The following is a 288,358-nucleotide window of genomic DNA, read 5'->3' as shown; positions in this document are numbered from 1 at the left end:
CATAAGCATTTGAATAACAGTGATAACAAAAGAAAAAACCACTTTACTGTTAATAAACTAGGTTCATGAAGGAAGATAAAGATCAATTCTATTCGTACAATATCCTGTTCCAAGTTAGTGCATCCAAACGATGTGCTTAATATTTCGAATCAAAAACACCTTTACGCCCAAGCTACATTCATCCACTAGAATTTAAAAAGTTTTTTTTTCTGTTTTTAACAGAATTTTTATTGCAAAAGGTTTCCATAAACAACTAAAATAAAAAGACTACCGGTATTTTTCATTGCTAATGATATGAAAAGTACCCGAATTTTAATGGAAGAAAACGTGCAAAGGGCCTCGATAATTTTTTAAAGGATTAAAGATGTCGAACTTTTCCATCATAAATCACCGTAATAAATGCATTTTTGTTCCCGTAAAATTCTTCTGATATTCAGAGGGAATGTGTGAAAGTAAACAATTTAAGAGTTTTCACCATACATGTACATGTATATTGAATTCAATTGTTGTTGGTTTTTTTTTCACCGACAGAAAAACGGTAACCTGCATAAAATATTAGTATTTTAAGCGATATTTTAGATACTTTTATCTAAATTACAATGTAGAATTTGAAACAAATTTTGTAAAACAGAAAGGATGCATTTAATTTGAAAAATTGATTTTCTTGTACAGATCACCCACATATTATTAAGTAAAGGGAAATAAAAACAAACATACCAAACAGAAAACTCTGTGTAAAAAACAAAACTTCTGCTGACGGAGCAAAGGCGTTTCCTATACAACACCCTAGTCCTATAAGTCCTCCACACATTACCATTGTTCTTTCTGTGAAATAACGAGTTCCTACTCCCATGACTATAAGGGCTAAAAAGTAAAGTGGTCAGAATTAATTAAGTACTAACGAAGTAAAACCATTATAAAATGATAAGTTCCTACTTTTATGACTGTAAAATAAAGGCGAAAAGATGAAATGTTCAAAATTATGTACCAATGTAATAAAGCCATAATTTGGAAATAATGAAATAACATTGTCTTGAATGTTTTTTAATAGTTCTTTCCGTATCAATTTTCCGTTTACATCCATTTGAACACAAACAGGATGGTTAATAGCACTAGGTGCATTAAGTACTTACAACTGATGCTTGTTATTATGTTCTGAACCGATAAAATCATGGAGAGGACAGAGGCGCTTGTGTTGTATTTCCTCTGATATTGTACAAAAAATATCCCGAACGATTTATACATTCCAAGAACGACAAAGTATTCCACGAAGCATCCTACAAAGTATAAAAACCGCGTGGATGTATTGTTTGTAACACAACTTTAAGGGAAAAAATTTTAAACGATTTTCAAGATGGTCATTATCAATTTTACATTTTGAAATTAGAGGTTTGTGTTTGAATTTGAAATCAGTCCAATCCACTTAAATGAACAACATGAATTGAATATTAAACTCTGCTCCTTATAATTTTTTTTCTATAAAAAATTATTTTCAGTTGTTATTTTTACATCTATTTGACATATCAATGTTATACACTTCATCTTTGTTTTCCCTACTCCGGAAAGCTCCTTCGACATCCTAAAATTTACTCGTTAGTAGCTCGTTACTTTATGTCGCCCTAAAAAATCGGATTTTTTTCTAACTAATAGCATGTCATTTCTCCACAATTATAAATATATAATTTTATTTAAAAGTTGAATAAATTTTATATTTCCGAAATAAGTCCAAAATATTGTTCACAATTAAACTAAAATATTAGGAAATGATGTATAGATAGCAAAATATTTACTAATAATACACATCAATACCCACCCAGAAGTATTATCCAGGCCCAGCCTCTATCTACGGATGAAGGTGAACTTTTCCTAAAGTTGAACATGATCATACCATCCACTAAGGTAAGCAAATTCTATATATAACAAAACAGTTTGCTTTAGGTCGGTGCGGGAGTTCTGATAGTAACTGGTTTTATACCAGTTCATAAGAAATGAAATAACCAATCAAAGTAAAAACTGGAACAAATGCTCAACATAAAAACAAAAGCAACACACATGACTAACAGTTAAAGTTGACTTCGCCCCTCAATGCTCCTCGATTCCCAAGTATGATAACTTAACCCGAGTCTTTCCGAGAAACTTGCAGCCAAATCTATTTTTTTTTCAAGCAGATCTGAATATTGTAGTCACACTTCCCGAGAACTGATGACCTGGTATCTACTTAAAAAACAGTTTGCACGACTGTAATTTCAAAACCATTTAGTGGCATCCTGGGTGTGCAGAATTATGGGTGTAAATGAATAATTCAATAAAAGATTGTCCAGAATTGCATGAGTATGAATTTATTAACCTTTAGATTTGTAGGCCATTGCAAAGTTGCATTTCGTACTGACATTTTGTAATGTCATCAGGGTCTTATGCACTTTTCAGGGATATTCGGAACGTGGAATATGATCCCGTTCCGACTGACAGAGGTCGCAGAATTTCGTCTACAGTGATGAAGAATTTGTTACGGGCTTTAATCACTGGACACATGTATTGTAACAGGTTTATTGCAAATACTGATGAATGATATATGGCTCTGAAACATACACAAACATACATAAACATACACATCACAAGACAACACAAACACATATATATCAAGTACAATAATTCCACTTCATAATTCAATCACATTTACTACTTTAATGAAATGGAAAATAGATCAAATTAAAATCCAATCAATTGTTCATATTTCATCATTATTATTAAGAATGACCAATATGTAAATTTATCACATATAAATATGCATATATTTATGCATAATTATGACTTTTAGACATAAATGTCAAAAATAAATATAGACACAGTTTAGACAATTTAGACACCACATACATTTATATGTTAGTCACACAAAACATAGATCTTACCAGATATACGGTATCAGAACCTATGCAATTGACATCACTGTAAATTACTCATGTAGGAATGACTCTACAAATCAACCAAATAAATAATTGATTACTGATAAAATAATTACTTAAATAAAAAGCATTCAAACCATTTATTTTCATTTATAATTTATCTTTCACACAAGTTAATAAAGTTAATAAACTCTCTTACTTAAGGTCTTAGTCAAAGTCTGTATAGAATGGAACATATAACAGACCGCTCTCAACAGTAGTCACTGGAGAAATTAAATCAAACACCCAAAATCACTCTACCTTCAAAGAATTCAACCTTTCACCTTAAAACCAACCAACCAAAGTTAAGAATCACTAGACCATGAGCAACAATCTGAATACTCTCTACTTTACATGTGTAACGTGGATGAGCCAGGCGTTCTCCAAATAACAGTTAAGACAACTTCAGTTTTATAAATTTATTTACAAAAGAACAAATGAAATATATTTACAATAACACTTTCACACCCATACTCGCTCACACCCCATACTCATTCAATTTGCAGTAATTAATAACCCTACATTAACAAGCATATAAAAAGATACTATCTATGAATATGAAAAAAAAAACCTTTTGACAGTCAGACGAACCGGTATATAATAGTTTTCTTTAAGTTCTAAATATGGTTGCCACTCCAAAACTTATTTTCAACTGTTCACATAACAATCACTTAATATCATATCACTCGTGTTCCAAGTCACGCGATCACTTATCTCGATCGGATATCTGCTTTTATTTCAAATCATCGCCGATGTCACGGAGTAGACTTCACTTCTCTCCAGTATCCCCACCGTGGAATCCTTCAGGGCTGTAGTCCTAGAACTTAGGTACCGTGGTGGTGTTGAACATCGGTGTGGTTATCCCCACTGGACCTTCATTGTTGTATGACCAAGTCAAAACGCTACAATTTATTACAGTAATAAATACATGTAGGCAACCTGAGTGTGGCAAGATTTGATGATAATTGAAGAAAATAATCATATCATAAGTGTCTGGCACTAATGTGTAAACAAAGTTATGTTTCGTATCAACATGTAAATAACAAAATAAAAATGGCACACACTTCCGGTCAATAAGTTCCGGAGAATCACTTCCGCCCAAGACATTTAAATAAATCAGCAAGTTTTATCTAATACAAACAAAAATACGCCTAGACTAACGTTCAAAGCTATACAATTCTAATACAGGGCTTTATCGATAACATAAAACTGGTATTTAAACTGCCACGCAAAAGATACGCTCGACTGCTCACACAGGTAAGTTTAAGAGGTGAACGTTGGCCAAGGTTATATTTAGCTCAATAAACAAGAATTACTAGCCGAATACGCAAAAATACTGAATAAAACTGATAACATATACTTACCATGATCTGCTATCCGTGCCCACTTATTAACATGGTTCATGCACAATGCATACTGCAATATCGCTCAGTAGAGCAAACAAGAGCTGTCCTCAAAATCGTGTCTTGTCACACGGCAGCCAAGCCGGGAATGACCAGGTGTCAGCGGTTCTACCTGACTGCGCATTTGCAAAGAATTAAGGGTAACCCGCCTTACAAAATCAAAGGGTAACGAAGCTAGCCTGGTGCTAGTATACAAGTGATTGTTACAACATGTATGGAAACCCATAAGTGACTTTACGAAATAAATAACTTGAATAAAACTGTATAATATGGAAACATACGGCAGCAATCATAAATTTATTAAAACAACCAATAATTAAAATCACTTGCAACCTGTTCTATCACAAATAGCACTGTTTTGAGGTCTGTTCCAATTTGATGTGGTTACGTATTCAAGCAATTAAGTCCTATAGTGTTATTCTAGTACTAAGTCTTAGTGTACCAAGTTTCTTTACAAAGAGACCTAAATCTGAGGACAAGTACTAAATTTTCACATTATGAATCCATTACATTTAAAGTTAAGTAATCTTTTATTCATGAAAGTGAACGGCTTGATGAAACAGCGATCTATTTTACGGTGTATGATAACAGGCGTTAAGAGATGCGTGTAGACTATTAATATTACTCGTACTCACTAAATATTTGTGCATCGCCTGCCAATGACTATATATGTAGGAACAATTCCTAAAAGTACAATCTGTGAAACATTTGCAACATATTCATTTCAGCTTTAATGTCGTTAATTTACGTGTTTTAAAAGCAATAGCCATCGAGATGTGTTATTAAGGGGAATGTCTACACCAAATAAGTGTAGGAGATTTTTGTTGCATGCATTTGTTACAAATAATATGCACAGTATTCAACAATAATAGACCTCAAAGTATAATACTCTATTTTTTAGAGAATTTTTAAAATATCAGTCTGCTTCCAGATAACCCCTTATATATCAAATTTTTAAACATTTCTATTCTAAAACTCTTAAAAAAGTGAAATTTTATAAAGTTTGAAAATGAAAAACAAAATAATCATTAATGAATTCGAAGTTTGTATGATTTTTATTGGAATCCACATAAATATGAAACTAAAATATTAATAAATTCTTTTAAGGCAAACTGCTGGATGAAATCCCACAAAAATCTGAAAATAGAAACAATATCTGTTGGTTAAAGAGATGAAAAATAAGAAATTGAATAAAATTGAAAAATTAAAAGAAATACTGAATTATTGCAAAAATCTTGGTTTGAAAGATCCTGTTTAAGAGTTGTCTTTCTTGATTTATCTTCGGACCAATTTTCTTATTAAAAAAATCACGAATGAAAATTTTAAAAAGGTACAAGTATATGCTTAAATGTAGAAATAAGGTTAGGAGTGCTTATGATAATGTTTGAATCTGAAAAATTATATATTGTTAATGAATGCATTATATCTATATTTAACTCTTTAAAACAAAATGTAAGTAGTTACATTGCCTTTTACTTTTTTTTTTTATATACAATACAAATTATAAGCAACCATATGCATATTTATACATACATTAGATGTCCATAGTGATACACATGTACGTGTGCAATAAAATCATGCTTTTTTTCATGATTCTGTCGTTCCCTCATTTGGCTTGCAAATCCGGGCTTCCGTTACTTTTACTACCTAGCTATATCTATTTTAATTAAAATACATTATTTAAGCGTCAAACTTTCAATGCAAGTCTTATACTCCCAAGGGCCCGTTTCTCAAAAAGGCCTACGTCCAGGTGTAAGCTTAGTCCGGACTAAATCAGGGACTAAACATCAAAACCAGACTAAGTTGCGTTTCACAAAAAGGCGGAAACTTAGTCGGGACTAAATTTGGGTTTAAATCTACGCCTGCTTATGGGTAGGCGTAAGTCCTTAGTCTGTGCACAAAATTGGCGAGTGTTTTGTTTTTAAGGCAAAATAAACAGAGAATTTAAATTTTTGGTTTGTTTTACGTGTTATTAATTCTCATTTATCGAAATATTTGTACATGTACATGTACGTAAAACTTCAAAAAATACCTATTGTTCGATAACTGTTCCTATTTCTAAATAAATTAAGATTAAATCAATTTGATAATTAATGGGCTTACCTTATTAAAAGCGTGTAATATACATTACTACTCTTTAAAGAAATCTACTTTAAGTATGAAGAATTAAAGATGGGTATACCCCGATAAATGATATAAACACAATAATTAAAAAGATGCTATAATTCTAAAATGAACATGTATTCCCCAACAAGATAGATGTATACATATGTACGAATAGATTATTGATTTTTAAATCAATACTCAGTAAGCATAGACTAGAATTTAATGTTTCTAATCAAATTTGAACCTATGAAACGAAACCGATTTCAAAATATTGAGAATATTCCTTTGAATAGGAGCAACGCAAAACGTTTACAGTTGTAATTTGTCCTTGTGTGTGGTTGTATATTTTTTACCTATATTACTTACAACTTATGTATTTTGATTGTTTATAAACTCGCATTTAGAAACATGTACAATTTTTGTTAAAATATTACTTAAAAATATGTGTTTTTAAAGCGTGCAGAGTGTGTATCAATTCCAGATCTATTGACAAGCGTTTGTCAAGATTCTAAAATTTCACATGCACACTTCCTTGAATTTTCGGAAATCAAATTCATTAATCTTATTTATTCTAGGATTAAGTGAATAACTGCCTTCATATTTAACATCGATTGTAATTCTTTTAAATAGGTATGGTTTACTTGTACTATCAATGATCTTCGTGCATATGTATGTGCTGTTTATTTGTATCATTTAAATGAATAGATCTTTATTTACTCGAGTTGATGATAGTTTTGTTTCATCATATTTAAGATGTATGTATATCAAGGGATGTTTTTTCCCCGAAGTTGTCGACTTACAATACAAAAGCGTTGTATTAGAAGTTTTACAACAGTGTGCATTATTTACACATTTAACTAGCTTGCATTTGTCATACTTATTATATAAAGAATTGTATACACCCCCACTCCAATAACCCAAAGCAGATAGGGAAAAAAGTAAAACTCAAATGTACTTGTTAAAACCGCTAAGGTGCAGAATGTCTTAGCCAGAGGGGGGTGGGGGATTATTTAGATGTCTTTTCCATTAAACTTTTAGATACCTTTTATTTATAAAACTTTCTTCAGATAGGTAGGGTGTTCTCAAATGACTGCTTTTATATTTTTATCTTAATCAAGATACTGTGTACAGGGTTATTTTCGTCTCGCGTAACTTCCGCCCTTCTACACTTGCAAACAGTTTCGCTCTGTTGTGAATTCACCAAGTCACAGTTGTTACTTAAGTTACTTGATATTAGACAGTGAAAATCAACAAGTCTTAAATTTGTCCGCTGACAACGAGGGTTAAATGATTGAAAATTAAACGGGGCGAATAATTCCCTCTATACTTACAGTATATATTACTTTCAACCCCCCCCCCCTCCGAAAAAACCCAAAACAAAAGAATCAATCGATTAAACCAAAAACAGGAAAGGGAGTTGGGGAGACCCCGGCCTCAAATGTTGATTATTCCTGTCTTGATAATTGTTGACAATATATTTCAAAATTATTATCATTTTAATCGCAGAAAATCAAGAATTGTTTCCATGTCATTGTCTACATTCTTTCGATATTGGAACAAATGATGGAACTTTTCTTCCTTCTGTAGACATGGACAAGGCTCATGTAATGTTATTTATACAGTAGATATTTTAGATTTCAGTTGGTTGCTGTTTATAACTCATGGTCATATTATTTTCTATAAATAATATAGTGATATGGTAAAAAAGAATCAAGCCTTATCCCAGCAACTGAAAGTGTCTAAATATTTATATGAAGCATACTTATCATTCTGCAGATTTATGCGGGCCTATCTACTGTACCCTGTCCATGTATTCTATAAATATTTGAAGTTTACACGAACATTGGGGTTAATTTCTATGCATTGTTTCGTTCAATTAATATTTACGATTGTGCCTCAGTATCATCTACAATGCATTTAATTGTCATATATTTAGTTTCTGAAACCTTTAAGATATGCCTCTTTTATATCAACTGTTTTCCCTAAAATTTCGTTATGTTATGAAGTGTATATAGGCATTTGTTCTACTTTCATTAATATAAACTGTTATGAACAACTTGAACTATGCACATTCAGTAGTTAAGTATAACATGCGTTCTTTCGGGTACAACATGTACTATGAATTGGAAAATTGATCCACCACTATAAGCATAGCCTCAAAGCAAATCAAAATACGATATGCGCATGCTTAGTACTCAGCGGAGATGTCTAAGTTCTTCGATATTTAAACCCTTACTTACGCCTCTTTCAGACCCGACTAAATATTGGCGTAACTTTGTTAGTCGGACTAACTTAGGCCCAGATTTACGCCTTTTTGAGAAACGGGCCCCAAATGTTTTAAATTTGCGAAGTTGGGATCAATTATACGAGATACGGTACTACGGAACTTTAGTTTCATATTAATCATGCATTTAATATGGTTCAAGTGAAAAAAATTATTCTGCTCACTTTTATCGATAATCCGTCACATATATATGATCGTCTGTTGCAGATGACATGACAAATATGTATTGCCAAAAGCAGAGAAACAGTATATTATTTCGATTTCACGCTGTCTGAACATAACAGCTGATAATCAATGTTAGTTAAAAGCTTTAATCACGAAGGAAATTGACATATTTTCTAAGCGTTTTGATGATTTCATTCCTGTCTCATCTCCCTCGTTAGAAGAGTTCAATTGAACGGTGTATAGCTATTTTGTACCACGAGATAATGCTATCAATCCGGAACAAAATGGCGTTTCAAACGGACGTCAGACATATTGTGACGATGTAGCCTTCCACCTTAAAAGACGTAGCGGGCACAGAAATGCATCGAACGTAGTTGAAATTATTTTTAATAAGCATACAGTTTCAGTAATAGAAACTTATGGAAATTTATTTGTTACTGATGATCACATCGTCAATTCATAAACACATTTAAAAGCAGCAAATGTAATAAAAACCACACAAGAGAGACAGTCACGTGACACCCGATGCCATGACCACGTAAATTTTTGGTGCTGGTGATTTTGGTTTATTGAGGTGTTTTTTGATACAAAGTGGGATTCTATTTTGATTTATTGTGTGTCAAATAGTGTTCTGTATTGATATATACTTGAAAAAAAGAGGAATTTCAACATGGATTGGTTTGAAACATGGAAACACGAAACAAAGGAATATCAAAAAAAAATTTCTGACAACAGTTCACCCAAAGCCAAACAAACCGAAAATTCGGCAGAGCGTGACCAGGGTCCATTATGTGACAAACTAAAAACCATATCGGACCAAGACGAGTGTAATTACATCGAAATTACGACCTTGCGCTCCGAAAATGCTCAATTTAGGCGTGAACTTGATCTCCTGCAGTCGGTTGTTATTAGAATGGACAGAAAACTGTCACACATGGATGATGACATAACGGATCTTCGCTTGAGATCGATGAAAGACAATATATTGATTCACAACTATCCTTATACCCAAAAAGAGGACTTGGCCACAGCGATACCCAATGTTATAAAGCAATCACTGGGTGTCGATGTTGAGTTCGTCCGCATCCACAGAAACGGGGTCCGCCCACGGTTCAACGACAAACCGGTCACAATAACCGCTAAGTTGAAGGATCGCAATAAAAAAGGATGAGATTTTCAACACGCAGAGGCTCAAAAAAAATTAGCAAAACAGCGTTTACCCTTCTTCTTTACTCCGCAACAGCCCACACCCCTTACCTCCGCTAGAAATAAACTTTTTGACAAAGCGGATTCATTTCGCAAGCAGAACATTAATGTTAAAGTTCAAAGAAACGAGATAATAATGCCAAACGGTACGAAATACCTTATTTCCAGTGCGGACTCCTTGCAAATTTCCTCTGAGGAATATCAGTCCTTGGACGACGTTGTGGTTGTCTCTACGGAACCGGGGAAGAAAGACGGGTCTGAATTTATGGCGGTTGGTGCAAATATTCAGTCCTCGGACGAGGCCCTGAATATCTACAAAAAACATCAATAGACCCTTATGCTGCAAGTTGCGACAGCAGAATCCTCATATACAGGTTTTGCGACCAAAGTGGAAAAACTATCGAAAATTACCACGACGATCGGGAACATGGGGCAGGACAGAGAATGCTAAGGTACCTCCAAGACAATCGGATCAACGACGTTGCAATTGTTTTGACGCGATGGATGGGGCGCTCGCATATTGGCCCAGCCCGTTTTTCCATCATGGAAAACTTGGTTTGTGACCTTGTTAACAAACTAGATGATCCAAGTGACTCCGGAAAATAACTGAATTTTCTTCATTTACACTAAAAACTATTAAGGACAATGTCTGAATTACTTGTGTTTATAATTACGTATTTTGAAAAAAACCTGTATATGTATTTTTATATGTATTTTTAAACACATGAAAACATCCCATTAATCAATTCAAATACCGACTTTTAACCATGCTTATAATTCAATTCCGGAAATATTTATGTCTACCATTGTTAACTCTAATTTAAGTAACATGTCGGCATATCCAATGTAAACATTCTACCCCTCAACCAAATTCATAAGAACACAATTATTCCAAACAAGATCAATAATTCTATGATTATATTTAAAAACATCAAATTACATTAAAATATTCATCTTGGATGGGGATAGTGTGCCCCACTGCATACCCCCTGCTGCATGCAATGGATCCTCTCCTGATTTGTGGCATGAGGCTCCAGTGAGAGGTGCATCGGGTTGACGCACAGCTTCTAATGGCAGAGATGGCTGACCTCCAGGTTTGCACCTGGAAACTGTGACCTCGTCAGACGCATCTCCACCATAAGAGCTACCCGATGCACTCTCTCAACCTTGCTCCCCTCATCTGGCCAAAAAACCCTTATATACCCATAACCATTTCTTCCTACCCCCCTTTCCATATGACACAACCCCCAGACCCCAAATCCTTTCACTCTTTGCTTCTAATTTGTTTTTCAATTTGTTAAAAACGTCCTCCATCATGGATTCTGTAACTAAAAATAACTACTTTCTTCTTTAAAGTCACATGACATGTCAAAAACTGGGTCTCTATAGGCAAAAGCCTACCAATTATTTTCCCATAGAACTCTATACAAACCTTGGGACCTCTCAGTACTTTACTATGACAATAGCAGCCAAATCTTTGGTATCATTTGAAACTTCATTTTAAGCACTTTCAGAAATCCCCCCCCCCCAAAAAAAAATACATGGTCCCGTGGCGTTTATAGGTCAAATTTGCACTTGTTTACAACTTACAGCGATCCGCAGTAAATGGCACCCTGCATAAAAAATTAACCCCCACTCCTACAATCTCCTCTGGCATTTCTGTATTTTCTGCAATATTCCCTCATCCCATCATTTCTTTCAAACATTTATATTTTGGCTTTAAAATGAAAATAATTACATACCTGAATTCAGCCAATCGCCTGAGCCTAACCATTTGTTCCGTGTTACAATGTTCTATAACTTTTCCTCTGATGTCAACATCGGGTGTATTGGTACTCTCATTCCTGTACATCAGCACGTGCCTTTAACTTTAAACCCAGCAAACGAGCACTCCCTTTCTATCCCCCTTCTTGAATTTTCCCTTCTCAATCATTTATCAACCTCAGACTAGTATAATTATTGGACAAGAGTATTTTTTGACCGTGTTGTTGTACTTCCAGCAAATCATACAAGGTAAGCAAACTTTCAAGTGAGTATCCTAATTTGTATTCTTTATAAATACAACCATTCTTGCGTGCAACCAATTCTCATTGAGGACTATTTCTCGCCAGTACGCATGCACTGTTTACATGTATTCATTTTTCGTATTATATTTTATGTGTTGATAAAATGACGAAACAATGCAGTGGAGAGAAATAATCCTTGGCGAGAATCGTTGGTATGCCAGTATAGTTCCTCCGTGACTGCAACGAGATCGTCTCTAAATTTCCGTTTTGCCATATTGATTTTACTGTTTTATTTTTTTTTAGTATAATACAAATACATTTATATTTCAATAGAAGAATACCTGTTTAAATGGCCTACATTTTAGAAAATGCTAGTCACTCATCCCCATTTTGATTGTACACTGGTATTTTTTTCAAAAAGTATGCTAATATCATCAGTATCATTAATATATCATTCATTTATCAATTTCAACAATTTCCTGATAAAACATTCAACACAAAGTTTACAATAAATTGCCAATCATTTTAATCACAGTTGCTACTATAAAAAAAATTAAAGATCATGAAGAACGAGAATGTGGTTCCCATTGATCATGGATGGGCTTGGGTAATTCTTTTAGGTGAGATGACTGACTTTTGAAATTTAATTAATATTTTTAAAGGTATATGTGGCGTATTTTTAGTGAATAACAAAAATAAAATCGGATTTTTTGCTTCATTACTTATTAAAAGATAGGACATTAACATAAATTACGCTGAATTAGTCAATCGCATAAGAAAGATACAAGATATGAAAAAAAATATTTTATTTTTTTACGTGCCCGTAAAAAATACAACAGATTTGAATATTAACCCCGCCTTAAATGGGACACCTGACATACGTTTATCTCCAAGTATTTGGACTTGAAACAACTCCGAATACAGTTTGTGGCATTGCTTTTAATAAAAATATGCATATGCATGTGACATTAACTTCACTCCTTGAATCTTAAAACGCATATATTTATAAAACATATGTAAATCAATGCAACTATTATTTACCACATTTTGTGACATTGTTACATATTACTCTTTGTGGAAATGGTAATAAAGGACAAAAAAGTTTTTAATTTTTAGTCAGTTGCAACAAAAAGAAATTGTACAACAAATTATCAAATTAAGTTAAGATTTCCATTCCTGTTTGCTACTTTAAATACCAACATCAGTTGCTTTTTGGGAGTTGATTTTAATCAACTCTCCTATGCACTTATTCAGGCAAAGCGAAAGTGAAACAGTGTTTGGACCTAAGCACAATTCAATACCGCTGATAACACTTAGTTCTTGTAAATAATCGATAAATTCGATGCTATGTATTCTGAAGCATTGTTTTTCAAGAAAATTATTTATTAATACCATGAAAATAATAAGATTTTAAATTGTGCAAACAGTTTAGATATTTTTTAAAGTCATATGTATTCCTACGCTCAGTAGAGTTCAATGAAGTCTCGTTCAACCAGACGCTTGGCTGTCTCCGTTAAAATCCGACAAAACAGAGTCTCTCTTGCTTGTGGGAGATAAACGGTGACAGCGGAGCGTTTGGTTGAACAAGACAAGAGTTCAATCTTGCCTGGATCCATACAATTTCTCAGAAATATTTCGATTATTGATACTACTTGCCATGCAAAATCACATATTGTTGATTTTGAATAAATGATAATCGATAAAATCATCACCCGTCAGTACTTCAGTACTTTGATTAATTTAAGTTTTCAAAAAATGGTTATGAAAAAATAATTTCAGACACACATTATTCAAAGAAAACGATGTTCAAAAATCTGGTTCAACATACAAAACCCATATATGTGTAAAGTGTCATTCTCTTCGCTTGCACACGCTATCACATGGTTTGCATTAAAGATAGTGCTTGCAACTTTTGTTGATAACAATTATTACCTATAGACTGAAGTACGTGTTGGTTTATTTTCATTCGTGACGGTACAAAGTTGTAGGTAAGTTGAAAAACTGGTGTCAAATCTTTTTGATTTAGCATATACGTATTCCAATGTTAAGCTTCGATTTGTTTCGAAAATCTAGTGTAAATATTTGTCATCAGCATATATTTTGATATGGATAACCTTCTTGATACTTGTTAACGCAACAGTCTTATCGCCCTTTTCATCGTTCGATATCTTTCGATTATTCTTAAGAAAAAAAGTCATTTAAAAGGGTGATTATCATTGTATTCGTTTATTGTTGGAGGTTCACAAAAAGACCTTTTCGCCCTTTCTACAAAGAGTAATCTGTAACAATGTCACAAAATGTGGTAAATAGTAGTTGCATTGATTTACATTTGTGTTAGAAATATATGTTCGCGTTTCAAGATTCAACGAGTGAAGGTCATATCACATGCATTTATGATTGTTAATCAAAATGAATAAGGAATGTGCACACGTTAGAAATTTTATTAAATACAATGCCACAGACTGTGTTTGATGTTGGTTCAAACAAGCAGTGCCTTTAATGAATTAAGGGCAACATTGATAGTGTGAGAAAGATTATCTTTCCAAAGGGCACTCATAATCAATGTGTGCTTCATATATCTGTTTTTTTATGAAAATCAAAAATGAAACAAGAAAGGTCTTGAAACAAATCGCCTTTAACTTAGTTTACATATCTCAAACAATTGAGTTGACGTTTCCTTCCATTTCTTAACCATTGTTGTTCTCAAAACAGTTTTGATTTACTTGACAACGCAAATATATTTAGAAAAAAAAAGGTGGAATATAACAAAATACACGCCAGATATAGCAAATGAAAATTAAAGGGGAAAATTATGAAAATGGCAGAATAAATAGGTTGAAATAGATGACAATTTTTTTTTAAAATTACATCATCAAAATGGTCCGCATAGAGCAGAGAAAAAAAACCTCAACTTTCTACTCTGTAAAGTATTTGACAATATTTTATGCATTGTTTTGACCCCCAATAGTAAAACATAAAAAATCAAGGCAATGGGGAATGACATGCTAAACATAATCAAAGTACTGAAGAACTGACGGGAGTTGATTTTGTCGATGTTTATTTATTTTAAAATCAGTGATATGTTATTTGGCATGACAAGTACATGTATACGTAGTTTCTAATTTGAATTACGCATATTTTTATAATATGAATTTTTGAACTTTTTCGACTAGAATGTCGAGAAACTTCCATATGAATCATGTTAAATAATATTTAAAGATAAAATTAATTCAATCAAACTATGTATCAGTGGTAGAAATATTTCTCGAAAATTGTATGGATCCAAGCAATTATTTTATATTGAACTCTATTCTCGTTCAACCAAACGCTCGGCTGACACCGTAAATCTCTCCGACAAGGGTTTACGGAGACAGCCGAGCGTCGAGTTGAACGAGACTATATTGAACTCTGGCGTAGGAATACATACGACTACAAAAAATATTTAAATTGTTCGTACCATTTAAAATCTGACTATTTTTAAGGTATTTGTAAATCATTTTCGTTTAAAAAAAATGCTTTAGCATACATTACATCGAATTCATCAATTATTTTCAAGAACTAAGTCTTGTCAGGAGCAATGATTTGTGCTGAGGTCCAAACACTGTTTCACTTTCGGTTTGTCCGCGTGACTGTATAGGAGAGTTGATTAAAAATCAACTCCCAAAAAAGAGTAGAAAATGATAAAATACAAGCTAAAATCCTATTGCAAATTGGACCTCCCACCAAAATCCATCTTTGACTCTTCTGGTGTTTTTTTAAAACATTGAACAAACATACACAATGGGACTAGCTATTTTTATCTCTCATTTGTTCAGAAATCTTCTAGCAAGTCAGCCATTGTATCATGTACATACAATTAATATCTCTATCTCGTAAATTATCGATAAAATTCTTCTGGCAGCGAACGGGTTTAATATTACAAATACATGTATGTTGGAAGATCTAATTACTGGAAATGAACAGTGCATACTATTGAAGAAATATTTAATGTTCTAATGTTTCATTTTTTTAAAAATCATGATTCATTGACAACACACGCATTCAGTGAATATCTTTGTTGCTTGATCACATGCTCCTTATTCAGGTTTAAACAGCGATAGCAAATAATGCAATTTTCTTTCAAGTGCGGTCAGAGTTCACAAAAATCAAAGTGTAAGCTCTTGTAAACTTAATTCAGCGCATAATCAACGTAGTCGTACCCTAGGTATACGAGGGTTGTCCCAAAATAGCGTAGACAGGACACATAATTTATAATCTGTTCACTGCAATTTCATTAGACTTCTATGTTTTCTTCAAAGACTCTTTGGCAAACAATACTGAAAAATTCAAATCTGTACTTTATTTCTCGAGAAAATGAATAATTAGTAACAACTAGTTTTGTTACACGGCGCAATGTGCGACGTCAAAAATTTCCAGTTTTACGTTGTTGCTAAACCCTCCACATCGTTTACGATAACATTTACGTTTTATTTCCGAAAAAGTTTTATATATATATTATCTTTGAAAAAGTAACCTGAGTACACATTCAACATGTATTTCTAGTTTTGTTTTTTCTTTTAATATTTTCTTAGTACAAACGATCTGTCGGCTCCAAACTTGCCCTGTATTATTTGTTGTCTAACGTCCGTCTTGCCGAAATGTGTCGTTCAGCATTTTGACGTCCATTGATATCGTTAGGGGTTTCTTTTTCGGGGTTTTGTTATCATATTTGTTCAAATATTTTTAATGTTGTTTAACTATTTATTCACAAAACACATTTTTAATCGATTTTGTTAATTTCTTTTACTTCCAAAGTCGCTTAGGATTTATTTCATGGTCTTTACAAAATTGTATTAGTTACTGCTGCGCCGCCTGAAACGCTGACATCGTCATTTTATTACGAGTTAACTTTTCAACTTGTCACAAAAAGCGCTATAAATTATTTAAAAGTTTTGTTATAGCCAAAACATTTTCTAAGTAACTAATAGAATTATTATCAAATATCAATGTATGTTTTATTGAATTTTTTCATTCGAAAAGTACTTTTCCTCGCAGTTTTCATTTCATTATGTTGATTTTAAATTTTTGTTTTTGACATTGCGCCGCATGTCGAATTTCTGATCTAACATGTTTTCATTTCACTAATTTATTCTCAAACTATATTTTATTTAAGAACATTATTTGAATGCAAATTTCCTGAACCCTTTGTGGCACAAATTTCATCTTCCTTTGTCTTCGATTAACTGAATAACGCCACTTGTCTACGCTATTTTGGGACAACCCTCGTAGTTTCGTATTTTAGTTTGATCAATCTTTCCTGAACGTAGCTCATGAATAGGGTCGGAAAATTCGATAAAGCATATTTTATTAACACTTGGTATAAAAAAGAGGAGACAAAATAAATCGAATTAGCATTTATAGAAAAAAACTATTATGCCATTTTTAAAAAGAGAAATTTACAATTAAAATATATTTCAATCATACGATACTGTAAATTCCTAATTAAACGCGAGGAATTAATATCCGCGTAAAATCGCGAGAAGCATCCTTCGCGGATTTTAAAATCTCGCCATTATTTTCTGAGAGTTGAAAACTATGAGAAATAAGGAGAAAAGTTCCACGTTCGCGATTTTAAATTCTCGCAATTTGACACAAACCAGCGGGGTCGCGGAATTAAGTACTCGCGTAATATAAGGAATTTACAGTATAACTAAACTGTAGATTGAACGCATTGGCTATACACTTTCTTGTTTTGAAATCAAATTGATTTTTAAGACATTTATAACTACAGGTGCAGGTCCAAAAAGAATGGAATGCATGGTTTCCTTCGTAAAGGCACGGGATTATTATAACGAAACATGGGCAACCGAGCGAAGAGAAATTCTCAAAGAATTAGAAAGCTTTAGGGATGAAATTCAACGACAAGCAAAAATTCATTCTATTGGATCCATTACTTACTCCAGTGTCGGGCTTGTTGGGGGAGGATTAGCCATTGCAGGAATAGTCACTGCTCCTTTTACTTTTGGTGCTTCTCTTGGATTAACCGTGGCTGGTATTGTAACAGGTGTGACATCTGGTGTCGCGGGTGTTACTCATGGAGCAGTCAAATTTGGAATAGTTAAAAAACAGTGTAATAATGCCAAAACGAGTTTAGAAAACCATGATAAATCATGTAAAGAGATGAAGAGTTTGTTAGAACTGCTAAAGCAGGATATTGATACAACAGAGGCGAGCATCAAGGATGGCAATGAATTGAAGACTTCCTTTGTAGGCGAAGGTTTTCAAGGATTCGGAGGTACAGTTGGAGTTGTTAAGGGAGTTGTAAATCTGGTGAATAACTCAAAAGCAGTTGAGGTGTACAGGATTACAGGCAGCGTGGATGAGGTTGCTAGGGTGTTGAGACTTGGAACAGCGTTGGATGACATAGTTCCATCGGCACTTAAGGATGTCTCAAAAGGGGTTACAAAATTATCTACAAAAGCTCTGAGCGTCCTAGCAGCTGTCGGAATCGTTATCGATTTGGGAGCTTTGATTTATAGCGCAGTTGACCTGTCTAAAATCAATAAAGGCAAACTGTGCACCGAGGCAGTGAAACTTCAGAGCGTCATTGCACAAATTCAAGACGAGTATAATGCCCTAACAAAATGCTTCAATTAAACAAAAATTGCTAAATAGGCGTAATGGGAAATGTTTCTAGAGTCTAATTAAAGTTTTATATCGTGAGCATACAAATACATTCAACATTTCAGCTATAATTAGTGTAAAAAAGTGGCCAAAGTAACGGCAAAACGTATGATTAAACAATTTCTGTATCTACAAATGTCATGTTATCAAATTATCAGGTTTTTTCAATAAATTATATCCCCGTATTAAATCATATCAATGAATAGGTATCCTAATGTCATCGAGTAGTTTTACATGTGACGTGTGTACAAACTTTGAAAGCATAAACATTTGTTTTAATACCATTGGTGTATTGCAAATCACTTTCTTTTCAACACTCTTTCATTGAAGTCTAACTGTATTAGGATGTTTTAGCTGCAGTGGAATGCAAATATTATAGCTTAAGCGCTTTCATGTTAAGATTAGAAGCTATATTATGGTAACATAGTAACGTGACGTCAAATTAAAACTCTACTGAAGCCATAGCTCTAGGCAAACTGGCAAAAAAATGACTTAATTATGTATACAATTCAAATAACAAGGATTTATTTGTAAAAATGTAACAGGGGGTATATTTGTTGAATGTTGAAGAAGTCAAACAAACGCCTGTTCGGGTTCTGGGCATCTCCAGTATTTATTGAGATAGATATTAAACATATGAATAGCCATACAATGAATAACAACAAGATAAATATGCGGCATAAAAATATTACAATAGGAGCAAGTTGCGCTAAAGGGGAACAACTCTTTACATTAATCCATTATACTTGTATGAATTTCGTTATGTATTAATTCATGTATCTAAAAATAGGTTTACAATGATATTCATCTGTAATGTTTATAAACAGATAAAGACATCACTATATTATTCTAAATCATAAAACACAGTTAAACATACCATTCTATGAGAATGCGCTCTTGTACAGTATTATAACTCTATGGTATATACTATCTGGTATGGCAACTACAAATTATAGTAAAGTTTACATTAATAAACTTGTACTTATGTTCACAATATAAAAGGATAAAACAGAGAACATATTCATGTTATTCTTATCTGTTAAAAAGTTGATATCTCACAAAATCATTCACTCTTACTGTGCATGAGCTATTGTTTTAATTTAATTTAAATTCTGAGTCTGCGAAAAAAAACCCCAAAAAACATATATAAATCTGAAAACAATGCAATCAAAATTTCTTGATAAGCATTTTAAAACTCTTTTGACATTTCTTTGTCCATTTCCTTCAATTCAGATGCCATTTCCTTAAAACATAACACTTTCTCTTTCCATTTGGTTGGTTTGAAAGCTTACTGCATACAAAGTTTTCCATCCATTTTGGCTTTTGTCTAACTCTTGTTGACCTTCTTGGGATATTCTGATCATCATCATCAGCATCATCATCTTCTTGTATTTCATCCTGAGTATCATCAAGAACTCCTGAAATACTACTGCTTCTGCTGGTATCAGGATCATCAGATGCCTCTGTGTTCTGATTAGGAGCGTCCTCCCTTGATTCTTCCTCTAGGCACTCCGCACTTTCCTAATCGTCACCAGTTAAAGTGTGAATGCGTCAATCTTCAGACTTATCTTTGTTCTGTACAGTGTATCTCTGTTAGGCTGACTGATGATATAATAGGGATGATCTTCCCATCTGTCTTGAATCTTATGTCTTCCATCAAACTTGACAACACGAACGAGAACCCTATCACCTTCTTTTAAAGAAACTCCTCTGATCTTAGAGTCATAGTTATACTTCTGTTTTTCCTGGGAATTCTTTATCGCTGTCTGTGCTTTCTGATTTGCACTCTGGAGTCTATCTTTCAAATACTCTATATATGCTGAATATGTTAAGTTCTTAACCTTTTTTCTGTTTACACTAAAAACTAAATCTATGGGCAGAATTGGGACATCTCCGCGCCACAACCATAAAATTTTCCTCATCAAACTCGATTAATAATTTGAAACATTAAATATTCGATTTAAAAAATGATTAAATTTAAGGTAAAAGAGATTGAGCTTACCATCAAATTATTTGGTTCCTAACAAATTAATAGACAGACACATTGATAATCATATCGAACATAAATTTAGAAACCTCATGATTAGATAGTGAATAAGTGAAAAAGTTTATACAAAAAACATCATGTATATTTGATAAAGGTTAAATGCATTTAAGTACTCATCTTTAATTAGGTCTTCCGTTTCCAACGGAAGACCTTCTTGTTATTGCTTTGTTTCTGTTTCCCTTATTCTTCTTTTTTTTTTTCTTACGCATTTTTGTGCACGCGAGTTCTCGGGAACGGCTTGGCTGATTTTAATGAAACTTTCAGAACTAACACATATTGATCTGAACCTTATTGGAAATTTTTTATATTGATGACGTCATTTCCGTTTTAGAGATATTGACGTTTTTACGATTTTTAGAGGGTCGGCTTGTCTCCAAAACGAAAACAGATATTTGATTCAAATTTTCAGGGTTTGTAGACCTATGACTGTGAATATGACAGAAGCATTTTCATTGTTCTGTGACAAAAAACACCGAAGCTCGCCTGAGCTTAAAAATTGAGATAAAAAGCGTCATGATTTTTTTGTGGTTTTCTTTGAATATCTTTTTTCTCAAAAGTATTTTGTTAACACTTATAGAACAAAAAAACTTTAAAAAGTCAATAACTTTCATTTGACATCATGGAAAAGGGGCTGGCTCTTTAAATTAAGGGCCGAAAGGGCTCTAAAGTATTCTAATAATATCTTTTTAATGTGAAATATTTTTTAATATTTTATAGAAGCAATTATGTTCATCGTAACGTTATGTACCTATACATGACAATTGTTTACTCCTTTGTTACGTATTTAGGGATTTTAAGGGGCCACCAGTCCGAAATTTTGATCTTATATATCTGAAAATGGAGAGACATTTTGAAAAGCAATGTTAAACAAAAGATGCTCCAAATAATGTCCTTAACAATTTGCAACCATAATTTTTTTGTCATCCGGTCCCTAAAAGGAGTTATAGGGTCGGCCCCTAAAACAATCTCTTCCAGATATCTCGAGAACGGTACATAATTTCTACATACTTGTTGAACAAAATGTGTTTGAAATGACAAGAGCTTTCTTTTTATATCTAGAAAAAGGGGCAGGCTATTCAAATTAGGGGCCGAGTTCTGAAGTCTTTTAATCCTAACTTTTGATTGTGAAATATTTTTTAATACATTACGGAAGCAATTATGTTAATCGAAATTTTATGTACATATAGCCTACATGAAAATTGTTTACTCCTATGTTTCTTAATTAGGGATTTTAAGGGGCCAGAAGTCTGACATTTTAATCTTTAATATCTCAAAATAGAGAAAACTTTTGAAAAGCAGTATTCAACAATATGTAACTATAACTTTTTTTCTTAACCATTTCCTTAAAGGAGTTATAAAGGTCGGCCCCTAAAATGATCTTTTCCAGATATCTCTTGAACGGTACATACTTTCTGAACTCTTGTTGAACAGAATGTGTTTCTAATGAGAAGAGCTTTTTTTCACATCAAGAAAAAGGGGCTGGCCCTTCAATTAGGGGCCGATAAGGCTCTTAAGACTTTTAATCATAACTTTTCATTTTGAAATATTTTGCAATACATTATAGAAGCAATAATGTAAATCGAAATGTTATGTACCTATACACGGAAATTGTTTACTCCTATGTTATGTAATAAGGGATTTTATGGGGGCCAAAAGTCCGAACTTATCATCAACGTCCCAAAATTAAAAAAAAATCAATTTAAAGAAGCGTTATTGAACAAAATACGCTAAAAAATGTGGTTAACAATCTGCAACCAAAACTTGTTTGTTATCCGTTCCCACGATATCTTCCAGATAAATCAAGAACGGTAACAAATTTCTAAACTTTTTACACAAAATGTATCGAAATCAAAAGACCTCTTATTTGATATGAAATGAAATGGGGCTGGTCCCTTAATTAGGGACCCAACGGGGTGTATAATCCTTTATCCATCGCTCTTTTAGATCACATATGCATTTCCTGATATGTTTCGTTGATGAAGATAAAAGGCAAGGTCATTTCCTCTTCTAAAAATCGGACGGAAGACCTCCTCGTTGCCCGCAACGAGATCGTGTCTAGTTATTATTCTTTTTTTTCTGACTGATTTTGTGCACGCGATTTCTCAGAAACGGCTGAACCGATTTACGTCAAACTTTTAGATCTGATAGGTATTAATCTTAACCTTGTTGGAAAATGTTTTGAATGATGACGTCACTTCCGGTATTGAGATATTTACAATTTAACGATTTTCAGAGGGTCGGCTTGTCCGGGGATAAACTCCTAAACTATTTGAGATATTGAGTTCAAATTTTCAGGGATTGTAGACAAAAGGTTGTAGATCTGAAATATGGTACATATATTTTTTTTGTGACCAAAAGCGCCGAAGCTCGCCGTAGCTCGAAAATTACGGTTGAAAAAGCGTCGTGATTTTTCGTGGTTTTCTTTCAATATCTCTTTTCTCGTTAGTATTTTGCTGATGCATGTAGAACAAAAAAACTTTATAACGTCAAGAGCTTTCATTTGACATGAAGAAAAAGGGGCTGGCCCTTTAAATAAGGGGCTGAAAGGGCTCTAAAGTCTTTTAATTATATCTTTTTACGGTGAAATATTTTGTGACATATTATAGAAGCAATTATGTTTATTATAAGGTTATGTACCTATATATGACAATTGTTGACTCCTATATTACCTAATTAGGGATTTCAAGGGGCCAGAAGTTTAAAACTTTGATCCTTGATATCTCAAGACTGAGGAAAAGTCTGAAAATCAATATTGAACAGAAGATGCTCAAAATATTGAGCTCAACAATATTCCACCTTAATTTCTTTGTTATGCGGTCCCTAAAAGGAGTTACAGGGTCGGCCCCTAAAAAGACTTTCTCCAGATATCTCAAGAACGGTACAGAATTTCTAAACACTTGTTGAACAAAATGTGTTTGAAATGACAAAAACATTCTTATGATACCAAGAAAAAGGGGCTGACCCTTCAAATAAGGGGCTGAAGGGGGCTCTAAAGTTTTTTAAAGATAACTTTTTACTGTGAAATATTTTGCAATACATAATAGAAGCAATTATGTTCACTATAAGGTAATTTACCTACACATGGCAATCAATTGCTCCTTTATTACGTAATTAGGAATTTTAGGGGGCCAAAAGTCCAACATTTTGATCCTTAATATCTCGTTAAGGTCTTCCGTTTCCAACGAATTTGATTTCTCAGAAACGGCTAAACTGATTTACGTCAAACTTACAGATCTGATAGGTATTGATCTGAACCTTGTTGGATTTTTTTTTTTGAATGATGACGTCACTTCCGGTTTTGAGATATTTACAATTTAACGATTTTCAGAGGTTCGTGTTTTTTTTTTTCAATATCTCTTTTTACGATAGTTTTTTGCTAATGCATGTAGAACAAAAAATCTTTGTAAAGTCAAGAGCTTTCATTTCGCATCAAGGAAAAGGGGCTGGCCCTTAAAATTAGGGGCCGAGAGGGCTCTAAAGTGTTTTGATGGTAACTTTTTATTATGAAATATTTTGATATACGTTATAGAAGCAATTATAGTTTTTATAACGTTGTTAACCTATGCATGACAATTATTTACTCCTTTGTTACGTAATTAAAGATTTTAAGGAGCCAGATATCTAAAACTTTGATCTTTAATATCTCATAATGGAGGAACATTCTGAAAAGCAATATTGAACAGAAGATGCTCAAAAATTTGAGCTTAACAATCTGCAACCATAAATTCTTTGTTATCCGGTCCCTAAAAGTAATTACATATCGGCCCCTAAAACGACCCTTTCAAGATATCTCGAGAACGTTACAAAATTCCTAAACACTTGTTGAACAAAACGTGTTTTAAATGACAAGAGCTTTCTTATGAGATCGAGAGACGGGTAGATAGTCTTTCATACATAATTCTTACATCCGGCCTCCATTTCCAGATATGTTTCGTTGACGAATATTAAGGGCAATGTCATTTCCTCTTCTTAAAATCGGACGGAAGACCTCCTCGTTGCTCGCAACGAGATCGTGTCTAGTTTGATCTTATGATTGTATTGTTTTTAAACTTTTGTACTTTTGGAGGTGTGGGTGATAATGGATAGTGGACAGATTTCTTATTCATATTAACAATCATAAGTGTGTAATTAAAAACAATTGAAAAGAAATTTGAATTTCATGCCTTATTTTAAAATAATTAAATAACCATTACATGTTATTCAAAAATAGGTCAATAACACATTATCTTCAATTACATCAAAATTTGTAATTAATTTCACCCATTTACCATTACAAATAACCATTCCCCCATATATATATATATATATATATATATATATATATATATATATATATATATATATATATATATATATATATATATATAGTGAGTTCTAGCCCAGCCGGGGCGGAGGTGGTGCTCCAATAACGTGTTTTTCTGTGTTTTATGTATATCTATATCATTCACTATTGGCAGGTTTATGGTAATTTCAGAGTTATTGCAATGTTTGTGCTTACTATATGTATATATTTATGCAATGTGTATCGTTCCGATCCTCTCAAATTGTCGTTTTACTGTATTTCACCTGTATCTCAAAGGACCGTGTAGTGCTAGGAGAATGGCGGAGGTTGAGCCACAATCAGGTGAATTTTCTGTGACATATATATATATATATATATATATATATATATATATATATATATATATATATATATATATATATATATATATAATACCTTGCACAAGCGTGGGAATTAACACTTTAAACATTTTAAAATATGATACAACGCTTCATGTATATTGCCATAATTCTTTTTGTTGCAGCTGACAACTTTTTTGTTTTATTTCAAACCAGGAACAGAAAGTGGCTGTATAGTGCGTCATTTCTATTTAGGCCAAATTTCACTTAATTTCTATCACTGTCCCCAAAACGATAAAAGACGGTAACCTTACCCAACCCGATTCAAACTTAGATGTAAATTGTTATCGATTTTTATGTTTCACAAATTGATGTATATGGTTTACTACCAAACTGCAGTGGAATATAAATGTTTGTAATTTAAAATAAAGTAATAAAGATAAGCATAAACATATTTTTGCACATCTTAAAGTTAAGCTGTCAGATCCAAGGTAATTGCCCGATGATTAACTCGCCCTACATTTACCGCCATGACGTTGATTAGACAACCCGCGTTCTTGGTAACCCCGTTCTGGAAAGGTCCTATCTAACAAAACTAAAATCGCGCATTCAAAAAACGAATTGATTTATTTATTCAACATTTGTCTATCTTAATTTCTATGTTCACCCTGAATAAGTTCCAAGTAAAAATACTCACTATTTACGTAATCAGTCAATATCATTTTATTGCAAAGATATATTTTGATGCAAATTCTCACTGACTTGGATCCGCCAAAGCGTGTCCACCACCTTCCTTTCATTTTTAGACGGAGGCTCTATGAGCCTCCTCTATTGCTACCGGTCAGCTCACATGTGACGTCGATAGTGGATTTGATGGACACCACCTAGCGGCAAAAATTGCAATATTTGTTTGGGATTCATATTTCAATATTATTATTGAAATAAATATCATATTTGCAATAGCAATAAATAGAACTATACATATTGCGATCAATAAACATAATTTCTCCCGAAAATTTTAGTCCATATGTCCAATTCCAAGTTAGTATGAGTTTAACAATAGCAATGGTGTGTAATCGTTTAGTGGCTATTTATACTTTTTATACAGCTTCCTGTCCGTGACGTCATATAATGAGGATTCCTCAAGAACCATCTTGTGTTGACCGAAATATTGAATAATTATGAGATTCAATGGATAAACACGGCGTGGTTCTTAGTCAGTATCGTATATTACTTGCGCATAATCAATTAATCTCCTGCGGAGATATATCTTTCTATGTATAGCTACACTCCCGCCCCCGGCATCGATACAGTAAAATGATTATTCAACAAGTTGAACCACTGCTATGTGAACTTGAGTATTCCCCCAATTAAGTACAGACAACCGTGATCGTATCATGGCACGTTTTAGTTTAGTTTAGTTTTAGTTTTACTTGGCATGCATACTAAACCTACTATAAAGAAAGTGAAACAAATAAGTTAAACATCCAGATTACACCCTTTAACGCAACCCCCCCCCCCCCCCACACACACACACATTCAGTGTGTGCATAGGTAGAGTACCCAGGCCACGTGCTGTGAAGCTTGATTAATCCTGCAGCATTGTCTCGCCAGCGCTGTCGATTTCAAAAGTAAGTTGGGAAGTCAGTGTGTTTTTGCAAGCTGATAAGAGAATTTCGCGTGAAAAAGGGTAAAAACATTTGACAGAATGTACATGTATATGTACGGGGTATTACAAGATCTACCGCGGTATATTATTTAAGATTTAGCTTTAAAGAGATATTACAGCGAATTCTCTTCATCTTGGATATTTCCCTTTTTAAACATAGTAAGATAAAAGAATAAAAGTCGTGCATATACTTAAAGATTGAATCTTTTTACAGCAAAAAAAAACTCACAATTGCGTGTTAAATATTTCCCCGAAATTCTAAATTTATATCTCTAAAATTTTGTTTACACCACAAGTAAAATCTGTACAAATTCGTAATATTTTCATCGATTGCAGAAAGTCACAACGAAATGTTTACAGTTGATGCGCTACGCTGTTGATCAAAAGGCTGAGCTAGCAATATTTACTTTTTGGACCGCCTGAAATGATTAAGTCAACGGTAATTTTGAGCAAAATTGAGCAAAATGAGCTGTAGCGTCTCTTATATATAAATATTTCATCTCCATACACACATATATCGAATCATACACACTGCAAAAGAAAAAGAACAACAACAATGCGAGATTGAGATCATGCATGTATTACCTACATGTAACATTAGGGGTTTTTATGCAGGAACGATTTTTTTCATATGAAAAAAGTTCACTGTTCAAAAGTTTTTATTGATTATATATCATAAATTTTAGTATATATTGTGAATCATTAGGTATAGTACTAACTAATAAAATATTTTTTGTTTGTAATTTGTTTTTGCATATTCCATAAAGGAGCATGAATATGATAGCAAAGTAGTTTCTGTCCTGTAGTATTTAGTATTGCAAACACTTAATTAATACTCTAAACCTTCTATACCTTAAAATTTGAAGAAGAAAAGCTACTATTATTCTTTGGAGTTGATTTTTATCAACTCTCCTATGCAGCTACTCTGGCAAACCGGAAGTGAAACTGTGTTTTGACCTAACCACAGATCATCGTCGCTGACAAGACCTTGTTCTAAAAAATAATCGATAAATTCGATGTAATGCATTCTGAAGCATTAAATATAATTATTATAGTTAAATATTGCTTGGATCCATATAATTTTCCAGAAATATTTACATCACTGATACATAGTTTGATGGAATTTATTCTATCTTAAAATATTACGCAACATGACTCATATTATGTTTTCCCAGAATTATTAAAATTGGCGGAAAAGCCCGAAAATTCATATCATGAAAATATGCGTTATTCAATTACCGATAAGAAACTACTTGGCATGAGAAATTACATATCGTTGATTTTAAGATAAATATCGATCGATGAAATCAACTCCCGTCGGTACTTCAATACTTGGAATCATTAGATTAATCTCAGTACTTTCAGTACTTTGATTTTCTATTTCGGGCTGGTTGATCGGAAAGGAAAGACGGTTATTAATATATTTCTCATTAATTACTTATTAGGAAATATTCAACTATAGCTTATGGACATCAACTCACATGTGATGAAAAACTAAAGGTACAAGCAATTACTCTGGTGCAGACATTTCGTAGCTTATTGGCAAAATGTCTTAATTTATAAGTTTAGACTAGATGATACCCCGCGCAAGCGCGGGAATCAACACTTTACACATTATTTAAGAAATAAAGTACGAGTTTTCGTGAATGTTGCAGGATAACCTCCGAGGTCGAGAATTGTTGTTTTGAAATATAAAAGCCGAGGCGTTAGCCGAGGCTTTTATATTTCAAACAACATTTCGAGACCGAGGAGGTTATCCTGCAACATTCACAAAAACAAGAACTTCATTTCTATTCTACTAACAGCCAAGTATTTCTACAGATCGTTTCTACTATAGAGAGACGATCTAGGTCATTTTGACGGCCGTTCCGTGTAACCCCAACGTTTTGTTAGTAATGTTTACATGTGTATCGATCAAAGGAATCACATGCAGACGACAGACTTTTTTTAGGATTATACGGTAATACTCTTCACTTATTTATAAAATATCTTTGAATCACATTCCTAATATTTTAAGGGCAATTTAATACGATTATTACTACTACACGTTATATATTTTATGTAAAAACATGCAGTGAAAATGTGCTAGGGAGGTCCTAGGAACAGCCGCATTGATCTCTTAAAAATAAAGATTTGAGGCAATACACATTGTTTTGACTGGAACTAACACGTGAAATTGACATGGTTTTAAAACTTTTTACGGTTTGAAGTTGTACTTCCATGATCAGTGCGAGACAAATTGGTATTTCTGATCTGATAATTTACTGATGACGTTCGTGGTATATTGGAGAATAATGTCCGCGGCATCTCTTTGATCTCGGCAATAACTGTAGTAGAATATAATATAATGTTTATTAGGTTAAACATATTTTCATTTTCATTTTTGTATAGACTTTGTACACATTTTTGCTTATCTTAATCCTTTAAAATTGAAACAAACTGCATTGTTGGATATTTAGAGGAGCGGGTTGGGATGAAAAATCTGAACTGAAATGGATAATATACACATATATTTACATTCTACTCTGTTTTTCCATTAAATTCTGCGATCTTTGAATGGCTGTAAATGCAACAACTAATCGCTGCTTATGAATTTACATAAGTAGTTACTAAACAGTGATTTGTATGTTATCGGTTAAAAATATATTTCTTACATGTTGTCAAAACACCATGTTTAACAATTATTCAACAAAAAATTGATTTTGTTGTTATAAGCTATCAGTTATATTTTGTTGGTGAGTTTTTTAGTTCCCGGGTGAATAAAAGCAACTTCGAGTTTAATGATCGTAGACATAATGGTCATTTTAAATATTTGTTTATTTTAATGAAAACAATATTGATTATTAATATGAAGTCAATGTATTCTCTAAGATATTACATTTATACTTCGGAATCGAGTCGTTCTATGAAAATGTCGTACCTTAGTATCAGGTAATAGTTAAAATAGATCACTATTTTTACCTTACCAAAAATCAAAAAGTGAAACACTACCTCGAAGTTCATTAGTAGATATTATACAATAATTCGATCGCCAATTAGTTCATGTTTATAAGTATCAGTGCTAGAATCCTATCGTTAATCGCAAAATCAGATATTGTCATTATTAATCGCAGACCCTCTAAACATCTTCAATTGCACTGAAATTACTACGTTATTTACATTTACAAGTAGGCAGAAGATTCTAGCAGCACTTTTCAAGTATTTTAGGTCATATGCATTTGGTATTTGCAAAGGTCATCTTTCAAAATATTCGGAGTAGTGTTACACTTTTCCCTCTATTTCACACATTGACAGAGGAAAGGCCGGTCAAGCCATGTAAATGTCAATCTGCTTATTTATCAGAAATGCTGATAAAACAAAATATTCAAGCCTGAATTATTCTGTTTATATCATAACTGACAATTATCTGAATCTGGGGTATCTGTATGAAATAATTCTTATTTCGGAACTTTTTAATCTGCATTCCGATAATTTGTCTTCCAACATTGGTCTAATTTATTAAACATATCTGTGACGTCACCACTGATTATGAAACTTATTACAGGAAAATTAAAGATATATTCATTAGAAGAGTTGGTAGCGAAATTTTACGCATTGAGTTTTTATAATTTGGACAAGAATTAAAGTTACAAATGACGAGTTTCTTGAATAAAATATGCATCATATATTGATCAGATGAATTTTTCTCAATCGACTGTTGAGAGTTAACTTATCATACCTGCTTATTCCTCACTCAGAGCCCCCCCCCCCCCCCCTCCCAAACAAGACTACTTGTTGGTTTTTAAAACTTTGCATTAACACCCCTGCGAATGTGTTCGGAATGTTTTCTTTTTCGTTGCAAAGTACATAATAAATCCAGAGGTGCTCGGATGAAAGTTCACGAGACTTCACCGAGATTTGTTCAGTTCCTGTGAAATTTCGAGCGGAAGCATAAGTGTTCGGATAATATTCTCAAAATACGTAAGTAATAGTCGTTTTCATATCATATATCCTACTGTGATTTATGTTAAAACATGAAAATCGTGTTGGATGTATGTTTTATTTCACCATCTAGCGGTTATTTGAATTAAACGATGATATTCAGAACAGAGTAATCGTTCGTGTTCAACCACGTGTAGAGTGGTTGAAAATATAAACATTGGTTGCTTAATAAAATCATAGCAATGTTTGATGCTTGTTGTGTGCAAAACCATGTTTTTTAAAAAAATAATGGGTGTCTGTTTTGTATAAAAACTTAGTATATCGAGCCAAGGAACATTCTGCATAAAATAGTACAGTATAGTCTGTTTCACTATTGATGCTATTAGTAGGCCAGGCGCAGATCAAAAATAAACCCTTAGGGGGGTCTCTAATAAGCATAATAATTGTTGCAACAGCAGAAAAAACTATTTTTTTGTATTGTCACATTCATTTCTAGAACACATTTTATCCACCAATTAATGAAGATAAAGTTTAAAATCAATAAACGTCTATATAGATTTTATATATGATGACTACAAGTACCTAGATTCTATGAAAAAGACTATGAACACGAGGAACGATTTTTACTGCGAAACTGAAAGGGTCAAATAAAACCACATGGTCTAAAATTTAAATGACAATAACATTCGCAGGGGTGATTAAGACGATAACAGTGCAGAAAGGAATCTATACATTTAAGAGCGGCATTTAAATTATCGAGTTCATCGGCCTTATGAACGTTAGAGCTGCGTCATTCGCACTGATTAAATCAATATTTTATTTATTTCCATCCCTTTTATGTTCTGGTCTTTATAAATTATCCGTCAATATGTTCCCGTGGACAAAGAACGTGTGATAAGATTTCAATGGAACAAATTCCATGGTCTGCTTCAGTGTACTTATCTCTTTAGACGCCATGCTTGTAAGTTTTTTTTTCACCATTATGTTCTCTGTGTTTTGACAAAAACTAAATGGCACGAATCCCAGGTTAGTTGAAAACTAGGTCTGGTTTTATTCTGTGAATCTTTTCATATTCTGATATATAGATATAATCGGTCATCGGTCATTATCGGTCATCATGTTCCCGTGCTGAAAAAGCAATCGGCAATAACTATATGTAACGAGTTCCAAGATTTACGTTACCAGTATTTTTTCTACTTCATTGTACTTTACCACTTAGATGTTTTGAATTTTAAATAGATCCTTTTTATTGTGAATGTTGATAAACGCCTCCAAGACATGCTGAGTTTTTGGTGAAATAAAATAAATTTGTTGCACGTATACCCCTCCAAGACGTTTTGAATTGAAAAAAACCCATCGTTAACCTTGAAATTAATTATTCCTCGTCTAACATGTTAAGATATCAAAATAAGTAAAGAGTTTGTTTGTGCAAGATATAGTTTTACACCTTGAATATTTTTTTAATAAAAAATTAGATGGCATATAACTGGCAATTCAGCATTGTTTGCTTTTTATCATGGGTTGTAACATATATCACCATATATATTAGTAGTATTATTCTATTTGATGCCATTCATTTACAGATTTCCTCTTTTTACAATACTAATATTAATTACTTTCCACACATGAAATTAGACTAACAACAAATTTGTAGAATAATTGATTATATAGCATGTACTAAGTCATGGATTTGCAGATTTCGGGCGATATGCAGGGAGCATTTAAAGTACGTAGATTACAGATAATAAACGGTTGCTTTTACGAAAAATGCATTGTATATCATTAACTAAATTCCTTTTTTGTCTTCATCTAGATTTTCTTATGGTCTATTTTTTCCGAACAATGCAAAGATAGAAATACTTTTTTTAAACTTTGAATTACGTATTGCATTTTTAATCGATCAGAGGAATAATAAAATATATGATGCGCATACAGTTGCTTTATGATTTTTTTTTCTAACTGAGGCTGGTCTGAGTTAGAAATCTATTGAAAAGTGTTTTGTTGTAAATAAAATGTTCTGATAACGAACAGTGTTCAAACTCAAAATTCCAGGAACATTACAAATCAGGTGCAGAGCAAACACGGACCTCTACAAAAATTGAAGGTAGGATAAAGTGCCATGGAGGAATGATTATCCTCCGCCGACCGGTCGCATCTGTAATGTTTTTTTTTTATTATTGTCGGGAAAACGAAAAATTCCGTAAACAATTCGGTGATTAATAATGCATTTCCACTTTACATATTATTTTTTGTAAGTTTTTCATACTTGTTAGACCATTTTATATACACCGGACTGACTACGGTTTCTTCCGTTCTCCATGATCATGACAATGAGCACACGGCTGGTGCAACTGGTCGGCAGGGGATGGCTAATCCTCCTAGGCAACTGATCCCAACCTTATCTCTTTAGAGGTCTGTGTTGCTCTGCTTTAAATTTGTATTCGGTATATGGATTTTTGAGATAGTTGACAGTCTATTATTGTCATTTTTTATAAATCAACCTTATGTTTTGTAATGTTATGAGGCCATTTTATTTTTCTTCTTCATATTATTAAACACTATGGATTTCTCTTATCAAAATAACCATCGATATATATTCTGTGCATACATAGGCTCTTTGTTATGTACAAGTATTTCACTAAACTTGTTGCATACTATGAAATAATGTATTAAGCAATATTTTGTGACTTTCCAAACGAATTAATCTTAAAGAAATTAAACGTGTTTATCTCTCAGACTTGCTAATTTAAAGAAAAAATATCAAAAGTTGCAATGTATATCTGTAATTTTTATTTCTAAACGTTAATAATTCTATAATTTGTTGTCATTAAAATTGAATAGATGCGTTTTTTATCTCAATATATGGAACGGCGAGTCGAATGTCGTTTACATGTTCAAATATAAGGTGAAATGTGTCCTTGGTGTCATCTCTCAACAAATACGAACAACGCAAAAAAGCTTTTAAATCAAACGGACTTTCGAATTTTAAGGATATGACAATAAATTCTTTCCAAAGAAATTGCCACCTCTTTACATTGTACTTCTGTTTTAAGTTGGACAAAAACTTCAACAAAGTCTGAACAATGATCTTTGACGATCTAGAGGCATCCTTGTTGTAATTTGAAATAAAATGTGTTAAAGTTTTAAGAGCGATATTTGTAGTTCTCCAAATGTGAGGGAACTTATCAGGTCGTTCTTTTCCTTTCATAATCATAAGACTAGTTTCTATTGGACATATAAGAGATTGGTGAGTAAAGTAAAATGGTGGAAACTGAAATCGAGGTGAAAAAGCATCCTCCAGCCCACTAACAAAGTCGTTGAGAATATATGTCAGTTGCTCTTCAATAGCTGGACATCGTTTTGACATCTTTATTTTTATTTCAGCAAAGAATTGGTATCCATTTGCTGCAAAATACATTTCAACAATTGACGACTATGACATGTTTATACTATGATTAAGTATGTTGTAGGTACATTTTTTAAAAGATGATAATTTAATTAAACAAAGTTATTCAAAAATATATGAAAAAAATGAGACACGGGCTTTGAAAACGTAAACTGTCCCCGTCTTAATAAAACACTTCTACAATTCACTTCCTGCCATTCGTATATTCATTTATAACAATATTTGTGTAACATGCACGGATCTAAGGGGAGGGGCCGGTTCTGGAAAATTCAAAAGTCTTAAATTAACATAGTAATATTGCTGAAAATTTGCATAAAAATATTTTCGATACGTGCATAGTACACATCAAAGAGAAATGATAAGATTGTAATATATAGGCATATACCTCGAGCGTCAATAGATGTCGATTTAATTGCATTGATCATTTGAGATGCATGTTTGATGTTGCGTAAAGCCCTTTCATCAACAAAACGAAAAATGTTTTCGAGAATGTCGTATTTTCCAGCAGCAAGTAATCCAATTCGTTCCAAATAGTCGAAGTTTTCCATGACACTACATCCTTGTTGAGTTGGTAGCGGGCAGTATTTCCTAAAGTGCAGCTTCCATCTGACATAATTTCCTTTCTCTTTATCATTTTTACCAAAATACCCTGTTATGAGATCCGCCAATAATCTATTGTGAATGTCCTCTTCGTCTATGTGAAAATCTAAGCTAAAAGAATTGAATAATTGCAACGTTTTTGTTCCAAATATATGTTCTATCTTTATGGAAGGAACAGTTGAATAAAGTACAGTTTTAGTTTAAATTTAATAGTAAATACACGTGATAACTAGCACCAATCTTTTATTTGATTAAGTTTATATTTTTGATTTCATTTTAAGTATCTACATGTATGAAATAAATTTAACAAACGTTTAGTGAAAATTACTCCATTCCCTAAAAAAATGTTCAGGTATACACTTTAAAGAAGTCTTGTTTTGTTTATTGTTTTTTTAAAAGGATTGTTGAAAACTAGTTAAATTGCAATATCTTTAACATGTTTCTAATTAATTTTGTTGTTCAGTTCTATATGGCAAACTATTTACACTTAATTACTAAGAATTTTGATTGTCTACAAAAATAGTTTTAAAATTTCACGATTCTCAATAAAAGTATTTTTATTTATGTGTGACAATAAACAAACAGCATGTGTTTTATTTGCTAGTATTAATTATCTATAATTTAACTTATTATGAATTTATTATATAAGGATAAACACTCAAAGAATTTAAACTAAACATAATGCTATTTTATATTAAAATCACACATTTTTATAATGTTATCCTTAAAATTCATGTCACTCCACTAACTTTTTCTAACTTTTGGGGTTTTTTTCATGAGAAATCATTTTTTATATAAATAGTGTTTTTAAATCGTGACTTACTTCGACATGGCCGAAGACATGTCCTATGCTAATGCACATTTCATATTTAAAGTTGTGATATAAAATACAAATTTAAAACAAAGGAATCCGCTATGAATCATTCAGACTAAATGATAACAGTTTGTATCATTCACTTCAACATAATAAGTATACTAACCATAATTCGAAAAATATATTTTGAAATATCATTTTTTATCAAAAAGGAAATGTTTATACTTTTGTTTACGCTATTGTTAGATGTATTTTATTCTAATACTGATGAAATGATTGATGAATACATATAAGTATATTTTTCATAAATAATGGTCTAATTAAACCCATCATAATGTTTGTGACAATATGAGTCAACTAATTACCACGCCTGAAGTGAGGCATTACAAATCATTAAAATTAAATCGAGAATTGAAAAATGAAAATAAATATATATTCCTACGTAGCCTGTTGAAGAGAATATCGCATTACCCAAGGGAATAAAAGAAAATTCAAAGTGTAAAGGAAAGAGACATTACAATGTGACTCGAAGTATACGTTGTTTGTGATTGAAAAATTGATTATATTTTACATTGATTGAAGCATTATTTACAATTGGACAAAAATTTCTTAAGTAAAGACCGGTCAATAGAAATGATTTATCTGAAATATGATTGTCATTAGGGAAATTATATACCTTAAAATCACATACTGGCTAATGACTAAAATATATTTTATTCTTTAGTTAAAACAATAAAAGTTAGAAGATTAAAAAATACGAGGTGTTTCCAGCAGTTCAACACTAATTGCTTACAAGCTGTTGAAAATATTTGTTAACCAACCGGGTTGTATTGGATACTGATTTAAGTGTGGCGTGATCGTAATTGTTTTGTAAATCGTGATTGTTACAGGGAAATAGACACGGTAAAAAATAATTTGAAGGTGAAGTTATTCGATGTCTATGGTCTAAAATCCTGTTCAAAAAGAATGCATTTGAATAGATATACCAACAACCATAATTTACGAACATCTGAGCTTTTACTGAGAGGCCTCTTATGCATTTCATATGCCATGGTTTCGCATTTACATTTCCCATGCACTTGGGGGACCATGAGGGGGAAGGGAAACTCAATATTGTTGTGTTGGATCAAAGAATATATTTATATTTTCACTTCAAGCCGGATTTTTTGTTTTACTTTTTAACAAAGTAATGTATCAACAGTTCCAAAAGAGAAATGAAATATGTTAATACGTGTAACAATTCGATATTCGAAAATAAGTTGTATGTGGGTCACATGTCTCTTTAAGCGAACACATATAAAAAGGACCTTATAGAACGATTTGGCTATTCTCAAAACCACGCGTTACAGAAAAGATACTCGGAGGCGGACCCACAACCATATAACAACGGAAATGCTAAAGTAAGGTTTTTAAAAAAATAATAAGAATTTTAAGGTAGATAAATCAAATTAAGCGTAATAATATCGATTTTACATTGTTCGGAATATGCATTTAATGAATTATAACTTGGAAACAATATTTTAGGTTTGTTTTATAGCAATTATCTCACTATGACACATATGTGTTTTACTTTAATCAATTGGATTTCTTTAATCTAATTATATTGGATGAAATATTGTGAATGGATAAATGGTTTTCTTTCCCTTTTTATTATAGCCTAACACTGTTTCCAAAAGCATTTTTTCTACAGTGATTGTTCGTTGTTGTTGAATTTTAGCAGTAAATAAGAAAACGAATGATTTTATTTAATTAAAGTTGATGAGAGAGAGAGAGAGATGGGCATTTTAAAACATTTTTTTTTTATTCAGTAAAAGAAACAATAGTACTGCAGACAACGACTTTACTAAAAAGGAATTGCATAGACAACTTCTTGCTCTTTTGAAGAATGGTTATTTAAAAAAGAAGTCTGATATCACCAATTGGAGAGAACAATTCACGGAACATTGTGGAGATCCTGACATTGTTGAAGGCGACATAGACGGTCACTTTGATTATTTAGAAAAAAATGGCATAATCAAACTTGGCAAATATGACGTTCTTCGGAAGATTTTTAAAACTTTCAACGTTATAGCCGTTGACCAGATCGATAAAACTTTGGTTAGGATTAACTCTGCACCGGAATCATAATAATTATGAATGACATATCAATCTCTTTTGTTTTTAATGTATTACAACTTTGATGAAGACTTTGTGAAGTGATTCAATTTGATTCTTGTAATTAAGGTCTTCCGTTTCCAACGGAAGACCTTTTAGTGATTGTAGTGTTTCTTCTTATGTTTTTTCCTGTTTTGTCAACAATATTTTCAGATATGGCTGGATAGATTTTCTTGAAATTTTCAGGAATGAGAGAGAATAATAATATTTCGAGGTTTCATTTTTCATTTTTTTGTAACTCATTTCCGGTCGTCCATTTCCTGTCCCGCGACAAAAAGCTTGTCACCTCGAGAAAGATTGGACATACAAACTTTGTGGGATGATAGGTCTATTGTTGTAGATGTGTTTAAACTTTTTTGTTTTGTTCGTCGTAACTTAAGGTCGTCACCGGAAGCACTCCAAAAATTATTTTTCTAACGTATTTAATTATTATACATGTACACAGACTGAATATATAAGTATAAATTCCCACATATGTCATCTATGCGTTGTTCAATTAACCAAAAAAAATCTACTTCCGGTGAGATATCTCAATTTTGTCTGGTAGCTTTTTTAAAACAAATTTTGTACATGCGAGATCTCAGAAACTGTAAGTGACCAAGACACGAAACTTACTTTGCTGATAGACATTTGACTGAAGATGTGTTTAACCGGTTTCATTTTATCGACCGTCATTTCCGGTCCCCACCTGAAGGGTTCAAACAATCTATTTATAAGTTTAACTGTTTAAATTAGATTGATACATAATAATGACCGATAGGAAAATATAAAAAATGTCAGCTTTTATTTTCATTGAGCGCTTCCGTTTGTCATTTTCCTGCCCCATAACAAAAACTTGGTCTTTAATATATCTCTAAAAATGTAGAGACTTGAACAACTACATTGTGGGATAATACACCTATGTTTGAACATGTTTTACACTATTTTGTTTTCTCCGGCGTATCTTCAGGTCGTCACAGGAAGAAATCCAAAATTTGATTTTTATAAAAAAAAAAATTTGCAATTTGCCATGGAAGTAAATATTTAGTAATAGAAATACTATCGATTATCTACACATGGTTAAATAAACAGAAATCCTATTACAAATATCTTAGTTAGCTTTTTTAACACAAATTTTGTACCCACGAAATCTCAGAACTGTAAGTGACGAGACACAAAACTTACTTTGATGATAGACATTTGACTGAAGATGATTTTAACGCTTTCACTTTGTCGAGCGTCGCTTCCGGTCCACACCAGAAGGGATCAAGCTGTTTATAAATTTTTTCTTTGAATACTTTATTCAGTCTACTGAACAGTTATGTATCGTAGGTAAATGTACAAAAATGCCTCTTTTTATGTCTTTCATCACTTATGTTTGTCAATGTTCGGTCCCGAGACAATCAAAGTACTGAAGTACTGACGGGAGTTGATTTTATCGATTATCATTTATTCAAAATCAACAATATGTGATTTTGCATGGCAAGTAGTATCAGTAATCAAAATATTTCTGAGAAATTGTATGGATCCAGGCAAGATTGAACTCTTGTCTTGTTCAACCAAACGTTCGGCTGTCTCCGAAAAGCAAGAGAGACTCTGTTTTGTCGGATATTAACGGAGACAGCAAAGCGTCTGGTTGAACGAGACTACGTCGAACTCTAGCGTAGGAATACATACGACTTTAAAAAATATAATAACTGTTTTTACAATTTAAAATCTTATTATTTTCATGGTATTATTAAAGTTTCTTAGTAAATGCATAGGATTGTTTTTTAAAATCAACTCCCAAAAATCCTTTTCCCAAGGAGATCTCAAAACTGACAAAAACTAAACAACAAAACTCTCAGGAAAGACCAAATAATGAATGATGATAAGTTTTCCACGTTCTGTTTGATCCGATGTAACTTCCGGTCGTCACATGAAGTACTCAAAAATTGACCTTTTGTCTGTTTGTTTTGTTTTACATAGAAATATATATCATGGAAATTTTTTTCACAGAATATGTTATATCCATTTTCTTTTTAAATGAGTAATGCAACTTTTTTGCAGATTAAAACATAAGAAACGGAAGAACCTTTTGTTGCTATAGCAACAAGAGTCTAGTAAACATTTATTTTTATTATTTTGATGTTTTATAGCTTCCATTTTTTAAAACGTTTTGTTTCTATCCAGTAATTTGGTTAATGTATTTTTTTTTAAATTTTCTTGAAATTATTAACAAGATATATTTTGTAAATAACAAGCACAAGAAATTTATATTTAACATATTGTTTCTCCGACAAGAATCTACACAATTTGTATACACTGTTTTCATAACACGTTAAATGCAACATTAAATATTTTGAAAACAAACAGAAACAAATGAAAGTTGTACCTTTTATTTTGTAGGGAAAGTAGAACAAATACAAAAAAGCAAATAATTCACAATTTACATAATCATTACATGTTCGCATATACAATGTTAAAGCAATACAAGCTGTAACTGACTGAACTTGTGTGTATATATATATATATATATATATATATATATATATATATATATATATATATATATATATATATATATATATATATATATATATATATATATATATATATATATATATATAAAATAAAAAACTTTTAAAACACTGTTTCAAAATATTTCGACCGTGTTACCGGTCTTCATCAGTCGGTGTTTATTGTCTATAGCAACACAACGTAGAACATATACTATGACGTCACAATATGAATACAGTCTGGCAAGTGACGTCATACAACAGTATTGTGCCAAAAACATATGAAATATAGGTGAGAGTCTATAGAAAGCACATTGATAGCCGTAATTAGTACATAAACAAGTAATATATGAAAAATGTATGGATAACGGGACATAAAATAAAGGAAATGTCTATACAAACTAGTAATAATGTAGTCTAAAGACAATAATGTTCCCTTTTGTTGATACCAAAAGGCATATAAGTATTTAATTTTTTCTTCCACAAATTTTCTCTAAATTTTCTGTAAGTTTCATCTTTGTACAATTTTTCGATACCTATTACAGAATAATCCTCAACTGTATGTTCGTCAGTATAAAAATGCATTGCTACAGGGTCGTTAGTTTCTCTCCTGATCAGTGACAAATTTAAAACATGTCTTTGATATAAAGTCACCCCCGTTTCCCCAACATATACAATTTTGTTACACTTTTTACAAAACACCCCATAAACAACATTACTTGACTTGCAATCGATATGATTTTTAACTTGATACGTTTTGCCCTTAGAATCTTGAAATTGGCCAGAACAAATAATATATTTACACATAACACATTTTTTTGCACCACACGGCTCGCATAAGTGTTGTTTTTTAAAAAAGAGGTTATTATGTTTCTTATGGACCAATATGTCTTTCAAGTTTTTGTCCCTCCTGAATGCCACTATAGGTATGTTATGAAACGCAAGTTTTAGGCGGTCGGAATTTTCGAGAATTTTTTGACGTTTCCTTAATATTTGATGAATATTTGGTAGTCCTCTGGAATAGTTTAACACAAACGGAACACGGTTACACTTTTTGTTAATTTTTCTGTAGTTCAATAAATCCGAGCGGTTGAATTTATCCACCTTCGCCAGCTGATCCTTGACCTCCTTGTTGGAATATCCACATTTGTGTAAATTAGTTTTAATTTTCTCCCGTTGTTTGAAATATCCCTCATCTCGAAATTTCCGACCGCCTAAAACTTGCGTTTCATAACATACCTATAGTGGCATTCAGGAGGGACAAAAACTTGAAAGACGTATTGGTCCATAAGAAACATAATAACCTCTTTTTTAAAAAACAACACTTATGCGAGCCGTGTGGTGCAAAAAAATGTGTTATGTGTAAATATATTATTTGTTCTGGCCAATTTCAAGATTCTAAGGGCAAAACGTATCAAGTTAAAAATCATATCGATTGCAAGTCAAGTAATGTTGTTTATGGGGTGTTTTGTAAAAAGTGTAACAAAATTGTATATGTTGGGGAAACGGGGGTGACTTTATATCAAAGACATGTTTTAAATTTGTCACTGATCAGGAGAGAAACTAACGACCCTGTAGCAATGCATTTTTATACTGACGAACATACAGTTGAGGATTATTCTGTAATAGGTATCGAAAAATTGTACAAAGATGAAACTTACAGAAAATTTAGAGAAAATTTGTGGAAGAAAAAATTAAATACTTATATGCCTTTTGGTATCAACAAAAGGGAACATTATTGTCTTTAGACTACATTATTACTAGTTTGTATAGACATTTCCTTTATTTTATGTCCCGTTATCTATACATTTTTCATATATTACTTGTTTATGTACTAATTACGGCTATCAATGTGCTTTCTATAGACTCTCACCTATATTTCATATGTTTTTGGCACAATACTGTTGTATGACGTCACTTGCCAGCCTGTATTAACATTGTGACGTCATAGTATATGTTCTACGTTGTGTTGCTATAGACAACACCGACTGATGAAGACCGGTAATACGGTCGAAATATTTTGAAACAGTGTTTTAAAAGTTTTTTTCTTTAAGGAATGAATTCAATATTTTTTAGTTTTATACGAAAAAAATGGTTTGGGGCAGTTTACGCTTTATAAACCGCGAAGCGGTTTATAAAAAAGCGTAAACTGTTCCAAACCATTTTATATCGTATAAAACTAAAAAATATTGAATTCATTCCTTATAATTTAATTTATTTGCTATCAATTGTTGATAAAAACGGTCATTTGATCTATAAAATGACATCAAATTGTACAAAATTCAAACGTAACGTCAGGCGGATTGATACGTTTTTGACGTTTGTCTTACTATGACGTAGGCAACATTCTTTATACGATATAAAATAAATTTTTCAACCAATCAGAAAGCGTGTTACAACCAGAATTAAATTATTATTCATTGAAAAAGAGACTTTGGATATATATATATATATATATATATATATATATATATATATATATATATATATATATATATATATATATATATATATATATATATATATATATATATAAAAAATAAAAAACTTTTAAAACACTGTTTCAAAATATTTCGACCGTGTTACCGGTCTTCATCAGTCGGTGTTTATTGTCTATAGCAACACAACGTAGAACATATACTATGACGTCACAATATGAATACAGTCTGGCAAGTGACGTCATACAACAATATTGCGCCAAAAACATATGAACATATGAGCATATATATATATATATATATATATATATATATATATATATATATATATATATATATATATATTTATATATATATATATATATATATATAATCCAAAATGAGTAAAGTTAATCCACACAAGTAATAAATAATAAAAAATAACAGAAAGCCGATTCAAAACTAAACTCTACCGGTTTCATTATAATCTTCAGGAGTTTTGAACAATCACCATAGGTACATAAGTACTTAAGAAATGAAGATAACAATTTTTCTATTGATCGACGTATCAAAGAAAAAATTGACCGGAAAACTTCATCAATGCGCGTAGCGCATTGATGAAAAAGTTTTCCGGTCAATTTTTTCTTTGATACGTCGATCAATAGAAAAATTGTTATCTTCATTTCTTATCATTTAATATAACATTTTCAAATCAAAAAATGTGAAGTGTCATTGATCAAAAATGTAAATAATGTAAATAAAGCGGCGCGTATGAATACAAAACAACAACAGCAACATTATTCAAAATGGATGCGCCTTCAGCTGATGCAGAGCTTTAATGGATTAAACACAAATAGTGAGTTAAAATCAGAACCGACTGAATTGAAAACGAAAGGAAAATACATGCGATAGCTTGTGATATTATTCACTGTGCAGAAAAATTCGTAATAAAACTAGTTTTCATGTGAGATCGGTGGAATATGCAACTGGACATAACCATCCAAGGAGAGGCGATCGTGGACGAAAATAATTGTTATGTCGACAAATAATAGTATGTATAAGCGACTTTTGTAAACGTTGTGGTAACTAGATAGCCAGTGATGTACTTAAATGGTATACTAGTATCTGCCGCTTGGAATGCGCCGAAGGAGTTGATGCATTGTACTCATAACGATGCTTATTTTGAATTTCTGATGACCGATCATGTAGGGTACTGTGTAAAGAACAAGTGCACTTAAGCTATAGAGAATGGGCCCTTTTTCAGTGCCGTTTATATGTAGAAAATATCACCAAATTGCTTTTTTCTCATAATAGTTAAGCACTCATGGATACTTCTGATTTATATGCACGCTTAAATTTACCAAAATTAGAATACAATTTAAAAAATTGAGGATTTTTAAATGCCTATAAATAATCTAAATCCGGAAAAATCGAACCGGACCTACTTGAATTGTGTCTATTTAAATCAGAGGGAGGAGACATTTAAATCAACATTGCTCTGTTGGTGGATCGATTGGCGCGTTTGCTGAATTATACTTTATGCATTATTTTATGTCTGAAAAAAAAATCGAATGAAGCTTTGAAGTTGCATATTACCATAGTGACAAACAAATATTCCTGACCATACAAAGATGAAGGAAAGCGATCTAAAACGTGTCAATTTTTTACAGTGAGCACATTTGACAAACGTTTACCTGGATAGAAACCACGTGATTGTTTGAAATAATTTATTCCATGCGTGAGTTCAAACATGGGTCACGCAGGTAATAGATTTCGCTTGCTATAGGAAAAACCTTGAAATTTTCATACGTTCTTCATTTTTTAGGTACCAGCCTAACCGAGTACAAACTTCTTACTTTCACAGGAGTTTACTAAATGTATAATGCGTATATTGTCTTTTCCACAAGTTTGTACTCGGTTAGGCTGACAGTAAACAAAGGCTTTAAAATGAATGCCTGTCCTCGATTTACTATACAAAATCACGAATGTCTGCTGACCCCTACTATGTTTTAAAGCTTCGTGCTTTTCATAAACAATAATTTCAGCGCTAAAACTTGTTAATTCTTATGGAATAGATATCAATAGATAATGTTAAGAAATAAAATATGCTTAATTTGATTCTTCATTTTTTCACTTTTCACCGGGGCCCATAAGTGCACTCGTCCTTTAAAAATCATCGTTACCAAATTTGAACAGCAGTGTTACCGTGAAAGTGTATGGGCCTATATGTTCGTTATAATTATTCCGGAAAAGGAACAGCCAGCCTCGCAGTAATGTTGATTGATCTCAAGCAGACGAAATCGTGAGAAGACGCTTAATTCGTGAATAAGATATTGTGTTTTGTTTATTTTTGAAGGTTAGACTTTCAAGTTTTTATGTTTATAAAGTTGTATTTTGTTTGCTGACAATAAAACAGACACAACATTACACTCTCTTGACAGTGTTTATTTTGGAAATTCCCGTTCTATAAATAGTGTTTGATCAGAACAGTTGAGAAAAGTAGATCCGGCAAATCAATTTTATTGATGCAGGTATCAAAGAAATTTTTCGACCAATCAGAAGCGCAGATATCTCATCAAACGAATAAATATTCAAATGATCATTGTGACGTCATATAACATCAAGTATATTTTGCGCTTTTCAGAGTTCATTATGACGTCATAGTATAAGCGTTTTGTAATAGTACGGGAAAAACATATAATATAATCAAATATTCTATAATTGTACGAGAAAAACATAAAATATATTCAAACATTCATAATTATAATGCATTAAGTTTTGGTTTATATAATGAAATGAAATGTTTTTCTTTTGTTTCACTCTCTTTTGCGGTTGTTGTTTTATAAAATTATAGATAGGACACACTGTAAAGAATCGGCTTTCTGTTATTTTTTATCATATATATATATATATATATATATATATATATATATATATATATATATATATATATATATATATATATATATATATATATATATATTAGAAATATATTGCATTTGAGTAACTGTTATTGATTTTAAAAAGGACATGTCAGTTGAACTAAAGTATACGTGTTTTTCATCACAAAAAATTACCGATATTTTTATTGGCCGCCTTAACTGTACTGCGGTTTGTTAATTTTTAACATAGGACCCTATGGGATTTTGCTTGAAATGTATCAATTTTGCAAATTTTTTACAATCTTTTAAACTTCTGCCCTAGGGAATTCCGACTGGTTGTTTGAAGGCCTGGTCTCCAAAAACTACATAGATGTTGCCAATCATGAATTCAAGCATCTCATTAATGTCTACTTAGAGTACTTGTGTGTGCAATCAGAATGGTTTTTAACAAAATAGTTTTGAAGATTTTCGATGACAAGGTAATAACCTACAAGTTCAACTTTTATTCAATAAACAACTCTCGATGATATCAAAAAGCCTAGATTTTAATTTTACATAGATATTGGTTGTATAAAGCGTTTAAAAATAGTACCTTTTTGATGTTATTGATTTTGGTAAGATTTTGTGACCTAAACGTTTCTAATAATTGTTCAGAGATATTTTAGTATCCATGTCTGATTCACGTTTCTGGTGTATATTGTTGTATAGTACTCTTGAAGTGTCTCCTTCACTACTGTAATGATTTTAGTAAGGAGTAAATAAAGAGTTTTGGTATACTACAATTGTGAATTATAAAGATTAAACAGTCAACCGTTTACATATGATTGACTGTGTTGAAATGTGTTGAACGTAGACTACAATTTGGTACTAGTATATGTTTTTACTACAATAATCACAGTGGTTGACCAGGCACGCTTTGATAATTATATCACTGTTGTTATAACGTTACCTAAGCTGACTAAAAGCACACCTTTATCATCTTAGCTGCAAAAAACATATTTCATACCCATTTCTTACTGAAACCATGTTATCTCTAATGGACTATGTTTTCAAGCCTTTAATTTTACTAATGAAATCATAAAAGTAATTAATAATTCATCATGATTGCAGGCCTTTTTCTAAGAATAATTGATTAAATCACGATTACTTGTAATCAGAAAAATGGATGATTAATGGTGACTCATTAGTCTGTAATGGATTACAGCTGATTACGATTACACCATCCCTGAATCTAATCTGCCGAGCTCGCCACACGTGCTTTTTTGCCCTGTCGGGCACCCTCAGAGTCGAAATACTTAAGAAATCTGGAATTATGTGAATGTATTGACCATTTCCTAGTCAGCTATAAACTCTGCTCTACCCATGGTTTGCTTTGCTTCATCCTCATTTTGTTGTTTTAGTTCAGTTTATATAACACATATTTGCGGCCCCCACGCCCCTACCACCCCAGGGTCTATTTTATAACGTGCCGCCCCCCCCCCCCCTTGGTCGGAAAACTTGAGTAATTTTGAATTCTGCTAATGTCTTCATCGTAAATTAATCAGCTGCAAATCTTCAGTTTGTTATGTGTTTGTTCAGTTTAAATAATTTGTTTTTTAACTTGCGGACCGTTACTATTGTCGGAAAACTGTAGTAATTTTAAATTCTGCTAGTGAATTAAAACGCTGCTGTGTTTTCGCTAACTTTTTTTCTTTTCTTTGTTGACTAGCCACAAGAAGCTTATTTAGTTCACAAATAGCGCATTTTGTTTTGCCCTTTGTTTTTTATATCATTATCGTATTTTACATAAACTAATTAACTTAAGAAATAGAATATTATTTAATTTATTGTACAGAATAGTTGTACTGTTTATAAAGTAATATAGATTCATATGCTGACAAATGGCACATTGCAATGCACGCATCTATTAAATTTATCAAATCTGGAAGAAAGTATGTATTAATTCCATCTTAAGGATGACGTTTACTCAAAATGAAAAAAAAAAAATCCACTGATGATAATGAAAAACCATCTATTGTGTGTTATAGAACTTTGCTTGTAGTTTTATTTTTCACTTTCAGAAAAGTAGGTCAATGACCTACTTTTTGAGTTAATGGCCATTGCGTATTTTTTGTAAAATCAAGAAAAATCCCATAAAATTTTACACTACGATTGAGATTTTCTTAATTGTAAAAATACTACAAATAATAAAACAGTTTAAAAAAATAAAATACAGTTTATGAATGGTAGTGGCACTAAATAAGCACAAAGCATTAATATTTCTACAACAATTTTAGAAAATATTCCAGTCCGAATTTTCTCTATCAGTTTTCAAATCCCTACCCATTTTTAATCTAATTTTACAAAAAAATTGAATGATGATAATACAAAAACATATATGGTATTAAACTACTTATATTAACCTTATTCTGTTGGCATAAAATTTATATAAGGTCAATGCTCAAAATTTTGAGATATGGTGTCTTTTATCATTTTTAAGCATTTTTCAATATTATTGCAATTCGTGCCAAAAGATTATTTTAATGAATAAGTGAGGTAAAACCAACAGAAAATATGCAAAATTACGTATGCTAAAATATAAAATCCTATCTCTTAATATTAGAGTACTGCCAAACAAATTTTAGCAAAAAACAAAATCTTCAAAATTTAGTCCAAATGTCCTATCTTTGGCTAAAAGTCATTTTTATTTAGCCTAATTCCATAATAAAGAAAAAATTTCGAATGATTTGCCAATAATAATTCATTTCATAAATACTTTTTGTGTTTAGAACAAATTTTACTGATTATATTGAACTTTATAACAATCCGAATTTGAGATCTCAAACCCTGAGTAAACAACACCCATAAGTACATTTAAACCTCATTTTTACACATTTTTTTTCTACCCACATTTACTTATTTGCGCGCTCTTTAGATTTGAAAGTCTCTCTGTACCTAACAGCATTTTTAAATTGATTGGTTTCCAATTCATTGTAATAATAATAATCATATTTTTGGCAAAATTGATTTTCAATATACGGTTCAGATACAACAAAAAGAAACCCAAACCCATTGTCTTACCTTTCCTGTAAAAGATACACAGCATACAGAATATAATGATTGGAATAAGTACTCCAGCAAGAATTGGCATCATGAATACTTCATCATAGATGAAATAGTCATTATATTTTGGGGTTTGATTTGTTTTTTCATCAATGGACGCTGTTGTACTGTAATTCCTAGTGACAATCTCAACGTGTGTTGGTTTCGTTGTTTCTGGAAGACTGGTTGCTGTGTCCGAACTGTTGAAAAAAGAAAAAACAAACACATACATATTCCACTGTATGTATACTGTAACATGTTTTGATGACAACTAAAGTAGTTTATTGTTTGGTATAAAGAAGTCATTCGAAGAACACTTTATTCAGTTCTTGGAATCTAACATATAAGAATAGGACGATTTGTTTAATTTTTTTGCTTGTTTTTGTTGTTGTTTTTTTTTTTGTTCTTTTTTTTTTTTTTGATCATTTTAAAATCATTTGTCACAGACACCAACACAGAGCGTGCCTGCTACGTTTCTTTGCAATATATTGTCCGATTCTCTTTAGAGAAGGTTTAAAATTACACTAATATTGGTATATAATTTGTTTTTGCTTAGATTTTGTTAAGATTTTTTCTCACTTTGTCGCAATTTTCTTAAATACAACGATAATATGCGGTGATCAAGAATGGTGTTCAAAATGAAATGGAAAAATACAAAACAGGAGCTGGCACGGATGCTATAAAGTTGCTAGCTGACAGAAGAGGCTATCATCTGGCCCCGATGTTATAAAACTTTCTTAAGCGCAATCTCAAACTCCAAATTGTAATCCGTGCTCCAAATCGTACTTGTCCTCAATAATCGAGATTATAAAACATTTCATACTCATATTCGTACTTCGGCTGAGTAAACGGCGATTTATAAGTAAGCTTTGGAGCTTTCTCGAAATTGTACTCAAAACATTTAATTTAAAAAAAAAAGTAGTGCAACCATATTTAAAAATAACATATTGTAATGGTGCTGGTTATACACTATAATCTAATAATAATTATATGCATGTGATTAAAATAAAAGATGTTTGCCATTTTATCAATAAAATATTATGGAGGTATATTTAAGAAAGAGGGAGAGCTGCAACCACCAACACTATCAACATAACTTTGAGATATTTCACTCCATTAATTGAAGTACATATTCATGTTAATGTACGTTCAAAATAATTTTATTGAATAGATCGGCTTTTTAAAAATGCTGTTTTTAAATAGTCATATACGACCACCCATACTATCCATCTTTTAAAATAATAAAAAAAAATGTACAAAAGTGTCCATGTATTGCTATTTATATAAATCGGATGCACTTGCAGAGTCCCTTCTTTGATTTTAGTAAGATTGTAGGTTAGTTCTAAACATTTCAAAGGATGGGGGATGCATAAAAAGTATAACATTTTCTATTACTTCCTATCAACTATTTATCACCTATGGTACATGCAACAAACCTTGGAAAGGGACATATTTCATAGAATTAGCGGTAAATCAGTGGCGGATTCAAAGGGGTATCCTTTCCCCTCCCCTGGTATTGTCAAAATAATTTTAATTCATACTCCTTCTGGCAACAAAATGCAAGTTTTAATTGTCTTTTTTTTTAACTCGTGGGATTTTTCAAAATTAGACTGATATGAATGGTGTGGTATGAAAAAATCCCGTGGGTTAAATGGTGTAACGTACATAGAGACCAAGGGGTCATACTGCTAACCTGATATACATTAGCCATAATTCTAATCAAAGCAGCTAATTGAAATTAGCTTTCTAAAAGTAAAAGTAAAATACTATAATTTAAGCTAGTGGTGGTTGTGTCAACCATTATAAATCGTTTAAGGGCAAAAGAGAGTAACTTACAACATAATAAAACTTACCATGTAAACAACTCTTCAACAGGTAAGACATTGATAAAACTAATGTTGATAATTCTCCAAAAGTAACAAACTGTTATACAGATTTTGTTTGTTATATAAATGCTGACAATACAAAGTTTGTGACCAAACTTCATATAAAATATATCAGAAAGCGAATGTTAAAATTTGGATATTAGAGACAATTTGATTTTTGAGAAGATTTTTAAACTGACTTTTTTTACTCGTTTCTTAATACCTCCTCTTTGAAAGGAAATTAGCCCTTCATGTGAACACACTTGAATGTTTAAATTTGTTACGGCCGTAAGGAACGTTTCAAAATTGCGTTTTCTGCTAATATCGTTTTTAATATGATATATTTTATATGATTCCTTAACTATGTTATAATAAAATTATTAAATATGATATTATGGTTCTTGAACTTAAATAACTATTAGCTGATAAACAACTGTATTCAAAACTCTTTATTAGAGAGTTTGTAGTAAGCTTTTAAATGTGTAAAATATTAAAATAAAAAAAATGGCTAAAAGTCTTTAAAATGTATTCTTTAATACTTTTCCAAAGATTCTTACCCTTCGCAAGATGGTTCAGCAAGAAAACAACCATTTCCAATTGATGTACAACCCGAATCTATAAGAGACAAAATGATTGATTTTATTATGGATGTCTTTGTGAAAATTTTATTGTAGAACTTCATTGAATATATGAGAGAAAAAGTAAACAAGTTGCTGTCCTTTAAAAAAGGACTGCAATACGTGGACCGTGTGCATGGGGGTGCTAACGGAAACTCGAAAGCATTAAAAGTATCACAGAGCCCATTCTAGCCCATAGATCTACAGAGGGGATCTCTAATTGCAAAAAAATATGTGTTGCATAAAAAATTATTAATGTAGCAAGCCTGGATTTAGTGCCTTTACCCACTAAATGTGTACATTGTTTCATGTATAGCACTGACCTCAGAATAACACATAATTATGAACTGTATTAATGAAGATTGCATCAATCGGCGAATTCACTACTTGCACATCTATCACAACTCTTTTTAAATCAAGAAAATATAATATATAAGAAATGTCCTTCATCACGCCGCTTTAAGTCCAAATTTGCCCTGTTTTTAAAGGGGGATCAACTTTTGCATTTAATAAACAATTTAAAATTTTGAAGAAGGAGTAATTTGATTAATTGTCAATCCAATACCTAAACATAAATGGCAAACCTGATTTTCCATAATCAAGTATTTGACTGCATGCTATATATTTATGTACGATTTTATATTATAAATATTATATGTCACTGTTTATAACGCACTTACCATGCCTATAAACCCTTTAACATTATTTTATTTTTCAAATTTCTTATTCATAAATTATGCCTAGAAACCATTTTGCAGTATATATAAACACGACACAATTTAGCACATGTTTTTTCTTTACACGTTTATGAATTGCACCTTCACCTACAGGTTGTTCGTTCTATTGAAATTTAAATTAATTCAAACTGCGTTTAACTTAACATCTATACATTGGTTATATATACATATATAACCCAGCAAAAAATAGTATACATATTGCGGTAAAAAATCTTTGCTATGCTTAAATTCCTATGTTACAAACAGAAATTAAGCGTTGCATATTATAAACGACGTCGCGAAATGTTGCGGACGTTTATGACGTTTACTCTGCATTATGACGTTATGTCATAAGACCCCTTTTCTCATACACTGGCTCATATGATTATCATTTATCAAAACACTCAGCGAAAATAATGATCACTGTAACAACAACGTAATGTTATGATCTTAATCAAGGTCTTCCGTTTCCAACGGAAGACTTTATAGTGATTGTAATTAGGGTCTTCCGTCTTCAGCGGAAGACCCTTCTATTATTGTAATGTTTCTTTTTCACTTTTTTTTTAATTCTTTTTTTTTTCTTTACAATTTTTGTGCAGAAGATTTCTCGGAGATGGGCGGTACGATATTTATCAAATTTTCAGCACCGATCTATTATTAGATAAACTTGATATGCTTTTTTTATTTTGTAAAAATCACTTCCGGTTTGGACTTATCCGCCATTTTGTCATTTTTTAAAAAGTTCTTGTCCACACATTTTCTTAAAAACGAGCAAAGATAGGAAGCTGAAATTTTTAGAAATGATAGATGACATGAACATCTAGCCTCACGTGGAAAATCATTGTCCGGAAATTCCGAGTACGGAAGCTAGCAGGGGTCAAAATACAGGACACGTTTTTGACGAATACTTCTTGTCCACACATTTCCTCAAAAACGAGCAAAGATAGGAAGCTGAAATTTTTAGAAATGATAGATGACATGAACGTCTAGCTTCACGAGGAAAATCATTGTCCGGAAATTCCGAGTACAGAAGCTAGCTGGGGTCAAAATATAGGACACATTTTTGACGAATACTCCTTGTCCACACATTTCCTCAAAAACGAGCAAAGAAAGGAAGCTGACATTTTCAGAAATGATAGATGACATGAACATCTAGCCTCACGAGGAAAATCATTGTCCGGAAATTCCGAGTACGGAAGCTAGCTGGGGTCAAAATAGAGGACACGTTTTTGACGAATTCTCCTTGTCCATATATTCCTCAAAAACAAGCAAAGATAAGAAGCTGAAAATTTCATAAATGATAGATGACATGAACATCTAGCCTCACGAGGAAAATCATTGTCTGGAAATTCCGAGTAGGGAAGCTAAATTTTAAAACTCAATGAATGCGTTATAATGACCTCAGACTAATTTTAAAACATATTATCTAAGTTGCACTTTAATTCTGCGTCTTATAAAATCGTTTTCAAATTGATGGGTTGAAATTTATTTTTTTTTGAAAATTTTAAATTTAATTAAATCGTTATAAAATGACTTCAGACTAATTTTAAAACATAATATCTAAGTTGCGCTTAGAATTTTTTGTCCAATGAAATCTTTATCGAATAAATTAGATGACATTTATTTTTTTCTTAATTTAAAATTTAATTAAATCGGGTTAAAATGATCTCAGACTAATTTTGAAACATGATATCCAGGTTGCGCTTACAATTCTGCGTCTGGTGACATCTTTTTCGAATTGATTGGATAAGTTTTAAATTAAAAAAGATATAATTAACTCTTTATAAATTGACCTCAGACTAATTTTTAAATGTAATATTGAAGCTGCGCTTACAATTCATTGTCTAATGACATCTTTCTCGAATTGATTGGATGATTTTTAAATTTTTAAATTTTTTTTAATTAAATCGTGTTTAAATGACTTCAGACTAATTTCAAAACATAATATTTAGGTTGCGCTTACAATTCTGCGTCCGATGACATCTTTTTCGAATTGATCGAATGAATTTTGAATTTTTTAAACATTTTAAACTCAAATAAATCGCGTTCAAATGACCTCAGACTAATTTTAAAACATGATATCCAAGTTGTGCTTAGAATTCTGCGTCTAATGACATCCTTCTCGAATTGATTGGATGAATTTAAAAATTTTCAAAAATTTTAATTTCATTTAAATTGCGTTAAAATGACCTCAGACTAGTTTTGAAACATGATTACTATGTTGCGCTTACAATTTTGCGTCTAATGACATCTTTGTTGAATTGATTGGATGTTTTTTAAATTTTAAGTTTAAGTAAATCGTGTTAAAATGACCTTAGACTAATTTCAAAACATAATATTCAGGTAACGCTTACAATTCTGCGTCTGATGACATCTTTTTAGAATTGATTGGATGAGTTTTAAATTTTTTAAAAATTTTAAACTCATTTTAATTGCGTTAAAATGACTTCAGACTAATTTTAAAACATAATATCTAAGTTGCGCTTTAAATTATGCGTCTAATGACATAATTTTCGAAATGATTGGATGAATTTTAAATTTAATTGTTTTTAAAAAATTTAATTAAATCGTGTTTAAATGACATCAGAATAATTCGTAGACATGATATCTAAGTTGCGCTTACAATTCTGCGTCAAATGACATCTTTGTCAAATTGATTGGATGATTTTTAATTTTTTTGAAAATTTTAAATTTAATTCAATCGTATTTAAATGACATCAGACTAATTTCTAAACATAATATATAAGTTGCGCTTTGATTTCTGCGTCTGATGACATCTTTCTGAAAATGATTGGATGAATTTTAAATTAAAAAAAAAAATTTAATTAAATCGTGTTTAAATGACATCAGAATAATTTTTAAACATGGTATCTAAGTTGCGCTTAGAATTCTACGTCTAATGACATCTTTCTCGAAATGATTTGATGAATTTTAAATATTTTTGATTTTTTTTATTTTTTTTTAAATCATGTGAAAATAAATTATTGGACGGAGGACCCACTCGTTGCTCGCAACGAGATCGCATCAAGTGTTTCTTATTATTATTAAGGTCTTCCGTTTCCAACGGAAGACCTTATAGTGATTGTAATGTTTCTTATTATTATTTTTTCCTTTTTTTGTCCACAAGATTTCTCAGAGTTGGCTGGATGGATTTTCTTGACATTTTCAGGACTGCTAGAAAATGAAAATATCTCTACGCGTTTTTTCATTTTTTCAAAATTCACTTCCTGTCGTCTGTTTCCTGTCCCGCAGAAAAAAGCTATGGACAATGAGATCTCAGAAACGATAAAGACTTGAACATCCAAACTTTGAGGAATGATAGACCTATAGTTGTAGATGTGTTTAAACTATTTTGTTTTGTTCCTCGTAACTTTCGGTTGTCACCGGAAGCTCTTCAAAAATTATGCTTATACGCATTTAATATATTTCACGGAGACTTGAAATATAAGTGAAAATGTTTACATATATCATCTTTCCGATGTTAACTAAACATAAAAATTCTACTTCCGGTGAGATATCTCAAATATCTCATGTAGCCTTTTTTAAAACAAATGTTTGTACCGCGAGATCTCAGAAACTGTAAGTGATCAAGACACGAAACTTATATGGATGCTAGACATTTGATAGAAGATGTGTTCAACCGGTTTTATTTTGTCAACCGTCACTTCCGGTCCACACAGGAAGAGTTCAAACAAATCAATTTTTTTAAAGTTTAACCAGATTTCTCCGAGATGACTGGATAGATTTTCTTAAAATTTTAGGACTGGTAGAGAATGATAATATCTCCAGGAGTTTTTTTTTATTTTTTCAAAATTCACTTCCTGTCGTCCGTTTCCTGTCCCGCGATAAAAAGCTATGGACAATGAGATCTCAGAAACGATAAAGACTTGAACATCCAAACTTTGAGGGATGATAGACCTATAGTTGTAGATGTGTGTTAAACTATTTTGTTTTGTTTGTCTAACTTCCGGTCGTCACCGGAAGCACTTCAAAAATTTTGTTTTTACGCATTTTATTTGTTTTACACAGAATTGAAATATAAGTAAAAACGCTTTCATATGTCATCTATCCGATGATTAATAAACACAAAAAAATCTTAAATATCTAAGGTACTCTTTTTAAAACAAACATTTATTACAGCGAGATCTCATCAACTGTAAGTGACCAAGACACAAAACTTACATGGATGATAGACATTTGATAGAAGATGTGTTTATTAGGTCTCATTTTGTCAACTGTCACTTCCGGTCCACACCGGTAGTGTTCAAACAATTCAAGTTGGTTAAGAGTTTAACTGTTTTTGTTTGACAATGTAAGACAAATTGATAGCCAATCAAGTCCTGTTGTGTAATGGTTCAGAAATACTTACTTCCATCTTCATCGAACACTTCCGTTTGTCCGTTTCCTGTCCTGAGACAAAAAACCTTGATTCCTAGAGATCTCAAAAACGGTGACGACTTGAACAATCAAACTTTGTGGGATGATAGAAGTATGTATGTACATGTGTTTACACTATATGGTATTGTTCGGCGTAACTTCCGGTCGTCACCGGAAGCACTTCAAAAATTAGGTTTTTTTTCATATTATATTCATTTTACATAAATTGATAATATCAGTATATAACCTTACATATGTCATCTATATAATGTTAAATTAGCAAATAAATTCCGGTGAGATATCTCAAATATATCTGTGTAGCTTTCCTTTTTACAAATTTTATGTCCGCGAGATTTTTGTCATTGTAAGTGATTAAGACTCGAAGCTTTCATGATTGATAGAAATTTGATTAGGGATGTGTTTAACGGGTTTAATTTTGTCAACTGTGACTTCCGGTTCTTACCGGGCGGGTTCAAACAAATCATGTTTTAACAAGTTAAACTGACTTCCTTGGCTGTTTCATCTAGCCTAATAAACAGTGATGTACGCTAAGCAAATGTACGAGAAATACCAGCTTTTGTTTTGATTAATCACGTCCGTTTATCCGTTTCCGGTCCCGAGACAAAAAATATTGTTTCAAAGAAATCTTAGATTTGGCAGAGACGTGAACAACCAAACTTTGAGGAACGATTTATGATTGTACAAACGGTTAACATTTTTGTTTAGTTCGGTGTTACTTTCGGTCGTCACAGAAAGTACTTCAAAAATTGATTCCTTTTTCATTCTCGTTGTTTTACAATTAAGCAACGTCTGGATATATCATTCACAATAATTATCACATCCATTTTTTTTCTATGTAAGAGAAGCAATGTCTTACAGTTAAATTGATACATGTATATCAAAACGGAAGACCTTTTTGTTGCTTTTGCAACAAGAGTCTAGTTTTTTAAATATAATTGTTACAAACATCATGCGTAACTTCCGAATGCGCACTGTACGTTTATTCAACGTCAAGCGTCAATTCTTTATAAGCGTGATCGTATAACTGTGTTTTACATGTATATGTAGAAAAATACTGACACTACATGCAATAATGACGTTTTTCTGTTTTTCCCTCGTATCTTTTAACTTTGTAACTAAAAGTTATTTCGTCGTGATATACAACACGATTATCCTCACTAACACCAACTAAACATTATAGCTTCTAAATTTTAAAGAAAGCTTCAGAAAGTGGAAATAAATCCATCGACATACATTCAATTCTTTATACTAGCATTAGGGAACATACCAAAAATGTTACAGAAAATTGATTTGACTACTGTGATGAAATGAAAAAACGACAAAAACAATCCGTCAACCATCTCAAAAATCCATAAAACGAAATACAAATTTAAAGCAGAGCAACACGGACCTCCAAAAAGATTGAGGTAGGATCAGGTGCATGGGAGGAGATAGCATCCTCTGCTGACCGGTAAATTCTTAAGGAGTTTTGTGATTTCAATTCATGTATTATGTATTTAATAGATTGACTTAAAACATAAATTTGGCAAGGCAAAGAGAATGTGATCGAAGGGGGCACTTAAAAAGTTTTTTAATTCTCTTCACACAATATCGCTTATATTTCGAGACAGTAACATTGTACGATATACATGTATTTGTGAGATATTTTTTACCATTGACTAATCGGGAAAAAGTATGATAATATACAAGCTTCAGTTTCGATTGCCAACAACGAGTCCCCCCCCCCCAAAAAAAAAGGTAGCAAACTAAAGGACGTCATATCAGCTGAGGTTAAACCATTTTCTTTTGTTTTTGTTTTTTGCACCTGACAGTCATTTATTGTTTAATATTGATGTTTTCCAAAACCAAACGAAGAATATGCATAAGAAATAAAAGAAATTTCAAAATGGTTCGTTCTCAGAAAGATTTTTTTTCAAAAGAATCATTAAAATGATTTTTATTGATTATGAATATATATTTGAAAAGGATTTTATAAGTAAGTGTACAATAGTTCCATTAATATTCGAAAATGTTGTCACTTTCAAAATGTAAGCCACTTTCACCCGTAAACGATTGCTATACCGATAAACTTTTGTCATAAATTTTAATCCAATGAAAATTTTATTTTGCGAACAAAAATTGGTGCTTAACGAATGATAATAAAACCACAGATGCTATTATTTTTATGCTTATTAACATTACTCCCTAAGACTTACGTTTAAACAAATCATATGATTGAAAGGAGGAATTATGACATCCGAATTGGAAACTGCTGCAGCTGTATGAATATATCGTCGAGTCATCTTTTTTTTAGATACAGACAATAACCTGAAATGAAATCATACATTGATTATTAAAACAATAAACAAATACAATGATATTACAATGAGCACACAGAATTAAGAAGTATTGTAATGGAATTAAAATGCTGATATTCTGCACTTAAAGAGGATTAATGTCAATTTTTGTAAATGTAAATGGTTTTAGCTATGTTTTTATTTAGAACCGGATTAAAGTTTGCTTTTGTTACCCGTAATGATATGTAAGATCTATATAAAGATGGAAATTAGTTTTTCATATTATATGTTGTAAAAACCATGTTGTTATCAACTTAACAAAATCAAATTTTTGTACCATATTTGTTCATTTAAAAAAGCTGTCGTATAAGTTTTGAATTCCCTATTCTTCAAAGGCAATCGTGTGTTTATATTTTTTTTTTTTATCAAAACAGCCTTTGGAGTTTATTTACGCTATTGACAGAAAATGCAACGCTAGTAATTAGAGAAAGAAGTACCTCAATATTTGGATGGTTCTTTAATAGAAAAAGTCACTAATTATTATCTTAAATATTATTATTATTAATTATTATTGTTGTGTAGGTACACGGTGTGTGAAGACTGAATTCGAATAATTATAAATTATTGTAAAACTAGCCCGAACTTATTTATCGATAATCTTACAATACTTCATATACAGCAAAGCATTCAAGTATCTCTTTTAGAAGAGAAACATGAGGTCCCAAGGACCTTCTTCCTGTAATCATTTCAATGATACACTGGTAATTGAACGTTTTGTTGATACAATTCGTTAGTCGTCCCCTCCTTGTTTTCAAAGAAAGGATATTATTATCCATTTCTGTTCAGAATGTAACATACTAAAACTAATCAAAATCGAAGTCCAAATTAGTGACTTATGTGCGTTAAGTGTTTCCTTAATTAAAAAATAATCATTTTAATTATTACATGAAAAAAGTGGGTTGATTTTGTCAAGACTTAAACGTGCTCAATTTTTTGTTTAAAGTTAGTTACTTTTTTTTATATATTGCCATAAATAACATGTAAGTTCTACGCACCACTTTAATATTTTTTTAAATAATTTCTGAAATACTCGAAATAAATGGCTAAATTCTTTTTATTCATTTTAGTAAAATTTTAGCCTTTTACTTAAGAGAAAAGCAGTAAAACAATGTGCCTTATATTAAATATGACAAATCCTTATATTAATTTTTACATTTTTAAATTTTAACGAACGTGTCACTAGTGCTTTTTTTTAACTTTATCATGAACGGCATATAAGATAGCATTATTATAGTATTATAAAACAACACACAACCTATTTTGAAATATAGACACATTATACAGGTAAAGCTTTAATTTTAGTTCATCAGATTCAACGAAAGTTTCTTAAATAATAAGTGAGTTGAAAATACTTCATCACGACAATTAAGGTTTTTCGCGCTCAGAACTTCAGAGTCAGATCAAAAGGTAAAGGATCAAGTTTTATAACGTAGTCTTCTTTTTAATCAATTTTTACCTCTGACAAATATTTAAAAACTTTAATGGAATAAATTTAGAACTTAATAAAATATTTCATAAGTCCCCTACCAGTTCGTCAGTCCGTTGTCCGTCCGTCCGTCTGTCTGACCCACGTCAGTTTTCTACACTTTTCTTTCTTGATGCGTTTAAGGAATAATATGAATTTGCTGAAAAGCTTCAAAATGTCAAACTACAGATCATGTGTACACTTTGTAGCGTCTGGTTGACATATTTTCGAGAAAATTAATTTTTTATATTCCAATTCTTTTATGATCTGGTTCGTTATCGGGTTCGGTGTGTATAGAATAAACGAGGAAAGTAACTATGTAGTCAGTAATACTATCGTGCATTACTTGAACCATTCCTTTTATTGTTTCTAACAAATAAGTTCTGTAAAATCTTGTCATGCATTGTGTTGTAAATTTAATCGACAGGGTTTTTGTATTATTACATTTGGGTTCATTATTGGGTTGGTCTGTTGATTTGGGGTACAGAAGACGGTAAAATAAGAAAAGATATTCTGCACAACAGTGCAATGTTTTCGCAAATTTCTACAAACCGGTAGGGGACGTGTATTGCTTATGCAAATACTTAAGGATCGCCTTTACTCATAACAAAAAAAAAATTCCACTGATGATAATGAAAACAAACTAATGTGTGTTTTAGACTCTACATGGCAGTGTTATTCTTCACTTCCAAAAAAGTAGGTCAATGACCTACTTTTTTAGCTAATGGCCATTGAATATTTTATGAAAATTTGAGAAAAATCCATAAAAATTTTACACAATGATTGAGATTTTCGTAATTGTTAAAATAATACAAAATGCTTAACTCTTTGACAAATGAAATACAGTTTATGAATAGTAGTGATTGTGAAAATTATACAAAATGCTTAACTCTTTGACAAACGAAATAAAGTTTATGAATAGTAGTGACATTAAATAGATACAAAGCATTAAGTTTTCATTTACAGTTTTTATAGATATTCTAGTCCGAATTTCCTTTATCAGTTTTCAAATTACAACCCATTTTTGATTCAATATAACAAAAAAAAAACTGAATGATGATAATGCTAAATCATTTATAGTATTAAACTAAGTATATTGATCTTTCTCTGCTGGCATAAATCTATATGAGGTCAATGAGCAAAATTTTGAGATATGGTGATTTTTATCAATTTTCAATATTTTTCTAGTGTGTGTGTCATACAATTATCTAAACGAAAAAGCAAGACAAAACCAACAGCAAAATAATTGTGACTAACAAATAAAATCTTAACTTACAATATTATAGTACTACCAAAAATATTTCAGTGGAAAGCAAAATTTGAAAAGTTTTGTTCGAATTTCCTCTGTTTGGCTAAAAGTCAAATTTTGTCAGATCCTTATCCCATAATTTAGTTAAATATCGATTGTTATGTCAATAATAGTTTATTTCATTAATACTTCTTGTATTGCCCTCTCCCGATTTTTTTTTTTTTGGGGGGGGGGGGGGGAGAGGGCTACAACTCCATAGGATCTCCGTAATGGTGCAAGTGCGGGAGTGATTCACTCTCGCAACGATTTCGTCTCCAATCGTTTATAAATGACAATAACATTTGCATTTCTGACCTGAACTCAAACGTTGTAGATGTCTATGGCATAGATTAATCCAAAAACATCAAGTATAGTCCATATATCGGTTATTTTTCGTGGATGTCAACAACGAAAGTTGAATTTGTCTGCCATGTTTACTGACCTTGACCGGTTTTATTTTTGGACAGCCAATGAGAATTCAGGAGCGGATCTTGAATTGAATATAGGAATTCCCCTATTTTAAACATAATTAAAGTAGTCCTAGTATCGCACTACGTCATAATACGGATTTTACAATATTGGTTCGACTTTTACACAGCGTTTTTGATACCCGGTATTGATTTTGCTGTACATCGCTGTTGTAAACAATGGCAATAATCAGCAATTAGAACGGTAATATATGTATTCTATGAGAGATAGAAATGATTAATGTTGAAAAACTCTATTCTGTGAAAGTAAAATGAAAAACGAAGTTTCTGATTAACTAGAATCTCAGGTATACTTATATCTTCTTTGTTTTGACCCCCCCCCCCCCCCCCCGAATTTTTCTTTTTCTTTTACTAAAACCGGTTTAAATTTAGAGACAGAAGCTATTTCGAATTTAATCAATCGTCAATTAATTAATGTTTAAATGATATCTAACATTGTTGACAGATCTAGGCAGAAAACTGTAGCAAAATGTGACTTTTACGGATTTTTTCGTCAGGATCTACTTGGTTTAGAGCTTATAGCGTGAAAAGTAATCCGTCAACATATAATTTATTTTACCATATCTTTTTTCTAAGATGTCAATCTATAGAATAAACACCATAAATTTAAGTTTGAGTCCATAAAATAGTAAAAAAATTACCAAACGTGATACTAGCATTGCATTTTTTGTATTCTATTTTGATACATCAGGTCTATAAAGCGTACTTACTTAGAAAATTTTGCGCAAAACTATTGATTAGACATGGCTTAAATAAATAGTTATACTCTATTTTGTTCTAATTTTCCCAAAATTTGTAATTATTTTTATAAAAAAACGGACGTCTGGCAAATTTCATAATTGTCAATAATTTTCGCAAGGGGGTACACCCGTCTGAGAGGTGATAACAAACAAACTAGCATGTAAACATACATATTTTCTTTTGTATATGTATTGCTAGAATGTATATTTATCATTTAAAGCTAAGCTTTTAATGATTGAGCCCATTAAGTGCCGAGTATAGGACTACCTTAACGCGGTAAATATGAATTTTCCACTATATACCATTTCCTTAAATGATGTTTTAGTGATATAGCGAAGTAAGATCGATTATTTACACTGACATTCACGTTATCAAGCCCATCAAAACTCCAAGCGTACATCCCATAAAATCACGCGAGAACTGTCATGGCTGCTGAAAAAGACGACTGGTAAACATGCTGATGTGTTTTCTCCGGATTTGGTTTATATACGGTTAATTTGTTCAACCTGAATTAAAAAATCATTTTATCTAAAGGAAGTAAAATATAAAATCGATCTTTTCAGACCGAAGTCAGCCGCATTGAAAAATTAATTTTGCACCATTACGGAGATCCTATGGAATTGTAGCCCTCTCTAGTAAACATCAGATATAAAAAATCGGAGAGGGCTACATTATTGCAGCTACTCGTGAAATTGTACTATTTAACAATCCGGGTTTGAGAACTCAAACCCTGAGTAAGCAACGTCTTGGCGAACTTGGCGACGTGCCGAAATTACAGGAGATAAAATAAAGAGTATTATTTTACCCAGTTTTTATTTAATTACAACTATGAAGTTTGAATTTCCTCCGTTCTTTTATCTCTGATTAAAGCATAGCATCTAGTTTATAATAGTTTTGATATAGATGTATGCTTCGAAGCTTTCATAGAATAAAACAAACCGGTAGGAAACGTGTATTGCTTATGCAATACTCTCAGAATGCTTGTTATTTTTGTTATATCTTATTAACGAGGTCATGACAATTATGCTGTTGATTTTTATTTAAATTTAAATTATAAATTTTTTTGTTAATATTATTTTGTGTTACAAATGTTGCAAATTTTAATGATTGATTCAAATTGAATTAATGAACAAATTCGTCGACTTTATAAATAGCAGAACAGACGTGTATTATATATTTGCTCATGCAATTGCAAATGCTACCAATATATGCGTAACTATTTAAATTATACATCAATGAAAAAAGTTTGAAGCGATAATACATTGTAGGATTGAGGCGATGTATGCAAAAACATGAGTGAGATTCCTTAAATACTTTGAAGACTGTTAAAAAGAATCGCTCTTTTAAAAATGTATATATATATATATATATATATATATATATATATATATATATATATATATATATATATATATATATATATATATATATATATATATATATATAAGCTTTAGAAAAAGTAATTTTCGGGATTTTTTTGTACATTTATCGATTGTGAATAACATAAAATCAATCATGGTATAAATGATCGGGAAAACTATTCCATTGGTTATCAAACAAATACAAAACAAGAAAAAAAACCTTATGCAAGCGTCAAAAATACGGCCTCACACCCTTTAAAATTACAAAATTACTAGACTTTGACCCGTGCCTGCACGGGTTGACATTGCATATCGGACATTTACGAAATAGATACATCAACCTCATTACACACCTTATTATTGACAATTACATTACAAAGCTATAAGCCTACAATAATGCTATTAATTTCACTACACTTTCCTTAGTTTAAATAATCTAACTGTGTCTCGGGAAAGGCTCTCACCACAGTTAGAATACCTCCCATATACCCGTAATGTAGCAGAAAATTGCAGAATCGCTCCGGAACGATTTTTGAGAAAATTAATGAAGTTGCCTTGAAAATAACAGTCAAATTCATCACAACAAACCTTTTTGAGACTGCAAATACCTTTCAGCTAAAAAAATTAATCCATAGAATGGAAGAATTCAACACCTTTTCACCAACGTACACGTATTTTCTTTGTAAAACTGGGTCCGTAGGACATTATTCATTTTTACAATAAACATATTCTATTTTCACTCTCCTAACAAATATAATGTAACTTTATTGCATAATCAAATATTTTTTGTAGACAAAAGTAAGTACTTAGTTGAAATGTGTATTTGATATTTTATATTTTCTCTCATAAGAAATCATTAATATATATATGAACAGAATATATAGCAAAAGTCCAATGAAAATTTGCCCGTATTTGTATTTTCATTTGAATTTTCTGAGTTTATTTACGCAGATGTGATATCGTGGAAACATAAACTAAAGATCCCGTTAGCGTGAATGTATTGCACAAGTGCAAGATTGTAAAATCCAAAAAATCAAGGTGATTCCCGGGAATTTTTGAGGAATTTTTGTTGATTATTAATTAGCAAAGCTTAACTGAGAATAAATAAAAACAAATTGGTAATCTTCAAGTACCAATAATGTTTAAAATATATAAAACAAAAGACAGTATGCTTCCGATTTCTCAGTATCAAAGACCAAAAATTATTATAATATAGTAGTATAGAAATGAAAAACATTGTTTAATATTACATGAAAAGTCCTTACTAGTGCAAAAAGGTTTTTGGTCTTGGAAATCATTAGAATAAAAATAAACACAATACCACTTATTTAAGGGTGTTTACTTTTATTATCTCTTAGAATAACCTGTCTATAGTCTCTCTCTCTCTCTCTCTCTCTCTCTCTCTCTCTCTCTCTCTCTCTCTCTCTCTCTCTGTGTAAAGCTGTGTTGCGTAGACAAAGCGTTGGGTTAAACTAGACGTGCAAACTAGCTCCACAGTAACGAACAACTACTCATAACATGACCAGCACCAATAACAATCTAGCAGTTTTATCGTTTAGTTGAAAATAATGGGTACCTTCCTGTATCCATATGAAGCGAGTTCTATAACAGAACTCCAGCAGCTGGGTGAACTTTTCATTCGGGAAACACAAGTATCCATTGTCTTTGGTACAGTTGATGGCAGACGACCTCTCGTTCCACTCTGTCTGATTTCTGGGGCATAATTCTGTTGAGTATACTGGAAACTTGTAGCCATCCACCTTTTTCTGGAATAAATATATGTCCATTACATTCATTATTTATATATTAAATGTTACCTTATATTTTACAATATAATAAGTATGTAGCATTAACTTCATATATTAACAGATTAACCGGTATACTACTTTTGTACATGATATTTTATGTGCTAAAGGTGTATTTATTCAAAAATTGTGTTTTCCTGTTTGAAGTACATGTAATAAATTTAATCAAAAGTGACCTTTAGATTTGATACATTTAAATAATTAATATGCTTTTCATTCCACCTGTCTTTAATGAATGCTGCATTATGTTTAATAACTTAATTCAAAATGGATGATTCCCATAACATATGTTAGCAGCCCGTTTTTCAAGGTATCACACTGGTAATCGACCAATCGAAATAAACTTAGGTATCACACTGGTAGTCGACCAATCAAAATAACTTAGGTATCACACTGGTAATCGACCAATCGAAATAAACTTTGGTATCACACTGGTAATCGACCAATCAAAATAAATTTAGGTATCACACTGGTAATCGACCAATCAAAATGAATTTAAGGTATCACACTGGTAATCGACCAATCAAGATAAACTTAGGTATCACACTGGTAATCGACAAATCAAAATGAATTTAGGTATCACACTGGTAATCGACCAATCAAAATGAATTTAGGTATCACACTGGTACCTCAATTATAGTTCCATACATACTTTAGAATTTGTTTTTTCTTGATTTTTTACATTTTCCTTTACCCAGATTTGTAAAATATTTGTACCACTGAAAAGAATATTTTATGTATATTGATATATGAGGGTCATTTCTCATATGGACTAAATTCTCTCAAGGCGCATACATCAGCTATCTGTGGGGTGTGCAGTCTGTTTACATACAAACGGAAAACACATGGTTTTGACGGTTGACCGGTTTGGAGCTAGATGGTTTGAGAAAATGCCGTATCGTGTGCCATTCTGTTGTGTCGGCTGATGAGATAGGGAACAAATAACATTTCCTCCGAATATTTGTCAAGAGAAATACAAACTTATTTTTAAGAATATTTTCCCTCTAGATTTTGTATAGTAAAAGCATTTACCGATGTGATACTTTTTATGCGATGACTTAATGAAAATCGACCATGATTTTGATAATTTTAAGCAAAATAAAGAAGAAACTGTCACATCTTTTTTTGTTTTAATATGTAACTTGCTTTGTAAAAAGTGTATAAATTGATGATATATGATTTTTAGATCTGGCTTGATTGAGGATTAAGTTCAACGTCATTGGTAAAAAATTGTCCTTAGCACAAAACATATTTATAAAATAAATTATTATGACATAACATTCGATACTTTTGCTAGATTTTGAAAATAGCTAAAACAAAAATAGGCTTATGGCAAAACAGCGGAACTTCGGACTAACTTTTATTTTTAAATTTTGTTTTCCACTTAAACATTTTGGCAGTTCTAAAACACTAACACTTAAATTCTAATCATAATGCGCTGGGTCAAAAATTAATACTAATAAAACTGAATGCATATTGTTAGGAGATATGAAAAACGAATTTGAAGAACTTCATGGAATCAGAGTAACAAATAAAGCAATTAAATGTTTAGGTATTTATGTAGGCCATGATAAGGAAGAATGCTATAATAAAAATTGGATGAGAATTTATCATGACATGGAAAAACTATTTGAATCCTGGAAACGAAGAAAATTAACCATCTTTGGAAAAGCATGTATCATTCGGACTATAGCTATTTCAAAACTTGTATATACTTCGTCAATACTTTGTCTTCCTGATAGCAATTTTATTAAAAAAAAATACAGAGATTGATTTTTAACTTCATTTGGGAGAAAACAGAAAGAATCAAACGAAATACTTTAATTGGAGACATAGCAAAAGGTGGATTATCTATAGTAGACATAGATTGTAAGTTAAAATCATTAAAAGCAGCGTGGATTCCAAGATTACTCAACTCAAAAGGCATCCTATTTGATATTCTTAGTAACCAGTGTAAAAAACTTAATATCGATATACAGTTTCTTTTAAAGTGCTCCACTACTAAAACAGAGACCTTAGATAGCATAAAAGTACCCCTATTCTACAAAGAAATATTTTGTTGTTTTAATGAATGTAAACATGAACTGCACTTTGAAAAAAAGATCACCTGATGATATTTTACAACAACCAATATGGAATAATTGTAATTTAGTACATAAGGAAAACTCCGTTTTCTTCGAAAACTGGATTAAATCAGGAATACTATACATTAAAGACTTGTTTGACGACAAGGGTAACTTCAGACGATCAGAGCATTATGCAAATATTATTAATAAATCTAACTGGTTATGTGAATACAAAATTCTTTTTCAAATAACATAATCAATTCGAAGACTTAACTCATTCAGCAATGTAAACTTTATAAACATACAAAGCGTAATGAGTTTCAACTTCCCTCTGGGATATTACAACTTGACTGGTAAATCTTGTAATTTTTTCTATAAAAATCTCATTGAAAAAAAGTTTTGTAAGCCTTGTTTTCAATCAATACTGCTTAAAGAATTTGAAATATATGATGAGAAAAGTGGACAAATATTTATGAATGCAAGATTAAAGATATAAAAGATAAACATGTAGCCGAATTCAGTTACACGCTTTTAAATAATATATTTTGTAATAATGTATATGTGAGTACATGGAAAAAAGATATATCAAATCAATGTGTACACTGTAAACAAATAGAGAATACAAAACATTTGCTTTTTGAATGTTAAAATGTTAAAAACATATGGAATACTGTAGGTAATTTATTGTCATTCAAAATACAATGGAAACATATTGTTGTTGGTTTCTTCTATGAAAAAAGCGATAAAACTAAATCTCTAAATTTACTTATCACTTATGTAGCTTATAGAATTTACAAACAAAAATGCTTTGTAGATTGGAATCTATGAATGAAACTGAATGTAATATATATAATCATGTTAAAAAATCCACTTGTTTTTTATGCCTCAATTTTACGTTTTTAAATGCAAATGCTGAGTGCAAGTTTTTTGAAAATCTGTCAAAGATGATGTGATATGTCTTATTATCATAATGTTAAATATTCTATTATCCTAAAACTACTGAGAAGAGACCCGTCTTCCAGTAGAGCTGTCATAAAAGGGGGGGGGGGGGGGTATGGACTGTAAAACAAGGTAGAGCCTCCTAATTAAGACAGCAAACTCTTTTTTTCATTGATTTTTATAACTTAATAAAATATAGACAACTACAATGTGCAATTGTAATATAGTAGACTGTTATATACCATGGATACATAGGGTCTGCCTATGCATCTCTACATATGGAGACTGTGTGATTGATAATGTTGTCTACCGGGTTAGGAAAGATATTACTTGTACATTTATTGAAATCTCTATACATTGCTAATTTAGCCTTATTTATACACCATTTTTTTACTTGCTTTGAACCTATGCTATTTGTATATACATGTGTGCTACACTCAAACATAATCGGTGGAATCTATACATTAAAGTATTTTTCATAAGCAATATAACATTAGATGACATAAATAATAACCATAGTATTTTAGGTAAGAAAATGTGCTGCCTTATAGATAGCTAATTAGATTTTTGTGCTTGAAGTTATTGTATACTTTGTTCTTGTCAATAAATAAATTATCAAAAAAAAAATCTAATCATAAAGTCTATATAATTTTTGCATATTTCTGTGGTTTTATCTCACTTATTCTTTATAAATATCGTATGACACGAACGCAATGCAAAAATATTGATAAAATAATAAAAACAGTTAGAGACACCATATCTCAAAATAATTGACATTTACTTTGTAATCATTAGAATTCGTGGTCGCTTAGTTTTCGTGGTATTCGTGGGTTGCCCTTCCCCACAAATTTACATTTCCGACGAAAACAAATTATGAAAGAAAAAGTTATCTTACTGACACTGAAGACCGACGCATCCACAAAATAACATCCCTACGAATAAGCAAAAAACCAACAATCCACCAAAACTGGCCCCCACGAACTTAAATGATTCTACAGTAGAAGAAAATTCTGACGAGTATTATTGAAAATTGTTTTTGAAAACTAAATACTTTTTATATATTTAGCTACACTGATATTCATAAATTGTTTTTACATTTTTAATGAGTTTAGTCATTTGTTGTATTTTTACAATAATTAAGAAAATTTCAATCGTGGTGTAAAAGAGGGATTTTTCTTAAATTTTCAGAAATATTCATTTGTCATTAACTAAAAGAAAATGTAATAAACCTTCTTATTTCAAAATAACACTACGAGAAAAGGTCTGCAATGGATTCATCAGTAAAATATTTTTTTTTTCATTCTGAAAAAAAAAAGTCGTCGTTAATGCGTAGGTCACGTTTTAGCCGATGTTCGGGCGAACAAATGTTTATCATACCGTCGGTTGAAGAAACATAATCACCTGACGCTGGTATCGGACGAGTAAACACCTGGGCAATGCTTTTATTTGTTTGCGAAAAAAAAAGTATGTAGCACGGAGTTGTTCGCTTGGCCGTTGTTACAGATAGAGGGTAGATGAATGTAGTATTTAAAAGACGATAATTCTCTATTTCTACATGTATTTAACCCCCCTTCCTAGTAGTCTCACCTTTCTTCGAGGAACCGTTATTTGATCAAATTTATATCTGCAAAACATGTGATCTCACAAAAGTGTCAGCTTTTGGGGCTTATTGCTTTTTGAGATGATTTTTAAAGGTTTTTCTCTAATATATAATCCTATCAAAAAATTCGAACCCCCACAAGTTACAGCTTTTTTGGCCGACTGAATTTAAGAATTAGATTTTATGATATTTTTCTCTTTTAAATCTTATGTTAAAATTCACCTTTTTCCATTTTGGCCCTACCATACCCAGCCTACACACCCTACACCCGGGGATCATGATTTGAAACAACTTGAATCTACACTACATGGGGTTGCTTCTACATAGGATTCAGCTTTTTTGACAAACTGGTTTTTGAGAAGATTTTCCAAGATTTTCTATGTATATTCCTGAGTAAAAAATCATCCACCAACATTATGGCCCATCCTATTTTCGGGGATCATATTTTGAACAACATAATTTGATCAAACTTTAATCTACTGTACCTGAGAATGTTTCCAAACAAGTTTCAGCTTTTTTTGCCAAATGGATTTTGATTTTTAAACCTTTTCTCTATATAAGCGGAATCTACACTATCTGAGGACGCTTCCACACAAGTTTCAGCTTTCCGGGTCAAACAGTTTTTTATAGAATATTTTTTTAACATTTGTTTATTTATTCACTAGATGATATAGATAATGTTTAATAATATGTTGATCTATATTTTTTTTAAATTTTTGTATAACGTTGTTCAAATTTTTCCTTATCTTAATCCTTTAAAACAAACTGTATTGTTGGATATTTAGAGGAGCGGGCAGGGATAAAAAATCTAAACTAAAATGGATAATATACACATGTACATGCACGTGGCCTCAATCCTGTCTGTTGCACTTGACTTGAAAAAAGTAAACTATTCAATTCTTCATGTATTTATTTCTAACCAGTTAATAGGCATTTAGTGTATCTCTCTCTAAATTTGGTACTTTAAGTCAATTTTCAATGTAATTTCTATTATTATTGCAAAAAAAAAAAATTAGACCTGGAAAGGGGGAGGCCATCATGCCAATTAAACTTTCCCGTTTTATGCATAAATCATTTATCCATAGAGTATAGCAATCGCAACTTCCCGAGAAGTTGCGGTTGACAATATATAGACGTAGGATACCATTATCTTTTCATTAATGTTTTAGGTGTACAACCAATCTGTCGTGGTAAAATTATGAAAATTCATGAAATTAAAACACGCTAGGTTATGCATTGTTATCCATTTGCATGAATATTTTAATCCAAAGTTGTCCGATTCAAAGTAGCTGGTCAAAGCCAATGGTTAAGTCGCCCTACACTTTCCTCCATGAAGACAATTAGTCAACTCGTTTCTAGGCTCTCCGTTCTAGAAAGTTCTTTCCATTAATACTAAAATCGTATTAATTGTTCCATTTTATTAACCAACTTTTTATATTATTAGAAGTCCGATGTAATGTTATGACCGACGGATGACAGACAATAACTGTGATTGCTGAGACATGGCAACAAAATGTGCTTGCAGCTGCAGCAGCAGAGGAAGCACGGACCAAACAGAGAGAAACCTACAATACGAAGGTAAGAGGTGGAATTGTGAGAGTAGGACACCGTGTATTGGTGAAGATAGTTAGTCTTGATGGGAAACACAAACTAGCTGACAAGTGGGAGCAAGAACCTTACACTGTCATAGCTCAACCAAATGAAGACATTCCAGTGTTCACAGTTCGGAAGGAAAATGGTGAGGGTCGTACCCGAACCTTGCACAGGAATCTCTTACCTCCAGTTGGTTTCCTCAACGATTCTCCACCTACACCAGCTCCAAGGAAAACAAGGACAAAGCCAGTGACTAGAACAGTCTGAGAGGAACATAAAAATACTCAGCATGAAGATTCTAGAGAGAGTGACTTGGAAGATGATTCTGTTTGGGGTATTGTTGTTAGTCATGAAGAGCAGGAAACCATCAGTCCAGTTACCGCTGATGAGACTTTCATTGTTCAGGTGACAAAGGGAGAGAAACAAGATTCTAGCGCTAGAGATACAGAAGTGGAGATTGCTCAGGAGGAGATTCCTGAAGCAGCAGCATCTCAAACAGAGACAGTACAGATACCTGTTACAAGTGTTCCTCTAAGGAGATCAACCAGACATTCGCTATCAGACTGGATATTTCCTGTTATCAAAATCTGCAATACAAAAGGAAGATTGGGAAAACAAAATTCCCTACATTACTTCTTAATGTACTAGTTCTGATTTATTTTCTAATTTACAGGAAGAAGCAGGCAGAGCCATCCTGTAAATTTTATCTTCAAAATAAGATTAATGGTATGGTACAGTCAGTGAGTGTAGAAATGTCGAGACGTCATTTTTTGAATTTCAGAATTTTGATTTCTTCATTATTATTAACATGTTCTTATAAATTTGTTACTTTTCAGGAATTTTACTATTTCAGACTTCGATTTATTTAATTACATAACAGGAAATGATTTGTCAGTGGTGGATAAATAACTTATTTAGTTGCATTAATTTAAATTGATATTTTGTGTTTGTTTTTATTTACATTGGTTCCTTCTCTTTGGAGTACACCTGTAGACTCTATTTAAAGCACTAATTTGAGTGGTCACTTAGATATGGTCATGTTATTGGTTTATAGGGGTAATTGTATTTGTTCATTCTGACTCCTGAATTAGATGCTAAGAAGCTTGCCATGCGGTTTTAACTGCCATATTCGAATTTTGAAGTTGCTCTATATTTTATGCACGTTTAAAGTATTTTTCAGCACCTAGAAGGTTAGTTCTAGTGTATTACATTGTAATTGGGTTTACAATTTGTTGAATTATTTATTTATCTATCTATGTATTTCCACCTCTTTTTCACTTTGAATGATTGTTGGAATGTTTGAGATAGAATGAGAGGAGATTAAATGACCTAAGCGAGTTTGTATCTGTATACATGCAGTCAATAATAAAAGTAATAATCTTCAAATTAAATTCATCATGTGTAAAAAATTGTATTTTTTTTAAGTTTAAAAGCTAGGCGTGTGAGTGCATTATAATTATAAATCTTACATTTTTATAATGATTAAATATAAATATATAATACATTTCAAAAGCATATTTCTTTCACATTTAGTTTTGACATACACTTAAATTCCACGACCTACATGTAAACTGGTAGAAGTTTCAATGACCTTCGCACCTCATGGGAGGTATGACATGATATTATATGTATGTATCATATGTCTGTTTATATGAATATATTTTCTTCTCATTGTTGAAAAAAAAATATTTAAATTTGGCAGAACTATTGCTACGTTTGTAATGAAGTTGTTGAAAGAATTTGAGTTTTTATACACAACTTGTTAATATATTTTGTTCATGTAGTTCAATTGATTTGCATGAGTTATTTGTTATTTGAAATTTATTCGGTTTGTGTTAAACAGAAACTTTTTTTGAGTTGAGCAAATTTATAATAAGCTAATAAGAAAGTTCATTGTTCACTGGAATTTGCGTTTAAACTTTGGAAAATGTTATCATAAATTCAATACAAGGTCATGCATGCAGAATTTGCATCAAGAGTTATCATTCTTGTATTTACTGTATTTTATAATATTCCAGGGTCGGGAAGTTTTATTCTGTAATTTTGATACCATGCAAAAATAAACCTGAAATTGATTTGTTTGTTATATTTCAAGTATTCTCTGTGGTAGAAAATGTGTTTGAAAGCAATATCAGAATACGTTCAAAACATAAAAAAATTGTCGTATAGTAATTAGTCCTTATTAAATATTCTATCGCATTTTATTCTTGGTGCATAGTATATCACACTATATGTATGCATTTAAGGATATGATATAGAGGTTCTTATATTTGCTATTTTAATTTATCCGTGAACGTACATACATACCGTTTGATATCTACGTTTTGTGTCACTCGAATGTACTGAAATGCTGAGGGTTGTTAAGTTGATTAATAATTATTTATCTTAAAATCAAGATATGCAACTTGGCATAGCAATAATTTCTTTGCTGTATTTGAATAATTACACGCATTTTTTTCTTATATGAATTATAAGGCTTTTCCGACTAGAATTCCGAGCTTTAAACGGAACACCTCAAACAAATCATGCTGTTGTAATATTAAATGATAGAATAAACGCCATCATATGCACAATTCATTCTGTATCAGTAATCGAAATATTTCTGGAAATGTGTATCCAAGCATTTCTTTAACAAGTAAATAATTATAAATTATAGTCTACGCGAGTACTGGTTCTATTGTTAAATTGCCCTTTATTTCAGTCGTTACCGTCGTAGAAATGGTGTTTCTGAAATCACAGCGAACTAGTCTTATTGAACTTTAGCGTACGACTACAAAACAGTATCTAAATAAGACTATTTTCATTTATTTATAAATATATTTCACAAACAAAACAATGTTTCCAAATAAATAACATCGAATTCATCGATTATTATCAAGTAGCATGTCTTGTCAATTGTGATAATTTGTGCTTAGGTTCAAACACTCTCACACTTCCGGTTTGCCAAAGTAACTGCATAGTAGAGATGATTAACATCAACTCCAAAAAAAGTGATAAACAATATTTGGGACGCTTTAGATAAGCTTTATTACACGTGTGAACCTTGAAACGGTCTTTGTATTTGTTTCCACTGACTGTAAGTATTTTCTTTCTGATGTAATAGCTTATCTATCATATGCACTTTACTCTAATGGTAATAACATACTTCTTGTTTTATTAGTTAATTGCATATTTCACATAGTTTTTATAAATACATTTTATCTAAAAAAAAAATCGTTTTTAAAGAGACATCAGCTTGAGTTTCGAACTGCGCATTTTGTCTAGTGTCAAATGTTTAGACAATATTTCTAACAGCTTGCATTCGTTATTTTAATAAAAAAATATTCAATAAATATATAAAATATTTTAGGTAAACAACATTGCTACCTTAAGCCACTCTCTGAAAATCATATTCAATGAAACAATGAAATGTGCGAAACAAATTAATATTAAAACATGCATAAGAATCACCAGTCTAATTAATAAATTAATCAGCATTTAATATATCTTCTTAATCATAAAACCATAACGAAACCACCTCTGTATGTTTGCTTTTATCGTTGTAAAATCAACATTTCAAAGTTAAGAATGTTATTTCAATTTAACGACAGTCAGCACTGTAGATGTGACGAGCTAGGTCAATAGTTTGTACTGTATTCTTGAAGACTGTGTACAATAGCTATTAAAAGAGATCAGTTACACTATCTCGAACTTCTTTCATGCACAACGGAATAAAGCAAAAATTATGCCCCGGGAACTAGTTAGTTTTGATAAAATGTTTACAACAAATTGTATCTTGGATCTACACAAAATTTAAAAAAATCAACATCGTTTTTAATCTTTGTTCTTAAATTCGTGATCTGTAATCCTCTGATGTCCAAATTAGTATATATGCTCATATAATTGTTTGTTCCTCTTAAACAATGTAGTGGAATTAGAAAGTTAAGTTATACAGTAGATTCCCTAAAGACTCGAAGTGGCCACCCTCTTCCCCGGCGAAACGGTTTGGCTATACAACTTGACTTCTCCACGGACGACATGTTATATAGCCAGCCTTTCCCGGGTAAGTCTCACTCGCAGCAATGAGAAGCGAGTTCTTTACCAACTGCGTTACTTTGGTTATTATAAATTGACATAGATTCAAATTATATTCAAGTGTGTTCAATTTGGTTTATATAAAACTAAAAAACCAGAAATATCCGTTTTTATTAAAAAAAAGATAATATCTTGTAAAGAAAGCTAGACATCCCTTTATAAAATCGGTATTGGTTTTTGTAACACTATTGCTCGTAGAACATAGACAACAATTAGATGGATTTGTTAAGAATTATTGTAAATTCAAAGAAATATATATTCAACGTCAGTGTTGTGTATAAAAGTGGACAACATATATTTTTTTGAAACTAAGCGTAGTTGTAGATTACAATAAAATGCTTTCTTTGTGTAATTTGAAGATAACAACTTTGCTATTAAAATACATAACCCGCAATGGGAATTTAAACCATCACCATGATTTCATGCAACTCGTGATTTTAAGTTTTCTATAAAGCCATGGATCATAATAAGTTTTCTTGAGAAATACAAGAGCAAGCACTCAGTAGATGCAAATATAGTACTTATCATAAATACACGATTCTGAAAAATTGATGATGCATTACTGATACATATACGCAATAGCTGATTGAAACATAGACATATTAGCACATACAATTTTGTACTCAAACACTCTTACTGCAACAGCCCAAGAGACAAAAATTATACATTTTTTATTATTATTATACTTTCATGTTAAATACTGAAATCTTATTGGTTTAGACGCAGTTCTATTACCCTCAGTGTTAGCAACACACTTAGCAACGGGTAACACAACAAATTGTTACATGCGCGTAAATTATGCGCGTACGGTTCGCCGTGAAAATCACGTCATTTCAATATAAAAGCAGTAAACAAATCTCTACAATTAAGACATTCAGTATAATAAAATAATTAGTGCCTGGTTGGGAGGGTAACAGTTAAAATTGATACCCCGAGAAAACCATTGTCAACCGACGCGAAGCACTATTTATATATTGTTATATGTATAAAATGCAAACAAAATTACATTTAACAGCAACAACTCCCTCCGGTTATCAAATGGGGCATCTTTAAATATGCGTTAACAAATAATCCGGGTTTAAATACAACAACATACTATAGTTTCAGTTTTAGCTTTAGTAACGCATATCGTGCAAGGCATTCACGCAGTTTATTTTAAAAAACTGTTGTAAAAAAACTGCGAGTTTGGTCATGAAAATAGCATGCATAGGCTTCGGAACCTGGGGGGGGGGCTTCTTTTTTTTGCAAAGTTAGACCTAACCATTAAGCAATTAGGATCATAGAGGGTTCACCCCCCCCCCCCCCCACTTTTTCTCGCAGCAAAGACATCAACGTTGAAACAAGGTTGCATTTGAAACTTTTCGACAGTTCACTATATTAATGTTTATTTCAGTATTCTTTGCAATCTCATTAAATTAGGATGGTTTTAATTATGAGCAAATATCTAAAACAAACCAAATATTGTGTATATTGAAAACAAAATGTTGCTATTTGTCACGCCTGTGTATTTTCTTGATATGTTAACTATGTCACAGACGATCTACCAAATAGCTCATGATATTGTTTACACCACTGAAGAATGCAAAACATTTAAACGTCCTTTTAAGGGTGACTTTGTGGGGCATTTTAATCCCGATTCGTGGAATTAAAATAAAAACAGTAACTTTGAAACTTAAGAGCACCCTACTTAAAATGAAAAGGCAAACCTAAACTACAGAACTTCATTTTTATCAAATGAAGTTCTGTTAAAATTGTTGAAGATATACAATATCAATGGTCAAATATTTAGAAATATGAAATCATTCTAACAAATAATTCGCACTTGAAATCTATTAAAATAAATAATATATCATGTTTTGTAACCCAAACCATTTACTAAATACAGATCGATCAAATTAACAACTGATCAACTGGAGTACACATTTTAGGACTTAAAATATAATATACAAATAATAAATAAACAAATCTTTTAATACTTGAATCAAGAAAACAGCTACAACATTATATACCCTTATATATTAGTTAAAATGATTTAAAACTTTAACTCCAAAAAGAAGAATTGTAGACGAAAACCGATGCTATTTTTTTAAGTAAAGAAAAAACAACTGAATGTATAATGCAATTTAGGTGGTGAGCGGTTAAAGAAATGTATTTAAACAGGTATAATCTACTACACATCCTTTATTTTAATTTAAAAATAATTAAAACAGTTGCAAATGTACAGAATTTAAAAAAACTACAGGAACCATTGGTATAGTTTTATATTTCACATTATGTGCTTAAATTGATAAATCGTGATACTGTTTTTTTGGGGGTCATTCTTTTTAGAGGGTATACAAGTCATATGATATGCTACACTATCACACATTTGTATCGTGCACCAGAAGACACTAGTTCGTTAAAATAGGGCGTCAGTTCTTTTGGCTTCAAGACATTTTTTTTTATTTCAGACTTAACTTCAGTTATTTTCAGTTTTGTTATATGTACACAAATAACCCCTTATGTTCCGTCTCATGCTCTATATCCATTATTTTTTATATCTCTATTACTATCCTTCTCTCCTTCGAATTCCCTCTTTCTCTTTCCTTCTCTTCTCTCTTTTTTTCCTTAACTATCATCTCTCTCCGTCTCAAGCTCTCTCTCCCTCTCTCTCTCTCTCTCTCTCTCTCTCTCTCTCTCTCTCTCTCTCATATATCAGCAAACTATCAAACAGATGGGTTGTACAATGATTAAGTAACTACACTACGCAAACGTATGATTTTTTTTAGATTTATGCATTCGTCGCAGCAAAGTGCAGGTTAGATGAGGTAGGCTTCGCTTAAATTCCAGAAGCTTCTATCGTGTAAACCATGCATTTGTTGTAACCAAGAAATTAATCTAGAATGATGTTATATCAACAAAAATACATAATCTACGTTAACAATGAATTACACAGTCAACAAGTAGATTTTAAACGTTAATTTTAAACAACATATGATGAAATGTAGGAATTATCTATAATGACCATTAGAAGTCTAAATCAATATTTGTTATGTAAATGTAAGGTCATGTTTTTGTTTACATTTTGAAAATTCCAGGTTCATACCTAATATGAATGTGACAAACGAATATGTCAAGAAAAAACATTGCCAAATTAATTATTCCCTGAAAACCGCACTTATTAAAACAATGCGATGTACAAAACAAATTGATATTGAAACATACATAAGGAACTTCACTCTAAATAATGTACTAATCCTCACAAAAGGGGTCTGCATTATTGTGTGAACATAAAACAAACTACCTTTCGAAATTCATTTTATAATACTCGGTTTGACATTCCAGTATTTAGAAATTGTTTTACAACATACATATAACGACTGCCCGTATTTAGAGGTGCGCAAACTAGGTCGATAGTGAATACTGGGTTGTATAATACTCAGTACAATAGCTGTCAGGAAAGCTCAATTACACAATCACGAACTTCACTCATGTACAACAGATTGGGGCGTTTCATAAAACAACAGTAATCTATAGTTAAACTTTTGGTGCAGGAATTAAATGTAACTGATAAAGATAAAAAATACATTGTCTGCAAGAACTATGTCTCTTTGAATTAATATGCTTTAATAACATTATAAAACAACGCTCTATCTATCTATCTATCTATCTATCTATCTATCTATCTATCTATCTATCTATCTATCTATCTATCTTTGTATCTGCTAATTTAATTGTTTGTTCCTTTTAAACCAATGAGGTCGAATTAGAAAGTGAAGCTGTACATTGAGATTTCCTCAGAAGACTAACAATAAAGTGAGCCCCCCCTTTCCTTCCCGGGGAATCTCTCTATGCAGCAATTCTTCCGGCTAAATATACGTACACTGATTTGTATATCCGGTTCAATGAATGAATGAATGAATTTTTTCTAATATATATGATTATATTTCAAAATTTTCAATATTCTATTGAAAACAATTTCTTGTACATATATACATCAAAACCAAAAACAACACAGGGGGGGGGGGATGTCTTTTTAACAGTTTCTTATAAACTTATTGTTAAATAAAACTCAAACCTAACACGTATGTGGAAATTTCACTATGGTCTGTTAAGAGGACGACCCCTATATAGCCTTTCGTCCGTCATAGCGATGACTTACTATATCACCAGTCGTCAAGGAAGAAGTCTCACTATGGTACTATATGACAACGCTACGTTAAACTAAATTACGATTGAAATTATTTCCTGTGTAACATACAGAGAAAAGAAGATATCTTGAAGAACATGATTTATGATACCGTGTATTCAATTACATGTATGTGAGATATCTTTTTGGAATATTCGAAGCACCAACATTATAAATTAACAATGATTCAAGTTTAAACCATGCGTATTAATCTGTTAAAATTAAAAATAAACCATGCAATAAATGCAAAACAAAACCCTTGGAATTTTCTTAAATGTTAATAGAAATTTAGCTTAAGCAAGCTAGAGTTTCCTGTCTTAAATCGACAGGAGCGCATGTTATATCACATTAATAGAACATAGGTACAATGAAAAAAAGACAATCACACATCGTCAACCATCTCTAAAATTCATAAAACGAAAACCAAATTCAAACCAAAGCAACACGGACCTACAATGATAGAGATAGGATCAAGTACCTAGGAGGAGTGGGCTGACCGGTCACACCCGCCGTCCGCTCTTTGTCGTAATTGGGAAAAAAACCGGAAAAGTCCATTGACAATTACATGATTAATTATGGTCTAACAATTAGAATAAAAAAAGTCAGTCAGCATTCGACCCAGTGGAAGATTGTATTTGATGACAAGGTCGTTGTAACGACCATGGAACTTAACAAAAAGATGACTTCAAAAGAGGCTGTTTAAAGTCCTGTTTTATCAACTTGTTTGTCGGTAGCTTGCCTCGCTTTAGAAGCTGTTCATACAAAGAGCATGCACTTGCGTATATAAATAACTGAGATATTAGAATGATTCCTTTACAATTAAAAATTCATTGAAATGTTTATTCAAATACAACGTTGTGTATAAAAGTGGGCACAATGCAGCTTGTTTTTTTTTTACACGGAAGGTATTTGCAAATAATGTGATTCTTAAACGATTAAATGGTTTCTTTGATGATATTAATGTAGCGATATTAGCATAGCCCACTTTGGTATATTGTGTCTGACATCAGCATAATCCTTACATGTATATGCAGGCCGTGATGTTTCTGTTTTGGTTACAGAAGGTTTCGCAAGATTGTTAAACTGGACACTGTAGATTTTAATCTTGTCAGTTTCTAAAAATCTTTGAATCATATAGGTTTACTTAAGAAATATAGGTGAAAAAACACAGTAGATTCAAATATAGTAAGCAGCCTTGTAAATTGCTAATCTTCAAAGATCAGCAGTGCTTGCAGTAGTGATAGGTTCGCGCATCCGCTTATCACTGACCTAGTTAAAATGCAGTTAGCCACTTACTGTACGCACAGCTCAATCTCAAATATATTGTATAAAAACAGTGTTTTTATTTAAAAATTGTATGCGAAATATTTACTTGATATTTCATTTAAAAGAAACTTGATATTTTAATTGAAAATTACAATATAACTTTATTCGAAATAATGTATTATAAAAATATATTCAGATTAACATTATTATTTGTAAAAACGCACCTTTTAATGATTCAAGTTTACAAAATGTAAGAACAACCTAAATTTAAAAAAAATGATAAGGAAGTTTAAATTTTAAAATATATGTTTATGTGGTGCCATTTATATATTAAAACAATATTTTAACGTTGAAAAGTGGTTGATGTCTTAAACATTAAAAATATGTTAGTCTTCAACGTGAAATCAACGTTGAGTTATGATTTGGGTTTCAAGGTTGAAAACTCAACGTTGATGCAACGTTGAATGATAGTTGATCAACGTTGCGACTTGATCGCAACTATTTCTGAACGTTGAAACAACGTTGCGTGACCACTGGGAAATACATATAGAAAAGCAGATTCATACTTCATCTCGAAAATTTAATGTTCACCAAGAATACATTGGTTTGTTCCATTAATGTCTTTTTCAACTCAATACTATATCAATTGAATTAATTACTTGATATATGTACAAACATGTTTCGACTGTTCACTATATTAATGTTTATTTCAGTATTCTTTGCAATCTCATTAAATTAGGATGGTTATAATAATGAGCAAATATCTAAAACAAACAATATATTGTGTATATTATTAAGGAAGTATGGGACTCACGATTTTGAATCTACCGCGCAACTCTAAATGACGTAAACCAATTCGCGGTCGTTAAATCTGTTTGTTCAATTCTAAGGTATTAAACAATAAAATTTATAGTGGAAAGGGTTTTATAGGTTTTTTTAAATAATAAAGCGTGAATATAAATGATAATAAGAGTTAATTTAACCCAAAACATTTTTTTACGACATAAATATCGGCTCAGTTTTCGGCAATGCGGAGGAAACGTGGATTTGATTTTGAACGCTGAGAAGACCAATCGCCACAGAAAGGTTGCTAAAGTTCAGAAAAAGGATGGTCTAATGCGAACGTGGACGCTCTCTTGGGCATACCAATCACATATTTTGATATTACAGCTGAAAAATTCTCATCAGAGATGGAGGAATATGACTCGACGCCAGTAAAAGCGATCTGTCCAGGTTTGACTTACATTCATTGATAGAGTAAAAGTATTGGTAATCTCAGCAGGATTAAGTTCGTCGAGACTGAAAGTTTTTGATAGACGTTTTTTCAGATTTTCAGTTTCGGCGAATCTTACTGAGACTAGAGTAAAAGTAAAATTTGTTTGGACATCATTGAATTTTTCTTATATAAATGCTATGGCGTTGTAATGCACAAGCATTGGTATGTAAGATACCACAGTGGAATTCTTTGTCTCTCATTATTAATAGTTAAACTTAATTCTAACATATATCAGAATTTGTATCATGTCGTCACATGTTTCAGATAATCAGATGGTTCTAGTGGTCGATTTTAAATGTATGGTTCAAAATGATGTCATACCACACATACGAAATCTCCTGTCGTCTCTATGCATATTCATTAGTCAAATTATCTGGTATTCAATTTATATTTATACTCTGTCCCGAGTTTTTGCTTCCACTACTTTTCACTTGATACTTTGATAATCATAAATACCTTTGAGTTCAAACTACGTTCATCCACTATTATAAAAAATGTCCAGATTATATGTTTTGAAACGCCCCCTCTACATGTACCTCTTCGGGTTTCAATACACATCCCAAAATAAAAAGTCTGCTGAGATTTTGCATTGCATCAGCCATAAATAAGCCCGGATGATAACGTTGAATAATTGTGCGAGGTGTCTGGAGTACTTCCGAATGGAGAAAAGATGTAAACATTTCCCATTATAAATCTCTGTAAGAAATTTGTTTTTGTTCCTGTGAACTTTTATGAGTGAAAAATGATAATTTATCAATTAAGATATCTTGGATATTTTCCCTTTTATAGACTTCAACAGCATTTCTTTCACAGCCTGACAGGTGTGTGTATTTTTATTATAAATAATCAAAAGGCGATGGAAGCAGTAACTCGGGACAGACTATAAGCTACAAGTTGAAACTGCAAATGATGATGACTTTGATTTTGTATCAGTAATTTCTGATGCTATATATGAGTGAGGTTAAAAATGATTTAGTTTTGATAGAAATTGTAAACTGACAGCCATTAATATGTGTGGGGTTGAGTTAGACTATTGGAAACCCATGATGTCGGGAGATGTATTTTAAAATAGAAAGACAGATTGAACACTTTATGTAATGATATACACTATGGTATACACATTAACTCATAATTTACATATTGACAGCAAAATAAATTTCAAATAGGTGTAAAATAGATGTCAAGTACAATGTCAACCTCAGATGGTGTCTTTTTTTTCTGTTAAAACACTTTTACAGTGTCTGGAGTTTTTGTGTGACTTTCAGTCTTTCAAAATAATGCTCCCTCAAAAATTACTTTTCACAGCCCCATGCCCTTCTCCATGTTGAAATATTTGCATTTATCTGATTGGAGAACATCTAATTTAAAAGATTTCAGAAGTCATTGTCTTATATTAAGTAAAACTATTCCTCTCTTAGTAAATATTATTATGTTTGTTAAATCTGAGTTAACCTTAGAGTCTGTTTATGCCTTTATAATATCAAGTACATATGCATATATTTTTTTTACTGATCAGCTTTGCAGCCAACTGGTGTTCCATTTAAAATTCTCTCATGGTGCAAAAATTCCTGATTATGTAACTTAATATTACAGATGTTGACCATGAAGAAGTTGTCCAAATGTCTGATTGTGGTTGGAGACAGTGGAGGAGTTTGGTGGAATTAGGGATGTAAGCAGATACGCATTTAAGAGAGCTCGATGGTCGGGGCCATTTTTAGACTGTATTGATCTCCTATTGAAGAAGAGCTATATATAGAAATATGCTGGTTGGCAGAATAGATAGAGAGAGTGAAGTCATGACGGTTTATCAGGTATTTGATAAATTACTAGTACATAAACTACTGGGTAATTTCGTTTGGTACAGTGTATCACTGTGATTGGTTTAATTTTCATGGATTTCAAGGGTATACTCTTTCATATCAACAAATTAAAGCCCCCATACAGTAAGGTAAAAGTATATGTATTATTCCATATATATTTTGACTGAATCCTTAGTCCTAGAGATTATCACTGTGCAATATATTTTTTGTCTTTTATTTTATTCTTTTTAATACTCTAAGCATGAGTGTGGCAATTGAAAGTCTTTCATTCATTTAAAAAGTTTGTTTATTATATCAGTAAATTCTAAATTATATAATTTTTGAATGCCATGTAAATCGAACTGCATGTAGTTAAATAAACCCTGAATTGTACGAGGCCTAGTCTTTGTGAACCATAATTGTACACCCTAAGAAATCCTTGTGTTTGAATGTCACAACAGTTTTTAGATATTTCTCTATGTATAAGTATTTAAGTGATGCTATTTCCCATCTTTCAGATCATTCATCTGTGATCGGGACATTTTCTGGAAAAATAGAAAACTTTTCAACAAGATAGAAATCCTGTCGCACATGTACTTTGTCTCTCAATTCCAAATCAACACCTCCTCCACATGATTGCATTATCAACTGGAACGGGAAGTTCTATGAAGGCCATGGAGAGTGACATGATAGAAGAGATGGTCAAGGATGTGAATGATGGGTCTATTTGTATAAAGACAAAAGTTGGTGATGAAGATAGCACAATGATTTCCAAACTTCGGACAAACATTGACACAAATATTGGTAAAACATTGGATGCTTATCATGTGAAGGAAATCTTAAGGAACCATCTATATTGTGAAAAAATAACACACAACTTTAACTTTAAAGTCATACAGTATCTCAAAAGATGTTTATACTACATCTTTGCCCAAATAAAAAGCAGATGTTGCATGGATAAGCCAAGGATTAGCTGCAGGACTGTAGCTCCCGGTCTGAAAAAATTCGGATGGACGACCTGGGAGCTACAGTGCCTCCCATAGTAAAAAACTGCAATTTACGGCGCACAAAAAATTGCGCTAATTGTGGACTTATTAACCTTATTTTTACACAAATTCTGTAAAAATAATTTCTACCATTAAATTCTTCAGCCAATTTACTACTAATATCGTCACTTTACTTGCCTCGGACTTTCTCTTAAACATGATAACCGACCTCGGAAAATGAAGTATGTTAATTTACGTCGAGATCGAGAGTCGCCATTTTTAAATGTAAACAACCTTTCACCACTTTAATTTGCAGGGCTGTGGTGGTGTTTAAAAGAATATCAGAGGCAAGTGAAGTGACGATATCTGTAGTAAAATGTCCGAGGAATTTTTTTGGATCAAATATTTGTACAGAATGTGATCGTAAATGAGATTAATCAGTCCACAATTAGCGCATTTTTTTGTGCGCCGTAAATTGCAGTTTTTTACTATGGGAGGCACTGTAGCTCCCAGGTCGTCCATCCGAATTTTTTCAGACCGGGAGCTACAGTCCTGCAGCTAGCCAACGATGTGCTCTTGTCTGCTTCAATATATATGTTAGATATATAATAAAATTGTTGATAGCGTTCGTTCTGGAGCTGTAATTGTCAGCTTCATTAGTTATGCTAGATTGGTAATACATGTAACAATGTTGAAAGGGCTTTTGATTTGGGTGCATTATTTGTATAAGTTTGTTGATCTATTACATTGTACATATACATGTGAGGAGTTAAATGTCCAGTATAAACTTGATTAGTATTAAAAAAAATTCATAGCATAATATATGGTTGTAACAGTAATGGATGTTGTTCTGCCAAAATAGCTTAAAATTATATTTGGCATTTGTACTGTGCATTTTGTACATGATGTAATGCTGATTTCAATCTTTTTTTATGTTTCAGAGATGAAACAAATTATTATAAGATACATGTAGCAAATCATAAATTAAATATTTATTTGTTTATACATACTAGAATTATTTTGTTCCTACCTGGTATATTGTTATAAGGTGCAAATGGTTTAAAAATTTGTATTTTAGCAGAGGAATTTCAAGTTAAGCAGAGGAAATTTGGAATTTAAATGAATAATTTTTTACTTTTTTGGTGAATTTTATAAAGTACCAGCATTGTAGTAAAGATATTATTAATTGACTCAATGTTGATTGAACAAAAAGTTGGTATTGATTATTTTATCTACACTAGAATAGTGATCAAGTGAAAATGGCGCGAAATTGTAAAAACAGACCTGAGTAAATTCAGATTGCAATATCTTTTTATCTAAGTCATTGACATATGAGTTTCTCCTTTTCCAGTGAAAGCATAACACTTGTATATTTCGTTTAAGTTCAAAAATAAAACTTCCAATTATATCAAAACAGATTTTTTGACCATTTTGCATTGACTGTCAACACAAAAAGCAACAAATTTGAACCATGCAGAGGAAATTCGGTCGCACATTGTATGATACTGAGGAGGCTTTCAGAATTTTTTTTTTAATAAATTGTTGTTCTGTCAATGTATTATAAATAGCATATAAGAAAAATGAAATAAAATTATTATAAACGATGTAGCATTGCTTCATTTCTGTTATATGTTGTGTATTTTGATGAATGGAAGTATTTCCAACAAGGGTATGTTTGGATACCGTTACCATGGAAACAAACATATTAACCTATCAAAAAATTGTTATATTTTGTTAGAAAAAATGCAATACTATTTGTTGAACCAATTTTTAAAAATTTTCAATTACTTTGGTGTCAGTCCCATACTCCCTTAAACAATTATTGCCATTTGGCACACCTCTGTAATTTCTTGATAGGCAAACTATGTCACGTACGACCTACCAAATATCTCAGGTTTTTTGTTGACACCACTGAAGAATGGAAAACATTTAAATGTCCTTTCAAGGGTGACTCTGTGGGACATTTAAATCCCGATTTGTGAAAATAAAATAAATACAGTAACTTAGGAACTTAAGTGCATCTTACTTACAATGAAAAGGCAAATCTAAAATACTGCGCTTTTTTATGAAATGAAATTCTGTTAAAATTGTTGAAGATATACAATATCAATGGTCGAATATTTAAAAATATGAAATCATTCTAACAGATTATTCGTACTTGACATCAATTAAAATAAATAATATGTTATGTTTTGTAACCCAAACCGTTTACTCAATACAAATCGATCACTGATCAACTGGAGTACACGTTTTAGGACTTAAAATCTAATATACAAATAAAAAAAACCCAAATATTTTAATACTTGAATCAAGAAATCAGCTACTACATTATATACCATTAAATATTAGTTAAAATGATTTAAATCTCTAACTCCAAAGATTGTAGACGAAGACCGATGCTATTTTTTTTAAGTAAAGAAAAAAAACAACTGAATGTATAATGCAATTTAGGTGGTGAGCGGTTAAAGAAATGTATCTAAACAGGTATAATCTACTACACATCCTATGTGTTAATTTAAAATAATTAAAACAGTTGCAAATGTAAAGAATTTAAAGAACTTAAGGAACCATTGGTATAGTTTTATATTTCACATTATGTGCTTAAATTGATAAATCGTGACAGTGTTTTTTTTTTCATTCTTTATAGAGGGTATAAATAGGATATGCTACACTATCACAAATTTTGATCGTGTACAAGAAGACACTTGTTCGTTTCAATACGGCGGCCAGTTCTTTTGGCTTCAATACTTTTTTGAATTTCAGACTTTTCAGTTTTCTTATATGTAAAAATTATCCCCCTCTGTTCCGTCTCATGCTCTTTATCCATTATTTGTTAAATCTCAATTTCTATCCCCTCTCTCCTTCCCTCTTTCTCTTTCATTCTCTGCTCTCTTTCTTTCCTTAACTATCATCTCTCTCTCTTTATCTCTCTCTCTTTCTCTCTCTCTCTCAAAATGTATTAAACATCCATTCATTTCATGGTAAGAATTATATGCACGGATGAAACAAAATCGTATTTATCCAATGGTTTGAAAAGGCAAAACAAAATGTTCTGGGTACAAAGGAGCCTTTGCATAACAGCAGATGGAATGAGAGATTTTTCAAGGCGTGATTGTGCACGTAAATGTGTAATAGTGTATTGACATATTTTGGTGTTGGCGCAAGTTTAATGCCTGGCTTTGTTTATATCTATGTATAACTAATAACAAGTTGTCTCTTTAACAAACAACTAGATATTGTTCTGCTACAAATCCATAAAATATCATTTTAATAAATATGAAATTAATTGCACAATTAAAAGAAATCAGCAAACTAACAAGTAGATGGTTTGTACAATGATTAAGTAACTGAACTCTAAGCAAACGTAGGATTTGCAGTTTGCCGTTTTTTTTTTAAAGATTTATGCATGCGTCGAAGCAAAGTGCAGGTTAGATGAGGTAGGCTTCGCTTAAATTCCAGAAGCTTCAATCGTGTAAATCATGCATTTGTTATAACCAAGAAATTAATCGGGAATGATGTAATATTAACAAAGATACATAATCTACGTTAACAATGAATTACACATTCAAAACGTTTATTTTAACCAACATATGATGAAGTGTAGGAATTATGTATAATAACCATTAGAAGTCTAAATCAATATTTGTTATTTAAATGTAAGGTCAAGTTGTTGTTTACATTTTGAAAATTCCAGGTTTATACCTTATATGAATGTGACAAACGAATATGTTAAGAAAACAACATTGCCAAATTAACTTACTCCCTGAAAACCGTATCTGTTAAAACAATGAAATGTGCAAAACAAATTGATATTGAAACATACATAAGAAACTTCACTCTTATTAATGAACTTATCCTCATAAAAGGGGTCTGCATTATTGTGTGTACATAAAACAAACTACCTTTCGAAATTCATTTCATAATACTGGGTTTGACATTCCAGTATTTAGAATTTTATTACAACATAACGACAGTCCGTATTTAGAGGTGAGCAGACTAGGTCGGTATTGAATACTGGGTTGTATAGTACTCGGTACAATAGCTGGCAGGAGAGCTCAATTACACAATCACGAACTTCACTCATGTACAACAGATTGGGGCGTTTCATAAAACAAAAGTAATCTTTAGTTAAACTTTTTGGTGCAGGAATTAAATGTTAATGATAAAGATAAAAAAAAATACATTGTCTGCAAGAACTAAGTCTGTTTGAATTAAAATGCTTTAATAACATTTATAAAACTACGATCTATCTATCTATCTATCTATCTATCTATCTATCTATCTATCTATCTATCTATCTATCTATCTATCTATCTATCTATCTATATTTGTATCTGATCATTTAATTGTTTGTTCCTTTTAAACCAATGCAGTCGAATTAGAAAGTGAAGCTGTACATTGAGATTTCCTTAGAAGACTGAAAATATATTGAGCCCCCCTTTCCTTCCCGGGGAATCTCTCTATGCAGCCATTCTTCCGGCTAAATATACGAACATTGATTTGTAGATCCGGTTCAATTAATGAATGAATGAATTTGTTCTAATATATATGATTTAATTTCAATATTTTCAATATTCTATTAAAAACAATTTCTTGTACATATATACATTAAAACCAAAAACAACACAATGGGTGTGTGTCTTTTTAACAGTTTCTAATGAACTTATCGTTAAATAAAACTCAAACCTAACACGTATGTGGAAATGTCATTATAGTCTGTTAAGAGGACGACCCCTATATAGCCTTTCGTCCGTCTTAGCGATGATTTACTATATCACCAGTCGTCAAGGAAGACGTCTCACTATGGTACTATATGATAACGCTACATTAATCCAAACTACTATTGAAATTATTTTCTGTGTAACATACAGAGAGAAGAAGATATCTTAAAGAACATGATCTATGATACCGTGTATTCAATGACATGTATGTGAGATATCTATTTGGAATATTCGAAGCACCAACATTATAAATTAACAATGATTCAAGTTTAAACCATGCGTATTAATCTGTTAAAATTAAACATAAACCACGCAAAAAATGCGCTTTTTTTATTAAAAAACGAAACCCTTGGAATTTTCTTAAATGTTAATAAAAATTTTGCTTTAAAAAGCTAAGGTTTCCTGTCGACAGGAGTGCATGTTATATCACATTAATAGAACATATTAGGTAGAATGAAAAAATGACAATAACACATCGTCAACCATCTTCAAAATCCATAAAACGAAAAACAAATTACAAGCAGAGCAACACGGACCTCCAAAAAGATAGAGGTAGGATCAAGTGCCTAGGAGGAGTGAGCTGACTGGTCACACCCGCCGTGTGCTCTTTGTCGTAATCGGAAAAAAACCCGGAAAAGTCCATTGACAATTACATGATTAATTATGGTCGAACAATTAGTATAAAAAACGTCATTCAGCATTCGACCCAGTGGAAGATTGTATATGATGACAAGGTCGTTGTAACGACCATGGAACTTAACAAAAAGATAACTTCAAAAGAGACTGTTTAAAGTCCTGTTTTATCAACTTGTTTGTCGGTAGCTTGCCTCGCTTTAGAAACTGTTCATACGAAGAGCATGCACTTGCGTATATAATTAACTGAGATATTAGAATGATTCCTATACAATTTAACATTCATAGAAATGTTTATTCAAATACAACGTTGTGTATAAAAACGGGCACAATGCAGCTTGTTTTTTTTTAAACGGAAGGTATTTGCAAATAATGTGATTCTTAAACGATTAAATGGTTTCTTTGATAATATAAATGTAGTGATATTGCAGAGAAAATACATAGCCCACTTTGGTATATTGTGTTTGACATCAGCATAATCCTTACATGTATATGCAGTCCGTGATGTTTTTGTTTAGGTTACAGAAGGTTTCGCAAGATTGATAAACTGGACACTGTAGATTTCTATCTTGTCAGTTTCTAAAAATCTTTGAATCATATAGGTTTACTTAAGAAATATAGGTGAAAATACACAGTAGATTTAAATATAGTAATATAAACGATAAAAACATTTTATCATTTGTATACAGTTCTGTTAGATAAAAATAGAAATACTAATATATTAATATTTCACATGGACAATTGTGATTGCTAGATATAAATAGAAACAATCTTTTACTCACACAGTCGTACTGCAGACCAACAGACAGGAATGTTCCTAGTAAAGAAACACACAGTCTTAATGGAAGCTCCATGCTATAACAATGGCCAACTCTCAAGTTTTTCACAACAAGTTTCTTGTCAATAAACTCAGTGAATGTCCCGCATGATGTGCGTAACTGAAACTAAAACTGAATCTAAAGTACCGGGCACTTGTCAATAAACTCAGTGAATGTCCCACATGATGTGCGTAACTGAAACTAAAACTGAATCTAAAGTACCCGGCACTTGTCACACTCGGGTGATCTGTGGACGCATCATCTTATAACCGACGGGAACGGTTGCTTTAAAATTTATTTTTTAAAGCATTATTTTACCTAATACCTCTACCTATGAAAAACACAGGTTATCTTTTTCATTTCTGCATTCTTAAAAAACAAAAAACGTCATTGCCGATTTTAATGATAAATTTTGGGAGATCTTTATCGTAAAAGATTTTTAGCAACTGATAATGTTTTGTATTGATAAACAAAATCTTAGTAATCGAATTTACCAAACCAATACGCCAAATAATGTTTATTTACAAACTACGTTTAGTTTTTTAAGTTATGATTGTATTTGAAGTTGAAATCATTGAAATGAATTCGAAGAAGTGTGTTTTTTTGCAAATTGTTAAGATACATTTTTTGAGATATTCATATGCTAATAGTAACAAAGAGTAAATCGATATGCTAATAGGAAAAAAGAGTAGCTTTTATATCACAGTTAAGTTTATCTATTTATTTTAGCTCTAGTTAGTAGTAAATAGTAAATATGCTTAAGTTGGATGCATAGTACAATTCTTTCTCTTAAGTTGATAAAAAGCCAAAATGTATTAGACGGAAAGACATGTCACCGAATGGAATTTATATGGTAATGAAATAAAACCCTATTAATATGTAGTTTATTGGTTAGACAAAACATAATATTTTCAATATAATAGTGTCCTTGCGTAACGACAGAAGAAAATGAGTTATCATTAAAGGTGTTATTGTGCACATAAATCTAACCTAGTGTATTTACATATATTGGGGTTAGCGCATGTTTTGTGTCTGTTTTTTTTTAAAATCTAAATATCACTAATAACAAGTTGTCGCTAAAACAAACATTAGTTTTGAATATTTTTTTTTATTAAAACCAATGTTTTGTTAATAAAGATCACATTAAGAGCTTATATTTCTTAGAAGTTTTTTTTTTTAAAGTTCTTAGCTGCAAAAAAGTAAGTTGCATAAACATAAGAAAGAACCAAAATATCACATAGAGAGTTTTGTTCGGATCTATGACGTCTGCCTAACAAGTATATAAACATTCTAACAAGCAATTTGTTTTTAAAATAATGCATTATGTTCAGTTACCCTAAATATTTATCTAATAGAGATCGATCAAGTTAAAAGTGTACTTTTAAAAGACTTTAAAGCCAACATACAACGCAAACGTTAGTCACTATATTATTTCAAACACGTGTAATGATACTGAATGCAATATTTCTCTCTCATTAGAACTATGCAAAAAGTCTAATTCACGCGACAGACCACCAATACTGATACACAGATATCCATAGAGAGACATTTCTATAAGCTTATCAATTCTAGATTTTCAAATTGAGAAATAAAACAGTTTTTCAACGGAAATTAGGTTAATTCTATCAAAAGATTTCTTGAAATTTGATAAACTGAGAACGTGTATACAGAGTGTGACAGTAATAATGCCATGAATAGGTAGTATGCTAGGTTTGCAATCACCAACAATGATTAATGATTTAATCAATTGAGGCTGTGAATGGTTTGGAAAAAAAAGTTGAGTTTTTTAATCTACTACAAACCCAACTCACTAGCTGCTATCATAAAAAAAAGCTACAAATGTATAAAACTTAAAAAAACTGCGTTATCTTTATTGTCATAGTTTTTAGCACATATCTGCTTAAGTCCAGAATTCACGGTTGTTACACCCGGATGATTTATAGAATTGCCGAAAGGATTGGTTAGTTTAAAATGAAATGTTTTGGAAAAAAAAAATTACTTCATGTACGTAACAATGCACAATACAGGCTATTTTAAAAGAACCTTTAAATCTTTCAATACGTGAATCAGGTATAGAAATGCAAAATGTACCATTACCTTCCATTTAAAAATTATGTCAACAATAATTATACACAGAAAACTTATAGAAAGAATATACTATTAGCTGATAGGATGTAGTTTTACGTTTAATTGCGAATAAGAAAAAATAACCTTATCGATAAAAGTTAAGTGACTGGTAACTAAAATTATCTAAAGTTCTTTCTCGTGTACCACAATGCACATGTTAGTTAACTTGGTCAGCTTTTCGGCTTCAATACATGCTCAGTTATACCAGACGATACATCTATTAATTTCTTATTTATATTTATTTATATTCATATATGAAATAGTATATCCCCCCTCTCTCTCTCTCTCTCTCTCTCTCTCTCTCTCTCTCTCTCTCTCTGTCTTATAACACGGAATAGAGTATTAAACATGAAACTTATTTAAAGATTCGAAGTGTTTAGAATCATTAGGCACTTATTTTTTATATGTGTGATCATTTATGTAGATTTTTGTACATTTGGTTATGTGGATCTTTCGTGGTTCAAAATTATACAACATCGGGATTTAAAAATACAATGCCTGCCTCTTGTTGGTACATAAATTAAAAACCAACTGATACCATATGCTCACTAAAGACATGTCAAATAATAAATAGCAATGCACATAAACATTTATAATAAAAGAATGTTATATACATACAAAGAAGCATTCTCATTAAAAATTCAAAGTTCTAACTAAATACCCGATTCCTTTGTCAACGGTGCATGCAATTTTTTAACAGATACATGTGTACGACCGATATTAAGACATGATATTTTGCTACGTAATACTTTTTTAACAAGAACAAAGATTTGCTATTTGACACACCTGGGTATTTCCTTGATGTGCAATCTTTGTTACAGAAGACAAAATAAATCAGTTTTGTATCTAGAACAGTGAAAAAAATACCAAACACAAACGTTGAATCTTAAATCTCTAATCCAGTACACGCCCAATTATTAGGCCACAAATATTTAAAAAATAAAAACACAGCTGTAAATGTATTTAACTGAAATAAGAACGTAATTTTTACTGTTATAATTTTCAATAACAGCACATATCTGCTTGAGTCTAGTAATTGCAGTCGTTACACCTGGATGATATATGGATGCATTTTTTTCGATAACCGAAAGGAGTGGTTGCATTAAGAAGTATTTTTTTGGAAAGTATTATTTTACTTGATATATGTTACCATCCAAACCTCAGGCTTGATTTTAGAAACCTTTCATATATGTACTCTGAAATAAATAGCTTCAAAAAAAATAAATTTTCAATGTTTATGTTCAATGTTTGGAAATCTCAACATCGAAACATATTTTTGTGCAGCTGATAATGCATGGAATTTATTAACAAAATATTTCTAATTGAAGGTACCAAAACAATGCACCGTAATTTTTTTTTTTACAAACTATCTTTTACTTTCATGGGTGACAATAGTACTTGAAGTTGAAATCAATCAAATGAATGCAACGAGGCATGTTCTTCTGCAGGTATGTTAAGAACAAAAACTGAGATATCTGTATGCTTATAGGAACAAGGGGTAAATTTATATATCACAGTATACTTTAGCTCTAATTAGGGGTAAATCTGATGTACCATTTAGCTGGATACACAGTGAAAATATATCCTATTTGTTTATATAAAGTACGAATGTAATTTTTATCTAGTTATTCCACAGGTAGGAATATATTTAAAGAATAAGAACCATTCTTTGAGTATTATGAGGTGATAATTTTGGTCGGGGCGTGGTCAAATTCAATATAGCACGAAGGGCTTTATGATAGATATTATTTCAAATTTGTACACTTTAAAACAGCATCGTTTTAAAACAGGTTTTTTTATTTAGTATATGATATGTTTTACTACACGGCACAGCCAATACCGTTTTCGGTTATGCTATAAGACATGCCCATTTTGTGTCACTCATGTTTTATAAAGTTATTGGGTTATAGGGTTCAAAATTGATTCGTATTGTAATCACAGACAAAGACTCTGAAAAATGTAAATATGGGGGATGAAATAAAAACAAATTTGCACAAGTTTAGCTTATTGACAATGCACAACGGAATGTTTTCGGTATAAAAGTACCCTTGTGTTGAATTATGAATTATTCTCAGATTTATTGGGTATGTAAATGTGTGACAGTATATTGACATGTATGAGGTTCGGTTCCTTTCGCACTTTAATTCCTGTTTTGTTTTAACTATATATCACAAATAACATGTTTCCGCTAAAACAAACAACTGAATATTGCCCATCTAGAGATCTGTAAAATTTATAAAACGAATATGTAACAAAATCCCATTATAAAAGAAATTAGTAAACAACCAAATGGATGTTATAATGTTCAGTTACCAACACCCTCAGTACGAAAACGTATGATTTTTAGTATGCTATGTTTAAGCTTTGTGCGTGCGTGTCAACAACGTGCAGATAAGATGAGGTACGCTTTGCTTAAACGGAGTTACAACTCCCTGAAATCCAGAAGCTTCTATCACGTATACCTTCTCTTTCTTGTGACCAGGAAAATAATATAAAAATCATGAAGTCATTTAAAAATGTCTCAGAATCTACCTTAACAGTTCATAACACATTGATCAAGTAAATTCTAAAAGTTTGCCACTATAATATATGCATACATAAACGTTTTGAAGGAATAATGTTCAATACAATTAAAAAGTCCTCTTTAAAACACTTCTTGTATCTAATTTTTAAATAATGATAATACCATTGGTAATGTCCTTTATACCTCTAACTTGGCAGTATCATTGCTTAAAGTCAGCTTTACACTTTCCGTTCTCCTTATCAAAGTAACGGTACGTAAATCCAAAACGTCGAAGTATGTGAAACATTAGCAGATTCATACACCATCCCCAATATCTTATCAAAATACATTGGTTTGTTTTTTTCTATTAATGTATCATTTATGTCGCCACTTTATCAAACGAGTTTAATACACTGTACATAGAATACTTCAATTTTCAGAATATTTATGTTCATTTCATTATTTTTTGCAATATTGGTGGATTTAGATGATTAAGTGTTTAGCAAATAATAAACATAATGATTAATTGCTACCAAAGGATTTATATGATTTTTATTTGAAAGAAATGAATGTTAAGTATTATTACTCATATTTGGTAAATGTGACCATTGATATAGGGATTCATTCAATTCTGATGGTGTGGATTTCTTTTTTGCACAAAAAAAGTGTTGCTACATGTCACACCTGTGTATGTCCTTGACTTATGTTACAGAAGACTTATCAAATATCTCATTTTTAGTCTAGACAAGATTAAAACTCTATAAATTCAAAGGCTCTTTCAAGGTGAATTTTGTGCAGCATTTTAAACACGATTTGTGGAATTTTAATAAATGAAGTGACACAGAAAATCAAGTGCACCTGACTTGAAATTAAAAGGTAATTATAAACTACTAAACTGTTTTATGTAATGGAATGTTTTGATTGTCAAACCTACACAATTTTTTTTCCAAACATATACAATATCAAATCATTCTAACAAACAATCTGTTATTGGACTTAATTTTATAATAATATACTATGTTCAGTTACCTAAACCATTCATCGAAAATAGATCGATCAAATAACAATTGATCAACTGATTAACTAGAATGCACATTTAAAGCCTTCAAATTCATCATTCTTAGAAAATACAAGTGAAGTCTTTCAATACGTGAATCACGTATAAAAATTGCAAAATGTACCATGGTATTATTGAGATAAATGTCGACAATATTCATAGAACGGAAACCCCTTAGAAAGAATATATTATAAGCTATTCGGATGTAGTTTTAAGTTTAAATGCAAAAAAAAAAAATTCAATGTAAGTGAAATGACTAGATCTAAAATTATTTAAAATTCGTTAAAGTAAGTACTTGAATATAAAGTGTGACCGTAGTAATGTTATGAAAGTAGAATGCTACGTTTGTGATCATGAACAATAACTGAATATTTTATGCAATTTAGATAGTAAACAGTTTAAAAACAAACGTTGTCTTTTTATTACACAAATAATCTTCCAAAAATCGTATTTTTAGGCCGCAAATATTGAAAACAGCTGCAGATGTATAGAGTTTAAAGAAATACCAGGTGTTTATTGTAATAGTGTCATATTTCAGCACATGTCTGCTTTAGTGGATTAATCATGTCACTGTTTTCCACCAAACTCTCTAAAGCGGGGTTAAAAAAGAGTAGGATATGATATAATATTACGCATATTTTCGTGTACTACATTACACGTTTTAGTTAACTAGGTCATCCTTTCGCCACGCTGTGTTATTTCTTACTTAACATCAGTTAATTGTCGATATGTAAAATAGTCTCTCTCTCTCAATATATATCAATATTGCAAATCTTATTTAAAAGGATACATAAATTGATATAATCCACCATTAATTACTTCAGTAATTGTTTTTTCTATGAAAGCCAATGCCCGACTTTAAATACAATGTGTTCCTGATATTTTGATTGTTTTATGTCATCATCATTTGCAATCTCAGTGCAGATTGGGCCACTAGTTTACAAATTATGAATACATTTGAGTGATGACCTGCGGCGATAACGAACAGTGTTCAAGTTTAAAAGTCTGAAGGAAAATTTCAAAACAGGAGCAGAGCAAACACGGACCTCTAAAAAATAGAGGTAGGATCTGGTGACTGGTAGGAGTGAGCATCCTCTGCTAACCGGTCACACCCGCCGTGTGCTTTTTGTTGAGATCCAAAAACGGTCCATAGACAAGCTGATAAAAAGTTTTGGTTTGCCAATTAGTCTTAAATATTTCAGTCAGTATGTGACCCAGTGCAAGATTGTATTTGCTGATAGGGTTGTTGTATCGAACATACAACTAACAAAAACATAACTAGAAAAGAGACTGTTGATAGTCATTTTTGATCAACTTGTTTGTCAGTAGCTTGCCTTGCCAATGAAACTGTTCATACGAATAGCATTCCCTTGCGTATCGAATTAACTGAGAGACAAAAACTCCACATGCAGGTGATGAATGTATTTTGCTACATAAGTAAGGAAAGTTGACTATAGAAAATTAGAGTCATTACGTTTATCATGAAGTTTTGTTGGTAGGTTGCATTAATGTACAATCCAGTAAAATATTCAAATATGAAACAAATGACGCAGACTCTGTGGTATCTGTTAACAAATCTTTACGCAAATGTCTATGTGACTGTGCAATTTGTTTGAACAAAAAGGTTTTTAGAACACGGTATAGAGTATTAAAAATGAAACTTACTTTAAGTTTTGAAGCGTTTAGGAGTTTAAAGCACTAATTTATGATTTGTGTGAGCAGTGATGTAGAATTTTTGCACTCCCGATGATGTGGATATTTTTCGTAATTCATAATAATTCAACATCAGATTAAAAAAAAGAAAGATATCGTCTGCTTCTCATTGGTACATGAGTAAAATAGAATGAAAACATTTGCTTCGACTGTATCTTACTAAAGACTCGTAAATTACAAATAGCAATGCCCACAAACATTTTTGATAAAATAAATCGTATTTATACACATTCAAAGCATCATTCTCATAAAAATTCGAAGTAACTAGATACATTTTCACTTTATAACTGATGAATGTTTTTTTTCTCTCTAAAGAGACGCGACCGATGTTAAGATATGATATTTTGCTACATAATACTTTTCAATATGAACTGTGGGGTGTTATTTGACACACCTGTGTGTTTTCGTAATGCGTAAACCTTGTTACGGAAGACCAGGTAAGTAAGTCAGCTTCTTGTCTAGATCAGTGAAGAACACTTAAAATTCTAACGTTCTTTAAGGGGAATTTTGTGGGGCTTTCCAACACTGATTCTCGAAATTTGAACAAAAATGTAAACGGTTACTTAGAAACGTGGTTCATCTGACCTTGATTTAACAAACAATAATAAACTAATGTACTTTTACTTCTAATGAAATTGTGATAAAATTTTCAAAGATATAGATTGCAAATTATCAAATATAATTAAATCCAAAACAATTAACAAACAATCTCAATTCTAATAATAAAATACTATGTTCCGTTACCAAAACCATTTACCCCCCCCCCCCTCCAAAAAAAAAATCGGTCAAGTTATCTGGTAAACTTGAGTGCGATTGTACATTTGACAACTTAATATCAATATACATACAAAATAGAACAAGCCTTTCAAAACTTGAATCACGTATAAAGTTGCAGAATACGACATGATCTTCTTATTGAAACAATGTCAAATGTCAAGTGCATGCGACAGACTACAAAAAGAGATAAACACAATAATGACAATAAGAAGCATATGATCTACAGCTAAGGTATAGTGATGAGCTATTTAGATTGATTCCAGTTCCCTGGGAGTATTTTTCTCGACGCCAAGCTAACACTGGATGAAATATCTGGTTTCAGCGCTGCGGAAACCCTTTGGAAACTCTGCGGAAACTTAAGGTTACTTTAAGTTTCCGACAGGTTTCAGCACGGAAACCTCAAGTTTCATTAAGTTTCCGCAGTGCTGAAACTTAGGCTGTCCATGAATCCAAATGGTTTCCGCAACAGAAACTTACTGAAACTTGAAGTTTCTGCATAGTTTCAATCTCCATATACGTTTGGGATACATATTGTTTTCAAATGGTTTCCGCGACGGAAACTTACTGAAACTTGAAGTTTCTGCATAGTTTCAACCTCCATATACAATTGGGATACATATTGTTTACAAAGGGTTTCCGCAACTGAATCTTACTGAAACTTTTTATATTTTTGCTTTCACAAAAGCTGAGCAAGGTTTCTACTTTTCGTAAAAACAAAACAATTTCAAACAGTTCCAAATTTATTTTGTTCAAAAATCTGAATTTGTTTCCAATAATAAATAAAATACAGCCAAGATACAATAATGGAGAAACATCCATATGGCAATTCCCTTATTAGGGACTTTTTTTTTTAAAAAATGATAAAATTGCACAAGAAAAAAAACTCCCATAGAAATCTTTACATTTGTATTTTTTGTCATCTCGATTAAATGCCTATCAAATCTCCCTTTATATATGCAACAAAGATCTTACTTTTTTAAAAATATGAATGTAATTTACAAAATAACTGCATGAACATGAATAAACAAAGAAAACTTCACTGTTACATGAACATGATACACTTGTCTCAATTTGTTTTGAACTATAATGAATATGTACACCATAAAATATAGTTGAAAAGTCTAAAGTATCCACCTTTAGTATAAAAAAAAAACACTTCAAGATAGTAGTTGACTATAGGTATGACCCAGATTTGATTTGAATATGTATGTCAATAAATTCCAAAATGAGGTCAAAGTTACCCACTTACAAGTTGGGATACATCTTTTCTTTGTTAGTAATATAATCTAATGTTTTACAATAGAACAGGATTTGATATCATTTATTTGATAATCCATGAAGTCCAAAGTGAACTTCTCATTTCCACCCATGATGTACCAACTGATCAGATTTTAATATCATAAGCCTGTCAGTATTTAATAGATGACCCAGAGGGAGATATGAAAAGTTTGTTGGCCAATAAAATGCTAACAATGGAGCAGTCTGTCAAATCATGTGCAAAAATATGATGTACACATTTAATTAATTATGCTGATTGCAACACACTTCATTCCTGATGAATATTCTTCGTTACACACGGTTTACCTTCCTACATTTCACTACTTTACCTACATTAATATTTTTAAATCCAAGACATGAAGTAAAATATACATTGTTTATATATGTCAAGTATTACTTAAGGTGGCTCTATACACCACTTTTTGATGACGCAGTACGCAAAAAAGTAAATCTGGAAACATGCATTTCCGGTACTGGCTGATTTAAACTGAGGTGAATTGTATGGGAACCGCTATTTTGAAAAATTTGTTAAATGGATAGATTTAATTTGATAATTGGAAAATTCATTACTTACAAGTAATGTGGTATGTGACACCTTCACGTTGTGTGGTATTATTTATCGAAATAAACAATAAAATCAAGTATAAATTTTTAAAGAGTTTCTTAAGCATCATCGATATGTTACACCGTAGCGCAGTGGGTTAGTGGGTTCACTACAAACCAGTAGGTCATGAGTTCGATTCCCGTTGAGAACAATAAATTTTTTAACTTTCAAAAATTTCTTAAACGAATTTTTTGGTTTAATACCGTGAAAGAAAATTCTCAACAGGTGAAAATATTTCAATTATAATATACTTTAATGCACATTAATATCGACACCTAACGGGGATGAGAGGGTTGCTTTGAATTTCTCTCAGGTTGGGATACATAAATCCTATTAGCCTAGTCAATGTTCCCCTTTATTTATTTGACTTAGTTTTGCACTAAAGCGAATATATTCACTTATACAGGGCAAAGTCTATAATGAAATATGCATGTATTTATCATTCCAACATTATATTTAGGAAATTTTCTTCAACTCAGAAAGGAAAAGTCCCCAAGGTGTTTGGGCCTTGGGACTTAGGAACGATAACCCTTACATGAGGAACTTTCATACCAAATAAAATTTGAAATATTTTTTGTGTTTATTTGCAATTGTTTTCATTCAATTTTTTATTTCACATTTATTAAAATACATTTTCTTATAACATCAAGCAACTTTTTCAGATGATTTGTCAACAGAGTAAGAAAATATGAAAAAATATGTTTTGGGGAAATACTAAAAAAAAATTGCAATAATAACATTTTTGAATGTTAAGAAGTGTTATATTTTTTTTATGTGTCCGAAGGAAATATCCATCATATGACAAAATAATTTCTCTCAATTTGTTGATAGCTGTCTTTTTAAAAAATATTTTACAAAAACACGAAAAAACATTAAAATATTCTTTAAAAATATCTATAGTATCCCTATCGTCATTTTAATATTTGATAAGTATATGTTTTGTGGTCTTCTATTGAAAATTGGAATAAACTGTGGGTGTATAGAGCCACCTTAAGGTACATGTACTTGCTTTTTGTAGCATTAATGTATAAAATACAAAGTATCACACAGATCATTCACCTTACAGTCTTCATCAATATCAGCATTTTACTTATGATATAAAAGCCAATTCCAATATTAGTTACATAACACAGATTAAAATAAAACCAACATGGAAACAACTTTCCATGCAAGTAATTTTGTTATATAATCAAAGTACTGAAAGTACTGATAGGCGGAAGCATGATCGCAAGTTGTCAATGTCATAGTGTTATAACTATTTTATTTTTAAGAATTAGTTTGATAACAGAAAACACTATTCTAATATGTCAGTTAAGGAATATAAATGTAGTAAATGTGGAAATACTCAGCTACTGCACCAGATTAATCTGGATCATGCCTTAAATAAAGATTAGATGAGGAAAGCAATTTAAACATCAAAATATTTATTTTGTTAAGTACATTCATATAACAGTTGATACTCATATGCAAGCTGAAATTACAGGAATACATTTTCATTTATTATGCCTATTTATTAAAAATAGTCATTTTGACATCAAAATGATGAAAGAATATTATAGTATTAGAATTTCAGTTAACTGAACTTCTGAAACTTCAGTATTTTATTCTTTACAATAATGTTTCACCAAAATACAGAAGTTATATTTGTACATCACTTGATTACAGTATTTTACGCAATCAAGTAATCTGTGTGTCATTTTGCTTACCTGAGAAGCAGTAGCCATTGAGAAATCAGCTTCATAGAATAATACACAAAATATCTGGACAATGTGTAGTAAACAAGGTAATCAATAAAGAGATTTTGAAGTTATCTTAATATATTCTCAAGTTTAACAGTAACATGATGATTTCAAAGTCACTTTATATAACTGTGGAGAATTGCAGACCTCTAAATGATCCTCAGATTGCAGTTCATACATTTTGTTGACAAATGTTTAAAACTTTGAAAGAATGTATTTACTTACTGTACTGTACACCAAACATATTATACAAAGATCAACCGTATATGTAAATGTTGAGAATTACAATACAATATAAAGGCCAAGTAATTTAGGGATAACTATAGATTGATATTCAATAATGTACAAATTATGTGTCCTTTACAATTGCTTCATGTTGTACTGTCAAATCACAGGTCTCTAGTACTGAATACATTTGAACATTTAACTTTTTATTTTAATACTAATGGAATCTTCAAAAGAAAATCCCTATTACAGAACATAGACTTCCAAAGAATCCCTTTATAGCTGCATGCCATAATTTGTGTTTTTGGAAAGCGTGTAATTCTGGAATGTGCCATTTGTGGTAACAACAATTTCAATTCACTAGTGTTTTCTTGCATCCATTATACCAATTTCAGCAGGATATTCTAAAATGTGTTGATGAAAATGAATAATGGATATGTTATCAAGCAATATTTTAATACAATATACTTGAATAAAGAAAACATGGATTTAAAAATAAAATTCATCTATAAAATATTTTAAATTTATGTGTGTTTTACCTTAGATAATTTATTTTCAAAAGTATACATGTATTTTGCAAATAAAGGATAAGATATATAAGAAGATCACACGATATGAATTATCAATATTTGTAAGGTTATTTCGGTATATTGCATACAAGTAATGGAAAATATAGTGATTGAACTGTAAATGAAAGTTTTTTCTCCAAAATTCTTCAGTTTATAATTGCATTTAGAACAAGAATATTTACTATATTATTAAAGATATGACAACAAGATATCTGTGAGTTGATGCTTACTAGTGATACCCCTGCTTTGGTGTGTATACAAAAAAACATAGTTAACATTACATGTAACGGGAAGTTGATATACAAAATTTTGAAAAATTAATCCTACTGTATGGCATGCCTTAACAAAGACTGATTAAATTTTCAAGCATCTGTAATTTTTGCTGAGCTATCTTTGACAAAATTTGTGTTATAGACAAACAGACACACAAGGGTAAAACAATATACCCCTTCTCCTTCCGAGCATGGGTATAATTAGTTCATACTTAAACAAGAAAACCACGGGGAATATCGTAATTAAATTTAGTTGTATTTACTAGCCTTGAAAATGGTGTTAGGGCCATTAAGATGAAGATTCCAGCATATTTTAGATGCCCTGCTTCCATTTAGAAGTTAAAAGCGCTGAATTGGGAAGCCAACACCGCATTTATAGCATCCGTCTTTTTCTTTGTTTTGCTTGAGTTTTGCTGTGCGCCCAAACTCTCCCCTTCACCAGAGATGAAGAATGATGTTGGGCTCTCATTTTCTCCTCTTGTCAGTTAATGTTAATCAGTTTCTTGACATTCATCTGAAAGAACATATACATATAGAACAAATAGATATATTTAAGGTTATTATCTATAATCATTGTCAGGTATATGATTGAGTCTTTTTGGAATTGCAATTAATCATGAACATGGTAGATCAAAGATATACTGGTATATAGACCAAGTTCTCATGAATTGAAAATTTTAAAATTAAAAAAAAAAAGATGCAGTCATCAACACTATCATATAAATTATGATGTAGAGAAATATCCATAGGAAATTTTAGTCACTTTCATTATAGAGTAATGATAACGTAATTCTGATATACAAGTTAATACAGTAGGTAAAAGGATAAATCATGTTAACTTTTTTTAAATGTTCAATTAAATATCTTTGTAATAGCCTATCTGTAATATTTATTATATCAACCAATCAATTGCATCTTGTATTATTATACTTAAAAGCTATATTTGAGATATTTTTTAGAGAAAATCATTTGCATTATTCATGAGTCATTTTAAAACCAAGCTGAATATTGTAATTTTTTGTAAGCAAATTGAATGAACCCTATATTATAGAGTGCAGTTCGTAAAGTATTATAAAATCACCATATGAACATATAGGTGTCACAAACTATTAAAGGTTTAAAAAAAGGAAACGTTTTCTTCCGTAATATGCGATTCCATTGTGTTAAATTTTAATCTTTAAAGAAATCCTATAGGCCTCGCCTTGTACAGTATTCATAACTATAGACCGACATTTCAGAATTATCGATGAATGCCTAACACAAACAATATAAATTCTTTCATAACATTTATGTACTTATCCGAGATTTCTCTGATTCTAACCCCCGCTTTTATATTGTGACATGTCTCCCCCGCACGTCACAATATACAAGTGGGGATTAGAGTCAGAGGAATTTCGGATTAAGAATGTACCAGCTCCTCGATCAAGAAAACGTTATCACCATTATTGTAACATGAAAATCTAAAATGATGAGGCAAACGTTTATACAATGAGAAATATATGGAACGCCAAATTAATGTAGCCAGTGGTCGAAATAAGCCAAGCTTATTGTCCAGTCTTGTCATTGTCCACGTTACATATATTAAACTCTCATACAATCATACACTCTAAACACGTATACCAATCAAACACGCTAGCGCTGTAATTTAATATACAAATTATATACCTGGTTACATATTCCCCCTCTTCATTGAAATGGCTCCTGACATTTCACGAAATTAAACTCAAATGCATTGTGCATGAAGAGGAAATATGATTTAACACTAAAATAAAACAACATAATTTCAACATAATAGAATATAGCAAAACAATACAACAATGAAAACTCAAATTCTGCAAAATTAAGCCAATACACATGTCACCAAATGATTCAGCTGCCTCAGTCAGTCTGATCACAAAGGTGAAACATCAAAAACACTGAACACGAGATCAAAATAACAATTTACCACCCTGAACACACTAGAATCTCCCAAGGAAGATAACTTTCTCTTCAGATATTGTAAATCCCACAACAACACTAATACTACAGTTTTACAACTAATATCAGAGCAGGACCAACAACACAATAAATGGGTGATAATCATCATATCATGACACACAAATGCAAATTGGGGACCCTTAAAATTAAGAAAACAAGGGCATTAAAAACTAAGAGTCATCCACATCAAATAGTTCAGAAAATAATAGTGATTAATTTTAAAATCAGGGAACTTGTTTTTTTCTTTTTTATAATGGTATATTTTTTTTCTACCCTGAGAGTTGGCATAAAATATGATAAGTGAATTGAATTTAAAAAACCTGAAAACTGCATCATAAAATCATGAAGCATAAAAGCAGTTTACGGGATAAAAACACTACCTAGTCCAGTCTCCATAGCGATCAGGAGGCTTTCGAATTCTGGCAGTTCGTCGCGGAAAAACGCGAGAGTTGCGGTTTGATAACCTAGTACTCTGTTCAACAGTGGTATCATCTACTCGACCCGATGACCTTGTCGTTTCATCGATTTCATTATCAATAATTGTCCGATTCAAGGTACCGGTAGGTTCTGGAACACTGAAGTTCTGAAATGAAGAAAACTCATGATTAGTATTGGTCTCAATATTGCTAATTTCAGTTTGTCTAGAATTTCAATGACAGTAGCTTTTTCACCAAGAGGAATGAGCATAGTTTTAGCTGTACCCCTAAGAGATCTTCTAATGCTCTGAATGATTGTGGTTTCTTTAATCTCAGGGTCATTGATAAGACATTGTACTTCATACTTCCACTCTCTATAAGTACCATCACCAGAAAATTGGGGAATTCTAGGTATCTGGGCATGAGTAACTTTATAATACTGAGTAACATTACCTTCTGGACTTGCTTTGTAAGCACTGTAATCTCTCTGAGGGGGGAAATCATTAAAAGTCTTAAACTTAGCCCCTCCCACTGATTCACCTTTTCTCATGTCAGAAGGGATAACTGGAGGAGGTGGAAATTTAATTTTAGGCAGAGTTGTCTTAACATTGGGAAAGTTCAAGGGGTTTTGTTCTTTACCAGATGCAGGGGTACTTGTTTTCTGCATTTCAGATTCAACTTTAGCATTTGGATTTACATAACCTGCAAAGTTTAATTTGTAGTCTTCATCATGAAAAGAACCTTCATGATCACCTTCCTGATCTTTAGCATTTTCGAATGACATTTTAATTTGATCAGCCACTTTTGACATCTTACAACTGACAACACTAAACACCTGTCCAACAAATACACCGTGAAACCAACAAAATTTCACCACAATGTTCCAGTCACGTAAATGTATATCTCTTATTCAAAATATCTTAAAGCACTGTTCAATTCAAGGCAATTAATATCACTTAATTAAAACGCAGCGCATGTTTCACGTCAATAATAGAAATATTCAATGAAATAATTCACGCACACACAGACATTCAAACAAAATAATACTTGTGTACAACCTCAACTGCTCAATGTCTGTCAAAATTCTCAAATCTGTGTGATTGTTAGAATGTCATGCAAGGGGAATTGTTTAAAGGGCAAATGAATGTTTATCTTTACTAAAGTTTACTTCAATTGAGACACATCAAAAGTTTAACAAGTCCAGGTAAACACAATGAAAAAAAAATTAGAAAAGAAAAAATTTGATCTGCAGATATAGGCCTATGTATGTCAACAAAAGTTTTAAACCTTTAAAATAAATAAATAGATTGATAGATTAATAGGATCCTTTTCTTTAACAAAAAAACTAAACAATTTCTAAATGAAATAGTGTTAATTCTAACAGGATTTGATAAATAAACAAACTTCAAACAAAATGATCAGCTGTTTATAGTTTCCGGAAGTTCTAAAACTAAACCTGGGAATTCCCGCTAATAAGAATGTTAAGTCGTACACAGATAGACTTTGACAACACAAACGAATGACAATCAAGACAAGACAGTTGACATATAATAGACAAATCACAGACACAAACACTGATTTTCAGAATGAAAGTACCTGACTCCTGTCGGTCCTGAGGCCTCGTCGCTTTCGAATTTCCTCGCGTATCGAAGGAATCAGCCACGTGGTTTACCGCGCCTCGAGATCCGTGCGTCTTCCCGCCATGGAATCACCAAGTAATGAGTGACGTAGATTACCGCGCCTCCAGATCCGTGCGTGTTCCCGTCATCACCAGAAATACTTGACGCAAAGAGAACTCTCACTTTTCCTCCACTATCTATAATATAATAATTTACACACACACATACACAGAATCACCTCTTCTTTGGGTCTATGCAGGGTGTCGTATTTATGGATACCGCTTCTGCCACGGTCCTTGTTATTCAGCTGCCGCTCGTGCAGGACTTGATAAGCCGTCCCCCGAGGATTGAAGTAAAATGGAATGGATGTTGTCCCGGTCCGTTGGAAAATTACGTGGGCGCCATTTGTAGCCAGTGGTCGAAATAAGCCAAGCTTGGGTCGTTGTTTTATATTTATTAATACATAATAAACCTGAAATTTCGTAATTAAACAAATAACACAGAATAGACACAAATGACAAGACAATTAGACACAGACAAACATACACATTAGACAACGAAATGAAACAGTTATATTACAATTTAGAATGACTTTAATTTATTACATTAAGTCTTACCGGGACAAACAATCCTTATGCTTAAGTATATTGAAATACAGCTATAGTTCTGACCCGTTCAAGGGCTAGGCGGAGAGTGCCATTCCGGTATAAGATTTTGGCGGGGAAGGGTGCATGCAGAGTTAGTCATGTGACCCTATTGTCCAGTCTTGTCATTGTCCACGTTACATATATTAAACTCTCATACAATCATACACTCTAAACACGTATACCAATCAAACACGCTAGCGCTGTAATCTAATATACAAATTATATACCTGGTTACATTAACATATATTCAAATATTTGTACCTATCTTCAAATAATTGTACCTATCTTCAATTCAATTGTACCTATCTTCAATTCAATTGTACCTATCTTCAATTCAATTGTACCTATCTTCAAATTGAATTAGAGATAGGTACAATTCAATTATACCTATCTTTAATTCATTTGAAGATAGGTACAATTGATTTGAAGATAGGTACAAATGCAATGAATTGAAGATAGGTACAATTGAATTAAAGATAGGTACAATTGAATTGAACCTATCTTCAATTACTAAAATATTGGCAATAATGAATACTCCCTGTATACATGTAGTACGTCATTTCCGTTACGTCACAACTTATGAATAAAGTCATTCGATATACAAGATAATAATAAAAAATGGATGTCCTAAAGATCTATAAAAGAAAAATCAGAGGTGACATTACTGCTTAACACCTTCATATATTTATAAATAATGAAAATGAAAAAAAAAGATTGAAGAAAGGCGACATAGAAATAAAATCGGGATCGGGATGATAAAATAGGCAATATATAATTATGATTTTGTCAACTTTTTGAAAGATTGAGCCTTAAAACAAACAAAAACTCATAATAATTGTTACCGCTTTTAAATAATAAATAGAGTGATTATCAACTGAATTATACATTCTTTGATAAAATTATGGAAAAAAAATAAATCCAGTTTTTTATTTATATAGGTATATATAGTGACCCTAACTACGTCACTACCCAAACTCCGTCACTTTTGGGGTATTCGGGTATACATGTTTTAATAAATAATGATGCCTTTTGCAAATATATTGCATACACATATATATTTCTTCTTTCATCTTCGTTGGTTGCTCGTTTCCCTCCATGTTGAAATGTCTTCAAGGGAGCGTTCATTATTTTCAACAATGCACAAAACGAATTGAACCTAGGTATAATTGAATTGTACCTATCTTCAAATCCTTTGTAGATATGTCTGAATTGAACCTATCTTCAAATCAATTGTACCTATCTTTAAATGAATTTTACCTATCTTCAAATGAATTAGAGATAGGTATAATTCAATTGAACCTATCTTTAATTGAATTGAAGATAGGTATAATTCATTTGTACCTAGGTATAATTCATCTGTACCCAGGTATAATTATTTAGAGATAGGTATAATTATTTACACCTATCTTCAATTCAATTGTACCTATCTTTAATTCAATTGTACCTATCTTCAAATGATTTGAAGATAGGTACAATTAATTGAAGATAGGTACAATTATTTGAAGATAGGTACAAATATTTGAATATTTGTTAATTTGGCGTTCCAAAGAAATAACACATTAGTTACCTAACTTACCTTACTATGTCGAAGATGGACAGTCACCAGTTGTTCTCAACGTGGGTTTGTTGACAAAAATTTTACACTGCATAATTATGCAGTATTGTCTGAGATTACTACGCGAAACGTTGGTATGTTTACAAATAATTTATAGGCATGGTATCATTCTAATAATCTTTTTTAAATAGATTAATACATACCGTTGTTTTTTTTAAAGAGCATTCATCACCTGCATGTTTCCCTATCAATTTTTCCTTCTATACTCATAAACACGCAATTTCAAATTGAACTATTTTTTTCCCTCGCAATTTCATCTACAGGCATCCGACTCCGTGCTTATCCTTTGTTTATGTCGCATACCATCGCAATAGTTATCGTTCGTTCCTGTACTATCAAAAACGTAAACTCCTGGATCTTCCACTTGCTATCTTTGCTATAGGCATTTTCAATGGATTATTAAAGCCGATCACAAAAACGATGAAGTAAAAATTTAGAGACATACCACAGTTCTATTATCAAAAACGATGTTTAAACGGGGGTCAAACAGTGGGAGGGGGGGGGATAGAGAGTTGTGTGCCATTAGTTTAAATAACATCCGATAGATTTACCACGAAAAAGGGCAGGAATTTGACCTTTGACGTAGAGGGTCATGAAAGCAATTGCAATAGGCGCTTCCGCCTAAAAATTGTAATATATGGGGTATATGTTGTCTTTATATATTTTCATATACGACATAATTGAATATTGTTTGGTGTATTTTATCATTTCCATGACCCATCCATTCATCTCCTAATGCAGTGTTTTTACATTTAAGATTGGTTTCTTAATTTTTCATATATTGCTGCAAATAAAAACTAAGTTATCAATAAATGTTTAAACAAAGAAAATGGGAAAAAAAAGTAGTTAACACTTATTAACTTGGAGGTGGGAGGATATATGTTACATGGAGTCTAATATTTTATGCAAAATTTGCAAATATAACAAATTATTTAAGAAAATGAAAGTTCATATCTGCAAGGTCTAATCAATCATTTAATAATTCAAAACCATGTGATTTTCTAAGATTCTAGCTTACAGACAGACATTGTAATATACTGGTATTTGATCATATAAAAAAAGTACTTTTATAGTTTATAGGTTTTTTGAAATAAGAATACTTTACAGTTAAAAAGTCTTGTTCTGCAGAGGTTTAGTCGGGTCGTAGAGATGGTCCATTCGAATCAATAAGGAGTGTCCTTGGCTGTTGTTGATGTAACCTGAGTCTTAATTTATGGAAATAGGCCTTTTGGGGGGATTTTCGAGCATTGTCCAGACCGGTGAAGCACTCATATGATCACATCATGGTTACAGCAGACTTAGTAGTTCTTGACAGTGGTAGCATTAAAATTCTTCTTCTTGTGATGAACTTGTTCCTTTCACTGGGCTGTACTTTATGTCTGTTCTATTAATCTTAAACAAGAATAATAAAGTTTCATTTAGATTTTTAAACAATAAACATTCAGCCTAACATGTAATAAAAGCATTCTGAATAAAATTCTGAATACAGAAGCTACTATGTAGTTGCCAGTTGCTGTTTAAACTATGTCATATAATGACTACAATAGTTTCTGGTCTAAAATGTTTCATTTTATATTTGAAGCAATGTTATTTTCATTTCGATTCAATTATTGTTTGTTGAACATAGGAAAACTCATCAACAATAAGTGTGTTTCACCCCCCCCCCCAATCAACCTCCTTTTCAAGAACTTAGACTTGGATTTCCCAATAATTACTACCATGACTACAGTAAATTTTAAACACCCAACACATGTATAAGTTAATGGTGAAAATAATCAATTCAAAAGCAATACCTTGCGTTCACATCGTCAAGCTGGTCAAAACATTCACCCGAATCACCGAACAGAGGATGCAACTAATCCCCGGAAACATTGACTTTGTATGCTGTCAATGCTGAAAAAGAAAAACGTGAAAGATTTCATTTTCCGGATTTAATTAATATTTTTTTTTAATATTTACGTTACATTTAGAGTTTGTAAATTGAATAATGTGCGAAAGATTCATTGTTCGTCTTGTTTACCAACAAAGCATTCATATATCATAATATATTAGGGACGTTTATATAATTATATATGTGTATACCCTGGATAATCTTAATGATTATTATGCATATAAAGTTGGTTAATGGTTAACTTGGTCAAAACGTATATTTTAAAGAGATACGGTAATAAAAATTAAAATGCCGAACCAAGTTTGAAAAAAATGACGCGATCTTGATTTGATGGCGCGAGATCTCGTTTACAAATGAGAGATAAATTAGAGCGTTGAAAATATTATTGGGAGTATCTATATTGTGAATTAAGTTACCTTGACATGAGTTCTTCGTTCCTGCATTATCTCCTTGTTGTAGAGGCTATTAATGCTTCTCAATTCCCCATTTTACAACAGCACCTTCTTGTCCATTTTAACCACAGGGGCATCGTATCCGCTCTACACTCTCTATAATATAAATAATACACAAGGGAAGAATCGAAAGTAGGACACGATTTGTAAACAATGTCAAAAAAACAACTTACTTGACAAAAGTTACGCAAATCCTCCCACACAATGTTGCAAATGTTGTCAAAAAACACGTTCACACTCAAATATACCTAATAAACTCGGTAAAAAGTGTTTTTATCCCATTAAAACCGCTGTCTGCTGCAGAAACCCAATCTCTTCGCCCAAGAAAAGATAACTCTGTACTTTCGTCATCCGAAAACTCTCGGGACTCTCTATATGTTCAGTAATGATACATAGTAAAATTCCGCGAAACATCAATAACAAAACAAAGAAATAAATTTTATACATCTGCAGATCTGAACTTGCAGCACGGGTAGGGGTGAATTTTGAATGATGGACAATCTTATTTTAAATAAATAAGTAGAATTCAGTTTAAAATGTCAAAATATATGTATATTTTTTAAAATAATGCATATCTGCTGTCACAATTTATATTTATATGGTGTATATATTGTGGTCTTAAAGATACGTGTAATGATAGGAAATTAGAGAACAATGAATATTGTTCAACCTGCTACTGCAATTACTTTATACTGACCACTAGAGAAAGACCATTTATTTCTTTGTTTTGTTATTGATGTTTCGCGGAATTTTACTATGTATCATTACTGAACATATAGAGAGTCCCGAGAGTTTTCGGATGGCGAAAGTACAGAGTTATCTTTTCTTGGGCGAAGAGATTAGGTTTCTGCAGCAGACAGCTGTTTTAATGGGATAAAAACGCTTTGTAACATTGTGTGGGAGGATTTGCGTAACTTTTGTCAAGTAAGTTGTTTTTTTGACATTGTTTACAAATCGTGTCCTACTTTCGATTCTTCCCTTGTGTATTATTGCTAGCGCTCTCGAGCGCTAGCAACTACGTTAGTCTTTTTCACTGGAATATGCATGCTCGACTCCATAGTGGGGGATTCTGGGAATACTTTACTACTGTAGATAAACTGTACCATTTGAATTTCGTTTTATCATATTCACATGCAGTTTTGTGTTTTATTGTAAAAGTCAAAAAGTAACAATAGCTAAAGATCTTATACGTTATATTCAATATTATAATAGATAGCTTACTTTATCTTAAATTCCTTCAAGCTCGGAAAACAACTTCGGATATATTTTCCAAGCTTGCCAGACAGGCCCGAAAAGATACGATTGCTACAAAACAGTACCAATGGTTCTTGAAAATTTTCACCTCGAAATTGAAATTACAGTAACTACATAATGATTAAGGCAATAAGCTATGCCATTGCCGATGTGACGTCCACTCTACGTTCATAATTCTAAATTGAGACCCCACTCCAGCACAATTCCAGTAGGCTACACCACTGTTTCTTCCTATTCTTAATTAATCGATTCAGAAATATAAACCAATGTTTTAGAAATCTGCTTCTGTGTTTTACGATGGCTACAGCGCTAGCTCACCAATCTTTTTAAAAAATAAGCTTGTGTTTTAACCTTCGCTCGGAACCATAAAGTGCGCCAATACTAACCAATCAGAACCCGCTAAATCTTGGAAAAGTGCATCTTGGGATAGTTTTAGATCAATAATGTTTAATCAAAATTATCATTTTTTACCGAATAGTATACTTTTTACATGTTTATTTATTTTAAATAAGAACTGTCGGAGTCAGTATTTCCTGGTTAAATACGACAAAGTAATGGCGTGTGTTTGTTACAATTGTATTTGTAACACGTGATTAACAAAACAAAAAATGGCCGACCGTTTGTTTACAAATGTCTAATGAAATTAAACAAATTCTAATGAGACATATGTATCAGATTTTGTCTTTAACTATATTTTTTTTTTACATGTACTGATGATTTTGCCAAACTAAATATGATAGAGCCATATATAGTTTACTGACAAGTTAATCTTGACTTGTTCAATTTTCACCGCGATTCTAAGCACGGTCATATTCTTATTTAAAATATAGAGGTGTGAAAATATTATGTTCATAACAGAGCAGGTTCTGCATTAACACACAGAAATCACAAATATAATTAGGTGCCGATCAAATAACGGGGTCCGGTTAACAGCGTTCACCCGTACGGTGAATTTACAACTACGATGAATTGATGGCAATTCATGTGCACTGATTGGTCATACGATGAACAGTACGTTAAGAATACTTATGAAATTAAGATACAAACGCGTTAAACAAGCCGGGAAGTAAGACGTACACGTCGGACTGATATATAAACAAAATATAATTTTGATTATTTGGTATACTTTCTACATCAAATGTATACGAATGTATAATCAAATTTTAAAAATGGGATTAAAATCACGTGCACCACATGGCTAGTGCTGGATTTTAAACTGATTTTGTAATATAACGTATAACTTCAGTTAAATTATAACTAATGCTTATTATATCTTATAACAGAAACATGTGCATGTTTCATGAACATGTATCAATATCTGTGTTTACAATACAGAAAGTAAATACAAAGTATAGAAATGCACGAATCACATAGGCGTCGGAACCGGGGGAGGGGGGCTAGGCGGGGGGGGGGGGGGGGGGAGGGGGGCTTAGTGCAAAGTTAGACTTAACCATTAGGCACATACCCCTCCCCCCCCCCATCTTTTTCACGCCGGAAATGTAATTGTTCCTAAATTTACCTTGAAAGATTGAGAAATTGGAGTAATAGGCATACTAGCCCCCTTCTTTTCGGAAGTATATAGTATAGGTATACTCCCCCCCCCCCCCCAACGGATTAGGATTTTCATGAATTTGGGAATTTGGGTTTGTCCTTAATATTTCTGAGGATTAGTCTAGCCCCCCCCCCCCCCCCCACTTTCAATCTGCTTCCGACGCCAATGAATCATGATACAGTCTTACATGTAGTAAAGTCTGAAATACATGTAAATAATTAAACAATTATTATATTAGACTCAAACTCCAAGTGGGTTTTACTTGTTATTATCAACTGTAGAGTTTAAAATAAAAAAATTCCTGTGTACATGTGTTGGTGTGGTATTAAAAAAGAAATGAATTAGCTCTAAACTTCAGGTTGTACGAATATTTGGCATGATTTGTAAGAATTTACAACGACTTTACCTTAATTTTGCTTAATTAGTTACTGTACCTCAAGGTTCATTCAAATGATAACTAAAGGATTTAAGAAGGAGTCTTACAAAATAGGTATATTAATTTATTGAGTGTATTAAGTAAAATACTTCTTCATACACTGTTTGCGATATACAACTAGCTAGATTTTTTTTACTAAATAATTATAACTTACTTATCAGATTTACTAACTCAGGTACACACAAATTGAAAAAAAAATTCCTGCCGGGCTCCAGTTATAAACTCACGCTTCGTACTGTGTATATGTTATGTAACAGTCTTTTGTTCACTCCGGACAGAAAAAACCCTGCAATCCACACAGAATATACAGGAAAATCACAGAGGAGGTCACCTGGACAAAGAATGTATACACATGTATACACGTGCCCGAGTACCTAAGATTAATGATTCCACCATATGTATTAAACAAGATCAGACATCAGTTTTTCTTTTCAAATTCAATTAATTACTTAGTAAGGTTCTTAATCGCCTTATTTTCCACATTTGAAGATAGTTACACGTATACATATAGTTTCAGTCACGCTGAAACCTTACTATACATTTTAGTATGTACGGATTCATTATCATTAGGCTAGAATTAAACTTAAACCTGTTGAAAATAAATGATATCACTATTAAACTCAAATCAATTTTAGTAATAGTTTCAGCAATGCGTAAACCATTTGGAATCTTAACTTAAAATTTCAGCATACTGAAACCTAGCGGAAATGTTCTGAAACTGATTGATATTTCCATAATAATTTACAAAACTTTTCACACGATTTAAATTTAGTTTCCGCATTGCGGAAACCATCAGGAATCTTAGACTAAAGTTTCTGCTGACTGAAACCTAACGGATACTTGCTGAATCGATATAATGGTTTCCGCATTGCGGAAACTATACATGAAACTTCAACTTTAAGTTTCAGCAAGGTTTCCATATAGTTTCAGTTTTGCTGAAACTTGATTTTTCAACCAGTGTAATAATTTGTAGATATTGTTAAATTTTGTCCCAACAATATTGCTTGTACATGTATTTAACTTTCGCATATGTATGATTATATTTTTATTATGTACTAACCAGGTTTTTCTCTATTTTATAGCTTTGCTGTGATCCTTTTGTATTAACGTTTGTTCCGACATTGAAAGGTTGACAGGTCAACAAGGTATCATAATCATTCTGTATACATTTACTAAAATTTCATATTGAACAGAGATGTGCATATACCTCATAGATATCATTGCACTGGCATTGATTTGCGGTATATGGTACTGTAAAACTATTGGCTCCATATTTGGACATTACGTACAGTAATCGCACTGGCGGTATCTGTATTAAGTAATTACTTTTAGTTACAGTCCTGTATACCTCTGGGTATATTTGGACCTGAGCTTCCACTTCAATGTAATGCTTAAACAGTTAACTTTTCAGTATCATTTGCACTGACAATGAGTTAGTATAAAAATAGCACTGGGTATTTATTTAGAATTCTTTTCACTACTGCAATGTGATGCTTGAATCTTGGTTCTGACCTTGATTTGTTTTCATAGCACTGGCTACAAAAATGTACAATTGCTCTGGCTTTAGGTAATAATAGCTCTGGCTGCTTATATCACGACCTCCGATTTGAATAGGATTTCTGTTATAAATATAAATATGGATCGTACCTTGAACAACACCCCAAAAAATATTGCACGTTCGTTGTAATATGTGTTGTTTATGCTACAAGGTTTATAAAATGTGTACTGGATTTATAAATTTGCATTAATGTTTTAGGATGGCATCGAGATCCAAGAGGAAGAGAACATCCACCCCAGCCTCCTCTCCAACTCCAGTGACAACTACGGACCCTCCAACCCCTGACATCAACCATTTAGTCGAAGCCTGCATGACTGCTATTCTACCGAAAATTAAGGAAACAATTACTTCTGTAATACATAATGCACAGACCTCCACAACACCACCTGAACAAACTGTTAGCAGTCCTTCGCAGCCATCTGCTAGCAGTCCTTCGCAGCCATCTGCTCTCTCGATCATAACATCAGATTGCCCTGCATCAGGTCCGTGTACCATACCTGGCATTGCAAAGCCTGTCGGGTTGGGAGTTGAGCAAAAAATTAAATCCAAAATTCTGGCTAATGAATATGTGAAATTCTCATCCCTTCTCCCTAAATCTCAGGAACTTGACGAAAAATTTCATACCTTGGAGAAAGATGGTCAACTGGTTTTCGTGAAAAATAATGAAGCCCCCAAGATTAAATCTATCCACAAATGGATGGAGGCATTCCACGTCTTTGTATCTATTTATTGCTCTATCCACCTTTCAGAAGTCGCGGACCTAATGACATGCCCAAATTGTCCAGGGTATCGCTAAATCTTGTGGCGATGATGCTGCCATTGATTATCACCAAAAGTTCCGACAATGGTGTGAGACATCCCCAACTTCCTGTCCCTGGAATCAAAAAATATACTGAGCTCTTCCAGGGTGCCAAGGTGTCAGGATTAGAGTATAGATTAAAACCAAAGAAACAGCCCTTTCGTTTCAATTCACCGAAACAAAAGTACTGTTTCACCTTCAACAACAAGGGATCCTGCGCAAGAGGTAACACCTGCACATACCTGCATGTCTGCCAATATTGCGCAGGTAAACACTCGAGACTTACTTGCTCCAAACCAAAACCAGGTCAGGACCACAGACCAAAAATTCCCGACAACACAAGAAGAAATCAAACTGCTACTGTGGAATCATTAAAATTCGTGGTGGCTCAATTTTTGTTGAATTCGTGGGTAGCCCTCTCCCACGAATTTAAATCCTCAACGAAAACAATTTTAGAAAGAGTTATCTTTGTTACTGAAACAGTAGGCTATGCATCCACGAAATTACATCCCCACGAATGAGCAAAAAAGTCATATTCCACGAAAATTGGTCCCCACGAATTTAAATGATTCCACAGTAAATCAGACTAAAACCATCCCAACTCCAGTCATCGTTAACACTTATGCGAAGTACCTTCAAGGTTACAATCCAACACTTTACCATTTCCTTATCCAAGGATTTCAAGTGGGTTTTAGAATCCCCTTTCAAGGTGATTGGCAGTTTCGTTTATCTAGAAATCTTCCTTCCCTCCTTGGCAAGGAAGACATTCTTCAACAAAAAATTGAGCAAGAAATAAAAGCAGGTCGGGTTGCTGGCCCCTATGATGACCCCCCTTCAAAAAAATAGGTATCACCTCTTGGACTAGTACCTAAAAAACAACCTAATGAATGTCGTCTCATCCACCACTTGTCTTATCCACAAGGATCTTCAATCAATGATAAAATTTCACATGATTTTTGCACTGTCAAATACCAGTCAATCCAGGATGCAATCATAGCCCTTAAAGAAATAGGATTTGGTGCCCTTATTGCAAAAACTGACTTGGAAAATGCATACAAGCAAATTCCTATCCAAAGTGATGATTTTGAGCTGCTGGGCTTTTGTGTCAATGAAAAGTTTTACTTTGACAAAACTTTACCATTCGGTTTGAGTTATGCATGTAACCTCTTTGAAAAATTTAGTTCCTCCCTTCACTGGATTCTCCAAAACAAGTTTTCTGTCAAACATTGTGTACATATTCTTGATGATTTTCTTTTTCTGGGGAAGCCAGGAACCAATGAATGTCACGATGCATTAGCATCATTCCATGTTCTAGCTCAGGATATCAATCTCCCTATCAAGTCCGAAAAAACTGTGTTACCTACTACTACATTAACATTCATGGGATTGGAAATTGACTCACTGAATTTCGAAATACGTCTTCCTGAAGACAAATTAATCAAGTTGAGACAAACAATTAGCGCATTTAAGGGAAAACGGACAGCCACACTTCGTGAATTGCAATCGCTCGTTGGATTGTTAAATTTCGCTTGTGCGGTTGTTCTCCCAGGCAGAACTTTCCTAAGAAGAATCATTGACCTTACCAGAGGCATCCAAAAACCTCATCATCACCGCAACCTTGATAAGGATGCTCGTGCTGATCTGGCCGCCTGGTTCCTTTTTATTGAACATTTTAATGGCAAAGCCTTTTTCCCATCTGGACTGTCATTCACTTCAAAACCCCTACACTTATTCACCGATGCTAGTAATGTAGGTTTTGGTTGTGTGTTCGGTACTAAGTGGTTCTTTGGCTCTTTTGAGACCAGTTGGCTGGAATACCACATCTCTGTGCGTGAATTTTTCCCAATTATTCTAGCTGTAGAAATTTGGAGTTCATTACTGACAAATACATCTATTGTACTCCATTCAGTTAATATAGCAGTGGTGTATGTGATTAATAAACTAACTTCTAAAGACTCAAACCTAATGAAACTTATGAGACGCCTCATGGTTACATCTCTCAAGTACAATATAATTTTTAATGCTGAACATATTCCAGGACTACTTAACAATGCCGCTGACCTTTTGTCTCGCTTACAGGTTCAGCAATTCAAAGTCCAGTTCCCAGGCATGGACAAAGACTGCACCAAAATTCCAACAGCATCTCTTCAACTCTAACCACAACTGCGGACTTCCTGATCAGCAATTCTCTGTCAGAAGATTCCTTGTATTCTTACAAACATATCTTTTCAAGATATAAAGACTTTGTGAAACAGTATGTTCATCCTCTACACAGTCCACTTCCACCATCGTTAAACCATATGGTCTTATACATAGCTTATTGCTATACCCAAAGACTAGCTGCCAGTACCACCAGAACTCATATTTCGGCATTAAGCTTCACCTTCCAATTAGGGGGGTTCGAAGATATAACTCAGCGTTTCCTAATAAAGAAGCAACTCCAAGGATTCACCAAGCTTAATCCATCATCAGATTCTAGACTACCAATAACTCCATCTATTTTGACCAAGTTAATCGCCGTATTGCCTCATATTTCAAACTCAGCATTTTTTAAATCAATCCTGCAGGCAATGTTTTTATTAGCATTCTATGCTTTCCTTCGAGTTGGAGAGATGACTAATACTGGCAGCATGAAACAACATTTCATCCTTGTCAAACACTTAAAAATCGTATCGGAAGACAAGCAAGATGAAAACCTTCAATTAAGAATTCCTCAAAGTAAACACTCCCATAAATCTGTTCCTTACAAATACCAAAGAATCAAAATCTACTGTTCTGCCCTTATGTAGCGTGCAAAGAATTTTTATCTCTGCGATATCACAAGTCGCCTGAAGAACCCTTATTCTCCTTTATGGATGGAGCACCAGTGTCAAGGACATTTTTCACGGAACATCTTCAAAGGGCGATATCTGCTTGCGGACTCCCAAATGCAGCGTTATCAAACACACAGCTTTCGCATTGGGGCTGCAACTTCCGCAGCGGAATCTGGCGCCTCAGACATTCAGATCCAAAGTATGGGCCGTTGGAAGTCAGCAGCTTTCAAGAAATACATACGCATCCCAATTCTCAATCTTCAGTTGTAATGTGCCCTAAATATACCGCCCTACAATTTTATTAGAACTGTAGAGTCAGGAGCTCTCAGTTACTTCCGTCCTGCCTTGATGGATCATAAAGTCAGGAGCTTTTGATCCTAAATTTAGTGTAATACATGTATTTTGTTGTGTAATGACCAATAGACTCAGGAGCTCTTTATCATTATTTGTATAACATTTATTGGTTTTATGTTTTTAACACGTTTCATTTTATTTTCTTGTTTCTATTGAATCCTTCAGGTTGATGATGGGGCAGATCAAAAACAGTAAATTGTTTATGATCGTTGGCAAATGTGCCCCATCTTTTTACACAATTTTGTGTTACCTATATATACCTTGATATTGTATGTAATTTGCTAGTCAAAAAAGTTGTATATAATTGGGTTTTTTTACGTAACACAGGATCTCTGATTTTTGCATTATTGTTTATAAATTGTGCCATGACTTAATTTGTTTATTCTGCAGTAGTTATTCCATGCATTTTGGATTGTTTTATATTTGTCATTTATTTATATGAATAAATGACCTCTTCTATTCCTCAGATCGGTGTTACGTTGCTTATTAAGGAGGTGTATCTATCAGGTATCCATAAAATAAGAAACAAATTAATTCTATTGGAAACGAGAGAGGAAGTGAGAGGACTTTCAAAACTTTTTGTTTTAAGTGAAGCAATTTTTTTCTATGGAGATATTTTACCTGAATGCCACTACAAGTGTGTAAATTAACTAAATGTTATGTCAATTTGAAAAAGAGAGACAGAGAACTTAATAGAAAATAAGAGAAAAAGAAATCAGATTGGAAGGGGGAGAAGAAGATAGAGGACATGTTTTTTTAGTTCAAATGAAGCAATATTTTTTCTTTTAAAATGTTTGCCTAAATGTTACCACATGAGTGTAAATAACTAAATATGGTGTTAATTTGAGAGAGAGAGAGAGAGAGAGAGAGAGAGAGAGAGAGAGAGAGAGAGAGAGGGAGAGAGAGAGAGACTAGTGATACCTTTTAGTATTGCATAAAATCTGAGAAAAATACATTTAAAAGTCTTGCTTTATAGAGATGAAACACATTCTCAGAATTTATATTTTGACAAGTATTTTTGTGTTGCAGCACCAGTGTTCAGACATAGGTTAACTTTCTAGATAGACGATTGAGGACCAATAGTGTCAACGCGCGGAAAAAATCTACGCCATGAATATTGCTTTAATCAATACTGGTTTAGAAATGATAATGAAATTCTGGTACATTTTTAGCTCACCTGAGCTGAAAGCTCAAGTGAGCTATTCTGATCACATTTTGTCTGTCGTCCGTCTGTCTGTCTGTCCGTCTGTCTGTCTGTCCGTAAACTTTTCACATTTTCAACATCTTCTCAAGAACTACTGGGCCAATTTCAACCAAACTTGGCACAAATCATCCTTAGGCAAAGGGGATTCAAAGTTGTGAAAATTAAGGGTCACACTCGTTTTCAAGGGGAGATAATTAGAAATTAATGAAAAATTTCGAGAAATTTTCAAAAATCTTCTTCTCAAGAACCAGAGGGCCAGGAAAGATGAAACTTGTGTGGAAGCATCCTCATGTAGTTTAAATTCAAAGTTGTGAAATGCATGATCCCCGGGGGCAGGGTGGGGCCACAATGGGGTGGTCAAAGTTTTACATAGGAATATATAGAGTAAATCTTTAAAAATTTTCTTCTCAGAAACTAATCAGCCAGGAAAGCTGAAACTTGTGTGGAAGCATCCTCAGGTAGTGTAGATTCAAAGTTGTGAAATTCATGATCCCTAGGGGTAGGGTGCGGCCACAATGGGGGGTCGAAGTTTTACATAGGAATATATTGAGTTAATCTTTTAAAATCTTTTTCTCAGAAACTAATCAGCCAGGAAAGCTGAAACTTGTGTGGAAGCATCCTCAAGAAGTGTATATTCAAAGTTGTGAAAATCATGACCCCCGGGGGTAGGGTGGGGCCACAATGGGGGGTCGAATATAGAGTAAATCTTTAAAAATCTTCTTCTCAGAAACTAATCAGCCAGGAAAGCTGAAACTTGTGTGGAAGCATCCTCAGGTAGTGTAGATTCAAAGTTGTGAAAATCATGATCCCCGGGGGTATGGTGGGGCCACAATGGGGGGTCGAAGTTTTACATAGCAATATATAGAGTAAATCTTTAAAAATCTTCTTCTCAGAAACTAATCAGCCAGGAAAGCTGAAACTTGTGTGGAAGCATCCTCAAGAAGTGTAAATTCAAAGTGGTGAAAATCGTGACCCCCGGGGGTAGGATGGGGCCACAATGGGGGGTCGAAGTTTTACATAGCAATATATAGAGTAAATCTTTAAAAATCTTTTTCTCAGAAACTAATCAGCCAGGAAAGCTGAAACTTGTGTGGAAGCATCCTCAGGTAGTTTAAATTCAAAGTTGTGAAAATCATGACCCCCGGGGGTAGGGTGGGGCCACAATGGGGTGGTCGAAGTTTTACATAGGAATATATAGAGTAAATCTTTAAAAATCTTCTTCTCAGAAACTAATCAGCCAGGAAAGCTGAAACTTGTGTGAAAGTATCCTCAGATAGTGTAGATTCAAATTTGTGAAAATCATGACCCCCGGGGGTAGGGTGGGGCCACAATGGGGTGGTCGAAGTTTTACATAGGAATATATAAAGTAAATCTTTAAAAATCTTCTTCTCAGAAACTAATCAGCCAGGAAAGCTGGAACTTGTGTGGAAGCATCCTCAGGTAGTTTAGATTCAAAGTTGTGAAAATCATGACCCCCGGGGGTAGGGTGGGGCCACAATGGGGTGGTCGAAATTTTACATAGGAATATATAGAGTAAATCTTTAAAAATCTTCTTCTCAGAAACTAATCAGCCAGGAAAGCTGAAACTTGTGTGGAAGCATCCTCAGGTAGTGTAGATTCAAAGTGGTGAATATCATGACCCCCAGGGGTAGGGTGGGGCCACAATGGGGGGTCGAAGTTTTAACTAGGAATTTATATATATAGAGTAAATCTTTAAAATCTTCTTCTCAGAAACTAATCAGCCAGGAAAGCTGAAACTTGTGTGGAAGCATCCTCAGGTAGTGTAGATTCAAAGTTGTGAAAATCATGACCCCCAGGGGTAGGGTGGGGCCACAATGGGGGGGGGGGTGGTCGAAGTTTTACATAGGAATATATAGAGTAAATCTTTTAAAATCTTTTTCTCAGAAACTAATCAGCCAGATGATTCTTCATAAATCATAATTGTTAAGACTTTGGATTCAGGACAATTCTTTGGCCTCACAAGAAGGTTCAGAGTTTGATGTAGCTTAATATCCCATATATAAACAATTGTAAGGGATCTTTCTGAGGACTGCAATACTCAACATGTGATATGACTATAAAATCATCCTGTTAGAAAAGGGACTAATGATTATAAACATAAGAATATCCAGGGGAAAAAATGGATTTTATTTATACAGGATCTACATGTATTATTGTACATTGTCCAGATTGTTTGTATTATGACTCCATTAAGCTGATTTTATCATACCTATTGTTCCTCAGGTGAGCGATGTGGCTCATGGGCCTCTTGTTTATTGATCGTGTTGTTTTCATGTATTCTCCCAAAAATGATGATATGAGAGAATTAATACACTTTTTACGTGAACATGTACGTGTAAATTCAGTAGCATTGAAGTTGGGTTATACAATGTACATATTTTGCTGTTTTAATGTTCCTAAACGATCATATTGCCTTGTTCATATTGATATTTAAATGTTTAGTAATACTCAATAAAAAGTCAGAGTCTAATGTAATGTCTTAATTACATTCATAATAATTGATATTCATTTTTATTTAATGTATCAGCAGTATCAGCATCACTACGTCAAAAAAATACATGCGCGGATCCAAAAAAAATTCCAGGGGGGTCGGACGGTTTTTTGAGTTTGCCGGGGGGGGGGGGGGGTCCGAGGCATATTTTTGGTAATTTTTATAATGTAATTTAAAGAATTTTGAATTTTGCAACGGGGGGGGGGGGGGGGGGGGGTCCGGACCCCCCTGACCCCCCTCTAGATCCTAGCATGAAATAAGCTTAGCTAATGCATGATCTTGTTTTTGTAGAAATAATCAATGTGATTGAGCATTTTGGTGTGAATAATTGCATGAATTTTTATATCATAATCTGTAATTCCACCATTAAAAATAGTGCTCTACTCAGTAGTTGTGCCGTCATTCTGTCTTTAAATAACCATACAGCTTTTGCTGAAAATGAAAGATGATGGATCCTTGTATATGCGTGTGATATACATGTAGGTAGAAGGGGCCTGTGATAGGATTTCTCTTTCAATAACTAAACTGCCATGGTCCATTAGTTGTTCTAATTACAACATTCGGTTTCAGCTATTCAAAATTTAAAAAAAAATTGTAAATCAAATAATTGGGTTTATTCAAAAATTTATAGGTTTGTTACATGCACTTTGAAATATTTCGCACTTTGAAAAAAATTCAAAGTATGTTACTAGTAATTTTGGAACCAGTTAAACGTGCTTTTAATTTTTTTTTCAAAGTGCGTTGATATCGTCGATATTATAAAAATCTGTTCAGGATTTGGTCCAAATAATTGATACTTTATTGATATACAATAACTGATTGTTTTAACCTTGGCTTGATATTGTTTAGCTCAGTGGGATATATTAAAAAAAAGAACCCAATGCATTCTCAGCTTACTATATAAACAGTTTCTCCATTAGAATTTTTTTCTCATAAGCTTACGTAGTTTGACAATTTACACAAGAACAAATCAGGAGTTTTTAATTATCCAAATATGACATAAACTGCATCGCGTAGCAATTGCCTTTTCCTTTTTTGTCTATGCAGCAAAATTAATGTACTTCTTATCTGATACATTGGGCTATGTCAGAAACGTTTACCTCAAGTTGTTGAATATCATACGTTTTGAATAGAAAGATAAGGGGTAGGCAATCCTCTGCCTGATATCAATTACTAGTAAATTATGCACTGGAAATTGACCAGTATGATTGGTTAACCCACACCCACCCCCGTTCTCAAAGACGGTTCATGAGATTTACTAGTGTTAACAATTCATCATACTATCAAGTTCAAGTTCTTTATTCCAAGAGACAAATGTCTCATAGGTTATACATATGAACATATACATATTAAAAAAAACAGTAAGAAAAACAAAGTGTACATAATCAATTTGGATAATTCACATGGAGAGTTCGTTGCTTGTTTGCATAATATAAATATTTACCTAAATTACACAGTTCTTTGGTATTAGAGGCTATATTTGCTATCAGCAAATGAGAAATTCAATTCCAGATTTTTTTTTTAACTTATTTTTTCAAAGTGCGTTAAGTGTTTCGATAATAAAACATGTTGAAGTTGCTTCATAACGCACTTTGAAATTTTTTTTCAAACTGCGTTAGCTTAGTCCTAAGTTGAACGAGTTTTAATTTTTTTAAGTGTGTCCTTTTCTCAAAGTGCGTTGCCACATGCGTTATTTAAAATCCACTATAAATCACAAAACTTGTGTGCTATAATTCTTTAAAAACTGTACAAAGAATGTATGGTGTATCAAATCATTTGATGATGATAAGATGGGATTAATAAGTAAAATTAACCTAAGTAGTCAGTTTCATGTGTGTATTTCAAACCTCACAATGTAGTGAGAATCATGTATGTCTAACTGGTTGGTCACGTGGTCTGATGTAGTGGAGTTCAGGGGAAACCCCAATTTTTTAATATGATGAAATTACGAATTATCAGCCCCCTAGGCTAATAAGAGTAGACAGTCTTTTATAAATTTGCTCAAATTTTTTCTTCACGACCCTTAGAAAATAGTGTAGTGACTTTCTGGTGAAAAGTCATGTGTAGCGAGTTTCATGTATTTACGAGTGTGTGTGTGTGTGTGTGTGTGTGTGTGTGTGTGTGTGTGTAATGACCATTTTAGAATAATAGACAATTATGATTTATTACAAATATCTTGTCAGTATCTTTCATATTCATTGTATTTACAATCTTTCAGTAGTAAATATTTCTATATTAAACATATCTAGACAACCAAAGTACAAGGATGGAGTTGTCGTTTGTTTGTATTTAAATGCAAAAATATACTGTTTGACATCGCTAGTAATAATAAGTAAATTCTACAGTCTATAAATGTATCTGTTTGTTTTGTTTTGTTTTTTTGTTTTTTTTTTTGTTTTTTTTTTTTATTTTGCAAATAAAAAATATAACATGCACACCAACTTATAAATTGACAGCTCTAAATTTAAGGATTTTCCAATATTTGATTATAATATACACAAACAACAGCATGAACATAATATTTAGCAAGTACATGTACATATTTTTATTTATGAGAGAGAAGAAGGCGGAGAGAAAAAAGCTGATGGGGCAATGGTTACTTTGCGGCATAGCTGTTTATCAGGGTTTGCTTATCAAAAAAATTTATTTAGATATTTTAAAAGCATCATACATTCTTTTAACAAATAGTTGGGGATATAGTAAAGACTTGCTAAATTCTTTCAATAATAATTCTCCTAGTGTCTCTCAATTTTTTCAAATTCACAGTTCTTTAAAAGTAAATATTTTTCCACAAGAAACCTGTTTTCAATTTTCCTTTTGAGTTCCAACACATTTAAAGTTGGGTTAGTTTTAGTGTCTACAGGTGAAAATATACTGTTTTACAATATAACAGGTTTTGTATTCTATACATATGGTAGTTTTTATATTTACCAAAAAGTATACTTTGCTTATCAAACATTAGGGACACCCTGTAGTTTCTTAGAAATAACTCTTCAATGTCACTCCATAGTTCTTTTACAAATGGGCATTCTACAAAAAGATGACTGATTGTTCCAGAATCTTGTTTACAAATAGAACATTTAGGGGATTCAATAAGTTTAAGCTTATGCAAGTAATAGTTTGTTGGTAATATCTGGTCCAACTGTTGGTTTAATTTCTTTTATATTGCATTCACCTATTCGTTTTAATATACTCTTTTTTAGACCATTATATTCAACAAAGTTAGTTCAATACCAAGTTCAATTAAAGATTCAAAACTTCTAAAGTCATCATTTATATCAAAAAGGTCAATGATGCAAACAAAACCAGCATTAAAAAATGTGTTCAAATATATACTTTCCTTGTTTATCTTTACCCATGGGTTATACCATATGTGTTCAAAAAGTGGATCGGTGTTTTGGGAGATTATCTCGCTAATTTAAGTAACTAAGGAACACCTCTGACCAAAATTTGTTACCTATACTTTTACTGTGTTTAAGTACATAATCCGAGCCCTTTATCCATAAGTTATTTATTTTTATTTTCATTTGAGCTTCTAATAAATCAACCCACTTGGATTTTGATATGAGGAGTCTACGAATCCAACTTGATTTCAAAGCATGTGTAAAATCAGAGTAATCAATCATTTTCAAACCCCCAAGTCTATAATCTTGAATGACAATATTTTTTTTTTAATTTTGTGGGCTTTGCCACCCCTAGGAAATACTATAGTTCTTTATCAATCTCTTTTAACATTTAATTGTTAGGGTTTGGTAAGGTAAGAATAAGGTGGTTAAGTTTTGGGATAATTTAATTTTTCAAAACCACTAGTCGTCCGAAAGGTGTTAGTTTTCTGCGTTTCCATTGTTTCAAAGTACTTTGAATTTTTTGAAATATTGGGTTGTAATTTAAATCAAACATTTCAGTAAGATTTATGGAGAATTTAATTCCTTACAAGTCAAAAGTGTTATTTCCCCATTCTAACTTCCATCTTGAATGATGAAAAACCTATTTTGAAAATATTTTGCTCCCAATCCAAACAAGTTTTGTTTTAGAAAAAAATATGTTTAGTCCTGATAAGTCAGCAAAAAAATCTAGTTCTCTTAGAATTCCATATAATGATTCTGGGGATCCATCTGAAAACAGAGTAGTAACATCTGCATACTGTGAACGTTTATATTCTTCTCCTTCTATAATTATACCTTTTATACCTTTGTTATTTCTTATAAGAATCCCTAAAACTTCTGCACATAAAAGAAAAAGATATGGTGAAATTTGGTCACCTTGTCTACAGCCCCTTTGAGGGTAAACATAATCTGACGCTATCCCATTTTGAATAACACATGACTTGATTCCACTATAGAAAGTTTTTACCCAATCTTTAATTGAATCATCAATTGAAATTAAAAAGGTCAAGGGTCTGGTAAATAAAATTCCAAGATATGGATTAAATGCTTTTTCAAAATTTATTAACATTAATAATCCTGGTATTTGGTTTTGTTCAGTATAGTTCATTAAATCATACACTAGTCTAATATTTTCTCCTATGAATCTCCCCTTTAAAAATCCTGTTTGGTCACTACTGATAAGTTTGTCTTAGACTTTTTTTTAATCGTTCCGCTATACATCCAGAGGCTAATTTATAGACAACATTTAATAGACTTATTGGGCGCCAATTTTTTAAATATTGCTTAGGGTTTCCTTCTTTTGGGAATACAGGTAATAATTCCTAATTAACTAGTTTCTGAAAAGTGTAACAATTTATAACAGTTATTTATTGCCCGTGTTATAAAGGAACCCAAGTCTTTCCAATTTTTTTTTTATAAAACTCGCTAGAGAAACCTTCCGGTCCAGGACTTTTATCATTCTTCATTGTTTAAAGAAAGTTTAATACGTCTGTTTTGATTAATGGGCCATCAATGTATTGCAATTCCTTAGTGTCTAATTTTGGAAAGTCAAATTGATTGATTTTTTCTTTAACAAAATTTCTCCAGCTTCCTGTGTTTTTTTTTACTATACAGCTTCTCACAGAAGTTTTTTGTTTCATTTAAAATTTCATATTGATCATATATTATTGTTTCGTCTTCTTGCACTAGTTCTTGCACTGTCCTTTAAGCCTTTCTTTTCTGATATAAATGTTTCTATTTGTATTTTTTCCAAACAAGACTGATATTTCATCAAAGCAAACAATTTTTTTTTTGGCATCCATTCTTCTATCTTAAACCAAAGCCCTTTTAAATTTACACAATCATAAAAAAAGCTCAACTGTTTCTATATAGTTCTTGCAAAATGTGCATGATGAAGAATTCAAAATATTTAACTGGAAGATATACAATGTATTCATTTGTTGGAACTATTCTATGGAGCATTTGGAATTGAAGCTACCGACTGTTTTTTTTTCTTTGTAACTTCAAAATAAATTTCAAATATGCTACTCTATGCTTTTTCTGAAAAAAAAATCTTCCCATTAACTTGCCATATTGTCAGTGCTCTAATAACTTGTTTACAATAATATACCAGTAATTTACACATATCTTTAAATCATTTTCTTTTTCATTTTTAAGAAATAGTCTTTAAGAACAGGGGATATATGGTCTAAAGGCTTTATCAAAAAGTGTTGTATATTTTTTAACGGGGGGGGGGGGGGGGGTCCGATCATGTCCTCAATGACCTGTGGAACCAATCGTATGACTAAATACAAAAGCTACTTTTCTGATGGTTTGTAACAGGGAAAAAATCTTTCGTGACTGTCTAATTTTTTAAGACTGTTCGAAAGTAGCCGACGCGAGCAGGCCTTTTACCGAAGATATTCCCGAGTTCTTGATATGCAAAAATCGACATGCGGCAATTTTGCTCCCAAACCATCTTGCCACAACAACAACAACAACAGTATTTGAATATCGTTTTCTGTAGAGAAGTTTCTTTGTTTGTGCCACATCAATTAATAAATTCTTCTTTATCTAAAAAAAGTTGTAAACTGCTTTCATGTCCCCGTTCAATGGTTTTGTGAAGAGGAGTTTTTTGTGTTTGTCCAATGAATCAATATCTGCACCTTTATCTAACAAAAGTCGTACACTGCTTCTACACTGATTTTGTAGAGGTGTTTCTTTGTTTTCGTTACTTGAATTAAGATATGTTCCTTTATCTTATTAAAGTTGTACAGTGCGTTGGTGTCCATTGCCACTTGCATTATGTAGAGGAGTTTCTGTGCTTGTGTCACAATAATTAATATCTGCTCCTTTATCTAATAAAAGTTGTACAGTCCTTTCATGTCCCCTTTGAATGGCTTTATGTAGAGGAGTTTCTTTGTCTGTGTCACATGAATTAATATCTGCTCCTTTATCTAATAAAAGTTGTACGCTGCTTTCACGTCTACGTTGACTTGCAATATGTAGAGGAGTTTCTTTGTTCTTATCACATGAATTAATATCTGCTCCGTTATCTAATAAAATTTGTACAGTGCTTTTATGTCCCATTTTAATTGCCTTATGTAGAGGGGTTTCTTTGTTTTTGTCACATGAATTAATATCTGCTCCTTTATCTAATAAAAGTTGTACAGTGCTTTCACGTCCATTTAGACTTGCAATATGTAGAGGAGTTTCTTTGTTTATGTCACATGCATTAATATCTGCTCCTTTATCTAATAAATGTTGTACAGTGCTTTCACGTCCCCAAAAACTTGCCTTGTGTAAAGGAGTATATTTCCGTTTGTCACATGGATTGATATCTGCACCTTTATCTAATAAAAGTTTTACAGTACCTCTAAAACCATTTTCACTTGCTTTATGTAGAGGAGTTTCGTTGTCTTTGTCGCATGAATTTATAACTGCACCGTTATCTAATAAATACTGTACAGTGCTATCACGGCCATTTTCACTTGCAATATGTAGAGGAGTTTCTCTGTTCATCCCACATGAATTAATATCTTCTCCCTTATCTAATAAAAGCTGCACGATGCTATTTAGTCCCAGTTTACTTGCTTTTTGTAAAGGAGTCCTATTGTACTTGTCATAGGAATAAATATCTGCTCCTTTTTCTAATAAAAGTTGTACAGTGCCTTCATATCCCCGTTCTATGGCTTTATGTAGAGGAGTTTCTTTGTTTGTGTCACAAAGATTTATACCTGCACCTTTATCTAATAAAATTTCTACAGTGCTTTTATATCCCTTTTCACTGGCTTTATGTAGAGGGGTTTTATTGTTTTTGTCACATGCATTAATATCTGCTCCTTTATCTAATAAAAGTTGTACGCTGCTTTCACTTCCATTTTCAGTTGCATTATGTAGAGGGGTTTCTTTGTTTTTGTCACATAAATTAACATCTGCTCCTTTATCTAATAAAAGTTGAAAAATGCTTTCTAGTCCCAGTTTGCTTGCTTTTTGTAAAGGAGTCCTATTGTATTTGTCACATGAATTAATATCTGCACCTTTATCTAACAAAAGTGTTATAGTGCCTTCATGTCCCCGTTCAATGGCTTTATATAGAGGAGTTTCTTTGTTTCTGTCACATGAATTAATGCCTGCACCTTTATCTAATAAAAGTTGTACAGTGCTTTCACGACCATGTTTACTTGCTTTATGTAGAGGAGTTTCTTTGTTTATGTCACATGCATTAATATCTGCTCCGTTATCTAATAAAAGTTTTACAGTGCTTTCATGTCCATTTTCACTTGCATTATGTAGAGGAGTTTCTTTGTTTGTGCCACATGAATTAATATTTGCTCCTTTATCTGATAAAAGTTCTATAATGTAATTGTCACCATTAGCACTTGCTATATGAAAAGGACTCCCGAAATATGGTTTACATGAATTAATGTCAGCTCCATGAGTCAGTAAAAGTTCCACAGTGATATCAATTGACTGAATTCTGTTTTCTTTGTTATTTCGCTCGCTTTTGTTGGAATATAACACTGCCAACATTAATGGAGTATACTCCAATGCTTTTTCAGAAATCAAATTCACGTTGTCCTGTATCCGAATCAGCTCACGCAGTATTTGATGATTATGAAACAGAGAAACAATTTGAATAGGATAGAAGAGCCCCCACAGTTTTAGCGAAAACTCTTTTATTTGTTCTTTTGAAAAAACATTGAACAAATCCATTGATCCGTTGCAACACACTGCAGAAAAAAGCGAACAATCTTTCAGAGAAGTTTGCATTTGTTGCAGAGCTTTTAAACAGTATTTCGATAATTTTGTATGACAAAATACTATAATAGCATGGAGAATTGACACTTTATCTTCATAAAACAAATAGTCAAGTTTGGAATCAAATGATTGTTTCAATGCCCGATTAACTTCTTGATTTCTAAACTGTTCGTGAAGCTGTATTTTTGCAAGTAGATTGTTAAGTTTATCAGGGCTATCTTTCAATTTTTGAATGAAAAATGTAGCCATCTTCTCATTCCTCATACATGGATTGAGAACAACATCCAACATACGTTCTCCAAAAATTTCTCTGAAAAGTCTTTCCCCTAGATCACTAACAAATTTGTCATTTAAACATATGGTAAATTGATCATTTTTTCGATCACTATTTTCTAATTTCGCTTCTTTGTTTTGGTCGTTACTACTTTCCAGGTTTATGCGTCGTCTCAGGAAACCAGTATCTGCATATTGTATTGTTTGTTGTGGATTGTCTGTACCAAATACATAGGTGGAAACTTCCATAACAAAGTCGTGATAAAAATGGTAGGTGTCGCCAATTTTCTTTACAAAAAAACCCTGTAGAGTTTCCAGAGTGTCACTAATTCTATGAGGTGCTGTGTTTGGTATTCCACATAGTTTTAATGCACGTTCAAATTTGTTACTTGATTGCTCATTTCTCCAAATGTCCTGCATGCAAAGCTGATTGTTGAAAAGAACAAGAAGAACTAGAGCACAGTATTTTTCTTTGCAATTCGTTCTAAAATATCTTATTTCTTCCTGATATACGCCAAAAGGTTCTTTAAAAAATTGAAGTCCAATTTTTTGTTTATTTTTGTCGCTAAAATATAATTTGCATAATAACGGAAAATACTCTTCGGTCTCGATAAATTCATTGATATCTTCTTTCAAAAATTCACTCTTTGATGAGTAAATCTTCCAAATTTTTTGTTTTTCCTCATTATCCAATTCATGTTGGACATCATTAAGATCAATTATATATGTACATGATGTATCTTTTAAAATTCCTCTAACACTAGCATCATTAAGAATGTACCTCCTACATGATACTAACATCTTGATTTTTTTCAAGCAAACTTTTAACTTTTCCTCATGGTCTTTCCATAACTTATATTTTTCTTCATCTAAGGATTCATTGCCAATTGGGTCATTGAAAACAAGTAAGGTTCTTTTATCTAAAGCATCTGGTTGGGACCATGCATCTATGATTTCTTTAACGCTATATACTGGTTTCACCGTCCAGCCTTGGCTTCTATAACATAACGCTATATGTTGTATGATAGCTGACTTTCCTGACCCAGAGTTACCGGTCACAGCCACCAGGTTCCAACTTTGGATGAGCTTTTCTACTTCTTTACACGCTCTTGTTGAAACAAATGTGCTGTTGTCTCTCTGCCACTGCTCAAATATAGCTCGATCAAGTAGCAATTCTGAAAGATAAAATAATTCATAAAAAAAATATTTTTATATTTATGTTGCTTAAATGTTTCAACTCAAGTTATCGTGTTATTACTTCTATAATAAATCTACACAATCGGGGCATATATACTACTTATTAAAACGCATCAGGGTGAGAATATACACAGCGTGTAAAATTACGTTGATTCGCGAAGATCTAAATTCACTTTATTAAGTATTTATTCTTTGTTATCTATAACATCTACGTTAATATGTTTACTGAGCATTAGATAATAGATAAAGAAAAAACAATATGTAGGTAAAGGCATGTTTGAATGATTCAAATTTAGAAAAGTTTAATGTCGCTATAATTCATAATTTAGTCGGGTTAAAAAAAATCGATATTGAATTTCGAACCTCAAATCTTGAATTTTGTATTCCAAATTTTGTCAAATTATAATATATGTGATTTATTTCGAAAATCTACCTAATTTTAAGACTTAAGAAGCACTTAATTAGTCTAGCTTTGGCATTGTTCAATTTTCGAAACAGAAGATTAAGTTCTCTAAACTAACAATAGCGGGAGTGATGGGTTGCCAACTAATTAACTTTAAACATTTAAAAAAAAATCAATCCTAGATATTTTATTTCATTTTCATTCATTTTTTCAGTATTTATTATTAGTTCTATTAACAGAAAATGATAGATGTGTATAGACATACATGTATCAAGACTTTATCTGAATCTTTAAAATAATATATGTGTGCATGTTTTTCTAATCCCCTAATTCCTTGTCAAAATTACATTACAACATACATGGGCGGTGTACGTACACTGTAGTAACTATCCAAAGATGTAATCAAGCACTGCACAAATCTGTGTGTACATATGGTGTGTTCCCGTTTTGCACACATTTAATAATTGGGTATAGAACAATAGGCGTGATTTGTGTTGTGATAGTAATTATAGTCTGCTTTCGGTCAAAGATTTTACCTGGATTTTTTCCTGTGTTTATCAGTGCCTTAACGATAAAACAAGAAGAATACAGATATTTTGTTGTGTTTTAGGTCTAATAACTATCACCATTTTTTTTGTGATAAAATAAAGATAATGATATATTTAAAAAGTCTGATAATAAAAAAATAATGACTAGATTAGATGAATTGACTTTTACATTTTTGTCCATTTACGTTAAATATAAAATCAAATGAATTAGGAAATATTGCTGGTCCAAAGCCAATTAACACTGTGCCGGATAATTATGCCAGTGCCAAGGTGGCATTTTTGCACCCGCTTAAGCTGCATATATCGAAAAATTCAAATATGCCATATGATAGACCATTGCTTAAAGAGTTTACAACCACCTTTGTTATCAGTGTATCTCACCTGTCAGGTAAGAAATTTACCTTTCAAAAATAAATTCCTATAGGAAAATAATTTTTCCCATAGGAAAATCAATATTCCTATAGGTAATTTGAAATTTCCTATCGGAATACAAGAACTTCCTAAAGGAATTTCAATTCCGATAGGATTTGATAGAATCCGATAGGAAAACTTAATATCCTATAGGAAAACTACATGTCTGAATCAAATTCCTAGAGGAATTATCATTCTCCTATAGGAAATATAATTCCTACAGGACTTTTAAAAAATCCTATAGGATTGTCAATATTTCCTGTAGGTGAGTCAATTCTCCTATGGGAATTATCATTTTCCGATGGGATATTAATTTTTAAAGGTAAATATCTCACCTGTCAGGTGAAACACACTAAAAACAAAAGTGGTTATATACTCTCTAGACAATGGTCTATCATTTGGTATACATGGATTTTTCCGAAACTGCATCTTAAGCGGGTGCAAAAATGCCAGCTTGGCACTGGCATAATTATCCGGCACAGTGTTAATTGTAAGCTGATTCAATGGATAATTATATGATGAAGGGGAAAATTACATGTACATAGACAGTCATATGGGGTACTCCGTGTCTCTTTTTACAAATGAGTTGCAAATTATGTAAAACGCATGTTTATAATTGATTGTTTGGTATCAACAGAAAGAATAATATGAAAGAAAACAGATCTTTATCACAAAATATTTCAATGATTGAAGTAGCTACACTGACAGTAGTTCTTATGACTTCACCGCTTTAGTTTATGGCGGGTCTCTTTCTAGTTTTTCAAATCAGAGGTTAAATACATAAAAAATCTGACAAAAATAATATTTTGATATTGATGCGAGATACCTAAAACTGAAAAAGGTTGGAAATGTATGAATTAGGTCTACATTTGATAGGTTTTATGAAATAATCTTTACAGTTTTTGAAGCATGCATATATAATTGCCTATATATCATCATACAGTTTGTCTAATTTCTTCGATTTTTCAAGATATAACACAACAAAAATGAAAAATATTTAGCAGCGTTTTCACTAGACACATTTTTTCCATTTATGTCAGCAAAAGCAATAAATAAATATTTACATGTGATATTTTCTCTAACTTCAAACTTTTAGCATGTACATGTACTTCCTATAGGCGCTACATATTCAAAATTTTCGCAATAATCTTTCTTGTTTAAAAAAAATAATGAAATTGTTCATGACCAAATTGATGTTTGAAATCAAATTCATGAATATGGATGTCAATTATTATGTATATGTGCTTCTATGCAAGTTATATTGTAACATAAAATACATTTAAATTTCAATTGCGAGTAGATATGTATTTTTTTTTTATTGTCAATTGCCCTCGCAGGAATAGTGATATAGACTATAGCAATTAAGCAATTATCTCACCTGGTCAAATTCCCGTTTCGCACACATTTTTTCGATACCTTATTTTCAAATGTGTGCAAAACGGGAACAAACCGTACATATACTACTGCTCATAGCAGGGCAAATTTAATTAGAACGAAAGATAAAACAAACAAGAGGGTCATAGGCCACATCGCTTACCTAAATAATAGTTCTTGTACAAATCTTATTCGAAATGTTTTATTATGAAACTCTTAAAAATATTTAAAACTCTTCTGTATTTCAAGATTTGACCATACATTAAACAATACATATGAGGAAGCCTCCTTTTTAGGACATTATGTCCTAAGATCGAAGATGCATCGACTGATCAATCTTATTATCCTAGGCATCAAGGTATTAAAGATATCAACATTTTTAGATGAACTGTATACAGTGCTGCTATCGTAAAAGTTGACAAAACTATCCTATCCTATTCGGGATTTTCATAACCTGGAGTTATCGTTCGTAACACGAGCTATCTCTCCATTAGAGCAGGTATAGCGCTATGTAACCAGTATAAACAAATGGTTGAAACAAACGTTTTTTTGTCTAGTTTAATCGGTTATTGGTGTAAATTATCAATGTAGAAAGACGATTGTGCAATCAAAGGATTCTGTTATACTAAAATACAAAAAAAAAAAAAACCAGTAGGGAGATTTGACGAGCGCGTTTAATTGTACCCTATCCAGGGCACATACCATGACGGTTTTTGAAAGTGGATTGGGGGGGGGGGGCTCATAAAAAACCTCGACAAACCAAAAAGTAAAAAAAAGAAGAAGAAGAAAATTACAAGTTCTCAAATCGTGAAAATCCTAATCCGTGTGTGTGGGTGGAGGGGGGAGGGTTGTAGCGTACTACTTTACTGTGCGCATACCATACATAAATCATAACACCATAACCTTCTTATCACAGATTCACAATTTATTTACTTGCTCCGAAAAAGTTGGGGGGGGGGGGGCAGCTTCACGTTTATTCAAATTTTTATATATGTAAATTTATGAAAATATCTGCTGCAAGTAGTTTGGCGGGTAGTCCCGACCCCCCCCCCCCCCCCCCATTGATGCCACGCGCCTGCCATCTACCAATAAATAATGCAGTTGCTGGCGGTGAAGTGCGTGGTTTCAAGAGAGCGCTGCTGATACATGTACACTGTATAATACAGAGAAACGGACATGTAAAACAATCCAAAAGACATGGATGGCTTTGTCTGTCCACCTCTCAAAACAGAATATTTCAATCTATCAGTATGTCGAAGTACAAAGATTGGCATTATACGTACGTACGTACGTATCTGCAAATTGATCATTGGCGGACCTTACTATACTTCCTCTTGATGGATTTCACTTAGATTAATGAATGAACACTGTGCCGGATAATTATGCCAGTGCCAAGGTGGCATTTTTGCACCCGCTTAAGATGCAGTTTCGGAAAAATCCATGTATACTAAATGAAATACCATTGTCTAGAGAGTATATAACCACTTTTGTTTTTAGTGTGTTTCACCTGACAGGTGAGATATTTACCTTTAAAAATTAATATCCCATCGGAAAATGATAATTCCCATAGGAGAATTGACTCTCCTACAGGAAATATTGACAATCCTATAGGATTTTCTAAAAGTCCTGTAGGAATTATATTTCCTAAAGGAGAATGGTAAATCCTGTAGGAATTTGATTCAGACAGGTAGTTTTCCTATAGGACATTAAGTTTTCCTATCGGATTTTATCAAATCCTATCGGAATTGAAATTCCTATAGGAAGTTCTTGTATTCCGATAGGAAATTTTAAATTACCTATAGGAATATTGATTTTCCTATGGGAAATATTATTTTCCTATAGGAAATTATTTTTGAAAGGTAAATATCTTACCTGACAGGTGAGATACACTGATAACAAAGGTGGTTGTTAACTCTTAAAGCAATGGTCTATCATATGGCATGTTTGAATTTTTCGATATATGCAGCTTAAGCGGGTGCAAAAATGCCACCTTGGCACTGGCATAATTATCCGGCACAGTGTTAATGACTAATTTCAATTTCATCATCATGGGAATTTAAGAGACAACGGGTAAAAACATCTACAACCTAGCTTTTGCGCAATTTTTCGAATACACTGCTTGCAATCATGTTTTCATTTAAAGTTGCGTTCCGATTTTGATCGACAACATTCACGTTAATATTTATATATACAGTTCATTACATTCTTAATTTTTCATGAAAAGTTTATTCCCTAAAATGGTGTTTGCTATATATGGTACGTGAATAAAGTACAATACAATTATATAAAGGGCACTGAGATAAATGATAAAACTAATAAAGGTACTAAAAATTTTAAAAAACTACAAAAAATGTGTTTAAGCTGTCCCATCAAAGACTTAAAAGAAAAAGGATCTCTTATTTTAAACCAAAGACAGATTCTAATTTCGATGAAATCTATATTTCAAAGCACTGAGCTCTATTTTTAACGTTGTCTTTCTTCTTAACCCTATAATACCGGTATCAATTTTATGCAAAGAATCTGTTTTGTTAAGAAATTCAAATGATTTTCATTAATTAAACATCCTGCATGACAGGTACAGCTGCCTGAATTTATGACCGTCGGTGCCCACTGCATGTAAAACATATTTTTTTTTCATCAAAGCATGGCATTTCGAACGAATGCATCTCAACAGGCTAGATCTACGAGCGAACATCATATTTTGAAAGAGTGCTCGGGGCTGAGGGGCGGGGGGGGGGGTTGAAAAGCAGACCGACCAAAAATCTAGATGAAAAACAATTAATAAATTAAATTAATCATTTCACAAATTACCAAAACCCCAGTCCGTTAAGTTGGCTGGGGGGGGGGGGTGTCTTGTATATATGTATCTTTGAATTAAATCAGAATTATATATATGCATACTTTCCATTGGGCCTAGATTGTTTTTGCGTTGTCCTCAGAAGAAAAAAAAATAGGGACAGTTCGTTAAGAACTTATATTTCTATATTTGATTTCTATATAAAAAAAAAGTCGATTTTCAACTCCAGCCCTCTCTAATATTTATGACATCATTCATTTCTGCTTAACAGGTGGGTTCATTTTATCAGAGAAACCACTATACCACCATCCATCCGTTAGCTAACAGAAGGAGTAATTGTCCCAAAAATAAGAATTCAAATGTTTTCCCTCGCATTGTTGCCGATTAAGCAAAACTTTGTACATCACGTTATACATTGGAATGAAACGCATTCTTTGCGTTCATTTTAATTTTTTAGATAACTTTTGATGTTTTCTGTTTGGTAATTAAAATGTTATCAAATGTTTCTGCTGTAAGAAAAGTCATTATTAAGTAAACGTCCGTCGTCGTATATGTAAACTCCCGCACCGCTTACTCATCTTCTAATAACCAAAAGTACTGCATACCTGCTATGAGGGGAAGATAACTCTTTCAGTAACGATAACTCTACCTTATGGGAAGACCGAATATCCTGTATTCTGCATCCTATCCTGCAAATAAGCTATATCCTATCCTATCCTATCCTATACCATACCTCCAAAATATAGGAATGCAAGTTAAATGAAACGAAATTTAAGAATTAAATGATTTTATCAATTAATGTAGTACTAAAAATGAATAATTAAATCTTAAAACCGAATATCCTTCGAGCGGGATAACTTACTTACCTGTGCTACGATAAAATTAAATCGTACGCGGGATGGACACAATAACGTAAACAAACAGGTAAGCGATTCGATTTTTGATTTCATTATATTGATGCATAAAAAACAGATAAATAACTTCGATGCACTTATTGAGGAACTTTTCAGTCACATACTTTTATCAAATTATTTTTTATCACATATAACTGAGCGTAATTATCATTACTCGAGCAATTCGTTCGGCGATAAATGTAAACACGATCTGGAAATGAATAATTCCTTTAGGAAGTTTATATCGTTTATAGTTAAATCACTCTGAATTATTTTAAATGTATAAATTCTTAAGCATTTATAGCCAGCTAACATTTATTAATTCGATATGTTCAGGTTAATATCGGACAGAAATATGCGTCCCTGTTATTGGGCATCGAAAAAATTATATGAAACATGAAGCAATGTCTGTTTCTTGTATACATGTTTATCTTTTAACGAGGCCGGGTTTAATTAGTTCTGCCCTGATTTTTTAACGAAATTTTTTACGTGAATTTCTACTGATTATTATTTTAAGATTAAAAAATAAGACATTTACCACACCGTTTGTTTAGGGGGTCATCTCAAAGTTTGTTAATCTTTAACATAGGACCCTTTGGGATTTCGCTTGAAATGTATCAATTTTGCACATTTTTTTTAAACTTCTGCCCTAGGGATTTCTTTTTCTGTTCTACATATTAAAGTTATTGCTAAAAGGCATCAAATGGTCAAATAAAAAAAAACCTTTTACCTCCTGGTTTGTTCCAAGGGTCTTATCAAAGTTGATTTTTGTATGCCCAATTTCTCAGATTTGTCAGATAATGGCTATTTTTTATTTGCCAAACGCGGAAAAGGTGATCTTTATAGCGAGCGCAGCTCGCCGGCGCGCAGCGCCGGCGCGAAGCGAGCTCTACCGGAAAGGCTTGTGTGAATGGAAAATTCGGACTAGTTGCACATTCATTCAACGGATTTTTTTGGCGTCAGTAAATCGGACCAGTAATGCCTTGTTTTAATCGTCCCAGTAATTCCCTGTAAATATGGTTTCCCATTTCACACTCTCACGAGAACAAGATAAAAGACTATGTACATCATGCATTGTAAATAAAATAATTCCATTACATAAGACTAACGGAGTTGTCGTTCCTTCGAGTGACGTCACAATGGATTTCTTGCACATTGATCCCACAGAATTTTTCGGAGTCAGTAAATTTCGACCCACAATGCAATTTATCAATGTCGGACGATCTCACTAGACTTGATTCCTTCTCGTGAGAATCAAAGTAAAACTTTTGAGAAACAGATAAATTGTGTAACTTCATGAATATCATGCTTTTTAAGTAAACAAAACAGTATATTTCACTTAGTTTTTTCCCCGGGTTTTTCAAAGAGACAGATGACACTTGACCGACGTCAACTTTGACGTCACAATAAAGGGAAAATACTCTAAGTAAATCTGCTGGAATATAAATACCAAAATCTTCTCAAAATCTTGCAAAGCTAAAGAATGGGGACATCTTTTTTTTTTTTTAATAGGAAACAGTTGTAACTTGCTCTCATTTGGATGAATGCTCACATTTATTATATTAACTATATATTTACAGTAATTAATTTCCAGGGACGTTTTTTAAAAGGGGCGCGGCAGCATCATTCAAAAAATATTTACAAGTAAAATGAAATTCTAATCCGGGTGAGGAATGGTGAGTGCGTAGTATGCATTTAGCTCTTTAACTGCTCAATGGTATCTTTATTTTCACATTTATTACATCCTCCCGGGGGGGGGGGGGTCCAAAACAGATTTTCTTATATGATCAGCAATTATTTTTTTTAATACGTAAATTAATTTTTTTTTTAAAACGGGGGGGGGCTCTATATGATATAAGTCAATTTTGTATATGTAAGTTTAAGAAAAATGTCTGCTGCAAGAAAAGAGGAAATAAACTGCAATAAACATTGTGTTAAAATCGTTATTATTCAACAACATTGTAAAAACTGAGATAAATTCTATTTAAATAACTAAACAATCTTATAAATTATGAATTATGAAAATTTACAAGAAAAAATAGGCATGTTTATATTTTATTTTGCATTCAAATTCATTTACGTTACGTTGATACTTTTATTTTTATTGATTTATCATAATTCATTATTTGATCAAATGCTGCGCTCGCCCCAACGGTCGCACCGTAAAACATATTAGTATTATTAAAGCATTCAGACATATTTAAGTAATAAAAAAATATATAACATCACATATTAAGGGTCATTAATATAAATTACATGGTTACTGTCTTGAAATATATGAATTAAGCTATATCTAGGCGGGTTAAGAAAACGTGACAGAGGGTTAGGCCTGCTAAACCCTCTTCACGTTTTCGACCCGAGCCAAAATATAGCTTATACTTCGAGACAGTTATGTTTATTCCACAATATAACATTAATTTTACGCATTAAACGAGCCATTTTCAACAAATTTTGCTGAATATCTGCAGTGGAAACTATCGCGCCATGGCGTCAACCAAGCAAAAAGATGACGTCACAATACAAATGAAACGCTGCGCGAAAGCGTGCGTACTCGTTCTGTACTCGGCCTCGTTAAGATGCCGAATTGGTCGTTTATAAATTCAAGCTTTTATTACTTTGCAGACTTTAAATGAAGTAAATACAGAAATTTATTTCTGACGTTGTCAAATGTTGCATCGAATTCTCGCAGTAACTCCGTACTTGCTTACGAATTGACAAAGATGTAGCGCCCACTTTTTAGCGCGCATCAATGTTATGCACCGCGTTCTTGATATAATAATTATTCTTAAATGGTTTAGCTTGTAAAACTTATAAAATTAACATTGAAAATACATTGTTACGCCAATTTTCGTTTCGCAAAATAACTCTGAAATTTATACTTGAATCTGATTGGCTTCAGGATGCAGGATAGGATAGGATAGGATAGGATAGAACTTAACTTTTATATTTCTATCATGTATCGTGTATCATGCATCCTATCCTATCCTATCCTTGTCAACTTTCAGGATAGCAGCACTGTATATTTATAAAAGTGAAAAAAGTTCACTGTGACCTTCAGATATTAAGATGCTTACAAAGTAAGAAAAAACTAAGTGTAGCATTGCATTTTTTTAGAAATATGTTAAAACATTTTTCATTTATCATAATGAAAATCGTGAATTGCCTTTGACTTTTAAACCTATGAATCAGTTGTCACTCATATTAAACAAGTGCTTTTCAATCATATTTTCACAAGTAATTGAAACGAACTAGTGGAATTTAAAAGAAATTTGAAAAAAATTAATTCGAGTCAATCCCGATTGTAATTAAACTGATCCCAAAGAAAATCATAAAAAGGTAAATTAAGCCTTATTTCTAGTTTGTTTAGCTGTAAAATAGTTTTCATATTAATGATTTGATAAGAAAGTAAGTACTTGAAACTCTTTTTTTAATCTCGAATCTGAAATCTATAATAAGCCATCTGGGCTTTCGTAATGCATACTAGTACCTTCCTTTTTCGTTTCCATAGGGATTTGATTTTGGCCATTCTTTGGAAAAAGTGGTATACACCCCTCCTCCTCATGACTTTTTCTTTTGCAGATACGTCCTGAATAAAAAAAGAGAAATATTTCTTAATAGAACTACCCCCAAATATATTTAGTGTCAAATTAGGATAAACGATTTTAAAATGCTTTATCTAATAACAATACTATATCTAATATTTACGTTGCAACCTACAACGCGGGTTAAATAAGGAAACATACACCCTTTTTGTGTCTTATTCAGACTGTTAAATTGAAACAAAAACAAAAATTGAAAAAAACACCATACATTTGAAGTATTGAATTATTTAAGACCAAAATATATATAAATATAAGAATAGAACATGATATGCATTAACACCTAAACATTCATTTTGGCCTTGCCCTAGAGTCAAAACCCATACTCTAGGGGTCATAAGAATTAAAATTTCAGTAAAGGACTTCCTGGTAAACATAATTATAAGTCAGTTTTTTATACAGATATGTGAGAAAAGAGAGCAAAATTTTGTAACATTACATGCATTAACACTATATTGCCCCCCCCCCCCCTCTCAACCCCTGACCCAGGGGCCATGAATTTCTCAATTTAGGTAGAGGAGTTAGTGGACAACAAAATCATGTAAAGAAGATTATTTAAGATTTAAAACATTTTTACAATATTGCCATACTGGCCCCACCCTAGAGCCTAAACCCCTGACTCAGGGGTCATGAATTTCACAATATTAGTAGAGGTCGTCATGGACATTATAACCAAGCATTTAGTTTTAATCAAATATATATGTGAGTAGAAAAGATTTTTCTAAGATTTTGTACCATTTTTACTTTATGGCCATATTAGCCCCACCTTACAGTCTGAACCCCTGACCCAGGTGTCATGAATATTACAATTTTGGTAGAGAGCCTCATGGACATCATAATGCTGCATTTAGTTTTTAACAAATGTGTATGGGAGTAGAGAAGAATATTTTTTAAGATTCAATACATTTTAAATATATGGATGTATTGGCCTCACCCGAAAGTCTAAACCTCTTACCCAGGGGTCATGAATTTCACAATATTGGTAGAGAGCTTCATGGACATCATAATCATGCATTTAGTTTTACACAAATATATATGGGAGTAGAGAAGAAGATTTGTACTATTTGGCCATATTGGCCCCACCCAAAATCCAGAACCTGACCCAAGGGCCATGAATTTTGCAATATTGTTAGAGGGCTTCGTGGACAGTATAACTATGCAACCAGTTTTTTCCTCACATGTGTGGGAGTAGATAAGAAGATTTTAAAAAAAAAATCGCTCTTTTTTTTGTATATATGGCTCCACCTGTGGCGCCCCGGAGGTGGTAGAGTCATGAATTTCACAAATTAGATTTGTCTTACCATAGAAATGCCTCTAACCAAAAATGGTAACAATCAGCCTGGTAGTTTTTAAGAAGTTAAAAATGTTAATTTGTTAACGCACGACGACGGACGACACGGATAGCAATAGGTCACCTGAGTTTACTCGCGTGACCTAAAAATACAACTATATAACCTCAGAATTTAAACCAAAGAAATACAAGTAAACGTATGAAAAAGAGGGAAAATACTGCAGAGGCAAGACATCGCAATTTCATTTGAACTTCATCAAGAATATTACATAGTCCCCATCAAATATATATTCATTCATATCTCAAAAAAATATATTTTTCTTCTTTATGCAATTTGCAAGGATAATGGTATGATACATCAAAACAATACAAAACAAAGCGGCAATTTTTAATTTAAGCAACTTTCAAACAATCGATATGTGTTAAAGAGGCTCGGTACTCAATAACTTTACTACAGGTAACTCTTGATGGCTCGAATATCGATCGCTCGAAGTTCTTGATCGCTCGAAGTGAGTCCAGGGACGCGATTTTTTCCCTATATAACTCAGTAAATTTACTCTTGATTTCTCAAACTCTTGATCTGTCGAAACCATTGATCCCTCGAAGACAAACTGCAGTCCCGTTGTTCATAATTTATAGTTTCTTACCCTCGATACCTCGAAGTCGCTGGGTATCTCCAAGCGCTATACCTAATTAACACCTACTTGGTCATTTAAATGGCTATAGGCGTCAGACGGGGGACCCGTGTCACGGGTTGTTTTTAAAGGAGACACTTGTCCTTCAAGGTGATAATACACCGATCCATTTTGCATCGATAAGCTCCGCCCACCTTAGTTACGTCATAGCGACACTTCCGGGTCGGACATTCTAAAGTAAACATGGCGGGCGAAATAAACTTAACATCAATCCCTTTAGACATTTCTCTCGATTATTTCAAGAATACATCAATTTCCAAGAGAGCGAAAGAAAGAGGTTATAATTATTTCATGAATAGTTATGCACATGCATTAAATTTGTACAAGTCCAGTGATGAATCAATAGATATCGCCGCCAAATGTTTTCGATCTATGCGTAAAAGTGAAGCTCCCCACAAAATAAACATGACAATTACGATCACAACTTCAAGTATCAGCGAGAGTCATTGCTCATGCAAAGCTGGGAATGTACTTATATCGAAAGATTATGATGTTTATTTTTAAAAAAAAACCATCGTAACATTTTCCACATACGTGTTTAAAAATATTCTTTTCAGAGTAAGCGGTACTTGTTCCCATTCAATTGGTATGCTATACACTTTAATTCACTACAAAAATCTTGGCATGACTGAAGTTCCTTCAGCACTTGCCTGCACTAGTATGCCAAAGCAGTGGCATAAACCACGGGGGTCCAAAATCAGCCTAGAACCACTTTCTGCAATGGTGTTTTCTAAACCTAAACAGACCCCAAGAAAAAAGAGGCCTATCCATAGCATTATGCCAAAGATGAGGTACTGACAAATTATTGTAAGGTTTTATAATAAATTCTTCATGAGACATGTTACGTTTGAATAATATAAATCTAAACTAGAATATATTAACTCACCGCATATAAATTAATTAAGAATACCAGATATTGGTGCTATAGAGGTGAAAAAGCTAAAGACAGATTCCGCAGCTGTGGAAACACCACTTTCCTACCTCCTTCAGGAGGAGGTTCAGCTGATTGAGACAACACTAGGTGGTGTACAGATGGGGTCAATGCTTCCATATCAGGTATAAGATACAGAAATGTTTGCATGCATGTACTATATGAAATAAAAACAAGAACATTCATTTTCAAAACTTTACTAAAGTATCTTGGAAATTTGTCAACATCGCAGCTACAAACCAATGTGCATTAATACAATTAAACATGCTCACAGGAATTTTTCTTTTCAATAATTTAAAACACTTTATTTGATTGATGGCACGTTCAATGTGTATTCTATGAGTAGCTATTTTTCTGGTGAGGTTTACATCGCTTTCACTAAATGGCCTAGCACTAGATGCAAGGGGCGGAATATTCAACTGCAAATCTAAAAGTGCCAACTCTTTTTCAATTAGAAACCCTTTGTCAGCCATTAAGGCATCATTATTAGCAATAAACTTCATTTCTTTCAAATGTTTTAAATAATCATAAAAACCACATTGTTCAATGATATCATTGTCAGAAATAATTCCAGAACATAAATCTGAAACAAATAAAATTGACCCTCTTGGGTCACAAACAACAAGAACTTTTAATGCATTGGATGATTTGTAGTCTGAATAGCACTGACTTTGCTGTTTCAATGATGAAGGTTTTTCAGTTTTTAGCTCGGTACAGTCAAGAATATCTAAACAGTTTGGAAAATCATATTTGTAAGATTATGGCATGATTCCTATGATTATATTTCGATGGGGCCAATAACTTAAGGAACCTATTCTCAAATACATGTACTTCGCTACCCCATTAATTACTGTTGACACCGTTTGAACCTTAATGTTGAATCTGAATGCTAAATCTTTCACATTTAAAGCATTTCTTAGTCTGCACAGGTACATAAACAACTGCTGTGACAAAGGAAACTTGTCAATATCTGTTTCTTTTCTTTTGTCGTCATAAATGATTGGATTTTCACAACTTGGAAAGAGAAACACAAGAAGCATGAGAAATCTACTATAACTTAATCCAGTGTAAAATTCAAACAAGTTTTTGATCTTTGACTTTGAAACTTCTTCAGCAGTGAAAATTGTATCTCTCTCTGTTTGGCAAGCAGCAACAGAAACTTTCCCTCTCTGTCTGATTTCCTGTCGCAACCTGTCATTTTCTTCCTCCAGTTTTTGAACTTGTGCAACCCATGAAAGCACATCCATAGATGAAAATACTGAAATAGTAAATAAAATAGTTCATTAATAAGTGTACTGGAATTAACATCAAAATAAATACAATTATATGATCAGAAACAATACCGATAAAATTACATGCATACATACATACATTACTTACTTTCAAGAGTTTGCGTACCGTTAAGTATATATTTATTTATCAATAATTTTTGTAGTTACATGTACCATGTATTAGCCTATGTACATATTAAAGATGTTAATTATACTTATATTATCTGTAAATTTTCAGTTGAAAAACTACAAATCTTTTCCGACCATTGTACATGGGGCTTGTGGAAATACTACATTTCCTCTAGACACTGATGTGCCATTAATCAATTCTAAATTTCAACAACTCAATGAAGCTTTTAACATGACACAAAATGACGCTGAGAAGTTAGAAAGATTAACCGTGGATCAATCTGGAAATGCTTTGTGGTATAAGGAGAGGAAGAAACGTGTGACTGCTTCCAAGTTTGCAAGAATATGTAAAAGGAAAAAAGATATCACTGACACTTTTGTTTCTAGCATATTTGAAAGTAAAAATTTTACTACTGAAGCAACTTCCTATGGCAAATGTAACGAAAACATAGCTAAACAGAAATATATGGAAAAATTTCACAATGCACATATTCATGACTGTGGATTAGTAGTAAATCCAAGATTTTCATTTCTTGCTGCCTCGCCTAATGGTGAAGTTTGTATAGAAGGACAGACTGGGGTATTGGAAATAAAATGTCCGTTTTCAGCTAGAGATTTACTCATCGCAGAGATAGTGAACTTACCAAAGTTTTGTCTTGAGATATTAGGAGACTCATATACATTGAAAAAGAATCATGATTATTATTTCCAAATTCAGGGACAATTAATGGTGACAGGTGTTTTTTTCTGAATATTTGTTGTGTACACAAGAAAAGATTTATTTGTGGAAAAAATAACCAAAAATGTTGACTTCATTACAGAAATGTTTGATAAGCTTGCTAATTTTTACCTTCAATACAGACCAAGAATATTGAACAATATTCCTGCTGCATAGTTTAAGTCATCAAATGTTACTTTACAGCTATGAAATGAATTATTTCACAAATGAAAGTGTGTTACTGTGTTCAATTAATAAAAAGGAACCAGCTAAATCACAGAAGCAGAATCTGGTTTTGACAAATATACATACACTCTTCTTCTGTTTGGCATGAGGAATCTATGACAGGATTTGAAGTTGTCTGTGTTGTTAAACAGCATTCCATTGCTTGAGAAAACTGGTACTACTGAATTTTTTTTTTTTTTGATAAAAACCTTCATTATAAGACCGGTATAGAACATGTAGAATACAGAATACAGATGTAGGGAAAGTAATGCAATATATTTTCTGACCAGAGACAAATATGTTCATCTTTAACCCAACACTTATCCACTGATTATTGAAATGTTTTATTTAATGCAAACCTGGTCTTGCTGTTTAAATCATCTGATTTTGACTGTTGAGACAAGTATATGATCTTTCGCCTTGCTCTGTGCAGTTCACCAGTCTGAGCATCACAAGGATCTGGATATTCATCTGAGGGGCCATTCAATGAAATGAAATGCTGAAACAGTGTAAAAAAAAAATAGTAATATGTATACAACCAGTATATTCTATGATATGTAATGCGCTATGTCTGACTCTCTGTCAAAGCACAAAGCTACAGGTACATCTCGAAAGCTTTAAAATTTTACTGCATTTGTTTTACAAGCATTCCGACATATAAACAAGTGATAAAACCTAATTTGTTTATGCCAGTATGGGCATTTTGGTATTTTAGAAGTCGGAACAAAAACGACGCCATTTTCAAGTTGTACATACGTGTAACGTTACTGGGTATAGTCAGTGTTCAAGGTGTTCAAAGGATATCGAATTACTGGATGAGAGGTTATTCTATAATCTGAAAATAAAATGAACGTGTACTTACCTTAGAACACACATATGTATGCTTCGTAATTTTGTCAACGTTAAGCTGGGCATGTGGTCTTCGACAGCATGATATCCATCGTAAACATTTCTCCAAATCAGACTCGGCTTCGGAAATGGGATGAATTTTGCTCCCATAAGTTTCTCTGGATACCTGCTATCCGATTTACATGTCCCATACGAACAGTGCTTCACCATTATATTGAACTCAATCGAAAAATAACACCCAGATTTACAGTTTCAATGCGTAAACAATCGCCATTTTCATGTAGCGATGTCCGACCAATGTCCGACCTTTTACGCCGCATCAGATGACGTGATCTGATCGGTCAAACCCGACACACCCACAAATAAAATGGATCGGTGTATTGTTTCATGATTGACCATACCGATACCTATTCTATAATCAACACTTATCGTTTTACGATAATTTGGAGATGCAATCAAAATGAGAAATGAATTGAGAAACAAGAATATTTAGCCATGGTCAAATTTTTGAATTACAAAACTGTAAAAATTATGCTTATCAGCATCATTAGGGTCTTCCGTTTTCCAACGGAAGACCCTTTTGTTTTTCTACGGTTTCTTTTTTTTCTTATTCTTATTATTATTATTCTTTTTATTTTTTTTCCAACTCAAATCTTTCAAAAACGCTTGCATCGATTGTTTTGAAATTTACAGGTTTAATGTATATCTAAAAGATCTCTATGATATGAAAAAAATATTTGATGACGTCATCAAATTCCTCAGATATTGACGTTTTTCACGTTTTAAAAAGTGATTTTGTCCGGAGCTTTTCTCATTTTTGATTTAAGATAAATGTATGAGATTTACAGAGTAGGTAGAACTACCGTTTTACTTATGACATAAGGCTGGAATCTCAATTCGGACACTTCCGGTCGAAACCGGAAGTAAAACCAATTTTTTTGAATTTTCATGTTTCTCAATTTTAAAATTTTTACGTACGCATCTTACAGTAATTTCCATGCTGAGTTCAAAACTGAAATCCGTTTGAAAATCGGACGATGCATTACAAAGTTATTGGGGTTTAAATATTGATTTTTCCGGAAATTTTCATTCCGCGTCCTTGGTTTAAAAAATAGCGTAATGTTCAAAGTAAAATTAACTCGTACCAAAAATAATTGTTAAGTCGTACTTGAACACATTCGGATTGTTTTTGGTTAAGTCGTTCTTGAAATCGGAAAGGTTTTTGTTAAGTCGTACTTAAAATCATTCGTATTTTGTTAAGTCGTACCAGGAATACTTCGATTATTTTTATCTTTTTTTTTTTTTAGTTACTCTTGTTATTGGTTTGAGAGCTCTGCTTCTTACAGGAACTTCCAGCTTTACTTTCGACATTAACGGAAGACCCACTCGTTGCTTTGCAACGAGCTTTGCTCTAGTTGTCATTATAATGATTATTGCAGCTAGTGAAGAACCCGTACTGTGGGAACAATGGGTGATTCTCAGTTATCATATTTATGACATGTCGATCGTCTCGCAATACAGTAATACTGAGCAATCTGGTCTTAATATGATGCATCAAATGAATAGTTATTATGAATTTATTCAGTAGTTGTTTGTAATTAGTTTAAAAAAAACTCTAGTTCTGTATATTTTACTGAAAAGAATTGTTTAAGCACGTGCGTAAGGTAAGCAGTAAATAAATAGCCTGAACATAACATCCGGTGAGACTAATTTTAAAACCCGTCGGTCAACCCGGAACATTCCGAACACTTAAAAACTCGAACTCTTGAAATCTCGAACTTTATCCTCGGTCCCATGGACTTCGAGCTATCGAGAGTTACCTGTATTAGTTCTGATTTAAATTTTGGACTATATATGATATGGGCCTAAAATCGCCCCCTGAAATGAACATCATCATTTAACTGTAATTCTTTGATTTTTCAGTTCAGATATATATGTGATGTGTTTAAATAATATTCATTTTGATTCAAGTGCCCACAACATAGAAATATGACATCGTAAAGACAACCTTTTCCCGCCATTTTTGCATTTTTAGCATAAAACAGCTTGTTCTCAAGCAGTTTTTCTTTCAGAAAACATAGAGCGCATGCTTGAACAAACAAAACATTTTAATCAGAGATGTATCTAGCCAAGACTAAAATGTGACAAAAAATGTATGTTGTTCAAGCATGCGCTCTATGTTTCCCATTCGTAAAAAGATATGAAAAATGTCAATTTTTGACCGATTTTGATTGAATTCTAAAAATAGCGTTACTTCTGACGTCATATACTGCCAGTGAGTGCAAATAAATCAAATTAATACATAAAAAATATATTTTAAAATAAGTTAACTATTTATTGTACCCGAAACACTTAAAAAAAAGGTGAATTATGGGGGCCAAATTTAACTCATATCATATATAGTTCTTTCCAGATATATTTTACTAGTTACAAACTATCACTCAGTAAAAAAAAAAAATCATATATAAATAAGCTTTGGAATTATTGTGTTTTCCTATATCTTTATACAGAGCTTTTCTTGAAAGGAGAAAAATATAGGACCATCCAACCCTCGTAACAAAATGGATTTGGATGATTATTTACATCGATAAAACAATAAAAAAAATTATCAAAAAGTTTTTCCTGAATTCTGTAGACAGAACGCATTGGTTGTTAAATCACTCTTATTTAGTATATGCAGGTCTGTATCGATAATTCTTGGACTTTATTTGTGTTGATTTTTTAGAGGGAGCTGATTTTTCTTGCATTTGTTGTTGTTGCTACTTTAAATATATATATTTTTTTAATTTGAAGTTGAACAATCAAATACATTTGTATACAATAAAGTGATTATAACAGCTTTGAGAAAATTTACTTCAAAACAAAATTTTTCCTTGGAAGAGAGAGAGAGAGAGAGAGAGAGAGAGAGAGAGAGAGAGAACTGGTTGTTGAACATGAGTTAGAAATTGATTTATAGTTTAATATATCATCTGTATACAGTCAGAGTCTGCTATAAATATTCAGTCAAGTCCATTGAGAAGAAATAGCCAAGTTTCCCATCTCTTATAGAAATCATCTAATCTGCAATTTCGGGTAGCTATATATCGTAGAGTTGATATATGTGTTTTAATATCTATAAGTAATTCCTGAATTGTTAGTGCTTCATTAAGACATCTTTTCCTATAGATATAGGATTTTATAACCAAGAAGATAGAATAAATGTCTGTAAAAATAGGGTCAGGGTGTAGCCCAAATATAAAAATTAAAGGATCTCTTTGGACTGTAATTCTCTTTGATTGACAGAATTCAAAAAATTCTAAATTGCAGCCATTGTAATTTGGTACTTTTAGTGTTGACAAAAGGTAACTGGTATATGGTTTTCCACTGTAAATCTGACAACATAAAAAATAATCCCCATTTTGATTTATTGAAAGATTTAACATTTTCCATGTTCAGAATATTAAACATGATCTTAGATCCTTTTCGAGGTGAGCAAAATAATTTAATGTGGAAAGGTACAAAAGGCCTTGGGTTATCATCTTCTTTTGAGATTCCATGATAATGTAAACTAGTTAAAATAAATTTCTGTAAACAAAGATAAGTAAGGAAGTTTGACTTGACTTCAAACTTACTCTGAAGGTCTTGTAAACTTAAAAAGGACCCCTTTTCATCCAGCAAATCATTGATATAAACAATATTCTTATTAAACCAATCAATTAAGAACATTAATTTTCCCCCCATTGTAATGTTCTTTTTGTACCACATGGGTTGTGTAATAAATGCATGCCATGTAAGTTATTTCATTCTATCTTGTATATTTTTAAAAGCAATAAATGTATCCTTCAAAAAGGAGTTCCTAACTAAATTAGTTAATATACAGGATATGAAGTCTGACCCAGTCTTCAGCACTATGTCCATATTAATTGATTTATTTAATAATATATTCCATTTTGAATTTTGGCTATTTATCAATTTTCTGATCCAGGATGACTTTCGACTTTGGATGTAATTATTTATTTCAATCAATCTGAGACCACCATTTGAGTATTCTTGTGTAATTTTTTTTTCTTCTTTTTTTTGTCCACCTTAGATTTCCAAAGAAAATTAAACAATATTTCATTTAAGTCTTTAATAAATTTACTTGATGGTGTTGGAAGTGAAATAAACAAATGATTCATTTGTGATATAATAAGAGATTTGATCAAAGTAATCCTACCAATAGGAGTTGTATGTTTTTGTTCCACTGATTGATGATTTCTTTAATTTTAACTAACTTTTTATCATAATTGAGTTTTGGAATATTTGCTAGATCTACGTCAAATTGGATGCCTAGTAATCTTAATTGTGTTGTCCAATGAAAATTCATTTCATGACATAATTTTTTCAGTAGAATATTTTTTGCTGCCTATCCAGACTAATTGTGTTTTTGATAAATTAATCTTGAGTCAAGATATTGTATTAAAATTATTCAATTCATCAATAGTTTTTCTGAGGGATTTTCCGAGCCATTAAAAATTAGTACAGTGTCCTCAGCATATTGAGATATCAGATATTCAGTATCATCTATTACTATTCCTTGTATATTCTTATTACTTTTTATCTTATAAGCCAAAATTTCTGCACACAGTAGGAATAAATAGGGGGAGATCGGTTCGCCTTGGCGACATCCTCTGCTAGGTTTGAAAAATTTTGAAAGACACAGGGCAAGAAACAATCTTTAAGCAAGTCCTCAAAGGTGGCTTACAGGTGGCGTAAAGGTGGCTTAAAGGATATACCATCTTTAAGCCACCTTTAAGTCACCTTTAAGCTGAGCTTATTGGTCCTTAATGTCCAAACTTCTTTATGTCACCTTTAAGCCATTTTTAAGCCACCTTTAAGTATCTTTAAGTGGCATTTACGCTCCCTTTAAGTTGTCTTTAAACCATCTTTAAGTTCCCTTTAAGTCAAGTTTGATTAAGCTGAACAATAAAACATATGTTAAATAAAAAAGCTCTTTTATAGTGATGGGAGGGGGACCATCCGAATGATAATATAATTTCCAAGGAAGGGTGTGGTGTTCCAGCGGTTTTAATTGTCGCTCCATTAAACACAGATCGCTATCATCAACACCGCTCCGATGGACACAGATTGCCGTTATAAAATTCTGTATAATTTTTTGAGGGTTTCAAAATTATTGTAGGGGTGAGCGCAGTCTCTGTATCTTAATATGTGCATGAAACCAATTAAAGTATGTTTGTTTCCTATTATAAATTAATCGGTGAAATCTCTCTCTCTCTTTCTCTCTCTCTATCTATATATAGATATATATGTAACATGTTTTAACAGTTTATTTTTATAGGGGGTGGTTTTACTTGCCCCTCATCTGAAACGTCCTTATAACGTTACATGTAAAACTGTGTTTTGCACCCTCATAATTCGAAGCTTAACACTCAAATATGGTTAGTAAATAGAAATTGTAAACAATTAAACACAAGAAACATGCACTATAACAAATTAAGAACACAATTTATTTTTTCGAAATGAATCATTTATATACATGTACATGTATATACCTACATATTTCCGTCAGCGATATCAAACTCTATTTAAACTGGATAAATTTGAGAAAATGCCGAGCATCTCAACAAAAACTATTGCATTAATCTACCATTACGCAAGAGATAATTCCGAATTACCGATAGAATGAATTGTATTTCAGTAGTTTTTTGATTTTCAGATTTTGCTTAATTTGCGCATGTAAATAGTTAACTGTTTGATTTACCGAAGTCTCTGTTTGATTTGATACGTAAAAATCACGAAATACCCACGATAGTTCCCAGGTTACAAAGCATAAATAATGAAAACGAAACGAAAATCAGAACGAGCTAACACCAACGTCATGTGTGAAAACTGTCAACGCATTGAAATATTTAGCCTCAATTTACTTCACAAAATCGGCACAAATATATTTTGCATGTTTCAAAAATGTCCCTTCATACGCAAACTGTTGGACACCAAGCAAATTCATCATAGTCAGATCGACCCTTTTTCGAATAATGTCATGGCTGCTTTAAACACAGAGTATGGAATACGAGTCTTGGTAAAATGGGTATGCAAACCCGGGCCGTGGCAAAATAAAAGCCGGGGCAGATCGGCAATCGTCAATTCCAAATACGCATTATTTTGCAGCAATATTTACAGCGAATACAAATATACTGGTCCATCAAATATCCTGAAATTTTAATGAGATTGGCAGATTAATAACTGCCAATCTTTTTTTTTTTTTTTTGCCCAGGCCAAGTCTTGCCTACCAATTTTACCGGATGCCGAACCCGAAGCTATTAAACTTTATCATTATTTTCGTAATAACTCAGATTTAAAACAGAATTTTCCCTTAATTTTTGCAATTTGTATTTTCCTTCCCATAAGGAAAATTTATGCTAAACTACGTTGAAATGGACTCTGTAGTTTTATGAGAAGAAGATTTTTAAAAATGCATCCCCTTTTTCTACAGTTTCAATGTTTTCTCCGCTTTGAATACAGATCGTACTTTTATTTCTGCAATTTACATTCGCCCTCCCGTAAGGATGCTTTGTGCCAAATTTGGTTTTTTTTTCTATTTTGTAATTAATGAAAGGCTAATTATATGTTTATCATATACTGTATACTGTTTCTCCATTTCAGCTTTAGAAAATAATAAATGTATGAGTTGTTGCTTTCAGCAAGGCCTTTAAAAGCCAAAATTTAAAATTATTATATTAAAACGTTTGGTATTAGTATATTATATTATTATGTTTAATTTGTCAGATATATCTATTTTTATACATACTTTTGAAATAGTTCAGTTTGAATAACACCTGACCAGGAATGGGACCAATTACTTTCAAAAGTAATCAATTAAATTGCAATTACTTTAGATTTTGACAGTAATCGACTACAAGTTGATTATATGCTATTCTAGAAGTAATCGATTACACTGGATTACTTTTCCTTTTTGTAATCATAATCATGATTATTTGTGATTACCTGAGATTAAATTACCAATATTTGATGGGTTTTTTTTAAAATTAGTTTAGATTATTAATTTTTATGAAAGAAACAATATGTTTTTGTCATGAGTATCAATATTGATATGAAGCTTTTCCATTACATTTTATCATCATGACCAATCAAGTACTTTTTGTTTGTGTGCATCTATAGCCATTTGAAATGTTGATTTGTTTTCTAATCATCTTTTTGAGTTGCGTTTTAGAATATGTCTGTGTTTGTTTTAAAAAAGAAGGACATTAATGCGTCCATCAAATGAAAAATGACCATAGCAAAATGTCAACCATCTCACAAATCCATATAGCGATACACAAATTCAAAGCAGAGCAACACGGACCTCTAAAAAGATAAAGATGGGATCAGGTGCCTAGGAGAAGTAGACATCGCCTACAGACCGGACGCACCCGCCATGTGATCATTGTCAAAATCATGAAAAAATGGAAGAAACCGTAGCCAGTCCGGTGAATAGATAATGTTCTACTAAGTATGACAATCGTCAGTCAGCATGTTACTTTATGAAACGTTGTAATTGCTGACAAGGTTATTGTACAGACGATAGCGATTGCATTAAGATGATTTTAATCGAGGTTCTTGATAGTCTTGTTCCAACAATCTGTTTGTTAGCAGTTCGCCTCGTTTTAGAAGTTGTTTGCATGTAGAGCAGGCTTTTTCATAACAATAAGCTGAGAGTCTTAACCCCCAAAAGCAGGAGATGATGGTATATTGCTACATAGGTATATGAGTTTAATGATGGAAAAATTAAAATCATCTAGTTTTCCATACAGTTTACCGTTAACGTTTTTTTTTCTATTAAAATATCCAAATTTGAAACAGATGTCTCATGATCTATGTTATCGTTCACTGCGAGCTCAATGGGATATATTGAGTTAACATAAGAGTGAAAGTAACTGTTTTTAATGGATAAAACATCATCAATTTATCTAAATTTCGAGTTCAAGGCCACAGCAAGTGTTTTATTCTTTTTTTTCACAAGGTTTTCAATAAATTCATATGAATATAATCAATAAGTCAGCCAATGGAAGTGCACAATTCCTTTTTTGGGGGCCTGGTCTCCAAAAACTACACAGATGTTTTCTATCATAAATTCAAGCATGTTATTAATGTCTACTTAAGAGTAATTGTGTGTGCAATTAGAATGGTTTTTAACGAAATAGTTTTAAAGATTTCCGATGACAAGGTTATAATCAACGAGTTCTATTGTAATTTAAGAAACAACTATCGACGATCAAAAAGCCTAGATTTTAACTTTGCACGGGGATTGGTTGTATAAAGCGTTTAGAAATTGTACGTTTTGATGTTATTGATTTTGGTCAGATTTTGTGACCTCAAAGTTTCTAATAATTCTTCAGAGTTTTTTAGTATCCAAGTCTGATAACACCGTTTCTGGTGTATATTGGTGTATAGTACTCCTGAAGTTTCTCCTTCGCTACTGCAATAATTTTAGTACAGAGCAAAGAGAGGGTCTTGGTATAACACAATTTTGAATTACAAAGATTAAACAGACAACCGTTTACATATGATTGACTGTGTTGAAAAGTGTTGAACGTAGACGACAAATTGGTTTTAGTATATGATTTTACTATAATTATCACAATGGTTGACCAGCCATGCTTTGATAATTATATCACTGTTGTTATAACGTTACCTAAGCTGACTAAAAGCACACTTTTATCATCTTAGCTGCAAAAAGATATTTCATACCAATTTCTCACTGAAACTATATAAACTCTAATGAACTATGATTTAAAGCCTTTTAACTTTACTAATGAAATCATACTAGTTCTCAAATAGTCATCATGATTACAGGCCTCTTTCAAAGAATAATTGGTTTAATCAGGATTACTTGTAATCAGAAAAATGGATGATTATTGATAACTCATTAGTCTGTAATGGATTACAGCTGATTACGATTACACCATTCCTGAATCTTATCTGCCGAGCTCGCCACATGTGCATGTTTGCCCTCTCGGGCTCCCTTAGAGTCGATAAACTTTAGAAATCTGGAATTATGAAAATGTATTGACCGCTTTTTAGTCAGATGTTAGCTCTACTCTACCCATGGTTTGTTTTGCTTCATCCTCATTTTGTTGTGTTGGTTCAGTTTAAATAACAGATAATTTTTACACAGATTTTTTTTACCCACTATAACTTAAATGCGCGCTCTTCAGATGTATATATTTCCCTGTACTTAACGTTTTGAAATTCATTGATTTCAAATTAATTGTAATACCAATAATCTTATATTTGGCAAAATTGTGTTACAATATATGGTACAGATAAAACAAAAAGAAACCAAACCCCATTGTCTTACCTTTCCTGTAAATGATACACAGCATGCAGAATACAATGATTGGAATAAGTACTCCAGCAAGAATTGGCATCATGAATATTTCATCATAGATGAAATAGTCATTATATGTTAGGGTTTGGTTTGTTTTTTCATCAGTGGACGCTGTTGTAGTGTAATTCCAATTGACATTCTCAACGTGTGTTGGTTTCGTTGATTCTGGAAGACGGGTTGTTGTGTCTAAACTGTTAAAAAGAAAATAGAAAAACAAACACATACATATTGCACTGTATGTATACTGTAACATGTTTTAATGACAACTAAAGTAGTTTATTGGTTGGTATAAAGAAGTCATTTGTAGAACACTTTATTACAGTTCTTGGAATCTAACAGATAAGAATGGGACGATTTGTTTATATTTTTGATTTGTTTTTTTTATTTATTTTTTTTAATCATTTTAAAATCTTTTGTCACAAACACCGACATAGCGTGCCTGCTACGTTTCTTTGCAATATATTGTCCGGTTCTTTTTAGAGAAGGTTTAAAAATACACTAATATTGGTATATGAGTTGTTCTTTTTTTTTTTAGATTTTATTTAGATGTTTTCTCACTTTGTCGCAATTTGTTTTAAATACTACGAAAATATTGGTGTTCAAAATGAAATGGAAAAATACAAAACAGGAGCAGGCACGGATGCTATAAAGTTGCTAGCTGACAGAAGAGGCTAGCATCTGGCTCGGATGTTATAAAACTTTAAGTGAAATCTCAAACTCCAAATCGTACTTCGTGCTCCAAATCGTACTCGTTCTCATTAATCGAGATTATAAAACATTTCATACTCATATTTGTACTTCGACTGAGTAAACGGCGATTGTATGAGTAAGCTATGGAGCTATTGTCGAGCCTGAAGTTACAAACGCAGAAACTACGGATTGAAAGTGTGCAAAGTTGAAGGTTTAATTAACTAATGTAAACAATAAAGTTGCAAAATGTGCATCATGCGAAGGAACTGAGTCAAATCTTACACGTGTTTATGCCCGAGTTTTATAGGTTACACGATCAGAATTACACATATTCATGCTCAGGCTCACACATCAACACGATTGCATAGTCGGATTTACAAGTTTACATGTCTGGATTTCTGAACACGATTACCCTCCATATTTTTTTAAATCAATAAAGTTTTACCTTAAAAAAAAGAAAGAAATCGGGCACAATTTTCAATGTTAGCATTTTACAATTTTATGGTCTAATAAAATTTAAAGAAACAACTCTTCATTGCTTTATCCAAAATATTGCATGAAAAAAATTTACATCGCATTTTTTAAATTACAAAAGGATATTCAAAATGAACTTGGATTAAGCGCTAACAAACAGGCATAAAGAGAGACTGAGAACCAATTTCTTCTCTTTTCTTTTTACATCAAAAGAAATTCAAAAATAAATCAAAATATATATTTTTTCTTTGTATGCGTTAATGAAAATGTAGATCAGCAAGGGGGTTCTTTTTCGTGCAAGCACCTACTTAACAGATTGTTACACGGGTCTACAACGATGACAAATATCGAAAAGGCAATATTGTGGGTGAAGGATGAATGTGTAGTTTGTTTTTTAAGTTTTTTTTTTGATACATGTAATTATATTTATCTGGATCGGTTATGTTTGTTAGTTTGTTTTGATTATTAAAGAGGGGAATAAAGAAATGAGTAATTTCCAAGCACGTAGCATCGTTTTTGAAAGTGGGGGGGGGGCAAACTCATCCAACAAATCTTGACAAGCAAAACAATATAAATCAAAGGCCGGAACGGCCACAAAGGCGTCGAGCTGACATTTTTTTCTTTTATGTAGAATGATACCAATAATTTGAATTTCTGTACTATAATAGTCATATCAAATGATATTAGACTTAGAATAGAAAGTATATGAATTATGTTTTCTGCTGCTTTAAAAACAAAAATCAGTATATTTTCTTATAAAATAGGTAGTGTTGCTTTTTTCATACAACAACTCATCATAATTGCAAAAATCGAAGAAATTCCAAAGTTCAAAAATAATTTGTTTCTTTCTGCTTCAAACAGTCTTTGAACAACTTTCACAGGTTCATAATTTGAATACATTAACAGTGTGTCCCTAATTATAATAATAAAACATACATTTATTTATTTCAATTACCGTATGAAACAAGATTTCCTATGGTATGGTTGTTTACAAACAAATCCACAACACGTGCTACCTAAAATGCTCGACCAAACTAACTGCATTATCGAGTTTATATTTTGCAACGAAACTACTAGATACGTTTATCGCTTACATTTATTTTGGAGACCGTGCCCGATAACAAATAAATTTACATCTAAAATGTTATTTCTATCGGGCACGGTCTCCAATTAAAATGTAAGCGATAAACTAAAATAATATCTAGTGAATCTTTACACTTAGGCCTGATTGTATTCATCCGCCATTTCTTGATTAAGCAAATTTATTCTTATGCAATGAGTTGTCAATCACCAGGGAGGCTAAGTTGGGTTTTTTGTACACAATTTAGTTGAATAAATGGAAAAAAAATCTTGTAATACGTTTAATACTTTTAGGAACTTATTTCTTAATAATGCGCATTTAAAAGGCGGTGCAGCGCGTGAATTTTGGACGATTGCCAATCCAGACGATCGCTAGAAGGCTGCCGAGCATTAGCTCGACGCCTTAAAAAAATTGAACTTTCCAAAATTTTAAAAAATTTCACTCATAATTTCATACCATTTTTTTACATGCTACCAAAATGGGGGGGGGGGGCAACTCCATGATAATTCAATTTTTTTAATGTAAATTTTATAAAAATAGTTGCTTCGAGAAAAAGTGGGGAGAGGACATCTTTATGTTATATAACATGTGAAACTGATTTCATTTCACCCACAAGCTTGAAATAATGAAATAATTTTAATGAAAACAATATAAATAGACGTCATAAATCCCATATCAAACGCCATATAACCACTTGATTCTGCGCGTCTTTTTAATGAATTTAGTAACAGTTGCAAATTCTAAAATTTATTTTTAAAGGTAATGTTAGCTGCAAGTCTGTAGACCTTGTATGAAAAATTTCGGATGGCAGTCAATTTTTCCGGGATACAGACAGAGCGGTACATGTATGCAGCTAAGGTAACTAAGAATGATCCCAATAAAATACTTTGTTGAGTAATGCAGGCTTTTAAGAAAGCAATACTTATATTTGTTTAAAATATAACACCCAAATACTTCGTCTTACATTCGCTATTTGTAGAACAAGCAGAACCAGTATCAGTCTGACCGGCCTCACAATATACATTGTTGGAATGTTATTGTCCTAGCATTGCAATGCTCTGCATGTACACAATTTCTTTTAAAATTCAAACACTTAAAGTGTTCATCTATATGGCTACACATAACGTACACACGTGATTCAAAATAACCCAGACGGAAAACGGGAAAGAATTCAGTCATTGAGTCTACGCTTTATAGAACTTGTAAGAAAACACAATGCGGGTCTGAATGTTTGTTGATATGTCAATCTATCAATGTACAGTTTGTTAATTATTTTCGATTGCTAAGGCTACAGCGTATTTGATGAACATTAAACAACATTTTTTCCATGCCACTTTTTTCCATGGAAGATAGCGAATACAAGTATAAAGCATTCATAAAATTCATTTAATTACCTCTTTAGAATTGTGTATGGAATAAATAATTTATAAGGTGCTGCTGAAGGTTGTTTGGTATTTTCGTTTGTAGATGCTTTTAAGGGCTGAATATTAAGTTCACTTTTTAAAATCATCTCCACGATGATAATTATATTATATCCATTGCAAATCAGTATTTTTTTTATTTTTATTTTTTTTTTTGCTTTAAAAGAATTGTTCTATCGGGAGCAATCCCGCGTTCGTTTAAATTATCATGTCAGTAATACACATTGTGCTTTATATGACGGCCGTGTATACGTATTGTAGAAAAGTTGAGTTTAATTACCATGCATTGGAACCATTTTATTAACACATCTCCCAGTACTGAAACAATTCAAAATGTCCCTGTTACAGTAACACAGTGGGGCGTTAATCGTGTACGTCCAGCTCTACAAGCACATGCACTGTCGTCTAGGCGACGGCCTGAATACAGCTAGCGACTCTCCTATCGATCGGTTACCTGAGTCTCGTAATGCATCTAAATATAGACAGGGGCACAGTTATGAAACAAACAACAAAAATAAGGTCAAAGAGGTTTATCTATATGAAATGGAAATGTACATATGTATGAAAACATTTGGGAATTTTATGTGGAATTATTTTTGCACGCTACATGTATCAGTTAGTGCATTACAAGAAGCCCTTTCATAACCTCATAAACGTGCGCACCCCCACAAAAATGGACCGAACTGACAACAATTGTTTCTGCAAATACTGACTATAAATTACAAAAACATTTAATTGAATACTATAGAAGGATTCAAAATAAATTTCTTTACAACTTTGCTTCAATAATGCATTAGAAATATTTATTCATTTTTAAGTTATTGACAAGAAACTTTGGACGCCTCTAACTCCCTAATTATAAGGGCCAGCCCCTTTTTCGGTATACCGATTGAAAGGTCTGGGCAAGACCAAGAACTTTTAAAATACATGTTATAACAAATTTTTATCAGGTAGAAAACTAACACGGAAAATCCGCGATTTTTTTTGATTTTTTTTCTTACCTTTGTTTCAACATCTATACCACCCCTTTTATTTGCATTTAAATAATAAATAAAATATATCTCGCACAAATTCAATGTATTAGCTTCCAAACCAGCCAATTTTTGAGACTCTGCCAGCCATCGTTAAAGCTAAACCCCCTGGACAAAAGAAGTCGTGAAATTTTACTAAAAGGGGAATACACAAAACCGGATAGGGATTTTCCTCAACTTAAATATGCAACGACAACATCACGCGGCATGTTATCAGTCCTGAAAATTTCAAAACAATCGGTGAACAAACGAGCGAGATATTAAGGATCAAAGTTGGCGTCTAGAAGAAAAAAAAATAATAAGAAATTTGAAAATTTTTCAGCATAATAGTAAGGTTTTCCGCTGAGAGCGGAAAACTTTAAAAAGTAGTGCAACCTTATTAAAAAAAAAATATTGTAATAGTGTTGGTTATACCCTATAATCTAATAAAAATTACTTGTATATGATTAAAATGGAAGATTTTTAACATTTTATCAATAAAATATAATGGAGGTAAATTTAAGGGAGAGCTGCAACCACCAACAAAATCAAATAACTTTGATATGTTTCGCTCCACTAATTGAATTACATATACATGTAAAGGTACGTTCAAAATAATATTATTGAATAGATCGGCTTTTTAAATATTCTGTTTATAAATAATCAAATACGATCGCGACCACCCATAATATTCATCTTTTAAAATAAAAAACAAGTATTCCTTTTAAAGGAATGATCGGCAAAAAAGATATATAGATAGCTAGAAGCAATCAACATGATCAGTTTGATGTAAAATAATTTAAACAACACTGTATTTTTACAAAATATAGAATATCGTAGATCTGTACACCATAATTTCATCATTATAAACCGTCAACAAACTTAATTTTGAAATAAATTTGGGGAAAGACGTTCGTAAACTTCTTGTCTATTTTTATATTTTTAACGTAATGTATCAACTTCTTCTTCTTCAGAATACTGAGTAGGGCTCTTCACGTAACACGTATACAAAGAAAGAGTTGTATAATTTAAATTATAATAATTTAATGCGACTGAAAAACATTGAATGCCATCATAACTTGCTACTGAGGTCGCATTATAACGTAACCTTGTTTATAAATCAAGCCGTCTTTCTAGCTAATATTATGCAACATAAGTAGATCGAGGTCAATTCATAGTGCATCTTCTTATAATCGAGGTCAGTTCATCGAAGTCAACTGCATTACGAAATGAATCTTTCGATCGATTTTTTTACGCGTGAGACAAAATGTGCATTCTTGAATTAACAGGTCGAACTGTATTTAATCTCTTAAGGTAAATGGATCGAAATAAACTACTTATGCAAGCGGAATGTGTGCGCACATGGAAGCATTTGCCGGATGCCTCATATGGACACAACAGTGATCGGCCGACGCCTATCACAAAAATTAATGTACAGAAGTGTACATATATTGCTATTATTATTGATTGGATACACTTGCAGGGTCCCTTCTTTGATTTTAGTAAGATTGTAGGTTAGTTTATAAACATTTCAAAGGATGGGGGATGCATAAAAAGTATAACACTCTCTATTACTTACTTATCAACCATTTATCACTTCTGTTACATGCAAGAAGCCTCGGAAAGGGAAATGTTTTATGGAATAAGTGGTAAATAAGTGGCGGATTCAAGGGGCGTACCCCTTCCCCCTCCCCTAGAGTTGTCAAAATAATTTTAATTCATGCTCCATCGGGCAACAAAATGCAAGTCCTAATTGTCTTTTTTTTTAAACTCGTGGGATTTTTCAAAATTAGACTGATGTGATGGTGTAGTATGAAGAAAACCCGTGGGGTAAATGGTGTCACGTACATAGAGACCCAGGGTTCATATTCCTAACCTGATATACATTGGCCATAATTCTATTCAAAGCAGCTTATTCAAAATAGCTTTCTAAAGTAAAATATTGTAATTTAAGCCAGTGGTGAATGTGTCAACCATTATAAATCGTTTAAGGGCAAAAGAGAGTAACTTACAACATAATAAGACTTACCATGTAAACAACTCCTAAAACGGTAAGACATTGATAAAACTAATGTTGATAATTCTCCAAAAGTAACAAACTGTTATACATATTTTCCTTGTAAAATGCTGACAATACAAAGTTTGTGACCAAACTTCATATAAAATATATCAGAAAGCGAATGTTAAAATTTGGATATTAGAGACAATTGGATTTTTTAGAAGAAGATTTTTAAACCGACGTTTTTTACTCGTTTCGTAATACCACCTCTTTGAAGGGAAATTAGCCCTGCATGGGAACACACTTGAATGTTTAAATTTGTTGCGGTCGTAAGAAACGTTTTAAATTTGCGTTTTCTGATAATATCGTTTTTAATATGATATATTCAATATGATTCCTTAATTACATGTATGTTATAATGAAATTATAAAATCTTATATAATGGTTCTTAAATTATAAAACTATTAGCTGATAAACAATTGTATTCATAACTCTTTATTAGAGAGTTTGTAGTAAGCTTTTAAATGTGTAAAATATTAAAATAAAAAAAACAATAACTTGCTAAAAGTCTTTAAAATGTATGCTTTAATACTTTTCCAAAGATTCTTACCCTTTGCAAGATGGTTCAGCAAGAAAACATCCATTTCCAATTGATGTACAACTCGAATCTATAAGAGAAAAAATGATTGATTTTTCATGGATTTCTTTGAGAAAACTCTATTGTAGAACTTCATTGAATATATGAGAGAAAATGCTAATAACAAGTTTCTGTCCTTTAAAAAAGGACTGCAATACGTGGACCATGTGCATGGGGTGCTAACGAAAGCTCGAAAACAGTAAAATTATCACAGAACCCATTCTAGCCCATAGATCTACAAAGGAGATCTCTAGTTGCAAAAAAAAATGTGTTGCATAAAAAACTATTAATGTGGCAAGCCTGGTTTAGTAACCACTAAATATAAACATTGTTTCACGTATAGCACTGACCTCAGAAAAACACATAATAATAAACTGTATTAATGAAGACTGCATCATTCGGCGAATTCACTACTTGCACATCTATCATAACTCTTTTTAAATCAAGAAAATATATGATTATCATTTATCAAAACACTCTGCGAAAATGATTATCACTGTCATAACAACGTAATGTTATGATCTTAATTTTTTTCATCTTCACTAAGACTAATTAAAATTATAGCTTCTAAATTTTAAAGAAAGCTTTAGAAAGTGGAAATACATTCATTGACATACATTCTAATCTTTATACTAGCATTGGAGAACATGCAAAAATGATTTGACTACCGTGATGAAATGAAAAAAATGACAATAACAAACCATCACCCATCTCAAAAATCCAGAAAACGAAACACAAATTTAAAGTAGAGCAACTCGGACCTCAAAAAATATAGAGATAGGATCAAGTACATTGGAGGAGATATAATTCTCTGCTGACCGACTTAGATTGACTTTAAACATAAATTTGGCAAGGCAAAGAGCATGTGATCGAAGGGGGCACTTAATAATTTCTCTATTTCTCTTCACATTAAATCGCTTATATTTCGAGACAGTAACATTGTACGATAAACATGTATCTGTGAGATATTTTTTTGCCCATTGACTAATCGTAAAAAAAGTCTGACTACGTACAACCTTGAGTTTCCATGGCCCAACGACGAGTTCTTCCCCAAGAAAAGATAGCAAACTACCAGTTGAAACTAAAGGACGTCATATGAGGTTAAACCGTTTGTTTTATGTCTTTTTTTTTTTTTTTGTTGGTTTTTTTTGGTTTCTGTTTTTGTTTTATTTGTTTGTTTGTTTTTTGTTTTTTGCACCTGACAGTCATAAATTGTTTAAAACCGTGGTTTCATTTATATTGAAGGGTATCAATTTTCGTGGATAAAGTGAACATTACAGTTTCAAGGACACGTAAATTTATGGCCAATCTGCCTATCAATACAATTTGTTAGAAGAAATTACACTTCCATGAACATTAAATTTCATTGATAAACTTAACAACGAAATCCACGAAAATAAGTATTCAATGAATATTGATGAAACCACAGTATTGATGTTTTCCAAAAGCAAACGATGAATATGCATAAAAAAATAAAAGACATTTTCAAAATAGTTTGTTCTTAAAAAGATTTTTTTTAAAGAATGATTAAAATGATTTTTATAGATTTTGAATATACATTTAAACAATGATTTTATAAGATAGTGTACTATAGTTTCATTAATGATCGGAAATAATGTCAATTTCAAAATTTTATTAACTTTCACTCGTAGACGATCGCTGTACCGATAAACTTTTGTCATAAATTCTAATCCAATAAAAATCAATTTCTCAAACAAATATTGGTGCTTAACGAATGATAAGAAAACTACAAATGCTATTGCTTTTATGCTATATACATTACTCCCAGAGACTTACGTTTAAACAAATCATATGATGGAAAGGAAGAATTATGACATCCGGATTGGAAACTACTGCAGCTGTATGAATATATCGTCGAGTCATCTTTTCTTAGATACAAACAATAACCTGAAATGAAATCATACATTGATTATTGAAACAAGAAATAAATACAATGGTATTACAATGAGCACGTAGAATTAAGAAGTATTGTAACGGAATTAAAATGCTGATTTTCTGCATTTAAGGAGGCTTAATGATATTTTTGGTAAATGTAAAAGTTTAAGTTATGTTTTTATTTAGAACTAGGTTAAGTTTCACAGGGCGAAAAACCATCTTTAAGCAAGTCCTTAAAGGTGGCTTAAAGGTGACTTAAAGGAGCTTAAAGGCTATACAACCTTTAAGCCGCCTTTAAGTCACCTTTAAGCAAGTGCTTATAGGTCCTTAATGTCCAAACTTCTTTAAGCCACCTTTAAGCCACCTTTAAGCCATCTTTAAGCATCTTTAAGTGGCATTTACGCTCTCTTTACACTGCCTTTACACTGTCTTTAAGTGGCCTTTAAGTCAATATTGATCAAGCTGAACAATAAAACATATATTAAATGCAAAAGCTCTTTTATAGAGATGGGAGGGGGTCATCCGAGTGATCATATAATTTCCAAGGAAGGGGGGGGGGTGTGTGTTCCAGGCGGTTTTAATCGTCGCTCCATTAAACACAGATCACTATCATCAGCACCGCTCCGATGGACACAGATTGCCGTTATAAAATTCTTTATAATTTTTGGGGGGTTTCAAAATTATTGTAGGGATGATCTTAATATGTGCATAAAACTAATTAAAGTATGTTTGTTTCCTATTATAAATTAATCGGTGAAAAAATCTCTCTCTCTCTCTCTCTCTCTCTCTCTCTCTCTCTCTCTCTCTCTCTCTCTCTCTCTCTGTTCCTCCGGTTATTAAACAAAATAAAGATAATGAACCAAAAATGCATGATTTAATTTGATAATCGGTTTAAGGTTTGTATTTTTTTTTTCAATTTTCATTATTTCTAACTCTAGATCTGCTAGATACATGTTAAAGATGAAAAGACTCTCAACTGCCTTTGTTATATCGGGCAGGATATTACTGCTTTGTTTGTCTAGACATAGTTTTGTTCGTTTGTGTATATCTAATTAGAGTCTATTGTTTGTCCAACTTAAGAAAACCCCTGGAACTAACACAGAATATACAAGATATACACAACAGTTGTGTCGTGTGCCCAGGTGCATGTTTGTGTATATCTAATTAAAGTCTATTGTTTGTCCAACTTAAGAAAACCCCTGGAACTAACACAGAATATACAAGATATACACAACAGGTGTGTCGTGTGCCCAGGTGCACATCAGGGTTTCTAAAGGCGTTGAATCTTAGTATGTACGAGCATACGATAAGTCTAGTGAATAAAAGTTAATTTACATTTGTAATTCATTTTCAAAGTATTATTTCCTAGCTCTGGGTTTCAAAGATGTTACGTCTACAAAAAAACGATACATGTATGTAAGAGTAAAATCTTGAGGCTAATTAATTAATGTACCGGTGATCATAAATAGGGGTTGATTATTTAAATATATGTATAAGGGTAAATATGTCAAATATACCCGGCCTGGCACATCATACAATTGTATATACAAGTCATTTGCAATTGCCACATGCAGTAAATACGTCACCGGTAATTGGTAATTTTGTTTGTTATAGAATTGATAGTTTAAAAATCATGTACATACAATTACATGTAAATATTTAAACATATTGGAACGGCGCCGCGATCATGAAAACCGGGAAATTGCGGGAAATTGAACAAATACCCTAATAGTATCAATGCATTTCATAAAAGAAATGATTTCATTTTCTTTCTTACATTTTTATAGCTATAAATTAGATGAACGTATATCTACTCGGTTTAAATTTATTAACTAAGAAAGCCTATTATAGTGAACCTAACGGTTTCCATTTAGGTATAATATATTTTTGTTCACTGAAGACCAAGTTCCGTATTTCATTCTAAATACACCCATGCATGTTATTTATAAATTAGATATAATTAATTGTTACAAACTGAATGGTTTGTCAAAATCTTTTCAAGTAAACACATTCAACACAGTGATTCAATATCCACTGATATATAGGATATAAAAACGCTCATATATATGTAAGTTGCCGTGGCGTAGAGGAAGTGTGGTGATGCTAGTAAACTAATGGTCCCGGGTTCAATTCTCGCCGTGGCCGGTTTTTTTGTTTTTGTTTTTTTTTTTCATTTTTCTTTCTAGAACAAAAACCGTTTTAATACCTTTTCTTTCATAAAGTTAATACATTTTGTTGGAAATTAAGCACAATATTGAAATAAAAAAATTTTAATGGCTTAAAGGTGGCTTAAAGGTAGCTTAAAGGTGGCTTAAAGGTGGCTTAAAGAAGTTTGGACATTAAGGACCTATAAGTTGTCCTTAAAGGTGGCTTAAAGGTGGCTTAAAGATAGTCTTTAAGCTGCCTTTAAGCCATCTTTACGCTTTCTTTAAGCCATCTTTAAGCAACACATATAGCTTAAAGGTAGCTTAAAGGTGGCTTAAAGATCGTCTTTAAGCTACCTTTAAGCATCTTTAAGCTATCTTTAAGGAGAACTTAAAGATGGTCATTCATCCTGTGTTTGCTCTTGTTACCCGTAATGATATGTAAGATCTATATAAAGATAACATTTATTTTTTTCATATTATTTGTTTTAAAAACCATGATTATACAAACTTATTAACAAAATCAAATTTTCGTACCATTTTTGTTCACTAAAAAAAAAGGCTGTCGGATAAGTTTTGATTTCACTATGCTTTAAAGACAATTGTGTATTAAGTTTTTTGTTTATCAAAACAGCCTTTAGAGTTTATTTACGCTATTGATAGAGAATGACATGCTAGTAATTAGAGAAAAAAATACATCAATATTTGGATGGTTAATTAATAGAAAAAGTCAATAATTATCATCTTAAATAATTATCATTGTTGTGTAGGTACACGATGAGCTAAGTCCGAATTCGAAAAATTACACTTGTATTGTTAAACTAGCCCTAGTTTATTTATCGATAATATTACTATACTTTATATACAGCAAAGCATTCATGTATCTCTTTTAAAAGAGAAGTTAAGCATGAGGTCCCAAGGACCTTCTTCCTGTAATCATTTCAATGATGCACTGGTAATTGAACGTTTTGTTGATACAATTCGTTAGTCGTCCCCTCCTTGTTTTCAAAGAAAGGATATTATTATCCATTACTGTTCAGAAATAACATACTAAAACTAATCAAAATCGAAGTCCAAATAAGTGACTTACGTGTGTTAAGTGTTTCCTTAATAAAGAAATGTTCATTTTTCTTATACACCGATCCGTTTTGCATCGATAAGCTCCGCCCACCTTAGTTACGTCATAGCGACGCTTCCCAGTCGGACATTCTAAAGTAAACATGGCGGGCGAAATAAACTTAACATCAATCCCTTCAGATATTTCTCTCGATTATTTCAAGAATACACCAATTTCCAAGAGAGCGAAAGAAAGAGGTTATAATTATTTCATGAATAGTTATTTACATGCATTAAAATTGTACAAGTCCAGTGATGAATCAATAGATATCGCCGCCAAATGTTTTCGATATATGCGTAAAAGTGAAGCTCCCCACAAAATAAACATGACAATTACGATCACAACTTCAAGTATCAGCGAGAGTCATTGCTCATGCAAAGCTGGGAATGTACTTATATCGAAAGAGTATGATGTTTATTAAAAAAAAAAACAACAAAAACATCGTAGCATTTTCCACATACGTGTTTAAAAATATTCTTTTCAGAGTAAGCGGTACTTGTTCCCATTCAATTGTCTTCTATACACTTTAATTCACTACAAAAATCTTGGCATGACTGAAGTTCCTTCAGCACTTGCCTGCACTAGTATGCCACAGCAGTGGCATAAACCACGGGGGTCCAAAATCAGCCCAGAACCACTTTCTGCAATGGTGTTTTCTAAACCTAAACAGACCCCAAGAAAAAAGAGGCCTATCCATAGCATTATGCCAAAGATGAGGTACTGACAAATTATTGTAAGGTTTTATATAATAAAGTCTTCATGAGACATGTTCAATTGAATAATATAAATCTAAACTAGAATATATGAACTCACCGCATATAAATTAATTAAGAATACCAGATATTGGTGCTATGGAGGTGAAAAAGCTAAAGACAGATTCCGCAGCTGTTGGAACACCACTATCCTACCTCCTTCAGGAGGAGGTTCAGCTGATTGAGACAACACTAGGTGGTGTACATAAGGGGTCAATGCTTTTATATCAGGTATAAGACACAGAAATGTTTGCATGCATGTCCTATATTAAATAAAAACAAGAACATTCATTTTCAAAACTTTACTAAAGTATCTTGGAAATTTGTCAACATCGCAGCTACAAACCAATGTGCATTAATACAATTAAACATGCTCACAGGACTTTTTCTTGTCAATAATTTAAAACACTTTATTTGATTGATGGCACGTTCAATGTGTATTCTATGAGTAGCTATTTTTCTGGTGAGGTTTACATCGCTTTCACTAAATGGCCTAGCACTAGATGCAAGGGGTGGAATATTCAACTGCAAATCTAAAAGTGCCAACTTTTTTTCAATTAGAAACCCTTTGTCAGCCATTAAGGCATCATTATTAGCAATAAACTCCATTTCTTTCAAATGTACTAAATAATCATAAAGACCACATTGTTCAATGATATCATTGTCAGAAATACTTCCAGAAAATAAATCTGAAACAAATAAAATTGACCCTCTTGGGTCACAAACAACAAGAGCTTTTAATGTATTGGATGACCTGTAGTCTGAATAGCACTGACCTCGCTGTTTTAATGATGATGGTTTTTCAGTTTTTAGCTCGGTACAGTCAATAATAGCTAAACAGTTTGGAAAATCATATTTGTAAGATTCTGGCATGATTCCTATGATTGTATTTTGATGGGGCCAATAACTTAAGGAACCTAATCTCAGATACATGTACTTCACTACCCCATTAATTACTGTTGACACAGTTTGAACCTTAATATTGAATCTGAATGCTAAGTCTTTCACATTTAAAGCATTTCTTAGTCTGCACAGGTACATAAACAACTGCTGTGACAAAGGAAACTTGTCAATATGTGTTTCTTTTCTTTTGTCTTCATAAATAATTGGATTTTCACAACTTGGAAAGAGAAACACAAGAAGCATGAGAAATCTACTATAACTTAATCCAGTGTAAAATTCAATCAAGTTTTTGATCTTTGACTTTGAAACTTCTTCAGGAGTGAACATTGTATCTCTCTCTGTTTGGCAAGCAGCATCAGAAACTTTCCCTCTCTGTCTGATTTCCTGTCGCAACCTGTCATTTTCTTCCTCCAGTTTTCTAATTTGTGCAATCCATGAAAGCACATCCATTGATGAAAATACTGAAATAGTAAATACAAAATTTCTTTAATAAGTGTACTGTAATTAATATTAAGATAAATAAAATTATATGATCAGAAACAATACCGATAAAATTACATGCATACATAAATACATTACTTACAAGAGTTTGCATAACGTTAAGTATATATGGTGTATATAAATATGTAGTTAACTTTATTTTCACAGTATGCTGTTATCAATAATTTTTGTAGTTACATGTACCATGTATTTCCCCTATGTACACATTAAAGATGTTAATTATACTTATATTATCTGTAAATTTTCAGTTGACAAACTACAAATCTTTTCCGACCATTGTACATGGGGCTTATGGAAATACTACATTTCCTCTAGACACTGATGTGCCATTAATTAATTCTAAATTTCAACAACTCAATGAAGCTTTTAACATGACACAAGATGACGCTGAGAAGTTAGAAAGATAAACCGTGGATCAATCTGGAAATGCTTTGTGGTATGAGGAGAGGACGAAACGTGTGACTGCTTCCCAGTTTGCAAGAATATGTAAAAGGAAAAAAGATATTACTGACACTTTTGTTTCTAGCATATTTGAAAGTAAATATTTTACTACTGAAGCAACTTCCTACGGCAAATGTAACGAAAACATAGCTAACCAGAAATAAATGGAAAAATTCCACAATGTACATATTCTTGACTGTGGATTAGTAGTAAATCCAAGATTTTCATTTCCTGCTGCCTCGCCTGATGGTAAAGTTTGCATAGAAGGACAGACTTGGGTATTGGAAATAAAATGTCCATTTTCAGCTAGAGATTTACTCATCGCAGAAGCAGTGAACTTACCAAAGTTTTGTCTTGAGATATTAGGAGACTCATATACATTGAAAAAGAATCATGAATATTATTTCCAAATTCAGGGACAATTAATGATGACAGGTGTTTCTTTCTGCATATTTGTTGTGTACACAAGAAAAGATTTATTTGTGGAAAAAATAACCAAAAATGTTGACTTCATTACAGAAATGTTTGATAAGCTTGCTAATTTTTACCTTCAATACAGACCAAGAATATTGAACAATATTCCTGCTGCATTGTTTAAGTCATCAAATGTTACTTTACAGCTATGAAATGAATTATTTCACAAATGAAAGTGTGTTACTGTGTTCAATAATAAAAAGGAACCAGCTAAATCACAGAAGCAGAATCTGGTTTTGACAAATATACATATATTCTTCTTCTGTTTGGCATGAAGACTCTATGACAGGATTTGAAGTTGTCTGTGTTGTTAAACAGCATTCCATTGCTTGAGAATATGGTAAATCATCAGTACTGGTACTATTGAAAACAAATATTTGATAAAAAGCTTCATTATAAGACCGGTATAGAACATGTAAAATACAGAATACAGATGTAGAGAAAAATATGCAATATATTATCTGACCAGAGACAAATATGTTCATCTTTAACCCAACACTTATCAGGTGATTATTGAAAAGTTTTATTTGATGCAAACCTGGTCTTGCTGTTTAAATCATCTGATTTTGACTGTTGAGACAAGTATACGATCTTTCGCCTTGCTCTGTGCAGTTCACCAGTCTGGGCATCACAAGGATCTGGGTATTCATCTGAAGGGCCATCCAATGAAATGAAATGCTGAAATAGTGTAAAAAAAATAGTAATACAATCAGTATATTCTATGATATGTAATGCGCTATGTCTGACTCTCTGTCACAGCACAAAGCTACAGGTACGTCTTGAAAGCTTTAAAATTTTACTGCATTTGTTTTACAAGCATTCCGATCTATTAACAAGTGTTAAAATATACTTTGTTTATGCCAGTATGGGCATTTTGGTATTTTAGAAGTCGGAACAAAAACGACGCCATTTTCAAGTTGTACATACGTGATGTAACGTTACTGGGTATAGTCAGTGTTCAAGGTGTTCAAAGGATATCGAATTACTGGATGACAGGTTATTCTATAATCTGAAAATAAAATGAACGTGTACTTACCTTAGAACACACATATGTATGCTTCGTAATTTTGTCAACGTTAAGCTGGGCATGTGGTCTTCGACAGCATGATATCCATCGTAAACATTTCTCCAAATCAGACTTTGGCTTCGGAACTGGGATGAATTTTGCTCCCATAAGTTTCTCTGGATACCTGCTATCCGATGTCCGACCAATGTCCGACCTTATACGCCGCATCAGATGACGTGATCTGATTGGTCAAACCCGACACACCCACAAATAAAATGGATCGGTGTATTACATGAAAGAAGTTTGTTGACTTCGTCCAGACTTAAATGCACTCAATTTTTTTTATTTGCTTAAGTTAGTTCAAATTTTGGAGCAGGTTGACTTTTTTTAGTGTGTTGCCACAAATTAAGTTCTACGCACCACTTTAAAATTGTTTTTAATAATTTCTGAAATACTTGAAATAAATGGCTGAATTCTTTTTATTCATATTAGTTAAATTTAATCCTTTTTCTTAAGAAATATAATAAAATAAACATTTCAATTCCTTAAAGCAGAAAAACAAAGTGCCTTATACTAAATATTACAAATCCTTTTATTCAATTTTACATTTTTACAAACGTGTCACTTGTGTTATTTTTAGTTTATCATGTACGGCATATAAGATAACATTATTATAGTATTTTGATACAGAAAAATATGTTGAAATACAGACACATTATGAAGGTAAAGCTTTAATTTCAGTTTCTCAGTTTCAACAAAAGTTTCTTAAATAATAAGTGAATTGAAAATACTTCATCCCGACAATTAAGGTTTTTCGCGTTCAGAACTTCAAAGTCAGATTAAAGGTAAAGGATCAAGTTTTATAACGTCATCTTCTTTTCAATCAATTTTTACCTTTGACAAATATTTCAAAACTTAAATGTAATAAATTAAGAACTCAATATAATATTGTATTATTTTTGTTATATCTTCTTAATAACGGGGTCATGACAATTATGCTGTTGAATTTCATTTAAATTTAAATTATAAAATTTCTACATTGATATAATTTTGTGTTACAAATGTTACAAATTCTAATGATTGATTGATTCAAATTGACTAAATAAACAAATTTGTCGACTCTATAAATAACAGAACAGACATGTGTTATATATTTGCTCATGCAATTGCAAATGCTACCAATATATGTGTAACTATTTCATATTACACTTCAGTGAAAATAATTCAAATGATAGGATTAAGGAGATGTAGGCAAACATATGAGTGAGATTCCTTAAATACTTTGAATACTGTCAACAAGATTCACTCTTTTAAAAATGATATTTATAAAAGCTTAAGAACAATTAATATTTAATATTTTCTTTAAATTCATCGATTGTGAATAACCTAAACTCAGTCATGGTACAAATAATCGGGAGAACTACTCCATTGGTTATTAAACAAATACAAAATAAGAGAAAAACTTATGCAAGCGTCAAAAATACGGCCTCACACCATTTAAAATTACAAAATTAAATGAAAAACATGTTAAATATTACATGAAAAGTCCTTAGTAGTGCAAGTAGGTTTTTGGTCTTTGAAATCATTAAAATGAAAATAAACACAATACCAATTTATTTTCGTGTGTGTTTTTTTTATTTCTTAGAATAACCTGTCTTTAGAAAGTCTCGTACAATCTCTCTCCCTCTCTCTCTATGTCTCTCTCTGTCTCTCTCTCTCTCTCTCTCTATGTCTGTCTGTCTGTCTCTGTATGTCTGTCTCTCTCTATCTCTCTTTCTCTCTCTCTTCTTCTTCTCTCTTTCTCTTTTTCTTCAAAGCTACGTTGTGTAGAAAAAGCGTTCGGTTGACTAGACGTGCATGTTAGCTCCACAGTAACGAACAACTACTTAGAACATGACTAGCCGCCAATTACAATCTAGCAGCTTTATCGTTTAATGGCAAATAATGGGTACCTTCCTGTATCCATATGAAACGAGCTCTATGACAGAATTCCAGCAGCTGGGTGAACTTTTCGTTAGGGAAGCACAAGTATCCATTGTCCTTAGTACAGTTGATGACAGACGACCTTTCGTTCCACTCGGTTTTAGTTCTGGGACAGAATTGTGTTAAGTATACGGGGAACTTGTAACCATCCAGCTTTTTCTGGAATAAATATTTGTCCATTATTTTCCCTTTTAATATAATAAATGTTACCTATAATTTCACATAATAAATACTAATTATTACGTAGCATTAACTTCATATTATAACATGTTAACCTTTATTTAAGTACATAATAGTCGACGTGCCCAGGTCTTAATTTTTTTTTCTTTTCTAAGGTAAGAACATTATCAAAAGTGACCCCTAGATCTAATACGTGTAAATAATTCTGCTTTCCATTCCACCTCTTTAAAAAAGACGCTGCATTTTGTTTTATAACTTAATTCAAAATGGATGATACCCATAACATATATTTGCGGTCCCTTTTTATGCAATAAGTTATACAAAATCGACCAGGATTTTTATAATTTTTCAAAAATAAGGAAGAGAATATCACATCGTGAATGGCTTAAATAGCTAGTTTTGTGAAAATTGAAGCATCAGCAATGATTTATAATTTTGTAGACCTACTAACGGTGAATATTTTGCTCTGAGTTGATAAGAAAGATTGTTTTGTTAGGGATTTGATAGAAGGTATCCGATCCATGTTAAGTATTTAAGTTCGGTTTGCTATAAAGTTCAATGTCACGAGTAAAATGTCTTCTAAATACAACACATATTTACAAAATGAATTACTATTAACAAAACATTCGATACTGTTGCTAGATTTTCAGAATAACTGGCACAAAAATAGACATATAGCAAAGCAAAAGAAATTCAGAGAAAATTTTGGATATTGTTTTTCACTAAAACATTTTTGGCAGTTCTATTATAATAAAGGTTAAAACCTTATTATAAAGTATATAATTTTGCATTTTTTCTGTTGGCTTTATCTCACTCTTTCTTTACAAATATTGTATGGAACGCAATGCAAAAAATATATTAAAATGATTAAAAACAGCTTAAGACACCATGTCGTAAAATTTTGATGATTGACCTCCAGCAGAATAAGGTTAATATAGCTACATTGCTTTTACTAAAGTGCATTTCCTTTTTTAAAGAGTTTAGTCAATTTTGATATGTTTACAGTTAAGAAAAGTTCAATTTTGGTGTAACATTTTGAAAGTTTTCTCTTAATTTTTCAAAAATGTTTATTTACTAGAATTAACAATTTGCTAAAAAAGATCAGTAACCTACTTTTTTAATTGTTAAAATAAAAACTACAAAAAAAAATCTGTTATATTTTGTTTTTTATATATATCAGTATATTTTATTTTATTCTGAGTAAATGTCATCATATGCTCAGGATCTTTATTTTTGTTCACAAATGTCATACTTATTAAAAAGATGTTCACAATCATTGTATTGCCTCTATCTCTGTAACTCTGTATATCTGTCTGCCTGTCTGTCTGTCTGTCTATCTTTCTCTTTTATCTCTCTTTCTCTCGAGAACTCGGGTTTTATCTCTTTTCAAATATACAAGTTTGTAAGAGTTTTTGTTTTGTAAATATGATCACATTGTTTCAAAGGGCAAGGTATAAAGCAAACATTATAAATAAATGTGATAATATTATATCTTTATTGATAAAGTTCAGCTTTATGAATGCGGTTTACTTACACAGAGGAGGTGACAAGAAGACATCAATGTTCCAAATAAAATGAGACACATTCTTCTGTGTAGTTCCATCGTGTTCAAATTACCACACATACACACACTTTTTTATAGAGGACCACCTGTAGAGCGTTTATCCTTAGTAAACGTGTCTGAAACGAACATCAATATTTATTTTACTATGTTTTAGGTATTGGAAATTTGGCACCTTCACTTTAATACACTAATTTTGACAAATCTAACTACGATTGGGACAATTCATTGTACATATTTTACCCTTCTTCTTACATTAAAATGCAAGTTTCTTCTTCCAAAACTTGTTGTTTGATCTTTTGAAAATTATGAGTTGCAATACCTCTGTGTCCAAGCTACGGTTATCTCGTACATAGATTGTCATAAAAATTCTCAATTTTAGGATTTTATCTTTTGTGATTTTCAAAACATCAAGATTCTACGAAAACTACACACCAAAGTGTAAATTATACAACAATTTGAAATTAAACGTTTCTAACGTATATGTATATACATGCATGATGCTTAGTATGTCAAAACCTGTCTCTTGATTCGGCTGCATTTGTTGAGATTATTGTTAAGTAATCTTAGAAACAAATATAATTGTTATCTTTGAAACATAAAAAGACAATCAGTTACACCTAGTTTTTCAGTTTTAAAAAAATGTAAAAATGTAGGTGACTGGAAAACATGAATTTTGAATATGAAACAAATGTATAAGTGATTTTACATAATTATGTAAAAATATATACTTTTACCACACCTGATGATTGTACATTGTATGTCAAGCAAGATCAAACAAAATGGCAATAAAACACTTTATGTTATGTTAACAAACTGTAAAAGACAATAATGAAGTTGTATGTGTGTATTTTTTGTGTATTGCATTTAAACATCATTGCTTTTAAAATCAAAACGCCTTCCTTTGATCATTTCAAATTATGGTCCGCACTTTTATAACACTTATCTGTAACTCGCATCAATGTCGAATAACTCTAAAATATAACACCATAATTGATTTTATATCAAAACGTTTGTCATGTCTTTCGTCACTAAGAAAAGCGTTTATACTTAACTTCTATTTGTTTTATTATCTTTGAATGTTAACATGCTTTACTATCAAACATAATCACCTTTTGTAACATATCTTTGAACTCTCGAGAATTTCTACCGTCTTTATTTAAATTTGATTTCTTTAGCGCTTTAAAATCAAGATATCAAAAAATTCAAAGTGCTTCTGTGCCAGATCTATTATGACGTCAAAATTTAATTGATAACAATGAAATTCCTTTCAACCAAGTACTGAAACAATTATTTCAATGGTCGCTGTATTTCAAAAGTTGTTGCAAAATGACTTTTTCTAATGAAATGAATCCTTAAATACTATTGAAATGATTATCATTTATTTAAATAGTGGTTGCAATAATCTGAAACCGAGATCCAATATAATTTAAACAAGATGCCAATAGGCCTTAACGGTCACCTGAGTAGCATATAACCCATACACAAGCTTGTCGAGGAGTCTCATATATGCATTTAATTAATTAGGTTTCATTCTGGAGTAGAAAAATTATAAATGTTTAATGACAACCACCTCCATGCCTAAAATTTTCCAAAAGAACTGAAACCTAAAATTTTGGCGAACAACTTAAAGATCTGGTCTACAAAATCAAGAATTCAGTTTTCCTTTCAGATGTGCAGGAGTAAAGAAGATAATTTTAACATGGTATGCATTAACACCCACACATCCATTTTGGCCCTGCCCTAGAGTTAAAACTCATATTCCAGGGAAATGAAAAATAAAATTTCAAGAGGATTTCCTAGTAAAAATAATTATAATATAATTATAAGTCAGATTTTTATATAGATGTGTGAGAATAGAAAGAAAAACTTTAAACATTAACACTATATTTCCATATAGCCCCCCCCCCCCCCCCATGTCCTGAACACCTGAGCCAGGGGCGGTGAATTTCACAATTAAGGTATAGGAGTTAGTGAGCAGCATAACCATGTATTCATTTTTTTTTCCAACATGTGTGGGAGTAAAGACAAAAATTATTAAAAGTTTAAAAAACATTTTTACTATTTGGCTATATTGGCCCCACCCTAGAGCCCGAACCCCTAAAAAGGAGTCATGAATTTCATAACTTTGGTACAATCATGGATGTCATAACAAGGCATTTAGTTTTAAAAATATATATATGGGAGTAAAGAAGAAGGTTTTCTAAAATTTAATTAATTTCTACTATATGGTCAAATTGGCCCCACTCTAGAGCCTGAACCCTTGACCAAGGGGTCATGAATTTCACAATTTTTGTAGAGGGTCTCATTGACATCATAACCAGGCATTTATTTTTTAACAAATATATATGGTAGTTGATACGATTTTCTCTAAGATTTTATACATTTTTACGATATGGCCATAATGTCCCCACCCTAGAGCCAGAACCCCTGATCCAGGGCCATGAATTTCACAATTTTGGTAAAGGGCTTAATGGACATCATAACTATGCATTCCTCAAATGTGTGAGAGTAGAGATGAAGATTGTTTTAAAATTTAGATTTCTTGACATATTTAGCCCCACATGTGGCGCCCCGGGGGCGGTAGAGCTATAAATTGCACAATTTAGATTTTTCGTACCATAGAGATGCCTCAAACTAAAAATGGTAACAATTGGACTTGTAGTTTTGAAGAACAAGTTGTAAAAAAAAAAATTAACGCACGACGCACGACGCGCTACGGCGGTGAAAACGGATAGCAATAGATCACCGTTTACTCAAGTAACCTCAAAAATAGAAAGAAAAGAAAAAACGCATTTACGCTTAGTCGAAAAAAAATGTTTTTAGGGTTCATAATGCAAATATAATATTATCTTTATTTTGCAGCTGCAAGTTTTTATTAATACGTTCTTGTTCTCAAAATCAAACTCTGAACATAATATGTTTGGGAACAATTGCAGGTCTTAAAATGGTTAAAAGAAAAGAGGAGGTAAATGAAAATGTCATACAGTTGTTTGTATATTACATTAGGCTAAGAGAGAGATGCTTAACTATGCATGAACAGTTTAATTCAATCGTCTTATACAATTACCCGGATATGATAAGTCAAATCTCAGAGTAAAAATTTCTCTGATCGATATTCCGTCATAAATAGGAGCAAATTTAAACATTTGTTTCTATAAATGTATGTAATCAATCACTGAAATAACCTATTCTTTCTCTAAAATTATGAACATAATTTAATAATTAGATCATTGAACTGTAATCATAGTTTTGTAACAGAATTAGTAACTTAAGTATCAAAAATTGAATGGTATTGCTTATTTGAAATATGGTGATAACAAACAGTGTTTCAAATCAATCGTTTAAAGGAAAAATGAAAACAGGAACAGAGCAAACACTGACTTCTACAAAATAGAGGTAGGATCAGGTGCAATGGAGGAGTGAGCACACCTAATTAAACATGCATTTTCTTGTTTCATTTGAAATGGAATGAAAAATAAAATTGCATGCCAAACGTATTCTTAGTTTGCATTTGGTAAATGTTGGTAAAAAAAGAATAAACAAAATACATGCATACCTTTAAACATATAGAAGCGTGTGCAATTTTACTTTTCATTTTTAAAAAACAAACAGGGAATTTGTAAAAAAGGGTATATTTGCATTTTACTTGTATGACTAACTTGTTTGAAAATGTAAAAAAAAATATATTATACGTCAGTACACATTACTTACCGAATAAGAAAAATAAAGACAATTGAACGCCACAATTGATAAAACCGATGCACCAAAATACCGTTAGTAATGATCTAATGCGTTTCATTTAACTAAATGAACACAGTTCTCTTTTCATGTAAGTTTTATACGTCTGGATTTTAGGACTCTTATCTATAGCACACTCAATGTCAAATGTTCCCGGTCAAACCACCTGAATACCTAATACACGTATTGATTTTTAAAAAAAAAATGATTCATCTAATTCGTACAAGAGGCTAGTTAGGCCTGCTGTGTTATGTTTATAATTTTTTTTATTTAATCCATAGATCCTTAAAGCTCTCTATGAAAAAGAATAATGTGCTGCATTCTAATGTCCAACTAATTTCTAGACTATGAAATAGATTATAAAAATTTTGATTTGTTTCATTGAAATGAGTAATTTTGACTTGAATTGTTTATTGAGTAATAATTCAACACCAGGATTCAAAGATACAATTAGGACACTTTGAATTTCAAAATAAAAATGTCTTCTAATATTGACTTGAATTTAAACAGCTCAATCTAAAGAATAGGTACAGTAACTCATTCCATTGCTGTTTAACTAGTCAATTGAGTGTTTTTGCACAAAATCGAAATAATGACTCACTGGTTGAATCATTAAATATGTGGCATAATTTCTTGGAAAGAATGTCGTTTTGCGGAATCGGAAGATTACATCGAACTGTTCTTATCTAGATATAACTGTATTTTTAGAACGTAAATATAGGCACAGGAGCGATTAAATGTGTCTTGTAGTTCTTATTTCTTGAAAAAAAAGCTACCAAGAGACTTCATTTTATTTGTTTAAACTTTTTGTTATCCTTAATGTATTATTAATGTTAATATTCTGTTATTATCTTATATTATTGCTCATAATTAAGACCAGTTTATTAAATGTGACTCAGGTAATGAAACGTGGAATATTAAATATTGATCCAAGATCGAAATTAGATTGACGTTTAGATATAAAAATGTATGCATTTGAGTTACGTTGATTAATATCTTTTACTTTTACTGAGATACAATGTTGTGAACACAGAGCAGGCTAATAAACAATAACTGACATACAATAGAACGATACACTCAATATCTAGCTCTAGAAGGCAAATATTAGACTTCATTGGCAAAATATAAAAGGTCTCTACAAAGGTCACTGTAAGTTATATAGTTGTCATTCAATTAATTGCATTCCTTGTCTCTTGAATATGACTGTTTATCTAGATATAAATAGTCTGATTTCATCTTCTGATATCGAAATCCTTGCGTTGTTTCCACAAAAGTATGACTTTTATTACATTAAATTCAATTGATGTTTTTCTTTAAAACAACAAAAAGTAAGGTGGAATGAGCTTATTTCACAAGAGTGTATAAAATCGAGTTTGCATCAAAGATAAGGCGTGCGATAAAATAGCATCGTATCTCTGCACAAAACCATGCACATGTCATGCAAGAAATTTTCACACAGCTATACAGACAATACTGCGAAATGATGATATCAATTTAATCAAACATTGTTTTCGCAGCAAAGTTATGTAAAAGTCATTACCTTTTTACACAACTTAAAGGTTTATTCAAAATATGTTGCAGTAGACTGACATCTATAAAATGATATTTAGTTTCTGTTGTACGATGAGATTACAACAACACACAATGTATTTTTATCAGTTCATACAACCAAATAACAAAGATTTTTATAATATAGTTAATTGTTGTTTACCTGTAAAAATGTGTTATTGATAATTTTCCCCTTTCCATTTTGATTTTAGTGTGAAAGAACAGCAAACTTGTAATTAGGATGAGTAATCAAGCATGTTGTAATAATGGTAACCACTTTATTTTTTAAAAAATCAAATTTCAATAGGGTTGTTCATAATGGTGTGGTTTATTACAATTACTTTTATTTCACAATATTTACCATGTTTTAACTTTAATTTCATTATTACTTAAAAATTTTTTTTTAAAGAAAACATAGTCAATTTCATGGTTAAAAGGACCAGTTCAGACCTATGTAATAAAACACACCAAAATTAAAAAAAACACAGAACATGTTAATGGTTAAAAGAAGTGGTTTAGTCATATGTAATTTTTAATTGCATGATCAAAAAATTGATAATTAAATTTGTTGACGAATAAAGTTAAATCGGTAGAATGGTCAACATCAACACGTCGTCAAATTAACAATATTTACTGTATGAAACTGGTAGAACTTTAATTCGATAATTTATACATTATTAAGTGTTTAAAGGTTTGCAACATGCTTTTATCTAATCAATGAATGTACGATGGCGTAATACTGCTTAATATGATTGTATACACATTTAGTAAATGAAAAACATGAACAATGAATATAAAGAGGTATGAAAAAAATCTCAATGGTTAATAGGCAAGTGGAAAATAATAACTGCGCATTTATCATATACAGATTGAGCTTTGGGTTTACATAATTGCTGTTTCTTAATCTTTAAATAGTTCAAAAATATGTTCATGTACAAAATAAAATAAGACAGCGTTTTCAGCATAAGAAATATAATTGTCTCCAGAAAACAATGTCAAGATTTATAGGTTTTTGTATAGAATTGATCGGCAATTAAATAGAGTGTTTCTTTTTAAGAACATTTAGATAAAAAAGAAATGTATTTATCATATGAAACCTATAATTATTTGCAAAATAATTATCTAGTATCTAAGAACACTAAGTTCAGCATTTACACTGCTAGCATTAGTTCTTTTTAACAACTGATAATATTTTTCATGCAATTTCCATGATTCATATTCAATCATTCCATAGCTGAATAACTGTCTTTATAAAACAGAAGTAAGATGTAGTTTTTCATATTGATTGAAGACGACCATTATGCCTGTTTAAAGAATACGTGGTTTTAAGAATAATACAGGGCTATAAGAGATCTTTGTGATAAGGAGGTGTCAATACAATCTCTATCTTGTAAAATAATATTACTTCATGTACTTTTCTTCTGACAGATAATATTTCCCAACCCAGTTCATGATATAGTTTTTTTTTTCAGACTGAAAGTTTATTCCTTCATCAAGTGTGAAACTGTGATAATTAGATGTTTTAATTTCAGGAAAAAAGTTCAAAAAAGTTTAAAAATTGATGAAATGAATTTTTTTCAGTGAAATACAAGTTTTCACAGTTTGTATTAACCAACCAATGACGATTACATGTATTAATATTATTATCAGTATAAATAATGAAAAATAAAAACATACAACGATAGTTATTCATAATCTATTTTCACAACATTCAACAATATTGACTGACATTTTAAAAAATATTATTTCATTTATTGACCAAACCAGTTTTATCTTGAATTGTCTTGTAACATATCTTGAGACGCTTATCTAAACGTGTCTGAACCTTGTTCAATTTACTTCACCTCGAATTTGAACCGTACTTAAAGTGTATTTTATTTTCGTTATCAATGTAACCACTGACTGGTTATGACAAGTCAATATCACTTTTAACTGGATGTTTATGAAATTATATATTGTAAAAAAAATAAAAAAAAAAGTAGGCATGTACAAGTATGGAGTGTTTATACTATTTAAACGAAAAACCGCAAACCGTTTAATACTGTTTCCCCAAAAAATCTTGGCCAAACATTTCAAAATTAGATAATTTTAGTCTGGCGAAAGTATTATTATCAACGAGTGTCATATACTACCATAAACTTTTTCATCTTATTTTTTATCACTCTTATTCTCTGTTAAATCAAATTAAATTGAAAATACATTTTATTATATTTTCATACATAACTATTATACGGAGCATATTTTTTTTTTTAATACATGTATATAATAAATTGAATTTACTCGATGTGGCCTTCAACACGAAATTTAGGTTTATCGACGAGGTATTGAATTTACTTCCGTTCTTCGTCGACTCGATATTCTCCCGTTAACTTGAAATAAAAGATACCACTGAGCCTGAGTCATACGTTTCAAATTAAGATAATTTACTAAAAATATATAATTACGGTAATCTAACAAAATACCTAATGATAAACACCATGACTTTATTTTTTTTTCGTCAACTTTCCTCACTTATGTAGCAGTGTATCATTATCATATGCAAATGGAGTTTTTGTGATCGGCTTCGGCAGATCACAGTTGTGTCCATATGAAGCATCCGGTAAATTATATTATTTGCGCACGCATTCCGTCTACCACTACTTTATCTAATATGCAGTAACAATCTCAATTAGATCTTTAATTTCATTATATTATATTATAAGAGGTACTAAAGTAGTGATTTGACTACCATTAAAAATGCAGCAAGACGCTATCTATCGCTGTTAAAAAAGAAGGATGCGAAATATCGTTAACAGCAAAGCAAAAGATAATTTATTTGATAAAAGTTAAGGTGCATTGTATATCAATAAAAAGTAGCGGAAAAGGATTAGGGTTATAAGAAAATACAAAATATCTTAAAATATTTGATATGAAAGGTCTTTAAAGGACTTGTTTAATGGATCTTTAATGGATGTACTTGTACATTCCATACTGACATTACATGTGAATCAGCTTATGATTGATTTAAACTTCCACAAAAACCAAAGTGTCACAACCACTTTTTTAGTTCAAAACGTCAAGAATCCACGAATAACCACACACCAAAATTAAAGTTAAATCAACCTAAGAAAACAAAAGGTGTATATAATCAGCTGTTAAGTGTGTTTAATTTCTTGATTTAGTCGCTTGTGTTGAAATTAATTCTAAGCAATTTTTAGAAATAACATTCTTGTCTATGAAGCATAAAAAACAAGCAGTTTCACAAAACGTTTTCATGTTTAAACAAAAACGTGTTTATTGGTAATACGTGGATCTAAAATATGAAAAACTGTATTAAACCTGTTTACTTTCTATATTTACCTTAAGAATAAAGTTTTTTCTTGTTTTTGACTTGTCAGAATATTTAAAGTACTTTTTATCATGTATTCATTAACTTAAGATCAAAGAAAATTATAAGACCATTTTATTTTATTTTGTTTTTACCATCATACAACTTGGCATAGAAATAATTATGCATCAATGTTTAGAATCTAACAAAACAATATGCATGTAACACTTTTTCTTCCGTATCACGTATACCAGGCACGTAGCATCAGGGGGGGACAGGAGGGACTTTTTCTCGCAGCAACAATTTTTTTAAAATTTACATAAAAATATTGAATTATCATGGAGTTGGTCCCCCACTTGTTTGGGAGTTTGTAAAAAATTGATATGAAAATAAGGAAATGAGGAGTGAAATTGTAGTTATATAGTACGCCCCCTCCCCACGGATAAGGATTTTGAAGTATTTGTAAAAGTTTAAATTTCCCTTTTTTTTTTTTTGCTTGCCAAGATTTTTTCATTTGGATGTGTCTGCCCCCCCCTCCCCACTTTCAAAAACGATGCTACGTGCCTGTATACTGATGCTTTTGTGATTCAGAATAACTGTAGACTTACATATGTATTTAGCATTTTTTATTAAAATAATACCATTAATGCTGGAGTACTGTGGGATAATAATAAAAAAAGGAATTGACGTTAAATCGAAAGAAATGTATACTTTAAAAAAATGCAAATATACTGCTGTCTTAATTTGGCAGTGGCTTGTTTCTATTACGACCGTGTCAAGATCTGACTCTAAACACAACATGTTAACGAACATTAGCAGGGCCTCGTAACATAAAGCGTGATAGGATTTTGACTTAAGTAGGGTCATAAGAAGAACTTAGGCGGATCTAAGGACCTACATAAGTCCTGCTTAAGTATGTCTTATACCGTAACATAAAGCAAACTTAGCAATGTCTTAGCTAAGTCATCCTTATGTTAAAAAGCAAAACCAAAATTTTCATTTCTTTTGACAAATTGGGATGCATTGGTAATACAATTATTGTCTTAGGTTAATAGCTTGTTTATTTTTTATATCTTTGATATTAGATGGGGTAGATGTAAATGTACAGACACAATTCAAGTTGGCATGAATATACATACATGTGTACCTAATTTTTCTTTTAAAAGCTCAAAGCGATGGATCTTAGGCAATGTATTCAATCTATTGTTGTTACTTCTTTGTTTTAACGAATATTCACTAGTCGTTTTCGAAGGCTACATGTGGTGAAGCCGTTAGAACTTGATAGAATAATATACTCAGTAGTGAATTTTTTTAATTTTTTTGTTATTAATCTTACTTCGCCAATACGGCAATTCACATACTCTAAGCATACGCTCATCGTAAAGTTGATTTACATTGTAAAGGAATGAGGCAATCGTCGTCTATAAAATCGCAACGGGTTTGTCTTTTGTTTAATTTCTCAAGATTTGCGAGTTTACATACTTAAAAAGTAACTTCTTCTTTACTGATCATTACGTGTTGATAACCTATTCAGCAGCCCAGTTGCATTCTATATGAAAATTGTTATAGCTCTTTACAACCTTTGTTAAAATATATATCAATAAAATCAAAACATTTATATTTATGAACATTATTAAAGATATTGATTTTGTGTAAATATGTGATAAATGCACTGGATTTAAATGCTAAATTGAAATAATAAACAATGGAACTTCTAAATGTATGAAAACAGTACTTAAGACATACTTAAGTCACCTCTACCGGCCGTCTAAGTTTTAGGTAAATTGTCCTAGCTAAGCACTCTTCTAGTTACGGACTTAAGTCTAAGAATGTACATAAGACCTACTTAAGCACTGTCTTATACTTAAGTATCCTTTATGTTGCGAGCCCCAGGTCTTTAACTGGTTCAAAAAGTAGATGAGGTAAATGAAAATGTCATACAATTGTGTGTATATTTCATTAAACTGGAAAGAAGATGCTTAAGTATGTATGGACAGTTCAATCCTTTGATAACATTTTGATAACCTATTCTTTCTAAAATTATGAACATAATTTTATGGTTAAATCATTGAATTGTGGTCATAATTTTGTAATAAATACTATTTACTTTAGTATCACAAATTGAAATTCTCTGATAACAAATAATGTTCCAAAATCAAAAGTACAAAAAAAAAAATAAAAGCAGGAGCAGACCAAACACGTATCTCTACAAAAATAGAGGAAGGATAAGACGGCAAGGAGAAGTGATACTATTTGAATAAGCATGCAATGTCTTGTTTCGTTTCAAAATGGAATAAAAGATAGAATTGCATGCCAAACGTCATACTTAGGTCGCTTTTGTTTAATTTGGATAAAAACATCTAGATAAAAGAAAATACAGTACCGTCAATGCGGATCAGGTATTTTTTGCACCCCCCCCCCCCCGGCCGTCCAAATTGCAACGCGGTTGAGAACAAGTGTCTCGGGTAAAACCGGGTACTCCAGCGGTAGAGCCGCCCAGCAAGTCAACATCGCCGCGGTCGTCACGAGCAAATACAGATGAACAAAAGTTTTGGACTGAAACGCGAGTTATCTTTATCTGTTTAATCTACATACACTGTAAACCAGGTAAATTAAATGAATGAAATGATTTTGCAGATTTATGTCCTTGCAATTGAGTTTCATCCAACTTTCAGCCAGTTTGCAATCGTATTATAGAAAACAATAAGTACTTGATTATATTAGTATTATGTGTATATTTTAACTTTTACAATCTTTATTAACCTTTTCTGTACAAGTGATATAATACACGGTCTGGAAAACAACGCAATAGCCGCTCATCATGTAAGAATATTTGCAAAGCATTTTTTGGGGAATTTAAGGTCGCAAGGATATTTTTCAGGTTAACATCATAATAAGACAGATAATGGTTTAAAAAATGAGTGTTGTTCTGTTATTTTACCCTTATATGCTTGTTATAGTTCTTCTGTCGTTAACTCGTTACATAAAGTGTTATTCTTTACAAGTAATAGAAGGAGGTAATTTATTTGCATCACAAAGCAACATGGACAAATGTACATGTTATTAAATGACACATTTCCAATTACTTTAAAAAATCAAATGCAAACTCTTAAGGTACCCTTGTCCTATTTTATGTATATTTATTATAAGTCGGGACTATTTCATGTGAATAGTGATCAACAAACCCAGGGTTGAAAATTACATGCCTTGGGGGTTTCACACCTATTCAAATAAAAGTAAAACAGCGTTTGGTTTTGTCTAACCGTAAAAAAAACTGTCCATTTTTAATCTTACAGAATTCTTAATATTCTTTGTGGGGAGAGATGCATTTTAGGCGTAATATCACAATCTTACGTGCAATCATTTGAAATATAACATTATGTATTCATAACATTATGTATTCATAAAAAAAAATTTGAGAGGTACATTGTGGTTGAATCCATTATGCAGTTTCAGTATGAGTCCACCTGCTTCACCTGTCAATCATATCAGCCCGCTAGCTGCACAACGTACTCCTTGCCAGATAAAGGGAAACGTTTTGTTTTGTTATTATTCAATTCAAGTGTAGAAAAAGAGAAAAAAAGAAGTATGTTTAACAATAAAGTATTTGACATTGAACACTGTTTGTGATATTTAATTTAAAGCTTGACACTGTGTTTGTAATGTGAAGTTGAATTCTTATTCTACGTTGTTTTTTAACAGAAAACTATATAAATTATAAAACTGTAAAATTGCACCTAAAATGCAAAAAGCACGAACTAGGTTAAATGAATTGAGTATAGAGAGACTGTGCCTTAAAAATGCTTCCAATTGATATTGATTCAAAATAATTTATAATCGAAAATGTTTAAAATCAGTAAACATTCTGAAAACAAAAACCATTTTTATACTTCCTACCCTCATCTCTATGAAGATTATGTAATGAAAATGATCAAATATTGTTTAAACCACAATGGTGTAACACGTAAGGATTTACAAACCGTGGAGGGGAGCGCGGTCAAATATGGGATCTGCGTTGACAGTACTGTACACGTAAACCTTGAAACGCGTGCAAGTAGCGTTCATGTTTAAAACAAAAGGGGTCGGGGTTATGGTCAGATAAATTGAAATAGCATGTATGTGCATTATATAAATAACATAAACTTGTTTGCAAATGTTTGATAAAACTATTTAAATTGCGTCAATATTTATTACTTACCTAATAGGAAAAAAGGCAAATGAACGTCACCATTGATAAAAACGATGCATCAAAATATATTTTAGTAAAGTTCCGTTGCGTTTTATTTAACTATGTGAACAAAGTTTCATTTGCTTGTACGTTAAAACGTCTGCATTTTAGATATCTTATCTGTAGCACACTCAATGTCAAATGTTTCCTGGTAGAAATACCTAAGTATCTAATACAAGTATTGATTTTTTTTATCAAATCATGAGACATCCATTTCGAGAATGAAGAGGCCGATTGTGTTATGTTTAAACTTGTTTTACCACAATTCATTTTATCCAGATAAACCCTTATAAGTATTTTTTTAATGAAAATATTTTGTATCGTATCTGCTAAATTCAGATGATCAAATATATTTTTGAATTTTGATTTGTATCATTGCAATGTGTATATTGATTTATATTGTTTAAAGAGTAACAATTTATTTACAGGATTCAATGATAAAGTTAAAACATTTAGACATTCAAAAAAGAAAACACACTTACTTTGATATGTAATGAAGAGTTTTAAATTCAGAACAAGTTTTGGCACAATGAAGTGATATGGATTAAAACTGTATATTGCTCTCTTTTTTTTCATTTCTCAAAACAAATGAAATTTAAATAAATGTATATTTTTCTGATCCAAAACCTGGACCATTGTTTAAGATTATGCATGTGAGTATAATTAAATGGTACCCCGTTTCTGACCTTTGCAAACAGTCATGCATTGAATCATTCATTAACGGTATCATTGCTCTACAGTGTATTAAGCATGTGGACAAATCTATACAATAATGCATATAAATAACTAAACTGAAAAATGCACACTAGCTGAAAGAAGCTAAAAGTGTCAATGGACCTGTCTTATCCCACTTCCCGAAAAAAATCAACTCTCTCTCTCTATATATATATTTTTTTTTCTCCCTCTCCTTCATGATTTATAAGAAAAAACCCAAAACTGACAGCAAATATCAGCGATTTTGAACTTCATAAAAGCTGTTTAATTCTATGCATTATTACACTGGTCATAACAGTCAAAATATAAGTGATCATTTCATCATTTCGATCGGTGTGTGGTTATATGCACGTGTTGATCATGTTGTGTTATTATGCGCTTTATCTCAGTCAGGTTACATGGTAAATTAAAGAACATTGCAGATTTCACGCACTCCTCCACTTACTTTTTCATTTTTTTTTTCAAATTACAGAACACGGTCATTTGTTTAACAGGTCGAGACCACTAGATTTTTTGACGTCGGCATAAATTTGCATACAAAATTAGGTATCTGTTTACTTTTATTGTCAAACCAATCAGGTGAATGAGTTGCAAAGCATTGTGGGCTACTACAAGTTTCAGTGTATACAAAGCGTACTGAAAATATATTACCATTTTGAATTGTCCTTTGGAAACTCATTTTCAATTATTTTTCATAATTAATTAAATAAACATGGAAAATCAAGTCTGATCTTTCATTTCTAAGCTCACATTTGAAAAATATTGCCTAAGAAGCCTTATATCAACCCATCTAAATACCTCATTGTCAAAGTTCAAAAGAGATGTACGCCCTATTATATTAGAAGCAGTGAGTTTGTTTTTCACGTAGTACCCAAGGTTTGGGACAACATTTATTAGTAGAATTTTGAAGTTTCTTCAGGGACACTCATCAGAATGTTTAGTGTACCAAATACTACACGATACATAACTTTTACTTCTGTATTTGTATATTTGTGCATTTCTACTATCGTAGCTATTTATGTATGTTAAAAATGTACAATTACCTGCATTTATTAATGGTGTACAATAATTACTTAACCAATAAACAATTAGGCAGTTTTTCCTTATCAAAATTTGCTTGTACTTGTATGCGTATGTATACCAGTCTATTGATACTGATCGGTCTTTGAAGCAACAATTGATAAATTAAAACAACAGTATTTTTCAATGTGAGCATGGAACAATGTCTACGGTAGGTAATCTTCCCTTTTTTACCTTCTAAAGTAAAAATCAAGTTGTACAAATTTTCCCGCAAGCAATTAAATATTGTGTCTAAAACAGCCACAAACCACGTGTATGTGTTGAAAAGTAAACACGTAGTAGACCGTCATGCTTTGCACCTCATTCACTGGATTGAAGAACCTTTTTGACGTAAATATTGTCACATGTTAAATAATGCTATCCATATAAGGTAGCGTACCCGACCTGTTTAAATGCATGTAATAAAACAAGCGATTTATCGGTATACAAGTATATCTTGATTTGTGTCAATGTTGAGTCAAAATTATTCACATTTGTAATGATATTGCCCTCTATGAAATGCAAAGAAAAACATGCACCGTCTAACACATGAATGCTAAATATAAATTTTTAAAAACCCAAATTAATTTATAGTTATTTATTTATTTAGCGAGCAGTTAAAGAGCGTACAGGGATGTCAGGAACATGCACAGGGGTATACAGTGGCTTACAGGAGATGACAGGGGCGTACAGTGGGTGACAGGGGCTTACAGTGGCACACAGGGGTTTTGTACAGGGGCACACAGGGGATGGCAGGGTATACATTGGCTCTGTACAGGGGCACACACGGGATGTACAGGGGATGACAGTGAAAACACAAAGGGTGACAGGGGAAGACAGGCGATTTTCATATGGGCAGGGTTTTTTAGTGCAAGATGGCATACTACTGCTTATTATGCTTGCATCAACATGTAATAGATGGTATATATGAAAAGTAGGAAATGAAGACGTATGAAAAATACGGAAAAAAAGTTAGGTAGAGAAGAATAAACGCGCATTTACCGTACACAGATATAGCAATTTGTTTACATTTTTTTTATCTTATATTTGCAATAAATTCATGTACAAAACTAACAAGGCAGTGTTTTTAGCATACGGAATATAATTGTCTCCAGGCAACAATAAGTCAAGAGTTTTAGGTTTTTGTATAAATTTGATCTGCAATGAATAGAGTTTTTCTTTCCTTTACGTATTTAACACAATATACTAAAAAAGGAAATTTATGTCACAGATTTTCGAGCGGAATTAATTAAAATTTATATTTACTGTAAGACAAATAATAAAAACAATATGTTTACATTGTTTTTACATATTTAATATAGTTTGATTCAATACATATTGAAAGTAGTGGTCCTAGTATGGGAACTGGTAAGGTCCTCCACTGTAGTCTATTGCCACTTGGTCTAAACAAAAATGGACTGGTAAGGTCCTCCAATGGACAATGTTCTCCACTGGCCACTTAGTCTACACAAGACTTCACCAATATTCGGCAATGAGCACCACCATCGATGAAAGTGGTTTACATACTGGCTGGAAGAAGGGACCTGCGCCAACATAGTACACAAACACATTAAGTACATGACAAAAGCCAATGTGGCTTTTACACCAATACGCACCATGCTTTACTTACAGGCTATACGGTCATGAATGACACACTTAGCATAGACGCTTATTACACACACAAAATACTGATATAAAGTCTTAAAAAAGACTTACTAAAATCATGTTAGCTGTGACACTCACAAAATATTAACTCATAATTACTTTAATGCATTGTTGCATAATACTACTCTTTACTAAAAAAGGAATATGACCATAATAGTCCGCCATACTTAAAATAGATTCAAACACATGTATCTAAACATAGACATTTAAACTCAAACGTAACAAATAAGCATAGAAACGATTGGAATACAATGACTGGATGTTTACGAACAGTATGAACGAAATGACGATAAAATTGACAATAAACCTCACCTCAGAAAAATCCGGTACCAGGTTCACCCCACAGTAAGCACACAGCTATTTATATTAACAACATGCATAGTGACTGGATGGTATGCACGAGAGAAGTATAAGTATGTCATTCCCTCTGGACTGCCGCGTTCAAACTGATACTGCACGGACTGGCGGGTTTAAGGCCCAGTGAACTGAGGTTCAATTGGGGTATTTACAAATACGTAAGACTAAAACCCTAAGGGGCTCACCACGGGATATGTGATTAACTTAAAATACGAAACTAAATATATACAATGATGAATTTTAATGCAACATTTACCTCCCTTTTTAGAGAAGTACGAAGTACTGGAAAACCCTATTAAAATTTAAAATACTGAAAGTAAACAAATTTACATCAAACGACTTAGGTAGTCTGCAACCACATTGTTTTTACATTTGACTGCATGTATAGTAAACCTGTAAGGTTGCAATCAAAGCGCCCAGCGCATAAGTCTAGGTTTAGTGACCTTAGCTTTATTTAAGTAAACAAGTGGGCTATGATCTGTCTCTAAAATGAACTCATGTCCATACAAATACTTTTGGAATTTCTTAATTGCCCAAACAACTGCCAAGCACTCTTTCTCAACAGTTGCATACTTGCACTCACTCTCTCTTAGCTTTCTACTAGCATAAGCAATTTGGAGATTCTGACCAAGTTCTTCTTGTAAAAGAACTGCACCTAGACCTCTGTCTGAAGCGTCCGTCTGTAGAATGAAAGTATCCTTGATATTGGGAAGTTTCAATATGAGACACTTAGTTAGTGAAGCTTTTAACTTCTGAAATGCTAAATTGTGAGCATCTTCCCATTTCAACTTAGTGGGTAAACCTTTTTTGGTCAAGTCAGTCAATAGTGACGCGATTTGAGCACAATTGGACACAAATTGCAGGTAAAACCCAACTAAACCAAGGGATGACCTTAACCGTGTTTTCGTAACAAGGATAGGGGCATTACATATAGCTTCAACCTTGTCAAAGTCTGGCTTCAACTCCTCATTACACACTACATGTCCGTTACAAGTCAATATTTGAATAGGCCAATGAACATTTATCTGGTTTTGCTGCCAGACCTGCTGTCCGTAATCGCTGAAAAAGCTCATCTAGTACAACAAAATGATGATCTAGAGACTTTGTGTACACCAAAATGTCATCTATGAAATTGTCTACATTCTCCATTCCATGCAAGACTTTGCGCATTAATCTTGAAAATGTGGCCGGAGCCGTAACTAACCCAAAGAGCATGACCCTGAACTTAAACAAACCCTTACCTGTTCTAAAAGCTGTTTTTGGTTTTGAATCATCTGTTAACTTAGCCTGCCAATACCCTTTTGATAGATCAATTTTTGAAAAGAATTTATGTCCTGCAAATTTGGAAAACATTTCATCAGCATCTGGCATTGGCTCTGAATCAAATATGGCACGATAACAACTTGTGAACAATACGGGGAGTCAGAAGATTCAATCATGTTCATATTCAACATGTCACTCACTTCTTTGTTTACTGTTTCCTCTATTGAATATGGTATCTGACGATTTTTGACATGAATCGGTTTAGCACTTGTCGTTCTAATTTCATGTTCAAGTACACTTGTGATACCAGGACGGTCTTGAAAAACATCATGAAACTTAAATAGCAACTTCATCAATCTGTCCTTGCTCTTTAATGACATGATGGGTTAATGTTTATTGTGCTTACACTAACCTGTGATTGAGGGTACTCATCTAACTGTCCATATTGGTCCTCATCATCCACACAATCAACTACTGCTGCGTTCACTAAACCAAGAACACCTGCATCTTCCATCACTAAAGTAACATCTCAAATTGGTCTCTCTATGTACTTTTTCAAAAGATTTATATGAAAGGTTTTTGTCTTACCTTTCATATCTAACTGATCGTCAACTCTGTTGAATTTCTTTGTGACCACAAAAGGTCCTTTCCACTGAATCAATAGTTTGTTATAGTCAGTCAGTAAAAGAACAAGAGCTTTATCTCCTACCTTTAGACTTCTAGTTCTAGTTTTCCTGTCATAGTGTTTCTTGTATCTAGTAGACGACTTTTCTAGACTCTCTTTCGCAAGTTCAGCCATAGATTAGAGTCTGTCCTTGAGATCTAAGACATATTGGTAGGTTGTCTTGACGTTGGGATCTGGTATATCGTTTGTCCACAACTCCTTCAATATGGAAATAGGTCCACGAACTGATCTACCATATACCAACTCAAAGGGTGAGAATCCAAGACTCTCCTGTGGCACTTCTCGGTAGGCAAACAGCACAGCACTTAGGTACTTGTCCCAATCTTTTGGTTTCTCGGAACAGAGTCGCTTCAACATCTGCTTTAAGGTCCCGTTGAATCGTTCCACCAACCCATTACAGCTAGGATGATACGGGGTTGTTGTCCGCTGATTAAGAGAAATAAGGCGACTTACCTCTAACATTAATGCGGAAGTAAACTGAGCTCCCATATCTGTCAACATTTCACGAGGTATACCAATTCTCGAGAACATTTCTATTAAAGCCTATGCAATTCTCTCTGTTTCGATGCTGGGAAGTGCGATGGCTTCAGGATAGCGAGTTGCATAATCCACTTAAGTGAGAATGTAGCAATTACCTTTGTCTGTGATCGGAGAAAGAGGGCCCACCAGGTCAACAGCAACTCTCTGAAACGGTTCGTCTATGAGTGGCATTCGTTCAAGAGGTACTTTCTTAATCTTACCTTTGTGAACTGTGCGCTGACAAATGTCACAATACTGGCAAAATCTTCGCACATCACTCTGGATTCCTGGCCACCGAAATTCTGACGTTACTCTCGCTTAAGTCCGCTGTGTTCCTAAATGACCTGCTAGCAATGAATCATATTCAGGTTTCATCACCTGGTTTCGGAATTTATCGGGAACAATTAATTGAGAATAACTCTTTTCCCTTTCTCCCGCAGTGGTACTATACCGTCTAAACATTAGGTCGTTTTTCTTAAACCAACTCACTTTACCATTTTTCTTAACCTGAGAGAGATTTTTCTCGACATTTTCACGTACCTTCTTGCAAATAATAATCATGCTTCTGTGCATCCCTAATTGTCATCGGATTGATATCTTCAGTAATCATGTCTGGAACGCTAAGTTGAGGATATGGTTTACTCTTGTCACGTTTCTGTTGCCTAGTCTCAACAGCATTTACCTGTCAATCTGGATCTTGTTGATCTGCTGGTTTGGCATCTGGAACTATCAAGTCGTACACAAGGTTCTCAATACACCATACCTCATACAGTACCCGCAACGTTATTTTTTACAATCCTATCCTATCGTATCGTGTATCAATCCTATCGTATCGTGCGTTTATACTGTTCTATCGTGCGTTAATTCTATATATATCCTATCGTGCGTGTTTACTGTTCTATTGTGCGTTAATCCTATCTTATCGTGCCTTAATCCTATCAGGTTTATCGTTTAATTAACTTCCGTTTATCCTATCGTGTTAATCGTTTCGTGCCTTTTCATAAGCAAGTAAATTTATTACTAAGTTGCAACTCGTTCGGTGCGCCGTATACGAATATTTATTGAACAAGAATTGTAAAATCCTCTTCAACATTCCGTCAGGATACTAATTTTTTAAATTTTTTAGATCAAAATTAACCAATAAGGGTGTTCGGCAATGAAAACGATTTGAACAATACCGAAAATTTATTGATCATTAAAGCTCATAATTTTAGTTGAAAAAAAATTAACTGGTCATTTTATACATTCTATAAATAATGCAGCAATGATTAACAACTTGGCAATTGTTACTAAAAAGAAATTCCACGTAAATCTTTATTTGTACGTGTTCTCTCTCAAATTCTGCAATTATCAGTTTGTTCGTAAATATCGTTTAAAGCGATCATACGTATACGGTTATCACATCGTTTATCCTTTCCTATCGTGTATCAATCCTATCATATCGTGCATGTATACCGTTATATCGTGCGTTAATCCTATCCTTTCGTGCATGTATACTGTTCTATCGTGCGTTAATGCTATCTTATCGTGCGTTAATCCTATCTTATCGTGCGTTAATCCTATAGTTTATCTTGTAAAAAATAACGTTGCGGGTACTGTACTGACCTTTCAGAAATGGCGTATCGATGGACACTTTGGCAATCGGGACAGATACAATGTACCTTAGAACCATCTGCTAAAATACAAGTCTGTTTCTTACCAACTATAAGGTTTTCCTCCTGTATTTTGGTCATTTTAACAACAATACCACTACACCAAGTATTTCTTAGTACCGTCACAGGGACATTGTTAACATACCCTGCAGATAATGGCATGCTAAAAGACGTGTTCTTCTGACAAGATGATGACATTGTCATTGGAGAAGAAGATACTCTGGAATCTACAATAGAATCAGAAGGCATTGTGCTAACAAAACAAACCTTTTGCTCTGAAGATCCAGCGTCTTGCACTGCATTAGAAACGTTATTGAACGATGTTTTAGACTTACATTCTGATGCAATGTGTCCGTACCTATGACATTTGTAACATTTACGATCTGTCTTTGCAATGAACCTTTTCTTATCATTAGGTACATGCTTGTTCTCACCTACATCTGTTTTCTTCACTTGATCAACATTTTTTGCTAAAGGCATCTTACCCTTACCCGTAGCTTGGAGCGCATTTAGGTCACGATCATCTTTGTATTGATCAGCCAAGTTTGCCATTCTTGTCAAATTCTCGGGTAATCTCTTTAAAAATAGTTTCAAATCTTGACTACACACATGTAAAAATTGATCGCGTAACATAAGATCATACAAGTCCTCAAATGATTTGGAAACCTTTGCCATTTCAATCCACCTATCAAAATAACTACTCAACCGAACAGCGAACTGGGAAAATGTTTCACTAGGATCTGGCCTACATGATCGAAATTTCTTTTTAAAACCGTCATTTGTCAATTCAAAGCGTCTGAGTAATGCTGTCTTTAAGGTACTATAGTTAAGGGCATCAGTTTTGGGCATCAACGCATAAACATCTAAAGTTTTCCCTTTTAATAAAGCACTAAGATTTATAGCCCAATCCGATCTATCCCAACGCTGAACTTCAGTGTACCTTTCAAATCTTAAAAGATAACTATCCATCTCATCGTGAGAAGATCAAAGAAAGGGAGTTTAAGAATCTTAGCGGACACATGACTATCGTAAGATTTTGACTTACTTGCAGTATAAGATTGTTGCTCTAATTTCTTTTTCCCAATGTCAATCTTCACTTTCTCTCTCTCTAACAAAAAATTATATTTCTCTCTCAGCATCCGCTTGAGCATGCATCTTAATCTTTTCCAACTCTCTTTGAGCTTGTCTCTCATCTCTTCTAATAGCTTGCTGTTCTTTAATAAACTCTGCCAGAGCAGTGTCCTTAAGACCTAAACCCTCACCAAATGCTTTTAACTCATTCAAATCATCCATGTTTGACATGAAACTATCGGTACAAGAATAGATTAACTTGAACCTCACTTCACATGTGACTAACTCAAAACCACCAGTAGCTATGATACACAATACATCGCGAAAACAAATACATCCAGTATCAGAAAACACAAAATAGCTTACTACTCTGCAGTTACCAGAAGGTTCCGACTTACTGAGACAGGTCCAACTCTGGTTAGCATTTTTCCAAAACCCCAAACAACCAGTACACGGTTGATTTTGTACAACACAGAACACACACAAAAGAACAATGGTACACACAAACTGAAACAACATAAATAACAATGAACATGAATAACATGGAACAAAAACAAAACGGTAAACAAACAAATTGAACACTGCGTAGTTTTTTTTTCAGAAAAACTTTACAATTTTTTTTTAAACAAAGATTTTGGAGCATCTATCCCACTTCTGACACCAATTTGTCACAGATTTTCGAGAGGAATTACTTAAAATTAATATTTACTGTGAGACAAATAATATGACAATACTTTTACATTGTTTTTACATATTTAATATAGTTTGAATCAATACATATTGAAAGTAGTGGTCCTAGTATGGGAACTGGTAAGGTCCTCCACTGTAGTCTATTGCCACTTGGTCTAAACAAAAATGGACTGGTAAGGTCCTCCAATGGACAATGTTCTCCACTGGCCACTTAGTCTACACAAGACTTCACCAATATTCGGCAATGAGCACCACCATCGATGAAAGTGGTTTACATACTGGCTGGAAGAAGGGACCTGCGCCAACATAGTACACAAACACATTAAGTACATGACAAAAGCAACTGTGGCTTTTACACCAATACGCACCATACTTTGGTCATGAATGACACATAGCATAGACGCTTATTACACACACAAAATACTGATATACAGTCTTAAAGAAGACTTACTATAAAGCATGTTAGCTTTTACACTAACAAAATACTATCTCATAAATACTTAAATGCAGTGTTGCACAATACTACTCATTACTACAAAAGGAATATGACCATAATAGTCCGCCATACTTAAAATAGATTCAAACACGTGTATCAAAACATAGACATTTATATTCAAACGTAACAAATAAGCATAAAAACGATGCGAATACTACGACTGGGTGTTTTAGAACACTATGAACGAAATGACGATAAAATTGACAATTAATAAACCTCATCTCAGAAAAAGCCGGTACCAGGTTCACCCCAAAGTAAGCACACAGCTATTCTTAACAACATGCATAGTGACTGGATGGTATGCACGAGAGAAGTATAAGTACATCCTTCCCTCTGGACTGCCGCGTCAAAACTGATACTGCATGGACTGGCGGGTTGAAGGCCTAGTGAACTAAGATTCAATATGGGTTTTAACAAATAAGTAAGACTAAATCACTAAGGGGCTCACCACGGGATATGTGGTTAACAAAAAATTCGAAACTAAATATATATATAAACAATGATGAATTTTAATTGACAATGTACTTTCAGCATGGAACCCACAATTATTTGCAGAAGAATTAACTAGTAAAATTGTTATGAAGGTCAGCATTTAGACTGCTAGCCTTAGTCCTTCATTGACATTTGTGATATTTCCATGCGATTTTCATGATCAAAATTTTTTGGGGGAATTTGAAAAAGAAGATAAGGATGGAAGTCTTCTAAAACAGAAGTTAATCATTCTATGGCTAGAGAATAGAGATTATACGGGTGTTCAAGTAAATGTAGTTCTAAATATAGCTTGAGGAATAATGAAAGAAAGACCGACATGACTTCTTACCTTTAAAGGATAAGTAGATTTAGGAAAAATACAGTGCTTTAAGAGAAGAGGCAGTTGGCTACCCGGCGTCCGAGATTTCGCCGATGTTTTATAGCTGTCCAATATATTTTGTATGTATTTATCTTATTTTTCAGTTTTTTTGTTTCAAAAATGTAAAAACATATGCACACTTTTTATTAAAACAATATACTATTGGTTTAAGATCATTATCTCAGTTTACTAAAATGCAAATCTCAAAGTAAGGTTGGTCCCTTACCATTTTTCAACAACAAAACACGCTAACTGCGGAGTTATCTAGTTTTCTTGTTTTCTAGAAGTTATCTATTTTTTATGGCTTACAGCCATCTAGTTACCGGATTATCTTTACGGCAAAGAGTTCACAATTATCTGAACATTGGCGACACAAACTAGTTCTATTCGAATGTTGCAAAGTTAACTGTTTGGGGCGCCTGTAAAGTGCGAAACGAAATCGAAACGAAACGAAACGAAACGAAATCGAACGAAACGAAACGAAACCAATCGAAACGAAACGAAACCAATCGAAACGAAACGAAATCAAAAATCGAAACGAAACGAAACGGAATTTAAACAAAACTAATATCATTTTTGACTACATAAAAGTGAAAATAAATTCATTGAAATAAATCTTTGAACCATAAAATATAACTACCTGTATGTTTCAGATTCCGCTGTAAATTTTTAAGCCGATTATCCGAAATTTGCAAAAATTATATAATTATGTAAATAAGTGATGTACATTCCTATACCTTTTAATGTTTCTAATTTGTTTCATTAAATTATATACAGACGTTTAGAGAGAGAGAGAGAGAGAGAGAGAGAGAGAGAGAGATGCCTTAAAACTTATCAGCGACATCACATAGCAAAGTATATATACGCAAGTTTTGGGAGAGAGAGAGAGAAAGAAAGAGAGATAGAGATATGATGATGATACTGAAGGGGACATTCTAACAACAATTTTTTTCTATCGATTTGAAATATTGTAAAAATGAAACGATCAAATACAATGTGATTTATAGCATACTGGTTGGTTACCAGTTTCTAACATATAATAAAAAAGTATAGCATGAATTTGGACGTCGTTATTTGACAAAATTAACGTGCAATATAAAGATGTTTTTACCTGTTTTTAACCTTAAATCAAACATGATACCTGTTTTTAACCTTAAATCAAACATGATACCCTCTTTCTCCCCCTTTCACACGCACGCACAATGTATTTGAATCATTTTTACAATATTTCATATCGATATAAAAAAAAATCGTGTAGTTGGAATGTCTCCGTAAATACTGTAAACGCACTATATTTCGGGTGTACAATATTTGGCGGAATATCATTTTTCAACAAGTTAGCATGGATTTGAATTAGCGCATTTCTGAATTTACCTTTTTATCTACTTATATATTTTACATTTGGCAATGTACTTTTGCGGACGCCGTTTTCCGCCAAAAACACAAAATAGATTACATAGACAAAGGGTTAAAGACAGTTTTTTTAATACGTTTACAGTATAATCATCTTTATATTGCAAGTTAATTTTGTCAAATTACGACGTCCAAATTCATGCTATACATATTACAACAATTCTTATTATATGTTAGAAACTGGTAACCAACTAGTATGCTCTAAATCACATTGTATTCGATCGTTTCATTTTTACAATATTTCAAATCGATAGAAAGAAAATTGATGTTAGAATGTCCCCTTTAGTATCATCGTCAAATCTCTATCTCTATCTTTCTTTCTTTCTCTCTCTCTCCCAAACTTGTGTAATATACTTTGCTATGTGATGTCGCTGATAAATTTTAAGGCATCTCTCTCTCTCTCTCTCTCTCTCTCTCTCTCTCTCTCTCTCTCTCTCTCTCTCTCTCAAAGCGTCTAAATACTAGTATCAATTTTATGATTTAATGAAACAAATTAGAAACATTAAAAGGTGTAGGAATGTACATCACTTGTTTACATAATTATATAATTTTTGCAAATTTCGGATAATCGGCTTAAAAATTTACAGCGGCAATCTGAAACATACAGGTAGTTATATTTTATAGTTCAAAAATTAATTTCAATGAATTTATTTTCACTTTTATGTAGTCAAAATTGATATTAGTTTCGTTTCGATTTTTGGTTTCGTTTCGTTTGATTTTTGGTTTCGTTTCGTTTGATTTCGTTTCGTTTCGATTGGTTTCGTTTCGTTTCCATTGGTTTCGTTTCGTTTCGTTTCGATTTCGTTTCGCACTTTACAGGCGCCCAACTGTTTGTTGTTCAAAATAAACATCTTTAACCAAGATTATATTTTTCGTTATGTTAATTATCACTTCAAATAAACTCAAAATCTAACGCGAATGAATACCCCCGTCATGCATCACACAGTGCCGTCATGCTTCCCGCTATGCATACTTATATGTATTATAAGCAAAAAATCTGTTTCCATTTATTTCATATCTTAACGGTCATTAGTAGATGTGAAATTGTCGTTATTCCGTTCAATCTTCATTATTACGATTGCACCCACAGAGAGCGTCGCTAACTTCGATCGACATCGATCTCAGCAATGGGGCACACGTGGTTAACGGTTAAAGAACTGAACTTATGATTGTGTTTTGTCAATTCTGGATATATACTGTTAATCAAATAAGTACAATGAATTTGGATTGGACTTGTGATTTTTGATTTGAGAACATATCTGTTTTTGAAATTCAACATGCCGTCCAAAGTCCCGCCCTGGTTCAGTGAATGCCGGAAGGTCAGTGACAGGCAACAGGAATATCTACGCAAGATCCACGACCTCCGGCGGAGCATCCAGAACCGGGACGAACAGCTGATGATGTTCGCCATTGAAAGACAGCTGCTACTTAGGGGAAGGCGTAAAAACCCAACAACATCAAAATGAGCAGTGTAATAAATATGCAGATCAATAGCGGGCCTCAGCCGTTTCCGAACAGACAATGCGAGAGGTAGTTCTATCTATGTCCCACCCCCGTTCCCCGGAAGTTAACGCCCATCATCAAAGAAAAAACAACTCATGAACGCCCGATCTGAGACGTCAGAGAAGGATCTGGATAAGGAGTCTATAGACATCATTGCCAAACGTAACCTGAATCTCAGCGTCATAGGACAGGTCTCTCCGAACTGTAGCCCTTCTCCTAAACCGTTCCACAAGGAACGACAACTCCTGAACATGTCACGTGTGTCTATAAGGGAGGAGATCAGGAGAAGACGTTCCGTGGAGTCGTTCCTCAGTGTGCCGCCAGCCATGAAGTACATCACTAACGTCAGTACCAGGAAAGTAGTCTACTCCTCGGGGAAGTAATGCCGCGTTTCAGACTGTGTGATCATGATAGTGAATAATTTCGTATTTAGTTGAGACGTTTTTATCTTTATAAATAAACCGTTTAAAAGTATGGAATAATTTTTCAGATTTTAAACTTTCGAGGAAAAAAAAGTTTCAAAATTAAAATAAAAATGTTTATAAAAATGAAGTGCTCGGAATTTGAATGATTTTAATTCACAATTACCTTTATCTTTATTCTCATCATTTTTAATATGTATACGGTGTGACCGTTGGACCGGGCGCAGATCTAACACAGTACAATTTGATATGTGTACAACAATTTATTTGAAGTGCACACAGTAGGATCAAGCCAAAATTAAACTAAACGTCGCCTGCTCAGTCTACATTATGACGTCATGTGTCGAACGTAAAACGTACAAGTTTTGTCTTCGGAAACAGCCGAAGAGAGTTATGTGATTCCAACAAAATTTTATTTCTTCTTTCATTTAATTCATATCTCGAATACCGGTAATAAAGTTGAATACTTTATTCAGTATCTATATAAAAGGTCAGTTCCTTGATGTTTATGTTTTTATTTTCCATCTGATAGTTTGATAAGATATACTAGAACTAGTCGTATTTCTTGATTGAAGTACTATTTAAACTTATCTGTTTTTTACTATCATTTTTCAAAATTTTAATTACCTTCAATTGAAACATTGGAAAGTTTTTACTCCAGTATAGGAGCAATAAACATCGATAAGTGCCAGTCAATCAATGATCGAACTAACTTCATAAAAACAAAATGGCGGCCAATATGGCGGCACCCAGGGCTGGAAGAAATCTGTTTAGCCCTTAGTACCGCTGATTTAACTCTCATTTTTCACTAATTTTCTTATATGTACGCGTTACCATTAATCTTCGCTTCGCGAAGCGGGCTTTGCCCGCCTCTCGCTGCGCTCGTTATTAGCATGACTGTGCTTTTATGTAAAATTCATTCAAACCATTACTATACACTTTTTCATGCTACATATGTACATCATGTTATTGTGGTAACTAACCACTAATCGAAATATCTGGAGTATTTTTTGTTTTGTTTTTGCACGTTTCAAAATTAAAAATGTATATAAAAATTAAGTGCTCTGGATGTGATTCATTTTACTTCATCGTTATCCCCATCTTTATGCTCATCATCTTTATTAGCATGTGTTTTTAAGTAAAATTATTTTAAACCACTACTTAACGTTTTCTTGTATTACCTCATATTATTGTGGTAACTAACCACAGATCGAAATATCTGGAGTATTTTTATGTTTTGTTTATGTACGTGTTTACTCGGGGTACACAGATTACATTAAAGGATACAGTTATAAGACACAAACTGTATGGTAATGACCGCCATATTGATATTAAAGAAGGAATGTGACACTTTACATGTAACTCTAAAATTAACCCTTTTGAAATGAACAATAAATCTACCAACATATGAATATTATTAATAATATCTTTTCTTTCACAATCGAGATCTTTATAGGGCAATGGTTTTTATCTTGTGACGCTCAGACCGCTTCGAATACCGGTGCCAGATAGCTAGTAGAGCACCTGACTAGAGATTCAGGGGGCCCGGCCTCGAAACCCGGTCTGGTCCGTCATTATTTCTCCAATCCCGTTACATTTGGTGCCGTGACCAACCCCTGGAACTGACAGGTGAAGTCCTGCCAGGGGAAGAGCCTGGGGTGATTTTCGGGGACGAAGATCATTTAAGGGGGAGGAATGTGACGGTCAGACCGGTTAGAATACCGGTGCCAGATAGCTCAATTGGTAGAGCACCTGACGAGGGATTCAGGGGGCCCGGGTTCGAAACCCAGTCTTGTCCGTCATTATTTCTCCCATCCCGTTACAATCTTAATCATTTGCTATTGATTTTACAAGTCATGAGATAGAAACCCACTGGTTTTTAAAAGCTTTTTTGTTTATAATGCATATTGTTGTAAAATATTGCACTTTGTAGAATTGTTAAAAAATTTAGTGTACATGTTTGCCTAATGTTTAGATATGATAAGCATATTTTGATATTCTACGGGACACAATTCAAACACCTAAGTAAGTAATAATATAAAAGAAAAGAATTTATAGGTCCAGGCTCGAATACTATAACCGGCCTTATTAACGAAAATTTTTTAAATATTGCAAAGAAAAAAAATTGCTTAATGATCGAATTTCTGTGTTGACATGACACATAACATCAAATGCATTAATTGCAGTTTTCTAGGTTTTTTTCTAATGCTTTTCTAATGATTATTTTACTGAATCACGCGATCAAGATGTTTCAAATCATTAGCACGATAAAACCAGTGCAAATATTAATTATCGATCTTCGACATAATGTATGTGATTGTTTATCTAGGAACTAAAAACTAATTCATAACATAAATATATGATACACTTAGTTCAATCTGATTAAAATCAGCTGTTCTGATATGCTACCGCTCTCGAACATCTGAAACAAGCCGCTAAGAGGTCACGTCCAAACGACCCGACAATCTAAATATTTAAATATAAGGTCGTGACCTTTTTAACCAATGAACATTTTCGTCTCTTGAAGACCATCGGGTGAAGAAGCAAAATGGCGACAGATGCAATGAAGAAAGTGAGCGAGTTGTTTAATGTTTCGAATGTAAAGAAAGAGCAAGAACAGATGTTGGAAATGCTTTTGAGAAGACAGGACTGCATCGCAGTGTTACCCACAGGCTACGGTAAATCCTTACCATACCAAATGCTCGTAACAGTTCGACGGGAATTGAAAACGGGTGACATGAACTGTAAAATTTTCGTTTCTTCACCATTAATAGCTCTAATGCGTGATCAATGCGAAAGGCTGAACAGCATTCCAGGCATAAGAGCTGTATATAAAGGTTAGTTAATGTACTGAAGTTTTATTTTAAAAAATAGAGATCACGGGATTTGGCTATTGTATTTATCACGTTATTATGGTTATATAGAAACAATACATCTTCCTCTATGAGTTCGCGAGCAAAGCTATGTTGTTTACTTTATACCGTGATAGATAGAACTGTGTAAAGATTTAATTAAGGTCTTCCGTTTCCAACGGAAGACCTTTCTATTATTGTGCGGGAAAGATTATTTTTCTTTTTTTTTTTTTCTTCCTAGACGCGAACTTTGAGGCTTCATATCTTGCTTATTTCTGAACGGTTTTTGCTCAAATTTTCAGGGCTAATGTACTTTACAAAACACTATCTGAAGCAGTTCATAAAATTTAGAATTCCCTTTCGGTTAAAGAGTTATTTCCCTTTTAAAAAATTTTAGGGCCTTTTGTTTCCAGACAAAGGCTCCGAGACTATGATAGCAGGGAATGGGAATCCAACGAATTTGAATAACAGAGACATTGTAGTTGTGCACATCTGTTTTTGTTTTTAGATTACGTTTTTTATTTAGGAAAAGGTAGGGGATCAAAAAACAGGATTCAAAAAAGTGCGAAAATTTAGACATATTTTCCTTTATATCTTTTAAACGAAAAATATTTTGTTAAGACATGTAGAATAAAAGTTGTGCAAAATATAGAGGGCTTTCATTTGACACCGGCCCCTTAAATTAAGGGCCAATGGCCCCTAAAAATTTTTGCTTAATAACTCAAAAACGGTTAGGATTTTGATATGGCTGTCGCTGGAAAAGTTGTTTGTTGGGATCTCATAAAGGTCGTTACAATGTTATTTTGTATGTGATTTCAGAGTATGAGTGTAAAAAGCTTTACATGTTAACATGTACCTGTTTTCATTTGACAAGTTAACGAAAGTCTTTGCGCGTACAACACGCATAAAGTCACCGCAGAAAGTATGCTGGTTTATTCAAACGGCATTAATTCATAAGATTTTTTTTTTTTAGAATACGTGCTTTTTTTTAGGAGTTTAAGTCATTGTTGTTAACTGGTTAAGTTCTTAGAATGCTCAACCCTTAAAAACGGGATTTGGAAAACAAATCATTGTTTTTCTTTTCTAGTAAACCACAAAATATGGAATTAAAAAAAATCTATGCATTACATTTTAGTTATTAATCCATACATTTAAAATCTACCTTGAATCAGAGCTGGTGTGTACCATTACGTAAGCTCTCCCTCGCCCGCGGCCGAGAAAATCGGTCACCATGGTCGCGGCTGGACTACCTAGCGGTCAGGGGTTATCTAATACACGAGAGTTGCGTCTCTCATATATGAGTTTATTTATCCGCAAACCCAAGAATTTTTTTCGTTTTGATTACACATGTTTTTTATGGATTAAACGAATGGGTGTCAATTAAGAAATCGTTCAGTTAATTAATAACAGCAATGTCATTCTCAATCTAAAGCAATAATAGATATAGATAAATTGTGGGTTTTAAGTTTAAAATAAATAACTTCTATTTGATAGAGTAAGGTCATTATACTGCTTACTGGGTTCTGAGCTGTGTGGGTCTGTGCGTTGTACCTTTACGTAATCTATCGTTCGCCCACGGCCGAGGATCTCAGCCACGGCTGCACTACATAGCGGTTATTTATACACAAGATTCGCACACCGAGACGCACACTTCCATGCATATGAACGTGTTTGAGTTAATATAGTCGTAAATACAAGAACTGTTTTAATTTTATGGTATAAAAGTTTGTCCATTTTGTATTTATTTAATTAAATTTGAGTGTAAATGAATATTAATGAACGATATTACTCCAAATCGGAAACATCGTCAGACATAAATTAATGGTTGGTTTGTTTATATAAAATATTTTATAAACTGTACAAATAATGTTTTAAATCAACAACAACAACCCCCCCCCTAAATATTAAACATTTGAATGATGATCATCCATCGCCCATGGCTGAGGAGATCCGGCACGATTGGACAAGTGATCCGCGGTCGGTTCGTGATCTTGTACCTTATCACGCGTTCATGTTTCATATTTTGGCATTTAGCACGGAACCAACGATATTTTATTATGTTTTCAACTATTATTTTGGTTTAAGATGAAAGATAAATTTATTTTACTTGTACAGTTGATTAAGCATTGGTGTATACGATAGCGTACAAGGTAGTTTAAAATCAAATCAAATTATAATCAAAGTTCCATGTTACGTGTTTGCGGTAGGTGCTAGCACGATAAAAGAATGTCCTGAGTTGAGGCATTCGATGATTATTTAAAAAGAATATTCACATGAGTTTTAAACAACTTTAGATTAGATTCTATCGGTCACATATTAATCACTTCTGTAGTTTTTTCTACATGTTCGTTTCATTATGGAAGCGAACTCATTGCTGCCCCCCCCCCCCCGCCCCCTCCTCCCGCCCCGCTGACAGGAGCTCGCGCTGTATTTTTTTTTTTTTTGGCGAAACGATATCAAGATCTGTCGAAAATCATCTTTGGTGGCTTCTTGTTCATGTTGTTTCACTTTCCCAACCGTTTGTTTATTCGGTCAGTCTGTGTTAAATCAATCGCCACGTGCAACCGAGAATCTAGTGTCGCTTCAGCGCACACAGCTCAGAACATATATAGCCCCGGGTCATCAATTGTTATGTAATTGAGTAACAGTTGGAATTGTGCTTTTACTACATAAAATATAAATAAAAAATCATCCAGAAAAAATGTTACCGTAACTCAATAGTCAATACCAAAAATAAAAATCCGTATGATTACAAACTGAAATCGGTTTTTCAGTATTCGGCGGGATTTGATTTTTCTTTTAACATTAGTATTTTTATTGGTTTCAGAGAATACGATGTAAAAATACAAACAGGAAATTAATCTAATATTATTTACATTGATAATGTTGAAAAATATTTAAAATTAAATTAGTCACATTCGTTAGAAAACAATGTTAAACAAACATCCGATAATTTTTTTTCCTATGTCGTATCATTCGCGTAAATAAATATGTTCTGTACATATCCATGTACCTCAGAAAAAATTCAAATGATTAAACAAAAAAGAAAGTTGTAATTATTAATTATTGAATTCACCAAGCTAACCCAGCACTATACATTATATTCGCTTGAAAGACACAGAGCCTGGCAACATTCTGGAATAATGAAATAGAACTTAACAATAAATAGTATGAGAAATATTTATTACTCCGCTATTACAAACAATTGGTGGATGTTGGCCGCATAATGATTTTTTTGTGGGGTAACTGGGGAGCCGACCAGTGTGCCAGTTTAACTACCCATGTAGGGACACACTGTGGGCCCGAGTATGAAACATCAGTGCCCGAACCTGAACGATCCCCAGCGTTCTAAGGAGGGTAGTGAGACCTGCCCTTCTCACCCTGTCTCCTGCAGTGCTACCTGGTTTAGAACTTTGCATGACAAAGGCTACTTTATCAACCAATTATTACATGCACCAGCCTGTAGCATCCCCTCACTGGAGTGAGGTGGATGTGGCCCCACCTATACCCAGTGTAGGCCCCACTATACAATAAACCCAATTTTAAATTGTAACCACATGGCGCAGTTAACTGTAATAACTTTGCCTTTTATAAACCATATTGAATGATTTAATTTATATACTATCCCCTAGCTTTGAAAGCAAGTGGGGGGAGACACCCAGGTTTTGGAGCAGAAAGTGTCAACACATACCACTGCGGACTCCCCAGTCCCCATCCCCCCTAAAATTGTGATGCGACAAGAAAAAGGTCCATGTACAAGTATAACAAAAATGAAAGTCTATTGAAAAAAGATAAACTGTTGAACACGAGTCCAGATGACACCGAGCTGCTTGTCATCCTGTCTGGCTGTTTTTTCTGGTCTACTAGTGGATTTCCAGTCTGCTCTCAATTTGCTACTCAATGACCTGTCAAAATAAAGAAAAGAAAAACGAGAAAGAAACCAAAAGCACAAATATAGATATCAATATTTAAGTTTGAAATAGTTAAAAAATTGGGGGCTTGGGGGGGTGGGTGCCAAAATTTGAAGAAAACTATGGGGTTTTTGCAGGGGCTTCCGGATAAGCCAATGATTAGCTCGTACCGAGTTTTTTCCGAATATACAGTGTGTCTCAAAATTAATACAGACTATTTGATATAAAAACAAATAATCCTGATTAATTATTGAATTCACCAAGCTAACCCAGCACTATACATTATATTCGCTTGAAAGACACAGAGCCTGGCAACATTCTGGAATAATGAAATAGAACTTAACAATAAATAGTATGAGAAATATTTATTACTCCGCTATTACAAACAATTGGTGGATGTTGGCCGCATAATGATTTTTTTGTGGGGTAACTGGGGAGCCGACCAGTGTGCCAGTTTAACTACCCATGTAGGGACACACTGTGGGCCCGAGTATGAAACATCAGTGCCCGAACCTGAACGATCCCCAGCGTTCTAAGGAGGGTAGTGAGACCTGCCCTTCTCACCCTGTCTCCTGCAGTGCTACCTGGTTTAGAACTTTGCATGACAAAGGCTACTTTATCAACCAATTATTACATGCACCAGCCTGTAGCATCCCCTCACTGGAGTGAGGTGGATGTGGCCCCACCTATACCCAGTGTAGGCCCCACTATACAATAAACCCAATTTTAAATTGTAACCACATGGCGCAGTTAACTGTAATAACTTTGCCTTTTATAAACCATATTGAATGATTTAATTTATATACTATCCCCTAGCTTTGAAAGCAAGTGGGGGGAGACACCCAGGTTTTGGAGCAGAAAGTGTCAACACATACCACTGCGGACTCCCCAGTCCCGCCACAGACATTGGGACAATGTCCCCCACAAAACCCTTGATAAAATTAATATTATATATGTAAAACTAATACATATACATGCAATAATTTGTGTAGATGCTGGTAAATAAAGAAGCAAAATTGTCAGAGACGGTTAATATTTATATTTGCCTTAGGTTGTACATGAAATTAAAAGAGCATGAAACAAAGGCCAAACCAAGTATGGCAGCACATTATGCTTTGAAGTAAAATAAAATTTTGGGCCAAAACATTGGTCCTATCATGGGCGCAAGGCAAGCATCAGAACTTTCTGATTACTAACATAAAAATTGTACATATGTGAAGCATGGGATTGTGAACAGTTGCTTTTTAGTTAACCACTGGATACTGGTTCCCTTGTCCATCAATGAAATATTGTAGAGCGCATTGAATATTGTTGAGATATATGTTGTTACCAGTGTTCGACAGGTGTGTACCATCTGATCGAAACAACTCAAGCTCGGTTGCCTTGATGTTGTGGTCATGGCCGATGTAACAACCCCCTACCTGGTCAGCCATGAAATTTTTCATGCACTTGTTAATTCTGACCCGCTTTTTATTGATTTTGTTTCCCAGACCCAAAGGGGCAAAATGCCAATATCTTCTAGGTAGGATGGCAGACCAGATGAGGGTTGTTTTTGGCCATAAAGCATGCAATCTATACAATGAACATTGTGCATTTTCAGAAAACAATTTGGAAGTCATTTGATCTTTGGTTAGGTCATTTGAACCGAGGTGAATGATGAAGAATTCTGGTGGAGTCTGGTATTTTGACATTGATGTTACCGTCTTGTCGAAATCTTCCCATTGTAGTCCACGGATACCTTTCCACTGAATGGTTACAGGTGGTTGCAGGTTAAGGTTTTTCCCCCCCGGTCTATCCGCTGCTGCAATTTCAGCCCAATAGGGGATTGAGGACCCCACAATCCAGGCTGATAAATCTAAAAAGGCTTTGTTAAAATTAGTGTTGAGTCCTACTGATGTATGTATTCATTGTGTGTATGTAGTGTTATCCAAAATACAGTGGTGCTAGATAAATTGGGAATGTAACTGGAAACCTAATGTGAGTTATGAGGGCGGATGTAAGTAAGAAAGGAATTAGATGTCCATCTCCCCAATTCTTGAATTTTTTTTAGAAAAACCCTGATTTGCCATTTCGGTAGCCATGCCTATGCGAAAACTGTGAGACTTGTAGTGACCTTTGACCTGTAAAAAAGAGAGTGACTTGTCCAAGACTGCCTGAAATTGGGAACGTGTAACTGGTGAGCCATCAATGTGAACAAATAAAGTGGGTTTTCTCGGGGGTCTAGCTTGGAGGAATGGAGTGATTGTTGATGATGGACAGAAATGAGTCTGAGGTAGCTGTTGAATTTGCACAACCGAGCTCCTGCCTGTTTGGTCGGTCTTTGATGAGCTGATAGTAATGAAAAACTGACCCAACTGATTTTGAGAAATGTGATTTGCTTGCAATGCAAGAACTTCGCTTACTCGTAACAAGCCAAAAAAGGTAACAGTGTATGTTGCCGCAAAAAGTAATGACTCATAGGGTGAGCGGCATACTGATTTGAGGGAATGGATAATTTTTGTAAATAATTGGATTGAAATGGGGAGTCGAATGTCCTTGTTGACACCGACTGACCGCCGGACACCCTCGAGAGACTTGGTAACTATGAAATGCCTAGTGTTGTCTAAAGCACCCAAAATTTTGTGATGGTAGGACATTGCACTTATATATAGACATATAGTTCTGTATGATAAATTGTTGATTGATAAATAAGCAATGAAATGTACGAGTTGGTTTGTAGGTACAGGCCAGATTTGGGCCAAGTCATACTGTGCCCTAAACTGATTGAACTTTGCTAAAGCGGTGTTATAAGACTGGTGGGTGTTTGGGGCCAAAGATCTGTACAGAAGTCTTGATGCCTCTTGCTCCAAATGTTCCAAATGTGAGGTGGTAGAGGGGTGGGCCAATGGTCCGCCTCCGGTGCAAGACTTCGGAATCTGGCCCACTGTGAACGAGATAAGGCATCTGCAATGCAATTTGCTTTTGTGTGTATATAGGTTGCTTTGATTTGAATATTGTGTCTTAGTAACAGAAGAACAAGTTTTCTAACCACATACATGACCCTATCGGACTTGGAAGTTAGTGTATTGAGCACTTGGACTACTGCAGTGTTGTCGATGTGAAAAAGGATTCTAGAGTTTTGTAGACTCTGGTGCCATATGGTAATTGTTACTAGGACTGGAAAAATTTCAAGAAGAGTCATATCCCTGGTAAGACCCTGTAAAAACCAAGAGTGAGGCCATGTTCCATGTGCCCACCTACCACCGAAATAGATACCAAAACCCCCATTCTGACCCCCTGCACTGTCTGTGAAGAGCTGTATGGATTGACTATCCAAAAATTGGGTTCGTATAACAGAAACACCATTGTAAGATTGAAGGAAAATTTGCCAAATGCGCAAGTCTTGCTTGATATTGTTGTTAAGCCTGATTCTGTGATGGGGTTTTGAAATTCCAATAGTTGCATTTATGAGGCGTCTGCAGAAGGCACGTCCGGGAGCTACCACCTTACAAGCAAAATTGAGTAATCCTATGAGTGATTGGAGTTCTTGAAGAGTAACTTTTTTTGCTGATAGAAAGGAATTGATAACTGACTTTAACTTGTGTAATTTGTCTGATGGCAGAGACATGGTCATGTCGTTGGTGTCGAAAGTAATGCCGAGAAAAATAAGATTTGTAGTTGGTTCTACAGTTTTTTCTAAAGCAATAGGAACCCCCAGTTCTTGACAGAGTGACTTGAACTTGTCAAGTGTATTTTGACAGACCACATCCTGTCTAGGTCCGCAGAAGAGAAAATCATCCAGGTAGTGTAAAATATGGATGTTGCCTGTGTGTTGTTGAGTGAGCCAATGCAAGAAAAGAGCAAATTTTTCCCACAGTGCACAACTTATCGACGAACCAAATGGGACCATTTTGTCAAAATAAAAGTAACCTTCTAACTGGAAACCCAACAAGTCGAAATCACCTGGAGCGATAGGTAAGAGTCTAAATGCGGACTTTATATCTGACTTGGCCATAAGAGAGCCCTCCCCTAACTTTGAAATCATGTCTGCTGCTTCGTCGATACTGGAATATTTGACAGAGCATGCAGTGGGATCAATGAAAAAATTTATGGAATCCTCGTTAGGATATGATAAATGATGTATGAGGCGCATATCCCCATCCTTCTTTGGTACTAGCCCAAGGGGGGAAACTTGAAGATTTACAAAAGGGGGTTGTGGAAAGGGACCAGCTACTCTGTTGAGTTGTAACTCTTTGTTGATTTTTTCAAATGCTATGGGCAAATGTTTATACAAACTTGGTAAATTTTTACTTATTCGAGCTTTCCTACGACCCAGATATTGAAGCCTGAAACCAAAATTGAAACCATTGAGCAAGAATTTTGAATGTTCATAACCCTGTGAGTGTTTTTGTAGTGCCTGAATTTTTATGGGAGTGTGTCCTAATGTATACAAATGTTTATTTTCGTGCACAAGTAACTCTGGGGTGTTTTCCTCCGCAATGGCTGCAAGCATGGTTGAAGCGGCATCTAGGGAAGAAAGTGCAGAATTTACCCCTATTGTAAGTATTGCAGGTTTGTTTAACATCAGCTTGTGTTGGGATTGGAGAATACCCATGTGTTATAGGTTTGTTGTGTTGTTGAAAATGAGAATCAGAACCTTGCTGTGACATGAAATTGGTTGGTTGATTTGTGACATAAAGAAGCCAGAATTCATTATGTATATCACCCCAAGACATAGCTGGGTTGGACACCTTGCGCAGACGGAATTGTTCGTCGTATTTGTACCAGTAATGTGAACGACTAGCAGCTATTCTGATATCGCGCAGATATTTAAGCATTTGTTGTGCTAAAGCAGGGTTGTGTTCAAACATAATGCTCATATATATCATGAAAGCGGATGTCCACTTTTCAATACTCAACTGCGAGTTTTGTTCAAATAATTAATCAATTTTCTATCATTTAAATTGTGTGCTTCATCAAATACTGATTCCAATTACCTTGAAGTCATTAATTTTTCCATTGGCTATTGACAAAAAAAGAGACACTTGACCATCCAATGAAACAAATACACAGAGTTTGATTGACAGGTTCAGCCAGGTGCAGGTCTCACCCGATGTCCGAGGTTATGTGTGTCGCGAGTGGTCTCAATAAGAGTTATCGATGTAAATAAATTAAAAAAGATACATGCTAATCAAAACATGCTCGTGTAAGTTAAAGTTGATTAAGGCTTGTTCCAACAGAAATCATGTTTTGCTAACTGCTAATTTTTTATGTATAGCGAATTTTAATATTGTACAGTCATTTTACCGGTAACGAATCAGTATGCGGTTTCTCGTGCATGCAATTATTATTATCGGAATTCTAAATGTTTTTATTTTTTGTTTAAATCGCGTTTCTTTGTCCTTCTAAACTGTATCAAACTTCCGAAAATATAAAGGATGAATTACGGAGACAGTAATTTCAACACCCCCTCCAGTTTCCTAGTTTTGAATTCGTTTCTCAGTATCGAATTAAGCGCCCTTTATCTCTTCTGACCGAATATTTTGAGGCAAATTAATTTCAAAAATATACTAGAGGTACATGTTAATGGACTTATAAATGAACAAGGAAAAACAATTGTGGGAATATGTCATTTGAACAAATTATATGATCGTTATTTTTATCATACCGTTTTCCGGTCAAATTGAAACTGGACTTGAACATTTTTCATTTCCGTTACTTTATAATATTGAATTTTCATAAAAACACTTTATAGTAGTAATTGATGATAAGTAGTTGCCATTTTCCTTTGTTTTTCCCGTATATCTATCAATTTTTGCAGCCAAATAATACTTCTGTCGCAATGAACCGTAACTAGGAAAACTACACGTGGTTCTATTTGAAGTCGTAATTTCATTCAAAGCTCCATTATTATTTGATATGATGTATTATCTTTTTAAATGAATTATATTTACTAATTATTCACTAAATAGGGATCAATAACAAACTTATTTTCATAGTTAGGCTTTCGTTTTTTCTGTTTTGAACATCCGGCAGCTCATATCTGGGGCACATTTTTAATTTGTAAACAATTCGGTAAATAATCGTGCAAATGGCAAACAACTTCACGCACTGATATAATATTTATTTCTGTGTTATAATCACCTAGCTAGAATTTTTTTAAACCTCAACTTTGTCTTCCACCAATAATTTTTCTAAAAATTATTCGATACTGGCAAATATTCGTTACCGGTAAAACTGTACCAGTACTGAAACATCGTATAAAAACGTTATATATACATGTACTCTGTAACTAGTCGTCTTTCAATACATATACCTTTCTTTTGTTTGTTAAAAATAAATTCAGTTTTGTAAAAAGATAAGTATATCATTTCTTCTAGATTTTTTTTCTTCATGAAAATACCTACAAGAGAGTTTTGCCAATCACAAACAGTTTAAAGTACATGTAATGTAAAACACGGGCTCCATTTTGAAACAAATTGTCAGAGAGTTCCGAATGAAATCTGATAAACGTTTCACATGGTTCACGCACGCTTTGCTCGAAACGATTTAAACGCATTGTCCGAAATTCTGCACGCTTTGTCCGAAACGCTAAACGGTTTACACGAAACGCTTCACGATTCACACGAAACGCTAAACGGTTAATACGAAACGTTTTTCGCACGTAAGTCGCACGCTTTTTTTGTTGTAGTAGTACGTTTCAGGGTCTGTAAATTTTGTCAGCACGCAACAATTCTAAATTGCACATTGTCTTCAAAAATTTACAAATATTTAAATAAAGAAGTTATCTTAGAGAAAAGGTTACGTGTTTTATAAACGGGTTCGGTTTAAAAAAAAATAAACACCAAAATTCCTGACATGACACATGAGTACATACTGTTTATTACAATGCTTGCTACCCTCTGAAAATTTAACTCGCCATTAAATATCTCATTTTTTAAAATAATGTTTGTTACGTTTACATAAACTGTGTGCGACAAAAAGTTTTCCTAAAACATTTTCTTATTATACCCCATAACCCCCCCCCCCCCCAAACAAAGTTTGGGGGGGGGGGTATATAGGAATCACCTTGTCCGTCCGTCTGTCTGTCTGTCTGTCTGTCCGTCTTGTCTGTGCAATTGTGTCCGGTCTATATCTTTCTTATGGAGATACATTGGAAGTTCTTACTTCACACAAAGATTGCTTATGACCTAAGGGTGTGTCATGACCTTGACCCAAGGTCATTCGGGCAAGGTCACTGGCAAAAAAAATGCAAAATTCGTGTCCGGTCCATATCTTTCTTATAGGGAAACATTGGAAGTTCTTACTGCACACAAAGATTGCTTATGACTTTAGGGTGTGTCATGACCTTGACCCAAGGTCATTCGGGCAAGGTCAAGGTCACTGGCAGAAAAAATGCAAAATTCGTGTCTGGTCGATATCTTTCTTATGGGGAAACATTGGAAGTTCTTACTTCACACAAAGATTGCTTATGATTAAAGGGTGTGTCATGACCTTGACCCAAGGTCAATTGAGAAAGTTCAAGGTCATTGTTTCAAAAAAGCTAAATTCTGTCTGTGTCATGTCTTATTAATGGAAATATTAGAAGCTAAAAATTAACAGTTTCCAAAAATAAAGCAGTTGTTATTTATAAAAAATGGACAGTGAAATAGATTCATCCAATATTTTCTATAATAGCAAAAATACACGCGTAATGATTTTTTTCTTTGCGGGGGGTATCAATTGTGATCTTGCTCACAGTACCTCTAGTTTTCTTTTTCAAAACACGTTTTATATGCAGGCTTTCAATCACAACACGTTTTTATAACAAAAGCAGAACAGAAAGTTAATAATTATAATCGTTTGACACCATATCACATATATTTTCAACTCGCAGCAACAACGGAAGACCTACTCGTGGCTTTGCCACGAGCTCTGCTCTAGTTGAACTTTACTTCATTAAATTGACATGTATATCTATTTGGATAATCATATATATCGTTAGAAATGAATTTTATTAGAACTTTCTCAATACACCTTGTAGGAGGCTCTCAGGATAATGAATTAATACAAAGTGGGGATTTCGACTACCTCTTTGCATCCCCAGAATATTTTGTTGGAGATAAAACGTTCCGGGCCAAGATTCAAACCTTTGATGTGTCCACGATAGTTGTTGATGAGTTTCATACCATTTCAACCTGGTAAGCATATTAAAGTACATAACCCCATATGTTTATTTAATACTATGGGTTACAAATCTTTGTCTTATAAGTTACATTAAAAATGTGGAAATATTTAAAGAATTTTACCCATACATACAGAAGTGTTACAGATTTTTCTAAATTATTTCAAACAAGTATTTTATTTCTATTTCATTGAATTTGTTGAATGTACTAAAATTGTTACATGTATAAATGTTAACTGTATGGCATTGTAAAATATTATGTATACAACCAGGAGAGGACAATCAAAGTTTTTTAAGAACGTGATAGTCATTTAAATATGTTCAACTCAATGTATTATGATTAATGAACAAACTGTGATTTATATCTTATTTGATTGGAATATACTATAACTGTTACTGGTATGTATTATCTTATAGGGGTGAAGAGGAGGGATAATAAGCATTCCGCAAATGGTTTTCGCACATTGGAGAACTGAGATCACTTTTTCCTAAAGCCTCAGTGCTTGCATTGAGTGCTACGTGCACCAAGAAAATATCAAGAAGAGTTACAAAAATTCTCCAACTTGGCACCGACACAACCGAAATTAGAATTTCACCCAACAGAGATAACATCAAGGTTGTTGTGAAAAAAAGTCCAAATACTACAGAGATGGCCATGGTTTGGATTATTGATGCTTTATCGGATGGGACGTTACCAAGAACAATTCTGTACTGTACATCAATAAAAGATGCCTCAAATATATATTCCTACATAATAACAGAACTGCCACAGTGTTCCGAGGTGCAGATGTTTCATTCAGAAACCCCAGAGGACATCAGAAACAAAATTCTGCAAGATTTATTGGATGAAAAAAGTGCCACCAAACTTGTTATAGCCACAAGTGCACTAGGTATGGGGGTGGACATTAGGCAGTTTTATAGTGTAATTCTTGATGGTGCCCCCAAGAGCATAGTAGACACTGTGCAAGAAATAGGGAGGGTGGGGCGTGATGGAAAGGACTCTGTAGCCCTTGTTCTCTTCAATTCCTACCACCTGAGGACAGTTGACACTGAGGTAAAAGACATGTTTACCTCAAAAGACTGCAAACGTGTGTCTATGTTTGAGCCCTTTCTTTCAGAGGGAGAACTTTTAAAAGAAAGGAGTAAGACAATATCACATTCATGCTGTGATCTCTGTGCCGACAGGTGTGACTGTGGGACATGTGATTTGACCCCTATAGAGAAACTTTTTATGGTGAATCTTGTCGAATTTAGTGACCATAGTTCATCCGATACCGAACCTTAAAATTATGATGAGATTGACGACAATATTGATGATCTTGTGTCTGATTAATTGTAACACATTTTAAAGAGTGATATAGATTTAATTAAAAACAATCAGTTGCACAGTTTTTCTCTTCAATTAACTATTTTTTCTATAATCAAAATCTTTCAAGAGTTGGAATTTTTTTTTTAAACTATACATCGTAACATCAAGTGTTTTGAACATTGCATAATTGTGTACTACAAGTTGAAAATCATATATATATATATATATATATATATATATATATATATATATATATGTGTATATGTATATATATATATATATATATATATATATATATATATATATTAACACAAAAATAAGTCCAATGCTCAAACAACTTTTATCTATAGCGCTTTCGCCCTACCGGGCTCTTCAGTAGAAAACATATAAAACATCTACTGAAGAGCCCGGTAGGGCGAAAGCGCTATAGATAAAAGTTGTTTGAGCATTGGACTTATTTTTGTGTTTATTCATCCCCGGTACCAAGAAAAAGGATTTATTGAATATATATATATATATATATATATATATATATATATATATATATATATATATATATATATATATATATATATGCGTTGAGTATCGGATCAACTCTCGTGTCTAATAGGACATACATCGTGTTTAGTGGATTTTTGGGATGTACTCATTATTTAATGAGTGCCTTTATGCCAGACATATCATATTTAATACTATCAAACGGTGTTTTTTTTTGGTAAGAGGTTTTCTCTCTCTCTCTCTCTCTCTCTCTCTCTCTTTCTCATAAATATCTACCTCATTGCACATGTGCGCATAATGAACTATGCATATACACTCTTGTAAAAAGGTTTGAGTTCAAGCAAAACGTGTAAATCATTATATGAGGTGGTATACATTGTTTTGGGAGAAATTTTGGAATATTTGTTTGTTTTGCTTTTATTGGATCAAACGGAACTCCTTTTTAAATAATATGGAGGAAATATGTTCACATGCTTCTGTTCAATGTGTGTCAAGGAATATATAGTGAAAGAGCAACAGTAAAAAAAAAGGTGTTCAGTCAGACATATATCTATCTATTACTATATTTCACTAAAGCCAACTATTTGTAGGCATCTCCATTGGATTTTCTAACGGTCCAGCTCTTGTGATCATTAGCATGTATTTTGTCGAATAACGGGGCATCGCGACAAGTTTAGGAGACTCGGCAAGCAGCTGTTGATATGTGATATTTCCTGCAATTCTCAGGCTTTTAGTAGATACTTATGGAGTCAGATGTGATCTAGCTTTTACTGGCAAAATTCTGTTAAATCTCTGTGTTGCAGGAGCTTTAATGAGACCGATAACATTCTACGAAGACCTACAAAAATTTGCAAAATAAGAGCAAACAATCAAATATGGTCTACAAATAGCGGTACTCATAAAGAAAGGAGTTCTCGTGATGATAATGGAAACCAATATATGCCATTTGAACCATGGAATAACTGAAAAAGAAAATATCATCGATTTGCAACAAAATTATCAATTTAAAAGTTCTTCGTAACACTTTATTTAAAATGTTGATTCCAGTGTGTTTTCCAGGAATAAAAGGGTGCGTACAAATCGTTTTTTTTTACACCTCCACATGCTAAATATCCTCAAATTTCAGATGAAGACTCAACCTTTTTCCTTTTTATTATCGGATCTTCACAATTGTTTATTGTAATTTCATATCAAAGCACACTATACTTTCTATAGCTTTGTTACTTACCAGTGTATCTTGTATGTTTATCTTGTTCTATACGAATTTTGTTACAATGACCATACTGTCAGTAATATATTGGTTGTTTGGAAATTTCTTCTTCGGTCTCTTTCCGGCGATACTTGTGGAATTTGTTGGCGATCAACCTGTTAATGGCTTAGGTCTGTCTATATCAAATCCAATATTGGGTAGACATATATTGATATCATTTCAAACGAGTTTTATCAATATTTAGGATGGTTTTAGGGACTTATACTTGTTTTTCTAAAGTTAAGGATTTTTGAGAGATTCGAGATCATTTCATGCTTCGTTTTACCTAGTTGGGACAACTTTGATGATCAGCGGTGCTATTCTTTTCCTGGAACCACTATACAGACGGATAGATATAAGGCGAACTGCTTCTCAGTAAATACAAACTTACCTTGAGTTACAACCACTTATATTGATATGACGTTGGTATATCAATACCTAAATATTATACAGCTTATGTTTATGAAATTTCCTCGAGCATTATATAAATAATTCATTATTTTCCACAATCTATAAGTGATGTTGTTTTTAAAAATGGTTTTAGTGTTATTTTTCTTGGAAAGGGAATAATTGCTTTTGTTTACTGATTTTGTTGACAAATATCTTAACACGTATTGCAGGCTAAAGCTATAGCGTATTCACGGGCTTAAAGATGTGTGTAAATTTTGTATCTCGACTAATGTGGTCCTTATTTTGATATCAAGGGATTTAAGACTAAAAAGCAAACCACCTAAATTCAAACAGATGCCCTTCAAGAAGAATCTGCCGTCGTACAAAATACATGCAAATAACAAGATCTCTATAACCTTGAAATAAGAAGGGTTTCAGCATTCAGCATTTTATTTTATTTTTTGTCATTTGTTTTAACATATCAAATCTCTTAGACCTATAACGCTTTGTCAAATCATTAAAAAAGAAATCGACTTAACCTTTTTTAAGCTGCTTTCTTTCAATCATATTGCAAGTAATACAAAATCTGTGTGATAGATAAATAAGTTGAAAGTGATGATATGAAAACGTGAATACTTTCAGGGGCAATAACTGATAGAAGGGCTCAGATCCTCTTGCTATGTTATGAATAGATTGAAGAGCTTTCTAGTGTACTTAGGACATTAGTAAAAAAATCCAAGTCTTTATCTCTTATGGTTTTTTGGGAGCAGCGATAACAAGCATTTCCTTCTCAAAGAGTCATAACTCTGTAAGTTCTTGGAGTTTTTCCGACAAAGAGTTTTTTGGTATCAACACTTTTAATGATCAATTCATAAAGTTTTCATTTTTTAAAATAAATCTTAAGACGAAAAAATCACCACGAGGAAAATAGTAAAAACTAAAAAATATTCCCCCCCCCAAAAAAAACCCCGCCCGATTAACATAGTAAAACATGAAAAATCAAGATATTTTTAACCTGGAATGTGGAAAGACTGAGTAACCACAGGCGGTGTTCCATTTTGTTCCTAAAACTTCGGTCAAACGCATTTGAGCTTGCCAATACTGCTGGATTAGAACTATAATGTGTACTTATGAACTTGTCAAAGCACTACAGTTTGGGATCTTTTTCGAATGCGATATTAGTTAACTACTAAGTATTAAAATAACAGTGCAATTATTTCATTTTAAGCAGTTCTCTCACCTTATAATTGTTTTACAAAAATTGATGCGTTTCGGGATTTTATTCGTTTTAGCTATGCTATCATATTTTAACCAGTATGCAAACAATATAAATTTTGAATTGTTGAGATGATTGTTGGCAACAATTTTTTAATATAAAGTTAAATGCAAAATCATGAAAATAGTCAAAGAATTATAGATCAACATTTGTCAGGTGCTTGCGTGAGAGAGTCGTGGTTTATAGCATTGGATTTGTTTCCAAATACAGTATTGTTGTTATTATGTAAAATTAAATTCGTGTAAATATAAACCTTAAGGTAACGATAACGTGAATTTGTCTATTGTTTGAATAAAATGCATGCATTAAGGAGATACTATCGCTGATGTTATTCAATATATTTAAATCTCTTATTCTAGTTTCATGAATGAAAATTCGTTAAAATCTTTTGTATGTAATTGTTCTTAAAGCATTTATTGAAATAAATGATCGAAGTAAACAAAATCATAATCAGAGTTTATTTAAAAGGCCAATGCCAATGAGTTTTTTTCTCGAAACTGTGCCTTTCACTTTATCAGCGAAAACTAAACTCTGTCCCGAGTCTTTGCTTCCACCACTTTTTGCTTGATATTTCAATAATAGTAAATACCTTTGGGCTCAAACTACGTTCATCCACTAATATGAAAAATGTCCAGATTATCTGTTTTGAAACGCCCCTTCTACTGCTGCAGGTTTCAATACACATCCAAAAATTGAAAGTCTTCGGAGATTTTGCATTGCATCAGCCATTAATAAGCCCGGATGATAACGTTAAAAAATTGCGCGAGGTATCCCGAGAATTTCCGAATGGAGAAAAGATGTTAACATTTCCCATTATAAATCTCCGTAAGAAAATTGTTTTCGTTCCTGTGAAATTTTATGAGTGAAAAGGGATAATTGTTCAATGAAGATATCTTTGATATATTCCCTTTCATAGATTTCAATTGTATTTCTTTCACAGGTATGTGTATTTTTATCAAAAATTATCAAAAATTGATGGAAGCAATAACTTGGGACAGACTTTAATTCCAAAGAGACAAAATATATTATAAAACCATAGTAGTATTTACTTTACTACTTACATTAAAAAACAAACACAAACATCAAAATGCCTGACAGCCAGCCGTGGTTGCTGGACGCTTTTGATTTATTAAATATTGCCATATATATACACAAACTTGCAGAAAAACATCACGATGAACTAGCATATATAAATATATGAAAACTACTAGTGTACCGATATACATCAAAAATAAATATCAGAGTCATAAAAAATATCTCCCTTTACACAATGCATCAAGGCCGGCCAGGAAAAAACTAGAGATAAAACGATGAAAATCGCAATATAAAAACTCAAGAAAACCTGTGTCTGTTGCCAGGTGCCGCTGGATGCAGGGAGGTTGTGAACAGACCTCACAACATATATGGTATATATTTTACATAAAGATACTTAGTTATAAAATTTTTATTAAATTTTGTCTAACTCCTGACGCGCGGCGGCTAGAAGTGAATACCTTAATAACACCTGTCTAAAACCTGTTCTACTCTCTAATTCTATTGGCTACTAATGGACCCTTCCATAATAATGCACCGTTCCTTAAATACAACATTCTCCCGCTATTACTACCGAAACGCGGGAAAATGCAATTATCGATGATATTTAAATACATCGATCAATGAGAGTTTCAACAATGTAGAACAATTTAAATCTTAGTGACATTACAAAACTAACTGTATTGAAAACGCTTTCAACTTTTAAGTACATTAAAGTAATTTTATTCATCTATTAAGGGTTTTAACAATAAAAGAATGCCACCTAACACCAAACAGGTTCCCATCAAGTAGAATCCACCGACGTATGATCCGGTCCGGTCCCGCAGAAGACCTGTGAATTAAAATTAAAGTTAGTCCCACAAAATAACGTCCATTGTTGGACTTTGCCATCGACATCAAAGTTTTCGCGGATTTTTACGAGAACGATCATAAATTTCATAATATTATCAAGTTATATATGTGATATAGCACACCTCACAGCCTACTCAATATTCAGGGCCATTAACACAGGGGAGCATTTGTTATTATCCGCAAGAGAGACAACTCTTGAAAACGTGCATTGACTATAGTGCGTCTCTTAATCTTATTAATATAAATAAATAAATAAATAAATAAATAAATAAATAAACATAGAAAAGTTTTGCAAGTATTTTAATTATGCCTAATACATATAACAATGAGTATAAGGCATGAAAAATACATATAAAATTTAATTGTAAAATTATTTCAAAACACAACACAATAACATGTTAATGGTATTGTTGCCAACATTTTTTTTTATGACCAATAAGAGAAAATGTTTAAAAATTAATATAAAAAAGTCTATTATCAAATATAGTAAGTGTGTACATGTACCAGGTGGTGAATATTAAAAGCATGTTGCTTGTAGGTATAATTCTACACAACTACATCCAATTAATACACCGTATTATGTAAATTTAAAAAAAATACACTGGTTGTATGAGATCTCTTTTTTTTCAAAATCGATTTTCTTATGATGGAAAAAAATAAATGAACTTGCATTTATCATTCTGATTAAAAAAAAGAATCATAAAACTAATAGACATATAGTTCAACATATATAAGGTGATATCTTGAAGATATAAATGTCATTTTCATATCAAAGGTAATATACAAAAATCACTAGACTCATTTCACTTAGTCCACTCCATTTAAGCAAGGATAAAGTTGCAGAAGGCCTATTTGTATCAAGTATTATAATATGGAAATAAATAAATGACCCTGCATATATCATTCTGAGAAAAAAAAAAAGACATGCTGTTCAACAAAACCTAAGTGAGATACAGGGATAAGAGATATTGTGCAGCAAATTAAGATGAAAAAGATAAAAAAAAAACAAAAACATTTAAACAAACATTCAAGTAAAGGGAAAATCTTTTATAATTTTAAGTCCTTTTTCAACTTATTTTAATTACTAATATTCCCCCCCCCCCCCAAAAAAAGTATTCGTGAACAAAACCTAAACATTTATTACACACTGCTTTTAGTATTGATTTATATAAATTATATTTTTGTCCATTGTTACTGAGTAGTTTTTATTTTTGTTTGCTTACAAAAGAGAATATTTTAAAAGCTTGTACAAATAACAATGCTACTTTAATTAAATCAAGGTGGCTGTTTCTAAAAGTGAATGGATATGTTATATAAAACGTATGGTAGATGGATAAGAAAAATACAAAACCACTGCACTCGATAAAATGTTTGCTGGTATTCATTATATAAACACTTAGTGTTGTTATGAATGATGTGTTAAGAACAAATTATTCATGTGTACATAAATCTTCAAAAGATGGCTTGAGTTGGATGCAAGCAGAATAAGGATCCATCCTAAACTATGGTGGCACGGGACAGTTTTCTGATACAATTCATTGTAGCCAGGGGATGTGTGTCTTCGGAACTTTGTAACTAGAATTTCCTCAGTTCCCATTCAGCACAAATATCTTCAAAGGGTTGACATTCCCTATCAAGTGCATGTTGCACTATCACATGTCAGAAACTTACCAATGTATAGTTTACATTGTCCCGTCCATCTACTTTTCGTGTATTTATCTCCCGTCTGTAACTTGCAATTTCACTGTGTAAGGTCAACACAACTGTCAAAGTCACAAGTTTCGCATTTTACTTCTGATTCACATGTATTTAACATTAGGGACCTACATATTGCATACCAAATTCAACAAGAGACATCCCTGTAACTAATAATAATCATTAAAAATCATTTGATAAATTTTATCAACACTCATAACCCTTCAAGTACAACTCTCAATTTTACAAAAATATTGAATGGTACTTTATTCGAAACTGTCCTTTGCTACCTATATTTAATGCAATTATTTATAATTGCTTTAAAGTGATGTTGAAATTCAATTTATTTTGATGTTGTGCATATATTGTCATTATGCTACCAATCTTTTTTTTTTTTTTTTTTTTTTTTTTTTTTTTTTTTTATTCATTTTCAATACAAATACATCTATACCATCATTCACACCACACCACTCCCACACAGATTGGGAAAGTAAATATAAAAATAATAATACAATAATGATAGGGTCTTACTACACATTATGCCACGTCAAAGAGGCATACCCATCTTGACCATTTCTTTTGGTAAAATCTATTTTCCAACATTAGTTTCTCTAAAGAATAGTAATTTTGTAAATATTTCACAATATTCTCAAATGCAATATTAGCAGATTTTCTGGATTGACTAAAGATATGTCTCTTAACTAACATGATAATTAGGTTTATAGCTAAGTATTTCTTTTCTGGAACACCAAAAATAACAGTTTTGGCATCAAATACAATTCTTTCACCAGACTTTCTAAAAATCCAATCAGACATTAATAACCATATCTGAAAAATAGATGGACAGTAAAAGAAGAGATGTGTAATTGTTTCTGGTTCTAAAAAACATATTGAACATAGTGGGGAATTTTTAATTTTACACATGTGTAGTATTTTGTTAGTACCTAGTATTCTGTGGATAATTCTATAGTTAAACCATATCAGTCCTGAATCTTTTGTGGCAGATCTAGGGTTTGAATAAGCCTGTTTCCAGTTAAAATCTAGAGGTAAATTTAAATTGAAGGCCCATTTGTTTTCACAAATAGGTTTATGATTAGATTTTACCATCAAGTGATCATAGATATTCCGTGCTCCTTTTTTACACAAGCAAAGTATTTTGATAGATTCAGATTGGTATGGTTTGATTATTACTTGATGTGAAAACTGCTTAACATTTGGCCAAGCACAAATAATTGCACGTTTCAAACCTTCGTAAGTAGTAAATGGAATCTTAACTGGATATTCATTAGTGATTCTCTCATAACTAATGAATTCACCTTGAGTATCAAATAAATCATGAACAATATGAAATCCTTTCTCATAAAGAGCCTTACAAAATACATATTTATTTTGAATCTTTACTTTATTATTGTACCATAGTGGCTCAAGCATGATATTGATATTATCAGTCTCTATACTTTCTAAAAAATCACATAAATAAAATAAGGTTTCTTTCCAAAAATTATTTCGAGTGGCTTTTGCCCTCTGTCTACAATATTCAGGTCCAAACTGACATAGTTTATAAGTATGACACCCAGTTATTTCAGAAAAAATACTTATCCAGCTTGAGTTAGTTGTTAAAAGTCTCCTAATCCATGTTAGTTTAAGAGACTTAATAAATATTTCAACATTTGTCATTCTGCATCCCCCTTTTTCATAATTTAATTGCAATGTTTTTCGAGATATTTTGTCTATTTTATTTCCCCAAATAAAATTATACAGTGTTTTTTCAAATTGCCGTATCCATTGAGTACTTGGTTTTGGAAGAGAGGTAAACAAATGTGTGAATTTTGATAAAAGTAAACTTTTAACAACTGTAATTTTTCCCAATGTTGAAATATTTCTTTTTAACCAGTGGTTAATTTCTTTCTGAACTAGTTTTAGTTTATTATCAAAATTCAGTTGTTCCATTTTTTTTAGGTTAGCAGTATATGTTACTCCGAGAATTGTAAAAGGTTCTGTCGTCCATTGTAAACCAGTATCACTGCAAATTGTATTTGAATTAATTTTTGAGCCAATCCAGACTGCTTTTGTTTTGGAAATGTTGGGTTTTAGTCCAGAGAATTTTGAAAACTGAAAAAGAAGATCAAGTGCGCTTTTTAAACTTTTTTCAGATCCATCCAAAAAAAGAACTGTATCATCTGCATATTGTAATAAACATACTTTTTCTTTTCCTATTTTAATACCTCTAATGTTTTTATTTTGTCTTATCAAAAGTCCTAATATCTCTACACATAAGTTGAATAAATATGGGGATACTGGGTCACCTTGTCGACAGCCCCTGCCTATTTCAAAAAATTTTGAAAAAATACCATTTTGAATAACACATAATTTGGCCCCATTGTATAGTACTGATACCCACTTGATAAGATCAGGACCAAAGTTAAAAAAATGTAATGTATTGTACATAAATTTCCATGATATAGAATCAAAAGCTTTTTCGAAATCTATGAGTAGAATCATACCTGGAATATGTTTATCCTGAGCTACATCAATTACATCATAAATCATTCTTGTATTTTCTCCTATAAATCTACCTTTGAGGAAGCCCTTTTGACTGTCGTGTATTAAGAAATCAAGGACATTTTTAATTCTATTTGCGATGCATGCTGAAACTATTTTGTATGTAACGTTAAGGAGAGATATTGGACGCCAATTAGTTAAATACTCCCTTGGTTTATCCCCTTTTGGCAGTATAGATATAATACCCTGTTTTTGAGTGACTGAAAGTTCGCCAACATCAAATCCCACATTTACTGATCTTAATAAAAAGCATCCAAGATCCTTCCAAAAAAATTTAAAAAATTCTGTACTAAAACCATCACTTCCTGGGCTTTTGTTATTTTTCATATTTTTTAATGCCAATAAGGCTTCCTCGTTAGTTATATAACCCTCTAAATTTTTAGACATATTTTCATCAAGTGCTCTAATATAGTTCTTATCAATAGCAATTTCAATATCAACATCTTGTAATTCTTTATCATAGCAGGAATATAAATTTTTATAAAACGTCTCAATTTCTGCTAAAATATCTTCCTGTGAGGTAATAACAGTACCATTGCTGCGCATAAGTTTGCCAACAGTTTTATTGACATAATTTCTTTTTTCTAAACTAAGAAAATATTTTGTTGGTTTTTCACCCTGTTCAATCCAGTTAAGTTTTGTTCTGATAAATAAACCTTTAATAAAATCTTTTCTGAATTCTTCCAAACTGTTCTGTGCATTGGTTAATTTTTGAAGAATGTCCTCTGAATCATTACTATTCCTCAATATTTCTAGTTGTTTAATTTCTTCTTCCAGTAGTTTTATTCTTTCGTTTTTTAATTTTTTCTTTCTGGAACAGTACTGTATTGTGGCACCTCTTATGCTCAGCAATAGTTGTTCAAAAAACATTTGATCATCAATAACTAAATGTAATTCGTCATTCTTAACTGTATGGATACTTGCAGGATTGTATGGAAACACAGCATATTGTTCTTTAACTTTTTGTATATTACTTTTCACTAGATTAACATAAGTTTGATCATGGAGGAGTGAATTATTGAACTTCCAAAAGCCTTTACCCTTTTCGAATTTAGTAAAATAAATTTCTATATAAACCATAGAATGGTCGGATCTATAACCAGGTAGAATGTCAGATTTATCCAATAAAGCCATTAATTCGTTTGAAATTAAAAAGAAATCAATTCTCGCCTTTTTAGTTGGGTTTGTTCTGAACCATGTGTATCTTTTTCGTTGTTCATATTTCACTCTCCATGGATCAATTAAACTGTGTACTACTTTCATGTTCAAAACCTTCTCCCTTGCTCTTTTGTTATTAATATTGGTATAATTAAAATAATCTAAATCTATATCCTGAACAAGGTTAAAATCTCCAGCCATAATTATAAATTCACCTTGAAAGTTTGAAATGATGTCCGATACTGATTGAAAAAAGTTTGGATCATCATTATTTGGACCATATATATTAACTAATAATATGTCATATTTCTTATACATGTTAATTTCTAGAACAAGTAAATTACCTTCCGTATCCTTGTATTCATTCAGTACATGATACTCAAAAGTATTGTTAAACAAAATTGCAGTGCCTCGAGAATTAGATTGTCCAGGAGATATATAGATGTCATAGCCCCAAAAGGATCTAACTTGCTCATAATCATTAAGAGTGAAATGTGTATCTTGCAAAAATGAAATAGAGAATTGTTTTTGTTTTATGTAATTTAACACATCTCTCCTCTTGTCGAGACCACCTAGGCCTCTACAATTAAATGTTACTACCTTAAAACTCATAACAAACTAAGTGTATAAAAGAAAAATATGTGTAAACAAGGTGACATGAAAGATGTGTGCAGAGAACGAAAATATGGTATATAGAAAAAAAACAACACTTTTCACTATAGCAAAGACCCCTACCATTCTCATACAATACAAACTTATTCCCTTTGAGATATGTATATGTAATTTACCAGCAAAGTACACAAGACTTCCACACAAACATACATACCAAGAAAAAAAAACAAAAATAAATGTCAAAGGAACAAGTTTCTGGAATAAACGGGACATCGATCCCGAGTTCGAGCTTTCGCTGCTACAGATTCGATCCCGATGCGTTTATGCGACACTACTACCGGTACAGTGGACATCACGCTCGAAGTTTTTTGTTTATATCATCGAATATATCAATAACCAATCTTGGCTTTCAATCAGCTAAAGCCAAATATAAGTATTTACATATAGAGATACAGCTGTAAGATTATCACATGACAAAGAGGTACCTTTAGCGAATTTGACTGGGTACTTAACAAAATCAAATTGAAAATATTTTCAATTTTCCTGATTTCACTGATTTCAAATTATCTGGAGGCAGCAAATCTGTAGATTGGAAGAAAAAAAGATACGTTTTAATCTCAAAGCTAAACGCTGTCATTACATCAAAACAAGAGGGTGTGTCTCGAAATACACTTTTTATCTGCACATACAATATCTGAGACATGGGTCAAAACATTACCATGATTATAGCCATTACAACTCATTGAGTGGGATATGACATATAACTAAAAAATTTGTAAAGGCTTTTAATGATCTCTCTCTCTCTCTCTCTCTCTCTCTCAACTTTTTTTCAACAATTTTGCTAATGTACTGTGGCGCTTTTGAATAAAAAATCATATTCATAAACAATCATTAACACTGTCTTCGTTATCAGATAATTAAGCCAGAAATTTGTTAAAAGAGATATACATGTATCAAAACTACATGAACATGTCTAGTTAAATCTGTATAGCGAAAGGCGTGATTGAAAATATCACAAACAACCTGGAAAAATCATAAAAATATGTCAGTTAGTTACCAATACTCACTGTGTGTAGAAGCTGACTATAATACATCTGCATGCACATTTTTTAACCAAAATATGTCTTTCAAGTCACATTTCACAAAGACCATCAATTATGAACATTTTTTATAACATGTATAGTAAAGTCAATGTATTGTAGACTTTTAAAAAGCATTATTCTAGTTTAACAATGTAAGTAGGTACATGTATGTTCTTACATGACTACCCCCTAGCACGTTTTAGATTGTTGACAAAATTGAGGACTGCAATTCAGACAGTTTCATGCTGAACAATGTTAAACGAGATCATCCTAAACTTATAATTCACATGAAAAATAATTATGCAACTATAAATACCTAAAAAAGATTGCCGATAAAAAAAACAAACTTTTACTTACTTTTTGGATCTAAACTTCTCTCTCGATTTGCACGTTTCTCGAACTGGTCTCGTTAAAATCTCGTGAATGACGTAGCTTAGACGTTCTCTTTTTTTTTTTTTTTGCATTTTATCGTTAATATAGAAATCAGAAAGGTTCCGATTGTGCTAATAAGGCTGTGAGGTGTGTATAGGCTAGATATTTTTTTCAGTTTTAGGGAGTTATCTATATCTAAATAGGTACTTGTATCGACTTTTACGTCTTACATTAGCTGTTTTTCTCTCAAATATTGATTTTGATAGAAGAATAAGAAGAAGAATAATAAGCAAGAGAGTGAGTTACCAACAACAGATGACGATATTGCCACTGATATCCCTCGTACAACCGTAGTCATTGACAATCCGTGACGTAAATTCTCCAAGCCAATGAAATCCACAATAAGTACATTTATCAATGAATAGTATGTACCGGCGAAAGAGGACTGCAAGAATCCAAACACTGCAAGCTTTGCAAAGGTATCATAAAACGAAGCCAGAAGACATGTCAAACCGTTGGCTAACAACGCAATAGTTAGCATATAAGACCTTTGGATAACTTTGTTGTCTGAGATGAATACAAAAAGGAGCCTTCCTGTTAAGTCACCTGCTGAACAGAGTGTAAGGAGGTACCCGATCATATTCGTGGACTGATCATTGTCTTTTGCAAAAGGTGCGATAAAGGTCACAACTATGGTACTTCCAGGTGCTACTAAGAACGCCATTAACATAAGAAGGATAAACGTTGGGTTCTTGAATAAAGCAAAGTCGAATAATGTGAATAAAACTTTTAGACAACAATTTCTGTTAGAATCCGCCGACGTGGACAATGAATGATGTTGTGACCTGCCTGCATTAATGTTTTCTATAGATACGGTGCTTCCGATATCTAATGAACTTCCAAATAGTTCTGCTGATCGTACTGAGCAGTTCATGTGGTTTGAGTTTATATTTACCAATGAATTCGATTTCCTCTCTGTGTTCATTGTTTTATGAAGCGACGTGCATGATCCATTGTAAGTATCTTGGATTTCATACTCAATAACATTCTTCTTGTCTGTTTGGTTTGACAAAAGATTGTTTGTACATTCTTTGTCTTCTTTATGTAATACGACGCCGTTCCTGTCTTTTTTTTCATTTATATGAATATCTCTTTCAATTGGACGCATTATTAGTCCTGCAGGCAAAAACTGAAGGAATAACCCTCCAGCAATTATAAGCGTGCCTTCTAAGCCGTATTCGCTGAATAGAAAAGTCAAGAAAAAGGGCAAGACGAAGCCCCCCAGACTTCCTCCAACATTGGCAATACTATTCGCCATTCCTCGTCTTCTTTCGAAGTATTTGCTGATCATCAGCATAGACGGTAGATGTGCAGTCATTGCTGAAACCGCTAAAAAGAATTGAAAAAGAATATTTTAATTGTAAATGAGTACTGACAGTTAGTAATTAGTAAAAGGCATATAAAAGAGGAAATCTAAGAATTTTCGCCATATATTAAGTTTATTCTTCTTCACTGGCAGATAGCAATAACCTGTGATAGACTTTAGTTTTTAAACAAGATTTACGATGTAGAATTTAACAACAAATTTGAAAAAAAAACCCAGAAAGATACGTTCTTCTTTTAAGGAATGACTTTATTATAAAGATTACTTTAGTATTCTTAGGTAAAGGGATATACATTTATCATACCAAACAAAAAACTCTGTGTAAAAAACAAAACTTCTGCTGACGGAGCAAAGGCGTTTCCTATACAGCACCCTAGTCCTATAAGTCCTGCAAACATTACCATTGTTCTTTCTGTGAAATAACGAGTTCCTACTCCCATGATTATAAAGGCTGAAAGTCCAAAGGTCAAAATATAGTATTAATGAAGCAATAATCCTTTCGATATAATTTCATAACATTATCTTATACATGTTTAACGTGATAATAAAGACCACTGAATAAGTACTTACAACTGAAACTTGCTATGATGTTCTGAACCGATAAAATTAGGGAGAGGACAGAGGCGCTTGTGTTGTACTTTCTTTGAAATTGCACGAAAAATAATCCAAAAGATTTAAACATTCCAAGAATGACAAAGTATTCCACAGAGCATCCTACAAAACATGAAAAACCTTGTGAGTTTATATTGCTTGTAAAATGAATTTAAGGAAATATCTTAAGGATTAAGTTTGCCCAGAATGAAAAAAATTCCACTGATGATAATGAAAACTATCTATTGTGTGTTATAGACCTATCGTGGTAGTGTTTTTTTAATTTTCAAGAAATTAGGTCAATGACCTACTTTTTAAGTTAATGGTCATTGAATTTTTTTGAAAAATTTAGAAAAATCCCTCAAGATTTTACACTATGATTGAGATTTTCTTAATTGTAAAAATAATACAAATTGTTAAAAACTTTTGAAAATGAAATAATATTTATGATGGCAGATACATTAAAAAGATCAGAGCATTACGTTTTCATTCACAATTTTTTTTAAACATTCCAGTCCGAGTTTCTTCTATCACTTTTCAAATCCTATCCATTTTTTATTCAATTTAACGAAGATCTGAATGATGATAATGCTACAACATTTATAGTATTATACTAATTATATTGATCTTACTCTGCTGGCATAGAATTTATATGAGGTCAATGATCAGATATGGTGTCTTATCGTTTTTACGTATTTTTAAATATTTTTGTAATGTGTGCCATACGATTATCTAAATGAACAGGTAAAATAAAACCAACAAAAAATATGCAAAATTAAGTTTTAAGTAACTAATTAATAAATTCAACTTTAAATATTATAGTGCTCAAATTGACCTTTAATTTCAGGATTTTATTTCTAGAGGTCTTGATATGTATACTATCAAGATATGTCTACATACTACGCACCCAGAAGTACTATCCAGGCCCAGCCTCTTTCAACGGATGATGATGAACTTTTCCTGAAGTTTAACATGGTTATCTACAAAGATTAGCAAATTGCATGTATAACAAAACACTTATGCAAGGTCGACACGGGAGACATGATACCATCGATTCTGTTAGACGTTTGACTATATTACAACCCCTGGGTTTATTTTCTTTCCTATGCGTTTTTTAAGTTTGTAGATTATTTTCTATATCTTTTGGGTTACCCAAATCACCCCAAAGCAAATAAAATACACTTTAATCTTATAACTATAAGCTAAAACAACTGATCCACTTTGATCAAGTGCCCCGAGTAAAAAGAAAATAAAACTGATAGTGCTAACGAAACAACACAGGAATGAAAGTGTCTCCTCGTGGTATTTTAAATGGTCCTTTCGTCTCGGTCTGTAGTTCATGTCGTGTGATCATTCCGGTGCATGCATGTTATATATGCGCCAATTTGTCCTATAATTTCACTGAACTTGTAAGCGTACAAAGTTATGTGAACATGTGATACAACACATGTATGTACAATTAATATCCTCTTTTATTTGATTACATAAAGCAATTACTTTTTTCTTATAACATCAAATAAATTGTGCTAAGTCTATTAATATCTTAATATACCATGTAAGTTTTTAAACAATATACTAAGACGTTTATTAGGGAATTATCTGAAAAAAACACGACTTACCGCTATTTAAGAGCTTCTATAGAAATGACCTCATTTCCAACCTCACTAAACAACAATGACTTTCATGAGATAAATGACGGCTGGTCACATGTCCAATACATCTTTTTGAAGATAAAAAAAATGTCTTCCGGCATTTATTTTGAAATCGAATAACGACGAAAGGGCGTGCATTTAGAATGTGTTTGTAAATTCAACAACGAGCAATGAACAGGTTTTATTACCGAATCGTGGAGAAATGGGGGAAGGGGCTGTTTAAGTTTCACCGTCCCTTATCTTTGTTAGCCTAGATTACCATGTATCTATAAACTGGAGTCGTCAAAAGAACACAAAAATAAAAGTATTGTTTGTTTGGAATATTTGTCTACCTTAAATAAAAAAAATCATTTAGAGGAAAACTATTTTAGTTATATAATAATGACATTTTCAATCAATTGTGGGTATTACATCATGTTCTCATTAGGCATAAAAATATTTCAGACAAATATCATAAAAGTCTTATTAAAAAAGTGTTATGGCCCCGCTCTGAAGGCACCCTCAAGTGATCAATCTGTCCGTCCGTCCGTCCGTCCGCCTGTCCGTTCGAGATCTCTTGTCCGGAGCATATTTTCTCTCCCCTAGCCCAATATGGCTCATACTTTACCCACACAGTGCCTTTGAGTAAAACATATGAAGTGACCTTGAACCACGTTTCTAGGTCTAAGGTTAAGGTCATAGCAGAATTATATAAAAATATTTGTCCGAAATATATCTCCTGTACCCTTGATCCAGTATGGCTCATACTTTACTCACAGAATACCTATTGGCCAAAAATGTGCAGTGATCTTAAATAAAGTTTGTACGTCAATGGCATATCAAAACACCCTTTTTTAGAGCATTTATACTCTCAACTTACCCTTTTTTGTTCATATTTGATAAAAACAGAGCTTTTGATTAAAGTGTGCAGTGACCTTGAACCGTCAACATCAGATGTGGAGGTCGTAGTAGAAATATTGGAAAAATCATTGTCCAAAGCATATCTGCTCTCTATATGGTCAAATCTGGATCAAACCTCACCCACAAAGTGCTTGTTTTCAAAAAGTATGCAGTGACCCTGTGTCAGCTCTATTTCGGATCAAATAAAACCCATTTTAAGGAGGTTGGCACCTGAAATACAAGTAATGTCAGTCATCTGGAAACCACTTAATTATAAAGATGGGTACTTAAAATATTCATTTATTTTATTTGTAAACCATGTAACATCCCATTTTATTTTAACATGGAGCATAAAACAGAAATAATATTTTTTCTGATATAATCGCAAAAATTTGGCATGGAAATTGATTATTTAAAGAAATCAACATAAATTTATAGTTATGGATGTAATTTAATCAAAATATAAATATAACATGTAGTTAAACATATAAATATATATATCTGTGTGTGTGTGTGTGTGTGTGTGTGTGTGGTTAATATACAAGTAATATTTCAGTCAAAGTTAAACTACAGACGAATTTCATTATATTCTTGAATGTAAAAAGTTATTGACGTTTAGACATAAATATCTTGAGAATAAATACTGTTCAGCGCCAAATACTATTAAATTCTGTGAGCTAATGTCTTTTACTAATGTTACAAATCTGAAAAATTATATTATTTTATAACAAAATATACAGTCTGATATAATACTGTGGAATGATTAGAATTCGTGGTGGCTCAATTTTCGTGGTTTTCGTGGGTAGCCCTCGCCAACGAATTTACATCCTCAACGAAAACTAATTATTAAAGGTTTGGTTTACCTACTGAAACAACTGAAAACTGACTCATCCACGAAATTAGATCCCCACGAACAAGCAAAAAACCAACAATCCACGAAAAATGGCCCCCACGAAATTAAATGATTCCACAGTAGTCTGTCCTCAATAATTCTACGTTTTTCTATTTTCATGATATATATTGCATATTTATGCTTAATTTCTATTTTTATTAACTACTTATCTATTCATTTAAGGAACAATTGAGTTATGAAAAATTGTCATTTTCTCTTGAAAACCTCCCGTTACAAAATAACGCCCCTATCTTAACCCTATAAAAATGTATTTTTCCATGAATATTTTATTCAATATAGTTTAACATTGCAAAATATAAATAAACGAGTAGAATTATCATATGATGCAGATATTTCCGACTAGAGGTGACCCAAACTATCAAAAAACAGAGGAACGAACATCTTTATGACAATAAATACTCTCCACTTTCATGGCCCATTCTTCACATAAACAGAGCTTTTGGGTTTATGAAGTGTATTGACTTTGAACCAACATAATATGAAGGTCATGGCAGATATCTTTATAATCAGTGTTTGATTGAGATTATTTCCCATTTGCTCAATCTCGCTCAGATCAAACAAAATTGCCTGTATGTAAGAGGTAATGAGATTGAAAAAGGTTCTATGCCAGCTGGTAAAATATCTAAGTTATAGTTCAAAATCAAAGCAAAATTCTCTCAAATGTTTATCATCCTTTTGTCCAATATTTAAGCGGGCCCCTTTCAGATAGTCACCATCTTGTTTGTTTTTTAATTTCTGATATTGTTTTAAAACAACAGTATTCCTGTCTATCCATACCGTAAAAACAAACTTACCAAATTTTAAGAAGTCTTGTTTTTCTTTTTTCAAAAAAATAATACCCCTCGCAGAAAAAAGAGACATGTTATAATTTTAAGTCTCTTTACAGCAAAAATCACAACAGTGTACGTGGTGTGGATTACTCGCAAGCTACCGCTAGTTGAGTAATTTTATTTACTAGTAAATAAATGAAAACAGGACTGGTAGAATTTTGAACCAATCTGAAATTTTCCTGCAGTTTCTTTTGCCTTTCCGCCGCAAAAGTATGAAGTATACATGTGAACGACAAAATCAAAGCCGATTCATGCTTTGTTTTGTTATTTCTAACTGAAGTTTGATTACGCGGTAAAAAAGTTCCAAAAGTGGTCTTGGCCGAGGAAAATAGTACATCAGCTAAACTATTGAACAAAAAATCTACACCTTCCATCTGTATTTCGACAAAATCGCGTACTTTATCATCTCTAGACAATTGTGCAATTAAATGATGATGTAATTCTACAAAAACAATAGGGCGCAGTTTGACGAGCGTAAATTTAGAACCTTAAACCACTATTTCAAAAATATTTAAGTTAGATTCAATGTAAAAGCAATCTTCTCTGAAATGTTTTTCATCCTTTTGTCCAATATCTAAGCGGGCCCCTTTGTGGTGGTCACCATCTCAATTGGTTTTTTTTTTTTTTTTTTTTTTTTTTTTTTATTTCTGGCTTTGTTTTTAAACAACAGCATTCTTGTCTATCCATACCGTAAAAACAAAGTTACATAATAAGAAGTTTTGTTTTTCTTTTTTCAAAAATATACTTCAAGCAGAAAAAAGAGACATATTATAATTTTAAGTCTCTTTACAGCATAACAAAATCACAATAGTGTAGATTACTCGCTTGCTACCGCCAGTTTAGTAACTTTATTTGCTAGTAAATGAATGAAAACAGGACTGGTAGAATTTTGAACCAATCTGAAATCCTCGTGCAGTTTTTTTTTTCGCCGCAAAAATATGACATATACATGTGAACGACAAAATCAAAGCCGATTCAGGTTTAATTCCGGTATTACATCGTGCTTTAGTTGATTATATGATTTAAAAAAAAATAATAATATTCTATTTATATATGCATTTATTAATAGTGACGTTATTCATAAAACATAAACAACAAAAAAATAATCAAAATTCATACAATGTTTACCTCCTATACTTAAAGGCAATAGAAAATCAGCTCATTGAATATTTAATTCTCTCATAAATTCAAACAAATTTTCTTATCAAACCAATAATCATCATGACCCAGTGTATTTTAAATAATATTTATACATTTCCTTTTCATGATATGATTCCTATATGAAGTAATTATCACAGAATTCAAGTCATATCAGAATCATAAGATAAGGATTATAAAATTCTTATATTAACAAGTTTTTATATCATTCTTATGTGATATAAATATCAATCTAATATAAAATCCACTTTATATCAGCATCAACTGCCTATAAATGATTCTTATATAATTTTGATATACATAACTTATCATATCATATCATATCAGAATCATATTATTGGGATCAAATAGTTTTTTATGAATCAAATTTTATATCATTCTTACGTGATTTCAATATCATTCTGATATAAGAATCACTTCTTACAGCATCATATGTTGCGCATGCTTCGGTAAAGCGTTCCAGCAAACAAAGCAAATATACATAATCCTTAATGAAACGGATATATCAGTTCTAAACAGATACAAAGGGCTTCACAAGCAAAAGCAATCCGCCTACAATAGAACAGGTACCAAAAATATAGAACCCGCCTACATAGGATCCAGTGATGTCCCGGATCATTCCTGAAATACATATTAAGAAGTGTACATTAGTTGTCAATTATTCTTTTTTAGATAAAGAGCTTTGTATAACGACAGAGGAAAATATTCAAAAGATATCTGTAAATCATAAAATATAGTTAAGAAATAAAGTACGAGTTATCGTGAATGTTGCAGAATAACCTCCGAGGTCGAGAAATGTTGTTTAGAAATATAAAAGCCGAGGCGTTAGCCGAGGCTTTTATATTTCAAACAACATTTCGAGACCGAGGAGGTTATCCTGCAACATTCACGAAAACAAGAACTTTATTTCTATTCTACTAACAGTCCAGTATTTCTACAGATCGTTTCTTCTATAGAGAGACGATCTAGGTCATTTTGACGGCTGTTCCGTGTAACCCCAACGTTTTTGTTAGTAATGTTTACATGTATATCGATCGAAGGAATCACATGCAGACGACAAAATTTTTCTTTGGATTTTTATTACTCTTCACTTATTTATAAAATATATTTGAGTTATATACCTAAAATTTTAAGGACAATTTAATACGATTATTACTACTACACGTTATATATTCCATGTAAAAACACGCAGTGAAAATGTGCTGGGGGGGGGGGTCCTAGGAACAGCACATTGATCTCTTAAAGATAAACATTTGAGACAATACACATCGTTTTGACTGGAACTAACACGTGAATTTGACATGGTTTTAAAACTTTTTACGGTTTGAAGTTGTGCTTTCATGATCAGTGCGAGAAAAATAGGTATTTCTGATCTGATAATTTACTGATGACGTTCGTGGTACATGTATATTGGAGAATAATGTCCGCGGCATCTCTTTGATCTTGGCAATAACTGTAGTAGAATCTGTAATAATTTTAAAATATCATATGTAAAAAAAAATTATGCTAAATTTAGAGGTTACTTTTTTTTACCACCCTTCCTCCCTTTCAAACAGAATTTGTTTTTATTAAGAAATTAAGATTGTTTTAATTTCCAAGGCAAGACAAAATGATATGAAATGTTTATCAATTTGTCATTCATATCTCGATTTTTTAAAAATAAAAATAGTCTTCAATCTTTTCAGCATATAAATATTAATCTTAGCTTTTATAACTATATTTCCTTTATATCTGACACACATATATTTTACTTACCTACAAGAGCCGACGTTATTGCAATCGATACATCTTTTGTGACTGATGCAATAACAACTCCGTACTGAATATTATTCAATCCAATAAAATCGACAACTAATACATTAATGAGACAGAAGTAGGCTCCTCCAAGTACTGTATGCAGGATCCCAAATATAGCCAAGGACATAAAATTTGTATAAAATGAAGCAAAAAGACACAAGACACCATTGGCTGTCATTGCAATAGAAAACATATGATACCGTTGTACTTTTTTGTTGTCACTTATGAAGATAAACACAATATTCCCAAAGATGTCACTCGCACCTGCTATAGCTACAAGATATCCCAAAGACGACATTTCAAGTCCTTTGTCGGCTGCAAATGGCGGAATGAATGTAATAGGTAATGCACTGGCAGCTGCAACGAGGAAAGACGAGGTCATAAGAAGAAGGAAACGTCCGTTTCGCAATAAAGACCAGTCAAACAAAGTTTGACATATAGATCTCAATTTCCCTTGGTTTTTAACATGACGGGGTTTATCCATTTTCGAACTAGTATCTCGATCACATTTTGGTTGTACCACCGATGAAATATTTTCTGAATTTACGGTTTTAATCGAAGACTTAACCTTTATGTTGATTCCATCTTCACTCATTTCAATCGATTGAGATTTTTCGTTGCGATTTGAATGTTCATCCAAAGATTTTTTCGAGAATAAAGAATCATCATTTTCGTCAAAAGTCTTATTTACGTACGTATTCTCGTCAAAACTTTCTGAAAACGTCATTTCTTTTGCAATTTTATTATCAACTAAATTAGAAATTCTATTTTGCTTCTCGTCAATTTCTGGTACTGTATTGTCCAATTCTATTTTCCGCATCAACAACCCAATAGGAAGGAATTGCAAATAAAGACCACCAACTATTATAAGAGACCCCCGTAAGCCGTATTCACCGATTAAGAAGACAACCAGAGGAGGCCAAGCCAATCCTCCAATACTTGCTCCCAGATTTGCAACTGAATTTGCAAGTCCTCTCCGTTTCTCGAAATACTCTCCTAATAAAATGGTACATGGAAGATGAGCACAACTAACCGCTAACGCTGCAATGGAAACATTTATTAATTTGAAAAGCAATTACGGTTTCAATTTCATACCGGTGGCAATTCATATGAAGTTTGAATAACCTGTAATATCAATTAAATTTACTTGCATTTTGTTTATTAAGTCTATTTAGATTCGTCTAAAGACAGACATACCATACAATGTGCTCTGACTAAAGAACAGAAAAAAAGGGTCTGGTGCGAATGCATTTCCAATGTTTGAACACAGTCCAAAGAGTGCTGCAACCATTATCAGAGGCCTCTTTCCGATGTAACGCATCCCGACACCCATAATTAGAAGGGCTGGGGGTAAAAAGAAAATTACAAATAAGTAATCACATCAGGTTAATATTTTTAAAATAGAAACATGGAAATAGAATCGGTCCATCGGTCCATCTTCTCTATCACTTATATCTTACTTACAGCTAACACTTCCTACGATTAACACTTATATCTAACTTACAGCTAACACTTCCTACGATTGTTTGTACCGCCAGGACTAAAGAAATCACCGAGGAAGTTGTTGAGTATTTCCTCTGGTATTCGACAAAGAAAATTCCGAAGGTTTTGAACATGCCAACTGTTATGAAGTACTCAACTGTGCTTCCTTTAAAAAAAATTTTAAAACACATTTGAAAATAGATATATTCTCATTTTTTCTAAGGAGAAAGAACGTTATGAACACCTCATAATTGTTGCATTTAAAAAAAGAAATGTTTATGTAGATTCATTCTCACTTAGCATACTCTACTAAAATAATAATACGGGTATAATACGGGTATACAAGCGTTGTCATAAATATTAAGAAAGCTCGATAGTCAACACAATACCCAGCGTAATCTCAATAAAATTTCAAATGTCATTATTTTAGCCGTAAACTGTCAATTAGAATAGAAATTTTTCAAACAGTTTAGCTTCAAAATTTCAACGTTTTCCTAGCACCATAAATTTCTATTTCTCAAGGAGATTGATATAGTGGAAAAAAGGCCACGATCATCGAACCCTCCTTAAACCAATACAGAATTTGACATACACAAACATGGTACACAAAAAGCCAATATTGTTTGCTCCTAACCGTGTGTATATTTTAATATAATATATTTTAGGATGTTTTGTATTTTATGCAATTTAATGCAAAATCCTTCGCATAATTATTGCATTATGCTCTAAATTCAAAGCGTAAATACAAGTAAATGTTGGAATGCAATATGGTATAGATATAGAAATTCTTCAAACTAAATATCAGATCATTGGTAGATAATATCTATTGTATCTTTAAGAAATAAGCATCTTTTTACCTATTCTTTTCTTTTTTAAAAACAATAAAACAAATCATTAGTTAGTCAAAACCTTAACCCAACTATGTCTGCAAAATTAGCATTTTTTAAAGATAATAAGGTAATGTATCAAAAAATTTATCAAAAAATACTGTTCGCATGGGCAATTTAAGTGACTTATAAATACCAAAACTAAACGTGGTTTCTTTCCCGATTTTAAAGACGAATTTATCTTAAACTTGCCTAATGGTTAACTAAACAAACAATGAATTAAATCATTAATACATATTGGTCAATTTCTATTAGTCATAACTATTCAGCATCAGGACATTCTATAAAATTGACGAAATCATCCATTACTGCTGTGCAAATTGAATTTCTCTTAGATATGCTTGTGTTATAAGCACAATAATTTTGTTTATTTTATTTATTATCATTTTATATGATATTTTCCCCATGCATATGATTGATCGATTGCTGTCATATGATCGTGCTATAAATTCTGTTACAGACCTTGTCAGGCTTAAAATAGAAAACTTTTAGACCTAACTATACTAAAACTAGAATTTTATGAGTTTTCATTGCAATGCTAGGTGTTTTAACGTACGTATGTTTGAGTACACAGAAAAAGTAGAACATGTAGTGATCCAGATTATTCATGCGCTACTTTGACCTCTTGACCCAGTCTGATGTTATGCAGGAATAACAGCGAAATGGTCAAATAGTGTTATAAAAGGAATACATTTGTATGTATAAATATACGTCGATAATATAAAGTGTAATTGAGTCAAGCGGAGAATAAGATGATATCCGTCAAACTTTATGAATGGGATGATTTTATGCTGAAAAGATATCATTATTATTTTATATGGATTTATTGATAATCAGATTTTAAAAGACAGAAAGTAATATTTACAAACAATGGAATCAATAATCAATCGATACTGGGGATGCCAATCGCTTGCAGAATTGCTTATTCTAAAATCGCAATGCTCTGATTTGAACATATTTTATTGTATACATATATATAAAATACATCTACAAATGGTTTGGACACAAGTTCTGACAACTTACTAGGTCTTTACCATTAAATAGAAAAATTATACAAAACTTACAACTGTTATTGCATGATATAGAATTATTATTACGATAAATGAAAATAAATGATATACTAGTATACGAAAATAAGAAACATGCACATAAACTATATTAAACATATTTTTGCTGATGACACTTCTATATATGTTATTGTTGACAATGACACACATGCTGTAACAAATTCACTTGTTTCTGATCTTGACAAAATATGTAAATGGTCTGACATATGGGCAGTTGATTTTAATCCCAGTAAAACCAAAAACCTTGATTTCAGTAGAAAAAATATATCTCATCCCCCTGTGCAGTTTGGTGTCCATGGTCCATTTACACAAAAAGTTGATAGTCACATCCATCTTGGAGTAAATCTCCAATATGATGGAGGTTGGAAACAACATATTAATTCTATTCATGAAAAAGCTTGTATAAGGTTACACCTATTGAAACTTGTTAAATATAAGCTATGTAGATGCTCTCTAAAAAAATATATTTTTCATTTATAAGACCAGTTTTAGAATATGCTGATATAGTTTGGGATAATTGTTATGATAGAGAAGTTAAACTTCTAGAAGATATTCAAGTAACTGCTGCAAGGATTATATCAGGTCTTAGAAGTAACTCATCCAGGTCAGCTCTATATGATGAATTGGGTATCGATCTACTATCAGATAGAAGAAAGGTTCATAAACTCACATTATTTTATAAAATGGTCCATGGTCTTGCTCCCAAATATCTACAGGATTTACTTATGCCATGTACACCGCAAAATAATTACTCACTAAGACACCAAGATGATTTTAAATTTGTTATACCCCAGATAAAGACAACTGCCTTTATGAACAGCTTTCTACCTTCATCTATAAAATTATGGAATGAATTACCTCTTCACATTAGAATTTTACCAACTGAGTCTTCATTCAAAACAGCCATAAAAAACATATTCTTTAGAAAGCCAAACAAACTTTATGACTTTGGAAACAGAAAAGCAAATATTATACATTGTCAGATAAGAAATAATGCAAGCAATTTAAATGCTGACCTATTCAATCATTTTTTGTGTGAAAATTCTATTTGTGATATGTGTGGTTATGTATCTGAAAATGCTTATCATTATTTTTTTGTCTGTCCACATTATGATGCACAGAGGCAAGTTTTTATACAGTCAATAAGTAATTTACACTTAGATATCCCCATCTCTCTGGACTTATTGTTATATGGGGACAGTAGTTTGCCTTATAACGAAAATGTTGCTATATTTAAGATTGTACATGATTATATATTAGCTACCAAAAGATTTAAGTTTTAATGCATTATTCACACTGTCACTCAAACAGCTGAACTGCTAGCTTTCTACAACTATTTTTCATTTTGTACATAAAAAATACCCGGTACCAAGCATTTTGATTCCACTTATTTTTTTTTTTTTTCCTTTATTTTTCTCTACTATATTCTATTGTCACATTGTACCATCAATGTTTGTCAAATTGACTGTTAAAGGAGAGGGCTCAAATAGGCAGATTGCCTGCTGCTCAATCCTATTATGTGATATTTTTTTACATAATAAAATATTGTTCAAACAAACTATATTAAACAAATCTACCAGTTTCGTTGATGTACAATTGAACTAATGAGAATAACTGTTTGTTAAAATCAATAATGACTCATCGCCCCATAATAAAAGATGAGTATTAATTATATGAAAATGATCTAGTTGTAGCAGATTAAGAAAAAAATTATTTCTAGCGATTGTATAATTTTTGCATTTGAAGAAAAAATGGTAAGCATCTTCGGGTGATCCACAGCGACAATTACCGCTTTCTATAATATTTATTTTGTGTAAATCATAATTGAGTATGCAATTGTGTCTAAGCTTAGTATGTATTATGTTTAGCTTGCGCTTACCATGTGTAAAAAAAGAGGGAGCTTTAGCTATGTTTTTAGATTTATATAATGAATTCATAAATCTTTGTATAGAAGTTTCATTTCTTACTCCTATACTGAATGTATTCCACAATTGAATAGTGTCCGGTACAAATGATTTCTTAAATAATTCTGTTCTACACCTAGGTAAACTATAATTTTCAATGTTCCTAGTTCTATATGCAGAGTCGTTACTCCTGGTATTAGGGATGATCTGAGATAGATATTCAGGGACACACTTGTTGTGGATCTTGTACACAGTGGTAAGTTTAGACGTCATTCTTCTAGCAGAAAGAGTTTCCCAGCCCGTTTCAAAATATAAGGATGTTTTTGATGCAATAATTGGTAACCCTGTAACAATGCGGGCAGCATATAATTGAACTTTTTCTAACTTGTCAATGTCATATTGACTACAGCCATCCCAAACAACTGAGGCATATTCGAGAATTGGCCTTACAAAGGTAATATACATTTTGGATAGGCTGCTTTTTCCAAGACTAAATTTAAGTTTTTTCAAGAGACCTAATTTTTTTAGTGCTTTGTTTACTATAATATTAATGTGCTCCGACCATTTAAGATCGCTTGATAGATGTAAACCTAAGTGTTTGTGTGTTGTGATATATTCTAACTTACAATGCTGAAAAAATATGTCGGGTAGTTCATAGCTAGATTTTGTAGTAAAAAAGACAGCATTAGTTTTGTTTGGATTGAATTTAAGTAACCATCGACTAGACCACTGTTCCAAAATGTATAAATCATGATTGATATTGTGTTCAATGATAGATAAATCATGCGATGCATATTGGATACAATTGTCATCTGCGAAAAGTCGACTAAATGATAACATATTTTGTGAGACATCATTAACATATATCAAAAAAAGCAAGGGTCCTAACACTGAACCTTGCGGTACACCCGATTTTATACAAGTATTAGATGATAAAACATCTTTGTACATTACTTTTTGACTTCTATTACATAAATAACTTGTAAACCATTGTAAAATGTTGCCGGATATTCCGTATGTTTCTAATTTAAAAAGTAGACCTTTGTGCCATACTCTATCAAACGCTTTTGATAAGTCACAAAAACAATACAACATGATTTCCCGTCATCAATACTTTTTACAATATTGTGATATGTTTCAATTAACTGGTACACAGTTGAGTGGCCGGGCAGAAAACCAGCTTGATATTTATAAAACAAGTTGTTGCAATGAAAAAAATTATACACATGTTTAAAAATTAAACGTTCCATTAATTTACTAACACAGCTCAATAATGACACAGGTCTGTAATTAGAGGCTAGAGAAGGATCATCCTTCTTAAACAGTGGGATAACATGAGCAAGTTTCCAATTCTTTGGAAACTTATTTTCAGACAATGACCTATTAAATAAAAGACACAAGGGCTTGGAAATAGTAAATTTTTTGAGTTTAAGCATTTTGTGACTAATATTGTCAGGCCCAATAGCTTTGTTTGCTGGCAAAATTGAAATGATATCTATAATTTCTTCTTCATTAATAATATATAAATAGTGCCTGTTTGGGAGGGTAACAGTTGAAATTGACACCCCGAGAAAACCATTGTCAACCGACGCGAAACTATTTATTTTGTTATACTGAATGTCTTTTTTAAAATTTTTAAGAAAATTTTACTGCTTTTATATAGGAATAACGTGAATTCTACAGCGAACCGTACGCGCACAATTTTCGCGCATGTAACATTTTTAATGTTACCCGTTGCCAAGTGCGTTGCTAACGCTGAGGGTAATAGTAAATATTATTAACTGCGTCTTAACCAATCAGATTTCAGTATTTAACATGAAAGTATAACAACAATATTTGATAATTTATTATTACAGAGTGAATACATTGACGGCAACACATGGCCTGTGTCATACACATTACAAACAGATGAGAAAAAATTGTTAAGAAGCTCCACTTTATCTAATTCTGAAAAAGCTACAAAGTGTTCTCCTTTGTCGGAGACATGTTGTATAGGTGGAATATCTGAACTTGATTTTGTTTTAAATGTGTCTTTCATGAGTTTCCAATAGAGCTTATTATTGTCTTTGAATGCCTCATCTAAATGGAATTCAATGTTGTCATAGTAGTTAGAAAGTGCATGTTTTTTCATATTGTTAACCTGATTTCTAGTATTTCTGAATTTGATCCAGTCTGTTTCGCGATTATATTTTAGAGCCAAATTACGTAAACGATCACGCTTTCTAATTGTTCTCCTTAACAGCGAATCGAACCATGGCTTATCTTTCGGCCTAATTGTAACCGTCTTCTCTGGAATGCATTCGCGGATGAGTGTCAATAATTTTGATGAAAAATTTTAAGTTGCAGAATCAATGTCTTCAGCGTCGCATATTACACTACTCCAATCAGTATTCATAATGAGCAAGTTTAGTTTTTCGGTATCTGCATGTTTATATTGCCATATTTTTCGGGTATACGAGCGATTTAAATTATATTTCAGAGAAATAGAAATAAAAGTAGCCCTGTGGTCACTGACGCAAGTATCGACATTGAGAGTGCTCGCTTCAATAACTTCGATGCTGTTTGTAGTAAGAATTGGGTCAATCAGTGTTCGCGTAGTATTCGTGATTCTCGTTGGTTGAGAAATTCTATTGGTGAGATTGTTAATGGACAAAATGTCGCGCATTTCGTGTGTGTTTGGGATATTTAAAAAATCAACGTTGACATCGCCTACAATGATGATTTTATCGGATATTTCATTAACTTTATCTAAGGACCATAACAGATTATTCCAAAATGTAGAATTTGTGTGAGGTGGACGATAAAGACAACATAGAAAGTATCTACAGGTAAGTTCTTCAATTTCTAGCCAAATACGTTCGACATTGTTTGGTTCAAGGTCTACGCGTCTACGAGCACGAACGGCATTCGATAAGTAAATCATTACACCCCCGCCAAAAGAATTTCTATCTTTACGGTAAATGGAATTAAAACCATCAAGTTCCAATTCTTCGTCTAAAATGCTGTCATCTAGATGAGTTTCAGTGAAGCATGCAATGTCAAAATCGTGCAAAAAAATGTTTAAAAAATCAGGTTTGTGTGTTATGCTTCTTATATTCAGGTGAATAATGTCAAGTACATGTTCATACACAGGACCTGGGTTCAATTCAACATCTCCTGACAATAATGAAATGAAACAGTAAAATTGGATGAAAAAACTAAGATCCAATGAGAAAAAAACTAATAATCGAACAAATTTTAAAGCACAGTTGCTTAAATATCTCAACAGATTGTTCAATATGACATCATTATATTGAAGAATAAATGTAGAAGATTTGCTTAAATATCTTCCAACGTAGTAGAACTTCCCTATTGCAGCACGATATTGAGTGAGAGTATCACCCATTATCTAAAAGTTCAAAATCTAGGTAGGTAACAAAAGCAATCATAGAAGTGCTGCATATAGGATACTTATTTATATAACATGGTATTTTGATGGATAAATAACAGTCATAAGTTGTCATATGTTCATCAAATAAATAATAGGAAAAAATAAAAAGGTTCAAGAAATAGGAACAAAAAAAGTAGAAAAAAAGAAATGGGAGGCGTCCAATGATATGATTTGTCTTTATATACATAACATAGAAAAAGTTTGGATCCGCCTCTGGCAAAATAATAAAACAAAAGCAAAGTGTGTTACAAGATATGTTGCGTATAAACACAAAAAAAAAACCTGTACAATGACTATTGGTGCAACTTACTTCCGATTTGCATAAAACAAAGGGAGCACCAATTAAGGTAATGGAGTAGCCCAATAAATCAAACAAATATTTACATGTGTAGGCATACTTAGTCGTACATGTATTGAAGGCTAGACAAGATCCTACAAATAAGACTGGGGGTGAGATTCCCAGAATGATCGGCAAAAGAAGCCGAATTTGCACACAAAACGACATAGAAAATAGAACTAAGCTCCGTTTAATATTGAAAATAAATACATTACGTGATGTTATGAATACATTAAATAGCACATGTATAAATGTTTGTATAGTGGGTTTTTTTTTTTACGGTACGGTCAAGATCTCGATGTTTACGATCTCGGGTTTGCGCTGGCCTTAGGTGTTGATGAATAGGGTATGTTATCACCCGCAGAGAAGGATTCGAGATCATCCGGCGAGTTGATGACCATTTTCTTGCCGTTTACCCCCAAAAGTTTAACGTAAACTCGGCCATCAAATGTCCAACAACTGTTAATTTTCTTTTGTTTCACGAGTGCGCGGGCTTCACTATAAAGGTGTGCTCTTTTGTGGGTCAGGGCTTCGTTAATGAAGATTCTGGCAGTTTGTTTGGACGGGTTATTGTTATAACCTTTCAGATTCTTCTTGCTTCCATAGACTTTGGCCCGGTCGCGATAACTGACAAATTTGACAATGATATCACGTGGACCGCGACCGGAGGCTGGTCTTCCTACTCGATGAGATCGGGAGATGCTTTCGAGTGCTATTTTGTCTTGCTTTTGTTTGAACATAATGTTGTTAAATACATTCAGCACAAGCGTATCGGTGTTTTCATTTTTTTCTTCGGGAATTCCGGAAATTTTTAAACAATTTCTTCTGGAGTATTGCTCCATTTCATCTAATCTAGTTGAGAGTTCCTCAATCTCCGAACGTAGACCAGCAATCTCTGGGACTAATATACCAGCGATAGCTGTTTTAAAGTTATCTTTCTGAAGAATCAAGGCTACTGCTTGCTTTATTGAATTCTCATCAGAGGACAGCGAGTCGAGGATATCGCTTAACTTACTTAGATCACTAGGGAGAACGAGACTACTGTCCTCTCTCAATCTTTTGTGTGGGTTGATTTCTTCTTCTACAGATACTGCAGATGACAGTGGTTGTTCAGACATTTGTTTATCATTTGACATAGTTTGTGCCGGTATTGTCAAAGAGAACACAACAAAACAAAACAGAACTTTATATGGTGAGATGGAGTTCACAATGGCCGACACCCTGGGTCGTGCCGAGTGGACAGGTACACAAGATTCACAGAAAGTAAATAAGATTTTCAAAATAACGCTGTATAGAATAGTATGCTGTATATGAAACTTACAACAACGATTGGTCACATAATCTTCGTAGAAATCACTCAAAACAGAATATTTTTAGCGGAGGTCGGAGCTCAAACACCTCTCTCACCTACATGATGACTGTTCAAAAATGCTCTCCTACAGATTAACCGGTTACTCGTGTAAAAAAAACAAGCAATGAAAAAAACAAGCAACGCATAGTACTTGTACTCTTTTCTTTTTTCATGTCTTATATAACACGAAAATAATATTTTGTAGAGGTGTAAATCTGAATATTTCATAAAAATTGTTTACAACAATACGTACTTAGTATATATTGGAAAAACTGAAACAAAGAGCAAACAGTCGTAAAATAATTTCCCTGCTTCAATTTTGTGGTCAGTTAGAAATAAACACGTGAAAGGTAGTAAACAAAGGTCGATCTATCAAAGTAGAATGATGATGTCATTTCGAGCTGTAAATGTTGTTTGAAATAGGAGTGGTTATCCTTTATGATGTACACTGTGTAGAATAATTCATTTGTTTTGTGGTAACTTAATGTTGTAAATTTCAAAAATCTAAAAAATAAACACATTAAAAGTATAGCTATGTAAATACAACTATAATAATTGTTATCTGAAATTATCACATTATAAGTATAATAATGTAAGAACAATTATAATAATTGTATCTATCTCAGAGTCATTGCAGTAACATGAATTAATGATTATATAAAAGCTGAACTTACAGGCCAATTGCGCTTTGTTTAACGGTAAATGTAACAATTTACTCCTAATCGATTGCAGTCCCGGGGCCTCAGATATCAAATTTAGAAATTTCTAAAATCAATTTAATGAAATTGTTTTGATATATAACGTTGACCGAATACTTATTTTGAAACCGTTTAACATCATTCTGACCGATTAACCGGTTAGAAATTGTTATCATTTCTCTTTTTACAAAATCCAGGTCAAGTCCTATTCTAGAAGCTATATACTATAATAAACCTTAATAAAACTTGCAATTTCTTTTACGCAGTAGAGTTCTAATTCATTACGGATAAGATCTACATTACAAAAAAACTTGAGTAAATTGTAATTTTAAATAGTTTCTTACCGAATAAAATGACCCAAGCCCAACCTCTGTCCACGGAAGACGAGGAGCATGTTTTGAAGTGGACCATATTCCGAGCTTACAGTTGAAAACAAATATGATGGCTACAGGTAGTACATCTTCTAGGGAGATACCCTTGTTTACGTCCACTGAATATTCTCAGGTATAGGACAGTACGTTACTACCAGCTAAAAACAAAACCAGGTGAATCTGATGATCTTAGTGTTATGTGCATTATATATATGTACACCCTGAGGCATATGGATATCTCATTTGTATTCTAGATGCACGCGATGTATGAATTCGTTAAACTTTTGAAAAATGCGTTGTTAGTTGTAATGTATTGGTGGGTGAATACTTCAATATTCGTTGATATCCTTTCCTTAAATTTCAAACAGGCTGGATTCTCAGAAAATGTTTAAATTTAAAAGGGGGTTTAAGAACTGCTGTTAGAGATTGTTATCGGTTATTTGTCTTCCTCTTTCAGTTTCTTACAGTCTATATATAAAGGAAACAAGTTTTTCATGTCATTTGACCATAGGTGTGATATGTTAAAGGCAAGAATCCCCGAGTGGATTAGATTTCGTATACAGTGAAATGGCGCTCAACTTCAACAAAGTTAACTTCAATGTCCGAAAAACCTCTGTGAATGTGACTGTGCCGAATTCCCCGGTCGCACGTCTTATGTATTACTTGAATAGTACCTGCTCACTCCTACAGCTGGATACCTCAGACTCCCCGAATCTACAAAGATTGACCCTGTACAACTCGTCTTGGATCCTGACCACCGCACAGAAACGAGAGCTGACAGTTCTCTGCTCGATTCTATCCCCGGAGAAGTTACTGAACAAATGCATATTCATTGATAAAAGTCTCACGGGACTGAACGATTTTTATGAAATCTCTGCTGTCCATAACCAAATGCTGGTGTCCAGAAGTATCCTTATCAACGGACAGCGGAAGCGAGTCAACAAGATAATGATTTGCCGCCCTGTCTGGCTTCAGAGATACTGGGAAGAGCCAATGCGAACCATGTTATTTCTCATGAAAACTGGAGCAATTTAGAAGAATTTAAGCTATGTAAGGAAGGAACTTTTTATTACACGTGATTAGAGATGCAAACTTGGTTACTTAAAATCTTAAGACGGTATGCTCTTGTGAAGATATGTCAATCTTTCAAACTTCAAACTTTTTGTTTATGTTCCGTTTTAAAAAATACAAGAGCATTATAGATTTTGCATGCTGGTACTTAAATTTTAACTGTGGTAATTATTATTTTGTTTTTAGTAGAGAATCAAATAGGAGGTTTCACTGCTTAATGTGTGCTGTGCACAATGCTTTGGATTGTGATATGATCAATGCAATAAAAATACAGAAAACGTCTCTTGTTCAAAATTATTCTTTTGTGGTGACTTCAAAATCATTAGTATGGTACCCCAAAACCTGCCTATATTTGCCATGAGCAAATTCACATAAGGTAACAAACAAATCATACGGAGATAAGCATGAGGTTTTGAGCCAAAAGTAATGCAAGGATTTTTCTTCAAATCCAATATTTCGTTGGCATGTTTTGACATAATGACACCTTAAGCTACTGCGCCGGTTGCTATACCTCATCATTTACCCAAAATAAGCTTTTGTGCAATAGTACTTATATATTAACATCTACTAAGTATTTAATTGCCTGTTTCTACAAAACATCGAATGTATTTATAAAACCAAAAAATCAAGTTAAAAACATCAAATCAAATGAAATGCAAGAATATTGAGATTTCTTTCTCTTTTTCGTCTTGGTTTAATATTCAATCGCAGTAAAGTTAATATCCCTGTGAAAAAAAAAATTATTTACAGTACATACCAATTTTGAAACTTCCTTTCTCGGAAATAATCTGGCACGCTCTTACCTCAATCGTTCCCCATCGAAACTGTGATAACGAAGAGTATACAAGAATCATTGAATATACTGGTCAATATCGTATGCATTTGATAACACCGTATCGATCAAGCCAATTTAATCAAATTAACTGTGTATCAATATGTACTTACCTTTATTTTTTTTTCAAAGACATGTTCACTTAGTGGTGTTTGCTTAAAAGCGTATAATAAATAAGGTGTACTTATTTATAAAATTTATTATATAGTTTTTTTAGGTTGAGTAAATAAACACTTTATTAGCTAATAATTTTAAAGAATCATATTTAGTATTTAAAAGAGACTACTAAATTCTAGAAAACTTGCATTTTTATAAATGATTCGATTCCGATTAAGATTATTCTTACTCAATTAAAAGTTTGCTTTAAAAAAATTCTGCCTTATCTTTGTCTAAATTTAAGGTTGCGTTTGAAATGAGTACTTTTATTTAAAAGCAATTCCAGTATTTGGAAATTCCATCCATGTGTTATGTTTAAGTGTCTGTAATTACAAAAGCTTAGCCAACACTCGAGAAATAATTGTATTGTTGTCCGTTTAACCTATTGAACAATGGAATCATTTGCACATGTAAATCCAGTACTGAAAATTCGTCATTGCTACGTACCTAATTAAAAGAAGGTAAATAGTAAAAAAAATACTCGTCAAATAGAGGGGATGATAGTTTCCACTCATTAACGTATCAATGAAGTGAGGGTTAAAAATAAAAAGGAAATGCCTTACGATCTAAATGTTGATGTCCAAAACTCGACAAGCGATTTTTGTATTAATGAACTGAACAACGTAATTTTTTCTGATAAAAAATTATAATATATTATATCGTATTTTAAACATAATTTTTATTTTCAAATCAAATGAAATCATCAATTATTGTTAATTATTATGGTGATGTAGTCTGGGACAATTGTACAAATGAACATAGTAATTTATTGGAAAGTATACAGATTGAAGCTGCACGAATAATTACTGGACTTAGACGAAACTCATCTAAACAATACCTATATCAGGAATTAGGCTGGGAAACACTTAATAAACGTAGAAATAACCATAAATTAAAATAATTGTTCAAAATATTAAACAATTATACCCCTGAATACTTATCTAATATTGTTGGTGAATGTTTCCCCCCACATAATACCTACAATCTTCGTAACAATTTCATCTATCGCACTCCTGTTGCAAAAACAACATCTTACTTCATTTACAATTATATTGTGGAACAATCTACCTCAAAATACAAAAATATAACTACAGTTTCAGCATTTAAGAATAGAAATAGTAAAAAAATGAATATGCATGAATTATTTGAATATGGCAAAAGATTAGAAAATATTTGGCGTTGTCAGTTGAGAAATAATAGTAGTAACTTAAATGCTGACCTTTACTCACATCACCTTATTGCTTCTCCACTATGTCAGAAGTGCTTTCTGGAAGTGGAAGACTCTTAACATTATTTCTTACACTGTCCATTATCATATGCCTCCCAAAGAAAATATTTAATTATATAAAAGACAATTCCATACCAATCACAATTAAGAATCTACTTTTTGGAAGTGACAAACTAACATTTCAAAATAACTTACTATTCATTTTTACATAAAAAGTACAAACAGATTTAAGTAATGTAATAGTTGGTATATTTTAAATAATTCAAATGTACAATTACATGATTGTACATTTATGAATATGTAACTCTATTTTAATTAATTAATAATATACAAAGCTATGTGTCAATTAATATTGACCAGCATTAATGTATGTATCATTTTATCAACATTGTGTATACATTGAATAAAGATAATAATTAATCAAATAATAAAATAAAATATTTCAATAAATAATTCATTAATAACTAAATCTTTTGATCCACCACTGATACTCTCAGTACACCTATAAGAGGGTACCTGAGTAGTATTTAATACGATGGCCGATAGCGGCCGTCACTTTACACAAATGTTTTGTGTGTAACGTGTACAGCGTTTTTACTGAAACTTACTGACACATTACACCTAAAAGTAAAAGTGTACAAAGTGTACAGTGTCATTGTAAAATTCAATGTACACTTTTACACCAACGATATGTGTGTAAAGTGTCAGGAAAAGTTTCATGTACACTCTACATCTAAAGGTGGTATCAAATAACAAGACAATAAAATAAAACCATTTGGTTTCTTTGGTGCATCTTTGGGCGTTTAACAACAGCCTGGGACATATTAAAATGCCGACAACATGGTAAGTTAATGAATTGAAACAAAGCATTTTTACTGTATTTTAATTCTAAGATATTATATGTGTATTTATAGGCTATAGAGATTCATTACCTTTTTCAGTAAATTATAAATTCATTAGAGATGTATCCAAAAAATACATTGACAAAGTTGACTGGTTGCCAACATCATTTGATCAACATCATCATCATTAGCAACTAGGACGCAACTGGAATTTATTTCTCTTCATCAACTTATCATCAAGAAATTCATCTGATCAGCACCATTCATCATGAAGACCTAGCTAGGGTATATTTTCGGTACATGTACCAGTACAATTCACAGTTTAATTTCATGCGCACATTATAACATTTGAACTATTTTCAGCTAGTTAGCTCAAAATTTATATGTTTGATCTTTAAATTCTTTTAAGATTAAACCTACATATTTATTGGTCTGAGATCTCTCATTTTTTGTTGTAAATGTAATTATTTTTTTCTATACGGCCGGTATTAATTTGTTGTTTACTCTATAAATAGTACTTTAATTAGTTAGTAATTAGTTTAATAGTGTGTACAGTCAATCATAGTTATAGGAGCAGAGAGGGAGAAAGAGAAAGGAAGAGAAAAAGGAATATTCATTACTAATCTTATTTATTAATTTAAAAGTTATCTCCCTTTATCAAGCTTTATTCTGTTCTAACATATAGAACATCAGAGTTCATGTAGCTATCTTTGAAGACTGACATTGACAGACAAATTGTATAAATAAGGTTTAAAATATAATTACAAATATATAAACCAATCCCTATCTATTTAAAAAAAAATATTTGGTATACTGTATTATTTTCATGAGTTTTCACAAGTTAGAAAAATGTGTAAGAAACCCTACTCATCTTCAAGGTTTTAAATCAAAACAACCAATTTTGATGCCTGACAGTAAGGGGTTTACAAAAAGAAATAATTATAAAGGTCAATTTCCAGTCGAGCTTTGGTGTCATGCTGGTGCCAAAACAAAGTTTTTAGTTGACCAGATTGAAACACAAATTGAACCTGCTTTCAGATACCACAAAAATATTGCATTCTAATTGTGGTCGGGTACTTGTGATATTACACAAAAGGCTGGAAAATTCATCAGTTTAAAATGTTCAAACAGTGACCAAGTATTAGACAGTTCAGTTAAAGAATTTCGACGAGCTTTTGAAATCATAAGACGGTATAGCCCCTGGGCTACATTGAAAATTATTGACTGTCCTCTGTTGTCAATCAGTAATTGGAATCAATTTAAAGGTCATAGCAATCCTGAGATTTTCAGAGATGAAGACAAACTAGCTACAGAACAGATTGCTCTGCTGAATACTGAAATTCAAAAACTTAACTTGGCTTATTCTCAAAATACTATGAAAATCAGTAGATTTTACTTCAGATTACGTAAAAAAAAGGTAAAAGTTCTCACCATTCAGTGAATTTAGCACTTAATTATGATGGAATTCATCCGGGTAATCTGTTGAGTTTAGCTGTTATCAAAGAAGTGTTGGAAGATATGAAGAAAGAATGTTATCATATGACTGAATAGATTTTCGGGACACACAGTGTACTTTCCTGAATATATGTACATTTCTTTAGGTGTGGTGTAGCATTTTGAGTTTCTGATCAAAAAATTTTTGTGCGTCATATAATCCTCCACCAAATGTATACAGTACAACCTTCATTGACCAAGTATTAGTTAGGTGTGTCAATCACATCAGTTAAGAAAAGTCAATTCACATGTTTACTGAACTAAGTAATGATTAGGTGAGTAAATCTCATCAGTTGTAAAAGGGTTGGTAATAAGTATATTATTTCACAGTACGTTTAATCGTTTAATATTTGACTGTGAGACTTCTATACCATAAATACTTAGATAACACAGCGTACACCGACTGTAAATATTGTATACTCCGAACTTGCGATTCCTGCGGTTTATTTGACAGACGATATTGCATGCAATCGCGCGGGTTTTTTTTATGCGATTATATTATCTAGAGTAGTGTATTCAATGTATATTTACATTTGAATTGTGTATTCGGTACATTCAAAAGCAAAATGTCTGAAGAGGAGAATGCAAAGAGTGCAGAGAAAGGTAAGAAAACTGTCAAAGAAGAACCAAAGATATCTGAAGATGAGGTCAAGACAATGGTTAGATATCTCACACAAAATACAAAGTATAAAGTTTTGACAAAGAAGGAATACCATGATTTAACACAGTCTTAAACAGACAAAGATTCCAAAGGTATTCCACGCTCCTTAACATCCACAACAAAGTCTCTTTTCCTTCTTTTAAATCGTTCTCCCATATTGCCTCCTCCAGTTAGTTCTCCTAACCCAGTTAGGATCCTCCCCAAAAATCCCAATATTTTCAGGGGAAGAGAAAAATGATTCATCATTTGAGGTTTGGAAATTTGAAGTCAAGTGTATTTTAAGAGAGAATAATTACTCTACTCCAATTTTGTTACAATCAATAAAGAATTCTCTCAAAGGAAAAGCTAGATCCTTATTATTATCAATATCTGATGAAGCAACTCCTGAAATGATTACTGATAAATTGGAAGGTGTTTTTGGTAATGTTATGACAGTGAAGCGGTCAATCAGAATTAATTCTTTATGGAAAAACAAGAAGAAGGACAATCTGCAGCTGAATATGGAATAAAGTTAGAAACAATATTACAATATGCTGTAGAAAAAGGTCACATCAGCCAGACGGCAAGAAATGACATGCTTCGAACCAAATTTTGGTCAGGTCTCAGAGATTCGGAACTTAAAAATGCCAGTAGGTATAAATATGAAACTACCAAGGACTTTGATTCTTTGAGAAAAGAAATCAGAGCTATTGAATTAGAGATTTCAAATTCCAAAGCAAGTTCTAGAACCTCTCTTCCTCATTATCCAATTACAAGTTCCACTGATACTACAATAGAGAATATCTTAAAGAAAATTGGAAAAAATGGATGCAAAGATGACTACTTTTGAGAACACCCTAACAGAAATCAAACAAGAGAGAGGAGAGCAACCCAACAGAGGAGGAAGAGGTCAATGTCCATTTTGGCGAGGAAGAGGTAATCAAGGTAGGTACAACAGCCAGGAGCAACGATCAACTTCCTATCAACCACAACAATATGGTAGACAGTCAACTCCGCAAGGATATCAACAATGGTCAAGTTGTACAGATTCCATGAACAGTAACAGATCATATGAGACTCCAGGTCAATACAGCAGAGGATGCCGTAGCAGAGGATATTCTAGAGGATATTCCAACCGAGGAGCATACAGTTCAGAAAGAAAAAACTAGATTATGTCTGCATTGAGGAGCAGATAGCAGACACAAGTGTAGAACCAAGCTCCATCAATAATGAAAATCATTTAAAAAGCATACCGAATGATCCAGCAAGAGAAAAGTGTGCAAATTGTAGAACAGATCATTTAAAATCATTTTGCAACCAGGAAAATTCAAAATCTAAATCTTATCAAGAAAACATCAATAAATGTACTTTTATACATTTATAGTTGGTTCAACAAATGAGGTCTCTGTTACTATTGATAATTATCAAACAACAGCACTTGTTGATACTGTATCTTCAATTTCAACAATTTGTAAGAGCTTTTATGAAGAACATCTTTATAATATACCACTGCAATCTTTGTCAAATATTTTACATGTAGAGTGTGCAGATAGTCAATCATTACCCTACTCGGGTTATATTCAGTGTTCTCTGAAAGCTTAAGGTATCGACAACAATCAAGTTTGTGTAGATGGTTTATTCCTAATTGTACCAAACACATCATATAACAAAAGTGTTCCCGTTTTAATCGGTACCAACATTATCTCTGTTCTAATGAATCTAGTTCAAGAATCGCATGGTCCAAGGTACTTACAAGAAGCAAATTTATTTACTCCATGGCACCTTGCATTTCGATGTGTTTCTTTAAGAGACAAAGAGTTACAAAGACACAAGAATGTTCTAGCTTTAGTTAGACTAGCCAAGTCATCTAGAGTTACTATTCCCCCAAATACAGATATTGTAGTCAAAGGGTATCTACATAAAGAACTTCCATATCAACCAGTTTGTGCGTTGTTACAGACCACATCTAAATCAAAGATACCTAAAGACTTAGATGTGTCTCCTAAACTTATATCATATCAGCATAGACAGAATGGAGTAGTACCTGTACATATTAGTAATATTACTACAAGAACTGTTACTTTGACTCCACATGCTTTACTCTGTGAAGTTCAACCAGTCAGTGTTGAGAATTTTACATCTCTTAAAGATGATAGTGTGTCCAAAGAGGTTGTTATCATGGAATTAATTAACATTCCAAAAGATGAACTTTCAAGAGACAATTTACAAAAACTGACTGAGTTGATATATAACTTCAATGACATCTTTTCAAAAGGTGACACAGATATTGGCTATAGCAAGTAAGTAAAGCATAATATAGAATTGTCCAATGAAATTCCATTTAAGCAAAGGTATCGTCGAATTCCCCCATCAATGTTTGATGAGGTGAGAAATCACTTGCAACAGTTATTAAGTGCAGGTATTATTCGACGTTCACATTCTCCTTATGCATCAAATGTTGTACTTGTCAAAAAGAAAACAGGTGAATTACGCCTATGCGTAGATTTCAGAGAATTAAATCAAAGAACCGTCAAAGATAGTTATTCTTTACCAAGAGTTGATGGGATTTTAGATTTTCTGTCTGGCAATAAGTATTTTTCAATTTTAGACATGAAACCAGGATATCATCAAATTGAAATTGAAGAGAAACATAAAGAACGTACTGCTTTTACTGTTGGTCCACTAGGATTCTATGAATACAACAGAATGACTTTCGGGTTAGCAAATGCACCTGCTACTTATCAGAGGCTCATGGAAGAATGTCTTGGAGAATTACACCTAACAGTTTGTTTTATATACTTGGATGACATTATTATATTTTCCAAGACGTTTGAAGAACATTTAGACTTAGTCTTTCAAAAGTTGCGGGAAGCAATATTAAAAAGCCGTGTGAAATATGTTGGTCATATTGTTTCAGAAAAAGGCATTGAGCCTGATGAAGAAAAGGTATCAAAGGTACTGGAATGGCCTCAAACTACATCACGTGAAGAAATCCGTCAATGTTTAGGTTTTGTAGGCTATTGTAGGAAATTTATCAAGAATTTTTCAAAAATAGCCAGACCTTTAATAGATCTTATGCCTACAACTCAAAAGAAAAGCCGAGGTAGAAGGAAAACACCTATTAATCATCAATATGCAGATTTTAAATGGGGCACTTCTACTGGCATATGCTATGACATGTTTCAGTCCATCCTCCTTTTCCTGATATAAAACAGCACTTCTTCTGAGAAGAGCAAGAAAGTTCTTTTAACTTTCTGAAACAATGGTTATCTTCTTATCCAATATTAGCATATCCTGATTATTCAAAATCATTTGAATTACACACTGATGCCTCGTTACATGGCTTAGGTGCTGTTTTATATCAGTATCTTAAGTATTGACCAGGTAAAACAAATGCAGATGGAGATGCACTGTCTCGTTTACCAGGTATATCTATACTACAGAAACAAGATGTGACTACTGTATCGTCAGATTCTGTCACTGTTATATGTAATGCATCAAACATATGTCCATTTATTGAAACTTTACCTGTCACTGAAGATTAATCAATATGAGCATCAGTGCATTACATAATACATTTCAAAGTATTGATGTTATTCAAGAACAAATTAAAGATCCAGACATATCATATTGGTTTGATCAAGTTTATAACAACTACAAACCATTAACATAAGGATTAAATACCACCAACTCCTTACAGTAGAGCATTGTTTCAGTGTTTTGACAAACTCAGAATTAGTGATGACAAATTATACAGAGACATAAGAACAGAAACAGGTATTGTACATCAACTTGTTTTACCATCATCTCTTACAGGTCTAGTCTTACATCATATGATAAAATGGGTCATCAAGGTAGAGATAAAACTCTTTCACTTGCCAAAGATAGATTTTATTGGTATGGAATGAACCGTGCCATTGAAATTTATATTTATACATAAACAATAAAGTATATTAAATATTAATTAAATATTTACCCCCCCCCCCCTGCCAAATAATGTTACCTAACGTTGAAGCGCAATGACTTAGAGCGTTTACATGTCTGTAAGAGCATTGGGGTCCAAGGTGTATTTTTGGTAATTTTACAATTGATATAAATGAATTTTCATGGGGAAGGGGGGGGGGGGTCTGGACCCCTCACTCCCACCCCTTATCTAAATCTGTGCACACGATGATGTACATGTAGGCACACAGAAGCAAATCTAAAACTGGCAATCGCAACGGGGAGGGGGCATAATTTAATTTTTAATTTTGTTTGTAATAATTATATAGACCGTTCTACTTTCTATGACATGAAATGTTAAGATTATTGATTAACTGAAAATTCACTGCAAACAGTTCAACCCCAAATTGCACATAAAGCGCTGCTCATGTGTATTATCATATGGGAAGGGATCTCATCCTTCAGTTATGAAAATTATAATTTTTAAATGTATTACTGGAGCTTGCATGTGGCCTTCATTTTTAACTAAACTGGTACAAAACAGTTTTATTTAGGGGCAAACACTTGGTGCGGGTACTACTGTCTAATGACAGCATCTAGTTTATTTAGCATTAACATGTACTTTGGAACCATTAGAATTCGTTGTGGCTCCATTTTCGAGGTATTCGAGGCTAGCCATTCCCTACGAATTTACACCCTCAATGAAAAAAAAAATTAGAAAGAGTATTCTTTTTAACTAAAGGTGAAATTTGACGCAACCACGAAATCAAATCCCCACGAATAATTAAAAAACCAACAATCCACGAAAATTGGCCCCACGAATTTAAATGATTCCACAGTATTTATATCTTTATAGGAGCAGCTCGGCACAGTTGAAATACAAAACGTTACCAATGGTATCTTCTTTTATTATAAATCTAAATACACCTAATCTAAAGTACTTTGGGAAAGATACATGTATATTCAAATATTTTCTGTTTGGAATTTGAAATAAAAATGAAGGTGTAAAAAAAGGTATAAACTATAAGAAAATATGCATTTTTTGTATAAATTTGTAATATCTCACAAAATTAATGGAATTTTGGTATATTTTTCAATCAATTTTTTTTAATTTTCTGTGTCATGAAAAAATGGGTTCAAAACAACCAGTTTTAGCATAGAATTATTTTTTTTTCAAACTGTAATAATCAGTCTTTCGGTCAAAACTTTATACTCTTTAGAGAGTTCCAAATAATTAATTTATCGTTAAATATATTCTGTTAATAATGAAATCATTGGGTTTTTTCTATGATATAAGTGTACTTTGAGCATAGCTATGGCTTGTGATATGAGTGATGGCCCAAATAATTTTTTTTCGGAGGAAACGTCTCTGGCTTACAGCAGTCATGCTAATGATGACTTGGAAATATTAATTATGATATTTCATCTCGCACATGGAAGTTCTAGTTTTTACAGTCGTTTTACCGGTAACAAATATTTGCCAGTATCGAATAATTTAAGAATTATTGGTAAAAGACGAATTTAAGCTTTTTAAAAATCCTAGCTAGGTAATTATAATACAGAAATAAATATTCTATCAGTGTGTGAAGTTGTTTGACATTTGCACGATTATTTACCGAATTGTTTACAAATTAAAAAGGTGACCCAGATATGAGCTGCCGGAAGTGCAAGGCAGAAAAAACGAAAGTATGAAAACAATTAAGCCTAACTATGAAAATAAGTTAGTTATTGACCCCTATTTGGTGGATAATTAGTAATTATAATCCATTTAATAAGATAATGCATCATATTAAATAATAATGGAGCTTTGAATGAAATTACGACTTCAAATAGAACCACGTGTAGTTTTCCTAGTTTCCTTTCACTGCGATAGAAGCATTAATTGGCTGGATATATTGATAGATATACGGGCAAAACAAAGGCAAATGACAACTACTTCAATTTCATAAAGTAACGCAAATGAAAACTGTTCAAGTCCAGTTTCAATTTGACGGAAAAACGGTATGATAAAAATTCGAAACTAGGAAAGTGGAGGGGGTGTTGAAATTACTATCTCCGTAATTCATCCTTTATATTTTCGGAAGTTTGATACTACATTTTAGAAGGACAAAGAAATGTGATTTAAACAAAAAATAGAAACATTTGGAATTCTGATAATAATAGTCGCATGCACGACGAAACCGCATACTGATTCGTTACCGGTAAAACGACTGTATGACAATGTGCCACTGCTAATTAGTCCCCTACCGGTTTTCACCGGAGGGGACTATAGCTTTCCTCTGCGTCCGTCAGTCCGTCCGTCTGTCTGTCCTTCCGTCCGTCTGTCTGTCCCACTTCAGTTTTCCACACTTTTTTTCTCTATGCGTTTGAGGAATAATATGAAATTTGCTGAACAGCTTCAAAATGTCAAACTACAGATCAAGTTTACACTTTTATAACGTCTGGTTGACATATTTTCGAGAAAATTAATTTTTTATATTCCATTTTTAAATGTTATCGGGTTCGGTGTGTATTGAATAAACGAGGAAAGTATGTAGTCAGTAATAATATCGTGATTCACTTGTACCATTCCTTCTATTGTTTTTAACAAACAAATAAGTTCAATCTGTAAAATAGTGTCAAGCATTGTGTTGTAAATTTAATAGGCGTTTTTTTTTGTATTACTACAATCGGGTTCGCTATCAGGTTAGTCTGTTGATTCAGGGAACAGAAGACGGTAAGAAATGATATTCTGCATTACAGTGCATTGTTTTCACAAATTTCTACCAGCAAATACTTAATGGACTTGGCGAAATTACTGGAGATAAAATAAAGAATATTATTTAACCCATTTTTTATTTAATTTCTATATCAACTATGTAGTATGAATTTCCTCTGTTCATTTATCTCTGATTAAAGCCTAACATCTCGTTTATAATAGTTTTGAAATAGATGTATGCGTCGAAGCTTTCAAAGAATAATACAAACCGGTAGGGGACGTGTATTGCTTTTGCAATACTCTCAGAATGCTTGTTTACTTTAAGACGCCGCTCAGAAAATAATTGGGACATTTAAAATTGATCATAATCGTAGTTATAACAAACAAGCATTCTGAGAGTATTGCATAAGCAATACACGTCCCCTACTGGTTTGTAGAAATTTTGGAAAACAATGCACTGTTATGCAGAATATCATTTCTTACCGTCTTATGTACCCCGAATCAACAGAATAACCCGATAACGAACCCGATTGTAATAATATACAAAAAAACTCTGTCGATTAAATTTACAACACAATGCTTGACACTATTCTAAAGACCTTGTTTGTTTGTTAGAAGCAATAAAAGGAATGGTCCAAGTAATGCACAATATTATTACTGACTACATACTTACCTCATTTATTCAATACCCACCGAACCCGATAACGAATCCGAACATTAAAAAATTGGAATATAAAAAAAATAATTTTCTCGAAAATACGTCAACCAGGCGCTACAAAAGTGTAAACTTGATCTATATTTTGACATTTTGAAGCTGTTCAGCAAATTTCACATTATTCCCAAAACGCATAAAGAAAAAAAAGGTGGAAAATTGAAGTGGGACAGACGGACGGACGGACAGACGGATGCAGGGAAAAGCTATAGTCCCCTCCGGTGAAAACCGGTAGGGGACTAATAATAAAACAAATTATTATGTTTTATAGCCCATAAAAAATGATGATTTAGAAAGTATGGGTCAATCATATTCAAAGAAGAGGTTCGGGAAAATGACCGTTTATATAAGAAAATCATTTACAAAAGCAAGAAACGGTAAAGAAAAACTTAAATGACAAAAATAAGAAAACTATAAACAATAGCAGTAACCCAGAAAACGGCTGAAAAAAAAATTAATTAAAAAGAAAATAAAAGAAAATTTACCATTGATATCAATAAACTTTATGAATGTTTAACATATAATAATATAAGTGTGACGTAAAAAGTAACGAATTTCTATCACATGTGCCTTTAGGTACACATGAGTACATATTGTACATGGATGGTGTAATAACTGAAGAAGAAGTGGAATATGTATCCTGAACGTATTTCGAGAATGTCTGTAAATAATAGTTTTTTGCATTTTTTTTTTCATGCAGAATAGGAGTGCGACCTTCCTTAATGATGTAGAATCTTTTTTTGATAACAAATAACAATATTGGTGTTTCAATAATATCATATGAAATTGAAAATAAGCTAGGGATCTTGTTACGATCGGTGATTATTTCGTATGCTGATGATACGGTTTTACAATATCAGAAACCTCTGAACATGTCTGAAGATCTTCAGTTTCCTGTTATATTGTCAAAAATGGAAACTTGAAGTAAATAATAAGTTTCAGAATCTGGAGGAGATTAAGGTTTTTGGAGCTGGTTAAAGTTTTGGAAGCACGTACCCTCTGATGAATATATCTTAGTTATTACTGGTCCTAAACCAACTTTCATGGATTTTGCGTCGTATATTACTTATGAATTTGACAGGCTTGGATGCTGAATCTGAGCCACAAGTCAAGAATACTGAATGAGGTTAAGGTTTTTTAAGATGGTTAAAGTTTTGGGAGCAGGTGCCCTCTGATGATTGTATCTTAGTTATTACTTGTTCAAACTTCACTTAACGTGCAAGGATGGTGCGTTTTATGATACTCATGCATTTGATAGGCTTGACTGCTCAATCTGAGCCATAGGTTTCGGATGCTTGATCAGGTTAAGTTTTTTGAGCTGGTTAAAGTTTTTAGAGCAGATGCCCTTTGATAGAAAAATTTCACTTATCATTGGTTCAATCTTTATCAATTTTATCAGATGATGCATCTTCTGGTAGTACTATTTCAAACTTGCATGGTTGATTTAGCTATACAAAGAATCGCACAGGTAACTTCAGCTACAGAGCATGGTCTCCATTATCAAGGATGCTAAAAAAACCTACTATTTCACTCAAACTTGAATGAAAGATGTGCTTGTTGTTAAATGATATGATATTTTTCCTAAGATAAAGTCTTGTATGATATGAAAAACTTTTGTATTATATGAAACAATGTTATATTTTATAATATGATATTGTTAAATATCAAATGATATGAAATTGTATCACTTTTTGTATTTCATGATATTATATATTGTATGATATGATATTGTACTATATAACATATTATTGTATCAAATGATATTGTAACATATGATACTGTATAATATGATACGATATTGTTTGATATTGTATCATATGATACGATCTTGTTTAATGTGGTATTGTGTCATATTTGTCCTATAATATTATATCGCATTACGTGATATTGTAATACATATATTTGGTATGAAACGTGATATTGTATAATAAAATATTTATAATATATTTTTGTAACACATGATCTTGTAACACATAATATGATACGATGTTGTATCAAATTATATTGTATCATATGACACAATATCATAAAATGGTTCATATATGATACAATATTATATAAAATATTACTATACCTTTATAAGACTATTTTATATAACGCAACATCTGATTGGTTCTGAACAATCACGTGCCAGGGCAATAAAACTTCATATTTTCCTGTCATCGTCATAATTTTCATGACGACTTTGAATTTTCATTCCATGCTTATGAAAAATAATTAATTCTATTTAAAAATTCTTTTAAATCCTTTTTATATCAGAAAACTACCATAGAAAGATACCGGTAAACATTAACTACATTGATGCTTCAAAACTAGAATTGAAAAACGACTAGAAACCGATGTATTCTAAATCATAACATGTCGTTCGGTTTAATAAACAATTTATTGCATGAGTGTGAGGAAAATATGAAGATTTCCCCCCCCCCCAAAAAAAAAAAATCATTCGTCCTTCGGGCGTTGCAACAAATGTATAATATCATATGATATAATATCATAATTTATAAAACGATATCAAATAATATCATGAAATATAATATCATACTTAATATGATGTCATATCTTGTTACATATCATAATGTGTCATTATATTACAGTATTATATTTTATCATATGATATATCATTTGACACAATATCGATACTATCATAGGATACAATATCTTATTTTATAGTTGATAGACATTGTATCTTAAAATACCGTATAAAACTAACGTATGATTATCAAAAAATCCTTTTTTAACGTATGAAATACTATTTTTTATAACAACACTACAGTATCCATGAATATCCAAGATTGTTAACTGTGATTTTCATATAATATGATAAAGATGGTCTCATAAAGGTGATGCCTTGTCTCGGTGAGCTTTGTAATCTGTTGTTACCTAATGTTTATAGTAGTAATTATTTGTGTGATGAAATAAATTATTTACAATCTAGACCGATCGTTTATTTTTTTCAAAACTTTTTTCTCAGAAATAATCTGCCACGCCCTTATTCCCATCATTTCTCGGCATTGGTAAAACAGAGTACACGATAACCATTACAACTCAAAATGACAGAATATTAACTTTTTAAAAAATCTAAATAACCCATGAATCTAAGTATTTTGGGAAAGATAAATAAGATAAAGATAAAAAAAACAAAAAAAACAAAAAAAAAACCTTTCCTATGGAATCCGGATAGGGCCATGTAGTTCACAATCGCATCATCGCATCATCGACGTTTGAGTCGATAGTGAGATGGTGCGATAGTGCAATGACGATGATGCGATAGTGCGATGACGATGATGCGATGGCGCGACAATGCGATGACGATGGTGCGATGGCACGATAACGCGATGTTGCGATGATACGATAGCGATAACGCGATGGTGCGATAGCGATGACACGATGGTGCGATAGCGATGATGCGATGCTCTATCGCGTTATCATTAGTTCTTTATCGCGTCATCGTCATCGTAGCATCGCTTTATCGACTTTCCATAAAAAGAATTACATTCCCAGCAGCCATTGCACAACATGGGGTTTGATGACGAAGAGATGCTAAAACATTATCAATGGGTAGGACTTAAGATGAAATAAATTCATTACGGACGAAGTAACATGGAGATGTTTGTATTTGTTGATGTATAAATATAAATCCTGCAAATATATCATCAGAAAAATAACTATGAAGTAATTAACTTGTACATAATTCCCATCTAAATCTAAATGAAAGTATATACTTTTGCAACATTATAATTGATATTATGTTCACAAGTCATTAACTATTTAAAGGGAGGTAACTCTGACAATTACAATGAATATAGAGTACGCACTTTTCCCTTGATAGTCATACCAAAAAGTACTGGTTAAAAATATTAAAGACACACACTTTATCAATTTATCAAATCTAACTGCTCACTAGTATACTGAAATTAAATCTTATTTCGCTCAATATATAGAGCGCATGTGTTTGTTAATTAATTTGAATGAGAATTGTCATCCCCCCGTATGAATCAATGCTTTGATCATGTGGTTTTCATTAATTGCATTGTTTTCTTTGTTTATTTACCTATGATTTAAATATTTATATCGTTAGCAAAAGGGTAAAGCTAATTTGTAATACCTAATTATTATTAGAGAGTCAAGTTTATCAACCTCTCATATAAAATTCGTTCATATATTCACTGCCTGCCGCGTTTTCTCCTTTCAATAATGCATGCGCAAAAAGTCGATGGCGCGATAGTGCGATGACGATGACGCGATAAAGAACTAACGATTACGCGATAGAGCATCGCATCATTGCTATTGCAACATCGTGTCATCGCTATCGCACCATTGCGTTATCGCTATCGTATCATCGCGTCATTGCGCTATCGCTTTATCGTCATCGCATTGTCGTGCCATTGCATCATCGTCATCGCGCTATCGCACCATCGTCATTGCACTATCGCACCATCGCACTATTTACTCAAACGGCGATGGTGCGATGATGCGATAGTGAACTACATGGCCCTATTCGGATTCCATACTTTCCTAAAATTTTTCATATTTGGAATTTTGTATGGAATCCGGATAGGGCCATGTAGTTCACTATCGCATCATCGCACCATCGACGTTTGAGTCGATAGTGAGATGGTGCGATAGTGCGATGACGATGATGCGATAGTGCGATGACGATAATGCGATGGTGCGATAGTGCGATGACGATGATGCGATGGCGCGACAATGCGATGACGATGGTGCGATGGCACGATAAAGCGATAGCGCAATGATGCGATGATACGATAGCGATAACGCGATGGTGCGATAGCGATGACACGATGTTGCGATAGCGATGATGCTCTATCGCGTTATCATTAGTTCTTTATCGCGTCATCGTCATCGTATTATCGTAGCATCGCTCTATCGACTTTCCATAAGAAGGATTATATTCCCAGCAGCCATTGCACAACATGGCGTTTGATGAGGAAGAGATGCTAGTAAATATTATCAATGGGTAGGACTTAAGATGAAATAAATTTATTACGGACGAAGTAACATGCAGATTTTTGTATTTGTTGATGTATAAATATAAATCCTGCAAATATATCATCAGAAAAATAACTATGAAGTAATTAACTTGTACATAATTCCCATATAAATCTAAATGAAAGTATAATACTTTTGCAATATTATAATTCATATTATGTTCACAAGTCATTAAATATTTAAAGGGAGGTAACTCTTACAATTACAACGAATATAGAGTACGCACTTTTCCCTTGTTAGTCATACCAAAAAGTACTGGTTAAAAATATTAAAGACACACTCTTTATCAATCTAACAAATCTAACAGCTCACAAGTATACTGAAATTAAATCTTATTTCGCTCAATATATAAAGCATAATTATGTGTTTGTTAATTAATTTGAATGAGAATTATCATCCCCCCATTTGAATCCATGCCTTAATCATGTGGTTTTCATTAATTGCATTGTTTTCTTTATTTACTTACCTATGATTTAAATATTTATATCGTTAGCAAAAGGGTAAAGCTAATTTGTAATACCTAATTATTATCAGAGAGTCAAGTTTATCAACCTCTCATATAAAATCCGTTCACATATTCACTGCCTGTCGCTTTTTCTCCTTTCAATGGCGCATGTGCAAAAAGTCGATGGCGCGATGGTGCGATGACACGATGATGATGACGCGATAAAGAACTAACGATAACGCGATAGAGCATCGCATCATCGCTATCGCACCATCGTGTCATCGCTATCGCACCATCGCGTTATCGCTATCGTATCATCGCGTCATTGCGCTATCGCTTTATCGTGCCATCGCACCATCGTCATCGCATTGTCGTGCCATCGCATCATCGTCATCGCGCCATCGCACCATCGCATCATCGTCATCGCACTATCGCATCATCGTCATCGCACTATCGCACGATCGCGCTATCTACTCAAACGGCGATGGTGCGATGATGCGATAGTGAACTGCATGGCCCTATCCGGATTCCATAATTTTGGCATACATGTATCTTAAAAGCATGTTTCACTCTCAAAACAACCAGAATTAGCAACACTTTTGTAACATAACACTTAAAAGACCGGACTGTTATTGTTAATTTTATCTATGCTGTGCTTTTCACCTGCCCATCAAAGTGCATATTCTTGTGGCTTTAAGCCGAATTTTTATGATGTTATCGCATCTGTGACATTACATTTGAATCAATGTCCGTAGATCCATCAAAACATGGAGATGCCCTAAATGTTAAAGTGGGCCTCAACTATTTAAGTTAGCGTAATATGCGATTCTCAGAAAAGTCGAATGGCATATCTGTTAGACTATTGACGAAATCATTTCTTCAAAAGATAAACGTTGTGTGATATACTGGGATCGGTAAAGATAAAAGGTTACTAGCTACAAAAAAATTGTTAAACTTTCCTCAAACAGTATCGAATCTTATTGGGATTGATAAATGTGCATCTGTTTAGTATATTAAATTTATTGATAACTGATTAGGTAATAAATACTGTACTCTATTTGTATTTTTTAATGTTGTTTACCGAACTTAAACGTTCATTTGCTACATGATGAAACAGACACCAAGATAACCCCATTGTTTACTTGTACTGTATCAGCACTTTATCTTTTGAAAACAAATATTCATATCTGCACTTTAATTCAAAATATGCTAACGTGCTAACCATCGAGCACATCTGCACATTACCAACAGAGGTAAGATATTTCAACAAAACAATGTTTAAAAAAATTACATAAAGCTGAAGGAAAGTAACTCTCTCTCTCTCTCTCTCTCTCTCTCTCTCTCTCTCTCTCTCTCTCTCTCTCTCTCTCTCTCTCTCTCTCTCTCTCAGACACACGACTTATTTTATTGTATGAAATTGAACTTTTTGTGATAATAAAAAAAAGAACAGTACAAAAAATATCTATTACCTTTATTCTGTTCAAATTAGTTCGCACCAGGAAACGTACAGAATAAAACCCTTTATCTATGTGTTAAACAGCGCTATGTGAGGTCATTCATTGGGTCATCAATGTTATTGTTATTGCTACTGATAGTATATGTACACGTGTGCTAGTAAATAAATATGTATGTACTCTGAGCGAGAATAACTTTTATTTATTTTTAAAAGGTTACTATGTGGACTTGTAAAATTTAAAAAAAATACATTGTACCAATTTTGCAATGGTACCACTGTTGTGGATACTTCAAGTGATTTTTGGGTATAAAAGTCGATTAAGCATGTATTTTTAACAGTTCAAAGTCTAACTGCATCGAAAAGAACGTGCTTTCATGCAATTAATTTGATTCTGCATTTTATTTGGAATTTTTTTTTTCCAAAAAAAAAAAATTTTCAAATATAATATTTACATTGATAACATATCTAATACATGGACAATATTACATCAGCCTTTATTTCTATCATAATAACTCGTGTTAACTGACTGTATATACGAATATATCCTTGTCCTACTTATATATATTATATATAAATCATATATGCACCTTTTATATATCATCGACAACGTTGACAGATAAAAAGTTTCACTCTCTTTGTGACCGGATCTTTACAAAATCGGTAAGTTATCTCGCTATTTATCAAATATGTAATATCAATATAAATCTGAATAAATCTACATATTATTTTATAGCGATAAGCTACAGGTGTTCATTTTCGTTATGGAAATCGGGTTTTTTTTTTCCTTCAGATTTTTTTAAGGGGGGGGGGGGGGGTATGTAAATGTATTTTATTGTGTTTTTATAGGGGGATGTTGTTATCTACATGTACTTTAAAATTTCTTTACAAACTTTTAATCAGATTGCCTGGGTGGCGATTGTAAGCGGGCAGCCCTGTAGCCAAGTTGCTTACGCTTATCCTCTAAATTTACACCAGATGAATAACAAAAGATGAAACGTTTTACTGTATAAAATCTTAACAGCTAGTTTTATCTATGAGACAAATTGCACTGTTAAGTCCTAATAGTATTTATTTTTTTAACATATCTAAGTGTAAAATCAAACAAATTGATTAATGATAACAGAAACACGAGTTTGCTTAAATGTGCTGAATGGTTTAAAAAATGGTGAGACGAGCATAGATTTTTTTTAACTTTGAATTAATTATAACACCGTTTGTCTCAATATGTAGGTTGATATAACTAAAAATATAGATTATATGAGACACTATCTGTGTTTAAGCTTATGTATACGTGTTTATAGGTAAATCTGGAATGATTTACACATGCAGATAGCTTCAGAAAGTGAGTGTGTGCTGTTTTCATCTACATATACACTGGTTCAGAGGACGATTGTGTCGTTTCGTTCCAAATTCTGCACATAAGCAGTTACAATACAGTGAAATGAATTTGAAATGTCTTTTAGTATTTTAGTAGATTTGTTTTGTTATTTTATTTATTTATTTATTTTGATAATTTTTTTATGGTTGATGGGACAGTAGCTTATTTTGCTATTATGTATGGAATCCGGATAGGGCCATGTAGTTCATTATCGCATCATCGCACCATCAACGTTTGAGTCGATAGTGAGATGGTGCGATAGTGCGATGACGATGATGCAATGGTGTGATAGCGCGATGACGGTGATGCGATGGCGCGACAATGCGATGACGATGGTGCGATGGCACGATAAAGCGATAGCGCGACAATGCGATGATACGATAGCAATAACGCGATGGTGCGATAGCGATGACACGATGGTGCGATAGCGATGATGCGATGCTCTATCACGTTATTATTAGTTCTTTATCGCGTCATCGTCATCGTATTATCGTAGCATCGCTCTATCGATGGCTGCTGGGAATGTAATCCTCTTTCCATAAAAAGGATTACATTCCCAGCAGCCATTGCACAACATGGCGTTTGATGACGAAGAGATGCAATGGGTAGGACTTAAGATGAAATAAATTTATTACGGACGAAGTAACATGCAGATGTTTGTATTTATAAATGTATAAATATAAATCCTGCAAATATATCATCAGAAAAATAACTATTAAGTAATTAACTTGTACATAATTCCCATCTAAATCTAAATGAAAGTATAATACTTTTGCAACATTATAATTCATATTATGTTCACAAGTCATTAAATATTTAAAGGGAGGTAACTCTGACAATTACAATGAATATAGAGTACGCACTTTTCCCTTGATAGTCATACCAAAAAGTACTGGTTAAAAAAAAGGCGATGCACCATTGCATCATCGTCATCGCACTATCGCATCATCGTCATCGCACTATCGCACCATCTCACTTTCGACTCAAACGTCGATGGTGCGATGATGCGATAGTGAACTACATGGCCCTATCCGGATTCCATAATTCACTGCCTGCCGCGTTTTCTCCTTTCAATGGTGCATGCGCTAAAAGTCGATGGCGCAATGGTGCGATGACACGATGACAATGACGCGAAAAAGAACTAACGATGACGCGATAGAGTATCGCATCATCGCTATCGCACCATCGCGTTATCGCTATCGTATCATCGCGTCATTGCGCTATCGCTTTATCGTGCCATTGCACCATTGTCATCGCATTGTCGTGCCATCGCATCATCGTCATCGCGCTATCTCACCATCGCAATCGCACTATTGCATCATCGTCATCGCACTATCGCACTATCTACTCAAAAGGCGATGGTGCGATGATGCGATATTGAACTGCATGGCCCTATCCGGATTCCATAATTATGTTGTTTCTTGTTTTTGTCAAAACAATTTTTATAACTAACTCAGTTAAGTCGTAAAAGGTGATTGTTTTCATGCGATTGATGTATTTCATTATATAACTCAAATATAAATTAAGTTGTTTTTGCAACTTTTAATATCAATTTTAAATGCGTTTGCAACAAGAAAATCCACATCACATAACATTAGTTTATGATTCCATACTAACATTTTCATCCACTGCATGTTAACTAGAAAAGGTTTGAAGGTCGTTGTTAAAGTGTTAAATGACCTTACACGTTAATTTTCTTTTCATACTAAACATTTTCAATCGAATAATGTTTTTCAAAATGAGAATAAATTCCAAATTCTACTTCAAATTTAATGAAAGCTATGACGTATTTTTATTTCATTATTAAAATACTTTTTTCAATTTTTAATAAACAGATATTATAAATATGTTGATAGCGGAGAATCGTTAGTCGTTTATAGCATAAATGTCCCCAACCCAGAGAATACCATATTTCCTTTTGAATTTCTTAGTAACCGCTTCCGGTTGTAAGTCAAGAATCATATCAAATTAAATGGATCCAGAACAAACAGATTAATTGCTATTCTATTGAAATATTGCAGTTATATATAAATATTTAAAATATTCACCAAAAACAGTCCGTATACTTACGTATTCATAGGAAATAAAGCAAGAATAGACAGATACTTCCTTTGGACATTATCAGTGCTAACGGATCGCAACACCCTCATTAAGATTTATAAAATTGATAACCTGTACACCATGTTTACCTAGAACTGAAAAGAGCTTACTCAGTACGCGTTTGACCTAGACCTTCAAACCCTGAGTATTTTGAAAGTATAACGTTATACAGTAATCTACAAAAATTACAAAAAAGTCTGTTAATGAAACTCTTAGGCAATATTTGTTTATGCTAATCAGAACAACCAAGAAATTTAACGTTCCCACGAAAAAAAATATGTTTTTCTGCAAAATTACATGCAGCTTTAAATTGCTTATAACATTTTCAAATAAATTACGTTCCATGCGTACATTTATATACATGCGGTGATTATTCGTCATTTTGTGCAGTCAGTCTGCAGTGTGTTACTAGTATCTTTCAATTCATACACTTTATATGCTTTTACCTGTGTGTCTGTGATCCAGGTAAATATATTTCCAGAATCGTAAAATCGTAAAAAAAAAAACCAAATAACTATAACTGGGGCAATCAATATGAAATACCGTTCAATTAATGATTTAAAGGTGCCACCCAATAAAATGGGCGAGTATGATCACCTTTCTTAAGTTCAACAAATTTAAGATTTAATGCTCGATATGGTTTTCAGCATCAGTCATTATTTTCACCATTACAACTTGAACTCTCGCAGTCCGTGATCTCGCCGAGAAGTACTTCACTACACGTAAATAAGAAATAAAAGCATTGCTTAACCTCTTTTGATCTGAAGATTTGGCACATACAGGTATTACACTTTGTGTCTTAAATTGTGCATTGCAATATTACAAGATTAAAAAACAAGAGTAAAAGTAGAGAATCAGTAACATTCTGATTGAATATGAATTAACATCAATAAACACGTTCTACATGTATATACATCGTAGATTAACGAGCGAGTACATAGAGTTAAATATCACAATATACATGTAAAGAGATATGAATAATTATCATCATTCAAAGTCATATTATGATATGACATTAGTATATTAACATTGTCAGATATATAGACTACAACGAGAGAACTTTGATGAACACATTATTATGTATACCCAAGACAAGCTTACTTGTCGTAGTTTCATTAAGTGAAAGCATACGTCACATATCACATGTATACAATTGTTTTCCTCCAAAAACTAAAGAAAGGTATGTTCTGAACTACTGAAGGGTACGTTAAATGCCGTCTTTTATACGACTTTTTATAACAACGAGCAGACCACATTCAATGGAGTCCTGTTTAGTTGATATAAGTAAAACTCTATGCACATGTAGATCATGTTTGATGGAGTCCTTTATAGTCGGTGTATGACACCGTTTTCTTGGCGTCCAGTTCACGAGAAAGTACACGAGGTATATCTAAAGTTTTAGGGTCAATGTCGGGAAACGCCTTCCATATTATCTGTTTGCACCTTTCCCGCAAAGAATAAACTGTAATGGAAGATAAGAAGCATTTTATCAGCTTACAGAGGCTGAATCACGGTAAAAAGTAAATTTTCCAGTAAGATTCTCCTACAATAACATTAATTAGACATGATTTTTCTATACATATCAGATTTGTATTTTAAAACAAACAAAACATGGCAAATTAAAAATTTACTACATGATAACCCTAAAAAGCTAGTATTTTAATTTCATTTACATATCTATTTGTACCCAATTTCCATTCAAAGCCCTTTTCTTTTGAATGCGCCGCAATTACTTCATAAAAAGTATATGGTATCAAAAGCTTGATATCGCACGTCGACTCGATAAAAATTCTAATGATGATGTACAGTACATAACGTTATACTGGAAACTGTTCATATCTTTAAAAACAAATCTTTAAGAAAAAATTAAGTTTAACTTTAATCTAAGATGCAGAAATATGCAATATTAAAGTTCAAATCTTGACCTTATCACATGTTAGATCTGGTGAACACTTGCGGCTGAATTAAAATTGCCTGTACCTGGGATGTCGATGTACACCAGCCGGTAGGTGTCGAACTGTCCCTCCGTGGGGTAGTACACGGGTCGTTTGTCCACTACCAGGCGGTCATTCGTCACCGTCTCCCTCGCACACCAAGGATGTGTCACATAGGTGTTCATGTCTATAAACTCCCCCTTCTTTAATATGGAGTACCTCACTAACTCCCCTTTGAAATCAAACCAGAACAAGGTAGCAATTCTGTCACACCGGTTCTTGAAGCGCACGTACGTCGAGATGTCATTATTCAGAGAGCGCGGCTTCTGGTCCTGAATTTCTTTTGTTTTAGACGATTCTCCGTCTCCTTCGGCCATTTTTAAGTATTTATGTCGGCGTTTTGATTCATATGTTCAATTCTGCACGTAGTCCCATACCGCCATATGTTGCGCAGTGGATTCCTTTTAACTGTCAATCTCGCACACATCGGATCAATGGTCCTTAAATGCCAACATCTTGCTTGCGTACAGAAGTTGTCAACAAACAAAGTGTACACATCCGTTTATCGCGGTGTTACTAAAGCCCGCAAACTGCGGATTAGCATGCTATCGTAATACAGGCAAACGGACAAATGGTTAAAAACAACGTGCATATCGCAAGTTGAAATAATAATCAGCGTTGTCTGTATTTGAAATTGAACATCAATAAATTTAGTATACTGTACACATCATTGGCCCCTAGTGAAACAAAATTTTGTGGACAAAAAGGTTCCATCACCTGATATGATTTAAATTGTGTAAATCATTGCAAAGTCTCAGTAACCTTTTTTTCTTGATAACCAGGGAGTATCAAACAAATGCCGACGGAGCAGACATCAAGGCGACCCATAGACAGAGGATGGGCATGGGTCGTACTAGCCGGTAATTAGCAATTCAACATCATAATGACTCAATGCCTGGGTGTTTTTTTTTTGGTTAGATATAGCGAACCCAGAACTTTTAAGAATTCCAAATATTAATTACGATATTTTTCGATCATTTTATTATTATTCTTTTCTGTTAACAATGTCGACTTATATGAAAATTCAGTCTACAGCTCAATCGCAAAATGCTTTTTCAACAGAACTTTCTGAAATAAAAACTTCCATCTTAACATATGACGTCCTTAATCTGGCAACCATTTTTTTAGTAGTATATACATTTCATCTTCTTAAAATTTTTCAGCAACTACTGTTCAGTTCTTTATCTTCATCGGATTCTTGAAGAGCTTTGGGATATTTTTTGTTGCGTACCTGCAGAAATATGACGCAACTTCCTCTGACATTTCTACGGTTATCTCCATTCAGACGCTGGTCGGCACTATTACATGTCAGTAACTCTTCTCATATGACGGGCTATGCTCTCATTTATCTTTAAAAAATTCTGATCCAAGTTTTTATTCATTTTAATCTGAGTTTCGAAAAAATATATACAAGTCATGTAATTCATATTTTTCAAATCCTTATAGAGATACAAGTATGGAAATGTGTCATCGTTTCACTGTAAATCAGATTCACTTGCATAATGATGCTAATTTTGTTTTTCAGCTGTTTTTGTCTTAGCATTTGCTGTTCAATTCTTGAGCGAGAGAACGCTGGTCATGTTTGGAGCGTTCCTAACAGCCGTGTCACAAGTCGGTAACGCTTTTGCGCCAAATATTCCTGTTCTGATGTTTACACAAGGAGCTCTTTTTGGTAAGAGAATAGCATTTCCCTCCTATCACGTAAATATTTTCATTCTATGATTTAGAAAAGAAAATTTCATATATTTTAGGTTTGAAATTTGAATATTTTCCTAAATCTTCATACAGAGCTCTATGAGACTGGATGTTGTATAAAAATTGTCAAGACTTTACAACTTTTCTTTTAAAAAAGATATAACAAATTTTGACCAGCATTGGCTTTTCTTCAACACAAATGAGAGAAAAAACTGATTTCACTAACTTGAATTTTCCCTCCAGGAATGGGTAGTGCCATCTCCCAACTATCAGTAACGTTGATCCTTACCAATTACTTTGACAAGCGGCGAGGCTTTGCCAACAGTTTTGCAAACGTAGGAGGTAGTGCTGGCGGCCTCATCTGGCCAGTTTTGTTGAAAAAATCATTAGACAACTTGGGTCTCCAATACACTTTATTGGTGATCGCGGGTGTTTTCTTACAAGTCGTTGTCTGTGGAGCATTGCTTCGACCCCTGCCGCCAAAAAAGACTCGGAATTCGACATTTGTCACATACGACATCAGTGAGGAGTCTGAAGTTACAACAGAAGACGAGTCGTCAAAACAAACCATGAATTTATATGAAAAACCAAAACAGGCCCATACTTTGCCGAATTTTAAGAAAACCGGTTATAAACCTGATTTAAAGACGGGAAGAAGAAGAACAAAATCAGAAAACTGCACAAATTGTAATGAAACTCCATATCTTGCTAGAACAACATCTAGTATGCAGGACTTGCAAGAAAATATCCAGAAATTGTATGTTTCGCCGTCACTTCAGGGGTTGGGTTTTATGCCTGCAAGCAAAGGTAAAGAAACAGACGAAGAACATCCCTCAAAAGAAGAAGCTAACTGTGATAATCTAAACCAATGGTTTAACCTTGCTCTGTTTAAAAACCCCCTTTTCTACATCTTTACGGTCAGCTCCATTTTAATTTCATCCGCGGCAGCTTTACCAGTTAACTACATCCCACCATTCGCGCGTGACTTTGGAGTAAGCGATGGTGACATAGCTATCTTAGTGACGGTGGCTTCTGCTTGCGACTTTGTCAGTAGATTTTGTCTTGTTTTCATCGCTGACAGCAAGACTCTGAAGAGACACCATATTCTGGCCGTGAGCATGTTTATGAACGGACTGGCCTGTCTCTTTGCGCCGCTCTACACCACCTTCCCCACCCTGATGGTTTACTCTGTGGTATACGGTGTGTTCGGCCAGACTTACTTTTCATTGTTTCCTGTGGTCATTGTCGATTTCCTAGGACTAGCTAATCTCCGCCATGGTCTGACCACTATAACTTTAACTATGGGAATCTCCATTGGCGTGTCTTCAGTGATAATAGGTGAGTTTGGTTAATCTCTATCGGTGTATGATAATCCTTTCTAATAACAGGTGAGTACGAGGGTTGTCCCAAAATAATGTAGACAAGATACATAATTTATAATCTGTTCACTGCAATTTCATTAGACTTCTATGTTTTCTTCAATGACCCTTTGGCAAACAATGCTGAAAAGTTCAAATCTGTACTTTATTTATTTCTCGAGAAAATGAATAATTAGTAACAACAAGTTTTGTCAGGCGGCGCAATGTGCGACGTCGAAAATTTCCAGTTAAACCCTCCACATCGTTTACAATAACATTTACGTTTTATTTCCGAAAATGTCTTAGAATATACATTATCTTTGAACATGTACCCTGCGTGCACATTCAATATATATTTCTAGTTTTTTTTTTTTTTAATATTTTCTAAGTACAAAGGATCTGTCGGCTCCAAACTTGCCCTGTATTATTTGTTGTCTAACGTCCGTCTTACCGAAATGTGTCGTTCAACATTTTGACGTCCATTGATATCGTTCGGGGTTTCTTTTTTCCACTTATTGTCTCATACTTGCTCAAATATTTTCAATGTTGTTTAATTACTTATTCCCAAAACGCATTTCTCATCGATTTAGTTAATTTCATTTAATTCCAAAGCCGCTCAGGATTTTTTTCATGGTCTTTACAAAATTGTATCATAACTGCTGCGCCGCCTTAAACGCTGACAACGTCATTTTATAACCAGTTAACTTTTCAACTTGTCACAAAACGCGCTATAAAATATTCAAAATTTTTGTTATAGCCAAAACATTTTCTGAGTAAATAATAGAACTATTATCAAATATCAGTGTATGTTTTATTTGAATTTTTTCATTCGAAAAGTACTTTTCCGCCCAATTTTCAATTCATTAAGTTGATTTTAAGTTTTTGTTTTTGACATTGCGCCGCATGTCGAATTTCTGATCTAACATGCATTCATTTCACTAATTTAATCTCAAACAATATTCGATTTTAAAACATTATTTGAATGCAACTTTCTTGAACCCTTTGTGGCACAAATTTCATCTTCCTGTGTCTTCGATTAACTGAATAACGCCACTTGTCTTCGCTATTTTGGGACAACCCTCGTATGGTCATTCTCCATTGTTGTGTCGTCAGTGGTGAGTATGGTTAAGTAAGTTTGGTTAAAATCTGTTGGTGTATCGCCTGTGACAATAGGTAAGTAATGTATGG

General features: G+C 32.6%; 12 protein-coding genes, 2 long non-coding RNA genes and 4 pseudogenes across 23 annotated transcripts in view; 7 read left to right on the top strand and 11 right to left on the bottom strand.

Moving 5' to 3' along the window:
- The window catches only part of LOC128180440 (monocarboxylate transporter 5-like), a 6,277-nt gene extending 1,709 nt beyond the window's left edge, over positions 1 to 4,568 (bottom strand). Inside the window, exons 1-6 of one of the 5 annotated variants that reach the window (XM_052848564.1) lie at positions 4,307 to 4,568; positions 2,910 to 3,844; positions 2,053 to 2,578; positions 1,814 to 1,910; positions 1,134 to 1,277; positions 718 to 864 (exon numbers count right to left, since the gene is read on the bottom strand). In XM_052848564.1, the coding sequence (XP_052704524.1) occupies positions 718 to 864; positions 1,134 to 1,277; positions 1,814 to 1,886 (364 nt within the window). In that variant the 5' untranslated portion in view covers positions 1,887 to 1,910; positions 2,053 to 2,578; positions 2,910 to 3,844; positions 4,307 to 4,568. Of the gene's footprint in view, positions 1 to 717; positions 865 to 1,133; positions 1,278 to 1,813; positions 1,911 to 2,052; positions 2,889 to 2,909; positions 4,282 to 4,306 lie in introns of those variants that run through there. The other 4 variants (XM_052848561.1, XM_052848565.1, XM_052848562.1 and 1 more) reach the window with 4 other exon arrangements.
- Positions 4,569 to 9,587: 5,019 nt separating this feature from the next.
- Positions 9,588 to 10,982, top strand: LOC128180446 (uncharacterized; annotated as a pseudogene).
- A 3,052-nt stretch (positions 10,983 to 14,034) lies between these two features.
- Positions 14,035 to 19,176, top strand: LOC128180456 (uncharacterized). The gene is made up of 2 exons (XM_052848582.1): positions 14,035 to 14,100; positions 17,883 to 19,176. Exon 2 carries the CDS (start codon positions 17,900 to 17,902, stop codon positions 18,746 to 18,748), a length of 849 nt encoding a protein of 282 aa, XP_052704542.1. The 5' UTR covers positions 14,035 to 14,100; positions 17,883 to 17,899; the 3' UTR covers positions 18,749 to 19,176.
- A 14,631-nt stretch (positions 19,177 to 33,807) lies between these two features.
- On the bottom strand, positions 33,808 to 35,238 carry LOC128180462 (uncharacterized; the record flags this gene model as incomplete). The annotated part of the gene is made up of 2 exons (XM_052848587.1): positions 33,808 to 34,437; positions 34,824 to 35,238. Coding segments are annotated over 2 exons (993 nt in total), but the record flags the coding sequence as incomplete, so codon positions are not given.
- Positions 35,239 to 47,278: 12,040 nt separating this feature from the next.
- On the bottom strand, positions 47,279 to 185,005 carry LOC128180455 (uncharacterized). 2 transcript variants are annotated; one of them, XM_052848580.1, is made up of 6 exons: positions 184,927 to 185,005; positions 181,186 to 181,331; positions 179,441 to 179,630; positions 170,052 to 170,162; positions 51,286 to 51,343; positions 47,279 to 49,063 (listed from the first exon to the last, which is right to left on the bottom strand). In XM_052848580.1, the coding sequence occupies exons 2-6, from the start codon at positions 181,273 to 181,275 to the stop codon at positions 48,664 to 48,666; spliced, it is 849 nt and encodes a 282-aa protein (XP_052704540.1). In that variant the 5' UTR covers positions 181,276 to 181,331; positions 184,927 to 185,005; the 3' UTR covers positions 47,279 to 48,663. The 2 variants fall into 2 exon arrangements, 1 of the variants encoding a protein (XP_052704540.1); XR_008243220.1 differs by lacking the exons at positions 170,052 to 170,162; positions 179,441 to 179,630; positions 181,186 to 181,331; positions 184,927 to 185,005 and adding exons at positions 58,655 to 58,766; positions 65,715 to 65,904; positions 91,847 to 92,082.
- On the top strand, positions 82,446 to 87,314 carry LOC128180468 (uncharacterized; annotated as a pseudogene).
- Positions 105,125 to 113,911, bottom strand: LOC128180471 (uncharacterized). 3 transcript variants are annotated; one of them, XR_008243230.1, is made up of 5 exons: positions 113,328 to 113,911; positions 112,814 to 112,913; positions 107,104 to 112,412; positions 106,412 to 106,508; positions 105,129 to 105,260 (listed from the first exon to the last, which is right to left on the bottom strand). It is a non-coding gene; the product is annotated as an uncharacterized LOC128180471 (long non-coding RNA). The 3 variants fall into 3 exon arrangements; XR_008243231.1 differs by lacking the exon at positions 106,412 to 106,508 and having other exon boundaries at positions 105,125 to 105,260; XR_008243229.1 differs by having other exon boundaries at positions 106,412 to 112,412.
- LOC128180458 (uncharacterized) lies at positions 147,556 to 148,514 on the top strand. The gene is made up of 3 exons (XM_052848584.1): positions 147,556 to 147,915; positions 148,009 to 148,243; positions 148,358 to 148,514. Exons 1-3 carry the CDS (start codon positions 147,636 to 147,638, stop codon positions 148,512 to 148,514), a joined length of 672 nt encoding a protein of 223 aa, XP_052704544.1. The 5' UTR covers positions 147,556 to 147,635.
- On the bottom strand, positions 148,565 to 152,030 carry LOC128180454 (uncharacterized; annotated as a pseudogene).
- On the top strand, positions 173,612 to 174,400 carry LOC128180460 (uncharacterized; annotated as a pseudogene).
- Positions 185,006 to 197,108: 12,103 nt separating the features above from the next.
- On the bottom strand, positions 197,109 to 197,925 carry LOC128180470 (uncharacterized). Its single transcript, XR_008243228.1, has 2 exons — positions 197,787 to 197,925; positions 197,109 to 197,353 (listed from the first exon to the last, which is right to left on the bottom strand). It is a non-coding gene; the product is annotated as an uncharacterized LOC128180470 (long non-coding RNA).
- An 18,249-nt stretch (positions 197,926 to 216,174) lies between these two features.
- LOC128182277 (uncharacterized) lies at positions 216,175 to 220,074 on the bottom strand (the record flags this gene model as incomplete). The annotated part of the gene is made up of 1 exon (XM_052850866.1): positions 216,175 to 220,074. A coding segment is annotated over one exon (480 nt), but the record flags the coding sequence as incomplete, so codon positions are not given.
- Positions 220,075 to 223,950: 3,876 nt separating this feature from the next.
- LOC128182276 (recQ-like DNA helicase blm-1) lies at positions 223,951 to 224,586 on the top strand. Its single transcript, XM_052850865.1, has one exon. It carries the CDS (start codon positions 223,951 to 223,953, stop codon positions 224,584 to 224,586), a length of 636 nt encoding a protein of 211 aa, XP_052706825.1.
- A 4,527-nt stretch (positions 224,587 to 229,113) lies between these two features.
- LOC128180442 (monocarboxylate transporter 5-like) lies at positions 229,114 to 241,147 on the bottom strand. Its single transcript, XM_052848567.1, has 6 exons — positions 240,983 to 241,147; positions 240,271 to 240,343; positions 239,343 to 239,486; positions 239,077 to 239,223; positions 237,695 to 238,777; positions 229,114 to 229,887 (listed from the first exon to the last, which is right to left on the bottom strand). The coding sequence occupies exons 2-6, from the start codon at positions 240,335 to 240,337 to the stop codon at positions 229,778 to 229,780; spliced, it is 1,551 nt and encodes a 516-aa protein (XP_052704527.1). The 5' UTR covers positions 240,338 to 240,343; positions 240,983 to 241,147; the 3' UTR covers positions 229,114 to 229,777.
- A 3,391-nt stretch (positions 241,148 to 244,538) lies between these two features.
- On the bottom strand, positions 244,539 to 258,268 carry LOC128180444 (monocarboxylate transporter 5-like). Its single transcript, XM_052848568.1, has 5 exons — positions 258,093 to 258,268; positions 248,097 to 248,240; positions 247,790 to 247,936; positions 246,551 to 247,633; positions 244,539 to 245,416 (listed from the first exon to the last, which is right to left on the bottom strand). Exons 1-5 carry the CDS (start codon positions 258,157 to 258,159, stop codon positions 245,307 to 245,309), a joined length of 1,551 nt encoding a protein of 516 aa, XP_052704528.1. The 5' UTR covers positions 258,160 to 258,268; the 3' UTR covers positions 244,539 to 245,306.
- On the bottom strand, positions 255,973 to 257,542 carry LOC128180457 (uncharacterized). Its single transcript, XM_052848583.1, has one exon. The coding sequence runs from the start codon at positions 256,833 to 256,835 to the stop codon at positions 256,002 to 256,004; it is 834 nt and encodes a 277-aa protein (XP_052704543.1). The 5' UTR covers positions 256,836 to 257,542; the 3' UTR covers positions 255,973 to 256,001.
- A 20,113-nt stretch (positions 258,269 to 278,381) lies between the features above and the next one.
- LOC128180439 (monocarboxylate transporter 5-like) overlaps positions 278,382 to 288,358 on the top strand; it is a 12,520-nt gene continuing 2,543 nt past the window's right edge. Inside the window, exons 1-6 of one of the 3 annotated variants that reach the window (XM_052848558.1) lie at positions 278,396 to 278,442; positions 279,262 to 279,305; positions 284,900 to 284,977; positions 285,281 to 285,424; positions 285,643 to 285,789; positions 286,056 to 287,150. In XM_052848558.1, coding sequence (XP_052704518.1) covers positions 284,914 to 284,977; positions 285,281 to 285,424; positions 285,643 to 285,789; positions 286,056 to 287,150 — 1,450 coding nt within the window. In that variant the 5' untranslated portion in view covers positions 278,396 to 278,442; positions 279,262 to 279,305; positions 284,900 to 284,913. Of the gene's footprint in view, positions 278,443 to 278,633; positions 279,306 to 284,899; positions 284,978 to 285,280; positions 285,425 to 285,642; positions 285,790 to 286,055; positions 287,151 to 288,358 lie in introns of those variants that run through there. The other 2 variants (XM_052848560.1, XM_052848557.1) reach the window with 2 other exon arrangements.
- Positions 282,965 to 284,832, bottom strand: LOC128180461 (von Hippel-Lindau disease tumor suppressor-like). Its single transcript, XM_052848586.1, has 2 exons — positions 284,104 to 284,832; positions 282,965 to 283,585 (listed from the first exon to the last, which is right to left on the bottom strand). Exons 1-2 carry the CDS (start codon positions 284,432 to 284,434, stop codon positions 283,431 to 283,433), a joined length of 486 nt encoding a protein of 161 aa, XP_052704546.1. The 5' UTR covers positions 284,435 to 284,832; the 3' UTR covers positions 282,965 to 283,430.

Source organism: Crassostrea angulata, chromosome 4 (assembly GCF_025612915.1).
Source record: "Crassostrea angulata isolate pt1a10 chromosome 4, ASM2561291v2, whole genome shotgun sequence".
Taxonomy (NCBI): Eukaryota; Metazoa; Mollusca; class Bivalvia; order Ostreida; family Ostreidae; genus Magallana; species Magallana angulata.
Note: the sequence above shows the minus strand (reverse complement) of the source record. Positions and strands in the feature narration are given on the sequence as shown.

Excerpts from the sequence above, each read along its gene's own strand:
- LOC128180458 (XM_052848584.1), top strand. The coding sequence starts at position 147,636 with ATGGCGGGCGAAATAAACTTAACATCAATCCCTTTAGACATTTCTCTC. Across the intron at positions 147,916-148,008 it reads TCATTGCTCATGCAAAGCTG|GAGTAAGCGGTACTTGTTCC; the intron begins GGAATGTACTTA and ends ATATTCTTTTCA. Across the intron at positions 148,244-148,357 it reads AGCATTATGCCAAAGATGAG|AATACCAGATATTGGTGCTA; the intron begins GTACTGACAAAT and ends AAATTAATTAAG.
- LOC128180461 (XM_052848586.1), bottom strand. The coding sequence starts at position 284,434 with ATGGCCGAAGGAGACGGAGAATCGTCTAAAACAAAAGAAATTCAGGAC. Across the intron at positions 283,586-284,103 it reads GGTGTACATCGACATCCCAG|TTTATTCTTTGCGGGAAAGG; the intron begins GTACAGGCAATT and ends CTTCCATTACAG.
- LOC128180455 (XM_052848580.1), bottom strand. The coding sequence starts at position 181,275 with ATGTGTGGTAATTTGAACACGATGGAACTACACAGAAGAATGTGTCTC. Across the intron at positions 170,163-179,440 it reads TTTCATATGGATACAGGAAG|GTTATTGTTTGTATCTAAGA; the intron begins GTACCCATTATT and ends ATTTCATTTCAG. Across the intron at positions 49,064-51,285 it reads GCTGAACCATCTTGCGAAGG|TTCGGACACAGCAACCAGTC; the intron begins GTAAGAATCTTT and ends TTTTTTCAACAG.
- LOC128180444 (XM_052848568.1), bottom strand. The coding sequence starts at position 258,159 with ATGGTCCACTTCAAAACATGCTCCTCGTCTTCCGTGGACAGAGGTTGG. Across the intron at positions 247,634-247,789 it reads TAGTCAGAGCACATTGTATG|CGTTAGCGGTTAGTTGTGCT; the intron begins GTATGTCTGTCT and ends TTTCCATTGCAG. Across the intron at positions 245,417-246,550 it reads AATAACGTCGGCTCTTGTAG|GAATGATCCGGGACATCACT; the intron begins GTAAGTAAAATA and ends TATGTATTTCAG.
- LOC128180456 (XM_052848582.1), top strand. The coding sequence starts at position 17,900 with ATGGAATGCATGGTTTCCTTCGTAAAGGCACGGGATTATTATAACGAA.
- LOC128180457 (XM_052848583.1), bottom strand. The coding sequence starts at position 256,835 with ATGTCAAATGATAAACAAATGTCTGAACAACCACTGTCATCTGCAGTA.
- LOC128180442 (XM_052848567.1), bottom strand. The coding sequence starts at position 240,337 with ATGTTAAACTTCAGGAAAAGTTCATCATCATCCGTTGAAAGAGGCTGG. Across the intron at positions 239,487-240,270 it reads GGCCTGGATAGTACTTCTGG|GATGCTCTGTGGAATACTTT; the intron begins GTGCGTAGTATG and ends CATGTTTTGTAG. Across the intron at positions 239,224-239,342 it reads CATCATAGCAAGTTTCAGTT|CCTTTATAATCATGGGAGTA; the intron begins GTAAGTACTTAT and ends TTGGACTTTCAG.
- LOC128182276 (XM_052850865.1), top strand. The coding sequence starts at position 223,951 with ATGGCCATGGTTTGGATTATTGATGCTTTATCGGATGGGACGTTACCA.